Source organism: Mya arenaria, chromosome 7 (assembly GCF_026914265.1).
Source record: "Mya arenaria isolate MELC-2E11 chromosome 7, ASM2691426v1".
Lineage (NCBI taxonomy): Eukaryota > Metazoa > Mollusca > Bivalvia > Myida > Myidae > Mya > Mya arenaria.
The window spans coordinates 37,229,760-37,492,808 of NC_069128.1; the positions used below are offsets into that span (position 1 = coordinate 37,229,760).

The 263,049-nt window shown below is 36.0% G+C and overlaps 9 protein-coding genes across 24 annotated transcripts in view; 4 read left to right on the forward strand and 5 right to left on the reverse strand.

The window, feature by feature from the left end:
* Positions 1-25,691: 25,691 nt before the first annotated feature.
* On the forward strand, positions 25,692-66,682 carry LOC128240723 (serine-rich adhesin for platelets-like). Of its 5 annotated transcripts, XM_052957516.1 has the most exons (20): positions 25,694-25,839; positions 26,241-26,455; positions 27,860-39,514; positions 40,481-40,622; positions 41,272-41,289; positions 44,965-45,045; positions 46,126-46,240; positions 46,700-46,857; positions 47,179-47,361; positions 47,911-48,129; positions 48,640-48,763; positions 49,413-49,499; positions 49,724-49,941; positions 50,462-50,547; positions 52,653-52,826; positions 54,997-55,169; positions 57,875-58,045; positions 60,321-60,415; positions 60,847-61,029; positions 61,370-66,682. In XM_052957516.1, the coding sequence occupies exons 3-20, from the start codon at positions 28,209-28,211 to the stop codon at positions 61,541-61,543; spliced, it is 13,707 nt and encodes a 4,568-aa protein (XP_052813476.1). In that variant the 5' UTR covers positions 25,694-25,839; positions 26,241-26,455; positions 27,860-28,208; the 3' UTR covers positions 61,544-66,682. The 5 variants fall into 5 exon arrangements, with proteins under 5 accessions (XP_052813478.1, XP_052813476.1, XP_052813474.1 ...); XM_052957514.1 differs by having other exon boundaries at positions 25,694-26,455; XM_052957518.1 differs by lacking the exon at positions 57,875-58,045 and having other exon boundaries at positions 25,692-26,455.
* A 2,602-nt stretch (positions 66,683-69,284) lies between these two features.
* On the reverse strand, positions 69,285-77,022 carry LOC128239776 (galactosylceramide sulfotransferase-like). The gene is made up of 2 exons (XM_052956201.1): positions 76,925-77,022; positions 69,285-71,931 (listed from the first exon to the last, which is right to left on the reverse strand). Exons 1-2 carry the CDS (start codon positions 76,969-76,971, stop codon positions 70,782-70,784), a joined length of 1,197 nt encoding a protein of 398 aa, XP_052812161.1. The 5' UTR covers positions 76,972-77,022; the 3' UTR covers positions 69,285-70,781.
* A 5,232-nt stretch (positions 77,023-82,254) lies between these two features.
* On the forward strand, positions 82,255-104,031 carry LOC128239775 (uncharacterized). The gene is made up of 17 exons (XM_052956200.1): positions 82,255-82,756; positions 86,781-86,986; positions 88,600-88,680; positions 89,374-89,473; positions 89,783-89,906; positions 90,953-91,040; positions 93,057-93,128; positions 93,462-93,601; positions 94,468-94,614; positions 96,406-96,573; positions 97,878-98,010; positions 98,565-98,675; positions 98,889-99,213; positions 99,568-99,927; positions 100,607-100,752; positions 102,566-102,671; positions 102,877-104,031. The coding sequence occupies exons 1-17, from the start codon at positions 82,636-82,638 to the stop codon at positions 103,734-103,736; spliced, it is 3,288 nt and encodes a 1,095-aa protein (XP_052812160.1). The 5' UTR covers positions 82,255-82,635; the 3' UTR covers positions 103,737-104,031.
* A 2,620-nt stretch (positions 104,032-106,651) lies between these two features.
* On the forward strand, positions 106,652-114,798 carry LOC128241577 (uncharacterized). The gene is made up of 2 exons (XM_052958580.1): positions 106,652-107,203; positions 110,004-114,798. The coding sequence occupies exons 1-2, from the start codon at positions 106,775-106,777 to the stop codon at positions 110,310-110,312; spliced, it is 738 nt and encodes a 245-aa protein (XP_052814540.1). The 5' UTR covers positions 106,652-106,774; the 3' UTR covers positions 110,313-114,798.
* Positions 114,799-117,429: 2,631 nt separating this feature from the next.
* LOC128240716 (titin homolog) lies at positions 117,430-202,284 on the reverse strand. 12 transcript variants are annotated; one of them, XM_052957492.1, is made up of 32 exons: positions 201,956-202,284; positions 201,251-201,372; positions 200,753-201,008; positions 198,735-198,885; positions 197,783-197,965; positions 196,852-197,057; positions 196,080-196,160; positions 187,948-188,077; positions 185,500-185,703; positions 180,998-181,162; positions 178,150-178,302; positions 174,037-174,204; positions 171,980-172,081; positions 164,037-164,158; positions 162,815-162,895; positions 161,131-161,160; positions 159,265-159,364; positions 157,793-158,011; positions 154,828-155,013; positions 154,274-154,350; positions 153,464-153,569; positions 150,354-150,431; positions 146,448-146,519; positions 143,427-143,635; positions 140,000-140,143; positions 137,503-137,532; positions 133,658-133,690; positions 127,900-128,108; positions 122,191-122,363; positions 121,437-121,587; positions 120,804-120,911; positions 117,430-120,548 (listed from the first exon to the last, which is right to left on the reverse strand). In XM_052957492.1, exons 1-32 carry the CDS (start codon positions 202,055-202,057, stop codon positions 120,410-120,412), a joined length of 4,290 nt encoding a protein of 1,429 aa, XP_052813452.1. In that variant the 5' UTR covers positions 202,058-202,284; the 3' UTR covers positions 117,430-120,409. The 12 variants fall into 12 exon arrangements, with proteins under 12 accessions (XP_052813452.1, XP_052813447.1, XP_052813455.1 ...); XM_052957487.1 differs by lacking the exon at positions 146,448-146,519 and adding an exon at positions 147,364-147,555; XM_052957495.1 differs by lacking the exons at positions 146,448-146,519; positions 185,500-185,703 and adding an exon at positions 147,364-147,555.
* A 3,000-nt stretch (positions 202,285-205,284) lies between these two features.
* On the forward strand, positions 205,285-208,798 carry LOC128241835 (uncharacterized). Its single transcript, XM_052958932.1, has 6 exons — positions 205,285-205,350; positions 205,528-205,745; positions 206,683-206,784; positions 207,241-207,347; positions 207,753-207,855; positions 208,091-208,798. Exons 2-6 carry the CDS (start codon positions 205,563-205,565, stop codon positions 208,412-208,414), a joined length of 819 nt encoding a protein of 272 aa, XP_052814892.1. The 5' UTR covers positions 205,285-205,350; positions 205,528-205,562; the 3' UTR covers positions 208,415-208,798.
* A 13,776-nt stretch (positions 208,799-222,574) lies between these two features.
* LOC128241112 (uncharacterized) lies at positions 222,575-238,068 on the reverse strand. Its single transcript, XM_052958089.1, has 14 exons — positions 238,059-238,068; positions 236,538-237,146; positions 235,408-236,393; positions 234,900-235,365; positions 234,414-234,809; positions 230,544-234,233; positions 228,447-230,453; positions 228,078-228,178; positions 225,355-225,410; positions 224,581-224,807; positions 223,958-224,153; positions 223,434-223,613; positions 223,018-223,156; positions 222,575-222,706 (listed from the first exon to the last, which is right to left on the reverse strand). Exons 1-14 carry the CDS (start codon positions 238,066-238,068, stop codon positions 222,575-222,577), a joined length of 9,195 nt encoding a protein of 3,064 aa, XP_052814049.1.
* A 7,307-nt stretch (positions 238,069-245,375) lies between these two features.
* LOC128241113 (uncharacterized) lies at positions 245,376-250,609 on the reverse strand. Its single transcript, XM_052958090.1, has 8 exons — positions 250,530-250,609; positions 249,594-249,646; positions 248,971-249,166; positions 248,447-248,626; positions 248,022-248,160; positions 247,584-247,703; positions 246,411-246,476; positions 245,376-246,123 (listed from the first exon to the last, which is right to left on the reverse strand). The coding sequence occupies exons 1-8, from the start codon at positions 250,607-250,609 to the stop codon at positions 246,046-246,048; spliced, it is 912 nt and encodes a 303-aa protein (XP_052814050.1). The 3' UTR covers positions 245,376-246,045.
* A 1,768-nt stretch (positions 250,610-252,377) lies between these two features.
* LOC128241114 (uncharacterized) overlaps positions 252,378-263,049 on the reverse strand; it is a 10,993-nt gene continuing 321 nt past the window's right edge. The window contains exons 2-12 of the mRNA XM_052958091.1: positions 261,263-261,508; positions 260,880-260,983; positions 260,553-260,648; positions 260,088-260,138; positions 258,325-258,439; positions 256,999-257,190; positions 255,961-256,086; positions 254,876-254,925; positions 254,269-254,446; positions 252,796-252,855; positions 252,378-252,397 (exon numbers count right to left, since the gene is read on the reverse strand). Of these exons, the coding sequence (XP_052814051.1) occupies positions 252,378-252,397; positions 252,796-252,855; positions 254,269-254,446; positions 254,876-254,925; positions 255,961-256,086; positions 256,999-257,190; positions 258,325-258,439; positions 260,088-260,138; positions 260,553-260,648; positions 260,880-260,983; positions 261,263-261,508 (1,238 nt within the window). The remainder of the gene's footprint in view (positions 252,398-252,795; positions 252,856-254,268; positions 254,447-254,875; positions 254,926-255,960; positions 256,087-256,998; positions 257,191-258,324; positions 258,440-260,087; positions 260,139-260,552; positions 260,649-260,879; positions 260,984-261,262; positions 261,509-263,049) is intronic.

Consider the following 263,049-nt stretch of genomic DNA (forward strand, 5'->3'; position numbering starts at 1 on the left):
CAGGGACCTAAAAAAATGATTTTAAAAAAAAGTTTTAGGGTTAATTATAGTCTTTACTTTATTTGTTGTTAGTATTGACACTCCAGTTTGCTTTGAATTCAAAACTTTGAGAGCCTTCCAGACAATGGGAAAGTTCAGAAAATATCGCGGAAAAAAAAATTGGATTCGTAAACAAATGATTATTTGACAATATCATGGATTAAAAAGCGATTTTCTGTTAAACAAAATAAATCATTCTTACTTTTAAGCGGTGTTTGATAATTGATAAAGATTAAATCTTCATTATTTTTTTACATCTGGCTGAGAAAACTCGGTCAGATGGACCGACCCCATCACAAATTTAGTCGGATCAGGACCGTCGGACCAACAGTTTTGGCGATGTCTGCCCTCAAAAGGGTTTTTAAAAATGCAGTTTTTCTTGTGCAGCAGGATGCTTACTCTCCCATCAGAGGCCTTAAAGGGACCTCAGAACCCATCATCACAATGGTTTCAGCCCTTCACCCTTAAGTTCAATCACACCCCTGAAGAAGTAAAGAACAAACCTAAGAACCAATCCACTCTCACAGTGTGGGTTGGGATAAGTCAAACAAACTATTCATTAACTTGGGCCTTACTCAGACTATGCCCGGCAAACATTTCCCAGACCTTGCTGTCTTGTTCTAATTTTGACCACAGTTTCTTACTATGGAAAATTATTGGCCATGTTCAAAGTAGTAGGTGCACCCTGTATTTAAGTTTGAAACAGGGAACGAGTGTAAGAATCTCTAAGGAAAAATATTATATAGATATATAATTTATGTTATATGGAGTGTGATTATTATATATATCGTTTCTACTACATTAACAGACTCAAATATGGGAAAAGGTATTGTAACATTCTTGCAATCTTCCGCACTTTCAGGGGAATGGTTTTGTTTCTAGTAGCAATGCCACTTTTAATAAGCATTTTGTGCAAGCTTGTGTGCATTTCGAGGTAAATCTTCTACACTTTCAGCGGAATGGGTCGATGTTATAAGTAATGCCACTTCATTGAATGTTCCTTTTGCTCTAAGAGTAAAATACAATCTACTTTATCAGAATGGTTTAGATTTAGCTTTCCTTGTTTTGAGTGTAATATAACCTTTACATGTTTACTTATGTTACATTAGTGTAATATAACCTGAATTTACATCATTTCACCCTACTACTTCAATGTCCAACTTATTATCGAAAAATTAAGGAAATCTTCAATTTTGGCGATTAATGTATCATATGGTAAAAAGAAATCTACATTTGTTGCCATTTAAAATTGACCTTTTATGAATCTTGTTATAGAAAGTTATAAAGACCTTTAATAACTTTTTGTATCAAATGTCCACTACTATAAGATCATATATATATATATATATATATATGTTATTTTTTCTACAGCAGAATGTTTGAATTCAGTAATGGGGTGGATTGCTTTAGCGAACGCTCTCCGATAGCCCTTTGCAGACGATATGTTTTATTAAACTACGACCTGAATATGAAAATATTGTGCCATTTTGTTTAAGAAGAGTGGGAAAGTTGAAGCTACACCCACAAAAGGCAACATGTTTTACATGCAGGTTTTCTAGGCAACGACCTGACTTTATATATCTTTATATCTCTGGTCATTTTTCTTTTTTCTCAAAGTGTGCTCTTAGTAGCTAGTAAACCCTCTCGCCAGAATGTTTTGATATTTCGGAATTTAGTAACTATGCTTTCAGCAGAATTTTTATATTTACGATTTTAGTAACTACATTCTCAGCAGAATGTTTTGATTTTAGAAGCAATATCATTCTTTGATCTGTTCTTTCTCTCCAAGAGTATACCTACTTCAGTATAATGTTATGAAATACCTCTACCACTTTTCACAAATAGTGCATAATTGTCGAATACAACCTACCTGAGCTACCTGAGCAAAATGCTTCTACCTTCTCAGTGATACCCACTCTCATGTTCACCCATTCTCATGTTCTTTTTCCTCGTGTAAGCATGCATTGTTCAAGTGAAGTTAGGGAATATAAACCAGTGCTTTATTGCTGGGTTTTCTTTCAAGAGTTCAGCCCCCTGCAATAATATGGTGATTGCCAACAGCTGCCGTTAAGTGTCTAGTGACTCATTAAGTATGTCTGTTTGTAGATATAGAAGTTCCATTTTGTATGGATTTGATGAATTTACCAAACTTTCTCCATAATGAAGAAATTCGGAAAAAAAAATCAACCATTTCACCCAACTTTCTTTTGTCCAAGTTATAAATGATTGTCCAAGTTTAAAATGATAATGTCTGAGCTTTAAAATGATTGTCCAAGTTTTAAATGATAATTCAATGTCTGAGTTCTGAAAAAATTGTCCAAGTTTAAAAATGATTGTCCAAGTTTTACAATTATAATGTCCGAGTTTTAAAATGGTTGTCCAAGTTTAAAATGATTGTCCAAGTTTTACAATTATAATGTCCAAGTTTTAAAATGATTGTCCAAGTTTAAAATGATTGTCCAAGTTTAAAATAATAATGTGCGAGTTTTAAAATGATTGTCCAAGTTTAAAATAATAATGTCCGAGTTTTAAATGATTGTCCAAGTTTAAAATAATAATGTTCGAGTTTTAAAATGATTGTCCAAGTTTAAAATGATTGTCTAAGTTTTAAATTGGTTGCTTTTTACATACCTGTTAAGAACTAACATTCTTAACTCTGCATTTTTTCTTAAAATCTTGATCTGGTAGAGGCAATTTTAGAATAAGAAGCAATTTCAGAATATAAGTAGCAATTTTAGAATAATTGGAAATTCTTCCAGTGCACTTATTTTAAGATTTTAATTTCTGATGAAATTTTATCAAGATTTTTTTACCAATCTACTAGTATAAATGGTGATAAAAAGTTATTATCATGATGCTTAATTTTATACTAAAGGCTTATTTCCTTTAATGTTTCATTCTGATTTTATGGCCAAAAAAATATATGGTAAATAGGTCGACTATTAAAAATGTTTCCGGAAATGAGAAAAACAATTGTGGGCTAAAATACATAGTAGATAGATCAACTACCAAAAATGCATCTTGAAAGGAGAAAAAAATGGGGGGGGGGGGGACAGGAAACAGAAATTAATTGGTTACACCTAGCTTAATTCTGTAATTATTATACTCAATTCTGACAAGCTCTCTTCAAAGGAAAATTCTTCATCTATCATTCTGAATTGTATAATTTGGCTTATATATTATTTGCTGAAATGGGGAAATAATATTTCTTATAATCTGTTTAGTAATCACAAAGCTATTTTACTCCGAAAACCCCCAAAAACAACTCCTTCCAAGTAGGTATAAACGATGTTTCTCAAAATCTCTCGGTAATCTTGAATCTATTTTTCTCCGAAAAAAAACAAACAACCCCTTCCAAGTAGGTATAAAAGATGCTTTGCATTATTTTAAAGATCTGATGGGCTATAAAAACGTGCATTTTTGTGTTTATCATGAGAAATGCTTGTGCACCGTTGTATGTTTAATGTAGTTTTGCAATCGGAGGGGTAAAAGCAGAAATGTTTTAAGTTCTTCTATATTCAATATTACTTAGATTCGTATGGCTTTGTTTCTTTCCCGAGGGATTATTTTAAGTGTGGGAATCATTACGGTTTTAATTGACTTGCATCTTGCACGAGCCCTGCGCAACCGTCTGTTACTGGATATATGTGGCTCCGTTGCTTATGATTCAATAAACATGGAGTTAATTAGGGCTGCGAGTCATTTACATGTATAAATTTGAATTTTAAATATGGATATTTACTGTGTAAAGTTTGATGCAAATTAGGAGAAAGAATAATTTATTTGAAATTTTCGTGGTCTGGAAATGACATCAATTCTATGTGTCATCTCGGTTTTTACCAAGTTTGAAATATTGTGAAAACTGTAAGGCTGCTTTGGGCAATTTGAATTAGTGACCGTAAAAACAGACTGATTGGTGATTTGTTCAACATTTTCATTGGTTAATATTTGTACAAGATGTGTATAGTGAAGATTTGTGCATAGTGATTGGTTATATTTTTTAAACACAATCTTTGGCAAACGTTTGTAATACATGAAGATTATGTGACCAGTTTAACATATTATGTGGTAAACCTGTGGCCTGAACTGGATGGGACTATTCAAATTTTCAACATTGTGATTGGTCACTTTCAAAAGGTTCATCGCTCTGATTGGTCAATTATTTTAAGTATGCGAGTTGTGGGGATGTCAGTTGATGGAGTTGGGCACGAAAAGCCCAAGGGTGAGGTAGACATGACCTACCCCCAAATCGACATGGGGGTGAGGCCATCTCAGCCCATTGGTGGAGCTGATACTTTGAACAACCCAATAGACATTGGGGTGGGGTCAAAACAGCCCCAGGGTGGAATGAATGTGTCCATGGCAGTGAGGCAAAAACAGCCCATTGGTGGGGTAGATACTTTAAACATCCAAAAAGACATTGGGGTTGGGTCAAAACACCCCCAGGGTGGGATAAAGATGAACAAGACCCCTATGGACATGGCAGTGAGGCAAAAGCAGCCCATTGGTGGGTCTGATACTTTGAATATACAAAAAGACATTGGGGTTGGGTCAAAACACCCCCAGGGTGGGATAAACACCCCTATAGACATGGGGGTGAGGCCAAAACAGCCCATTGGTTGGGTGGATACTTTGAACACCGAAAAAGACATTTGGGTGGTGTCAAAAAAGCTCCAGGGTGAGGTAAACTTGTCTAAAACCCCTATTGACATGGCGGTTAGGTCAAAACATCCCATTGGTGGGGTTGATACTTTAAACATCCAAAAGGACTTTGGGCTGAGGTCAAAACAGCCCCAAGGTGAGGTAAACATGTCCAACACCCCTATGGAAATGGCAGTGAGGCCAAAGCAGCTCATTGGCGGGGTCAATACTTTAAACATCCAAAAAGACATTGAGGTGGGGCCAAAACAGCCTGAGTGTGAGATAAACATGTCCAACACCCCTATGGAAATGGCAGTGAGACCAAAACAGCCCATTGGTGGAGTCGATACTTTTAACATCCAAAACATCCAAAAAGACATTGAGGCGGGGCCAAAACAGCCTGAGGGTGGGATAAACATGACACACGCTCAAGTGGACGTGGGGCTTGGGCCAAAACAGCCCCTGGATGGAATAAATATTTCCTGTATGCCAGTGGACAATGGGATAGTGCAGAAACCGCCTAAAGGTGTGCCCAGCATATTCTATACCCCAATGGAACTTGGCGCAGGGCACGAAATGCCTCTGAATGGAGTTGATATTCCCTACACACATGTTGACACTCCCATATTGCCGACGTCTACTCTTAAATTGTTTACCATTGACAAACCTTCTCAGAAAATGATCGAACGGATGGTGAACAGACGTAAAAAGAAATGCTTCAGTTACTTAAAAAAGAAAAGGTAGCGTTTTGATTGTTGATCTCAAGGCTTTGAATGTAAAATAATAAGCTATTGATGAGCATGACTGTTATTTTTCATTGTCCTCTTTTTTCTGTGTGAAAATTACAGAGAGATAATAAAATATCAAGTATCTTTGCTTTCTGAGATGCTCCATTTTCCCTAATGGGTGTATATTTCAAGTCACAATTTAAAAAAAAATCAGTAGTTAACCAACTTTCCTGTTCTTATGAGGGCTTATCAGTTCTGTACTTTTAATGCTGTTCTTAACAAACTTTTACATACTCCATATAGCGAATGAGTTCTAGGGGGGTGCTAAACCCTGTCCTTTTTGATAGCACGCTTCTGCCCTCATGGAGATCAGCATGTGTTCCTTTCAGGTCTTTTGGAATTGAATGCTGTAGATTATCAAATAGTTTATGTTTGGTTAAAAGATGATTATATGATTATAAATCACCTACAAACTTAATAAATCTTGTAGTATAACACTTAAATTATATCAGATAAACACATTTCTAACATTTTATGTCAAATTTATAATATTTGTTTTCTTCTCAGCTTTTTTAGCACCCTGGCCCTTTTCTGCAGAACCCTGCTCTTTTTCTACCCTGACCAAAACCCTATCCATATAATTATCACGGTTTAGTAAGAATGTTGCATTCTCGCTGCATGTACAGTCATTTTGTTGCAAGCGCATTATTCATCTAATCAAATATAATAATTTCAGGTCTCGCCAGGGTATCGTCCTCAACAACGTCGACCTGCCACAGCGTGAAGATGGAGACGGCACAGAACACCCCGAGATCCAGTTGGAACCAGATTCTGTCTCAGGTAATACATTCTTGCCTCAACTCCCTATTTCACTTAGAACCTTCTGCCTATTGCACATATGTATGTATCCCTAGAATCTGTCTTCTTCCTGAGATTAAACGTTCTTTGAATTTTTTAATTTTTTTTTCAGAGCAGTTTGAGTTTTCATATGGTATTAAGTTAGAAAAGAAAAAAAAAATGACTGAAAATAAGAAATAATAAAAAAATTACTTGATTTATTTCTGTTGCTCTTTTGATTATCTAGTTAACTGTAAAAAGATGTTGATTGAGAAAGTTAAAAGAATGATTTCTGACCTTTTATTATTGTAACTTTCGAGAAGTAATAAGTTATCATGTTTACATCTCTTAATGTAAGGCAGTGAAAATAATTTTAGATTCTCATACAGATTTGTTTTTAAAAAATCGGGTGGGTGAGCAGATGTTATCTTTTAAATTAAAAAGATTGTGCTATTTTTAAATTTCTACGTGGTTTTCCTGATTTTCACCTGATCATGGTCATCGTCAGAGCGTTTTCTTTTTTTGACTAGCGGACAAGGATGAGAATCTAAAATGAAATATATTTGGCCTAGCCTTGTTTAAACTGGGGTGTACAGTAGTGCTTCTGGTGTATATATTCAGACAAAGTGGCACTCCATTCCTCCCTACCCCCTCCACCAGCCTACCCTGGACACTCTAAACTTCTCCAGTATAACCTAGGCAAGTATAGTTCACTTAAAACATGGCAAGTACACCCTCCGCGAAATGTGGCAAGTATATATTTAGATGAAATGTTCAAACAGGGCAACAATCTACCTACCCCCTCCACCAGCCTACCCTGGACACTCTAAACTCCTCGAGTATAACCTAGGCAAGTATAGTTCACTTAAAACATGGCAAGTACACCTTCCATGAAATGTGGCAAGTATATATTTAGATGAAATCATCCGTAGGTGCGACGCTCCATTCCTCCCTACCCCCTCAATCAGCCTACCCTGGACACTCTTCAATTTCTCCACAATTTCTCCAGTATTACCTAGGCAAGTATAGTTCTCTAAAAACATGGCATATACAACTTTCATGAAATGTGGCAAGTATATATTAAACATATTAACTTATTAAACATGGCAAGTAGATACACCATTAAATGTGGCAAGTACATCATCCATATAACTTGGCAAGTACACATGCCATTGAATGTATTAAGTACATCATCTATAACGTGGCAAGTACACAAGCCATTAAATATGGCAAGTACACATGTCATAAAATATGGCAAGTACATCATCCATATAACTTGGCAAGTACACATGACATTAAATGTGACAAGTACATCATCCATATAAGATGGCAAATACACCTTCTATAACATACAGGTTTGTACATATTCCATATAATGCATTATCTAGCAATTGCAAGGGAACTTGCCATAATTATAACCAGGTAAATATGCTTTTATGTAACCAGAGCTACTATTCTTTTAAAATAACTTTACCATTTGCACTTCTGTTTCAAAATGATAACATTGACATAACAAGTTTCCATTTATCCATAAATGGTATGACAAAATTTTTCGTAATTTTTAGAATTTTAGCAAGTATTTGTTTGTGTTTTGATTCCAGTCATTATTTTATGTGTGTCAGTAGGACAGGGTGTGAAAGCTGTACTAAACCTGTGCTTTTATTTATATATGTCATCTCATTCAAAATGTTGTTATTTGTGTTGACTGTGATGCACATTTTTAAAGCCAAGTGTTTAGTATAGAAAATAGAAAATCGCTTTAACCCTATATGTGCAATTGATTTATCTTTTCTCTTTATAATTAATTATTTATCTTAATCTGATCTTGTCTTGTCATAACTTGTCTTTGACTTACTTTTCCGTAGAGGGTGAGACTAGTGATGATGATTTTGAGCCACCCGGACAGGCGAGCGTCGAGGTAGACGGCCTTTCATCGACGTCGTCTGAGTCTGAAGATGAGTACATGGACTACCAGGCCAAGCGTGACCGAAAGATACGCTTCTCTCGGAGTCCTATGAAGGTTAGTTTAGAATTATTCATAATTTCATTTTTAAGGGTAAGAATCTTCCGTGGATTTTGTGATTTCTGAGACTTTTGTCGTCTAGTAAAAAAAAAAGGATAATGGCATTTTCGTTTCGTTTTTGGCTTAACAACAAGTAAAGATGTTAGAATGCAATCTTGGGCTCTTAAAACGCTTTCAACCTGGAAGCTGAAAGGGGACCTGCTTCAATGCATGGACTAGGCAGCCAAGAGGCCTAACTCGGACCGTTTGAGCCCCAGCATAAAGTTCAAAGATTTTTGCTTTCATTCATTCTCGCCCCTGCATTGTACATGTAAGGGCTTTACTGAGGGAAGTCCTGCTTTTTGATTCTGTTCATTTACTCTAATTGTTCAAATCTTTTTGTTAATGTTTAAGTAGCTTTTACCATAGGCGAAGCCATTTTGGTTTTAAGTACACTGAGGTTACTGTGTCATTTGATGTCTGGGCCAAATTTTGCCCGACAATGTCCAACAATCTCAACATGGTTATTACAGAAGCTTAAAGCAATATTTTTGATTTGGTATAATCTGTGTTATTTTCCTTTTATCCTTATAATATTGAAGAGCAGTGCGAGGGGGGAGGGGAGGGGAGGGAAGGGGGGGATTTTCGCCCCACTCCCATCTAATTGAAGCATTCTATTTTTCTGAACAGAATATTCTCCTCTATATAAGCACTCAAATATTATTTTATTATCGAATACATTTTTGTTAATTTTTAATTTTTACAACGATACATAATTTGATGTGTGTATGTTTAAAAGTTATTTTACTCAAAAAATGATACTTTTTTTCATTTGTGTTCCAGGTATTCATGACATATTCCACGGATGACTATGATCGGCGTAACGAAGATATCGACCCCGTGGCTGCTTCCGCGGAGTATGAGCTGGAAAAGCGTGTTGAACGCATGGACGTTTTTCCTGTCGATCTTGTAAAAGGTTCGTTCATTTCAGTTTTAATTATATTGATACATCTTTATGAGGTAAGATCGAAAGTATGAAGTGAAATTAATTATATAGCAAAGAAGCAATGAAAACCCTTAAGCTTTCACTGCTTGCTTAAACCTGTTTTCCGGAATGTGCAGTTTCGTTTGCTGTGTTTAAAATCAGAATATCAATGACTGATCATAACAGACTCATGTTTATGTGAAAAAATATTTTGATGGAAAGAGTATTATCTTGACATGCAAACACTCCTGTTGTACTGTAAACAATTTCATAATTTGGTGCAAACAGTCTCATGTTTTGATTCAGTCTCATATTTTGGTGCAAACAGTCCCATGTTTTGGTGCAAACAGTCTCAAGTTTTGGTGCAAACAGTTTCATATTTTGATTCAGTCTCATATTTTGGTGCAAACAGTCCCATGTTTTGGTGCAAACAGTCTCATGTTTTGATTCAGTCTCATATTTTGGTGCAAACAGTCCCATGTTTGGGTGCACACAGTCTCAAGGTTTGGTGCAAACAGTCCCATGTTTTGATTCAGTCTCATAGTTTAGTGCAAACAGTCCCATGTTTTGATTCAGTCTCATATTTTGGTGCAAACAGTCTCAAGTTTTGGTGCAAACAGTCTCAAGTTTTGGTGCGAACAGTCTCATATTTTGGTGCAAACAGTCTCATATTTTGGTGCGAACAGTCTCATGTTTTGGCTCAAACAGTCTCATGTTTTGGTTCAAACAGTCTCATGTTTTGGTGCAAACAGTCTCATGATTTGGTGCAAACAGTCTCATGTTTTGGCTCAAACTGTCTCATGTTTTGGTGCAAACAGTCTCATGTTTTGGTGCAAACAGTCTCATGTTTTGGTGCATTCAGTCTCATGTTTTGGTGCAAACAGTCTCACGTTTTGGCTCAAACAGTCTCATGATTTGGGACAAACAGTCTTATATTTTGGCTCAAACAGTCTCATGATTTGGTGCAAACAGTCTCATGTTTTGGTGCAAACAGTCTCATGTTTTGGCTCAAACAGTCTCATGATTTGGTGCAAACAGTCTCATGTTTTGGCTCAAACAGTCTGATGTTTTGGCTCAAACCTTCTCATGATTTGGTGCAAACAGTCTCATGTTTTGGCTCAAACAGTCTGATGTTTTGGCTCAAACAGTCTCATGATTTGGTGCAAACAGTCTCATGTTTTGGCTCAAACAGTCATATGATTTGATGCAAACAGTCTCGTGTTTTGGCTCAAAATAGTCATATGATTTGATTCAAACAGTCTCATGTTTTGGCTCAAACAGTCTCATGATTTGGTGCAAACAGTCTAATGTTTTGGCTCAAACAGTCTCATGTTTTGGCTCAAACAGTCTCATGTTTTGGCTCAAACCTTCTCATGATTTGATGCAGTCTTATGTTTTGGTGCAAAGAGTCTTCTGTTTTATTTTAAACAGTCTTATGTTTTGTTTCAAAGAGTTTTGGGCTAAGGTGCAACCAATTTCATGTTTTGGTGCAAACTGTCATATTCTGGTGCAAACAGTGTCATGTGTTTGTGCCAAGTGTCACATGCATACAATTTCATATTTCGATGTAAACACTTTGATGTTCTTGTGCAATTGTCATATGTAAACAGTGTAATGTTTTTGACCAAGCAGTATATTGATGTTTTTCGGGCAAACAGTCTCATTTTTAGTACAAATAAAGTCTCATGAAGAAATGTTCAACAAAGACTTTTTGTTTGCTAAGGTGCATCTTGAGATATTGACTGTTCAGGGAATGATGTTAAATGTAAACAACATTATCTAAGCAGACTTATGAAATTGTCCCAATTTTATTTGCTTAGTCGGTAAAATGCTAATAGAAAATCAGCAATATATCGGGACATCATCATATGTATTGGAATTACATTGAATGTATCGAATATTCATCAGACAGATCGGAAATTCATCTGCTTATCTAAATGAAAAATCCCTGAAATTATTCTGGATGTAATATCCGTTTAGGCCTGGGCTGTTTGTCAAAAGTGGCAGGTGTATCAGCAGACAGTTAATTCTGCAGATTTCTCGAAACTCTCATAAAAACACAACAAGCCTTCCCACTACTTGAGACTAGCTGGAGGCTTAATCTGTAATAGTACATTAATTAAAATCATTTGTTCAGCACAATTAGCTTCATTCTCATAGGGTGAGTTAAACATCACAGATAAATGATAACTGTATGAAATAACCCTTCAGAAATATTCAAACTGGTTTGAACTTTCATAGGCCAAGATTCTGATTGCACAATGAGCACTCTGTTTTCAATTTGAAGTAATAGCAACAATGTTTGGAAAAAATCTTCCTTGTATGCCATATCAGATTTTTTTTATAGATTTCTTAATTCCCCCTTGTAAAAAACGGGACATAGGTTAATCTCTCCTCAGACATAATTGATCAATATTATCATCTAAATGTAGGCTTATCATAAAAAAACGGGGCTTATCATAAAAATATACTGAGAAAAAAACAACATGCCAACAATTACATATGATTTCTCAGTACACATGAAAGCCAAGCCTTAAGATATGTGAATTTTAGGTGTTTAGAGTTTAATGTTTGTTCTTAGAGCTACTGTTTTTCCTTCAGTATGTTATTGAAGGGGATAATCTTGTGTGAATTGTTTGAGCTAGTCTTTTGATGAGAGAAGTGTGCATTTAACTGCTGTTCTGGAAATATAGGAGCTGTGTAAATGATAAAACATGTTTGAGTGTTTTTGCTCTCCTCGAAGTAAAAAAAACATTTTTTGGATGTAAAACAGTTCTTTTTGACGTTTATGTTCAGGGGAAAGCTAAAATATGGATGATGAATTATATTGAATTTATTTTCATGACAATGGTTGTAATATTTTTAAATATTATAAATCAGTGGTAAATGATTGTGGTATGAATTTTCTGTGGGAACATTTTGTATATTTCTGAATTATCGTCATAACATTTGGATTAATTGACGTGTTTTAACAATGTATGTAAGTATTCTTAAGTTTTAAAATATTGTGAATGTTCGATCAGTTACCATTATGCCGATCAGCTGCATCTTCATTTATGTATATTGAGTTTAGATAGTGGTCGAACCAGACTGAATTTTACAATCGTTTACAGGAAAAAGAAAACAAATCAATGATTGATTATTAATTAAATATTCAGACCATGCATGTAAAATATTGATTGTCACAAAAGTGAAAAAGTATAATATTATTCTGTAAATGATATGTCAGCTACGAGTTAATTTGTTTAGTCTGTTCAATTTTAGAATACATCTTATATTTTTGAGCCAATGTAATAGGCAAAATAGGCAAAATAAATACAAGGTTTAATCATTTAGATTTTCACAGGTGTTTAAAGATCTGCCTTTACTGCCACTCCTCCGATACACACACCCTGTGTCAAATTTTGCATTGAATATTTGTCAGCCAATGAGGATGAATTCTAAGTATCACTCTGCCTGTTCTTAATCATTAAGATTTTACTTAGTGTTATTTTACTATTACTTATACCATGTCTTTATTTTAGGTTCCGAAGGACTTGGTCTCAGCATTATTGGCATGGGTGTGGGTGCGGATGCTGGTCTAGAAAAGCTGGGCATCTTCATTAAAACCCTCACTGACGGTGGAGCTGCAGAGCGCAGTGGAAAGTAAGTTAGCCCCTCTTTTCAGTATCTAAGCCAGTTATTGAGTTATTTCCCCTGCCATAAGTCCTTTCTTGGTCCAGAAGCTTGGCATCTCTTGATGGTTGTGCTGCTTGGGTTGTTGAAAGTAAGTTATCGCCCTTGTTATGGTAATCTAAGTCAAATATTGAGTTATTTTCTCTGCCATAAGTCTTCTGTATGTGAGGAATCTTGGTCTCTTCTGAATATGGTGCTTGACAGCTTAGTTGATTGGAAGTTCTTCTCCTGCTATCGGTAATGTAAGCCAATTATTGAGTTATTTTCCCTGCCTTAAGTCCCTTGTATGTGTAGAATCTTGGCATCTTCTGAAGGCTGGACAGCTTGGTAGAAAGTAACCTTTCGCCTGCTATCGGTAATGCTAGCCATTTCGTGAGTTATTTACCTTGCCTGAAGTCCTCTTAAGCAAAAATAACTGACAGCAGTGCTGCACAGCATTGCAGTATTGCGGAAAGAAAATTATATCCCCTGAATAAATTGAAATTTATATTGAAAGTTATTATCTCCCCTGAATGTACTGAAATTTAGATTAAAAGTAAATTATCTCCCTGGAATATACAAAAATTAAGTTTATACAATAGTTACTCCCCCTTCCCACTATTGATATGGGTGTGGGTGCCAATGCTAGTCTAGGTAAGCTTGGAATCTTCTTTAAAACTCTTGATTGACAGCCATGCTGCACAGCTCAGCGTAAATTAAATGATCTCTTGTGAATATACCTAAATATTAGTAAATAAAAAAGATTTCAGTTTCTTGTAACATCTTCTTTGCAATTAAAGATAATTATTATCATAGCTGTTTTTTCGAAGAAAAAAAAGGATCAAGGTTTTGTGATAGCATTGGTGTAGTGTGTGATGCAAAAAGCCTGGCCATAAGTCAATAATTGAACTAGATAATCACATGAAACTTGGTACATAAGTTGCCAGAAGCAATACACGTATTTGAAGCAAGACCAATAACTCTGGCTGTGATCTTTGTTGAGTAATACCCATTTTTGATAAGGAATAATTAATTGAGCTTTGTGATACTCTTGTTAAATTTAGTTTTGTATTTCAGAATGGCAGTGAATGACCAGATTATCGAAGTAGACGGGAAAAGCCTTGTGGGTGTGACGCAGGCGTATGCAGCATCGGTCCTCAGAAATACAGCTGGTCATGTCAAGTAAGTCTTGTCAATGTTTAAAGTCTACCGGCAGCCATGTTTTAAGAAGGTTCATTCAACCTTGTCCAAAAAAAAAGCATAACGTTTTTACAAGGTCCATTAGATATAGCACAATTTTTCACTTTAAAGCTGCACTCTCTCAGATATACTATTTTTACAACTTTTTTATTTTTGTCTTGGAAAGTGCAAATTTTTGCGTTACTATCGGTTTAAGAATTTTTTTATAAAACATAACTTTTTGAACTTAAATATAAAAATCTGCAATTTATTTTTTGTCAGCCGTCTTATAAAACTGGTTTCCATGGATTTTCACAAATATTGGCTCGTTCCAAGACAAAAAATAAAAAGTCAAAACTTTCAATCTTTGAGTAAATGCAGCTTAAAAGCATGTTCCAGCTTAATGTAAACTGTCACAAGATGAAAACTGTCAAAAGTCTGATAAACTAAAAAATAAAAAGAACTCTCGCTTTATTATACTGTAATATATATCATGAGACAAAACAATATAAGACATTGAAGGTTATGTTTTCCATTATTATTATATTCATAATGACAATAGACAACAAAAAAATTGCTGCATAATGACAATAGACAACAAAAAAATTGCTGCTAATTTTTCATTCCAAATACAGGAAATTATGTGTCATAATGAATGAAATCATTAGTCCACTTCAACAAAATTAAAACAGGTGTGTGTATATATATTTGTGAGGAAGAATTTTTTAAGAGGGAGAGAGAGGGTGGTAAAAAATGTATACATAAAATAATGGACTTATGGTCCTAGTATTAGTGCTGTTGGTCACGGCATTGTTGTGGGCAGTGTCAATGTTGTGTGGGCGGGAGCGTTAGTTTGGGGGCGGTGTAGTTGTGCAAGATAGATAACCCTATTTTAATCCTTATCATAAGCCCCATAGATGAGTATTTTTACTCTAAAGTTATATAACGAGGGAATGAAATCAGAGCGGGTGATGTGACCACTTCTCTATGAAAGGAAGGGTTTGGCGATTTCCAAATTTTAAAGAAAACCCAAAGCAGACCATCATTAGTTTTTGATCAGTGGCACTCTTGTTTTACATGTTTATAACTTACAAAATGTGCTCCACTGATTATCATGGCCGTTTGATTGCCAGCATTTCGTGGAAGTTATTTTTTGGCAAATATTTGCAATGTCCTTCTGTAATGAATTCCAAACATCGCTAAATAATACCTTTTACAACATTTTTTATGCCTCAAAAGGTCAAAGAGTTTTGGAGTTATTGAAGAAATCTGCAGAATTCTTGAACACCCCTTGCATTTAGATGGGATATTCACATAGTGTCTTGAATAATTAACCTTATTGTATATCATAAATATGGTGAAAACTCAATATTTGCAAAAACACAACTTCGTGAATTAAAACCATCCCACAGTAGAATAAACTTATTATGTGGCGTTTGTTTTTATAGGGGGGGGGGGGGGTATTTATCAGGCTTTTAGTAAAGACCTTTTATTATAATTTATGATTTTCATCTAACCTATTTATATTTTACATACGAGGCTTAATGTTGGTTAATGTAACCGAGATTATTCGTTTTAACGCTGATAGTTTTTGTTATGGGCAGTTGCCTTGGAAAGAAATTGAGTGGGTCTAATTAATTAGCATGTTTTGTATATACTAATTACCTAAAGCCCGGCGACGGTAGTTATTTTTCATCGTAAACACTGTCATATATTAGCTATGCTTACTTAACTTGACATAGTTTCGGTGATGGTCGTTGTTGCATGTATGTATGTGTAAAATTGACAGAATTATGGTGACCTTAGCCGATCAGTAACTTTGTGGCCTGTCCGTCTTCATTGTAACAATAGGTGTTATAGTATATTTGGTAAAAATGTTTAATTACAGCTTGTGTTATGTTTTGATTGAAAATGTTTAAAAGTGTTTAAGTAAAAAATAACTTTAATAAAAAAAATATTTTTAACCCTACAACCAAAAAAAATATAAATTATAAACTGTGAATAAAATAAAAAAAAATAATGTTTCATGTAAAATGATAATTTTATCAATAGTGTATAAATTAATAGAAGGTTAAATTATCAATTAAATAAATAAATATTTAAACAATTAAATGAATTGATAAATAAATATTTAGACAGAGGAGGTTGAAATTTAATGTAATTATAATATAAATAAAATATCAAATATACTATATAAGTTGACTGATAATGCATTAAAATATTATATACTGTATAAAAAAAGAGTAGATAAATCAAAGTTTTTCTTCCAAAAAAATTGGCGCTTAAGGCCATTTTTAATAAATAATTTGTTAAGCATTTCCTGACCCACGAAAACAAATTCTGTGATCCCAAATATAACCTATTCAGTGGTGATAAAACTTTTCATTACATTTTAAAAGCTGAAATCATACAGATTCACAGTTAACTTTTCTTTTATATTTTATCTCAGAATCAGCTGATTTTGGCATCAATACCTTCAATTCAGTAATATATAATAACTCAGAAGAGAACAGATGACAATTGTTTGGAAAACTGCCGAAAAATCTGGTTTGCAAAAAATGGCTTATACCAAGACAAAAAATAATAAAAGTTGTCAAAATGGTCAAAATGGTCAATCTGTGCGAATGCAGCTTTTAAACGGCAAGGAAGTTAAAAAAAAAAACTCAAAAAAAAAACAACTTCCTACCTACCCTAAATCTAAATCTAAAAAAAAGTGGCTACGGGAAACATTTAATAGACTGTTAGATATTTTTGGCCTTTCTTTGTAGTTTTAATGATAAAGAAAAGTTGAGGAAGACAGTGTATCAGTCAAGAATTTCAATTCTTGGCTCCATGAACCTAACTCTATCTCCACCTTTATAGCTTTGTAAATAAGCCATGTATATGTTTATCTATTTCATGTTTACTTTTCCAAATACAAAGCTAATTTCAGCATAAATGTTTCATTCTTTGATTTCGTCAAGTGCCGTAAAATTTCTGAGGAGTGGTGCTGTAAATCGTATCTCACCTAGATTTTTATTGTTATTATAATGTCGGAAAATATTTAGACAAAAATTTATTATTTATTAACTTATAGTTTAAAGTATCAAAGTCATGTATAAAGTCAATGAATGAAATGTATATGCAGTCATGGAATGAAATTAAGCCCGAATTCTTATACTTAGTAGTAGTGTATGGCATCGATATTTTCAACAAGTCTTGCTGTGTAAAGTAAAGAATTTAAGCAAGTCCGGAAGGCAATTCACTAGTTCAGAGCTGGTGGGCTCGTACTTTTTTCGCCTGCTGCATAAGTACATTTTTTTAAAAATCACTGCTATGTAAAATCCAGAATTAAAGCAAGCCCAGAATGAATTTTGCTAGTGGCAGGGCTAGTGGGCTTTGTGCTATTTTGTACCCCTGTATATTAGTACGCTAGCTTGACTTTTTTTTGTATTTCGTTTTACAAAGGTAAGGACTTATCTATAATGTAGACACGAAGAAAACTTAACACCACAAGAAAAAAATGTTACTATGAATATAATATGAAAAAGATGTGTTTAATTGTATATTTGTATATATTAATGGCGTGTGCTTCCCCCTCCACCCCCCAGCCCCTCAACCCCTAAAAAAAAAGCAACAAAGAACACAACAACAACAACAATATCAACAAACAAAAACTACAACCATCAACAATACCATTCAATATTGTCACCAAAAACTGAGAACTACTATAATAAATTAACTTCCAATGTTTTAAATCGAAAAGATCAGCAGTTTTAACGGTAAAAATAGCAGCAGCATTGTCTTGAGATTATTTTATCTTTTCTTCTTTTATAAAGCATGTAATGCTAATTAAGGCAGGAAATTGAACAGAACAAAATGGTGATATTAGCCGAGAAATTAGCATAACTATATCCCTCAGCAAATTAGATTTCATTTTAAATTTTCTTTGAAGGTAAATTAGTTTCATTAATCTTAAAGTCCTGTGTGCATGTAACCAAAAATAATGCAACAATATATTTCTGTACCATAATTATCTTTCGGAATAGGTGCTCTGGGCTTTATGCTTTGGTGCATTTTTAAGACTCTCATGTGTATAAGTTTTGCTTTTTATTGTTGTTGCAATATGACCCTTTAGACTGAAAAAAAAACAACAGCAACAACATACAAAGGATGGTGTTTACTCATTGAAACTGGTGTTCAAAGTTTGGAATCTGCAGAATTAAATCCCTATAAACCTGAAAATGCATGTCCAAGTATCGGACAAAATTAACAACAGAAAAATAACTGCTGTGCAGCCAATAGGGCATTTATTTTGAGTCTGTCATCAGAAAAAGTTACTTCACCCACTACTTGAGTCAATAGAATTATAAATAACAAGCCTGGCGCAAGTTTTGTAACATTTTAAATCGTAAAGATTGGCACTGTAACGGTAGGAGCTCTTCTTATTGGTTGCCATTCTGATATGAAGATATTGTGAAAGGATATATATGACTACTTATTGCACACTACTTATTGCACAGTAGTTGATCTGCCTACTGGGTAACAACATTCGGATATGAAAATTAATTCAATATTAAAAACAAAAATCTGGTAATAGGGTATAAATGTTAACTTAATGCACACAACTTATTGCACAGAAGGAGATCTGCCTACTGGTTACCATCCTAATCTAAAAATGAATTAAATAATAAAAACAAAGATATGTTATTAGGATATGAATGATAACTTTTTGCACAGAAGAATCCCTGTCAACACTGTTGCCATTTATATATGAAAAATAATGCATTCATAAAAAACAAAGATATGGCGAAAGGAAATAAATGGTAACTAAAGTCATCATTTTAGGAAGGAATAAATATTGTTGTTATGAACTGTTAAATAATAATTATTGTCACTCATAATTAATAACTGTTTTCACAGTTGAGGACATTTTTACCATTATCCAAACGTCACATTACCTAAGACATTCACATTTTTAAAGAATTTTTAGCATTTTTGTGTGTATGTTTTTTCTGACATATTAAAGCACCCAATGTTCAATAATGTGAAGTTTGCATACATGGTGAACCCACACTACAGTCTAACCCTGTTTGCTCGAACTCGCTTGGCTCGAATTCCTTGTTGGCTCGAACTGTATGTAAAGGACCAATTTCTATATACTGAAGGTAAGCATTCCCACTTGGCTCGAATTTTCCGAGGCTCGAGGTATTTTCGCCGTCCCTGGGACTTCGAGACAACAGGGTTCGACTGTATTTTGATTTCAAATTTAACATTACAGCCAATGGCATGATTAAAAGAAAGTCATATTTGAAAATAGGAATCTTAAGAATGTTGCAAACATTGGTAAGAGATTAAGTGATGTAAAAAAATACCAGGAAATTTCTATCATTTGAACTAGGATTGCAATATGTTGAAACTCAGGGGCCAAGATGCAATACAGCTGTTATATGAACAAACACAAGACCACACAATTATTGCAAAAAATGAAAATATAAAAAAAACTGTGAGGCAAATGGTAAGGCCATTAGCGTTGTATCTGGTGCCTAACTTTATAAATCAGAGATGAAAATCTGCAACAGATTTCTGGAATGTTTTTGTTTTTTTGCAATTTAGAATATTTTTTTGACTCTGTTTAAGTGCAATCTTAGGCTCTCAAAATGCTTCAAACTCTGTGTGAAGTTCAGGGATTTTTTGCTTCCCTGAAAAATGATAATAGCCATGCAAACAACAGGGAAATGCACGTCCCAAGCTGATTAAAAAAATCGTCTAATTACATTGAAATGCCTGTGTCTTTGACTTAACACCTTGTTGAAGATATTTGAATTTTGACAGATAATCTACAAGAGGAATATTTGGGGTGCATGGCACAGTCCAGCATACTGTCATTGTTATTGCATACTTCCGTTGTATTGGGCTGCTGGGTGCGAGATTGTTACATCCTGCCTTAAAAATAAAAAACACGGGGGCGGAACTTGTCCAAGGCTGGTGTGGTTTTAACATTTTTTCCAAGCTATAAATGGATGTCAGAATACATTGTATTCAGGCATTATACAATAATTATTTGTTTCCAACATCCTGAAATAAATAATGAGAAAAGGAAGGTATAAATTAAAAACAATTCTTACCAGAAAACAGCGTAGGTCAGGTCACTAGAAACAAACAAATGTTTAAAAACACCTTATACCGTTTCAGCTTTTGTTTACTAAAAAAGCTAGAATAAGTTTGATACAACAAATGTTTGATTAAATCTGTGTCAAATTATGCCCAGTTATGGTTAATCTATGACCATAAGTTTACTGGTTACAGAGTTACTAATTTGGATGGTGGAGTTTTACTTTTACTATAATGTATTTGTTGCTCATAGGGATATTTAATTGTGTGTCACAATACAGAATTAAAGCCTAAATGTTTGTGGATTCAGTATATCATGCAATGTCCATTTTGCATAGTGCTATAATATGTTTGCAAATAGACAAACTTGTCGTTAGTTAAATCAGCAAAGGGTGATGATGTGGTATTTTATAGTTGTGTATGTTGAATGTTACATAGTATTGAACCATGAAAACAAAATGCAGTGTTTACAGATGCATCTACATTGTTAACAGACTGTGTATTTTGCCATATATACCCTGTACTACAGTTTTAATGCCAGTGTGGCCACAATGTGAAAAAGACCTACAGTTAAAACATACAGTGTTGACAGAATGCCTATTGCTGTATAATTACTGCATTACAGATTTGAAATGCCAGTGTGTCAACTATGTTAAATGACCTACAGTTATAAAAGATGCATCGTTAGTTGGTCAAGATGCATGTACAGTATTTGACAGAGTGCCTATCAATTTTTATATCAAGTGTTACAGAGTGTTATAATACCAGTGTGCCCACAGTGTCAAAGTATATATCCAGTGTGATAGTGTGTGTATGTTAATAATGCCAATAGTGTTCACCTTGTTGGAAGACCATGTTATGCAAACAGTTCTACCTGTAACTGATGGGGCTTCAACACATGAGCTCTTGGGTGAGGCCCGGACCTGGGTGCCCTCTTCACTTTCTTAAACCCACAGTGTTTACCATTGATAAAACTATAGCTATGACAGATAGATGCACCTACAGTGTTGACAGAGTGCTTACCCGGTGTTTGACTGTCACCAGCAGAATGTTTGTAGGCTGAATCAGTGGGATGACTTTTACAGCTGGGACATCCAGACCCCAACTGTCATTCATCACTTGGACTTACACTCACTGAAACTAGGTAGGTAATTTTTGCATAATATTTGCTAACTTTACTTTTTTACATACATTGCTTAAGGGGTTGCCTGACTTTGGGATGAATTTGGGTAAGATTTTAAGATGTTAATGATAATTCATACTTAACTTGGCTTTTACTTAATTTAATTATTTAATGAACAGACCTTTATAGATATTGTAAAAGTGTAACTTAAGTTAATCTTAAGTTGAGATGAGAAAAAAGTAATACTTTACAATACTTAATATTTTTACTTAACTTAATTATTTCATGAACAGTCCCCAGTTTTGGTTAAGATGTTACTTAAGTTTACCTTAAGTTGAGATGAGTAAAGGGCTATAAAAATGATATTTTATACTTAAACTTAACTATTTCATGAACAATCCCCAGTCAAGATATTGCTTAAGGTTACCTGGAGTTTGGATAAGTTTTGAGACAATATTTCATAATATTTTATGATGATATTTTTGGACTGGATTGTGATGTTGAATTTATATATCACCTGTCAGTGTTATGCATTTAAAATGTCAGCTTGTGCATTTATGGAGATGTAATTTGAAAAGTGCATATTTGATCACATCTATTACAAATTTTATAAAAAAACAACAACCAGTCATTACATTAAAATGATAACTATATAAGGAAACAAATTAAAGTACAATAAATGGAATTGTTTGATGATGAATTATCTATCTTTCTTATTTTTGTTTCATTGAATTTGCATTTATGCAGAAGGTATCACATTTCAAAATAGCATATACTCACTGTGCAATACTTTGTTTAAGATAAGATGAGGGTATAGACTGGGTAAATTAAATTTACAGCTTGTTATGAATTTGCATGTGTGTAATAAATAACTAATGTCACAGGAATAAAGTGAAAAAACACTCCTATTTCACTAGTATCTAAGTAAAAGTTAGTGTTTAATTTTGGTCAGTTAACAGACTGGGCACTGCTTGGATTAGAAGTCCACAAATAAATGCCAACATGCTTCTTTATTAGCCAGGCACATGTGGGAGCTTTTGAATAACCCAATAAATGAAATCAATAATGATGTAATGAAAATTGGGCAGTTGTTTTCATCAGAGGCTTTCTAAATGATTAAATTTGAATCCTATTGTTGATTCAATTGGTGCAGAAGTGAGCGTAGACACCACTGGCAGGGGCATAAGCGTAGACACCATTGGGGTGAGCATAAGCGTAGACACCATTGGCAGGGGCATAAGCGTAGACACCATTGGCATGGGCATAAGCCTAGACACCATTGGTAGGGGCGTAAGCATATACACCATTGGCAGAGGCATTAGCATAGACACCATAGGCAGAGGCATAAGTGTAGAAACCAGTGGCAGGGGCATAAGCTTAGACACCATTGGCAGGGGCATAAGTGTAGACACCATTGACAGGGGCATAAGCTTAGACACCATTGGCAGGGGCATAAGTGTAGACACCATTGGCGGGGGCGTAAGCATAGACACCATTGGCAGGGGCGTAAGCGTAGACACCATTGGCAGAGGCATTAGCGAAGACACCATTGGCAGGGGCATAAGTGTAGACACCATTGGCAGGGGCGTAAGCGTAGACACATTGGCAGAGGCATTAGCGAAGACACCATTGGGAGAGGCATTAGTGAAGACACCATTGGTAGGGGCGTAAGCGTGGACACCATTGGCAGAGGCATTAGCGTAGACACCATTGGCAGAGGCATTAGCGAACACCATCGGCAGAGCATTAGCGAAGACACCATTGGCAGGGGCATTAGCCAAGGCACCATTGGCAGAGGCATTAACGAAGACACCATTGGCAGAGCATTAGCGAAGACACCATTGGCAGGGGCATTAGCGAAGACACCATTGGCAGAGGCATTAGCGAAGACACCATTAGCAGGGGGTTAAGCGTAGACACCAGTGGCAGAGGCATTAGCGAAGACACCATTGGCAGGGACTTAAGTGTAGACGCCATTGGCTGAGGCATTAGGGAAGACGCCATTGGCAGGGGCTTAAGTGTAGACACCATTGGCAGAGGCATTAGTGTAGGCACCATTGGCAGGGGCTTAAGTGTAGGCACCATTGGCAGAGGCATTAGTGTAGACACCATTGGCAGGGGCGTAGGCGTAGACACCATTGGCAGAGGCATTAGCAAAGACACCATTAGCAGGGGCTTAAGTGTAGATGCCATTGGCAGAGGCATTAGCAAAGACACCATTGGCAGAGGCATTAACATAGACACCATTGGCAGGGGCGTAAGCGTAGACACCAGTGGCAGAGTTAGCGTAGACACCATTGACAGGGGCTTAAATGTAGACGCCATTGGCAGGGGAATAAGTGTAGACATTATAAGTTTAGGCTCAGGATTATGCAAAGTTTTAGGCTGTTTTAATTCAATACAGATGAAATAGATAGCTATAATTGCAACTCGTGTAACAGATGTTTTATGCATGTTGTTATGATGATAATTCCATGAATAATTTATTTGAAATCATTCAACTCAAATAGTCATTTAGAAATGAATGAACAAATTTATATGGTGTTCTTTCTGTATGAGTTAGACAAAAAATTATTTCAAAATTTCTCTGATGATATGGGCAGCTTTTGAATTGTGTTCTTTTGTATTCAATCATTGTTTTCATAAAAATAATTGTTAAATATCTGATAGCAGATAATTCACATAATTATGCGTCCCCACAATATCGTGTATGGGTTTCTCTGTGAACGCAATTCATTAAAACATTTCAAAAGGCCGTTAAAGTTTCAAAGACTGACAACAATTGTGAGTTGAGCAAGTGTTTAAAATAATTACATAGAGGGGTGAATAGCAGCTGATAAATATTTCAGATATTTAAGAAATCGCTCTTCAAAATTTTCATTAAGTTTTATCGCTGCATTTGAAGTAATTTTTATGTTCGAAAAAAGTAGCAGTGAAAACAAGTGGTCTCTCACTGAAGTTGGGTACTAAATTTATCTTTCATAAAGTGTAAATAATATTATTCAGTCGCATGGAGTGGAGTAAGTTTATAGGATGGTAAATCATAATTTTTCAGGGGATTTGGGGGGGGGGGGGGGTTGCAGTGAAAATTAGCAATCTGTCGTGTATTTTTTTCTATTAAAATGGACATATTAGTGATATATTCATTGCATATATGTCAGTTTGCCAAATTAAAAGGTGTTTTAAAATTTTGGAAAAAAAAACGGAAATAAATAATATTCACCTGTCACAGAATGAGACGTGTTTAAAATGTGGGGAAAAAACGACATATGTTTATTGGTCATAGTTGCGCTTTTTACATGTCAGAAGGTGTTTTGATGTATGGCCAATAAATTAGTCATAAATTATGCAGGTATGGTGTTTTGTGTACAAGATGTGTATTGACATTCAGTGACATCAGTAGTGTGGTCCTTGACAGCACGTACCCTCGGGCACTTCCTGTCCAAGTGATGAATCGCATTGGTATTTTGACTTTGTGTCAAAAAAACAAAAATGAATTTGTTCTCAATTAAATGGAGATTGATATTTTCATACTGTGGATTTATTTCATACTGTGGAGTTATATTGTGTTACTGAAGGATCTCAGTGTTTCCGGAACATGTTTGGTATTTTTTTTATTGAAACTTGGTATATACTTGCTTGTATTTGAGAATGTATAATATCTTAAGCTCATTTCTGACTTGACATATAATTTTCCTTATTTCAATGATTTATGCTATGATTTCCAGTTAGAATTGAATTTGTGCTTAGGTTTGAGTCAAGTTGGATGCAATTTGTGCGGAGGTATGCTCTAATTATGATGAATTTTGTGCTGAGGTTTGCTCCAATTAAAATGCAATTTGTGCTGAGGTTTGCTACAATTCGGATGAAATTTGTGCTGAGGTTTGCTTTAATTGAGATGAAATTTGTGCTGAGGTTTGCTCCAATTGGGATGAAATTTGTGCTGAGGTTTGCTTCAATTAGGATGAAATTTGCGCTGAGGTATGCTTCAATTAGGATGAAATTTGTGCTGAGGTTTGCTTCAATTAGGATGAAATTTGTGCTGAGGTATGCTTCAATTAGGATGAAATTTGTGCTGGGGTATGCTTCAATTAGGATGAAATTTGTGCTGAGGTTTGTTCTTATTAGGATGAAATTTGTGCTTAGGTTTGCTCCAATTAGGATGAAATTTGTGCTGAGGTTTGCTACAAATAGAATGACAATCCTGCTGAGGTTTTCATTTGAAATTTATGGTTGTTCTCTTCCTTTAAATGTCACATTTGTATTTGCACATTTTTAACATCTGGTGGGTAAAAAAAGCATAACAAGGTTTTATGTTGATTGATGCAAGTTTGGTAAACAATTTTCAAATGACTTGTTTTGAAATATTCATTCGCTTGTGTCGCAAAACAATTCATGATATGTAAGAGTTTTCTATGCAAATTTAGTGTTGACTCGCAAAACGAACGGCATAAGTCATTTGGATTTTTAACTGCCAGTCAATATATGTTAAGACAGTTTCAATAAACACATTCCCTTAAAAGTTCAGTGTTTACATAGTGCGGATTTAAAAGAAAAAGTGATATATTAAATATATTCAGTGTTTTGCTGATAAACAAAATTTATGTATTTGAAGTAAATGAAACTCGCCATATATCAGCTTAAAATGGTTTCGCATTTCGTTTTGAATGTAAAGTTTTGTTTTAACTTAAACAAATGCTATTATATTTTATCTGCGTTTTGATGAAGTAAGATGTTGTGAGCATTATATTTCTCCTTTTAAGGTGATTAAGTGAGGCCGTACCTTAATTTAGGTCTGTTGTTACCTTAATTATGTATCTAATTACAAACTTTAGTTTCCACTTACCCTAATCTTTAATCTTTGATATATCATCTGGGCTCAAATTCTTTAAACCAAATAAGGGGAGGAATTTTTAACATTTTTGTGTTGTTTTAAAATTTTGTGGTTGATTTGCAAAGGTATTTACAACATGCAAATGATATTAAAATGTGATAAAACTGAAGTAGAGGCTCGTGTTTGTATTGTGTTTATGGGAACGTAAATGTTATCATTGGAGAGTGAGGTCCTAAGATTTTTATGGCGCAAACTTATTGCGGTCAAAAGGGTGGGTGCTGTCAGTTTCACTCAAACCATCGTTTCGAATTGGATGTGATTCTTGGTGACCGGATTAGTGGTAATTGTTGCTTCCTTAACATGGAACTTTTTCACAGCTCAGCTTAAAGCTGCACTCTCACAGATTAACCGTTTTGACAACTTTTTAATTTTTTGTCTTGGAATGAGCAAACTTTTGAGTAAATATATGAAAACCAATGCTATAAGATTGCTGACCAAAGATCAGATCGCAGATTTTCATATATCTGTTTGAAAAGTAATGTTTTATGCCTTAAATCGTTACTAACGGTTTAAGAAAAATGCATTAAACATCAATTTTTTAACTTAAACATAAAAGTCTGCAATCTAATTTTTTCTCAGCTGTCTTATATAACTCGTTCCCATGGATTTTCGCAAAAATTGGCTCATTCCAAGACAAAAATTAAAAAAGTTGTCAAAACATTGAATTAGTGAGAGTACAGCAGCTGCTTTAAAATCAGTGTGTGTTCCTACTATTGTCAAATGGGTGGATTTTTTTTGCAGTGTCTTTTGAAGTTCGGAAAAGGATGTGGTTTTGTGAATCAGAGTATTAAGTCTTTGCTTTTTGAAATATGAGTTGTACACAAGTACCTTTGTGGCTTTGATTTAAATGGAGCGTACTTCAATTTCAATCATAGAATGGTTGCAGGTTCGGTCAAGCTGCCTTTTTTGGATAGGATAGGATTATGAAACTGAATTACCTCAAATACTTGCTTTTTGATAATTTTTTACACTTTGTTAGATTTGTGTTTTTTACCAGAGCAAACTTTTCATGGTTTGTAATTATTTCAGTCAAATGTTTTTTGGACTGTCTGGTTCTGTGATTAAATTGCAAATACTGTTTGCTTTTGAATTCGAGTCAAAGACATCTAGCTCCTTGGCTTGGATCTTTATAGTGTGAACTGGCTGGAATTTTATTTATAAACTGCCTTACATGAAAGATGCAATTGGTCATTTGAGTACTATTCATAGCTTTCATTTAAAATTGCTGTATAAATAAATGCACATTGCTGACATTCAAGTTTTTTTTATAAACCTATATAAAATTTATATTAATTTTTTTTTTACAGAAGATTTGTATGCTCAAATATTGTTCATCTGACACTGTTCGCCAATGTAATTTTTCCATGCATTAAAACTCACTACATCATGACTTAAGTACCATATAAAGATTCGAGATAAATGCATTATGCTGACATTATTGAAATATTAATATAGTACTGCTGATATTTTTGTATTGTTCTTTAACTACAAATGCATGAAGTTTAATGAGGCATTGGAATTTTACACCTTACCACAATGTAATAATGCATGTTTACATATCATATTTGCCTAGAGTCGTGAGTTCCTGTTATGATTGTAAGGGTATTCAATTCATAAATGCATATTTCATGAAATATTATTTTTACGGTGACATCATTTTAATTATTTTTGGTGTATATTTCAGACCAAAGATGAAGAGACAAAAAGTGGGGAGTTTTCAATGGAATAAAACACCAGTGGATTAAAACTCACTAATGTATATACTATTTGAATACTCTGCTTTGCGAAAAATGTCACAGTGATTTTCGGTTTGATTTAATTAAAACAATCAGTGATGTGTCAGTGAGTTATCTGAGCTGAAAGGATGTCTTCTGGCTGTGATTGTGAAAGATGAAATCTAAATGAGTTTAATTATGATAATGAGAAAATAATCATGATCTTTCATATGTGACTTTTTATATTGCTTGATGTCAAGGACCTGAAACTGTTTTAAGTTTGGTTACGTGATTAAGAATATTGAGTAAAAATAGAAAATGCCAGGAAAGGTCAGAGGGCTCTATTTATGGAGCCTGAAAATGACAGATGGTTTTGCGGGGTTGGAAGTTCGCAACATGGCCTCCTCATGGCGTAACGGTCTAGCGTTTTGCGCACTAGTGTCTCGTTTGCGCCCCGACCTTGTGGATTACTATTCTCTCCATCCAGATGATGTGTACAAAAACAACGAGCTGGCATTTTCTATCGCAGAACGTGAGTTTGGAATTACACGAATGTTAGACCCAGAAGATATGGTAGCCCTAGAAGCGCCTGATAGATTTTGTGTTGCTACCTACCTCGCTGAGTTTCATGCGCATTTTAGGGACAAAAATCTCCATGATCCTCCCGAACCGCCCCCAGGCTATTTAGACTGGATCGCTACTCCTAAGAAAAAAGAACAAAATTTTGATAAGCAAGATGATATGGGAACCTTGGAGACAGTAGGCTTTGACAATGATAAGAAACAAGCACTTATTGCGGAATCTGAAAACTCAGGGAATACTTTGGAAATCAGGCAAGATACTGTTGAGGACATTGATGATGACTTTGAAGAAATGTTTAAAGACAATCAAAAAGTTCTAGAACTTGATGAACTGGAATCAAGAAGTTTTAAAGACATCTGTATGGAAGAAATGGAAGATTTTCAGTCGGGTAAGAGAGGAGCGGTTTTGCAGGCTATAGTTAGCGCAGGTATAACCGCTGTAGCTGCAACTACAGTGGGTGATGATGTTGTTGATCATGAGGATATTGACACTGAAGATGTTAAGGAACCATCTGTGATAGAAACTGAAGATGTTTGTGATAAAAAATCTAGTCAGTTAGAGGCCAGTACAGAATCATACAGTTCATTGATATTTCCAAGTCATGACAGTGGTATTGAAACTCTTCCGCATGGAATTGACAAATCAGAAATAGAAGTGCCAGGTTTAGAATCTCAAGATAATAATGTGCCAGCTGTTGAAAAAGACTTGGTAACTGATGATTTGCAAACTCAGGAAACTGTTAATGTTTTGAATGCTGAACTTAACAAAGGTAACATAGCGCTATTAAATGTCGAAGTAATTGAAGATAAGGATGCTGAACCCATGGAAAAAACTTACGCTGTTAATGATAAAGAAATAAAACAGTCAAGATCACAAAGCACTTCATCGAGCTCCTCTTCATCTTCTTCGTCATCATCCAGGCGATCTTCAGCTAATTCAGTGGACAAAGAAAACGTGGAAAATCTTGCCGAAGAAATGGTCTCCCACATATTAACTGATATCAAAGATAATCCCAGTCTTTTGATTGAAGTAGACAACCAGTTACCATCAATTGTGAAGGAGATTGAATCATCAAGCTCCTCTTCATCTTCTTCATCGTCATCCAGGCGATCTTCAACTAATTCAGTGGAAAAAGAAAACGTGGAAAATCTTGCTGAAGAAATTGTCTCCCACATATTAACAGATATCAAAGATAATCCCGGTCTTTTGATTGAAGTAGACAACCAGTTACCATCAATTGTGAAGGAGATTGAATCAGATTTGGAGGCTGCAGTTGAGAGAGCCAAATATTCAGAACCAGATAAAACAACAGAGGATGAAATCAGTGTTGAAATTGAACCCAGTCAAGGTTTGTACACTGAGCGAGAACCACAACCAGATGAATATAATCTTACAGATTCTATTGGTCTTATAGAGAGTTATAGAAATGCTATTGAAAGCAAAGAGAAGGAGGAATCAGATAGTGGATCAGCATCATCTAGCTCAAGTGAAAACTGTGAAAACAAAAGTGAAGATGGTAATGTTGACAAAGAAGAGGAAGGTGAAAAATGTTCTGTTAAAGAACTAACAAAGGATGTGTCTGAAGCACTTCCGGATTTCAAAGAACTTGATGATAAGGTTCAAGAAAATAAATCACCTGATAATGTGAGTGAGGAAATAGATGATAATAAATTAGTGGTTGATTTGGGAGACACAGACAATGTTCCTGATAAACTACCTGTAAAACACGACCATCCAGAAATGTCTGATGACCATGCTGAGGATGAGAAATTACGAGCAGAAAAACATTCAGAAAAGTCAGATTCTAGCAGCAGCACGAGTTCCGAATCTGAATCTGATTCTGAAGCAAGTGATAAAGATACTGACAAGAATAATGTTATAAGGGACAATACTGAAGAGAAAACATTACCAGTGGAAGATATTGTAAAGACATTACCAAATAAACCTGAAACTGAGACACCGGATAGTCAAGCAAGAATGGAGACTTCTTTTATAGTTGCAGATAAAAATGATATTGTTGAAACTGAACACAAAGAAACAGAAAATGAAGAAGGAAAGAATAAAATTGTACCCACCAATAGAAAAGAAGAAAGTGAACCAGGTATACAACATGAACCAATTACTCAAATTGATACACATGAAGTTGAATGTAGCCAAGAAGTTTCCTTGATTGAACCGCCTAAACATGGGTCAGATTCGAGAAGGAAATCCTCAGGTTCTAGTTCATCATCTTCTTCATCCTCAGAAGATGAAGCACCAGCTTTACCAGTATCTGAACCACCAAAGTTAACAAAAATAGAACTTGCATCTTCAGACAGTGATGGGGAAAGAGATGATCATAACAAAGATGGGTCTAAGAAAAAAGATGACAACACTAAAGAAATTGATAGTTTTGCTGAAAGAAAGCCATCACATTCCTCCTTCTCGGAAGAAGAAAGTGATCATGAAGAAAGAGACATAAACAAATCTCAACAAGGAAATGTCAGTGTTGAAATTGATCCTGAAAATGCGCTAGCAATCACTCAACTAAAGGAAGATTTTGCTAGAAGTACACCAGAAAAGATCATTATACCACCTAAAGACAATATTAATGAGAATACACAAGACATAAACAACAGTAAAGGTGTACTAGTTGCTAATAGTGAGGACACTTCTCCTGAAAGAAAGAAATCTGGGTCATCCTCATCATCATCTTCTGATGAAAGTGACAAAGAAGAAGATAATATTTTGCCTTACACAGGACTTATAAAGGACAATGTCAAAGAATCCGCAGATTCTGAGGAAAGTGAAAAAGACAAAAATGATAATGAAGAAATCTTTCATAAGGAGCCATCAGAGATACTTATAGAAAAATTAGAAGTAAACAAGAGTATCATGCCAGAAAAAGATCAATTGTCTCTAAAGATACTATCTGCGAACATTCCTGAAGATAAACAAACAGTTGACCTAGAAACTAGCATTATTCAAGGTTTAGAAACTAAACCTAAAATTTCTGAATTGAAAGAAAAAGACTCTTCTTCAAGTTCAAGTTCATCTAGTGAAGATTCCAGCAGTTCTGACGAGGAAGATCATACATCTAATAAGGATTTAATGCAAAGTGATGATTCAAAAGCAAACCAAGAAAAGGGGGAAAAGCCTGATGAGATTGATAATTCCAGAACAACTGGAGGTGAAAATGAAAAGAATGTTCATATGTCAGAGCCAGAACATTCAGTTATTTTTCTGAAGCAAGCTGCTCCCTTATGCTCAGAAGTCCCATTGAAGATAGAAGTTCCATCTGATGGAATGGATAGGAGCATGTCAGATGAAAGTGGTGGAGAAATAAAGGCCAGACCTGCATTTGCTGCAGATATTAGGCTGGAATGGTCTAGTACAGCTAAAGAAGATGAAGTGGAAGATGACAATAAAACAATCAAACTTTTAAAAAGCGTTGACAAAGAGTTAATGAAAAAGGCTGCCTTAATGTCAAAGAAAATGGCTGAGTCTGTGACAGCAATACTGGAAGAACAGAAAAGAGAGCAAGAGGCAAGAAAACAAGATGATGGGCCTGAACAGATACCCACCCCACCTACAACACCAACAAGTGACATTGATGCTGAAGCAAAGAAAGCAAAGAGACTTGCAATGTTCAGACAACTGCAGTTTTCAACAAGACCAACCAGAAAAAAGGTGGATGAGTTTGAAGATTCCTTTGAGTCTAGCTCAGGGTGTGAATCTCCTACAGACTTCAAGAAAAAGATGAGCATGTGGAACAGGAAAAGTACAAACAATGAGCCTGAAAAAAGAGATACACAAACACCAAGTAAAATATCTTCACCATTTCTGTCCAAGACACCACTTTCTCCACCAGGGGATCATATGAAGAAATTGCAGGATTCTTTGCCAAAATCTTCATCCGCTGGGTCAGTGGCTGACTACATCAGGAAATTATCACAACCATCTAAACCCTATGAAAAAGAAACTGAGGAGGACAAAGTGAAACAGGAGCAATTTCAGCCAGTAAGATCTATCCCGATATCAATGACAGCCAACTTTGTCATAGATAACAAACCCAATCCTGTCAAGACAGATGCAGACATAGAAAGCCAGATCATTCTCAAAGATACTGTTAAAGATCTGTCAAATGGTCCAACAACGACTAGAAGTCAATCCACTGTGACACCATCATCCATTTTTGCAGGAAGGCCAATAATAAGAAGGCATTCACAAAACAAAAAACCACCAAGTGATAGGAAAATAGACATAAAACCAGCGTCTGTTGACACCAAATATAGATCGTCTGAACCAGAAATACCTCACACTGAACTTGCCTCTAGGTCAAGGCCCTTAAAAACACCACATAAGCTTAGCTTAGAGGTAAAACCTTTGGACCCAAAGCCAGATTTACAGTTCAATAAAGAGGTTCAAAGTCCAGATGATGACCAAGGCAAGGGTGTGAAAAGAAATAATTCATTTAAAGACAAAGTTCTTGTTGAAATCAAAGCTCTTGATAAGAAACCTACATCCTCTGATGAAGAAAGAGAGGAAGAAGAAAAAAAGCAGGAAATAAAGAGAAGAGACTCATTAAAAAAGCGTGAGGGTTCTCCAAGACGTTCATTGGCCATGTCATCTCCTACTAGACAACAATCGCCAGAATCAGAAAGACCACGCAACATCTGGCAGGAACCTAGTGGAAAGCCGCCATCTCCGAAAATAAAAAGGAAAGATTCTTTTGAAATTAAAGTACGACCTCATTCATTAAGGAAAAGCAGGGAAGAAAAAGAGGAAATGAAGAAAGAGAGACAAAATAGCGTACGTTCTGGATCACCCTCATCAAGACCACCCACACCAACAAAAGATTTGCCAAAGATTGATGTTACTGTCAGACCCTTGTCAGCCCAGAGCTCACTTGAAGAAGTAAGCAAAAACTCCCCTCAAGAAAAAGATAAAATCATTGAAGGTAAACCACCTCTGCCAAAAGATGACAAGAACAGGAGTTTGGAAAGAAAACCATCAAAGAGGCGATCAATACTATCTGTTGTTGAAAAGATGGCTTATAAACCTAAATCTGAAAGTGATGCATCCACTGAAGTTGTGGAGGATACAGTATTACCAGTCCAGACATGTCAACAAGAAAGTGTTCCATCAAAGTCTGATGATAAAGAGGAAGCAAAATCTGATGAAATAAAAAAAGTGAAATCTAGCTCAAGTTCTAGTAGCTGTAGTAGTACAACATCTGATTCTGAGCAGTCCCCTGTTATTGATTCTGACCAGTCAGCTGTTATTGAGTCTGAGCAATTGGCTGGTATTGTGCCTGAAAAATCGAAACCTCAAGAATCTGAATATAGAAAAGAGCAAAGAAAAAATATTAACAAATGCAATTCGATTTTTAAAGTTGTTAAATCGAAATTACCAAAGCCAGGCAAAACTGAGTCTGAAAATAAGGATTCAATAAGTGACAAAAATGTTACGAATATGGATTTGAATAATGATAACAAATCAATTAAAAATGAAACTTTCTCAAATGATGATAACGTAATTCAAAAGAAGAGTTTGGAACAAGTAAATACCTCGTCGCCATCTTCCCAATCATCAGCAGAAATAGAAAAAGGTGATCTTAAAGAAGGATTGAAAGACATCATAAAAGAACTTGAAAAAGACATGAATAGCAGTAGCTCTGAGTCTACCGAAAGTCAAGATAAATCTAAAACTGGTGAACCTGTTCTAAAAGAAGCAACAATAAAGAAGAAAAGAAGTAAAAGGAAAAAGAAGAAAAAGAAAAGAACAAAAACTGACAGTTCATCTTCTAGTAGTTCTTCAGATTCAAAAAGTAGCTCAGAATCAGACAAAGATGATGATAATAGAGACACTTCTAAAACAACTTCAAGTGATACTAACTCAAATGAAGATTTAAATAATGAGAGCAGGAATGATGATGAAAAACAACCGGATAACAACGAGACAAGGAACTCTGGAAAAGATGGCACAGATACATATGCATTGTCTATTGATACTCCAGGAACGTTTTTGGATGTAAATGAAGGTCCAATGTTTTTAAAAGAGTCCTATGTAGATCATCATGCACCGTCAAATGCTAAGGAACACAATAACACAGAAAAAGACACTGCTTACCTTGCTGATGAAGAAAATGATTCAGATGGTGAAGGCGTTCCAAAATCTCCAACACAACCTGGATTGAATATAAAGATGACTCCCTCTGAAGTTGGGATAACAGTTGTCATGCCCAAACAAGATGAGTTGTCAAAGAAACACTCGAGTTCTTCTTCCAGTTCAAGTAGTTCAGGAGAAAGTGAAACAGATAAGGACAAACTGCCTAAGATAAAGGGTGACATAACTGTTCCTAAAGCTGACATAGCATTTGATAAACCTGAGCTGTCAAAGAAACAAAGGAGCTCGTCCAGTTCTTCAAGTAGTTCAGGAGAAAGTGATACAGAGAAGGACAAATTGCCTAAGATAAAAGGTGACATAACAGTTCCTAAAGCTGACATAGCATTTGATAAACCTGAGCTGTTCAAGAAACAAAGAAGTTCTTCCAGTTCCAGTTCTTCAAGTAGTTCAGGAGAAAGTGACGCACAGAAGGACAAACCGCCAAAAATAAAAGGTGAAATAACTGTCCCTAAAGCTGACATAGCATTTGATAAACCTGAGCTGTCAAAGAAACAGAGGAGCTCTTCCAGTTCCAGTTCTTCATGTAATTTAGAAAGAGACAAAGAGAAGGAAAAACAACAAGAAATAAGAGGTGAAATAACTGTTCCGCAAGCTGAAATTACATTTGATAGACCAGACCTGTCAAAGAAACAAAGAAGCTCTTCCAGTTCAAGTTGTTCAGGAGAAAGTGACACAGAGAAGGACAATCTGCCTAAAATAAAAGGTGAAATAACTGTTCCTAAAGCTGAACTAGCATTTGATAAACTAGAGCTGTCAAAGAAACATAGGAGCTCATCCAGTTCTTCAAGTAGTTCAGGGGAAACTGACACAGAGAAGGACAAACTGCCTAAAATAAAAGGTGAAATAAATGTTCCTAAAGCTGACATAGCATTTGATAAACCCGAGCTGTTGAAGAAACAAAGGAGCTCGTCCAGTTCTTCAAGTAGTTCAGGAGAAAGTGACACAGAGAAGGACAAACAACTTGAAATAGGAGGTGAAATAAATGTTCCTAAAGCTGACATAGCATTTGATAAACCCGAGCTGTTGAAGAAACATAGGAGCTCGTCCAGTTCTTCAAGTAGTTCAGGAGAAAGTGACACAGAGAAGGACAAACAACCTGAAATAAGAGGTGAAATAACTGTTCCTAAAGCTGACATAGCATTTGATAAACCCGAGCTGTTGAAGAAACAAAGGAGCTCATCCAGTTCTTCAAGTAGTTCAGGAGAATGTGACACAGAGAAGGACAAATTACCTGAAATAGGAGGTGAAATAACTGTTCCTAAAGCTGACATAGCATTTGATAAACCCGAGCTGTTGAAGAAACAAAGGGGTTCGTCCAGTTCTTCAAGTAGTTCAGGAGAATGTGACACAGAGAAGGACAAATTACCTGAAATAGGAGGTGAAATAACTGTTCCTAAAGCTGACATAGCATTTGATAAACCCGAGCTGTTGAAGAAACAAAGGGGTTCGTCCAGTTCTTCAAGTAGTTCAGGAGAAAGTGACACAGAGAAGGGCAAACAACCTGAAATAACAGGTGAAATAACTGTTCCTCATGCTAAAATATCATTTGATCAACCAGAGCTCTCAAAGAAACAGAGGAGCTCTTCCAGTTCCAATTCTTCAAGTAATTTAGAAAGTGACAAAGAGAAAGACAAACAACAAGAAATAAGAGGTGAAATAACTGTTCCTCAAGCTGAAATTACATTTGATAGACCAGACCTGTCAAAGAAACAAAGAAGCTCTTCCAGTTCAAGTAGTTCAGGAGAAAGTGACACAGAGAAAGATAAACAACTTGAAGTTAATATTGAAGTAGATCCAGTGCAAACTGAAATAACTCTTGATAAGCCAAGTAAGGACAAACTGTCAAAGAAACATAAACGCTCTTCATCCAGTTCATCAAGCAGTTCAGAAGAGAATGACTCAGAGAAATATAGAAAATCTGTTCTAAGTAAAGATCAAACTCCACTTGAAGTAAAGCTTACACGAGGCATGCTGAGTCATGATGAACTCTTGAAATTGCATAGGAAATCTTCATCCAGTTCAACTAGCAGTTCAGAGGAGAGTGATGTAGAGCCAGATAAACAAGCTGAACTCAATATAGAAACAACCCCACTTCAAACTCAGAACATTTTTAAAGTACCTAAGCATGATGAGTTGTCAACAAAACACAGAAGCTCTTCATCAAGTTCATCAAGTAATTCTGAACATAGTGACAAAGAAATTAACAAACAGCCTGAAATTGAAGTAGAAATAAATCCTATGCAAGCTGAGGTTGTTGCAGATGTGCCTCATCAAGATGAAGTATTTAAAAGAGAAAGCGCATCTAGTTCTAGTAGCAGTTCAGACCAAGGTGACAAAGAAAAATACATGCAGCCTGAAACAGTCTTAAAGTTGAGTCATTCTATGCCAAAGGAGAATAAACTATTAAAGAAACTGCATGGTTCATCATCGGGCACCTCTGAAAGCAGTGACTCAGAAAAAGAAGTAAAGATGGCACCATTCATTTCAAAGCAAAAAAGTACAAGTTCTAGCTCTAGTTCAAGTGAATCTGAGGCATATCAATCATGTGAAGATGAAAAGGACAATGATGTTCCTTCAAGGCCTTATATAGAGGTTAGTGTGAAGGAAGTTGAAAGTCCAAAAGTAACTGTGGATTATGCAGATTCTGATATAAGTGATAAATGTGTTGAGGTCAATGATATTGAAGTAAATGTCATAGAAGAAAAGAAAGCATCCAGTAGAAGTTTAAGTAGCTCAAGTGAAAGTGATGGGGAAACTGAACTGCAGGAACCAAAGCAATTATCAAGCTCATCATCTAGCTCTGATGAGAGTGATGTGGAAAAACATCGTCTTGGAGAAAATGAATCAAAGATTGATGTTCCATCTTCAGTCACTGAGGTTCCTGTAACAGTAAGTTTAGAAATTGAACCATGCAAACCAGAACTGAGTACAGAAGAAGAGGCAAAATCTTCAAGTTCAGATGACAGCGAAACAGAAGATGAAATAAAACATAAGGGAGATAATAGTTCAAGTGAAAGCGATAGTGAAACAGACGACAAAGAGATAAGGCCAGATGATGTCAAAGTAAAGCATCAGAAAATTAAAAGCTCAAGTTCAAGTGACTCCGACAATGAATCAAGCAAATCACCAAAATTGGATAAACCAAATGTTGATGACACTGAGGATGAATTATTGCAGTCAGTTATTGAAGATTCATTACCATTTAAGGCACCAGTACTTGAAACAATGATCCGGTCTTCTTTTGACGATGACAGTACAGATGTTAGCGAAGCAAAGGACACTGCAAAGGAAGACCGAAAAAAGACAAGTTCAAGTTGTTCAAGTTCAAGTAGTAGTTCTTCAAGTGGTGAAGATTCTGACAAAGAGGCGAAGTCGGATGAGTCTGACAATGATTTATACAGTGATAAACTAACAGATCTTAAAGAAAAAAAGATAGAATATCTCTTGCCTGCATGTAATGTTATAGCATTTGACTATATTAATGAAAAAGACTCAGGTGGTATATTCAAAGATTTCAACTTTGTTCCAGATTATGATATTCAGGTGTATGACGTGTCAAATGAAACAGAGGATGCACCTACTGAGAGAGTAAATGATGCAAAGCCCAATATGCCTGAAAAAGAAAACAAGCTTAAGAATGAGTTGGAATTATCATTTGAGCCAGCATTGTATGCACCAGAATGCATAGATTTGGGGGAAAGTGATGATGAATTACTGAAAAACATCATTCTAGAAAATCAGATGAATAAAAGAAATATTGAAAAGCGCAAAAGCAGCACAAGTTCAGAAGACAGTATACAATATGCGGAAGATAAAGTACAAATTAAAGAAGGGATAAATGCCTCCTTGGAATCAGTTCCAGTTGATTTGGAGCATATTGTTGTCAAACTGCCTACAGGATCTGTTGATCTGGCTAGCATTGAAAGTCAGATCACGCCAACCTCTAGGAAGTCATCCACCAGTAGCTCATCCAGTAGCAATGATAGCTCAGATGAGGAAAATGATTTGCAAGTGAAAAAAACATTATCTAGAAAGTCTGTTAGTTGTAGCAGCAGTGACAAGGACAAGGAAGGGGATACAGGAATTGAAGAAGCAATAACTCATGATGCTGATTTGTATGATGACGTAGCTGTACCACATATGTACGAGAATGTTGTGATCCAAAGACCCGAAATTGATTTATCCTGGCAGAGTCCCGAAGGTTCAAGGGAAATCGATGTTAAGGAGCCCATTTACATCACTAGTGACATGATTGAGCGTATACCAGATAATTATAAACTGGAACCTGACATTGGACCTTTGTCCCCTCTATCCAGTTGTAGCGAAGGGGCTGACAAGTCAGATGCAACCGTTATTGATGTTACTGTGGAGACAGGTGTGTCACTGAGGAGTAGGTCAAGTACAGCTTCATCTAGTGATACAGAGATTGGTGAGGAAATTGGCCTTGATAAAGATATTAGTGTTGAGGGCAAGAAATCTAGAAGTAGAAGTTCTTCAAGAGAAGTAGAGAAAGGCGATTCACATGTTGAGCCAGAATCTCACAAAAAGGGAATTGTTGATAAGGTGATAAGTAAAACAAAGAAATGGCTGAGTGATAAGAGAAGGAAAAAGGATGGGACTAAGAAAAGGAAAAAAGTCAAAAAGGATGATTCTGATGAAAAGTGCACAGCAGATGCCTTTGTTGATGTGAAAAAGGGTAGTAAATCATCTGATGATTCAAGCAGCAGCAGTAGCAGCTCATCTGACTCTAGTAGTAGTGAGAGTAGTGATGAGGAAGACACTACTAAGGTAGCTCAACCAGCTTTGGATAAGAGTAAAAAAGATGGCAAAGGAGCAAATAAGGCTAAGGGTGATGGTGAAGAGGATGCAGACAGGTATGTAAAAGTAAATGTTATTTGTTTTATATTTAAGTTAAATATTTTTATATTTTGGATTTTATAAAGATAAAATATTTTATAATATTTCAGTTTCCAAACATTTTAGATTTTTTCCCCCACCATTTTTATTGGTCAAGAAGTAGTCATGTGACAAAAAATTAGATAGACATGATATTGTTTTGAAAAGCGGGTGGGTTACAGGAAGTGGTTGATACCAGGATATGATGTCATTTCTGATGCACTCTATTATGAAGTAAAGGATGGTGGAACTCATGGCAGTAGTTTCATGTTATGATATTGTTGTAGAGTGGAGTAATGTTGATAATAGATTATGCCATTGTGAGAGAGTGAGAATGAAAGAGAGATCTTGTGGTTTTAAACTTAAGACCGTCAACAAAATTTAAAGTTATGACACATAATATCCAACTCCTGAAATAGGTGCACAATGATCACTATATAAGACACTAATATTCATTTTATGCTAACATTTATCACATCAAAATGACACGAATAAAATAGCGCTAATTAAATCATAGTAGTAAACACACAATAAACATCAAAATATGTTTAACACCTTAGAAAATGCGAATTTGAATATGAAATATGTACAGGGCATGTATAAACCTTTCTTAGTAATATATTTGCATATTTGCAAATAAACTGCTACAATGGCCTTTACTGGTCAGAGAAAAAGTTGGAACTTTAATGGAGCCTTTTGACTGGAATATTTTAAATGTTTATATATAAATGCTGTTTTGAAATTCATCTATTTCAATATTTTTATGTTTATACAAGTTTGTGATTGGCCAATTTTAATTATTCTTTAATTGAGACTTGTGATTGATCAATTCAAATCAAATCATTATGTTATGTTAAATCAGGTTTGTGATTGGTCAGTTTAATTTCGCATATATAAATGCAGGTTTGTGATTGGTCAATTCAATTTCTCATATATTAATGCAGATTTGTGATTGGTCGAGAGAAGGACCCAAGCAAAAGTGAGGTGGCACGCTTGATTCAACAGTCCCTGGAGCTGGATCGACGAAGGGATCAGCTTCGTAAACATGAACAAGAAAAATTACAACAACTGCATGACCAGTTTAAGGTATGTTTAGTGTTTGCCTGGATATCGTGCATTTAAATTTTGCCAGAATACTTGATTTATGATGAAATGCTGATAAGCCCTTTGGCACTCAATAGATATCACGAGTCATAGTATTCATGCATATTATGAAGCAGGTGCATACAATTTTAAGGAAAAATAAGTGCATTTTAAAAATATCCATTGTTAATTCAAAAAAACAATGATGTTCATGAAATATACATTGAAAAAGGTGTCTTTATTATGACAACTTGAAGGGATACAATTCAGGAACCGACAGTCCAGAAACTTTTTTGATCTTTCTAGACCTAAGGACACAATTTATAGCTTCTAATAAGATACCGATTTAAAAGTTTTAATAATGCACATTCTGTGCACAGCATATTTGTTAAGATAATTAAAGAATATCTTTTAAAACACATTTTTCTTCTTGAATTTGCATGCAACAGCTCCATTATTTTTATAAATACATTGGTTCGATTATCCATCATATGTATGTTCCTTACCTTTGATTTTAATTTAGTTGTGAGTAGTAGAGAGCATTGTTTATACGCTTGAGTTGTCCCAGTATATTAAAAAAAATTTTTTTTAGCTTACGCAAATGTTTAGTATAAGTTGTTTTTTTATGTGATTGTATTGTTTTACCAATCAGACTGGGTATAATGACTTTGTAAGTACCAGCAACCCAATTTTAAACTCCTAAATGTTGCATGGCAGTTGCAGGCATGCAAATGCTTATTCTGGATGACACTATTTTTCTATTACAATTATTCAATAATTTGCTTGATTATTTCAAGCTGCATTTTCACAGATTGACCATTTTAACAACTTTTTTTATTTTTTGTTTTGGAAAGAGCAAATTTTCGCATAAATATTTGCAAACTGAATGATTTAAGATTGCTGACAAAAATCAGATCACAGATTTTCAGATATCCGTTCGAAATTAATGTTTTATGGCTTAAACCGTTACAAACGGGCTTAAACCGGTTTAAGAAAAATGCATAAATGATTTTTATATAGAAATCTGCGATCTGATTTTTTGTCAGCAGTCTTAATAAATAACTGGTTTCCATGGATTTTCCCAAAAATAGGTTCGTTCCAAGACAAAAAATAAAAAAAAGTTGTCAAAACTCTCAATGTGTGAGAGTGCAGCTTTAAGTATCGTGATAGCCTTGGTGTTGTCAGGCCTTGGCTTAGGCTTAAAATAATGGTTTAACATATTCACATGAAACAAAGTATCATCTGCAACCACGGTACATTCTTCTGTACAATTTATACATACTGTGGGACAATTGACTGACAAAATCTCGTTTTAATGAATATGCATGAGGTAAGAGAGACAACTCTTTTTCCAATGAATTCGCATGTTACACTCAAATATTGTTCTATAACTTTACAGTGTCAGTAGCCTCCTTGGCTGTGTGGTCTTGACTACTGCCAAATATTATTGTACTGAGAAGGTTCAACTCCGGCAATCGTCAGAATATTTTTCAACCGTAAAGCATCTGGCACTTTGCGGAACCAATGAAACTGCCTCATTAATTATTCATGATTAGGAGATTTTCCAAGCTAAATTGCCCACAGTACACAAGGAAGCATAGAGTAGTGTGTATCGGGGGGTATTCGACTAAGTAAACATAAACTGCACATGTATGGCTGGGCTCATAACATGAAATATAGTTTACATAATATGCACATGCATAGCTAGGCACATGTATGCCTATATCACGCCTCCAACATAAATGACGCAACGCCATTGGTCCTGGACTGGTAACGCGGTGACCCCAAATTGGGTCACCAAATTTATATCGTACCATTTTCTGATTCGATGAATATTCCGATGACTAAATGAAACATTTAAACATGTAATCAGGTTGCCTCTCTCGTCCCATATGGTTTCCTTTGCCCCGTATATTCCTTATCGGGGGTCACCCACTAACCACGTAACTTATAATAATAATATATATATAAGGCCCATACCATGAAACTTAGTATACATTATATTCATATGAATAGCAAGGTCCATAACTCTGGCTTAAAAAATGTTAAGTTATCTCTCTTTTTAACTGGGGTAACACGACAGAGGATCATTGTATTTTGCTCTTCAACTCTTTAGTTGAAAATATGTATTCAGCATACATGCTATATTTTCTGGAGACCATTCAGGGGGATTTGTACAAAAGTCTGAAAATTCAGGGGGATTTTGGTAGCATTCAGGGGGATTTTTTAGCAGATCTAATTCAGCAAAATTTCAAAGTATTTTAAGACGCAAGTACGAAAAAAAACAAATTGCCATAATTTTGAAAGGCTCCTGAGGGGATTATGTCCAGAATTTAAGGGGATTTTGGTCACATACCAGGGGATTTTCATCATCGCCATGTAGCATTACGGGCAGGACACACATGCTAATTCACCTTGTTTACCCCTTTTTCCAGCATTTCATCTATATTTTTATGAGACACAACCATATTGCATAATAAAATCACTCACTTGTAAAATAGAATACTTCACAGAAAAATATGTTTCAGAGACAATTTAATGGGCTTACGTTCCTCTAAAATTGGATACAAAATCTGCTGCCTATGATCATAAATGATGACTTTCAGACTAATAGAGAGAATGGAATGAATTATCAATATTTTTCATTTCAATTCCCAAATAGTCAGATTTGTTTGCTTCTGATAAAAAGCAAATGCATAATTTATTGTTTAAGTTCATAAACATATCTTCTTTTGGCATTGATCAAAAAATAAAAACATCACCACCATAATAAATAAATAAAAGTCATTTCATCCGAATTGTCTACTTTCAGTTTCTCTTCTGGAAGTTCTGTTATTTTCCGATATTTGCGATGAAGGTCAATGTCATGTATGTAAACATATGTCAATGTCATGTATGTAAACATGTTAGTGAGGCATAACAAAGAACAGCATTGTCTATTAGTTATTTTAATCCTTTTCTTTAATGAATAATTTACTGTCACATTTTAATTATCAATCCTTTTGATGACAATGACACATGTTATGAAGAACGCTTTAATTTGTTACATCCTCTCTGATTGGATAAAAATTATAGTTTTAACCAATGAAAATCGTCCTTTTATCTGACCAGTCTAATTGACATTTCTTACGCAAATTCTGTCAGTTTCAATCAAAACAATACATGAAATGTGCCCTGCTGATTTATTAGTGTCACCCAATAGGTGTTGTTAAAACACACCATCAGTTGATAATCCAATTAAGCTTCAAGACAGGAAGGGCATTATAACTGTAAACAGGCATATATAATTAAACCCTGTGATAAATTTGCGTAATTTTAAACACTTTAATTCCGGGGGATTTTCATCCCCCTCCGGGAGACCTGGGGATGGGTCGAAATTCCGGGGGATTTTATCCCCCTCCGGGGGATATGGCATGTATGATTCAGCTTTGACCATGGAGAAATTTATTGCGGGTTCAATGTTTCATTAAAAGAAACAAAAAAAAAATCTGTTTCTGCAAAAAATTCTGTTTCCTCTGCTTTAAAACAATATCCTAAAATCTTGAATGACCATATAAAAGAATATCTCTTAGTGTTCAAAATTATATTTTGTCCACTGAGACAGTATTTTTCCAGATTGATGTGCATTTAATTTATTCACTTAGCTAGCCATTAGACAAATCATTATTTTGAGCTGGTTAATGTTTGCTAATATGCATTCATCAAATTCAAAACCATGATAATGATCATGTTTCTATTTATAAATGCATATTGGCAAACATAAACTAACCTAGACTGAATTTGTTATCGTAAAAAAACAACATAATTTCCAATTTATTTCTGCTTTCACCACAACCTTTTTTTACTTCTTTTTGGTGTCATTTAGAGTAGAGGTTTTTGATTTATTAATTTATCTGCTGTGCAGTTTTGTCATTAATAGCTTTCTGTAAGATAGAATTTTAAGTGACTTAACTGTGTTTGTGTACATAAAAAACGTGACAAGAAATTTATATTTTTGTGAAAATAAAGTGGAAATGGATTGAAAAAAACACTCTCTGATTAGTCTGTTTTGTTATAGCTTACCAAATGTTATGACAGATTAAAAGTATGCAGTTGTTTGCCGGCGAATATGATTAAAATTATTACCTGCACACTAAGAGGCCGTATTAATGGACTTGAAGTAAATTGTTTCAGTTATTTTACCCTGAGCACTAAATATTAAGAGTTTTTATCCAATTTTTCTCACTTATATTCCCTGCGTTATTTCTATCCAAGCATATTATTTGCTGTAAAACTCAGCAGCTGAAGTCTCCTTTGCGCTTGCTAGCGACTTGATGTGTTACACGCTATGAGTGTTTGTTTTCAGCCGCGGGACGAAGTTCTGGAACACGAGCACGTGCAGCGACTCCATTCAGAGAGCGTGTCGAGCCGCGAGGATGACAATGTTGTATGTTTACTCCTGTTCTCTCTTATGCTAGAATATTGTTTGAATTTTATGCCCCACCTCAAGCCAAGGAATATATTAGTTGCACTTTTGATCTGTATAATGTCTGTCTGTGTAAACGAATGATTTTCTTAAGAGGCTTCAAATGATTTCCAACTGAGACTTTGAAAATGATTTCCAAAAAAAGATTTCAAAATGATTTACAAAAGAGGCTTACAAAGAGATTCACAAAAAAACACTTTTCAATTAAATGAGGTTTTCAAAATGATTACCAAAAAAGGCATTCAAAATGAGGCTTTCAAAATGATTTACAAAGAGGTTTTCAAAAGGGGCTTTCAAAAGGGGCTTTCAAATGATTTCCAAAGACGCTTGCAAAAGTATTTCCAAAAGAGGCTTTCAAAATGGTTTCCAAAAGAGGCTTTCAAAATGATTTACAAAAAAGACTTTCGAAAGTATTTCCAAGAGAGGCTTTCAAAATGGTTTCCAAAAGAGGCTGTCAAATGGATTCACAAAAAAAGACTTTTAAATGGTTTCCAAAAGAGGCTTTGAATGATTTCCAAAAGAGGCTTTTAACTGATTTCAAATGACCAAACATGACAACCATGATTTCACATTGCTATTTCATTTGAAAGTTTACCTTAGTTGAAGTATAGAAAGCTATCATAAGTTTCTCTTTTTTCTCAAACTATATGAAAGTTGTATTATATACCGTGACAGCTTAACGCATGCCCATCTGTCTGTCTGTCTGACCTTGGTGAACTGTTAAACCCTAAAACCTTAAAGAAAATAGTGAATTACCCTATTTATTCAAGTGTTAATTTTTTCCAATAATTACACTTTTTCACAAAGGTTGGACTCAATATTCGCATTTCTTTTTTAAGGTTTTAATTTCCATATTTTAAAGTGCCTTTGCTTTGTTTCCTTGTTTGAAATATACAGTCGTAAATTCACAATTTAGACATTTTGTCAATTCACAATTCTAAGGGCACTGGCCCCATTCACAAAAAGTTGTAAAAAATCACTATTAACACTTACTGTACTATCAAAACCTCTCATATGATTTGTCTGTTTACCCATTTTTAGGACCTTGATGAGTCATCCGGGGAGGAAGACGAGAGGGTTGGGGAGGAGATGGAGGATGCTGAAGTTTCTGAAGAGTTCCAGGCAGGGGAAGCAACTCCATTGTCCATGCCGTCAGGTATTGAGGAAGTTTATGTTAAATTTTGTGGAGGTTTATAAGTATTTTGGAGCAGAGTGAGGAGGCTGAAGTTTCTGAAGAGCTCCCAGCAGGGGATGCAACCTCATTGTCAAATGCCATCAGGTATCGAGGGAGTTCATGTTAATTTTTGTGGAGGTTTATAAGTGTAGTGGATCAGAGTGAGAAGGCTGGAGTTTCTGAAGAGCTTAAGGCAGGGGAAGCAACTCAATTATCAAATGCCATCACTCTTGAGGGAGTATTTGAATCTTGTCCATAACTTATAAAATTATTCAAGATCATTCAAATGAAACTTGTTACACATGTTATTAGAGACAAAAATCTACAGCAAGGCCTTAAACTTTGGCTGCATTTATAGTTGAGATCCTTTCTTGACTGAAAATTAACAACTGTAAAATCATTGGCATTCGCTACAACAATTTGTAACCGTAAATGTTCTAGGTGTGGACAGTGATAGCAGTGTCAGTTCCCCCGAGGAGGGTGTCTCTGCTAGCCTGGCCATTGAAGGGGTTTCAGAAGGGGTCACAGACTTGGCCACTCCCAGTCCAGAAATATGCCCTGATATGGAGCCACAGGCACTATTTATTAAGCTGAAAGAGGTAAGTTAGGAGCTCAAAGAAGCCCCATGCACTGCACATGTCTTGCCCACTCAGGCAGCAGGTGGCATAAGGACCAATGATTTCTGACACTAAGGATTTTGACACACCCATTGAGAATAGCACCCACAAAATTAAACATGGCCATGTTTTACCCTCCTACCCCTTCTCCCCCCAAAAAATAAAATATGTATATAGCTAAAATATCCACATCTGGTGAGAATTTGACAAGCCTTTTGATTAAGACAGCAAAAAATGCACTTTATGTACTTAATGAATAAAATTACGTACAATTGTTCTTATACGTATATGTCCAATTTGCAGGCACAGGCACGGATTGCTGAACTAGAAGCAGAACTAGCGCGACTGAAGGGTCGTCTGATTGTGCTGGAGGGTGCTGATGCTGGGAAAAAGGCAGGTGACCGTAAAAACGAGGAAATGGCCACCCGATTGCGTGACGTCGAAAAATCTCTTCACACTGCTCGCAAGGAGATTAACCACTACCAGGTATACTAAGACAAGGATATTGATTAGAATTATTGAAAATAGTAGCTAAATACTTCATTTATCATGTGGTATACACAAACTGGCTTTGCTACCCTAGGACCTAGTGATATATCACCCTAGTTTATTACACAGTGATCTCCCCTGGCATACAGAATAGATGTCTGCCACCATGAGTGAGCATAGCTGGATTTCACCTGTATAAAATTTATATAAAATAGTAATAACAAAAAATGTCTCTCTTTGGATAGTTATTTTCAAATTCCAATTATGAAAGGTGAGTAGAGGTTTAAATCCCCAAATTTGTTTTAAAGATCATTGACATAGTATCTATGGTCACGTGACTTGTATGGTGGAAGTGCTTACTGTACTGTAAGGGAAGTAACTGTGTTGATTTTGAGATCGCCCAAGAGAACTAAAGGCAAGGAGAATTATCTGCCCTTCTGAAGAATCTTTATCATGATACATAATTATTTCACAATGAAATGTCATTAAATCAAACTACCTGAAAATGAATAACTTCATTTAAAATTTACTGTATTTCTACCCCAGGACTTGATGGAGGGATCCCAAGGCCAGTATATCGCGCTTGAGAAGAAAATGCAAGGGGAATTATCTGCCCTTGAAAAGAAATACCACAAGGCGAAGAAACTTATAAAGGAATACCAGCAACGCGAGAAGGACTTCCTGGCCGAGCGAGAATCACTACTTCAACAACAGACAGAGAGAAACCAGCAATATGACGCATTGGTCAAGTCTCTGAAAGATAGGGTAGGCATATACCACCTCTATGTTAAAGCTGCTCTCTCACAGATTGACAAGTTTGACAACTTTTTATGCTTTGTCTTTAAAACAGTCAATTTTTACATTAATGTTCGTAAACCAGTGATATAAGACTGCTGTCAACAGTTCAGATCACAGTTTTTTCTCATATTAACATGCAAAAATTGATGTTTTATGGCTTAAAGCACGACTAATGCTTTAAGAAAAAGTAGTTTTTCAATCAGTTATCTAATATGACTTAAATGAAGGCGTTGATATCAAAATCATGTAACTCTGATACAAAAAAAATATTAGAAATGTCAAAACTGTCAATCTGTGAGAGTGCAGCTTTGACAAGTTGTTTACTTTAACAAAGTTTCTACTTCAGCTGTTTCAACCCTCAAGAAGAGTGTGTCACAGAATATACGGTTACTGCAAGTTACCAATACTCGATGAACCACCTTTAAACTGTGATAGTTGTCATGGTATTTTCTGAGATTGTTTTTATGCATATTTTAGATATTTGAGTTGGAAGGAGAAGTGCGAGAAGCTCACAGGGAGGCTGGATTACCCATCCCTCCTCAAAAGCAGAGGCACGAGTCACCAGTGCAGCCTTCGACATCTGCAACCCCACCCACACGAGGTAGGATATTATGTGTGATTGACTCGTGGTTAAGTTTTCATTTGATCTTAGGAAAACTGATTCTTGTTTTAGTTCCTCTCTAGAAGCATGAAAGTTAAGGTGTTGCTCAAGCCTTGGTGCGCTATGCAAAATGTTGGCCATGACTCTTACAAAAAATATTTGAGATGTTGTCATGAAACATGTTTGCAATTATAATGTTGCATTTGTGTAGCAAGGCCGGCAACATGGCGACATGAAACTAAGTACACAAGTCATGTTCATAATGATGACATTGCATTTGTGTAGCAAGGTGTATAACTGGCTGATATATTGGTTTATCCCCCTTGAACCATAAGAAAAATGGGCGTGTATTGGCTTCCACTTGGGGCGCTCTTGTTTGTTTGTCTATTATCAAAATCTGTACCATATATGTTTCCATTTCAGACCCGCTTGTACACATGTTTCCATTTCAGTCTCTGACGAACTCATATATTTCCATTTCAGACTTGCTTGTACACATATATGTTTCCATTTCAGACTCATGCATGGACACATATGTTTCCATTTCAGACTTGTTTGTATGTAAACATATATGTTTTCATTTTGGACTCGGGTGTATACATAAATGTGTCCATTTCAGATCAGTCTAATACAGATGTTTTCATTTCAGACTCCGGAATGCGCCCCCTACACGATCATGATGAGATTTCTTCCGAGAGTGAGTCTGTTTCTTCATCAACGGAGCCACCTAGCCCAGGTAGGTCATCAAACACTGATGCGTTTTGTCATTTATCTGCAAGAAATGTTCTATAAATGTTGGGTAACAGATGGTCTTTCAAATATAAGATCTTACACTGTTTATGATGAATGTCTTGTGAAGTAAGTGTTTGTACATTCAGTAAATGTTTTCTTACTGAAACTGTTAGCTTTCCTGATGATACTTGTACTAATGTTACATCAAAATATATCTATATTTTACAGCTGTAGAGGTTGCAGTTGTAGCAGAAACTGGCCCAGTGTTCAAATCAGCACCCCCTAAAGTGGCCCCTATTGCTGCTGATGATGAAACAGTCACTCCAAAACAAGCCCCTGTTTTTGAGTCCGTCCCTCAGACCAGGCTTTTAGACACATCAGTCAACAAGTCAAAAGCCCAGCTAGCAGCTAATTCGCCACGACGTCCTCCGACCAAACGACCAAAGGTATGTAATTATTAACTACTTATGGCCCATAATTTGACCCCAACAGTAGCCCTTGTTTTTTAGTCTGTACCATAGACAGGCTTTTAGACACATCAGTCAAAAAGGCAAAAGCCCAGCTAGCTGCTTGTTCCCTGCAACAACCAGCGACCAAACAGCATGAGGTACATTCTTGAAAACTTTTATGATACCTTATAAGCCCTGACATTGAGTTGTTCCCTCACACAAGGTTTCTAAACATTGGTCAGCAATGGTACAGCTACATAAGCCTGATCGCTTCATGACATCCTCTGACACACGGCCCAAGGTATATACTCGCATCATTTATGTCCACCATTATTTCACCCATCCATCAGCCAGTGTTATTGTCTGGTTTCTGATTCAAACAAAGTTTTTTTTTATATAGAATGACTGACCTTTACCCAAATGATTACAAAATATTGATAATGGGAGCATTTGAAAGGTACTATTCTGCTATACAGTACATTCTACTTTTTGTAATCTTTGGCATTATGTTTTTCAGTCTGTGGACAGTGAAGAACTGATACAAGCTGCCATAGACTCGCGGCAGGAGAGTCGGGTCGTCGATACATGGGTCGCCAATGACAGGTATGCTAGTTTTAAGATATTTCGGGAGGTTGCAGATGAATGTTTTCACATGACATTCTATCCACATCGTCAATTATTAATTCCATTTAACATTATGAGACTCCCTGGTTCATATTGAGACTGCTTTCCAAATTCTTAGGGCCTTTATAGTGTTAAATCTGTCATATTGTATTAAAATGCGTTCTGTTAAAAACAGACTAGGCCGTGGAGAATTTTTTTGCTTTGAATTAAGAAGTTGATTCTCAAGTGCTTTGAATGTAGCTTTTATTCCCGTCAGTTTTATTTAAGCTGTTCCGAAGCTATTTTACCTACACATATAAACATATACATGTATATCTTAATTTTGCAGCTATTTTCTACTCTTTGCGAATTATCTACATTGTATAATGCAAACCAAATTTATTAGATCTGGGTTCGATTCATTTTGCAATTTTCCAAGTTAAGTCTTTATGTGCGCTTACTGTTATCACAGCTTCAAGGGAATTAACTCATGCTTTGGTGTCATGTGACCTGTAAATATTTAGTGACATTTAACCTAAAAGTATTTTATTAAAGGGGTCCTCATAGTCATAGTTTAAATATAAAAATATTAATATGGTTTATTGATTTTATTTAATGATTGCTGCTTCATTTATGATATAAATTGAAAATACATAATGACATTATTTCCTTGTGGCAATTTCAATTATGGTTCAATTTAATGATTATGTTGCACAATTCTACAGGACCGCACAATATGTTTTGAACTTGAATGTGTAAGTGTTGCTAGCTTTTATAAACCGCTATTCAGATACTGTTTGTGGTTTGCTATTATATATTATGGCTATGGGGTTTGTAGGTTCATTGATATCAGGTTGGTTCGTAAAAGGTGTATAATTGCTGTTTTCGTAGATAGAATGATACAAACAATATCAATATATCACATGGTCCTGTCCACGTCATTCTTTAACAAAACTATTCATTTATAGGTTATATTAGCTATAAATTATGGCTATGGGGTTAGGAACATTTATACCAGGGTCTTCCCAACGAGGTGCATAATTGCCATTTTCAGAGAGAAAATGGAATGAACAATATAAATTGTTAACACGGTCCTTTCTATGACATTCTTGAACCTGCACTGCTATTCCTATGTAGGTTATTTTCTTTGTACGTTTAGATTAGATATGAGGTGAACAGGAATGTGTATAAATTTGACTATGCCTATGTTCGGAAAGTCTTGCATAAAGGTTGAGGTTTACTATATTACACCCCTGTCCCATCCTTCTTCATCTACCCCTGCAAAAAAAAGAAACAGATAAAAAGATATAAATCAAACATGTTAAATGTTTTTAGAAATTGCTACTATTGCACTTGAGATTTTCCTACAGAATTGTATTCTAGGTATTACATATAAAGAAGTATGTTAAACGCGCATTTAATCTGCATTAAAAGCAGCGATATTGGCCCCATATTTTTCTTACCGAGCGCATTAAGAACAACAAAGAAGTACATTTTTTTGTTACTGAAGCACATTTATTCTGCACAAAGCAATTTATCTGGGTTTTTTAAGCCCATTTTATCAGCGTTATAAGCGCATTAATGCACTGAAGCACTTTTTTTGCTGCGGTAAACGCATCTTTTTCTTCATTTTAAGTGCATTTTGGTCAAAAGCTTTGTTGTTTTTTTAGAAGGGGTACATAAAATTTAAGGCCAGATTGATTACTATTATTATAATCAGCTATGAAATATAGTTATTTGGGTATGGTTTTTATATGCAAAATAAACAGATTGGCATTTTTCATCAGTTTCCAATGCAATAATTTCTGAAAAAGCAAATTTATGACCTTTTGTGAAAACCTTCTTGAGTTAGTTGATATTATTGTTAGTCACACATTTGATACAAAATTATTCACTGCGGAAAAGTAAAAGTATTTATTTACCACATGCAAGAATTTGTTTGTTAAATGACTTACTTAAAATAAGTACTTTTCTTTATAACTGCCGTTAGTAACATTCCCATGCTTTTGCACTTGATGCGTTGTTAAAAAGAGCACTAGTATTGTGTGTGTTGCCATAGTGTGGGTTGCTTGGCTAAATTTTGTTCCGCTTTTTGCACTTTGCAGCGAAAACACGGTACGCAAGAGTGACCATCGCCGTCGTCGAGGTGATGCCAAGGAAGACGCTCCCCAGGGGACCGTCCCACCCCCTGTAGTATCCGCCCCCACCCCTCCCCCACCCCCCTCTGATCACTCAGACACGGGGGAAAATTCGGAGTCTAGTGATGTCCCTAGGGAAAGGTAATAGCTTCATCTGGAGTGGGTTGTATTGTGAGGCGTGAATGTGAAAAAAAGATCAAAGTGACAATTTAATGCTACATCATGTATTTCTCATATTTTCACAATGCAGAAGGGTCTTTTGCTTATCATATTATACTGTGTATAGGAAGTTAACAAAGGTAGGTCGCAGGCAAAATAAATACGTGAAAAATCGGGTAAAAAACCTTAATACCATAGATATTACGCAGTAAAAAAATGAGCAGACACCATTTTTGTTTCGACAAAATTTATTTAACAGTGAAAATGGCTAAGGTTATTAAATAGTAAAGCACATTAACATAAATGATAAAATGATAATAAGAACAATCCTAAAGATGCTTTTCCATTGAAGTCAGAAGCCTAATACTATAAATAGGACGCAGGCATTTTTTTCGTTGAACCGCGGGGCAAAAAAGTGCGTCCTACACACAGTATAATCAGGTACATGTAATAAATTGCGTGAAATTGGATAATACAATTAATATATGCTTTGAGTGGTACTTTTACTGGCAACTCCTACAGCAGACACACCTAGAAATGAAATGACCTTGACTTTACTGACTGAGATAGCTTGGCAAATAATAAAGCATAATAGAGCCTTTTCACTTCCAATCCTTCAAATACTTCAGCTTTATGCAGCATATGCAACCTTTTACTTGATTTGTTTTTGCGTTTTGTGTGTTTTGTTTAAGGCCAAAAAAAGGTTTATTTCTGGTTACATGCCCAAAAAGATATGTCTTGGAAAGTAGGTTTTTTTTGTGTTTTTTTAAAAGGCATGTGAATTACTGTTGAAGGGCATTTTTATATAAGTGATTTTTTCTTTATTTTCAGGAATAAAATAAGTTGGTGGCAGACAAATAGGGTCGATAGGGTAACCAGAAACAAATCTTTTTGAGTCCAAAGTATAGAACATGCTTAACATTTTATTTGCATTTCTGTTTGCACATTTCACAGTGCTTGAAAGACAAATATACCTTTCCTCACAAAAAATTTGGAGTCTCATGATAAACTGTATATCACACATCATTGAAACAAATAGTTGATAGTATGTTAATCAAGATATATTTGCATTAATCAATGGACAGAGCTTATTACCAAACAAGTAGTTCTTCAAATTATGCAAATAGTTCTGCAATTCTGATCATTTGTGGAATAACAGTGAAAACTAAATCAGGGATATTTTCCCTTAAGATAACAGTGAGTTTTCAGATGCCTGTAGTGTGTTTTAGATGTTAAAGCTGCAGTGGTTTGGATTCCCTAGGAATTATAGAGATAATTTTATCATATAGAATAGCAGCTTTTGATTGGCTCATTGTTGCTATAGTTATTTTTTTCCACCAATAAGCTGATCCAATATGTTTAGGAGATAATATTATCTTGGAAATAGCAGCTTTTGATTGGCTCATTGTTGCTATAGTTATTTCTTTTCACCAATCAGCTGATCTGATATGTTAAGTCTCTTATTCCCATTATGACACTGAGGCCTCAACATCAATATATGTTAACTTTCAAATCTATATTACTCTGGAAAGTTCCATAGATACACTTGTGATCTGCAGTATTCATCACATGATTTGAGCTGTACTTGATTGTGAACAGTAAATATTATATATCACATTTAAGCTCAACAACGGTGCTGTTAACAATGTTATTTTTTTTACTATCAGCCTCATGAAACTCTGGTGTTACTACTGATATTATTAAAAAGCCATTTTACACCAGTACTTCATTGACTGCTCCCATAAAATATTTAACAGGGTTGGGAGTGGTCAAGAGGTCACCACCTCTCGCCCAAGAGGTTGTGGGCTTGAGCCCCACCAGGGTGAGAAAGGTCTAGTAGTTGAGAGGTGTTTGTCTCTCACCCAAGAGGTTGTGAGAGCTGGTGACCCATCAGGGGTTTGGTTTCTTGCACCAAAATTGGCCTGTGGGTCTTTTCATCCAGAATCTAGGTAGGAGCGGTTTGTAATTAGTTATTTTCAAAATGAGTATGGTACTCTTAAAATCTCTCCTAGTTATGAAGAGTCCTGAAAATCATGATGAAATGGTTCCCAGCTGAGAATATGTTTCTGCCTAAAAGCAGACTTGGTTCTATGAGCTTTCATCAAAATCAAGCAAGAAAACATAAGTATAAATTTAACTTAATATTTTACAGGCTAAGTTCCGAATCCTCATCCACAATCTCGCAAACGTCATACGACCCAAGCCGGCCAAATTTTGCAGGACGCGATAGTGAGATTCCTGGCCTTGACACTATTTCCACGACAACGAGTGGAACCGCCGACACCAGTGCTTCAGACAACTCCTCCTCGGCTAAGAAATCAAAAGGTAACTGCCCTGTCCCTGTTTTTTCATCTACATGATTTGGGGAACATTTTTTTATTTCATACCATCATTTTATATGTGTACCATATACTGATGCAGTGTAAGTGAAATGGTTAAATTTAAGAAAATGATGCCAGGGATTTTATTCAACAACCACCTTAGATTTGAGCTAATTTTAAAGTAAAATCTGAGTGTTTTGATTGGATTAAAATTAATTGGCAAGCAAACATATTCTTATCACGGAGGCATGTCTAAGGATAAGGATAAGAACAATTCTGAATACTGCCTCATCCCTTCTTATAACTCGTACTTATCTAAGAAATCAAACAATAACCCCTCTGTCCCATGTAGTGACTTCTTGACTTATACAATTATATATAAAACTTAGAGAGGTACATGCCTGATTATCAAATTCTTACATGGCTGAAAGTGAAATATCTTTTTTTAAATATACGTCAACTAAATAAGGCAAACATGAAAAAAAGAAAAAGTAACTACTTTGAATTTAAAAATAATGACCTCAAGACTTAGGATTTAGGAGCTTGACTTAAAAAATATAATTAAAAAATTGAAGAGCTGAAAGCCTTAAAAGAACGGGGTAGTTTTGATGGGAATCATTAATTTTCTGGTCAAGAGATGTGAATTTGATATACAAAAAAGGGACAGTTTTTGTTACTGAATGATGCTGCTTTCAAAATCAGTGTATGTTATCCTATGTTGCTTTTAATACTGAAATAAAAGCTCTGAGTTGTCGAAATTGGGTTTATGAAGATAATGGTACTATGATGCCTAGATTTATACGCATGGTTTATCAACAAGCATTTAAATTTTTACGCATATAATTACTGTATGCACACACATTTCAGCTTTCAACGTATTTGAGTTTTGTAAGCGAAAATTGGATTTCGGAAAAATCAGTAAGATTATTAAAGTGAGGTTAACGTCAAATTCTGAAGCACTTAATAGAGAACATTTTCTCAAGAATCGAAACGATTGTAAAGCATTTTTCTCAGCTTTTCCGGACTTTGTTGTTTATTGATTTTGTCGTACAAAGATATTAATCAATATTCTTTTATACTGCTATATTCTATGAGTTTTCACTTTGGGTGCATTCAATTTTGATGCTTACGAAATTGACCAAAAGCCTCCTTTTTTTTCTTTCAGTGTATTTTTGTGATGATGTTGAACTTTTGAAACGTATTTTTGAATCTATTCCAACGTAATGAATGCAACACATTTGTACCTTTCCTGTTGTTTGAAATTGAGTTGTTGTCATAGCAATGGTGTCGTTGTTGCCTGTGATAGCATCTCTCAAAATCTTTGATCTTTGTCATATCTCAAAGAACAAAGATATTCAAATGAAACTTGGTACACATGTTGCAAGAAATGATACACTGATGTACAGCAAGGACAATAACTCTGACCTTGATCATTGTCTAGTTATGCTGCATGATTGACTGAGAAATCAGAGAGAATATAATGGGCATTGGAGTAGCAGTGTTCTTGTATAAAAATGATGCTCTATTTGAACTAGTAGTTTCATAAGCTTATTTAGCGAATGAGTTCATTTGTGGTTTTTGAAAAGCTGTTATAGTTTAGATGTGGCATGATTCTTGACCATAGAATGTTCCTATTTCATAGCATGTATGAGCTTGAATAGCAGTCGTACAATACTTGTAATTGTTATGTAAATTCAACAGTCATTGCTGAAGTTCAAAAGCTTAAAATTTTGTGAAGCAGAATAAATTTTCATCAGCACATGTTCCAGGGTTGAATATTATTGTACATGTATTTTGGAAAATTATTGTGGATGGATTTGTACATGTCGATAACTGAAGTTAGAAATAAAAGCCATCAATAGCCTCAGATGAAAAAATCTTTATTTGCATTTTGAAATTGTTTAGAATTATTCTTTTTCACTATGCATATGAACTTAAAAAGAATTTAATAGTTTTGGTTTTGTTGTCACCTTTTATGCATGATGAGCATCTCTCTTTTTTATCTATGTTTGAAAAAATTGTTTTGTAATATACAAAAAATGGGTCATGACATTTACTTCAATTGCCACAATGCTATAAAACTTTGTGAGTGAAAAAAATGCTTTTGGGAACATTGTTTTCATAGGTACACCTATCCCTAGATTGTGAATCATTCGGATAATCCCATTGCTTATATGTGTACAACTTTGCCAGCATGTTTTCAAGTATGGGAATGTTTTAGTGTCCCCAAATTTCGCATCCATAGTCCTGTTTATGGTTTTAATGGATTTGATCAGTTAAAGAAAAGTCTTTACATAATTTATGAAACACTGTCATAATATGAGAACAGACCTTTAATCAGAAATTTTTAGTGAGACAATTTCACAGTATTAGATTTACAAAATGATTTACACTATTCATATTCTTGTGCAATTGACGGAAATCTTTCAATTCAAATATGTAAAATCTAACAAAAGTCTGTTGATGAAATGTGAAAATAAATGAAAACAAGGGTTTACGGAGGAAGGGATTACTAAAATATATTGGTTTTGTGCTGATATAATATAATGTAACTGATTTTGTGCTAATACATGTTACTCAGGTTCAGTGCTTAAAAAGTTACTGATTATGTGCTAAAACATGTTACTGATTTGACTTATGGATGAGAGGTTTGGGTCATATATGTTGTACTAACCTTGTTTGCACTAACCCCCGGGTTTTTCCCCACAGGAATATTACCCCGCCTGCCTTTCAAGTTTGGGAGCGGTGGGGACAGAGACAAAGGGGGTGGGGTCACCCTCATTTCAGCCCGGGGCATTAACTCTGAGGACAGCCCTGTACCTGAGGGCGGGATCACACTTATTTCAAAACGCAAACTTGACACAGGAACTGACTTCGATGGTAAGCCTTTCTTGCACAAGTCTTTTTGTATTCTGAAGCAAAAACATATGATATAAAAAAAATTATACATTGTTTTATATTCTGGATTTCTTATGATTTCTACATGTGTATACTCAAGGTATCATTACAATTTAATTCTTCGGAGAATATAATCCATTTTAGATTGAAAGTATTTTTTTGTGATATTTGGTACTAAATTTCCATTAGAAATAATGAAGAAATAATAAACCATGATAAAGTATTTTTGCTAGGAGAAATAAATGTTGTAAGAGTGTTGTTAATAAATTTCCATATAATATTTAATTCAGCTATAAATATAAGTAAGAGTAAATTCTACGATATTAAATATTTTTAACAAGATTTCTTCAGCTAATGTTTTTTACGAAGGGTGAATTTTATTAAATGAAATGAAATATTTTTAACAAGATTTGTTCATCTAATTTTGTTTAACTGTGAGTGAATTCTAATAAGTGAAATATTAGAGTGAATTCTTAAAAGTGATATATTAGAGTGAATTCTAATAAGTGAAACATTAGAGTGAATTCTGATAAGTGAAACATTAGAGTGAATTCTAAAAAGTGAAATATTAATAAATGAAATATTTGTTAACAATATTTCTTCACGTTTTAATAAGCTTATAAGTAATAAAAACATTAATGGGAGTTGTGAGATACTTGGCTCGTTTTGCATGTTTTTGACATGTAATTTTGTCTCTTCGAATAAACTGCTTAAGCATGTGCATGCACTGTGTATAGAAGGAAATAATTTCATTAATTATTAATCAAGCATGATTTAATCCAACTAATCTTATAAACTGTTGCATGCATTCTGTCTGAAAAGAAGAACCTTTGAACATCAGACTTGTTTAAATGTTATTTATTTTACAACGATTGTTTTTGTTGGCACGATGTTGCACAAGAGTTTGGTCTTGTGTTCTTGGGGATGCCAGGGAACCTGGAGAAAATGAACTTGTCTGGCTTGGTAACCACCAACCATACTCACATGTCAAAGATTTATGTATAGGGAAGAAAAGCAATCATTTAGCATTGTGACTATGACAATCAGGAAGGCTTACAACAGTCATCGAATTAAGACCATCACATGAACAAGTCTGAGTGCTTGGTGTCAAATTTATGCAAAAGCCCTGCCCTTCAGGGTTTGGGCAAGAAGCCCAAGAAGCATTATACCAGTGCAGAGCTTGTGGGCTTGTTCTAATTTTGACAACTGCGAAATTGGAACAGACAAAATCATGTTTTATTTTTCTCATGCGTATAACACTGCTTGTATTTCTCCATAGATTCATTCCAAAGACTTAAGCGTGGTAAACACAGAAAGTATTGTACACACACTGCCGACCCTAATGCACACAATGTTAATGTTAAATACTCTCCTTTACCCATTTATTAGTTCTTCTTTTTTTTCTGAAGAATAAAAGTGGATGTACTGTCCTAGCCTTTTCAGTGATGTCATCAGAAGTCAGGGGGGAAATACATAAATCTTGGCCAAAACTGAAATACTGCACAAGTTATTCAAATGAAACTTGGTACACATGTTGCCAAAGACAATACATTTCTGGTGGATTCTTTTTCTGATAATGTGCAGACAAACTTTAGCGTTCGCTCTTCGGTGATCATGTTCCTATAATTTTTGCAAAGCACCTTGCATTACAGTCTTGTCATCAGGTTATTTCGAAACAAGGCCATTCAAAATGATGTCTCTGCTCGATATATATATATATATATAGTAGGCCAACAGCCAAAATAGATTGCACAAATAACTTGGCTCTGATTGGCTTATTTTAAGTTATGAACTATAAAGTTCCAATGTATTGTTTCAAGCACATCCAACCAATATGGTGTATATCTTCCACATGCAAAACACTGCAGCTTATTACAATATTTCAGTGAAGAATTCATTACAATTTTTCATTTTCTCCCTTCCTAATATCATATCCTGTTCTAAAGTACAGTTTGCAGAGTGGAAGGAAAAAGGTTGTAAGTGACATTAAATTACGAAGCAGATTAGACCACTTTTTCGTCACTCAACAAGTTGCATTTTATCAACCCTTACAAAGCACTAAAATTAGATCCAGCTGAAATAATTTGAATCTCTTCATGCTTTAAAAAAGTAGCCTATTGGATTCGTCTGAGGTACTGAAAACTGATTTAAAATATTTTTATGACATTCTCTAGGCGGCTTTAAGATAAATGGTTTAAAAAGAGTAAATATTATTCATTTAGCTAGGTTTGGCGAACTTTATGCTTGTATGTTGCAGGTGTGAGCCTTGCAAGTGACACATCGTCAGGTTATATGGTCGGGGAGACTGAGTCTACGACTTCCTACACCGTGGCAGCTCCGCCAGCTGGACAGGTAGGCTTCATTCTGAGAAAGTTACAGGCAAATATCCCTGAGATTATGATCCATTTTCACTAAATTCTTTTTGAGTCTGAGATAAGTACATTCGAACCCCATTAGCTGGAACTAGCTTGGCTTGAATTCCTCGTTGGCTGCTCTAAGTAAATATTAAGGCTTGAGGCATCTTTGAGCCGGTCCCTGGTATTTTGAGCCAATGAGTTCAACTGTAATCTGAAAAAGGCTTGAAATGTTTTCAAACTACATATTAAAACACAATCTTAAAAAAGTGGGGTTTTTTGTTTTTGTTTTTTCCAACAGTCTATAAAAACATGAGTCCTAGGTAGGGATGGGTAACCTGAATCGACAGTGTGTTTTTATTATGCTCTGTTATTTTGAGGCATTGAAGTCAGTAACAAACAATTATTGCAATGTGTTCATTTTTGTAGGCAATGGGAGGCAGCCTTGGCGCGGGCATGAACACATTTAGCACGGGCGGCATAAATGAGTGGACGGAGGATCACGTACGACACTGGCTGATGGGGGTGGAAATGGAGCTGTACGCCGACACGTTTCGTAATCATGGGGTCACTGGTCCCCAGCTTCTGGCTCTCGATAACAATAAACTCAAGGTTGGAACCAGATGGGATCATGCTTATTAAGTTTAAACAAGAAATGCGAACATAGTCGTTATATATTGTAACTTTGGCTTATATGAATTAAAGAAAGTTTAAAAAAGATAACTTCTTTAAGATTGTTGATCATTTGAAATGTTTGTCAGTACAATGTGAGATAATGAATTGCGTAAAATAACATGGATATATATGTGTACAAACTATTTTTCGCTAGGAAATCTATCTTTGAAAATGTTAGATAGAAATGAAGGAATATTCCTCATTGAATTTGACGGGTATGTTGATATAAGGAAAGCTTTTGAAAAAAAATCTCAAAATATGTTACTTTGTTTTTCAGGCAATGGGAATTGTTAATTCACGAGACCGTGACATGTTGAAAAAGAAGGTGAAAGAATTAAAGATTGCCATGGAGAAAGAACGTAAACAACAGGAGCGGGAAAGGAAGCAAATGGAAAAAGAAGCAAAAGCGAGAGAAAAGGAGCAAAAGAAATTAATGGCCAAAAAGAAATAACGGAAAGTTGAGGATAGGATGAAATTATAGAATTTAACTGACACAGTGTTCGTTGTATTAATGAAATTGTGATATTTCGATGCTGTTAGTGGCATCTTAATGTAACCAGAGAGTTATTTATAGAAACAGTCGGCAGGCTGGCTAGATTTGTATACAGATTTACTTTTTCAGCAGCATTTGACATAGCTGTCTTAAAAGATGGCGATTATGCAAAATGAAATGTTATAATGAGATATGAACAAACTATAGACAATTGTTAATGGTCTACATGTGTACGATATGGCACAGTACCAATCTTGTATTTTATTTTGTTACTCACCCACGGAGCGCAAGTTTTGCATAACAGACCAATGTGTGCAATGGTCATTTCACTACATTATGTGACAAATTAAACTTGCTTTTTCTCCTTGTCTACCAATCAAATAACCAGAAAAAATGAAATTCAATTTCTTTACATAATTATAATTAATTTGTGTCTTGACCACTCTCTTTCTATCATTGTTTATTTTTGATTCTGTATTATTATTTTCTGCGCAGTCATACCATAAATATTCTCTGCAGAATAATATATATGTACCTATAATCCATTTTCTAGCACACCGGATAGGCATTTCCGGTGAATTCAGCCGTGCTGGAAAACTCCATCTGGCATCCCCCCATGCCAGATTTTCTTCACAAAAAATGTAATGAAAGGTATGCTAGAAAAAATATCTATCATGTGTGTCCGTTCCGGATAGAAAAATCCGACACTCGGGCGCGCTGCGTAGTCGGTAACTCGGCAAGCCTCGTTACCTGGCAACGCAGGTGCCCTCGGGTCGGATTTTTCTATCCGGAACGGGAACACATGACAGATATTATTATTCCAATACCTGTGACAACTGTTGTATATAAGTCGACTATGTGGAGGGGTGACCGCAAGAAGGTTTTATCCGCTTCTATATTTAATGTCACTTGGAGCCTTTTTTGCTCCCACCCCTGGGGATTGTACTTATCATGTAATTGATACAGCAGGGATTTCATAAACACTAAGCCATAAGGTGCTATTTGTGTTGTTGTTTTTCTCTGCTGTTCCGTATGTAACACTTCTATTTTCATGTACTGTAGATCGCTTTAAATTCATGAGGAATTATTTTCGCGACCATCACGTTTAATCCATTTTTGCGACATCTGAGTTTTCATAAAACATATAGATCTATATGAATTAAATATTTTTATACACTGTATATTTTCTATAAAACATTTCTCAGTGTTTTTAATTTACGACATGATGGACCATCAGTTTTCAAGATTAAATGCCTCGCAAAATTAAAACTCTCGTGAAATTAAAGCAGTCTACAGTAATCACTTAAAACATGCTGCTACTGTTTGCTGAGATTATAAATGGAACAATGATTCATAGATATTTTCTGTATTTTAACCATATCAAAATTAATTATTGATTTTAGATACTATATGAGTATAGGTAGTATAAAGTGCGTTTCGAAGGTTGAATGCGAAAATGTTTTATCAACTTTTTTTATTTCATGTCACTTAAAGCCTTTTGGCTTTAGTACCATTGTTTATACATAGGCAGATGTAATATAATTGTGATTTCTATAATTTATTTATGACATAGAGTTGTATAGTGATTAAAGTTCAAAGGATACAAAATTTAACGATAAATAAAACGCTTGGTTTGATAATGCGCAGGGGAGATATAGTGAGAGAAATTATATCATATAAAAATCTGTCATTTTTTAATCAGATTTTTCTCAACATCTTTCTGTTGAAGTAGGCCTGAAATTGACTTGGAATAATTATTAAACACTGAACACGATCTTTACTATGCTGGCAATAATTTTAATAATAGTCTGTGGGGAATTACCACACGTTATCCTCAGTTGAATTCAGTCAGTATGTACTACACTGTGAGGGTTGTCGGATAGCAGCTGGTATTCTATTATATTAGTGTATATTACTGGGTTGTATGGTTTACACAGATGGCATTTACCTGACACATGTTAGGTGGGGGTGGGGGTGTTACCATAGTTGTAAGCACAATTAGATTTAGTTACTGTCAAACAAACCTGACCTCATTCACCCAAATTTTGATTAATTAATATTGTTTGTTTAATTTGTTGTTCGAATTGTTATTGGTCTGATTATCTTGGATTTTTTTTTTACAAAATGAGGTTTGATTACAAACTAAGCTAAATTAATAAATTCTTTCTCATAATATTGTGATAATATGGTTAGTGTTGCTCAAAAAAACTATCAGTGAGTCTTAATTAAGCAAAAGTGAGGGGGCAGGGGATGGGGTGTGGTGGGGGTAGTTTGGTTGAAGACAGGGCTTTGTAAGTGCTGATTATGTTAACAGCGCTTCAACTGTTTAATAAGGCATGAGTACAGTTTAGCTCATGTTAATATGGGATATTTCGTTCCCGAGTGGATTATTTGATTTTTCGTCTCAATAACAACATCAATTTAGGAGAATTTTAAAGCCATTTTTTGTGAGATCCAAAGGCAATATTAATCTGGAACGCAACAAGCAGAAATCAGTCTCGGCATAAAAATGTATGACCTATTTTTGCTTTTTGCGATTCACATTATAATCAGCCTGAGGTAAAAATCTGGCATGTAAAAAATATTCCACATCAAGGGATTGTTAGAATAGGCTGGGTAGGACGAAGGGACAAACTTTTGTTCTACATTAAACCAAGCCATCATGATAGGGATGTTCTCTTGATAAGCCATTAGGCTAACACTGCTTATTATAGATATTGCAGCTCGTAAAGAGAACAGTTTATGGTGCTTTTAGCAACACGTATGTATGTATGTTTGTAATGCAGTTTCATGTTACAACATTTATATTATTATAATATTTTTTAGTTTCCAAAATGTTTTTGAAAATCAAAATTTTTCCAGTGCTTGCTTATATAAAGTAAATAAATATGTGATAAAAAAATTCCTAACCCTTAAAAGTTAAGATGGAAATCTTGAATAACAACATACATACAGGTTATTGCTTAACAATTGCTTAACATAGTTTTGTAATCAAAGCACTTAAGCTTTGATACTTGTGAAATGTTTCACTGTTTTAAAGTCTGGTTGTATAACTTCCTGTTTTGTGTCAGGTTGTTCAAGTAGGTTGTAGGTTGTCTGAAAGCCCGGACATGTTTTGAAGCCTGGTCCTTAAAGACGTCGAGGACGTATTTGAGAAGCTGTCACCAATGCAGGCTGCAACAAAACTTCATAAGAATCATATTGATATTAAATACAACATTTGAATATTGCAATGCTTAGGCCAGGTATTCTAGAGTTAAAGATGATTTGGACATCTTTAACCAATTTCATAGTAACCAATTTCATAGTGTATTAAAAAAACAACATTAAAATAAGCCATCGATAGTTGTAGGGCAGTTGTGTTGTGATTTTAGGGTCGGCCTGAATATGTGAGGGCCAGATTTAAAGGTGACGGCCACAGTTGGAAAGCCTGTCCATCCGTGAGATTGACAAGACACCAATCGTCCTCTCAATCCCAACCACCATCCCCACCCCCAAGACTCCCCCCAACCCTAACCCCACCCTAATGTGTCATGTAGATCTGTCATATCAAACACCCACCCACTGCTTACATCATGCAGGCTCAGTGCAGGACTGTCACAACTTCTATTTTTTTGAGAATTACGACAGTCTTCCACTCATTCACCAATCTGTCTAACACCAATTAAAATAGATACCGTAGTTTCTTGTTGTCTCACACTTTTGTCCTCCTGTACTTTATATGCTTGATCATTCAGTGTCATATTTTAATACCATTTACCAAGGTTGTGAATTTTCGTCATTTTTTTGTTAACATTTTATTTTATTACCTTTCTGTACATATTTTTTAAAATATATATTTTAAGGAGCGTTTGTAAGACTTCAGTTACTTCGTCTATACGTTTAGATACTTACTGCTGTCTTTAAATCACTCCATGATTCGCCAGGTCAGTTTATATATAATTATAGTAATTGTTATCTAAACCGTATGGGCTTCAATCAAAACTTGCATCAATAGATCAATTATGTATTAATTATGAAATGAAAAATCATTAGGTTTTGTTGAAGTCCTTTTTTATATAGTTGCGATAAAGGGGGCTAATTGGTTTGTTTTGTATTTGAAAACCAGAAAGAACAAATTTACGTACACAATAATTGTACATACAAAAAATGGTATATATTTCATTTACATTTAATCTGTTCATTTTTTATTGTATTTTGTACATAGATATCAATTAAGAATACAAATTTTCTGACATATTATATTTTTTCATAGGGAGAAAGTGTAATTAATCGAATAAAATCATATTTATATGAATATATTGTACAAGATGAATATTGTATTAACGTGTTCTAAATTTCTGTTCAGTTGTGATGTAATCCAGAAGTTGAGTTGAGTTGAAACTGTGCTGAGAATGTACACTATTAGTGCTGTACGGTGTTGTAATACAAACACAGTGCTTTAATGTGCACCACTTGGTGAAGTGCAGTACACTGTTATTTGGTTGTATTGTAGCTTGGAGCTATACAGGGGTTAAATTTTCACATTTTACGGGGGTTAAATTTTCACAATTTTCTCATAAAGATCATGAATTTTAACCTTTATAAATGAAAGAAAAAATTAGATAAATGGTATAATAATTTTCGACTTCGCAAATTTGGTTAAAAGGTAAAAAATAACAAAAACATGACATTACAAAAAATTTAAATCTTTACAGTACCAAATAAACAGTTGTGCTGCACTGTACACATGATTTACCAAGACCATTGCACCCAATAGTGCTTTGCTTTTGTAAAGTACAGTGCTGTGCATCATAACACTAAGTACAGTACGTTTCTAAGTGGTGTACACTATCTGTATTATATAGGTCTATACTCAACTAGAAACTGTTGTCACGAAAACACTATAAATGAGCACACACACAAGAAATAAAACAGTACAGTGCTGTTTTAACATCTCGAAATTCTTGAACTGTACAGTGCTCCACTCTGCTGATAATGTATAAGTACAGGGCTGTTCTGTACACCATGCCATACAGTTGTCTCAATGTAGGCTGTAAGCTATATACTCCTGTATTCTTTATACTCTTTCTATAAATAAAACACATACAACTGAAACCTTTCTTTGTTTTTTGTTCATTTCAGTTTCATCTTACATATTACTGTACCGGTATTTCGTACTACAATAAAAATAAACACAGTTATTAAATAACTGATCAGTTATGCTCTCAGGAATGTCAGTTAAAACCATATTCGTTATTATAAATCCATTTAAGAAAAACTGTTAATAAAGATTCAGTGGTATTTTTGTGACCACTTTGAGGCTTTTAAGTTCAGCCATATACACCAATGCTAAAACAAACGTTTTCCCCAAAAGTCAGTATGAAATTCTGAATTCTTGTTCCAATTTTTATTTTTATTTATATCATCAGAAATAAGACACCAACCAATGGAAAAATGGGTGTTTTCTTAAAGAAACAAACTTTAATCACATTCAATATTGGAACTGCAAAGTTTAGTCGAAATTAACTATTTTATCCAATCAGACCGGTCCGTCCCCATTCCCATAAGGGAGAAGAAAAATACACTGCAAGTACATGCCATTAATGGTCATACTTTACCTTGAAGATGCGGTAACAGCCTTCGATGACGGTTTATTGTGCATTCTTTCATTTCTGGTTAAAATTGGACTTTCATTAATTTTAGTGAGAATAACGCATTTTACCCAATCAGAAAAGCTCGTCCCTATTCCCATAAGGGAGAAGAAAAAAACACAAGAGTGCACGACGTAACATTCTAACTCGTCAGAGTTTCGAAAATGACAAATCTAACGCTCTGTTGTACGCATAGCATCATCCCACTGGAGTATGAGAATGTTAACATAACTGTCCATACAAATGGTCATACCTCAGACTGGAGGTGTGGGTATTCACAGCCGTCGATGAAGAGTTCATTGGTGGTGTTCAGCTTATCAGTTTACAGATCATTCTCATTCATAAGAAGTTTGATAGTGATAAATCTATCTAGCACCATCACTCTGATGTACGAGAATGTATACAAATACAGTCAAACCCCATTGGCTCGAACTCTCTTGGCTCGAATTTCTCATTGGTCAACAATCCTGCTTGGCTCGAATTTTCCTTGGCTCGATGTATTTTCGCCGGTCCCTGTGAGTTCGAGCCAACAGGGTTCGACTGTAGGCTAAATAATAGACGTTTCTACCACTGAATATGAGCCTGTCCACGTCCATTCACTATATTAAAGGAATATTGATAAACACCAACTTTCCAAGGTGTGGATATTCACAACCGTCGAAGAGTTCATTGGGGGTGTTGAGCTTACCAGTATACAGCTGACTGATAGACCTTTCTATCACTTAACATGAGCCTGTCCACGGTCATTCTCTATACTCAAGGAATATTGATAAACACCAACTTTCCAAGGTGTGGATATTCAAAGGCGTCGATGAAGAGTTCATTGGGGGTGTTGAGCTTACCAGTATACAGCTGACTGATAGAAGTTTCTATCACTGAACATGAGCCTGTCCACGGTCATTCTCTATATTCAAGGAATATTGATATATAAAACTCTAACTTTCCAAGGTGTGGATATTCAAAGGCGTCCATGAAGAGTTCATTGGGAATGTGGAGCTTACCAGAGAACAATTGACTGATAGACGTTTCTATCACTGAATATGAGCCAATCCACGGCCATTCTCTATGTTAAAGGAATATTAACAAACACCAACTTTCCAAGGTGTGGATATTCACAACCGTCGAAGAGTTCATCGAGGGTGTCAATTTTACCAGTATACAACTGACTGATAGACGTTTCTACCACTGAATATAAGCCAATCCACGGCCATTCTCTATGTTAAAGGAATATTAACAAACACCAACTTTCCAAGGTGTGGATATTCACAACCGTCAAAGAGTTCATCGAGGGTGTCAATTTTACCAGTATACAACTGACTGATAGACGTTTCTATCACTGAACATGAGCCTGTCCACGGTGATTCTCTATATTCAAGGAATATTGATATATAAAACTCTAACTTTCCAAGGTGTTGATATTCAAAGGCGTCGATGAAGAGTTCATTGGGGATGCGGAGCTTACCAGAGAACAATTGACTGATAGACGTTTCTACCACTGAATATGAGCCAATCCACGGCCATTCTCTATATTAAAGGAATATTAACAAACACCAACTTTCCAAGGTGTGGATATTCACAACCGTCGAAGAGTTCATCGAGGGTGTCAATTTTACCAGTATACAACTGACTGATAGACGTTTCTATCACTTAATATGAGCTAGTCAACAGCAATTCTCTATATTAAAGCTACACTCTCACAGATTGGCCATTTTGACAACTTTTTTTTAAGTTTTGTCTTTAAACGAGCCAATTTATGTGAAAATGGAAACCAGTCATAAAGGACTGCTGACAAAAAATGGATTGCAGCTTTATTATTTAAGTTCAAAAATTGAGGTTTTATCACTTTTATGCATTTCATTGAACCGTTAGTAACGCTTTAACCCATAAAACATTGATTTTCGAACGGAAATATGAATATCTGCGATCTGATCTTTAGTCAGCAGTCTTGTATCACTGGTTTGCAGATATTTAAACAAAAATTTACTCATTCTAAGATAAAAATAAAGAAGTTGTAAATCTGAAAGAGTGCAGCTTTAAAGGGACATTGACGAACACAAACTTTCCGATTCTAAACAATACATGAAGCATTTATTTGACATCAATTTGAAGTGACAAAAGTAATAATATAAAATTAAAAAATAGGTAAAAAGTATCAAAACGATAAGAGACTAACACTACAAAGGAGACCAATGTCTGGAAACAAGTCGTTGATATACGTTTTTGGTACAATTAAAGTCAATACTGATTCAGTAAAATATAATGCATAACACATAATAACATTTGGTAAATTCATGAACACAACCAAAGAGTAAGAGCGGATTAGTGGAGAGCCATGAGATATTTAATGATTTTGCGGACAGACATTGAAGCGCAGACATCTTTCATCCTTTAATCTCATGTCAATATTAACTACAGTCAACGCCCGTTGGCTCGAATTCCTCTTTGGCTCAAACTGGATGTAAAGGACCGATTTCTTAAAACTGAAGGTAAGCATTCCCGCTTAGCTCGAATTTTCCGAGACTCGAAGTATTTTCGCCGGTCCCTGGGAGTTCGAGCCAACGGTGTTCCACTGTATTCGTGATGGTATCTCAAATAGTGTGACAGTCAACACTATACACTAAGCTGTAAAATTATTTTGGACTGAAAGAGTCAACCTCATGTTGAAAGTATAAACATGAAGATGAAAACATTCCGGGTAGAGAGCAATCCCTGTTTCTAAAGCGCATATAACGTGAAGCTGCAAGACTACTCTTCTTAAAAAAACGCCTATACCAACATGCGCTTAAATGCAGAAAAAGAAATGCGCTTACTGAAATGCGCTTACTAAGCAGAAAAAATCGCTTAAAATGCAGAAAAAAGTGGCTTAAAATGAATAAAAATCGCTTAAAATGCAGAAAAAATGCGCTTAAGTGCATAAATGCGCTTTTAACGCAAAAAAGACACACTTTGTTTCCTCTGCAACACATCGGAACGTTTTGTGCTGCGATGCCCATCACTGGGCTGTGTTGAGTTCTGATTGTGACCGACATTATTTCTGGGATCCATTCAACAACGTTAATCAACGTTTCTTGTGCCTCTGACCAAGTCGTTGTTCAGTACATCATTATCTGCTGGCCACATGTGAAACATCATATAATACAACCAGACCACCTCCGTAACGTTGTGTAGTGGATCAGGTTGGACGGTGTCAGGATTAGGATGCTGAGTCAGCTGGTTCCCGGACGGAGAAGTGAACTCTTGATTGTCTGCCTGTCCCAGTAGTCTACCCAACTGTGTGTGTTAAGCCTTCTTCTATACAGTTGGTTTCAGAACTTTTTTATGAAACGTAAATATACAAAGTTAAATAAACTGTTAAATCGTAGATAATAATTCGGCGGTGAAGGAACTATACATGTGTGAAATATTTTGTTCAACGTACGGAAATTGTGTTTCTCCTATGTAGGAGGGATAAAAAGAAGAAGATCCAAGATTTCCGTTGAAGACAGCGCCGGACGGCCCTTGTATCTCCCAAGATCAGAATTATATGCCAGAGCATTGAGTATTGTTTTACAATATGATCTGAATCACGGCACAGCTTTTCTGCGTCCAAGTTCGCTTCCTTGTATACGTCGCAGTAAGGAGATAAAATCAAGCTCTTCTTTGACCATGAGCTGACAGTCATCACTGCTCACGCTGATTCCGGCTCCCCAGACGCTTGCTTCTATCTCTAACAGACCCTTGTTGACGCCGCCCTCCGCACGACAGAAGGCTGCAAGGCGCTCAAGAACGCTCTTAAAGTGTAGAACTTCCTGGTGGATATCGGAGGACTCTGATCGGAACTGGCGCCAAAATCGCTCATAAAAATGCTCATATACATAATAGTCGAGTTTATTTCGCTGTCTGAATTTCGTAATATCATCTGGAGTAAGGTCCTGTACCGACCATCCTTTCTTGCTATAAACATTGTTCGATATATACAAAATGTCTTCAAGTTTCCAATTAAAATATCGTTTCATTAATATCAACGACTCTTCAAAATATTCCACCAACAGCACTAGCTTAAATATGCCATCCAATTCTGTCAATTTTGCGTAAACTTTCTTTAGAGCGGTGGTTCCGGGAAAACCAAAGTCTCTAGCCATAGTGTTCTTAGTGTACGAGAAAAACCCGGGGTCGTATTTGGGATTACGGATGAGCTCGGTGACTCTGTTCCCGCGAATGGCGGAAAGATAAGAAAGCTGCTGGGCAGGCTGTGAGTAATAGTTGACGGAAGACACAAACTGTTGAAGAGGCTCCCGCACGATCGCTATGTACTTAGCGTCCACCGGAAGCACGCTGCCGTACGTCCGTATGTTAAACACTCCATGTGTACACAGTATGTCATGGCCGCCACGTAGCCGCGGAGTCACCACCGGAAGGTGGTGCGACGCCGTCCGTGAGAAGTAATTAGGGTGATCAGTGAACACAAACGTCAAATTGCGTTTCATACCAAACCGAAAGAAAATATTTTGCATCGTGGAACTGGCGGCTTTGTGTACTTTAAGGAAGCCAATATGGCGAACCTCCTGGGTGGCGTGCGGGCTGGCAATCCAGTCTGTAGCGTTAACGGAGTGACTGGCGGGGGAGTGCCACAGGTGCTTGATGGTGGTAGCGGCTGTTGCGCCATGACTACTAGGAAGTGACGTCTGGTGTGCCAACATGAACACAGTCACCAGCCCCGAGCACACGAGCCACCTGAAAATACAAATAAACGATAATGCGTGTATATATACCCAAAGGCAGATCTAGATGAAACAACTTAAATTTAAAAATTTAACTGTATCAGTGATTGTAAATAATTAAACTGAAATAACTGATTTCCTCTGAAGCTAATGAGAATAATTCAAATTATCAAATGAATCGAGTTATAATACAGAGCATACGAACAGACCAGAACATAACAGAACAAAGTGTATATCGTATAAAACAGTTCATATAATAAAGACAATGATATAAGTCAAAGATGACCCTTGATCATTGATAATTTGAATATTCTGCATATATACAAGATGCAGTTACGTTGACAGCACCAACCTATTCCCCCCGCCCCCCTCCCACCCCTCAAAATCAAAATTACTAAAAAAAAATAAAAATAATAATAATATTTCCAAGACCAAAATGATTGGAACATGAGCAAAAATCACAGACACCCAAATACCATTCGTATACATTCGAATTTTTGGTTGATAGTTTTTTGTGATTTATGATCATGTTCCAATCAGGGTGGGTTCTGTAAGATAACTCGGCGGTCACGTAATTTTCATCTAAATTCCGAAAACACCACTGATTCTGATCTCAAAAAATCGTAACAACTCGGCCATCTCCGGCAAGCTTTGAGACAATTCTGTTGGATAATGGCCGAGGTGTTCCGATTGACCCTCTCATGTCATCATAGGGAAACAAGTGAACGCCGTTGCTATGACAACAGACAACAGACAATGTAATGCTTGTTTCCCCATATTTGGTAGTCAATTTGAATAATTACAGACACAGGAAATTAGGAGAAAACGACCACAATCGATATCGCTTTTGTAGAATTAGATGCTATGATAAAGGCGAATCCTTAAAGGACGCAATTATAATGGCATTAAGGACGACAACACAAAGAAAGTAAACCCAGAGAGATGGATGAAACAGATACCGTCGATCAATCGATTTTGTATGACTTGACTCAATTTAGGCTCTCCTTCAGCGATCTATACAGAAAGTATGATTTTTTGTGACAAAAAGTGGGAAAGTAAGGAATATTGTATACCAGTTTAAAATATTTTATGATCATTTTTTTTTATCTTAACAAACATTTTTAATGTATCATACCTAGTTTATTAAACCTCATCCACGGCAACCCAGCGTATCATAACCTATATGACCGAGCAGTGGCGGTTCTACGGGGGGCACGTAGGGCCCGTGCCCCCAGCGGGCCGGCAAGTAATGTTTTTTTTTTGTTTTTTTTTTTGGGGGGGGGGCAAATCTTTATTGATTTAACTGTACAGATAAGTTGTTTTGTCACAATTTAATTTTTTTATCAGCATTTGAGCAAATAAACAACCTGATTATCGAGTTTATTATAGTATACGAAACGAAAAAAATGACATCGGGGCACGAACATTCGATAAAAAAAAAATCGGCGCCGCATTTTACACAGACAGCTGATCAAAAGTAGACAAATATGGCTGCAGTTTTACGCGTAGGTTTACTGTTTTCAGAATATATCATATACCAGGAATATAAGTTGTTTTAACATGTGCACATTATATGTTCGTCATTGCTTTTAATAATGTCATTGTGTGGCAACAAGATATGTGTGTGCATGACGTGCATTTAACAAAAGTTTAAATTCAAAACGTTGCCGCTTTGAAACTTTTCATTTCGGCCTTTATTATCGTCTAGTTCTCTGAATTATGCTAGATCCTTTGTAAATTAATACATAATGATTTATTTGAAACCCTTTTTGGAATTTGTTGTGAAGTTGTTTTTACTTCAGTTAACTTAAATTACATCCAAAGTACCTACAGTATCGTTGAGTGCAATCAATACACTGTAGTGTACGTTTATATAGCACTAATTTTAAAGCGTCAATATGTGTGTCTCAGGTGGACGAGTGGTTAACGACTCAGCCTGTTTATCAGTCGACCCTGGTTCGATTCCACACAACGGCTAGATGTCGTTGTTGTTTTTGAAAGGTTTATCTCAGTAAATGATATCTTTTTAATTAAATGTATCTGCCAAACATTATTGACAGTGAAGACAAATGTTAATTCCATGTCATTATATGATTAAAATAATGCATTCAAAACAAGTTTGATATGTTTATAATTAGTTGTCCCCCCCGCCCCCATTTAGAAAGTCCTGGATCCGCCGCTGCCGTGTATGTCAAACCTATGCATATCTTAAATTGAGGTGCATCTGAAAATAGTTCCTCTATGTTGGCAGTATACTAGCGCCTTTTGAAGACATTAAACCATTGTAATGTCATGTGTAGTCCGGTGCCTCGAGGTCGCATTGTTCACTTGCATACCGATCTAATAAGTCCACTAGCGGATCCAGGCCTTCCCACAAAACAAATTCGTCCAAGTTAGTACACTACAGGAGAAAAAAGGTAATAAAAAATACGCCCAAAATGCACCATTTCGGATTAGAAATTGTTCAAATTGTCCTGGAAGAGGTACCCACCATCTCCCCTCCCAACATCTTAAATCAAATAAATTTCAGTTTTGTAGGAGGGGAGCCAGTCAAAAGGTTACGCCCCTAAATTACGCCCCTCTAACGTCTAATCCCGGACCCGCCCCTGAAGTCTGCTCTGTTCCAGTGACCTACAAGCAGGCCATGGATACCATTAGTGCCATCACGGATCTATATAATTTATAGGTCGTAACAATGCATCAACCAACTCGAAGCTTCCTTAACCTGAGATGATAATGCATCAAGCAAGCTTTCCTAAACCTGAGATGATAATGCATCAAGCAAGCTTTCCTAAACCTGAGATGAAAAGTGATGTTTTTGTTATTTCCTCATCTTTGTCTTCATTTTAAGGTGACTATCTTATTCAAAATCAATACATACACATGTATAACAGACATAAGAAAGAATGTTAGTCGTCATCTTATCGTTGATTTGTATAATTTCCTTAAATGAGTACAGTTTTGTTACCGGTTCGAGTCCCACAAAACGTACATATCAAATTCACGTCAGTATAACTAAGATAACTTTAAACTCAGTGATTGTAATCGCCCAATAAACTTGAACGAATTTTCCAAATTCCTTTATGCAAATATGCGACTCATACATCATTGACGCAATGCACTACAGTCGAACCCCGTTGGCTCGAACCCGTTTGGCTCGAATTCCTCGTTGGCTCGAATTAGATGTAAAGGATCGATTTCTTTAAACTGAAGGTAAATATTCCCGATTGGCTCGAGGTATTTTCGCCGGTCCCTGGGAGTTCGAGCCAACGGGGTTCGACTGTTTATTGGTCTGGGTTATTATGTCGAGTAATCCGATTAGCTACACCGTTTAAATCCAACTAAGAATATTTAATATTGAAAACTTCCCCTGAAAGAATGTTTTATCTTTAAAATGCTTAGTATGATAGTTTATTATAAACAATCGCATATTTTCATGAGTCATGTTTCAGCAAATGCCTTTCCTGACATGGTCATGTGCATATCGAATGACCGCCTCACTTTGCGTCTAAGGCCTAAAAAAAGGTTTGGTTAGGGTTACATCCGTTTGGGTAAGTAGGCATTTTAATTTTTTTATTGGGCTTTATATAAGAATGTCATTTTCACCATTGGAGAATGGTGTTAAAGTAATATTCTGTATTAAGCATTCAATGTTTTAAACTACATATTGAAAAGCAAAAAAAATAAAAAAATTTTTTTAGTTTTTTCTTTTTTTTCAAACTGACTTTAAAAACGGTAGGGTTGGCGCCTATTTCGTAGGTAGGGTCGAACCAAATGTATTTTTTAGGCCTAATGATAATAATTATGTATTGATGTTTTGATGAAAACGGAAACACTGAGAGACCTCTTATTGATGCGTATTGAATATTGATCACAATCGGTTGCTGTTAATTGAATACAGATGTTTGATGAACAAAGAAAACCAACTTCACAAGTACCGCCACTACATGTTAACATCACACACGATTCAAGATTCAAACACATTTATTAAGTAACGTAATAATATTGTTTCTTGTAACATGATAAGTTTAATTTACATTATATATATCACGTGACATAATCATTTCTAATCAATTAATTGCATATTAAGAATATAAATGAAAGAGAAATTAATAAACATATGCATGCATAAATACCAATATCAAAAGAGGTTGGACTGCTACGTTATTCATCCAACATAGACATAGTTAAAAAATGAAATTATATTATTTATTAAATTGAAAATTATTTTTATGAAGGACCCGCTTTAATGATGAAAAACATTTGATAATGACTCTACCATACATTATTTGTTAATTAAGGTATCGAACTAATTAATAAATTAACTGACATTTTATTTCATATGACATTATTATTGACATTATTAAAATAATGTTTCCAAATTGTGGACAGTCAATTGTATACAATAGTCAGTAAAGAATCTTTGTTATAAATCACGAAGTTAATTTGTTCCGCATGTAATAAGCTGAGAAAATCAAATATACCATATATTTACAAAAAAACAACAACCGAGTATTAAATACTCCGAGTTGTAAGTAAATGGTATATTTGTTTTTCTAAAACCATAAGATGAAAACGGTTTATTTGTTGTTGTCGGTGTAATAATACATAACTTCCGTGTGCACACAACGTTCGGTCGGACAGAAAATGTTGTTTAAAATTCTAAAGTTCATTGGCATCAACACATCTAAATGTTATTCCGGAATTTTAAACAACAGCTTTCCCCCTACCATCTGTATTTGTATACTGTACTCATGGGCTTATGCCTACTGTAAATGTATTCCACAATAAACCAATCTATATTTCATTATGTGGATAAAATACCCTCCTCGTAATGAAAGTGCTTAGCAGGCTAAAAATAGAAACAGAACAACAATAATACAACACTTTCACTGTACTATACTATTTCTAAGTCTCCATTCAGCAACATCATGTTAATTAATGCTATACCAAGAATCTAAAGAAATATGCTCATATATGAAACAACATGCAAGCAATAAACTTACCCTATGCATAATTTTCTCTTCCTAACATTGGTGTTTATCCCAGCCATGTTATACACGAACTATCGATGGTGTTTATACCTCAGCGTAGGCTGCTGATGGAGATATCGTATGTTGGGCGGAAATTGGTTCTTAACGTTCGGCAATTTCCGTAAATATCACGGAGAACGGTTGGTTCTTTGCGATGAAACACGGCTTCTATTGGAGAATCTCGTTTGAACGTCTATTATTTAAGAGCACTTGTTTCTGCCTAACTTAAATGTATGTTAAAACTTCGATGATCTTAAAAACGGTATAAAAATATTTGGAAAGAAACAAAATCAAGGCGTTTGTGCTTTTAGGTGTTAATAACACCAAAATGTATTTATTTATTTATTTATTTATTTATTTATTTATTTATTTATTTATTTATTTATTTATTTATTTATTTATTTATTTATTTATTTATTTATTTATCTTTTATCTATCTATTGATTGATTTATTTATTTGTTTTTATTTTATTTTTATTTGTTTTTATTTATTTATTTTTTTTTTTTTTTTTTTTTTTTGGGGGGGGGGGTATATGACATGCTAATTCATGACTCAAAGATGAGAATTCAACATGTAAAATAGATTTATTTTGCTGTCAACAAGTTCAAAACGTAAATTCCGACAAAAAGAAAACTGATTATTCTCGAAACATTTCTGAACTTCACTACATTCTTTTAAAAAAGACTCGTAAGAATTATTCCTCTTATGTTATCCGAATTTTTTTTGGCAATGACTATGTTGGTATTTGAAATGTTAACAAGTCTCGTTCGCCGTTTTTTTTTTTCGTTCAATATTTGTCTCATTTTTGGTCGGATTTTAAAATTACTTGGCAAAAGTGACAACCCTAGCACGAACATGTGTCGCACACAAGACCCCTACCTTCGAGGTAAAGGTCACAGAAACCTTCTGAACATAATACGTTTTGCTATATATGCCTTTCTGATAAAAAGTTCGTGTCCAGTCTATATCTTTCTCATTCACGGGCGGATTTTTTGGCAGATGTGACCAATATAGCATGAGGCTGTGTCGCGCACAAGATCCTTGTTCCTGCCTGCAAGGTCAAGGTCACAGCAATCTTCTAAAAATAGTATGTTTTGCTCTATCTATAAGCCTTACTCATAATTGTGCGGTCCATATCATTCTTACTCGAGTATTTATAAAAAATATGTTGTAGTTGTTGTTTTGTTGTTGTTGTTGTTTCTTGGGGGATGGGGAGGGGGAAATCCCTTTTCAGTGTTTCTGCGTTTGACCAATTATATAAGTAACTCATAAAAATACAAATGAGTTTCATTTTAAACATTTGACCTGCACAAAAGCAACGTGTAGCATGTCGAACTCGAACTCGAACGACCGCCGAATATTATCCAGAAGCTATACGTATGGAGGTATCTTGGCGTCGGAAACTTATAACCTTAAAATATACTTTGCCATGTAAGTCATAGCCTTATAAGTCATCGCCATGCAAGTCATCGCCAGGAAGGTCATTGCCGTGTAAGTCATCGCCATGTAGGTCATTGCCTTATAAGTCATCGCCATGCAAGTCATCGCCAGGAAGGTCATTGCCATGTAAGTCATCGCCATGTAGGTCATTGCCATGTAAGTCATCGCCATGTAGGTCATTGCCATGTCAGTAATTTTCATGTAAGTCATTGCCATGTAGGTCATTGCCATGTCAGTAATTTTCATGTAATCATCGCCATGTAGGTCATTGCCATGTAAGTCATCGCCATGTAGGTCATTGCCATGTAAGTCATCGCCATGTAAGTCATCGCCATGTAAGTCATTGCCATGTAAGTCATTGCCATGTAAGTCATTGCCATGTAAGTCATTGCCTTTTTAGTCATCGCCATGTAATTCATTGCCATGTAAGTCATTGTCATGTAAGTAATCGTCATATAAGTCATTGTCATGTAAGTTATTGTCATGTAAGTTATTGTCATGTAAGTCATTGCCACGAAGGTCATTGCCATGTATGTCATTGTCATATAAGTCATTGCCGTGTAAGTTATTGTCATGTAAGTCATTGGCATGTAAGTCATTGTCATGAAAGTCATTGCCATGTTAGTTATTGTCATGTAAGTCATTGCCTTATAAGTCATCGCCATGTAAGCCATTGTCATGTAAGTCATCGCCATGTTAGTCTTTTCCATGTAAGTCATTGCCATGTAAGTCATTGTCAAATAAGTCATTGCCGTATAAGTCATTGTCATGTAAGTCATTGTCATGTAAGTCATTGCCATATAAGTCATTGCCATGTAAGTCATTGCCATTCCCGTCATTGTCATATAAGTCACGGCCATGTAAGTAATTGTCATGTAAGTCATTGCCATATAAGTCATTGTATTGCCATGTCAGTCATTGCATTGCGCCGTAAGTCATCACCATGCATGAAATTCCCATGTAAGTCATTGCCATGTTAGTCATTGCAAAGTTAGTCATTGCCATGTTAGTCATTGTCATGTAGGTCACTGCCATGTAAGTCATTGCCTTGTTAGTCATTGCGATGTAAGTCATTGCCATTGCAAGTCATTGTCTTGTAAGTCATTGCCATGTTAGTCATTGCAATGTAAGACATTGACATGTAAGTCATTGCCATGTAAGTCATTGCCATGTAAGTCATTATATTGCCATGTAAGTAATTGCATTGCCATGAAAGTCATTGTCATTTAAGTCATTGCATTGCCAAGTAAGTCATTGCCATGTAAGTCATTTCATTGCTATGTTAGTCATTGCCATGTAAGTCATTGTCATGTAAGTCATTGCATTGTGATGTTAGTCATTGCCATGTTAGTCATTGCCATGTAAGTCATTGTCATGTAAGTCATTGCCTTATTAGTCATCGCCATGTAAGTCATTACCATGTAAGTCACTGCCATTCAAGTCATTGCCTTATAAGTCATCGCCATGTTAGACATTGCCATGTAAGTCTTTGTCATGTAAGTCATCGTCATATAAGTCATTGCCATGTAAGTAATTGTCATGTACGTCATTGCCATGTCATTCATTGCAATGTTAGTCATTGCATTGCCATGTAAGTCATTGTCATGTTAGTCATTGCATTGCCATGTGAGTCATTCCCATGTAATTCATTGCCATGAAAGTCATTATCATGTATGTCATCGCCACGTAAGTCATTGCATTGCCATGTAAGACAAGTCTATGCAAGCCAATTCCATGTAAGTCATTGAATCGCCATGTAAGTTGTTGCATTGCCATGTAAGTAATAACCATGTAAGTCATTACATTGCCATCTAAGTCATTACCATGTAAGTCATTGCATTGCCATGTAAGTCATTGCCATGTAAGTCGTTGCAATGTAAGTCGTTGCATTGCTATGTTGGTCGTCGCCATGTAAGTCATTGCAATGTAAGTCATTGCATTGCTATGTTAGTCGTCGCCATGTAAGTCATTGCCATGTAAGTCATTGCAATGTAAGCAATTGCATTGCTATGTTAGTCGTCGCCATGTAAGTTATTGCCATGTAAGACATTGCTATGTAAGTCGTTGCATTGCTATGTTAGTCGTCGCCATATAAGTTATTGCCATGTAAGACATTGTCATGTAAGTCGTTGCATTGCTATGTTAGTCGTCGCCATGTAAGTTATTGCCATGTAAGACATTACAATGTACAGTCAGTTGTAACCACGGCCCCCAGGTCCGGGGGTATACCGGGAATAGCCGGGGAAATGGGCCGTGTTTTTAACTTTCAGGTGTCCTCGCAGTGTCGGGTGACTGCGGTGGTTTTGTCTCCGCGACCAAAATAGCGGGGAATGGATCTTACCTAGGGTCCCTGGGGTGTGGGGGAAATTGGCGGGGGCTTTACCAGCAGTTCGTCCTCGCAGGGCGGAGATTTTACCCGGGCTTGGCTGGACCAAAAGTCAAAGTCCCCGCTATTCCCCGCACCTGGGGGCCGTGGTTACAATTGACTTGTGCATAGATGGTGATATATGCACAGAAAAATGAGGTATCTTCATGCAAAAAATACACAAGATACATTTATATACCACCATGTTGAATTGTAAAACAATGCACTTACTACAATTTACATACAAACATCAATTCAACTGCAACCATTAGCAATTATAAAAATTACCATGACTAACCTCTTTAATAATCATGAATTAATTGGTTTAGTTTGAACATAATTATTTTACAACTTTTGTGAAACAAGTTATTACAGCATTATATTAATCACTCTCGTTGGCACGATTTTACGCGAGATTGTGGTCTTGTTGTGGGGGAAACCGGAGAACCCGGGAGGAAACCGACTGGTCCGGCTTGGTGACCACAAACCAAACTCACATGTGCCGGGAATAGAACCCGGGTAGCCTGGGTGAGACGCGTGTGCGCTAACCACTGCGTTAACCGGATAAACTTGGTTGTTATGAAAGTATTACTTCATAATTGAAAAGATGTCTGCTGTGTCTACCACAGAAGTCAGGTTAACAATGACTTTAGAAACTCCCTCCGGAACTCGACAAACAACTGGTCACACCTGATGACCACAAAAGGTCACATAGGTCGATGTTCAATCAAGCATCACCTATGGTCAAAGGGAGATAATCACAATATGATCAGTATTTGTGGTTATATGACATGAATTACCCCCGGTAACAAATCAGTATTTGCGGTCATATGACATGAAATACACGGGCCAAGATTAAGCAAGCTGCCCTTCGTCCGTGAGTTAGGCACTCCGTGTGTGCACAGGATGTCATGGCCACTGCGGACCGCGGTATCACAACCGGAAGGTGATGAAATGCCGTCCGTGAGAAGTAATTCGAATGCTTAAATGTTAACACAAACGTCATATTTTTGTTGCTGTTGTTGCTGATGTTGTTGTTGTTGTTGTTATCATCATCGGGAACTCCTGTCAGCAAATTATTCAAACGAAATGGTTATTAAAGTGACACTCTTATTCAAAATCCATACATACACATGCATAACAAAAAAATAAAAATAAAATAAAATATTAAATGATTGGTGAGTGCTAAAAGATTTACTGTGCTCTACTATCGTCTCATTAGGTAGAAATACCGTTTTTCTGCAATTTTCTTTTAAATAAACATCGGTATCCTTCATAAAAACCATTGTTTTCGACATTTATCCATCCTTTTTGGTACATTAAAACAAAGGTATTAATTGTGGTAAATCTAATTTGGGAGTAAGAGCGCTCCTTTAAGTATTTGAAATGAATAATTCGTGATGAAGCAAACAATTATAAAATTAATAAAATTTAAACATTGTCACCACTTCGTGACAGTCGGATTTGTAAGCGCCGCCTACTTGACACGGAAGGTAAACAATCAGTGGACCGGGTAGATCGGCTATTGATTCTTTTGATCAGTTGGTATATTTAAACAATGTGTCATTTTATTTCGTGACTTCGTACGGTATTGGGTCGCAGTGGCTATTTGGTGCATGAAAAATGGTTATGAAATCATTTGAATTATTTCAGTATTAAATTCAGTACATCTTTCGTTTGGTGATGGGAAGCATTGGATTTAAAATACAGGCCAACTCTTTGCCTTATAAATCAGTTTGATTAAATAATATAATCGCTTAACATTATTTTGCGTTAACAATTTAATCGAAGTGACAATACTCCGTTCATTTATGACTGGAATCGATTTGAGAACATCAGTTTTGTAAAGCGGAAATAGTAGGACATTTTCGTGACGGGATGTGCGCTGAAGCCGGCACTGTGACATCATCGTGGCTGCTGCTGCTGGTGGCGGCGGCCCTCGTGCTCCCTCATTCCGGAAAGGGACTACGCATGCCCGTACCAGATAACTTCGAGACAGGTTGGAATGCTTTTTTTCACATAATATTCGTTTATGAATTTATTTTAAAAACATATATTTATAGAGAGAAATCATCATCATCATCATCATCATCATCATCATCATCACCATCATCATTATCATCATCATCATCATCATCATCACCACCACCACCAAAATTACCAAAATCACCAACACCACCATCATCATCATCATTATCATAATCAACAGAAGCAGCAGCAGCAGCAGCATTTTCATATTTCAGACTTTATCTCCTGCCTATAGTCTCGTGTTATTTAGAACCACTCTTAATGTGATGGCTGCTTACAATCAAACATGTTTGAATCAAGTCCTAGCTGTAAGAAATGTTCTTGTAACAATTATGTAACACAAATAGGCCGCATAATGCAGTTAAAATAACTTGACAACGAAACAACAGCAACAACATTTACGACACGTCACTTGTTGTCACTGCGGCTTGGCCACTTCATTTTTATTGAAAATCAATACACCTGAATTGTTCAACAGTTTAACCGGTATCTATTTCAAGCAATAGAACATAAATCATGACCATTTAAACAGATAGATAACGAAAACAAATAATATATAGTGAATTCAAATATAAGAAAGAGCAATGCTACCATTAATATAATTTCTAGAGATTGTACAATCTTTATTTGAGAAAAAAACAAACGCTATTGGTAAAAATGGCCATTATGTTGTAAATATAATTTAACAATTATTTACACAGTTTCTGTTAAAGAATACTGTATTCAAGAAAGTCATGACTTTTAAACATTATCTTTTCCAAGTCTTGAGTCTCAAAATCAGACTTAAGTGGTTAGTGAATACGACCCATGACTCCCTTGAACATTATACAGTAAAATAAGGGTGTAAGCTAAAGGGTTATGAATGGGTCCTGTACCCTGTCCTGTTTCGGAAGCACAATTCTTCATGAGCACAGCCTCCTGTCTTCATAGAATTAAATGCTTAAGGTAATCAAATAATACTTTTGTTTCGATTAACAATTCAAACAAGTTGATAAATTCATGCAAATCTGACGTATCTGGCAGTTGAAACTTAATATTACTTCAATTAAGCACAAGTCCTCAAATTATTCACAGCCCGATGCCATGGTGCCCAGTTACCTCAAAGCACCCTGTCCCCTATCCTTTTTAAAGCTGCACTCTCACAGATTGAACGTCTTGACAACTTTTTTTCATTTTTTGTCAGATAGAGCGATCAATCTTTTGCGTAATTATCTGCAAACCAGTGATAAAAGACTGCTGACATTAATCAGACCGCAGACTCTCTTATTTTCGTTCCAAAATTGGCGTTTTATGCATTTTTTCTTAAACCGTAAGGAATGGAAATATGAAAATCTGCGATCGGATCTTTTGTCAGCAGTCTTTTATCACTGGTTTGCAGGTATTTACACAAAAATTGCTCATTCCAAGACAAAAAATAAAAGTTAGAAAAACGGTAAATATGTGAGAGTGCAGCTTTAAAACCTTGCTAATAGTCGGTATTCGTATTTTACCACTTCTAAATTCACAATTGACAAATTGTCCCTAAAACATGTCTATAAGTATAATGACAAAACATGGTTGTTAATGACTAAAACTCACACGACAAATTAGTAATTATAATCAGTACATTGCGTTTGTTACATTCAAATGATTCATGGATTTGTGCAGGCGTAGTGTTTTAAACCATTTTGTAAACTTTTATTTAAAGTGACACTCGTATTTAAAATAATGCATGCACATGTATAACATACATTTTGAATGAAAACCTTTTAACTACTTACTAAATAATACATTTATGAAAAATATTCATTACTGATAACAAGATTGTAACCGTGTTTAATGGCTGAAGACGTACAATGCTAAAATATCTACAGTGATCATAATTATATCGTCCCATTAGGTAGAAATACCGTGTTTTCTGCACATTTCTTTCAATTTAAACCCAGTGTCCTTCATAAGAACCATTGTTTTTGATATTGATTCACCATTTTCGGTCAATTAAAACAAATATCGTCTCATAAGGTAGAAATACCGTGTTTTCTGACCTTTCTTTTAAATCAAACTCGGTAGCCTGAACCATTGGTTTTGACATTTATTCAGCATTTTCGGTAAATTAAAACAATTGCATTAATTGTGGTACCTCTTATTTGGGAGTAAGAGTGCATCTTTAAAAAAGCACACCGAAGTTTGCGAACATTGCGTCATGCGATGTACATTACGGTATAGGCGACTGCGGTGTAAATAATTATGGGGGTGCTGCATCCTTAAAACATATTATTCTGACTAATGCAGCTCATAAGGAAAAAAAATAGTTGCAATTATCAGTACAATGATTTTGTTACAATTAAACCGACATTTGAGTGATATGATGCACCTTGCGACGCATACACCACCGCGACAAATGGGGGTGCTACATCCGTAAAGCATAATTTCATGACTAAAGATCACAAGAAATAAAAATTAGTAACCGTGATCGTGATAATGTCATGTTTCATTTATGGTTTAATATTTCTTAAACCGTCGTGACATTTAAACGATTCAATGGGTTTAAACTTTTAAATATTAATACGTAGTCAGTAGGTGCTACGTCACAATAATTATAACCATATTACATACCACATATAATCTGGATCATCGTCATGCTTAAAAGATGAAGAAAAATCGGATCATTAGTTTTCTTTGCCCCAAATCCTTTAAAGATTGTATAAATATTAAGTTTTGGAATTCATAAGTCGTGACGGTTTGAGAGATGTGATAATATTAAATTTATGCAAACTTGAATAGTGTTTCTTATTTCAATCAAAATTATGCAAAAACACTTATTTTTCGGAATAAAGAAAATGCCGGTATTCATTAAACTTCTTTAGTCGATATCACAAAAGTTTCATAGCCAAAATAAGATGAAAACTATAGGTGTTTTATATAAAATAATATGCATTTGCAAAAAAGTCAATGAAAATAAAGTATTTTAAAAACATATTCAAATATCATATCATATGAAAAGAGAGATACTTAGAATAGGAAAGTGACTTAAAGTTAGGGAATGACTTAAAATGTGTTATGAATACCGCGACCCCTGGTCATTTACGGTTAATTTGCCAGTAACATACAAATATTGAAATTAATATTTACCTTCATGGCTGCAGGCCTTTGAACTTTTGAACTAAACCGTCTGCGTACGTTATAATTGTTGTTTGCTTGAGTAATTAGTGACAACTAGGACAGTTTGGGGTAAGGGGGTAGGTGGGGGCCCGGGTGTCTCTTTTTACAGTACTATTGAAAGTACTGCCATATTCAATTAAACGGCACCAGAACACATCATTGATTTTGAAGTACCCGACCCGAGCAGAATTTTTGTGTACGCGCTTGTATTTTGTGCAAACACATGTTTTTGGTTTCCGGTTTTGCATTCGAACAGCCGGAGGGTCAGAGCGATCGGTGTATTTGATCGGTTATCTCGAACGATCGCTAGTTACCGGGGTCCCGGGGCTAACCGAATCAAACGCTTATACGGCGATATGCACATTGTTTGAATATGTTAGATGAAGGATAGCGGGGTGACTTTTATTTGATTTGCATATGTTTTGCCTGTAGGCCATTCGCTACCATGATATGAGAGATTAGGATAAAAACATTTTCTGCATTTAATATATGTTATTTTAAAGTAGACATGTTATCATTTTTCCATGAATCGACATATTTTGCTTTCGATTTCTTGGTAGTTTGGGCTAAACATGCATTCAATGTAAAGAATAAGTTCCGTATAGGCTAAGCAAATATTTTGATTACCCTGCAAAATCATTGGTTTCCGAGTGTATTTTTTTCATTTGTTTTAAGGAAATGTTTGTCGACACTGTGAGATTCTTCTCTTATTTGTCTGAGTGAAAAGGTTTACTACATGTAGAATCCATTTTATTCTCGAAATAGAACGAGAAATATCAAATGTAGGAAATGAAGGAGCCCTATATCCACCGAAGCACACACAAAAAAGCTAACCTTATTTTAATGATTTTCAGACAAAGTGGAGGTAGAGCTGTTGACTGATGAGGGAACTTCCGGTAGCCTCGGTGAGTTGTACCCGGACACCGCCCACTTCCGGGTTCATCATCCCGCAGGTTCCGTGACGCTCCGACTCAACCGGAACCAGCGGCTCCTTGCCACCTCACACATTTTTCTGTGGAGGGACGGCGACATCCGGAAGTCTGATTCTATGGCGAACAAGGTATTAAAGCTGATTTTCTCATGTATTGGTTCTGATTTCAGTTATCATTTTCCAGAAGTGTAAATCAATATTATAGAACTCGGTGAATAGATAAGTTTTTCGTTGTATTGTTCCGTTGGTCTTTATGATAAATGTTAATGCCAGGGCAAGATGCTATTGGAGAAAAGGGAGCATTGTATTGGGAGATGAAGATCTGTACATTATGAATTTGACATAAAATGTTAGGAAATTTGTTTAATTAAAGTAATAATAGATTTCAAAATAAAATCAAAATTTGTATGTATTTATAATCATAGTATAAGTCTTAATAAAAAGATAAGAAATCTCTGATTATTTTAAACATCTCATTCTGTGAAGGCAGAAGGGTGCCCATGCTGGTCTCCATAAGGGCAGAAGGGTTCTACCAAAAAGGGCAGGGTGCAGCACCCTTTCTCTTTAGCTAAAACCCTATAAAGTACACTGTAGAAAAACAAATCTTCTTTTTGTTTTTCGTTCTTTCTTTTAACTGAAATCGCGCGTGAAATATTTTTTTAGCAATTACTTAATAGATAAAGTAGTTTCACTTTGTTTTTGTCCTTATTTCAACGCGAAATGACTCATTAGCACGCTTTCAAGGCCAAAAGAACTTTGCATTGTAATTTTTGTTTCTGTTTTTCCCATTTCATCACAACTGTTTAAATGGTACCAAAATAATACGGAATAACCATTTCCTCAGTGTCACAGTTCACATAAATGCACAAGGGTTATCTTAAAAATTAATTAATTAATTAATTGATTAATATATTTGTTTTAATATGCCGAAAAGGATGAATACATATCGAAAACAATGGTTCTTATGAAAAATACCGTGCTCAATTTCAAAGAAAGGTGCAGAAAACAGGGTATTTCGTACGTTATGAGAATTCACTGTAAATCTTTTAGCACTCACCAGTCATTTAATATTTGTGCTTTTTTAGCTGTTAAATACACGGTAACAATCTTGTTATCAGTAATAAATATTTCCCATAAATGCATGAATTATTAAATAGTTAATGGCTTATCACTCCAAAATTATGTTTGCTATACATGTGTATTTATTTTTAATACGAGTTTCACTTGTACAAGAAACATATACTTTGTAACGAGCAATAACATAGTTGACAAAATTTCTTTTTTTCTTTTGTTAAACAACAATTTGTAACTCGTGCATGTGATCAATATCATTTCTCAAAATAGTAAATAAAAAATACTGTAATTAACTTTAAGTTTTTTGTTCATACGAATTTCTGCTAGCCCCATTGAGACGGTAACTGGACAATTCGACACCAAGATAATTAGGCCTAGTCAATTCGGCACCAAGACAATTCGGCCTAGTCAATTCGGCACCAACATTTTCGGCACCGGGTGCCGAATTGTCCGGAAACCAATGCTACCCTCAATCACTCTCGAGTCCGTTTCATGGGTAGACATCCATTCTTGTGTTCAATTTAAGAAGCGATGAGAAATATACCTAGTTGGCAACCAACAACAACTTTGGTGAGAGGCGGACACGTATCCATATAGATACCCATAATATGAAGACAATTCTTAGATTCTTTTGCATATGTCAGAATAAATATTGCGTACGTTTCCAGACGGGAGCCCTGTACCAAGATCCGAAAACCGGCGCCGCCCTCGTGTTCGTCCGCCCGTCCGCCGCCTCGCCTATTCGATTGGTAAGTCACTTGCCCTCCGTTCCAATCTCATTAAACAGGAATGATTGAACTGGTATTATTCGGGCATTCTAGGAGAACCTTAATCTTCCATATAGGATGATAACACTTCAGGTGTAAAAGAAAGAACCTTGGAGTTGTAAGATACTTGTTTTGTTTTTTCTACAAGGAAGCAATAGTTGCTTTACTGTCTTTATAATAGTCTTAAAATAACGACAATTCAGTATGAGTGATTTGTTTGCTGGTTGGCAAAATATCAAACGAGGACCGTGCCAATATTCAGCAGCGCTAACAATTCTGTCGCTGACCTACGTCTGTAGACAATCCGTATATTACTTATTGAAAAAAACAACACCTATATGTTTAGCCGATAAAATTGCCGAAATGCAATCATAAAGTACTAGGCCTAATCATAAAGAATTTTCGAGGGTGTTTTAAGGTCCGCTTGTGTCATTGACAATGCGTCAGCCAATGTGATTGTATTCTTAGTCTGTTAGATGACCTGAAGAACTATCTGAAAGATTAAGGAAGGCTCTTTCGCTACGTTCACTCCGCCCATCTTAATCATTAAGATTTTACTTCATGTCATCTAACTAACATGGATATGTTACAAAAAAGGGACCTGAATTTTTGGTAACTTCCTCGATCATAATTGACATCTTCAACCTTTTTATCACCATTCCGGCTCTTTTTCAGTTCGGCACGTTTTTCACGGAGCAGGGCCATCATCTCATACAACCGGAAGCCGATGGTCACGTGATGTCCGGTCTTCCCGGGGACGCGCATGCGCATACAGGTGAACTTTGTCGGAATTTTATGGTGTACACCACGTCCCCGTCATGTTAAGCCGTATGAAAAAACGTAAGTCGAGTCATTGTGATGTACATCATGTCGTCGGTGGCGGCGATGATGACGTCATTCATCAAAACGAACCTTTGTCATGCATAACTTAACCCAGCTTAAGATAAAATCAGCATCACTAGCGGATCCAGGACGGGGGGGGGGGGGAGGCAGGGGTGTTTTGTTGTAAAATAGTTAATAAAATGATAATTATAGCAATAATTATATATTGAAATTAAAATGATCTTGTTTCAATGTGTTACAGAAGCCTATCGCCGGACCCTCGAGGCGATAGCGGCGACTCCCGATGTCAGGCGGCGGCGGAGGCGGCAGGCTACCTCACTCCAGGTGGAGCTGCTTACTGTGGTCGACTACAAGATTTACCAGTTGTAAGAGCACGCATTTATTATTATTATTATTATTGCTGTTGTTTTTGTTCTTCTTCTTCTTCTTCTTCTTCTTCTTCTTCTTCTTCTTCTTCTTCTTCTTCTTCTTCTTCTTCTTCTTCTTCTTCTTCTTCATCATCATCATCATCATCATCATCATCATCATCATCATTATTTTTTTTTTTTTTTTTATTTATTACTATTACTATTATTATTATTATTATTATTATTATTATTATTATTATTATTATTATTATTATTGTTGTTGTTTTTGTTGTTCTTCTTCTTCTTCTTCTTCTTCTTCTTCTTCTTCTTCTTCTTCTTCTTCTTCTTCTTCTTCTTCTTCTTCTTCTTCTTCTTCTTCTTCTTCTTCTTCTTCATCATCATCATCATCATCATCATCATCATCATCATCATCATCATCATCATTATTATTATTTTTTTTATTTTTATTTATTACTATTATTATTATTATTATTATTATTATTATTATTATTATTATTATTATTATTATTACCGTTCGATATAAAAAAAATGCAGACACCGAAAAGGCTTCTCCCCTAAATATTGCACAAAACAGTTTCATCATTTCACAAAGTTTACAATACACCAGATATAATATATGCGGAGATAAAATAACCGTATTCAAGATTTAATGATCAGGACGTAAACATGTAATACGAACAGTGTAATGATAATATTTGTTGTCGCACGCATAGACCGATCATGTTACTTATTTTTTTACCTTCTAATATATTTTCTATCCGGGTCGTGAAAGAAAATTACACGTACAATTATACAATCATAATTTAGAGTGAAACAAGCCACCCCTTCCAACCCCTTGTGCATACACAATACTCCTTCAATTTCTACCCCAATCCTGCATAACAAGTAATTGAAAGCTATTTGAAGAGCCTGCGTACCAAAAATGCACACCTTTGAGTTTCTGCATACCGCGTACACCACACTTAGGGTTCGATTATTCCTTAAACACACCTGAATACTGCGTACCAAAAGGTTGTGTTTCAGCGTTATCTGTTTCATTTCAGTTGGTACGATCTAACGAAAGGGTCGGCGGACAGACGGACAGACACAGTCAACCTTATAGCGCTGTACATGGCATACATGGTCAACGCTGTAAGTCGTTATATTACGTAGTTATTCTTTTATATGTTTACGTGTTTTCAACCATATAATTGTACGTATAAGTATGTGTGGACTACTTGTACGTTACGTATGTTCGAATTGTATGTATATGTGTGGACTACCTGTTCGTGAATGTGTGGACTACCTGTACGTTTCGTTTGTACGAATTGTACGTATATGTGTGGACTACTCGTACGTTTTCATGTGGACTACATGTATGTACATGTGTGGACTACCTGAACGTAAATGTGTGGCCTACCTGTACGTAAATGTGTACATGTATGTATATGTGTGGACTACTTGTACCGTTACAAGTGTACGAAATGAAAGTATATGTGAGGATTACTTGTACGTATATGTGTGAACTCTTTGTACGTAAATGTTTGGACTACGTGAACGTATATGTGAGGATTACTTGTACGTATATGTAAGGACTGCTGTACAAGTTACAATCGTACGAATTGTACGTATATGTACTACTCATTAATGTGGACTACGTGTATGTCTATGTGTGGACTACTTTTACCGTTACGTTTGTAAGAATTGTACGTATATGTGAGGACTTCTTGTACGTATATGTGTGGACTACTTGTACAATTACGTTTGTAAGAATTGTACGTCTATGTGAGGGTTACTTGTACGTATATGTGTGGACTACTTTTACCGTTACGTTTGTAAGAATTGTACGTCTATGTGAGGGTTACTTGTACGTATATGTGTGGACTACTTTTACCGTTACGTTTGTAAGAATTGTACGTCTATGTGAGGGTTACTTGTACGTATATGTGTGGACTACTTGTACCGTTACATTTGTAAGAATTGTACGTCTATGTGAGGGTTACTTGTACGTATATGTGTGGACTACTTTTACCGTTACGTTTGTAAGAATTGTACGTCTATGTGAGGGTTACTTGTACGTATATGTGTGGACTACTTTTACCGTTACGTTTGTAAGAATTGTACGTATATGTGAGGATTACTTGAACGTATATGTGTGGACTACTTTTACCGTTACGTTTGTAAGAATTGTACGTCTATGTGAGGGTTACTTGTACGTATATGTGTGGACTACTTTTACCGTTACGTTTGTAAGAATTGTACGTATATGTGAGGATTACTTGTACGTATATGTCAGGATTACTTGTACGTTGATGTGTGGACTACGTGTACGTATATGTGAGGACTACTTGTACGTATATGTGTGGACTACGTGTACGTATATGTGTGAACTACTTTTACCGTTACGTTTGTAATAGTTGTACGTATATGTGAGGACTACTTGTACGTATATGTGTGGACTACGTGTACGTATATGTGAGGATTACTTGAACGTAAATGTGTGGACTACGTGTACGTATATGTGTGGACTACTTTTACCGTTATGCTTGTAATAGTTGTACGTATATGTGAGGATTACTTGAACGTAAATGTGTAGATTACGTGTACGTATATGTGTGAACTACTTGTACCGTTACGTTTGTAAGAATTGTACGTATATGTGTGGACTACTTGTACGTATATGTGTGAACTACTTGTACCGTTACGTTTGTAAGAATTGTACGTATATGTGTGGACTACTTGTACGTATATGTGTGGACTACCTGTACGTATATGTGTGGACTACTTGTACGTAAATGTGTGGATTACGTGTATGTGTATGTGAGCAATATTTGTGAGTATTAATGTGGACTTCTTGTACGGGTAGAATTGGACTACTTGTAAATAGTTAATGTGGGGAATAAGTGCATTTCACGCAGCCTGTATACCATCTAACTTGATCTTTAGACTCTTCATGAATTAGTATTAGTTGTGTTTCTGAAAACTAAGCGGATGAGCATTGGTATTTGCTAGCGATTATTTGGTTTTTATTCATATATTTTTTTTATCTGGCTCATTTCAGAGTTATAAATAACTTTCTTTAGATATAACCAAAACAAGAATTTGTCCATTTGAAGAAGTTATGGATGTATTCATAAGTTATTTCCTATCATCCATGTTTGTTTGCAGGTGGACGCTCGTTTTCGATCCGTGGACAATATGGATTTGAGCGTTCTGCACGCGGGGCTCTTCATTGCGGATGTAAGTACAAGTTCCGAGCCAGCGAATTTCATAAAAAAAATATTTTTGTGTTACCTTACAAAGGCTTGAAAACGCTCCGTTGTGCAAACTGAAAGAAAAAAAAAATAAGCGGGCATTCAAATGAACCTCTAAGCGAGACAGGCCTACACATCTATTTTGATCTAGCTACGCCCCTGATTCGCTTGTTGTATCATACCAATACGCCCCTCAAATTAATTACTAGATCATTATCTATGTTTATGATTTTTAGATTGTGATTTTTTGTTTGGCTGGTCTTGTCTGTCTGCTTATATGTTGAAAAAGTAAACACTTTATTTTTTATTGCTTTTTAAGACACCGGAAGCGGCGGGTTGGAGCGAGGGGACTGTGACGGGCGGACAGCAGGACAGCTCAAAGACGCTGGATGCCTTCACATCCTGGACAAATGAGCAAAACGGACTTCCGGCCCGAGACCACGCCATGGCCTTTACCGGGTATGGGGCCTAGGATTGGCATACTTCCGCCTCTCTTGATTTTCAGTTAAACCGGTTCATATGGAATTAAAACTATGCAGAAGTAAAACGCTTACCCCCAATGATTCCTATATGCATTGAAAATCGCTTCCACTGTTACATAAAGCGACACTCTTATTCAAAATCAAGACATACACATGCAATACAAACATAATATTAAGTGATTAACGTTTAAGTACTTATTATAATGTATTTATGGAAAATATATTTTACTGATAACAATATTGTAACCGTGTATTTAAGAGCTGAAAACGCATTTTTTTATATGATTGGTGAGTGCTAAAAGATTTAGTGTGATCTACCATCGTCTTTTAAGGCAGAAATACCGTAACTTTCTTTTGACTTAAACTCGGTATCCTTCATAAGAACCATTGTTTACGACATGTATTTATACTTTTTGGTATATTTGAACAATTGTAATAAGTTTGATAACTCTTATTTTGGAGTTAGAGTGCATCAGTTGTGTATGCCGCCCCGCCAAGGTATGGTTTGGCTTTAGTGGTTATGAATACAGTAATTAATATGTTGGTGAAGTTCTTAAGGTATGACATCCCAATATGATAATCTGGGGTGGTATTCAATATGTAACTTAAGTCAATCTTATGGTCATACATCATTGACTTCATTCACTCTATTGGTCAGTTATTAATAGCAAGCAATCTGATTAGCTACATCGTTCTTAGATCCAGTTAAGACCAGTATAGAATACCAGCCCTGATCGGGCTGTGCGGGCGTCGCTGTATAAATATAGAAACAAATTGCACATTCGGGAATATGCATTCTATTAGAACTGTAGTAAATAAAAATAATTTCGGTTATCATTTTAGGTATGACATCACAAGTGGAAGTTCCGGATCGGACAATGCGGGCGTGGCTGGGCTAGGAACAATATGCTCCTCCGAAAGTACGTCGCTGGTTGAGTGGCGCTTCGACTTCATTACCATGGCAACTGCGGCCCACGAGCTAGCGCACAGGTACTTTTATTTTGTCATACACTCACCGACAAACACTCTATCATTTACACTATTAAATGTGTTCAAATAATTAAGCAAGAATATAATGCAACGCACTCATCGTGTAGGCCGCTTTGAAGGCGGGAACAGGATGCAATTTTCTTTTTTTCTTGCAATGTGCTACCATTTCTAACTTTCGCCGCATTTCTTTGCTATTTTTTATATATTTTTATATATTTTGTTCACATACATTTGCAGACAACAACAGCAATAGAAGTGTCAAGTGTATCATTCATCCTGCAGTTTTACAATTTTGGCCATCTAATGTTTTTTTCTAGTCTGTATATATATATAAAGCATTGTTATCCCGCAAAAAATCCCTTAATTATAATCTGACTACATTCTAACTACAATCTAACTACAATCTAACTACAATATAACTAAACTACAATCTAACTATAATCTAACTACAATCTAACTACAATATAACTAAACTACAATCTAACTATAATCTAACTACAATCTAACTTAACTACAATCTAACTACAATATAACTACAATATAACTAAACTACAATCTAACTATAATCTAACTACAATCTAACTAAACTACAATCTAACTACAATATAACTACAATATAACTACGATATAATGAAGACCCGATTACAATGTAACTACAATCTAATTACAATCTAACTATAATCTAACTACAATCTAACTAAACTACAATCTAACTACAATATAACTACGATATAATGAAGACCCGATTACAATGTAACTACAATCTAATTACAATCTAACTATAATCTAACTACAATCTAACTAAACTACAATCTAACTACAATATAACTACGAAATAATGAAGACCCGATTACAATGTAACTACAATCTAATTACAATCTAACTATAATCTAACTACAATCTAACTAAACTACAATCTAACTACAATATAACTACGATATAATGAAGACCCGATTACAATGTAACTACAATCTAATTACAATCTAACTATAATCTAACTACAATCTAACTAAACTACAATCTAACTACAATATAACTACAATATAACTACGATATAATGAAGACCCGATTACAATGTAACTACAATCTAACTAAACTACAATCTAACTACAATCTAACAACAATATAACTACGATATAATGAAGACCCGATTACAATGTAACTACAATCTAACTACAATATAACTATAATCTAACTACAATCTAACTAAACTACAATCTAACTACAATATAACTACAATATAACTACGATATAATGAAGACCCGATTACAATGTAACTACAATCTAACTAAACTACAATGTAACTACAATCTAACTACAATATAACTACGATATAATGAAGACCCGATTACAACGTAACTACAATCTAACTACAATATAACTATAATCTAACTACAATCTAACTATAATCTAACTACAATCTAACTATAATCTAACTACAATCTAACTATAATCTAACTACAATCTAACTAAACTACAATGTAACTACAATCTAACTACAATATAACTACGATATAATGAAGACCCGATTACAACGTAACTACCGAACTGCGCTCTTGCTACAATCTAACGCCGGTACAATATAACAACAATCAACAACAATCACTAACAATCTTACATCTTAAAACTTACGCCTTCAACCAACTTCTATTTAACCACAATCATCTACATTCTTACTACAAAATATTACTAAACTCTACCGACACTTTACCAACTACAATCAAACTACAACCTTACCAAAAACTTTCTTTCCAACACCTTAGAACGTCCGATGTTTTTATTTAATTGCAGCTTGGGCGCGGTGCACGACGGTTCTGGTAACACATGTAGTGCAGACGACAGCTACATCATGGCGCCGAGAAACTCTCCGGGACTTCCGGCCTCCAAGGGCCGTCACCCGTGGCTGTTCTCAACGTGCTCACAGAAATCGTTTAAGCAGCGCGTGGACCTATTGGACGCGTAATAACTTCCTTCTTATAGTTAATAATTTTATTGCATCTTGGGGAAGTGTGATTAAGTCAGCGCATTCATATTTTTTACAGGACACAACGTATATACATCTGGTATAATGCCAACAAAGATTGATCGATTTTATTAAATACATTATAAAGCTTCTCTCTCACAGATAAACAATTTTGACATTTTTCTTTCACTAAGTCTCAGAATCAGGTGATTTTGGCATCGATGTCTTCAATGAAGTCATATAAGACAACTAGCAATATACGAAATCTCGGTTGTCTGTGGAAATTGCCGAAAATACCAATTTTCTTAAAGCGCAAGTAACGCTTTTTGCCATAAAACATCAACTCTCGAACTAAAAAATATGAAAATCTGCGATCTGATCATTTGTCAGCAGTCTTGTATCACTAGTTTCGAGACATTTATGCAAACTTTGTCTCATTCCGAGTAAATAAATAGAAAAGTTGTCAAAACAGTTAATGTGTGGGAGTGCAGCTTTAAAACTTTGTTATATATTGAACATTATCTTCCAATACCTTTAAACCCTGTGATACCTAGCATTTTGTTAGCTATATAAATTTCGATTTAAAATCATAAATTGGGAGATTTCATTGTCAGATAAATTACTAATAAGGCACGATTGTGTATTATTCTTTCTCTGATAATATATACTGCGAATACTCCGGCCATTTCCATCGCAAACAATGAAACAACGTAATTTTCTATGGAATATGACCGACGAGTTCCGAATGGTCTTGACTCATATTGGATGGACATTGATTCTCAATGACCGTTTTATATCGTTGAATTGCGACAATTTTAAAAGTGAAAAGTTACATGTATATGGTATACGCCCTTAATTCCTGTTTTCAACATTTGAGCATGTGTCATTTTGAGGGGAACAATAATTGATTTGTATGCCCGGGCGTACTGGAATATGCGTTGGTCGTTAGTTGTAAACGTTGCGCTGTTTAAGAGTGCTCGGGTATACGATTAATGATAACTGGCCTCGATTTCTCGAAACTTCTTAAGTGCCTTATAACAGGATTAAGCTTAGCTCTCTATTTTTGGTTTTCAATAAATTGCGTAATGTTTACTTCTTTAAGAGTTTTCATACTTGAGATGGGAATTATCATCATGATTATCAGAATAAACAATTTTTCATTTATCAAAATTCTATTGAAGTATGTATTTTGGCTTATTGAAATAAACTACTTAAGCGTGTTAAGCTTAAGTTTTTTTTGAGAAATTGGGGCCAGGGGTTCAAAATTAACATAAAAGTAATTACCTCCCTTTATCTACAGTTTTGGAGGGAATTGCCTGCTCAGGGCGGCCGGAAGTTCACGCATAGCTACGACGCCACGCCCCATGGGTAAGACGTATGGAGCGGACGAGACGTGTGTCAACCGGTATGGAGCCGGCTCCTTCGTCTGTAGGGTAAGAATTCTGTGAATTTGGCGATTATAGTTTTGACATAATCAGATAAGATTTTGATTTTACGATTGGATGCACGCCTCTCGCCATCTTTGAACATTACATAAATGTAAATAACACGTGTTAACGAGTCTTGCTAATGCTTACCCAACAATCTTGAGATGGTCCCCTTCCCTGCTAACACCTTGAATTGAAGAACTTTCGGTTCTGAAGGCCGGGCGCTAGTCGAAAGGTCACAAATCCATGATTTGCCCCTGTTTTTTATTATCTATGAAGAAAACAACAATAGGTTGATGTTCTTATGTGCATACAGTTTATATATACGCCACCGCCTCATTTTTAATTGCATTTTGGAATGAGAGAAATACCTTTTATGAAAATTTGCAGGCCCGGCATAGAGTGATTACGTGGAGCTTCGCTAGTTCATGCTTTAAATTAAATCGAATGATCGATGTCCATTCAGTCTGACGCAAGCATTCGGATATCGTTGGGTAATCACAGTATTTATGAAATTTGTTGTCTTGTATATATTTTTTATTTCCCTTTTTCCGTTTCAGTCTGTGCAGTCTTATGATGCCATATGTCGTGGGATGTTTTGCAACCAGCCGGGTTCCACTCTCTGCTATGCCGTAGTTCCGGCTGAGGGGACGCCGTGTGGCGCCGGAAAGGTACATGCATTTACTTCCGCCAAAAATAAAAATAAATAAAAAACGAGCAAAATCTGAAACATAAACTATGTACAACTTTTATGTTAATCGTTTTCGACAGTGCAAAACATAACAGCAATCCATATTTGTTTATGTTAATGACTATTCCACAACTGACATTAAAAATGCTTTTGAAATCAAACCAAATTTAAATATTTTCTGGTATTTTCGCAGTGGTGTGAACGTGGGGTGTGTGTAAGCTCCCCGCAGGCGTCTTCTGACGTCACGGATTTCTGCCCACTCGGGGACCGCCCGGGCTTGTTCGAAGAAACGGGGCGCACTTGCGCAGACCACGTGGCCGCGGACGCCTCCGCCTGCTACTCGCCATACACCGAGGCAAACTGCTGTAAGAGTTGCGCGGCACGTGCCGGCACGGACGAGTCGTGTCGCTATGGCGACCACGGACCTTTCTGCACTACGATCTCGCGGCATGGATGTTACTCGAACGAGGATTATTGTTGCAAGACCTGCCCGCCACTGAAAAATGCTGGACTTATAGGTTCGTGCACAATCGTAAAAACTCGGCCGTTTCCGGCATGCTGACGAAAATAATTAAGCGAGAGTGATTCGAGCAATGCGGACGTAAATATGTAGGGGACACGCACGAAATTCAATATTATTAAGATTAATATTTTTTTAAATATAGCAAGATTTTATCTTTTATGACAAGGGAACTAATCATGTCGCGTGATAAACAAGCAAGGGAGGTTATAGCATCACACTCGGAGTAAATTCTTGTATCCGTGGAGCGCGTTTAAATTTTATTTTGCTTTTTGGAAATTGCGACATTTCTAAACTAAAATTAACAAAAGAAGGAACTATGTTTAGTATACCAAACATATTGTTATTTTAGGTTGTGAGTTCGGCGACAAAATGGCAGGTTGTAACAAAGACCACTGTGGGTATTACTCTGCTGATGTTCGAGCCGGCTGCTGCGAAACGTGCTACGATGGCATCATTCCCACTACCACTACTTCTACCGTCCGCACCAACCGTCCGACAACAACAATGGTGCCTACCGTCCGTACAACAACCGTCCGCACCAACCGTCCGACCACAACATTGGCGCCCACCGTCGGTACCACAACCGTCCGTACCAATCGTTCCACAACAGGACCTACCGTCCGTCCGCCCACGACCAGTCCACCGCCAATGCCGACGCCGACACGTCCGCCAACAGACCGAACCCCCGTCGCTCCGCAAGAAAACACGAGTAAGAGCGCGTTTTGTATTTACAATCCGGTTTCTTGACCTGGGTATAAAATATTGACATGGATATTCTATAACCGTTGAAAGGAAACGGTTAACTAGTAAATCTCTAGCGAAAATGAGCTGATGATTATTATTAATTACTTTAAGTCTCAAATTCTGGTTTTCAAGAATTTTAGAAACGCCAGGTTAAATACTACTGGTTAACCTAGCAAAGTGAACTGGTCGATCGGCTAATTAAAGCACGATGATAACGTCTTTTTGCAACGAAGTGAAAGTCAATGTGCACCGCCTAAATTCGATTTCGAAAAGTAATTTTCGGCACTTCAATGGTTCGATTTAAAAAAATCCTCGATTGTCATTGGCCCAAAAATGCAAAAGTATGTTCGTTGTTGTTACGTAAAAGAAAATAATCTCAATCGCTGACGGTGGCAGGCGGCGTTCTTTGATTTAGAATTCACTCTCAATTTTGCCATGAAATGCTCCAAAACCTTCAAAATTTAATACTAGGTTCATTGCGAGGGGTGAATGCGAAAAGGTTCTAAGTGATTTTAAATAAAGAAGAAGATATAACCTTTTCGCTTTCATCCGTCGATTGGCAAACCGTAATATAAAAACTGTCGTAACGGATGTGTATACATCATAAACGTTTTTGGTTATAATATATCTTTTAATTGTTTCAGTGTCCGAGGTGGTGGCGGTTGCGCTGGGGGTTGGCGCTGGCGCTCTCGTTCTCGCCTTGGTGGTTGCAATCACATGTTTCCTGTACAGGCGGCAGCAGGCGTCCAAGTCCGCCCATACCAAGCGAGACTCTATTGACAATAACTATGTAAGCAGAAATATTCACATAAACTCATCATGTATTGTATCAATATCTGTGTAGATGGGCCGACGTGGATTTCAATGTGCATGTTCGGTTGACCGGTCAGCGCAGTGGTTAGCGCCCTCGCTTCTCGCCAAGGCCACCCGGGTTCGATTCCCAGCCTTGGCGCATGTGAGTTTGGTTGTGGTCACCAAGCCGGTCAAGTGGGTTTTCACCGGGTACTCCGGCTTCCCCCAAATCACAAGACCGCGTTCTCGCGGAAAAAAGTTATCATAACTTTCTTCACAATCGTTGTAAAATATATCATGTTTAAACTAATGTGGTTGTTGCATACAAGATGCACTTTATTTCAATGTTTTTAAGATTTGTTTTATGTCATGAAATCGAAAAACATTGCGCAGGCTAATAAGTGAGTCATTAGAGCAGGGGTGTAGAATGGGCCGGGAGCCGGTAAAATAACCCGGTTACTTTAGCATCTCCACCCGGCTAATTTCCCCCACATCAACAAAAATAAAATCTGTTATTTTGCTTTCCGCGCGTTCCGACTACAATACAGCATTAGCTCGATACGTGACGTCATTAGTCGCATCCCTCTCTGGGATGTTTTTCAAGTATTAGGTGTTGGTTTCCCAGTGTTCCGAATACAATAACATTAGCTCGATACATGACCTTATTAGTCTCACCCCCTCTGCAGATGTTTTGAAATTAATGATTTGCAAAGCAATGGAGGGTGAAATAAATATTTTTTTCCAGACACAAAAAAGCGTAGTTAGTATGCAACATGAGCGTGTCTGGCCTTCCGTTAGTCCTATTACCATTTACGCAACAGTAAATTTTATATACGCGTGTTAACCAGGTGTAAACAAAATGAACAAGCTTGCGGTGATGTCACTGCTAAAAATAATCCATTATTTTGATGAATTTTACATGTACGTTGGGTGGAATTTAGTACGCTTTAAATGTCACAAAGTGTCCAGATATTTCTTTTGGTAATTAAAATGGAAGTTAGCTGCAGATGAAATATCTAGAACCACAGAAAATGAAGTTAGATGTTTAATTTTCAGAGGTTAATAGTGATTCAGTAGCTGAAAGTATATAATTGGTAGGGAAGAAATTACATATATTATTAGGAGGGAATAGCTAGCAAATGTCAAGGCATGTGGTCTGGAATGTTATAATATCATCCTGAATCTGAATTTGACAGTAGTTTGGTTCATTAGTTAGCCCTCACTGGTGGGGGGGGGGGGGATAGTACTCAGTTTCAGTATCATTATTATAGTGCATTTATGTTAAGGTTCCCTGTTAGAAAATAAACATGCACCAGAAGACTAGAATGTTTGGTTAAAAAGGCTTAAATTCATCCCACAATGGGCGTTGCCCCCTTGACCCTAACAGGGGGGGGACACCCAGACCCCCCCCCCCGCCTACTTTTAGGATATTCCCTGCTACTTGAATTAATTTCTACACCCCTGTAGAGTTTAGTCATTGGTAATTTAGCGAGTAAATATCGGCCCGTTTAAACGATCTTTATTTAAATTAGTATGGTATCTGATTTTTGCCTTTTTGCGCTTTTGAATTTTCGTGGCGTAAGGGCGAATTTGCAAACTAACCGCCACATATCGGCCACAAAATGCGCTACATTGTTATTTCTCATTTGAGTAATGCTGTATAAGCTATCAGTTTCGGGTTGTCCATGCATCCGCTCTATGCATATGTCCATAATAGTTTGATACATTGTAAGGCCGTAAGATCCATGAAACCTTTCTTAAAATTTGCCATTTTATTTTGATATTCAATTCATCGTATACGACTGTTCCAGGATAACATCGGTTTCATTGGGGCTAGAGAGAAGCCCGCCCGTCCCCCACCACGTAGGGCCTCCGACAACCGCGGCAGTGCCGGGTCACACACGCCTCAGAGTACAGGTAAGGTCATTTCATTACATAAGGTCTAAATCACTAGCATTTTGCCCCCCCGGACGTTCTTCCCCGATATATGCCCCACACAAGTTCACACAAGTTCAGATGTGGTCATTTTCTACGATTTAGTTGAAATAATCAAATATAATTGAAATATATGACATGAAATAATATCGTGGTCATATATTCTTAGTATTTTATTTTATTTTAGTATTCGTGGACGACTATACGTTGCCTGTACCCTCTGCACCTTCTATCGTCAGCGAGGCGTCAGCTACTTCCGGTGTTCAGTACACAGCGCCTGAGAAACCTAGATTTTTCGCGGCACTTAGACACCCCAAGCTTCTCCGTTATAGCGCTGGCCTCAAGCCTCCCAGCGCACCGGAACCGAGCGTCTCCGATACCATGAAGCGCGTCAGTCGCCCGGTCCATTACAAGCGGACAAGTAACCAGCGACCAGCATCAGGAGAGGTGAGCGTCCCGCTTCCCGGAATGAGCGGCGACAGGCGACCATCAGACGCATACGACAGCATCGGCGACCTGCCGGCGTCCATGGTCTCCCGGAAACCAACTCTTCCAAAAAATCATCCCGGAAAACTTACAGCAAGAATTAATCAGTTTGAAAAAATAAACAGTGAAAACCACAATTATTTAACAAATGCCAATGTTCAAAACAATAACACTACGAAAAATAAAGACATTCCGCATGAGAGTGAACGACCCAAGCCGGTACCACGTATAACTAGCATCAATAGCTCTCAGGAGACTATACCAACTATATCAGCATCTATTGCTGAGCCTGACTTGTCCATAATGGAAACTTATGACAAAGCGGACAGTGTACAAAAGTTAGACAATCAAAATGTTCGTCCTCACTCTGTGAACGCTAAGGCGCCGGAAGGGCTGGTCCCTCCGGCGCGACCCGTTCCAAGGCGACCGGAAGTGGTAAATGAACATAGGACAGGTGTACCGGTGCCGCCTAAGCGCCCCGTCCCTCGGCGCCAATCTCTCATCCCTCCACGGCCACCCTCCGGAGCGACGGCCGGGAATCAGACAGTTATCCTTATATGAGAGCAAGGAAAAAGCTATAACATATTTTTCATGTAAAATTATTGAAATCCATTGACATGGTTATAAGACAGAGTTTACCCATTTTCCGTTTATAAGTCTTTTTGACTCAAACATCATATGACTTAGGCATAATTTATACATTGGGCTGATTGATTCATGTTTATAAATTCACTTTGGCACTGCTGTTTAAAACATGTATGTTGTTAAGTTTCGTTTGTTTCGAAGATGATATCAAAACCTGTTTTGTTTGTTGTAGTTTTGATATACCTTTTTATATTTGTAATAAATTTGTTTTTATAAAGGGTTGTTTATTATTTCATATAACTTTTTCAAATGAGTTAGGTATACTAAAAATGTTATTTTAGTAACGAGATTCTATCTTTGACCACAAAGTATATTCGATCCGAAAACTGTCAAACAACGGTTGCGTATCTAAGTTTAAATTGATATGTACGTGCAGTTAGCAGCACGGCAGCACAGCAGCTAGCTGCCAGCAGCAACAGCAGCAAGAGAAACTATGGGCTTAAATGGAACATGTTGCATAAGAACATTATATTTACCCCTATCGTTGGGACGATGTTACTCGAGAGTGTGGGCTTGCGTTATGGCAATCGGAACACCTCGGCCATTTCCAGACTAAAACAACCTGGGGTGTATATGGACGCTTTACAATGTCAAAATTATGTACATTTAACTACGCTGCAGGTAGATCGCGTAGTAATTCAGCAGTTAATTCTTAGTACTTTACTCTAAGGAATCTTAATTATCTGTGCAATTTTACACTTTTCACTTAAGAATATAAATTACACTTTACTATTTTTATGCACCAGTCAATTGTTACCACGGCTCCCAGGTCCGGGGATATACCGGGGATAGCCGGGGAAATGGGCCGTGTTTTTACCTTCCAGGTGGCCGCGCAGTGCCGGGTGAATGCGGTGGTTCTTAGCGCCAAACATAGCGCAGAATGGGCCTTACCCAGGGTCCTTGTGGTGCGGGGGCATTTGGCGGGGATTTTACCAGTATGCCGTCTCCGAAGTGCGGGGACTTTACCCGGGCTTGGCTGGACCGAAAGTTAAAGTCCCCCCTATTCCCCGAACCTGTGGGGGGGGGGGGGCGTGGCTACAATTGACTGGTGCATTAGTATAGCGTTTTAAACCTTAACCACCTGTTCATTTTTTGCAACACCCTGTCATTTCGTGTCAATCTAGAACAACAAAGCAAATTAGGAAATAAACGAACTTTTAAAATCGATCTTTACGAGTAAACAACTAAACACAAAAACAAAAAGCGGTAGACGAATCATTGGATGAATGTTTTAATACACGTTTATCAATATTGTTTTGCGAAACGCACCCGAGTTTTATGATGCCCAGATAGATAAGGAATTAACTGATATTAAGTTTGAACTTCGGTACTTAAATTTTCCTCAATAGTAACAAAGGTTTCGTTGCAATTTCAGGATTTTTACTTGTTCATATGTAAACAAATATGCACTAGGCATCCCTGTTTAAGTAGCAACAAGATTTTCATACGTCATAACTTCATGTCGTAACCATGGAAACAAACACTAGAACGTCATGCACGTACCGGGAGTTTCGACGGCTAGTGAATTGAGTATCAACAATTGGCCGGCTATAATGCCTTGCCTTTTGGTACGAATAAGTGATACGACGCTGGTATCTACTAAGATGTCTTAATACTAGAAAACCAAACACACTTAACACTATTCAAGGGGTGTACCCCCCCCCCCCCCACCCTCCTGAAATCGGCCAAGATTACTTTTCAATATAGGAAATAATTCCGCCCAAAATGCACCATTTCGGCCTAGATATTGTTAAAAAATATTCCTGGCAGGGAGTACCCCATTACCCCCTGCCAACATTTTAAACCAAATAAATTTCGGTTCTTTGTGAGGGGTGCGAGTCAAAAGGTAAAGCCCTAGAGTGACGCCCCCCCCCCCACCCTCCCTCTAACATCAATCCCTGGATCCGCCCCAAAATAATAAACATCATGTGTTTCAATACAAATATGGAAAACAAAGAATGGGTTAATAAGTAATAAGTCTTATCTGAAAATCCCTTACATATTAACTAATTCGTATATTTCAGAACATGTTGATCATATAAGGTTCGTATTACCTTCAACATGTTTTCAAATAGACAACACTCACGCGATTTGTCATTCAGTTATATAGATTGGTTCTTCTGATTCTGTTAATTCAATTTAATATTTACTGATCTCTCGTTCCCTAAAATTTGATACCTATTTTAATCGATCAACTGATTAGGTTTTAGGCCAAACATAATGTGTTTTTTCCCCAGACAACTCCGTACTTAATAACAATAACCCGCTTGGTAATATCATATTTTAAAAACAAAAATCAAATTTTTTTTTTTTTGATTCCTTTTAAGCTAAATTATGATTATATTGTAAAGAAATCGGTTAAAAAAGTATTTTGAGATCGATCACATTCGGAATTTAATATAAAAAGGTGAATGTATAAAGAATCCCTAGGTGGTATTTAATATGCAACTTGAGTGAATCTTATGGCCATTCATCAGTGACTTCATTTCCTGCATAGGTCCGTTATTTACATCGCGCGATCCGATTAGCTACATCGTTCTTAGATCCAATTCAGACCAAAATTGAATTCCACCAAAGATCGCTTATTTTTTTTATTTAAATAATGCAAAACACGCAGAGAGTTTGGTTCAACACAATTTCACATATTTTAAATGCATAAAATGCTTCATTTTTTTAATTTGGAAAAACAAATGGAAAAAACGACCCGCGCTCCTACCAAATAAATATAATATGTACCTGAGAAATTATTGACTTTACTTGGCCTATGAGGAGAATCAAACATTTATGTATTGACATAGGCTACCGAATAAATATGACCAAGACCGCTGATAACAAGAACATAGTTAACAGAAAACGCTCGCGAGTTAAACACTAAACGACATCCGAAATTTTCGGATAAAATTCAGAGTCCGGGAAAATTATCTCGGATTAATAGTAGTCGACACATTACAAATATGAGACAAGAAATTACTACGACAGTGATGGAAATGAAAATAGATAACTACGACACGGAGGGATTATCCTCTACGAAAAAAATACCGACGAAGTCAACAGACGAATTTACGATGACGCGTGTGACGTCAGATCTTAGATTAACTGAAAGTGTGACGTCAGTCGTCATGGACAGTTCAAATTTGACGTCAAATGACTGTTTAGTTGAACATCACATGGCATCCTTGCCGCCGGCTGTGGACAATATAAACGAACGAGTGACATCAGAGGATAAGTACACGGACGGGATTGAGCTATCAAATGCATGCCGGGAATATTACCACAACCGGCAACGCGAGGCGGCAGCCGTAAAAGAGAGACTGGCGTCAGGAAAAGGGAAGTCGCAGAAGAGCAGTATGGATGTTGCCATGGACACTCTTCGGAAGGAAATGGTTGGTACACTAGTATTCATAAAACATCTTAAGCCATTTGCTAATTTAAGTCGAATTCTTAAAATGTTTATAGTCTTATTAGGCAAACATATAAGTTTTTAATGTATTTAATAAAAAAAGGTGTTTTAAATTAAATCAAGTCAATGCATCTTACGACCGGTGAGATACATCACTTCATAAGTTAGAAAATGACTTAAGATATTTGATGAATACCGCCCCTATTTCATGTAGTTCTGCGAAAGGCATTTCACGCTAAGACAGTTGTTTTACACTAAGGTACTTAAATTTGGCCATACATATGACAGTAAAATATGTCTAAGACAGTTATTCATGAACAAAACACGAAGTTTAACTTAGTTTGTTTCTCAATGAATGATATAATTCATGCACAATTTGGTTACAAAAAAAATAACCATTAACGTTTATACTTCGACTATTTGATTTTAATTGGCATTTTTAAGATAAAATATCTGAAAATGTTATGAAGAGTGCTCAAAAATGATATCACGCGTATACAAACAAACACTACATGGACGATCCAGGGAATTGTTTGACCCTAAATGTCATAAGTGAGTTTGGTTTGTGGTCAACAGGCCGGGCAAGTGTGTTTCCCACTTGCGGATTCAGAGAGGGGGGGCTGCCGGCGCGCGCCCCTCTTTAAATCGGTTGAAGTTTACTTTTTATTTCAAAATAGGAGGTAAAATTAAGTAGAATACGCCCAAAATGCACCATTTCGGACAAGAAATTATTAAAAAATTCTCGGGGGAGCAACCCAAACCCACCTGCCACGACTTAAAACAATATATATTTCTATTCTGAGGGAGGGGGCGCAAATCAAAAGGTAACACCCCCCTTTAACGTCAAATCATGGGTCCGCCCATGTTCCCCCCCGGGTACTCCGAATACCACACTCTCGTCCAATATCGTGGCAACCAGAGTAACTTAGAATAAAAGTAACATAAATTTCACCACAGTCGTTTTGTTAAAATTTAATTCGGATTAAACTAATAACTGAATAAGTTTTTGGAACAAAGGGACTAGAACGGAAGTTATGATTTATACAGTCGAAACCTAGTGGCTCGAACTCCCATGGACCGCCGATATCCCTGGAGTCTTTGAAAATTGGACCCGAACGAGAATACCTACCTATATATGAAAGAACCCGGTCCTTGACAAGCGAATTCGAGCAAACGGGGTTCGACTGTATGCACATTTTTCGATAAATGACAACTTCAAAATCACTCAAAATTATACGCATATATACTATTATGAATAAACACTATTAAGAACGTAGATAAGGACGAATATTTTCAGACATGGGTTTTATTACCGGTGACTCAATATATTTTGTGGTTTTTATTTCCCAAAGAAGCCTGAAAATTCATTTTGAACAAACAGAAAAACGGTGAAATCCCTCCGCACTTATTTAAACAAAACCCAGAACAAACATCAATGATCTGGCGCTTTTTTCTTCCAGGTAGGCAGCTAATGGGTCCTTTAGAGAGATAAACAGCATTGTATTGTTCAAACATAATAAATAAACAAAATTGTTCAAAGTTGCCTGAGTTTCAATATCACTGATACTTTCTCTGACGTTTTTCTGAAAAGCCGTTCTTTAAGTTAATTTATTTCCATTCAAAATTGATTCCTGGGCATTGTTATCGGTATCTTTTAAAGTTTATTGAAAATGGAGCTCAAAGTTCGAAACTGTCTTTAGATTTCGATTTTTATATAAAAAAGCTTTTCCGTCTTATCTTGTTCATATCTGTACTGTGAATTCCGTGGGAATGAGTGTGAAAGTCAATACAAAAGAAGCGTGTAGATAGCAAATTTTAATCACCATTACACCTCATGACGTTTGGAATTGGAAGAAATATTTGAGATTATAATCTGAATGAAAATTACCCCACAACCCCATCCTTTTCGATTTAAAATAACATTTTAGGGGGATACCATCTTAAACATTGGACAGTTCCCAACTGTTTGTTTCCAGCTTTGTAATGAGAGTTCGGCGGAAGGTGCGGTTGACGGGGTGGGGGTTTTGTAATCCAAATAATTGTACGTGGACGGATTTTTTTTATTAGTTTTGATTTTTATTGTTAGAAATAAGAAGAATCCCGTATTAAACATCTATTATGGTGGCTAGGGGCTTTGATGCCGCCGCTGCTGGTTGGTGTCAAGAGGCCCTCCGTCGAAAAATGTTTTGACAGAAAGATTTGCGTAGAACCCATTTTTAGTTTTTTTTTAGTAGAGACAGGGATGGGATTCAGATAACAACTGCAGTAATCTTGTAACTTCAGCTGATTTCATAACATGTTCAAAGTAAAAAAAGGACAGCGACCAAATATCATTTAAATCATGTAAAATAATGTTCTATCGGCATCAGACTAGCTCATATTGACAATTCTAAGCTTGTTTTGATTTATGGACCATCTGGTGTCTAGTCCCTATAAACTACAATTTCAATCGGAACACATCGGCCACTATCCAACAGATTTGACCTCACCTGTCACCGAAGTTTGCCGGAGATGGCCGAGTTGTTACGAATGCCAAATTCAATTTTAAAAAACAGAACGACTGTTTAAAACTCACAAAACAAGTGTTATTGTGCTTGTGAATACGATCGTATTCACCAAGACTCTTTCGCTTTGAGCAATTTTATCAAGAACCCTAGAAGAAGTTTTGTAGTGAAAAAACAACAACAACACAATAGTAGTACGCAGGACATGAGATAATAAGTCGGACATTAACAGTTTTTCTTAAAATAAAGACATAAAAGACCTGTTCTCCTTTTTTTCAGTCGAGCCTGATGGAAGTTGACCTGGGCCTGATGAGGCAGCTGCTCACCCTAAACGAGGCTATCGAGGATCTCAAGAGCCAGCGCGACTTCCGGTCCGCATCCCTCGCATCCTCACGTGACCTGAGCGGCTCCGAGTGTTCCGTCTCCGACACCGACATGTACGGATCGCTTGATGACGTCACTGATGACGTATTTTACAAAACCGGAAACACCTGTGTGACGCAGGGAAATTCGACGCATGTGTACAGAAAGCGTGGATGTTATGAGGAACAGAATTCTTTTGATTCTGGGACCTTCGAAACATATTGAAAAAGTGAATGAAAATACACTTCTCATGCATTCAAATCGATTCCATGGACATTATGGACCATAAAACAACAACGGTAGTGGGAACAATTATAATATATTGTTTTAATATTGTTTTAATACCATGGAAGAAAAAAATCATAGGATTTTGTTCAAAGCCATGTCATCTTTATATGCGATAAGCCAAACTAACATATGTATAAGTCATTAACTTGGCACCTTAAAGTTTAAGACAAAGTTAATTGCGTGTAGGCTATTACTTATTTATCTGAATGAATTGATTAAATTAATTCAAATTCACAAATACAACGGTCTTACCATGCATGTGATGGGAAATGGTCGGGCATGATTCCAGCCTATAAATCGACGATGCACAATATCTTGTGCGGATATCAGATCATGACAACTTCGCGACTCAGTGGAGGCATACATCCCACAATGGAATCATTGTCTGACTAAGCCTATCATTGCTTAATCATAGACGGGTTTCAAACAATTTGTTTAATCCTAGTGGCTGTGACAAACAGATTTTTAAAAACCAGATCTCTTGGACAGTTTTAAACATACAGAAAGTTTTTATACATATCTCACGAACAGCTTTGAAGTTTAAACGTATTTGGCTCTCATGGGAAGTTTTTCAACCATTTGGCTCTCGCGAACAGCTTTTAAGTGCCAACATATTGGCTCTCACGGAAAGGGTTTCAGTGATTTGGGTCTCACGGTCATCTTTTCAGTTTTAATTCATTGGCTCGCAATGAAAGTTTCAGTCATTTGGGTCTCGCGGACAGCTTTTAAGTTTTAACATATTGGCTCTAAACCAGTTGTCTCTTGTGGACAGCTTTTAACATATTGGCTCTATCGCGCAGTCACAGTCACCGACTATTGTTTAAGATTGGCATACTGGCTCTTACGGACAGTTTCAAACATCATTGCTATCATTCTATCACACAGATAGTTTTCAACAATTATTTAGATTTAAAGCAGACCACGTTGTTATATCCAGTCAAATTGTAAACCATGAAGCTTGGTTAGCATTAGCACTAGGTTAAGCATTACTACAACATTTTGGATGGATCATTCGGGGGATTTCATTCCTTACTTTAAATACCTTAGCTATGTATAAACATCACAAATGGCAATACATCGTGTGTGTTTTAATTTCCTCATTTTCGTGTTCATTTTCAATGATGGCTAAAGTTTAGTTCACTCAAATGGTATTTGTGAAGCAATACAATGAAACTATGACACTAAGATAATTACACCCTACGACTAAAATCGATTAATTGAAACAACGCACAACTTTTCGTGATATCATCAGTGTAGTCAACATTTAACATACTAGAAAGAAAAAACTTATCCAACGTTGTATGTATAAACTGTTGAACATGTTAAACTTGTTGAAGTAAACATGCCAAGGATATAGGAGATATAATATGGCCATGTGCCAACAGTAACAATGTTATTCAAAGAGTTTTACTCAGAACAATTTTTCGTTGCATACATTTCCTTGTTCCCTTGCATACCTGTTTCTTTACGTAGCATACTCATTTTTTCCGTTGCATCCATTTTTTCGTTCTTTTGCATACATATTTCGTTTCGTAGCATACACACATTATCACTTGCATACATACTCAGTTCAGTTGCATACATGCTTTGTTCTGTTGCATACATACTGTTTTGTTGCATACACGCTTTGTTCTGTTGTATACATTCTTTTTTCTGTTGCATACGTATTGTTCTGTTGAATACATATTGTTCTATTTCATGCATATTCTTGTTTTGCATACACACTTTGTTCTGTTGCATACGTATTGTTCCGTTGCATACATACTTTGTTCTGTGGCATACATATTGTTCCGTTGAATACATATTGTTATGTTGCATACATATTATTTTGTTGCATACATGTTGTTCTGTTGTATACACACTTTGTTCTGTTACATACATACCTTGTCTTGTTGCATACAAATTGTTTTGTTGCATACACACTTACATGTGTTGCATACATATCTTCTGCTGCATACATGTTGTCCTGTTGTATACACACTTTGTTCTGTTGCATACATACCTTGTCCTGTTGCATACAAATTGTTTTGTTGCATACACACTTACATGTGTTGCATACATATCTTCTGCTGCATACATGTTGTCCTGTTGTATAAACACTTCGGTCTGTTGCATACAGACCATGTTCTGTTGCATACATATTGTATTGTTGCATACACACCTAGATATGTTGCATACATATCTTCTGTAGCATACATATTGTCCTGTTGCATTACACACTTCGTTTAGTTGCATACATTGCTACATTTATTTCGCTTTCGTCTCATGACACTTGTTCATGATAGTTCATGGTTTAAGTGTTTTGTCATGGCATATGAAAGGAGAAAACGGTTATCCAGGAGGAAATTAATGTGAAGGAAAAGAAAATAACATATATTGTTTAATTAATACATATTTATATTATTATATGTTAACTTTATTGAATGGCATCCCTTAAACCAATGTTTACAAACCATATTGGTTTTGTGAAAGTTGGATGCCTTATAAAACAATCAATCAATCAATCAATCGATAATATGCTTATTGTTCAGAATTTTGTTAAAGTTAACAACGTTGTTAACGTGTTTATTGTAAACTTTCAAATCTTTACTAATCTGAAAGTTATGATCTGCAGTGTTCGTCACAACATTTGAGAAAACTGTTAGAACTGTACTCCTTTTATTTGACTGTATTAATACACCATCAAATAGTTCACATTTAAAAATAAGTTAACAATGATGCAGTTAATCATGTTGTTGCAACATTGTTGCCAAATTACATTGTTTATGTATAAGAAGTTTTAAAGCAACATAATTGTAGGTGAATTTAACATTTTGTGTTTTTTCTTTCTTCTTAATTTGTGTTTATCTGGTCCCAATTTCTCTAAAAAAAAAATAATAACACTTAATTATGTGATTTTAAATAGCCAAGACATTTAAATTGATTTTACGAAACAAAACTAGTTTATTAAGAATTTCTTTTTATTTTTCGTGTTTTTCCTTTCAGATTTATACCACAAACAAAACGTGTGCTTAGCTCGATTCTTTTGTAAAGGGTTTGAGATTATTGAGGAATTGGGGCCAGCTAGGTCAGATTTGTTTACTACTGATTTATTTTCTAATTATCAACTCATTACTTTCACCTTATAAGTAATTTAAAACACCTACATGATAAACAAATTGAAAGTTAAATACTGTAATAATATATTTCGAAATCTTAGCTCAGCTATGACAGCAGAACTGAGTTCAACTCTGGGTTTATTCAATTAGGGTGTTTTTGTTGGTACCAAACTTGTTTCAGTTTCGGTTTCAATGGTTTCGACGGTTTACAAAAAAGTTTTGATTGAAGAAACCAATGTGTGGTTTTGTGTACAGCTTCAACAACATGATGGAGCTTCTGTATGTAGCCACTATTCCTAAATTTCTTCAAAACAATGAAACAGCAGATGGTCGTTTGCCTGTCTAAACTAAATGGTGTTTCAACACATGTCCGCCATGTTTTATTTTTCAAAGTGAGCTAGATTTTTTCGGATGGAACAAACCGACGAAAAATAAAACTAGAGTTTTCGTTTTATTAAAACTGTCACAACAAATACACAGTAAGTGAAACGAATATAAAACCAAAACTAGTTTATTATCAACAAAAACGCCCTGTAAATTATGGCAAAAGGAGAAGTCGTACCTATACAAACTCGTCACATGTCAAAGTCGCCCCATATATACATTTATAGTATATAGCAGAGTGTCCTGTATACAGTTAAGCTGTGAATAACAAGAATGGCTATTGGCGAGTGAATAAAGGCATTGTTAGTAAACTTGACATCATTCTAAAACAAAATATGTTGTCAACAAAATTATATCAATTTCTGATCAACATCATTCAGTTTTCCATCATGTATAATGATATAAATATTAAGTATTATCATTGAATGTTGTTTCAAAGGATATATCATTAAGACGTATTGCTATATAAATACCGCAAGTATGGAACGACATTTCCGTATCTGATACGAATTCCTAGTGATACGAGTTAGTATTGGCACGACTTTCCTTGTGGTACGAGTTCATAATGGTACGAACAAAAGTGGTACGAGTTCTTATTGGTACGACTTCCACGTGATACGAGGTCGTATTGGTACGATTTCCAAGTGGTACGAGTTCGTATTGGTACGACTTCCTAATGGTACAAGTTCGTATTGGTACGACTTCCTAGTGGTTCGAGTTCGTATTGGTACGACTTCCTAGTGGTACGAGTTCGTATTGGTACGACTTCTCTTTATCTAAATTATTATGTATTGGTATTTGTATATCAACATATTTTGCAAAAAGAAATTTTGAGTTTATACGATGCTTGGTACCATAATATAATAAATACTGATAAATAAAATCATGAACATTATTTTGTTATATATTTCAGTCCCAATCAGATTAAATGTTAAATATTACTAACTCTTTTTATGTTACATGTACATACAAGAAAGTCTACAACATCCTGTGACGTCATTGAATAGTGTGCGAGTTCGGGCTGGGGGCATAAATTAAGGGTTTTAGACAGCTTGGTATGTTGACAACTACAACTTCAAGCACTATTGTAAGCATACTTTATGCTGTATAACAAGGGGCAACAGTAAAATACAAGTTTGACTCAATATAAAATATGTTTCTTTTTTTTACAAACAGTTAAGAGGTTTAGTTGCAATAAATTAACTGTCCCGAAAGAGATTCAGTTTCAACTGCTTTTCTGTTTTAAGTACATTTAGCAGTGACATTGACCTTGACCATTGGGACCCCAAACGCAATCCCATAGAATGTCTTTATAAACTCTTCCTATATAATTTGGTCACAATTTATCAACACACACTATAGATATTTACTTTCCACCGCTTTTTATTTCTATTTTAGAAACAGTGTCTTTGACCTTGACACAAGGGACCCCAAACGCAATTTTTGAAAGTTCCTCATAAACTATTTCTCTATACCAAGTTTAGTCATAATATGTAAACCAAAACAAAATATATTTAGTTTCAACCGTTTTTATTTTTTTAAGTAGCAGTGACCTGACCCTATGGACTTAACATGCAATCCCATGAAAAGTCTCCATAATCTCTTCCTACATGCCAAGTTTGGTCACATCATGTCAATCTATACGAAACATATTCAGTTTTAATGTTTTTGTTTTCTATTTTAATTAGCTGTGACCTTGACCTTGACCCTAGCGCCCCCAAACACAATTCCAAATATGTTAAGTAACAGTGAACTTGATCAAAGGGGAAAATCTCAGTATTTGTTTTCCTAAATACCAGGTCCAGTCACAATATGTCAACCAAAACTAAAGATATTCTGGTTCAACTGGTTGTTCATCTTTTGGTTTTAGTTACAGTGACCTTGTCCTTGACAATAGGGACCCAGAATGCAGTCAAATGAAAGGTGTCCATACACGCTTCCTAATACCAAGATTGGTCACAACGTGTCAACACTCACCAAAGATGTTCAGTTTCATTTGTTTTGTATTTTTAGAAACAGTAACCTTGATCCTATGGACTCCAAACGCAATTGGATGAAAGGTCTCTATAAACTATTCCAATATACCAAGTTTGGTCACAAAATGTCAACCCAAAGTAAAGATTTAAGTTACAACCTTTTTCTATTTTTAGATACATTAGCCTTGAATGACCCAAGGGAATACAAAAGCAAACACATGAATGGTCTCCATAAACAATTCCTATATAACAAAATATGTCCACTAAAACTAAAGATATTCTGTTTTAACTGTTTTTTCTTACAGTGACCTAAACCCAAGGGGCCCCAAACAGAATACCAAGAAAGTTCTCCATAATCTCTTCCTATGTACCAAGTTTGGTCAAAATATAACAACCAAAACTACAGATATTTAGTTTCAACTTTTTCCTGTTTCAGTTAAGTGACAATGACCTTGACCCTGGGCCCCAAAAGCAATTCTACAAACGGTCCTCATACATTCTTCGGTTTGGTAAAAAATTTGTCAACCTAAAGGTATTTAGTTTCAACCATTTTTATATTTTAAGAAACAGTGATCTTGGACCTATTGGCCTAAAATGCAGTCCAATTGAAGGGGTCCACACACATTTCCTACATACTAATTTTGGTCACAGTATGTAAATCTTAACTTAATATATTCAGTTCCAATGGTTTTCTATTTTAGTAACAGTGACCTGGTCAATAAGATTTCGCGCAGCCCGCCCGATACAACTGCCTTCCAGCCCACCAGAACTACAATCTACATAATTCTTATAACCAGATTTCACCATCTGAAATCCTGGTAAATAAACAAGAGCTTTCGTAAGACAGCGCACTCGACTTCACCGCTTTGACTTAGAAGTGATTACAATAACAATGTAATATTACCAAGTTTGGTCTGTTTATGTCAAACCTAACTAAAATTATTCAAAACATATGGTGACTTTGATGCTGCCCTCCCACCACCCGAAAAATGACACAAGCCATTCAAATAACTTGATTTCCCATTATGAAAATGTGGTAAAGAATATACAAATATGCCTTTCAAAAGAAATTCGAACAAAATTAAAAATAATAAAAAAATCTCAAGGGCCATATAGTATAGCCCTCCTTGTTTTCCCTTGGTAAAAAACTGGTTAAGATTCAATGTTAAAATGTGCCTGTCAAATGAAATTTAAAAACAACAACAAAAAACAACAACAAAAAAACTTTGTATTAAGGATATGGAGTTATGTAACCTCATTGGGTGATGGTCCTGAACAATTGTGTGAAGTATTAAGTCAATTGAATGAAGGGTATAGAAGTTATTAATAAATATCCCAACCTGCCCTAAAACTTTAACCTAAGTTTCATAGTCAATCAGGGGCCATAATCTGTGTAAAGAATAATATGGAGTTATCTAACCTCATCATGTGATGGCCCTGAGCAATTGTGTGAAGTATTAACTCAATTGAATGAAAGGTATTGGACTAATATAAGTGAAAATCCCAACTTGCCCTAAAACTTTAACCGGACGCCGACGCGAGTAGTATAGCCCACCTATTCTTCGAATAGTCAAGCTAAAAAGTCAAACTCAAACATAAAATAAATAATGAATTTATTCAGTACATGATACACAAACATTTTCAATGTTGACAACACATTTAATAAACAACAATTTTATAAACAAGAGGGAGTGAAAACTTGAACAAATTCAATACACAAATATCCCACAAGACATACTGTACTTTTTTCACAAAATTTTACACCAAACAATAATTTTATGAGCATTAATATATAGAAATCTGTAAGTATTAAACAGATATACACATATCTATTTATATATAGAGATATATATAGCTATATCTACTGTTGGCAAGAATAGTATGTTTTTTAAAACAATGATTTAAACTAGGGCCAGCTTTCGACAATTTAAAGTAATCTTAAAAAAATGATAATAGACAAATTTTGAAACAAATCAATTTTTAATACTGTACTTATTTTAAATAAGTTTTTATTTATTTCACATGTACATCATTATGTTTAAATCTCTGAGCATGCTATGATAATTTGCCAAACAATTTTTGAAAAGATGAGCCCTTCTTCTCCAAAATTCTTGATTTTTTTTTGAATGTTCATTAAAAGTACTTTAAGTCACTTAAAATACTAAAAAAAAATATAATTGGTTAATAAAATTTACTAAAACCATTTTTTTTCATAGACATTAATTGAAATATATGCATAAAAAAAGAGAATAATAATAAACTAACTTTTTACTTTTTAAATTAGTTAACATTCCAGTATTGTATTTATTCATGTACTACCTTAAAGTTTTATGCTCTCAAGAATTTTGAAGAATTTTCTCACACTCAAATACCCGATATTATAAGAACTATTTACATGAAGTTACATTAAGGATAAAACAACAAACAAATGTGATAAACACAGGAACATTTATATGAATTTTAGGATAAAAAAATGTCTTTCGAGCCAGATCTTAATATATATTCATATAGTTTCAAATTGGGCTAGCAGGCTTGTGTTAGTTTTGACTACTGCTAGGAAAGTGTATGTCATTTTAGAAAATAAGATCTTAAAACAAACTAATCAATTATTTGCTTTTGTAATATTTACTCTTACAGTATGAATATAAAATGATCTTATAGAACAATCAATTTGACATAAGCCATTAAGGTAAGCCATCCATCATAAGAATGCAAAGATAGTGCATTTCTATGTATCAATTTATAATGATTTATCATTATACAATTTTTGCATGGGTTTCATTTTTGAAAAACATCATAATGTCGCTACTATTATAATATGACATATTAAAGGGAGGTAATAAAATAAATTTTTACGTCTATCGTACAGCAATTTTATTAATTTGTTTCATTACATTATGTCTTTATAAAATAAACCTTTAAAGAATTCAAACTTAGCATTTTGTAATTCTATCATGAAACATTACCAGTAGCATTTTTTCTATTTATAATGGATGGGTTACCTTAAACAACCAATATATGACATGCCTTAAAAACTGTTGAATCATGTTTAAAAAAATACTGTTGTTGGTTCGAATAACATATTTTTTTTGTCAGTCGAAAACAGAAATATATGATTCTCAATACTTTGTTTAAAATCCATTCTTTAAATGCATATAAAATATCTACAATATTTTTTTACTCCATCCAATCAAATTACTATTGATGGTTCAAATCACGAATTTCTTTTGTTAGTTCAAAACGGAAATATAATAGTGGGTTTTGAATCCATTATTTAAATGCATATTAAATATCTACAATATTTTTTTACACCATCCGATCAGCTAAAATCATCACACTGAAAGAGGATATGTTTGAATGAATTGTAACATTATAAATGATATCTAAATTAAGAAACAAATAACAATTAAAAACATTTATCACAGCGATAACATCATCACATGTTTAAAAGGTATAAAAATATGACGGAATTCATACACAATAGAAATTGAACAAACATTCTGGACTGGGTTCAATAATTGAAGTAAGATCAAAGAAAAAGACAAGACAGCTATTTATAGAATCCTATTAAAAACACATTGTGATATACTACGTAAATTTTACAAAAAAATATCAAAATCAGTCAATTATTGGTAAATCAAAGCATTATAAAAAGACCTGGAGAAATCTGGGTTTGTCACCAAAAATGGCACATTATAAAACATGAAAGACAACTCAAATTGATTATTTAGTCAAGACATTGTTATCTCCCTTGAAATTGCCAAAAATGAATTGATAAAAAACAACATTTTTCTTTCAAATTTAAGTGAACATTATCGACTGGATCGAACAATTACATCATAAGATTGAACAACAGAAAGTGTCACACAGATTTAGCACAAGAATTTGTCATGTATAGAGAAAGCTGGCTGTATCAGACAGATTTAGACGACTGTCTTCCACATACAACCAGCGACTTGACAACAAGAATACATAATATCACAGATAGGAAAAAAAGAGAGTACTTAAGTAGTCAGTACTCAATCAGCTAAGGACGCATAACTCATCATAAATACTGGGTACTCTTAGAGGTTAAGATAGGTACTCAGTGGGCTTGTGAAAGTACTCTTCATGTCGCTCTAAATTACACTCGGGATCAAACTTGACTCTTTACTTAGAATTATTGCCCACAGCTTGCATAAGCTCATTTCAAACTCCGTTCTTAATGATTTTGAGGTAAGTGCACTCAGTTTAAGCTTGAGGTTAACAATATTTTTACAAGCTTGGTATTGGTATCAGACTTGAGCTGAAAACCCATCTAGATTAAATTCGACACACATTGTACTTAACATGTTCTAAACTCACTTAACTTGAACTTAATACAAACTTTTCATTAAGCTGAAAACACAATACCCTTATCCACAATATCCATGCTTAAGCTCAGAACTTAAGCTCACAACATCATGCATACCACTCCGTGATTAAAGCTAACGCATATTCTCAGTGCTTATTCGGCTAAAACTGAATACATTATACTAAAGCATGATCCCACTTCCAACTGAACTTAAGCTTAACACATCATGTTTTAATCTGGAGCTCAGTACTCGTTGAGCTTAAGAAGCTCGAACTCGGGTATGTCCAATCCTAGCCAGTTGAGGAGTTCGTAATAAGAGAAGACGAACGCCTTGGTGATGTCTTGGGTGTGGTCTAGCCCCTCGGACTCCAGTTGAAGGGACCTGTAGATACAAACACACACATGAAGACAAACAGTTTGTTTGAGAATTTATAAGATTTTTAACAGTTTCCTTCTTCCGAGTCACCCAGAAATCACACCAACAAGTTTTGTATTTTCATTTAATTTTGATATTCTTTTAATTACCTCTGATTAGAATATGCCTTTGTTTGAATTTGTGATCCCATAAGTCAAAATGATGAAGTCATCATTCAGGTAGAGATTTTTGAGATGAAGATCATAACTAGAATGCCTGTACCTGTTGAACCTTAGTCTGGCCTCCAGTTCGGCCTGTTTACGGGCCATCTCCTCTGCCAATCGCCGGGCTTCTTCAAGCGCCCTTGCAGCCTCCTCCTCACGCCTCTTCCTGCAAACAAACAAACAAACAACATTTGATTAGTGTATGTTTATTTCTACATCTCAGTCGAGCCTCAACTTCCAACATGTAAACAAACTTTATCGGATAAGAATAATTCTATTACTGCACCTGAGCTGGTCCTCCAAGTTCTGCTAAAAAAAATTTGAGCCTCTTCTATTAATTGTCTGATGCTTAAGTGACATTTACTTCTCAATCTCCTCTTGCCAATGTCATTCTTTTTCATCCACATATTTTCTTTCACTACTACATCAGCCTATTTCAATTCTGCTCCTTTCAATAATGGAGCAGAAAAAAAGAGAAGACGTAGCATCATACTTTCTCCTGATACCTAGTATCATATACACACAATATAAAATTGACAAAAGAAACAAAGCTTTTGCTGACCACCATCTTTCCTCCGCCTGTGTTTTACACCCAAACTCAACCACTCCTCTTCTATTATTCTCAACTTTTGTAACACCTTAATACATACAAGTTTGACATCAATAAATGTGATGACGCCACAAGACTTACTTTTCAAGCTCCTCTTGACGTTTTCGCTCCTCTTCCTCCTCGCGTTTTTTGCGCTCATACTCGAGTCTCTCCTCCTCGGCCATGCGTGCCATCATCTCCTCCTCCTCTTTACGTCGTTCTAACTCTTCAAGTCGCTTTCGCTCTAATTCCTCTGTAGTCCACAAAACAAGGTTTGGATTACAAATGATTAAGACAGAAAGAACAAATTTGGTCTAATTTTCATAATTTAACCCTATGTCCAAACATAACAATCTGCAGCGAATGAAAATTGACAACATTTATGCTAAAACATGACAAAGCTTGATAAATGATAAATCTTTACTTTTACAAATACTGAAGTCCTTAAACATTCAAGAAATACATTGCCAATAAAACAACATGAAAATCTTAGTTAATCATGTCAAGATAATAAAATACTAGGAAACTTATAATTTTCAAGCAAGATAAATGTCTACCATACAACAACTTGGAAACAAAGGAGATCAGTCATAACTAATACAAAGCTGAGAAAATCTGGTTTTATTTCAGTCGAACAAGGGGAATACCTAAAAAAAAAAAGGGGCAAAACTCAACCCATACTAATGCGCATGTGCACACTGTTTCCTGCAACATGTGTACCAAATTTCATTTTAACCTTTTGAATGATTTTATCAGTTATTATCAGTTATGACCAAGGTTAGAGTTTTTGCATAACGATGACCTTGACACATACAATGACACCATTCATGAAACAACAGACCAGCTGAAACCTCACCTTGTCGTTTCTTTTCATCATCCTCATGTTTACGCTTCATCTCTTCTAACTTCCGTGCATATTCCTCCTTCCTGCGCTTCTCCCTCTCCAGTTCCGCTTTTTCCCGTCGCTGCCGTTCAACTTCTTCCTTCATCACCTCGTCGCGCTCGGCCTCTTCAGCTTCGGCACGTAACCTGCATACATCATTGTATTATGGAATATGTTATAACAGAACTTTTTGCTACAGGAAATATATAAAAAAATATTCTATTATGATATAATATAGAATGCATTTCAAATATAGAAAGCTCGTTATTACAGAACACTCAATTATAGAAAAAATAATAACGGTACCCTACCAATGGCATAGGAGACGCTTACCAAATTATTAGATGCAGTATTCTTAAATATGTGAGAGCACAATGTCATCATAATACAAGTATTGATGATTAAACATCCTACATCTTATCTTAACATTGGAAAATTACATTATTTTTGAATAATATTTTGCAATAGTTGAAACATTGTATACATTACAGAATAACGAATATTTGAGAAAAAGAACCTCAGCTGTATGTCATATAGATAAGGGAACCAACTCCTAAAAGAGAAAACATGGATGGGCACTCCTTATATTATGTTTATATGAGAGCAACATCGAAAAGGATCCACGAAGAATTTGGAAAGGTATTTATTGATACAGGTGATCAGAACTTAATGAAATTAAGTGAGACACCACAAGCCATTTGGAAACTTATTGGTTGGGTATATAAAATCGCCCTGAAATATAATTCACACACAGGATACTACAGTTAATCAAACTACAATGATCATGTATGATAATGTGTAACATTTAAAACTATATGATGATAATGCTCTCGGGGGTCACTCAAAAACAGTCATCACATCACACACATTTGTACCATGCTGGAGAGTGTTTTCTTTGTCTTCCACTATACATTACCAACTAACATATCAACCAACTAACATATCAGAACAGTAATAAGAAGGTGGAGCTTTTCATTTATACACATGCTAGTTATTGAACGTTTTCCTTGGCAACATGGTATAACACAGTAACCTTATAATTGAAATTATACACGCGTGCTGAAGCGCTCGTGTTTAATTTCAATATCTCAGGATGTGGTTGCATTAACTTTTACTTTGTGTTCAAAATTATATTTTGTCCAAAGGGATGGGATGGGAGTATTTTTGTCGAACAAACGGCAATATTTTTCAAATACACAGTACATTTAATTTGGTAAATCAGAAATCAGCCATCGTTCATTTAATCAGGTGCATCAGTCAAATTAAAGAGAGGCTTGGCTAGAAGGCGAAATATTATTTTGAACACTCATTTGGTTCATTAGGCTTACTAGCCCTTTAACCATTACTTAAAGGCTTTGATGATATCTCGTCAATTTTTCTTAAAAAACTCAGATCAGAATCATGAGTCAAAAAGAAAACACTTGTAACATCATTAATTTATCCACAACATGGGTACGGTACTACACGCAGACACCTACTTTAGGAGGTAAGGGTTTCCTGAGTGTTAAAACCTATGAATTTTGGGGCCACCCAAATTTCAAACCAGAATAACAAACCAAACTACAAAAATGATCACACACGATATTCATATTCAAGTACTTACTCATTTCCTTTCTGTCTCTTACAGAAAATTCACAACCGTAGAAATATTAAACATTTTAAATGGTTCACACAGGTCAATGTTTTATACGAAGGAAATTATTTTTGCTAAAAATTGAGAATCACTATTTGACGGAAACTGTTTACTTTCCATCAACTTCTTTAACTTATGTTTGCATGAAATTTATCAATTCTTATTTCAATTTTCAGATTCAATTTCGTACCTGATGGAAATAACAATTATTTATTTAATATTCATACCAAATCTATATTGACACAAATTTCAATTGAAGAATTGTAAATAAATGAAATATTTCTCATATTGTTGAGTTTTGAATTTGTATGCTACAACCTTTTACTTCATGTACACTTGATGGGCAGAAAATAATCATAGAAATGCATCTCATAATACATGGTCTATAATTCTACCAACAATTCAATAATTATTCATTATTGCACTCTTTTTACTCATGACAAAATAGTCAAGTTTTATATGAAAAATGATATCTTTCACATCTATTGTGACCTTTTCCAAAATTTTTTTTTTTTTTATTATGTACAATCAAAAGTACAAATTACATAATTTGTTCACAACGTTAATCAAGATCATGCCGGCAAATGACAGGAGACAATCATGTGTATTGATCTACATGTATAACATTCATTGAAGACAATTAAGGCATTAAACAACTTGTGCAAATGCACGAGATCTCGTGCACAGCTGACACTGTGGTGCATGGCACAATATAGAACATAAGTCACTTACATTTCTTCATCAATACTGCAGTAACCAATCAAATGTTTGATAAGAAATGAGAAGAGCTAATCATATTTAAGATAAGAGATGCAATTAGCCAATCATAATTTAGATAAGAAATGAGAAAAGCCAATCATAATTAAGATAAGAGATGTGAATTATCCAATCATAATTAAGATAAGAAATGAGAAAAGCCAATCATAATTAAGATAAAAGATGTGAATTATCCAATCATAATTAAGATAAGAAATGAGAATTATCCAATAATAATTTAGATAAGAAATGAATAACATGCAAGAATTTATTAACAACTCATAACTTTCATAGGAAAAGATGAAACTTAGCTCCTAGAATTGTCAAAGGATATAAAAAATATGACTGCATTTTTATGTAACGATCTGACCTGTGTGTCAGTAAGTAATAATATAAGGATTCCTAAAAAAAGACACATTTTGTTTTTAATTTAGATTTTGTTTGGATGAAAAACTAATCATGCATCTTGGTGAGATAAAATTGCATTCAACATGCGCACGTGAAATGTGGAACATAACAACTGTTTTCAGAGCACGCAAAGTTTTCAAAATTTCATCTATGAAAACATTAATCCAAAAAGAAACACATTATCTATAAAAATTGGAAACAAAACAATAAAAAACAATGTGCAAATTCAACAAAGAATGGAACCGTGTCACAATCAACACAACGTAATATCACACGGGAGATGAGTGCATGTGTTTGAGTGAATATCAGGGTTTGGGAGTTTCAAGGGGTTCGTGGCTGCAGGCTCGAAGGGCGGCCACTTACATCTGCCGAAAAGTTTCGAGATTTTCAGGATCACGGAAAAATCGGCGATGCTCGAGGAAGTTTTGTTCCAGAACTGTTATGTCGTTTTTGGGCGTAACAGCGGTTGTTAGATCACTTTTTGGGGGGTAACAGTTAAATTTATTAATAGATCTCTTTTAGGAAGTCTCAATGATGATTGTAAAACAAACACGTAGTACGGCATGTCTGTGTTTTGGGGTAACAACAATTGTCATAGGGTTATGAAAGTTATAATAATGATAACTATGATAACATTGTTGTCAACAATATTATAGAACAGTGTAAAAAAGGTGTTTGGGTATTACCGGTCAGTATTTGATTATTTGGTTAAGTGAAATGAATTTTTGTCATTGTGAAATAATGAAAAATCGTGGTCAGTAAAATTCAGGGTGCCTAATAGTATAATAAAAATCAGTAAAATGTGATTGTTAGGTAAAATCGTTACTAGGGTGAAAACGGTTACCTCAATACTCTAATAAAATGAAAACATGGTAGATTTTAGTAATCTATAAATATGCCATTCAGTAAAATCCATCTCTCACTGTCTTAATTTTATCCATGATAGCCAACAATTTACAAACCCTTATAAAAGGTTGCCAAACGTTGGAACACAATAAGCAAAGGCTTCTATATATAAATCTTATAAAATTTAACATTCAGAACACCTCGGCCATTTCCCATCTAAAACAACCTCGGATGTATATGGACAGTTTACAATGTCAGAAAACTTTACATTTAACTACGCTGCAAGTAGATCCTGCAGTTATTTCAATTTAGCAGTTAAACTTTATGGCGTTACTTTTGGGAATCTTAATTATTTATGCAATAATACACATCACTTGCAATCAATTTGAACTTAGATATACAAAACACAAGATAAAACACTACGATGGAAAATGCCCGAGGAGTTCCGCATTGAAAATCAGGTATCCAGGGCAACAAATATTTTTGATTGTTTAAAATTATTGTGGCACAGCCAACTTTTTTCAAAATGAAATCGTTCTAATCCACGATTTATTGTGAACTATCAGGGTCGCTGTCATGACAGTGAGAAATCGACAGTCTTAGAAGCAGCTCAAACCAAGGAATGAAAAATAAATATATCGAAAGCATGAGATTGTGTGCGATCTAATTTTGTTGTAGTACTATGCCCTGTATGGCATCATCGTTCATGATCGGAAGTCGTGTAAACTTAAAATGAGAAACAGACAGTAAGTAACAAACTGTTTTGTTTTTTCTTAGAGCTTATGAGGCCCATTACTGCATTTTGAGTTAAAGGGACTTGTTCATGGTTTGTAAAATGCACTTTTATGGATTCGTTCATTTCGAAAAAGTGTGGCATATCATTGATTTTATATTCAAAGGCCTTTATAGAAAACTTGAGCAAACCAAATGTATACCTTTTCGTCTAGGTAATAATGCGTTTCAAATAAAATAAATTCAGACTACAGGAGCATCAGCAACCATTCCGTTTAAATTGTTTAACCTGAACTATACCTGACTCATAGATCATAAGGTATATATCATCATGGCCAAATGTATGAATCGCCTCAATCGCATGTACCAATTACCAGAAATGAGTGCAGCATGTACTTGGCTCTGATTGGTCTGTTTGAAGTGATGCACTATTAAATATGTAACGACTTCCAGCCATGAACATTATGATGTCACAGTCATTAGTGCTAGACTACATGTTTGTGTACCGTGACGATTCCATTACCTTTCAAGTCTAATGTGGTAAACAAAATATATACCATTATATAATAACTGTATTAAAACTATATTTCATTAAACTATAATGCTATATAATTACAAAGTGATTTATACAGTATGTAGTATAATTTCTTCATATGCATCGCATCACAGAATTTTGGGCCGCATTTCAATCAAGAGCATATTTTAGGCCAAATTAAGGTCGTAAATGTCTAAGCTTTACACCATTTTTGGCTTAACTGCGTGTCAATTAAAATATCATAGGAATGTTTATCATATAGATTCTAATCATAGCTTTATGGATGTTTCCGATGTTTACAACTAAAATATATGATTAAACAGGGCCCTAGGCTTTCGATACAGTCACTGTTACCTCCATTATTTTGTTATTTGCTTGGCTACTGGGCTTGTCCCTGTAGTTTCCATTGTATAACTCCCATTTTTGGTCAAATTTAATCATGTGATGCGACACATATATAATTTAACACATGCAGTAACTCAATACTATGAGTATATCGTATATAAATCGCACAAGCAAACATGAAGATAAAAAAGCGCAACATTAAAACTATGTATGATAAAAAAATTATGTTTGTAGCATAATATTAATTACTAATTTATACTGCCATTAAATGTATAAAGCTAGAATGAAAAATTAGGATAAAAATGTTCATTTCTAGCTAGCTGCACATCTATATAAATCCACCATTAAATAAAATACAAATATAATAAAATTATCAAAAGAAATTTCAACTAGGGACTGATATTGTCCATATACACCTGAAACTCACCTGCGCTCCTCCTCCTTTTGTCGACGAAGCTCTTCCTGTTCTGCCTTGAGTTTATCCTGTCGCTCCGCCAAATCACGTTCACGCTTGATCGCCTCCTCGCGTTCCCGTCGCTTACGTTCGACTTCCTGGCGACGCTTATCAGCTGCTGCCGCCCGCTTAGCATTCCGCGCCTCCCGGTTCGAGATCATTCGGAGCTTGTCAGCTTCACTCTGATAATAGTTATGTGACAAGTGTGGTATAATTCAGTAATTGCATTTTCGTGACGCCAATATGAGGATTTATTGACCTGATAAGGCAATATCAACAATTTACTTTTTAGGTAGTTAAAAATCTTATTTTGATTGCATAAATATTACCTAATTGTTAAAAATGTTCCACTGAGAAATATATAAAACCAAGGACAACGTAGAATGAAACATAATTCCTTCAGTTTATTTAATACCAAGCATGTTACAAATAACATCATTTCTGTTGCAAAACAGAACTATCTACTACTTAAAGATATTATAAATTCCTGAGATTTTATCATTATTTATAGAAACATTCTATATAAATTTATATAAACACTTTCAATTGAGTGTCCTTCATTGGCGTATTAAATCGAAAGTTTACCTTTAATCATCAAACTTAAATAAATAATTTTGACTGCCAGTGTGAATAATACAATGCAAAAATAAAATATTTTTACTTTACTACATAATAAGTATGATTTAAAAGTGCATCAGTCAAATAGAAAATAACACCCTTCAGAAGAGTAATATAAAAATCATTAAAAAAATATTTATTATTTATATCTGAAAAGAAAATATGTTGATTACTTAAACTAGTGTGAAAGAAAATTGTATTAAACTGAAATGCACTTCAATAAATTTTTATTGATTATTTTAAATGAATCGAACAAATTCAATAATTCAGCTGAAAAACAAAGAAAATGGCGAACATAATTATGGCTATTAATAAATGATAAATGCATTAAAATTAATACATTTAAATTGTATAGTACATGTTAATACATTATAATATAGAAATTACATCTAATTGATGTTACAATACTATTCCAAGCATCAAAATGAATAAATTTCAGAGTTAAGTTCAAATTTGCTGAGTTTTATTAAAAATCAATCAAATATTAATTATTGTCAATTGTCACATCAATTAAGTCAGTACCTTAGGGAGAAATTCGATCTATAACAATAGGCAAGATATACCCTTATCATATCTCAGATGCGCATGCCGCATCTTGCAAATGAAAATTTGTTTCATTTAATTGTATACATTAAATTTACTGACTGGATTAGAAAAATTCAGACAGTGTTGTTCTGTAAAAAAACTAAGTTGAGAATCATTCTGTGCTGATATTCTAAGGAACAATTTGATTGATTGATTATGATTTCTGCAAATGTCAAGATGCTTTGAATTCTGACATCATTAAAATCCTACATATTTCTAGATAGACTACGTAATAAGCAAGGGTTTAGCAGAACCAAGCTTTCTTACATCATAATGTTGAAATAGTCACTGTTCTTTTACATAGAGGGCAAGTACAGACAAAATTATCAATATCAGATTTCAACTTCAGCTGTCACAAGAGTGATAAATGCCCCCGCACAGGAGGAATTGGCCAAACAGGGGGTATTGGATTCTCTCATAATTTACTGTATTATTGGATTCTATCATTTATGTACTGTAATATTGGATTCTATCATATATGTACTGTATTATTGGATTCTATCATATATGTACTGTATTATTGGATTCTATCATATATGTACTGTATTATTGGATTCTATCATTTATGTACTGTAATATTGGATTCTATCATATATGTACTGTATTATTGGATTCTATCATATATGTACTGTATTATTGGATTCTATCATTTATGTACTGTAATATTGGATTCTATCATATATGTACTGTATTATTGGATTATATCATATATGTACTGTAATATTGAAATTCTATCATATATGTACTGTATTATTGGATTCTATCATATATGTACTGTATGATTGGATTCTATCATATATGTACTGTAATATTGGATTCTATCATATATGTACTGTAATATTGGATTCTATCATATATGTACTGTATTATTGGATTATATCATATATGTACTGTATTATTGGATTCTATCATATATGTACTGTAATATTGGATTCTATCATATATGTACTGTAATATTGGATTGTATCATATGTGTACTCTATTATTGGATTGTATCATATATGTACTGTATTATTGGATTGTATCATATGTGTACTGTAATATTGGATTCTATCATATATGTACTGTATTATTGGATTATATCATATATGTACTGTATTATTGGATTATATCATATATGTACTGTATTATTGGATTCTATCATATATGTACTGTAATATTGGATTGTATCATATGTGTACTCTATTATTGGATTGTATCATATATGTACTGTATTATTGGATTGTATCATATGTGTACTGTAATATTGGATTCTATCATATGTGTACTGTATTATTGGATTCTATCATATGTGTACTGTATTATTGGATTCTATCATATGTGTACTGTATTATTGGATTGTATCATATGTGTACTGTATTATTGGATTGTATCATATGTGTACTTTATCATTGGATTCTATCGTATATGTACTGTATTATTGGATTCTATCGTATGTGTACTGTATTATTTGATTCTATCGTATGTGTACTGTATTATTGGATTATATCATATGTGTACTGTATTATTGGATTGTATCATATGTGTACTGTATTATTGGATTGTATCATATGTGTACTGTATTATTGGATTGTATCATATGTGTACTGTATTATTGGATTCTATCATATGTGTACTGTATTATTGGATTCTATCATATGTGTACTGTATTATTGGATTCTATCATATGTGTACTGTATTATTGGATTGTATCATATGTGTACTGTATTATTGGATTGCATCATATGTGTACTGTATTATTGGATTGTATCATATGTGTACTCTATTATTGGATTCTATCATATGTGTACTCTATTATTGGATTCTATCATATATGTACTGTATTATTGGATTGTATCATATATGTACTGTATTATTGGATTGTATCATTTGTGTACTGTATTATTGGATTGTATCATATGTGTACTCTATTATTGGATTGTATCATATGTGTACTGTTTTATTGGATTGTATCATATGTGTACTGTATTATTGGATTCTATCATATGTGTACTGTTTTATTGGATTGTATCATATGTGTACTGTATTATTGGATTGTATCATATGTGTACTGTATTATTGGATTGTATCATATGTGTACTGTATTATTGGATTCTATCATATATGTACTGTATTATTGGATTGTATCATATACATACTGTTTTATTGGATTCTATCATATGTGTACTGTATTATTGGATTGTATCATATACGTACTGTATTATTGGATTCTATCATATATGTACTGTAATATTGGATTCTATCATATATGTACTGTATTATTGGATTATATCATATATGTACTGTAATATTGGATTCTATCATATATGTACTGTATTATTGGATTCTATCATATATGTACTGTATTATTGGATTCTATCATTTATGTACTGTAATATTGGATTCTATCATATATGTACTGTATTATTGGATTCTATCATATATGTACTGTATTATTGGATTCTATCATATATGTACTGTAATATTGGATTCTATCATGTATGTACTGTAATATTGGATTCTATCATATGTGTACTGTATTATTGGATTCTATCATATGTGTACTGTATTATTGGATTGTATCATATGTGTACTTTATCATTGGATTCTATCATATATGTACTGTATTATTGGATTCTATCGTATGTGTACTGTATTATTTGATTCTATCGTATGTGTACTGTATTATTGGATTATATCATATGTGTACTGTATTATTGGATTGTATCATATGTGTACTGTATTATTGGATTGTATCATATGTGTACTGTATTATTGGATTCTATCATATGTGTACTGTATTATTGGATTCTATCATATGTGTACTGTATTATTGGATTCTATCATATGTGTACTGTATTATTTGATTCTATCATATGTGTACTGTATTATTGGATTGTATCATATGTGTACTGTATTATTGGATTGCATCATATGTGTACTGTATTATTGGATTGTATCATATGTGTACTCTATTATTGGATTCTATCATATGTGTACTCTATTATTGGATTCTATCATATATGTACTGTATTATTGGATTGTATCATATATGTACTGTATTATTGGATTGTATCATTTGTGTACTGTATTATTGGATTGTATCATATGTGTACTCTATTATTGGATTGTATCATATGTGTACTGTTTTATTGGATTGTATCATATGTGTACTGTATTATTGGATTCTATCATATGTGTACTGTTTTATTGGATTGTATCATATGTGTACTGTATTATTGGATTGTATCATATGTGTACTGTATTATTGGATTGTATCATATGTGTACTGTATTATTGGATTCTATCATATATGTACTGTATTATTGGATTGTATCATATACATACTGTTTTATTGGATTGTATCATATGTGTACTGTATTATTGGATTGTATCATATACGTACTGTATTATTGGATTCTATCATATGTGTACTGTATTATTGGATTCTATCATATGTGTACTGTATTATTGGATTCTATCATATGTGTACTGTATTATTGGATTGTATCATATGTGTACTGTATTATTGGATTGTATCATATGTATACTGTATTATTGGATTGTATCATATGTGTACTGTATTATTGGATTGTATCATATGAGTACTGTATTATTGGATTGTATCATATGTGTACTGTATTATTGGATTCTATCATAACTGTTCTGTATTATTTGATTATATCATGAATGTACTACATTATTTGATACTAGTGTAAATGTACTGTACTATTGGATACTATTATAGATGTACTTGTAAATGTTCTGTAAATTACTGGATACAGTCATTAATGCAAAATATGAGTTATTATGGTTTAATATTGTTAACCAATGGAAGCTATGAGTAAGTCAATCTTAACCATTATATCATTTACATGCATACTTTTAATGGTAATACTATTGTCAAGCTAATCCAGTTATTTATCAATACACTGAAGCTCGATAACCCACGATCTGGTAAATCGTGATACTTATTGTTAAATGGGATTGAAACGTGGATTCTGATTATTTATTTTTTTAAATCTTATTATATTTTGAAAACTGTTGAGCGCTCCAGTGTATTATCATAAGAAGCTGGAAAAATGAACACAACTAATCTATGCATGAAAGTTAGAAACCGGGAATCTGAAAGAAGGAACAATTTAAGTGTGCAATCCTCACTAACGCGTGCATTCTTACAAACAATGCTTGGTCGACGTCACTTTTATCCTCTCACCAAATCACCCTACTTGATTCAAAATAAGTTAACAAAACTTGGTCGACGTCAATTTTCCCTTCTCACTAAATGACCCTAATTCAAATAAGTTAACAAAAACTGATTAAAAAAAAATTAGCAGACAAGTAAATCTTTATAAAAATAATTCAAAACATAGAATTTTTTTACGAGTAATTGAAAAATATAACCCGCAGCCTCTTATAATGTCCACCAAGCATGGCTGATAAGCATACAGATTTCATTATTAATTTATCATGTATTTAACCAGTTAACGGCAAATGTAAGTTTGTTTGTTTTGGGTCATATTTGTTACCACGGCTACTGGAAACTTACTAACTCCTTCCCAATGTTCTTAGCTGAAATATTCTGAAAAATTGTTCGCAAATAAACTGTAAAACAAACTTGCTTGATTATGATACTAAGGCTAACACAAATGTAGAAAACGTAGATTATAGTATATACTGATACACAGCTAGAAAAAAAAGAGTGTACAATAATATTTACATGCATTTATAAACATGAAGATGATTATGTACATGCAAACAAAAAATCACCATGCACACATGCAATCTATTAATAAATATATATACATTACAGGACAGTTAAACAGTTTGAAATATTTTCCCACCTGCCTTGAAAGATATCTCCAAACACCTGTCGGCAACCTATTAACACTGAATCCAAATTTCTATTTGACTTGCTCAGGTGCTTTTCAATGGACTTCATTAAAATCTAATTTCGCAACAGCATAAAAGGAACTTCCTACATCAAATACTAGAGCGATAAATCTCCATCGACAATGGCACCAGTTCATCAATTATGAAAGACGTCCAGCATACGACAATGGTTGGAATTAAGCTTGCAATGAGCAGAAATATCTTCCCGTGAGATTGGGCCATTTCACTGTCATTCTAAGTAGCATGGTAATTGACAGATCCATACAAATAACTCAAAGGAAATGTGGACTCCTTTTATGTCTCAAAGTGTCGTCTGCACTTCCCATGTCAAGAGCTCAAAGAGATTATGGACTCATTCCATGTCTAAAAGTGTTGTCTGCACTTCACCAACATCCTGTGATGGTAAGAGAATAATATAATTTTTATGATCGAATGCTTGCATCTCTTTTCAAATTATTTAGCAAGGACAATGTTTTTTGATCTGCACTTAGTGATTCTCATGGCCGTCTGCTTTTGGTACACCACTTTCTGGACAGACAAAATAATGCAAAAAAATGGACAAATTTTAAAAATCTTAATAGAATGTTTAAATATTGTTACCAATGCATTGAATATGGTCGCGGTTTGTCGGGAACTGAGACACCTAAAGAACAAAACTGGTCCTGGCAACCCCGCCATGATAAATGAATTTTAAAACAAGACCAGTGACAAAATAACAGAAAGTACACTGTTGCTAATGCTGTGATAGATGAGTGTAGGACAAAAGCCCTCCCGGACAAAAGCCCTCCCATCCAAAAATGACAAGGCGGACAAAAGCCCTCCCGTGAAAATTACAGGGCGCCCTGTTATTTTCACGGGAGGGCTTTTGTCCGCCCTGTCATTTTCACGGGAGGGCTTTTGTCCGCCCTGTCATTCTCACGAGAGGGCTTTTGTCCGCCTTGTCAGTTTTGGACGGGAGGGCTTTTGTCCAGGAGGGCTTTTGTCCGGGAGGGCTTTTGTCCGTTTCCCGTGATAGATGACCTGGTTTTCGACTAACATGAAAGATCTTCAACGAATATAAATGATAATTTGAAACCATACAGGAACAATTTATCAGCAGAGCCATTGTTTTTTTGCTCCATTAGGACCACACCTTGTACTCACACAATGTGATGCCTTAAATACTGTCTCCGTTATGATAAAAAATCTTTGGGACACATTACTTCTGAACAAGCAGAAAGCATGTGGCACAAACAGGAAGTACTGTGCATCCTTTTGCTTCATTAAGGTGTGTTACAGAACAGGTGTCCTTTTGCTGCATTTAATGACCACTCCTCCTATGCACATAATGCGATGCCTTAAAAACATGTGACACAAAACAGGAAGTAGGGTATCCTTTTGCTTCATTAAGGTTGACCAGGTGTGGCACAACAGGTTTCCCTTTTGCATAAGAACAGCTCCTGGTATGCACACTATGTAATGCCTTAAAAACCATCTCCATTATGATAAAAATTACTTGAGACAGATCACTTAAAAAATAAACGCATATGACACTAAGCAGGAAGAACTGCAAAGAACTGCATCCTTTTGCTACATTCAGGCTGGTCCACATGCATACATGATGTCAGCAACATGCAAGATGAACACTTTTGTTGGATAAACACATGAGGAAGGTCACACTTCCTGCCAAGCCTATAATGTATGAAACTACATGGGAGTTGCCCCGTGTACTCTTGCTGAAAGGTATTGAAGCAACAGAAAGCGACAATATTTATGTTGTGATGAACATTGCTTGCCGGATATGGGAAACAACACAAAGTACCGTTATTTCATCTTGCTGCAAGGGCTGATCTTGAACATCCAAACATTGACAATGTTTTGCAATAAAGCAACATGCAGGGATGTCATTTGCTTCTTGACTTTTGATTACAATATGAACACAGATGGAAGAAATCTGTCATTTAGTCATACAAATACAATGTCATACTGAGATATATAAAACAACACAAAGAGCCAACATTTTCACTTAATATAAACATAAACGAGACTGGTGACGTCTGACCAAGAAAGCCATGTGTGACACAATAACAGGAAGTACCAAGTGGTCATCCAACGGAACCTCCTCTTTGACCACTTCCGGCAGGTCCAACACAACTTCTGCTATATCATCTATGGCAGTCAACCCTTCTACACTCTCAACTCCCGCACTGATTCGCCCAGAATCAGTGTCTGCATCATCCTCACCATCAGACCTTGTCGCCTCCGTATCAATTGTTGCCATGGATGCTGACTTGAAGGTGAACGTCAGCACAGTACTTGTTTGACGTTTCAGCGGGTTTAAGCGGTCCCCTTTCTTGCCCTTATGGGCCCGTTTTCTATCTTTAAGCATCTGCTCTACGGAAACTTCCTGGACATACACGTGTTCTTTGCCCTCATTGTACAATGCGTCATAGTCCCACTGCAGGGTGATATCAAATATTCATAATAACAGACCACTTTATTATCCACAAACATATATATTTAATATATATACTTAACACCTGATGTAACCCTATGATACTAACAGCCATTTTCACCCAAAAACTAAGAATTATGCTGTTTCAGGCTGCAGGATGACAAATTACTAAGAGCTGTTTTTACTGGTATTGAACCTGTTAAATAATTTTTAATAGAGGAACAACTTTTTCCACTGATTGAGAAAGGTAAGAGTTTATGTTGTAATTTTTAAAGAGGTGGAAAAACCTTTTTACATTTACTGTGGTTTTTATTGGCAAAAATGAACAAGAGTTGGGGGCGGGGGATGATTTTTCGTATAAAACTTGTCCTAACAATTAAATTCATGTTATTTTGAAAACCTACTCAAACACATCGAAGCCAATTAGTTTCTGATAAAAGACACACAAAAAGTGAAAATACATATATGCCCAAATAGTGAATGTCTATACAAAAGTAAGATAAAATACATAAGAATTGAAGACAATTCTACACTTGACTAGATTAAATAACTCGGAGAATCAACTGGATATATTGCATGCAAGATAAAGAATTGTAATTGAGTTAGACAAACCGTTCACAAGGAGCAAACAAAGTTAACATGTATAACTGTCATATAAAGACACAATACAAATGACAACCCGTAACCTGAATATATTAACACATGCAATACATTGTGATGTAATAAATCAGAATATGCTGCAGTAAAAATGTGCCAATTTACGTGGCGAGTATCGATATTATGAACTTCCTTTAAATTTGAATAACTATGATAAATTCCGATTATTTACATCACTTTGATATTTCTGTAGCAAATATAACATGTATAAATCAAACTGTACATGTTTTTCGGTTTTATTTTATATTTTATTTAAAGTTTGGAGATTAAAATCATGTTCATTAAGAATGTTCTCAAAACCACATAAACAATACAGTTTGTTTTATAAGGTAATCAAAAACCTGCCACCTCAAAGAATATAATATGTTTCTATGGTAACCAGCATGCATGTTGTCATAGCAACGCCTTACCATATCTTCCGTGTCCACTTCGGGTTCAGACTGTGTGAAAAGGGGTCAAACAATGTACACACTCATAACAGAACAAAACATCTCATACCAGGATAGTGAAACATTCAGAAATAGCTCTACAGGAAAAATCAATCCCATGTCAGGAGAATTGCATGCAAAGATTGTCTGTTTTCGATAAGAAATGACCTTGCAATCAACATGCCTTCAAGGTCAAGGTTATGAAAATGTCAGGTGCTGTTTATTTAAAAACAGTCAGTAATGTCAGGTGCTGTTTATTTAAAAACAGTCAGTAATGTCAGGTGCTGTTTATTTAAAAACAGTCAGTAATGTCAGGTGCTGTTTATTTAAAAACAGTCAGTAATTTTGACAAGCGTGATCAATAATCATAAAAGGATGTCTTATAGGTCAAGGTTATGAAAATGTCAGGTGCTGTTTATTTAAAAACAGTCAGTAATGTCAGGTGCTGTTTATTTAAAAACAGTCAGTAATTTTGACAAGCGTGATCAATAATCATAGAAGGATGTTTTGAAAAGAAACTGACATTGCAATAAACATGTCTTATAGGTCAAGGTTATGAAATTGTCAAGTGCTGTTTATTTATGAACAGTCAGCACTTTTGACAAGCATGTTATACAATCATAAAAGAATTTGTCACAAAGATTAAAAAAAAATACAGGCTTGTTTTTTTTCTACAAAAAAATCCTTTCAAGAACAGACAAACTTTGAATACAATACATCCTAAAAATAAATCGCAAAATGCATTCTAGGATGCTAACTGAATGAAATGAACATTGACATGCATAAGGCTGAAAAAAATATATTTGAAAACGTAGGAAAACTCTTTTCATTCTCCAAGGCAACGGAGGGAAAACATTCCCATGCTATTATTACCCTTCGTTTCCTAGCAACCTTTGTGTTGCCAAGGTAACCTTGCTCCGGCTGGTTAAACGCAACGTGGTGGTAATAAAGAAACCATGTGAGTTAGACAAGGTGTCACATGATTATAGAGAAGTAAAATGAAGTTTTTATACAATGATGGATTTTTTTTCACGATTACAAACTGTTTATTCGGAGATAATAATTTCCTTGTTACCATTTCGCCTTCGTTCATCTACCATTTAGAAACACACAATTTCATTTTTTCATGAATCATAATACAGTACTCGAACATAATGTAATATAATGCTAAATGAAGAAAGCAAATTTTGAACATCATTTAAAAAGAAAATATTCAGGGACGATGTTTACACCAAAGGTCATGCATTTCTTATCTATACCGATGCATGTTTAAAAAACATGAAATGATTTAGTATTATGTGAAGACGGTTTAAAAATAAATAAAACATCAAACCCACAAGTGAACAGTATAGCGGGTTAAGCCTTGCTCTCACCATTAAGGTTAAAGCTACATTTGACCACCAGTAAGAAAACTGTGGTGATTCTTGACAGACTGTGAACACATTTGTAAGGGCATCTGCTTGGTGCTGCTACAATTGACTATGATCACTTCACTTCAAACCCAAGCAATTTTACTGCAATAATAACTATGGCATGAATGGGTACCCCGTGTGCCAGGGTACTAAGTTTTGGCAGGTACCCAGGGAGATCATGATTGTAATTTAATAAAAATTCTTTATAGGGTGTTGTCAGCTTTCTTACAAATAGATAACATTCACCACGATTAATGCCTCAACAATATGTCACAGTCAAACGAGGCTGAAATCGAGACAGTGAGAGGAAGGCTAAACACTGTCAGTTAAGGTCACATTTTTTTTTAATTTTTGCTCTGCCGATCAGTCAACCTTATTTTTGCCGAAAAAATAGAGAAAAAAGCAGGAAACCACCAATCTATTATTATTCAAAACACTTACCTAGAATCTGTTCAATCTCCTACCCAATAATTTTGATTGGAAAAAAATTGGCAAAACAAAAATAACAAAACAGTGACCTTGTAATTATTCCATCGTTTGATAACTTTCATATAACATCAAATGTCCAACAATGCGCATGCATCTTAGAGGAAACAAATAGTTGGCATTGAAAAATTTATCAGTTACCCTCACCTTGGGGTAAGACCAATTTGGTGAGTACACCGTAGCTTATTTTAGAATCAGGGTTTGAAAATAAAAACACTCCTGACCGTCTCACAGATGATTGCTTATATTCCAAGAGGAATCAATTTTCCCCATTTTTCAAGAATCAATCATGTAGAAAATTAAAAACTTAGCGTCACGTTCATTTACCTCTTACTTATAATGGTTGTTTAATGATTACCTAAATTTGAAACCATGCGAAATTCGCCAAAAACCAAACAATCATAAAAAAGTAAACTCATGAAATCAAAACAGTCCATTATTAGTATTTCAGAATCATGTTATGACAATAACCCCAGCCCTGATGGACCTAATCAATCAAACAGCAATTTTATTCAATACCAAAATTTTGTCTATCTCCTAAAAAATATGCATGCGCACCTCCGAAAAAAATGTGTTTATACCTGTTCTTCTTCCGGTTCCTCCTCCTCCACGCTGTTTGTCAAATTGAGGCCCTTGTCGGGGGCCGCCTCCGGGGACATGGTCTCGTCACGAACAATGATGTAGTCTTCCTCGTCGTCTGAATTTTCTTGATGGAACGACTCCGACTGTTGGTGGAATAATAAGATAGTGTGAACATTTTGACCAGAAATTCTAATAAAATCTTTGTTTGCAGTTACCAATTTCATTTCAATACAATATTTTATTTGTTAACCATTATTTCACTGCTTAAGAGAGCTCAGCTTACGCCAAAAACAGGGTTACCCTTGGAAAATCTAAGATCTTAAATCTTATGATCTTTATCGAAATGGGGCCCTGACATTTTTAGTGTTGGTCAGTATTTTTTTGTCTGCGGCCTTTCTATGATAGCGTCCTATACACAGTGATTTACGGAAATAGCTTTATTTCAGTACTAAATAAGGCTTTAGTGGAAATATAATGTGATGATGAGCTTTTTATGCTTAATGATGATAAAATTTCTGTTCTGTTCGATAATGAAAAATATTTTTTTCAAACAATGAGATCCATAAAATACATTATAAAGTTTACAAGGGAAAGGAAATGGATATATAATTTTGGTGAATTTCTTGTGTAGATTATGGTATCTGGAATTGCTGTAAAACAAATAAAAAACAACTTAAATCAACATACTGATTACGGTACATGGGATATCTTAAGTTATCCAACTTTCAATAATTATTGAAATTACGTAATGGTAAAATGTAATTTGTGTGCATTTGTGTGCATTTACCTGAAAACACATGGTTTGATGTGACATACTAAAATTACATTTAAAAAAAAGGTGAAATATTTGCAAATAAATTGTTGTTTTAATGGCAGACTTAAGCACAGTATACATATCCTTATATGGCTGCACCTGTCAGTTTGGCCAAGCCACTCCTCTTTGTGTATCCATGCATGTACATTGCCATTAACATCAGTTTAATACTGTCGATTAACCAGATAAATGTCATTCTATAACATACTGCATAGTTGATGATTGATTTACGGAAATAAAATGAGCAATTTAAAAAAAATACTGCACTCACTTTGGACAACATATAATTTTGAACACTAAATTATTTCAGATAAAGGTACATTTTAACTAACTTCAAAATACTTAAATTAAAGACAGAGGAAGTAATATTACAATATTTTTCAATTTATTAAGAAAGTGTTACAACAGGTATTTAACTTCGAGGTAATAAGATTCTTGACATGATCGACATCAACAAAGATATAATTGCACTTATTTCTTATATCAAAATTGCATTGAGAATGATATTCTTGACACTCATGCAAGCATCAATAGAGAAATGGCACCATTACTAATCAAAATTGTAATTGAGAATGATTAATGGAAACGATTATAATTTTTATTTTTATCCCCTGGGGCCACAATGGCATCTTCGCTAAGGTTGTTGAAATACTTCCCGCTGAAACTCGAACTTTGATTTTCATTTAAGTAACGTTTTGCAACGTAAACACTGGAATTTTGTTAGGGTAACAAGTTCATAGTTAAAGGTGAATAACAGGGGAATTTACCGTACATAATCAGGTAATGGCCAATAAAAGACACATTTGCATGTGCCATAATTATGGAAACTTAAGACAGTCTTGTTATTGTCACAAAAATAGCTGCGTAAACATGAGGATTTTCTTATAGTAACATAGTGGAACATTTGACGTTATAAAATTTGTCACATCTTGGAATCTTGGCCTCGCACTTGATTTGAGGCCAAAAGGAGTTATAATTATTACATTTAAATTCATTCTGACAACATCGTTACACATTTTTCAGTCTGCAAAGCTTCAGAATCAAGGTTTAAAATCCCAAGATGCAACAAAACATGGAATTATTGTATTGGTAATGGACAAAATGATATATGCACATGTGAATAGGAGGGGGTGGGGGAAAATGTGACCTCATATGATGGAATGGACGACAGGTCGGAAGTAGATCTGCTAGATGGAACGGCCTGACTGATGACACTCTGAAACAGCAGTACATGGACTTAAAATGGATATATATCATCAACGAGGGTAAAAAAATGGATCATCGATATGTCTTCAGGGTAGTTGCAAAAATGCGTGCCAATCTTTGCATGTTGTAAAACCAGTCTGTTGTGCATCAACAAGTCTGTTGGGTAAAATGCTTTGAAGAGTTCTGGTTCCTCTGTACCATATACGACAAAAAAAAAAAAACTGCAAAAAACAAAAGGTGCTGGGAAACCACTGCCCAAAACCATGATTTACAGTTGTGACAAAAAACAAAACAAGGCAGTGACGTCACGCTTTGTGGTGTTAAGTCGTCATATCCTGTCACCTGACTAAAGACGAAGCTCGACTCTTTTGTCTCCTGGGTTTCTCCGCTTCGATCCAATGACGATTTATTCATTGAGCTATTCTTATTGGTCGAGCTCTCAACTTCCGATTGGCTAACATCAATCTTCTCTTGGGTAACCTGCTGCATAACAAAAAAGTCCCCCATGCCAAGTATGAAAAATTAAAATGAGTGTTTTTGTGCGCTGTAACTTACTTACTTGCCCTGTGAGCGTAAGTCAAAATTGAGTATACATCAATATGTCTATAGCAGAAATAATTTGATAGAAGTAGATTAGGAAAATAGTAATAACTACTAAAAATTATTGTACAGAATCAAGATTAAGATGTAATCAATGAACAATTTTTCCAAAGTAAACAATATTACACATCTACAAAGCCACACACATCTACATTTATAATATACACATCTATTATAAATGTCATTTACCAAATATATACAATGTAACTCTTTCGAAATAGTCAAATTAAGCATTTATGAAACAATCAGTAAATTTTGTTCAAATTCATGATTACTGAAAATTCTATAAGTGAATTATGAATGAACTTTTCCAGGATATTTTAATCATAACTACCATCATAAAAGCAGAAAACAGTTAAGAATTAGATACAATGTCAGAAAAATACTAGCCTATAAATTTAAAACTTAAGATATCACTAACGGGCCATCTTCTCAACAAATTGGTGAATCCAGAATTGAGGTTAAAAGCATTTAACTTATTATCTACAAAATTTAAACCTTAGGGCTGATATTAAAAAAACACCTTACCCGCAAGTCTTTTCCTTAACTAAAGTTGATTTCCTAATATTTTCATAGTTAAATTTTAGAAAAAGTATTAGTGTTTTTAATATTAAAAAAAAAAATGTTTTAAATTAAGTCAATGAAAATGAAGTGTTTAAAAATTGTTACTACTAAGATTTTCACATGACAAGTGCCCTACTTATATTGTGAAAGTCACTTAAGTTAGGAAAAGACTTAAGATGGTTCATAAATAACGGCCCAGAGATCTAACTACAACAAACTATATATGTCACCACTCCACCCACCTTCTCTGAAGCTGCAGATGGTGGTTTGGGCGACGCCTCCTTCGGCAGTGGTTCAGGAGTTGGCTCCTTAACAGGCGGTACAGCCTCAACCGCGGTTTCCGGCTCTTCCTCCTTCTTCTTCCCCTTGCCTTTTTTCTTGGCGCCCTTGCCTTCTGCCTTCTTGCCGCCCACAGCTGCCTTGGCGGGTTTCTTGCCGGCCTTTGGCTTGCCTGGTAAATAATTGCCATATGTTTTTTTTTTTGTTGATTCAAATGATATTTATATAAAAGTTAAACCTCAACAATATTTTTATATATTTGTTAATTTATATGACAATATACAGTCAATGTTATTTATGATATACTAGTAATACTTCTTGGATGCATATATGAAGTAATTTATTTGATAACTGTCATACAAATAGTTGCTTATTATTTGACTATTAAAATGATTATATTATGTTTTTTTACAATGTTGTGCTCAATTTTAATCTGCGAATATATAAAACTGCTTTTCATCAATAATTATGTTTCATAATATTACCTTAAGTTTATGAAATAGCTAGCGGGAATCATTCAAAATGGACAATTAAGATGTGGTAACATAAAAGTCAGATTATTTAAATTATCATAACTATTATCATAATTATGTAAAATCTCTATTATTTATTCTGAAAAACAAACAAAGATCTGAAAACAAAAGTGTCACAAAATAATCAATACCAAAAAGATCGATCTATACAAAGAAAAAGCTACATAAAGGGTTAATTAAAGCATCTTGTTCAACACCAAGAATCTATATAAATATATATGTAGACAGAATATAAAATACAAATATGAGAAAGGCATGCTTATACCATTACCCAAAAGTCTTAAGAAACATGTATAGGAAGGAAATCGTACAGGACACAGAGACAGACATGTTCATAGCTGAAAGGCATGCAGATATCCAGGGTGGATCCAGGATCTGGGGTCGGGATCAAACTTTGGGGGTGAGCCAAAATAAATATGGTGTTATTTGTTTATCCGATATTCACATTTTGAACATGTTAACTAAGTCAATTTATTTCATATTTACATATTTATTAATTGATTTGAAATTATTCATTTTTACATTTTTTCTAAAAAAAAATTGGAGGGTGGGGGGATGGGAGGGGGGGGGAACGCTGCCATATGCATTCCCCTATATCTGCTAACATATATTGGCAAAGAGAAAGTGTAGCATGATAATGAGAGAGGTGCAATTGTGTCATGATAATAAAAACAAGAGCTGTCGTAAGACAGCGCGCTTGACTTCGCCGCTTTGACTTAGAAGTGAATACAATAACAATGTAATATTACCAAGTTTGGTCTATTTATGTCAAACCTAACTAAAATTATTCAATACATAAGGTGACTTTGATGCTGCCCTCCCACCACCCGAAAAATGACGCAAGTAATTTAAATAACTTGATTTCCCATTATAAAAATGTGGTAAAGAATATACAAATATGCCTTTCAAAAGAAATTAAAATAAAAAAAATAAAAAAAAATAATAATAAAAAAAATTCAAGGGCCATATAGTATAGCCCTCCTTGTTTTCCCTTGGTAAAAAAAAACTGGTTAAGAATGTAAAAATGTGCCTGTCAAAAGAAATAAAAAAAAAAAAAATATTCAAGGGACATAATTTGTATTTAGGGTTAAAATGGAGTTATGTTTCTTGTTGTAAGGTGGTCGTCAATAATTTTGAATTTCATTAAGTGCATTGAATGAAAGGTGTAGAAGTTTTTTTATTAAAATCCCAACTTGCCCTTAACTTTTACTTGCCTAAAACTTTAACCTAAGTCAATCAGGGGCCATAACTTGTATTAAGGATATGGAGTTATGTAACCGCATTGGGTGTTGGTCCTGAACAATTGTGTGAAGTATTAAGTCAATTGAATGAAGGGTATAGAAGTTATTAATAAATATCCCAACCTGCCCTAAAACTTTAACCTAAGTTCCATAGTCAATTAGGGGTCATAATTTGTATAAAAGATAATATGGAGTTATCTAACCTGATTATGTGATGGCTCTGAACAACTGTGTGAAGTATTAAGTCAATTGAACAAAGGGTATTGAAGTTATTTATAAATATCCCAACCTGCCCTAAAACTTTAACCCAAGTTCCATAGTCAATCAGGGGCCATAATCTGTGTAAAGAATAATATGGAGATATCTAACCTCATCATGTGATGGCCCTGAACAAATGTGTGAAGTATTAACTCAATTGAATGAAAGGTATTGGACTTATAAGTGAAAATCCCAACTTGCCCTAAAACTTTAACCGGACCCCGACGCCGACGCTGGGGCGAGTAGTATAACCCACCTATTCTTCGAATAGTCGAGCTAAAAATGCATGTCACATGACAATATGAAAAGTGCATGTGACATCATATAAATAAAAGTGCAAGAAGCATTGTAATAAAACAGTGCATATAGCATGATAATAGGAGAATTCCTATTGGCATGGTAATAAGAAAATTGTGTGTGGCATGAAAAGTGGCATGGCAAAAAGTAAAATGCATGCAGCATGACATTAAGAGAAGTGCATGTTGCATGATATGATGGAAGTGCATGTGGCATAGTAAAAAGAGAAGTGTATTCTAACGCATTGCTATATAACAAGAAAATATCTACAAATTTTTGGTTTTCGCACATGCTGTCCCCAGAATATAATGAAATGCATGATGATAAGAGAACTTAAGTGCATGAGGCATGATAAGGAGGAGAAGTGAGATGCTTACTATATTAAATGGAGATATCTACAAACTGTTGGTGTATTTACATGCTGTTGCCAGAATATATAGAAAGGCATGATAAAAAGAAAAGTATAATGCAGCATGATAATGAGAGAAGGGCATGCTTACATATGTCTATATTACATGGAGATATCTACAAAATGTTGGTGTTTTTACATGCTGTCACCAGAATATAAAGAAAGGCATGATAAAAAGAGAAGTGCATGCTAATATATATATCTATATAAGATTGGGATCATCTACGAGTGTTGAGGGAGTCTTACGCGCTGTTTTTGAGCCCGTTGATCCGAGCCCGTAGAGTTTGGAATTCTCCTTTGTATGGTCAACGGTAGAGCCTGCCAAAAAGTGACGTACACAAGTGTGAAGTGATAAATATCATCAACCAATTGTGAAAGCCAAGTGTGAAGTGATCATCAAATTAAATACGCAAAGATGCAGTAAAAGAATGTATGCCATCAGGGTCATGATTCTGGCATATCTTAAAATATTTCACTTACACCTTTATTTGTTATATAACCTGTAAATTATTATGAGCCAACCCCCCAACAAGGTTTGGCACCTTCAAATATAATCAGCGCTGAAAACATGTGATGCTGAAAGTCAATAAAAATGAACCAGTCACCAAAACAAAAATTAGTCATCACTTGAAGAGTCTTCATTGAATCATACATGCCATATCGCCTGGTGGGGGGGGGGGGTCCCTTGGAAGTTTGCAACCCCCGGTCTCCCAGTTTGGGACAAATATTTCTTTCGAAATTTAAAAAAACAAAAAAAAAAAAATTCATTTAAGCAGTTTTTTTCAGAGGGCATGTTTATAGTATTATGCCCCAACAACTCAGAAGCCTTATTGCAGTTTTGATTAAAGATGTGTATGAACTACACATGCCTATCACACTGTTTTAATACGCAGGATAATTGCGTTACATTAGTGTCAAGTAGATTGATGAGATGATAGGTCAATGTTCATTGGATGAATGATATTTTTCATCCAATCAGAGAGCATGTAACATGAATTATAGTGTGTGGTTGATAAAAGTCATCAAATTGTTTGTGCCACTCAAGAGATTCAAACCAAGGCTGGTCAAAAAGTAACAGCATAAACTCATGGTGCTCTGGAAAAAAAACTGAATCTTGTGAACACTGCCACCACTCAGGTTAAACAACGCTGTGCTCCAGTACCAGGTGGAGGTTTTGGCGCCTTAACAGGTGCTGCCGGAGCAGGAGCAGCCTCAACCTTCTCCTTTTTCATTGGCGTGCTAGGCTTCTTTTCTTTTGGTGGCGCCTTTTCTTTCGGTGGCTCCTTTTCTTTTGGTGGTACCAACGTGGGTTCTTTTGACTTCTTTGACTGAGGTGTTTTGGGCTTTGTAGGTTCTATTTTATAACAATGTTTATGAAGTCGTAGGCCATCATTTTTATACATTTACAAGTTTTTGAGGGAGCTTTTGATTTTATAACCTTATAAATAATTAAATCATTTTGAACCATTTTTGAATCGGTAATCATTGATATTAGATGTAAACAAAACAAGGGAGTTTAGTAGAGAAACATAACGAACAACTTAAACATGGATGATATCATGCAATCTTTCAGTTCAGTAAGTTTATAAACATATTATTCCTCAATATACATTAGTATTAACAAAGTTACTTTGGGGAAATGAACTTTGTACAACGAAGGCATTTTAAAATCAAACACTGGTTTGGTTTCATTTTTTTTATACCAAACAGTGGGAGGAAAATGGATCAGCTTGATGTCAGGGTGAAGAGACGCTTGATTTAACACTTATATTCTGTAGATTGCCTTAAATTTGTGAGGTCTCTTTTACCATGAGCTTTGTACTTAATGACTATGTACACAAAATTTAGTATTTTAGTGATGCCAAAAATAATCAATAATCCATACATACATGGTAGAGTTTTTATAAACAAACACTTCTGTACATGTGTTGCGCGTATTGGCTCTATAACATGTTTCCCAAGTTTGTTTTGAATGTCTTGAATGTTTTATGAGTTATGTTTTATGCGTTATGGCCAAGTCTAAGATGTTTGCACGTCGTTGTTGATGACATGAACAACAACGACACCAAGTCAATACATAGACTTCTTTTCAATAACAGACGATGTCAAAACGAAACCCTGTTGATATTTAGGCAATCTACAATGCTCATGTTTCATTGCCAAGCGTCAATCCAACCCTGACCGCACGCTTGTAGGGGAAGGGCACTGCAGAGTGTAACATTACCTTTGTCAACAGATGTACGCTGTTTAATCAGGTCTACAATACATGTATATTATGAATTAAGTTATTTCTCACACATGTTATACTCTATGAACATACATTTAACATAAGAAATCAAGAGTCAATGCCATGCGTAAAGAGGATTTTTAGGTTTAAAGTAACATTATTAATATACCTGTTATATTATTTCATTAAAAAAAATAGATATCTTAAATATTTTGCATAATTATGTGATGAATGCATTTTTATCTATGTTGCCAATATTCCAAATGAACACCAAAAATTCTAATTTCTAAACATGTCTAACAACAAAATAAGTGTTATGATAACTCACAAATTAAATTAAAGAAAAGTTGAAATAGTAAAAAAAGATTGACTGTTAGGAGACAAAAGTATATTGTTTGAAATTCAGGCACACAATAATTGCTAAGACGCAGGAGTAATTTTTGATGATGTTCCAATGTACATGACAATGTTTAATTGTGTTCATTTTTTAATGTTAAACACTAGATCTACCGTATGTTGTGTCCGAAGCAATTCCTGACATTGACCCAATATTTACTAAACATTGGAACAGGGATTGTATACACATAATGTCATTGACTTGCATGATGGATGCTGTTATGAAGAAATGAAAATCTTAATTTTCTCATAAATGTTTTTCTAGCTGGACATTGATAGTGAACATTGCTTGATATATTACCAGCATGATGTGCCACTGTTATTTAGGCAGATTTTGTTGAAATATTACACAAAATTGTTACCTAAATTATTTGTTAACATTTTGAATATCAGCTTTCCTGAGTCTTAAGTCAGACATGATTGAGATTTAACATTATTATATGTTTTTGTATTTTTGTGATATATAGGGGCCAGTCATTAGCACAATGGGCCCTGTATGATGGTAGGGAAATATTTTACTGGAGAACAGAAAGAACATATCATCCTTTTAGGTGTGTGTTTTGTGTGCTTTTTCCAGGGGTAAAGGGGTGATGACAAAGGGACCTACCAGCCTTCATTTCCTTTGGTTCCTTAGTCTTTTCTTTCGTGGCCGATGGCTGTACTGAGGGCTTTCTAACAGGCTTTTTCTCCTCTGAACGAGCAAATCAGACACATCATAGTTTGCTCATAACATATTTACAATCCTTGAAGAGGGGCTAATTACTAATCACTTAAGATCTTTATTGCTATAAAATATTTCATATTTCATAGACTTAAACAAGACACTTTTTAAAAAAATTCATTAATGATACTTCATTAAAAAAGGTACCAATGTTTTAATATTAAATATTTTTTGTAAATTTTGTTTATTAGAGGAAAAATAATGTTATAATTTGGTTTTGTATTATTTGGTTCATGTTAATTTGCTTGTTACAGTAGTTGGTTGGTATCAGTGGGTTTGATAACAATTATGAGGGTATAAAGGTTAAATTGTTTATTTGGGGAGTAAGAATTAGAATAGAACTGTTTTCTGTGAACTTGTCAGTGTTAAGAGGAGAGCTAACAATTTGCTTCGACTGAACAGTTACTATGAGTTCATAGTCTTTAAAACCCCAAACCTCTCAAACGCAGAAGAGATTTAATGTCAATTCTGCTAAAAAATTATACTCTAACACAATATCTCATTGTAAGAGCATATATTTTATTTGGTGAGTAGATATATATTAATTGTGATGTTAATAACAAAACCAAACCTTAAGTTAGCAAAAAAAGAGTATAAGACCAGGACACCAAATATTAAGCGACCATCCAGAAGTTAAGTTGAAGTACCAAAGGGCTTCTTTTTGAGTGGTAGTTCTGTTACATTTCATCATAACAACAACATGATTAATAATGAGGTTAAAAATAAAATAAAACTTGATTAGTAGAGGTGACACCACAGCACCCAATATTTAGTGATCATAAATGTGGCTCTGAAGTAGGTGGGTTACCGATGGGTTTCTTCTCTTCGGGTGGCTCCGGTGATCGATAGTAGAGCTCTTCCAATTCTTTCTTGTTCTGCACTTTGCCTATGGAAAGTCAACTCAACTCAACTCAACTCACCAAAATTAAATCTCAAACTCATTCAATCAGTTGTCATGCAAAAAACAGCAGAGCCAAGTCGTAATATAAGTGTTTGGCACATTCAAAGTTCAATGTTCAACATGCACATAAATCAGTTTATTTAATTTTTTGCTCAGTAAAATAATTTTATGCAACACCAAAACCCCAACCCCAACTCAACCAATAGTCAGCCATCAGCCAACAGTCCACCTGCACTTAAGAAACAAGAGAGCATTGAAAAGGACACCAATGCTTGTCTGTCCTTTTTTCATTGAAAAAAGGGGCATATCTCAACAATTATTATAGCCATCATTATGAGCTTAAAAAGGTGTATTTGTCTGCTGCTAAGTTTCATTTAAATATATTGAAAGTTTTTTGATTTATGGCCAAAGTTAAAGGTTTTCATAACACCGCCTTGATGATGAGAAAGATACCAGGACCATGACAATACCTTAATTTTTTTCTTTCAAAAAAACTCAAAATAATAAGTGTTTCATACATGCTTAATATTTAAACACTTGAAACTCTTTTTTGAAAACCTGGAACTCAACATGCATTAGCACAAACAGCGCATTCAAATAACTCAAACTATTGTTAGTCTGTAGCGGTGATTTAACTTATATTGAAATTAATGTTTTGCATTTTCAAACCCATTTGGAACCATTGGGTTGCTTCAAAAACTTCACGATTAATTTTGATTTTAACAACTCATGACCTATGAATAAAAGCATTTATCACAGGGATGGAAATCAATTAACTTACCTTTTTTATTTATCCAATTAACCTTTATCTAATTAATTGATGATCATCACAATTTTACTTTTATTTTTGATATTAATATATTCAAGCACTTCAAGACGGTAAGAACCTAATTTCTGATCAGTGGTACATTATAAATCTCAACATAGGGATACTCTACACGGGATTGAAAAAATACAGTCAGTCATAAAAATATTTCTAAAATGATTAAATGTTTTAATATATCAATAAAGATAAGTAAGGTCATTTAAAAGGATTTTCATGATACTTGACTTTTTAAACAGTAAGATAAACTTAAAACAAAACTTAAGTATTTTCCAAACTAAACAATAAGTGGTTTAAGGTCAATCTCTGTACTCTATAATACATCATTTAGTCATAAATTATGAAATCAAAATTTAACTGCAATTTATGAGCTGAAATTCCTCTATATCTTAGATCAAACCTCTTGCTTATTTATAATTTTTAGCCTTAATTTTTTTTTTTTAAAACTACTTTTATTCCTAATGGCTAGTAATGAAGAAAACTTTGAAAAAAACATCATAGTTAAAATTGTGAAACATTGCACAAGTAATGTGCAAATTCTGTGCCGTTGAAAGTGACTTACTCTGTCAATACCCTTAGTGACATACAAATACTTTTATATATCCTAAATGAAATGATGAACATCTTAAATCATGTGACTTACAAACCAACAAATTCCTTCTTCTTCTCTGCCACTTGCTGCTCTTTAATCAATTATCATGTGTCATATCCAAGATCACATGACTAATATCCAAGATCTTATGACTTATATCCAAGATGACATGACTAATATCCAAGAGCACATGACTTATATCCAAGATCACATGACTTATACCCAAGATCACATGACTTATATCCAAGATGACATTACTTATATCCAAGATCACATGACTTATACCCAAGACCACATGACTTATATCCAAGATGACATGACTTATATCCAAGATGACATGACTTATATCCAAGATCACATGACTTATATCAGAGATCACAAGACTTATATCCCAGATCACATGGCCTCTATCTAAGATCACATGACTTCTATCAAAGACAACAAAAACTTGACTTATATCCAAGATCACATGACTCATATCCAAGATTACATTCCTTATATCCAAGATCATATGGCCTCTATCTAATACCACACGACTTATATCAGAGATTACATGACTTATATCCAAGATCATATGGCCTCTATCTAAGACCACATGACTTATATCCTAGATCACATGACTTATATCCTAGATCACATGACTTATATCAGAGATTACATTCCTTATATCCAAGATCATATGGCCTCTATCTAAGACCACACGACTTATATCAGAGATCACATGACTTATATCCAAGATCACATGGCCTCTATCTCAAGCCATATGACTTATATCAGAGATCACATGACTTATATCCAAGATCACATGGCCTCTATCTAAAGCCATATGACTTATATCAGAGATTACATTCCTTACATCCAAGATCATATGGCCTCTATCTAAGACCACACGACTTATATCAGAGATCACATGACTTATATCCAAGATCACATGGCCTCTATCTAAAGCCATATGACTTATATCAGAGATTACATGACTTATATCCAAGATCACATGGCCTCTATCTAAAGCCATATGACTTATATCAGAGATCACATGACTTATATCCAAGATCACATGGCCTCTATCTAAAGTCACATGACTTATATCCAAGATCACATGACTTTAATCAAAGATATTTTAAAAATTAAATACTTATATCCAAGATCACATGACTCATATCCAAGATGAAATTCCTTATATCCAAGATTGCATGACCTAAATCCAAGATCATATTCTTATATCCAATATTACATGACCTAAATCCAAGATCATATGTCTTATATCCAATATTACCTAAATCCAAGATAAAATGAATTTACATCCAAAATAACATGACTTATATCTAAGATCACATGACTTATATTCAATATCACATGGCTTATATCTAATATGAAATGGTTTATATCCAAGATGACATGACTTATATCCAAGATAACATGACTTATATCCAAGATCATATGAATTATATCCAAGATAACATGACTTGTATCAAAGATCACATGACTTGCATCAAAGATAATATGACTTATATCCAAGATGACATCGATGACTTATATCTATGATAATATGACTAACAACAAAGATAATGTGATTTTAACAATCTTAATCATGTGACTTACCCACAACAAATTCGTCCTTCTTCTTCTCTGAAACTTGTGACTTTTTGTCCCCGCTTTTTCCACTCTTTAAGCTGACACCCTCACCAGAACGTGAAGGGGAACCAGCCTGCATAAAAAGGATTGATTTATTTCACAGTTATTTGTATAACAGGTTTTAGCGTTATAATTAACATATTTAAAGAGTATTGTCAGAAAAACCAGGTGTGCGTGAAAACCAGACTGAATTTTGCCAATGTGATGTCAACAATAATGCAGAAAACATCACATTTCATGAGTAGTTAAATTCAAGTGACAATTAAAAAATATTACAATAGATATAAGTATGCTGGTACATGACTAATTGGAAACAATACAGAAATGGCTGTGATTGTCATGACAACAGATGTACAAATTCTACACATAGATATAAGTTACCCATGTTTCAAAGGATGAGTGGCGAAGCTAAGAAAAGAGAAAATAATATAACTGATTTTCAATTAGTTTGACCACTTTGATGCAAAACCCCAGCAGAATGAAGAACCAGACAAAACAAAATAACTATACACGCGGATGCCAATGCTTGTCCATTTAATTTAGTTGGCTACAGGTCATATACAATATTTTATCATTAACCTGTGTACTAAGTTTCAGGTGAATATCCTGAAGCGATTAAGTTATGCCAAAAATTAAGATACATTACACCATGGTACAGATAAGCCAGATATTATCATACATGTACTATCAAATCATAGAAGAAACTGACAATATGAAGTAAAGGTGAAGGTCAGCCTGTCAAGGTCATTTCATGTAAAATAATAAAGATTAATCAACCTGCTCAAGGTCGGCCATGACCTTCTGTAGGTCACCTTGTTCTCCGGAAGCCCCTGACCTTAAACTCTCATCCCCTGCTGTAAAACATATAACCACATTATGTATGTTAATAAGTCAGCAAACACAACAGCCATAAGTCTAAAAACTATTATAGTAATATCAAACGTAATAAACTGCATCAGGTTTAAAATTATGCCCTTGCACCGTCAAAAAGACCTGTCAATCACTGCATGCCCTCCCCCCCCCCCCCTGATATGGTGAGGTCATTTAAATCAACGTTGACACTAAAATTGCAAACAGTAGGCATGGCTATATCCGCCTGCAGAGTTAAAGCAATTTACTTTATCATTCAAGTTATCTTCAGCAATTATAAGTAATTATTCTTACAATCAAGAAACTAAGTAACATTTTAATCTAGCGCTCGTGATTGGCTGAAAATGTAGGGCACACATTTATAATAGAAAGAGCCACACAGCACTATCAAGCACCTAAAATTCCAACACATCAGGTTGAAAATAAAAATCAATGAAAAGTCAATGATTTAATGTTCATACCTGCAATGGAACCCTTTTTGGATCCCACAACTGATCCCTTCTTGGATCCCACCTCGGAGGGAGTCTTTTCTGATGGCGCCTTGTCAGATGATGGTTTTTCTGCTCCCCCGTAGTTGACAACGCCAATCTCACCAAGATCATGAGTTTTTCGGTCCGTTGGGATGGACACACGTTTCCCGTCTGCTTCTAAAAATGTAGAGAAGAGCAGAATTAGTTGAGACCAATAATTAGTTATGACAAGAAAAGATGGACACAATCTATTCCAAACTTATGTCACTGTAAATGTTTGCATCACTCAGTAATTATGGGCCGTTACATTCATATACCAGACGTTTTGCAAAATGGTTGACTGTTTTTCCATAACTTCGTATAAATTTGAACATCAAGCCAGCTTTTCCTCTGAAAATATTGGTTCAAGTGAAGAATTTTCTACAAAACCTCATTTAGGTTCAACTTCGAAGTTTGAAATTTAAATTGTCTTAATCTCCCGTGTGCGTCCATCTGGTTGGATGAATATTAAACATCTATAATAATTTGCATATTATCAAGGCTAAACAGCAAAAAGGTCCTATCTGCCTCTTTATTAATGTCTGTAAGTGCCTTTTTAATTTTGTCTTTGTGAACATACATCTATGTCATCTTTTGAATATATAAATATTGATGTTGAATTGAAGATAAATGAAATACATATTGAGAGGCAAACTAACATTGCTAATCAATTTAGAGAATAATCTAAAAATATAATGTTAACAACACTGACAAATGAAGAAGAGACACTCAGAAAAGAACAATTGTTCCTATAACTTTTCGGTGTAGAATGTAGACAATTTTCAGCATTTTTTTTTATAATTGAATTCACTATAATTTTTATTATTATTTTCATTTCAATATTTATCAGTTTTAATGCTTAGATTTAATGTATTACTATCTGAAATAAATACTGGTTAAAACAAAAATAGAAAAAAAGAACACATCAAAAATCTATATATAGAACAAAACAAAACTACATACACTTAGGTTAAGATACATTGAAAATGTAACAAAAACATACACTTAAATACATTGATAAAAATACATCCTGAGGTGTTCTGAATGTTTCATTTGACCAAGGGGCATAACTTGACTATAATGAAACAGTTATGGGCCTTGCTATACATGAAATAATTCGTTCTTGCAACATGTGTACCAAGTTTCAGTTGAATATAATGACCAGTTTTTGAGGTAGGGCCAAGGTTAAAGATTTTGCCTGGCAACTATGATGCTAAAAAAACAGCACCAGGGTTATGATAGTATCTCCACCTGTTCTTGGATAAAAGATGAGCTAAAAATAAGAATTAAATCAAATCTTGAAAAAATAACATCATATTTCTGGTATAAATACAAAATTAAAACTACTGAACAAGATACAGAACTAGCTATTGTGGTAAAACAAGTCTCTATAACAATACAAATAACAACAAGAGATATACAAAGTAAATGCTTGAACACTTGTCTGTTTTTGTTTATCAGTAGATAAAGGGGCATAACTCAAAAAAAATACTACGTCAATCTCTTTGACACAATGTTGCATGAGAGTGTGGTCTTGTGTTGTGGGGGGAAACTGAAAATCCCGGAAAAAAACAACTTGTTCATTTTTGCCACCACCAACCAAACTCACATGTACCCAGGCCAGATATCGAAACCCAGGTTGTCTTCTTGAGAAGTGAGTGCGCTAACCGGACAACCTAAAGCTGGATTAATGGGCATGGCTTAATGTGTGCCTTTTGTTACTGGTAACTTGTGTACAAGTTTGATGTGAAAATTATATGTGAAGTTTTTTAGTTATGACAACGGTAACAGTTTCTGCACAACAATGACAAAGACTATAAAGACAGCAAGGGTATGACAATAATTTTTTTTTTTCTTTGACAAACAAAACAGCTAAAAACTAAAACAATTAAACAAATGTCTATGACATCTCTACTAAGAACCCTGAAAAAAGACAGGCACAATAAAAAAGGTTGAGACCTAGAGAGACCTGGTCGAAAGGGTATGACTACTTGTCGACCTATGTAACGCCTTACCCGTGCGAGACCATTGTGTATAAATATCCTTCTCATCTGGGATATCTAGCCATTTCACTTGCTCTACAAACGCATTTTGTACATATTTAAGATAAGAAATAACAAGGATTTAAAATGGAAAAAATTTAAGCCAAGACATAAACTTAATCAATTGCCAGTTGCCCATTTGCAACACTGCTGAACATTAAATATATAGTTCATCATCACCATGCATTAAACCATGTTTGCTGATTTTTTTCATCAACAATTGACTCTCATAAGAAGGCAGACTTTAACTGTGCTATTTCTACCATGCTGATAAAATACAATGCTATTCCCTGATACAACCCAATATGACAATATGGAACAAAATAGTTAAATAATCCACTACCTGTTATTGAAATTAAATGCTCGCAATTAAGCATGATGTGTGCAAAATTTAATTTCAATAAATCCGGTTGTTGGTGCACTAACAATTACTTTTTGTATTGTATAAGTTTATGGTAGAAAAATGTTGCATCATGGTTGGAGATGCTAAATTAAATCCAAACCTTTGATACGAACGAAAGTTTATTCAATGAAAGGCCTCCAGCCCATAATACATGTTACAATGCAAATCAAATATAACAAAATGCATATATGTAACTAAATAAGAGTTGTGTCTCTTGGTTAACAAGTTAAGTGTTATCTATAGCTAACATGAGTTTATGAATGTAAAGAGCAATGGATTTAATATGGGTAACATTTTCCGATGCCATCATATTATAGAAATGAAAAATGTCAGTATTTCCACTATTTTGAAAAACGACTAAGTGTCAAAAAAGACAAAAAAATCAAGACAACAGACTATTTGAAGGGGGATACCTGTATATGATGCAAGTTTCTTTGTGATATCCTGCCTTGATTCAAGTTCAGTTACTTACTTCCTGCAGGCTGATATATATGTCCCGGCTCCACGCCTCCCATCGCCTCATTGATTACACGATTCCGTGAACGGATATAGCTGCGCCCCGTCTCCTCATCATGATAAATCTCAATATCTTCCGGCGCGAGGTTCTGGTTGGCCAGCTGCTCAAGGAGTGCTGGGTCCAGCTCAGCGTCTGTTGGAATGTCTGCCTCACTCAGTCCTGTAGCCTTGGCAACTATATAGAGCAAGGACAGAATGGTATCATTATTTTTGTACAAATGTTCAGGATAAGACCTTATCTTTTGTATGTAAATGTAGCATGAACGCTTCAGGCCATGATATTACAATCCATGAAGCCCATGAAAAATAAGAATAAATTCATATGATTACATTTTCCTCTTATTATTAGTTTATTTTTTGTGGTAATGATTTTGGTTGTAATAATTTTCACATATATAAAAAAAAAATCATCAAGAATTTGAATTCGCGTTTCATTTATGCATGACCCAGGTCTTTCTTAAGAAACTCCAATCATAGTGAAAGGTTGAAAAAATCAAGTGTGACTGTAAAAACTATAATGGCAAATGCGTATTTTAATGAACATCTTGATGATATACTATTTCTTGTTTTGCGGTTTCAGTAAGACTATAAAAGAATATTATACCTCACTTAAATTTGTCCCTTCTTTATATATATAAACTCGATCGGTCCGTATATTACTGTATTTTGATGAAAATCTATTTTTATGACGTCAGCGGTCGATATTATATTTTAGCCGGTCCGGACCTCGCCAAAAATGTAATATGGACCGCTGACGTCATACTGTACAATTGGTAAGTGCGGCATGCTATTTTCACAACGGCGAAAACTTGTCGCAAGTAAACACTTTTAGCTTTGTTCAATAAAACACAATTAAATCGCTTTAAAAATATTGAATAGTAATGAAAAGTGTTCGGTATAATATAAGAAATATAACACACCACTTCGGGCCATATGGCATTATAAGGACCGGTCAATCAGCCCCCGAAGGTGAATGGACCTCGGCTAACGCCTCGGTCCATATACACCTTCGGGGGCTGACTGGCCGGTCCTTATAATGTCATATGACCCTTAGTGGTGTGTTATATTTCTTAAATATAAAAAAACCCTATGGAATGGTGAAAACAGAGTTTTGATATGACTGGTTACACATTTAAAAAAATGTATTTATTACCTGGTGGATAATGTTATCACAAATAGTTATATGTTGAATAGGCCTACTAGAAATGAGAAACCTATTTCAATAAATATTGTTAGACCTAAGATAGTAACTTTCTAGGCGTAACTCAGTTTTTAACATAAAACGTGTTTCAATAAAAAATATCATAAGAACATTTATCGCATAGATTCTGAACGCAACATTTTGGTTGAACCCAAGCACCTTAAAGCAGCGTAAGGTTTAAGATATCATATTTAAACGGAGCCCAGAACTGAATAATTGGGACTCACGGGCGGTGATGATGTTTCCCCTGATCTTGTCACGATATTCGGCCACTGTGGGCCCAGCACTCTTCCTCTTTTGACCCTTCATCACTTCCTGGATGACCGTCTGTAACACACACACATTTGCAATGAACAGGTTAAAGTGGACTAATTTTTGAAAAAAATACATGTAATATTTATCATACAATACATGCTTTGTGTATTTTACTGTGCTATTCTATTTGATTAGAGTAAATCTGTTATTTCTATGTGTTGATAATTAGTCGTAATTTATATTAATTTTGTTTTTGTTAATTACCATATTCATAACTTATGCATCACATTTTATGGTTAAATAGCATTCCGACTTTTCAAGTTTAAGTTTTAAATCTACCAGTATCTGAAATTAAGATTATTATCCGTAATGAATCATAGAGCTACTAGTACTTTAAAAAGCACCAAACATAATATATATATAGCATTATCAAAGCAAGCCTACATACAATCAAAACAAACAACAATCATTGACCATGAATGGTTGCATAATGGGCTAATTGATTATTGTTTAGAATTTTATTAAAGTTAATACATTGTTAACACCATCATGGTTAACTTTTAACTCGCTACTGCTCTGGAAGTTAAATGGATACACTCGTGATCTGCTGTATTTTTAACAAGATTTTAGACAAATTTTTTTGCAAGCCCTAATTCAAATGATACCAAAATATATGGTGCCAATGAGGCACTGAAATTTACCATTATTACTGATAGCTGGATGAAATGACAAACATTATTATCTGTATATCAGATACTTTGATTTAAAAACTTTATAGCAAATTCTGAAAAAGAAGCATTCATCTAGAAAATGTTTTTTTCCATGGAGAAAACTTATTATTATAAAAAGACAGTATATATAATGACAAAAAAAAAAATTAATATAAAATGAATTTATTAGAATTTTCAGTTTAGATTTCCCTAAACGAAATTTACAGATCTTTTTTTTAAACATTTTTTATAATTAAATTTGTTTCTTTTTAAACCTACAGAATACAAATAAATAGGTAACTTTAAACTTTATACTGCTTAATCAAATTTATTTCTTTATTTACTTTAACACGGTTTAAAATTGTATAAAAAACAACAACAATGGCTATAATACAATACTTCCAAAAGTAACCATGTATGTTATATATTTTTTATTATATACGAGTAAAGATATTAAGTTAAAATATGGTAAAGACGCAAGTGTTGTCTTAAGTTTCTTTAAACCATCATTACAACATAATATAATTTTTTTCAAACAATTTAAGACATATAATACAACATGTATGTGCCCTTTCAGATCCTTGTTCCTTGTATACCACATAGAAACATTTTTCCAATAAGTATCCATTAAAGGGGTTAGACAACAGATGATTCAATTGATAGAGAAAAAAAAATTGTCAAAAACTTTAATTTTGACATAATTGTGTACAATGCATTGCATCATACTTACTGAGGTATCACATCACTTATGAGTTATGACACCTGTATCTTTCACAGTTTTTTGCACATTTTTCCAATTCTGAATTTACTTTTGTTATCTACCAAGTAAATCCCAGTAAAGTTAAAAATAGCATTAGTTTATTTATCGGTACTCACAGGTATTACTTAAACTGGGAAACCATTATGCACTAATTTAAAAGTGGAAACACAGATGAGACAGCATTAAATGGTTGATGATTGATTGTTTATTATATTAACCCGTTTGCCAATTTTTGGGACCATCTGGTGTCTAGCCCCTTTAAAGTCCCCAATGTCACACTTATTTGAGGTTATTTTACCATCTGACCCTCATTGCCCTGTACCAGAAAATGAACCCGAACATAGTGTTCAATGGTGACATTAACTTACCATGACATGAAGTCTCGATATTCTTAGGAACTTAAACAACAGTTTACAATTACTCACATACTTGCACAAGTAAATTTTCATAAATAATACTAGAGCTATCAGTGGATGTGATGAACCCCACCCCCCACCCCCCACATCACTTTTTTTGTTATACCAAGTATCACTAGGAGTGATGTATGCTCCTTGAATGCTCTATGTCATGAGAAGGCTTGAATTAAGTTAATGGTCCTTAGTTCTATTTTTAGAATTAAAATAATCAAAGGGCAACAACTCTAAAAATACCATACACAAAATAATATCTCTTTTGCACAGCACTTTTCCTCAACACAGTCAATTATTTGTGAAGCAAAGACCTCAACAAAGTATGGAGTTATGGAGAAAATAGGACTTGTTTCGATGTCCAAGAATGAAAAGACAGACAGGACAATGCCGATCCTGTATAGCCCCCTGGGGTTAGCCCCCTGGGGTATAAATATAATCTCACTTGTCAATGATTTCTGAAATTCCCTCTTTTAAGTAACAGAAAACATACCACGTTAAGGTGCTAATGAGATTTGTTTTTATAATTATACAACATGTACTGCATGAGCAACCTAACAATAAAGAACTAGCAACAACAAATAAATATATAAGAAAAAAAAAAACATACTAAAATTGTGTAGCAAAGACAGGACAAAAAATTGATTATACCAAAAACCGCTTGTACTATGTAAAGAAGATAGAAAATATATATACACACATTAAATAGAAAAGACATGAAAATTTGTATATACATCTGGTTAAATACTGTTTGAACAAAAGGGATATAGTGACATGTACAATTAAACTGATTAATATGAAATTAAAAACTAGGTGGAATTTAGGTCTAAGGACTTTAATACAAAAACAATAATACAAAAAGACAGGGTATATCGGTAAAAAAATACAGTGACATTAGGACTTAGGTTAAGAATAAGATGGATTCAGATAATTAAATATAAGGGCAATAAACCAATGATAAAGTCAAAATCTTGAGAAAAACTTGACCGAAAGTAGGATTAGTTAATTTGGATATTTTTATTTTTTTTAAACATTTCACTGGTAAAATAATATAGGAGAAAAAAGGAGAAGGAGAAGTTAGTGCTTGGTTGCAAAGGGAGGTTAAACCATATATTGTTGAGGTAAAAAAAATAAAAATAATAACTGAATTGGAAAATATAAATGTTATATTGAGCAGGAATAATTCTTTAGAAAAAAAGACGATGGAGGAGGGTGAATGGTTAAAAAGGGGAGGTAAACAGAAGTTGGATAATAAAAAGAAAAAAAGAAAATAAATAACTTGATATACAAAACTTTAAAATGTTATGATGTGCAGGAAGAATTCTTTAGAAAATTATACAAGGGAGGTATGTGAGTGGTTAAAAAGGGGAGGTAACCATCAGCTGGATAATAAAAAGAAAAAGAAAAATGTAAATAAATAACTAAATAAAAAAAAAATTTGTTATGATGCAGTAATAATTCATTAGAAAGGAAGACGAGGGAATTATGTGCTTGGTTGACAAGGGGAAGTAACATTTAGTTGGATTATAAAAAAAGGATAAACAAATTATAAATGAATAACTAAATTTAAAAATAAATGTTATTATGTACAGGAAAGAAAGAAGGGGGAGGTATGTGATTGGTTGACAAGGGGAGGTAACCTTACATTGTCAGGTAAGTCCTGCACGGACTGGCTCCGCGAGATGTCACGAGGCGGGTGTGTGTCCATCCAGAGTGCCGCTGCTCGCTACAGGAGTTGCAAAGGTTAGTCAAATAATCACACACTACAATCTAACTAAAGATCATAACCTTGCTCGTTTCTTTGTTTTTCAAAGTGATATGGCCGTGTGTACAACTTTTCCAACCTAATCTATACCAAGATATACTTCGAAAATTGTATTTAAAACATAATTCACACAAACTGTTTAAACTTTTATCTCTTAACGGCATTACACTTTCATCAGAAATTAAATATGAAATCATATTTAGGATAAGATGTCAATGTCATACACTGTTTTATAAAAAAATATCATTACAAATGCAAAAATTTAATACAATTTTGGAGCCTTAATTTTTTCACTTCATTTTTGTATTGGATCAGTTGCACACACAGCCATATCTTCCTTCAGATGACCGGTAATGCTGCTGATGGACGACAGGACGATGGTCAACCACCTTACTGCTATATGCATTAAATCATACTGCAGTTAGATACATAATAATGTTAGATCTGCGTCACTATAGTCTAATTAGATTATGGCTACATGCTTTATACTTCTATTATTCTACGACAAGATCAATGTCCCAAAATATTCAGGTACACATCTTTGGTTAGATTTTCATACAATTAATTTAATCTTATATAGCGGTTGATGAAGGGACAGATATTTTTACAGTTTGAAACAACCCTTACACGCATTGAGTCATAGTTTGGAGAAACAGACCTCAGGAGACTCAATATAGTCATGCAGTCCAAATAATTATACATCATGCAATCTACGTTCAATAGTTATACCTGACCTTACACGCAGCGTCAAATTAGCTGAATGTAAATTATCACACCTTTTATTAATTTTCAGCTTCAAAACAGTTAATACAAACTCAAATCATGCATATTCATTTTAATTCACACATAAAAAAACACAATTTCAACAAAGTAAAATTTAAAATTAATATATCGATAAAAAAATCATTTTTATTTTAATCGATGACACTGTAAAGAAAACTGAAGTGAAAATACTAGTCATTTTATTTTCATTTTCTAACATCAGATGAGCTAAAAGAACGTATCTTAGTCTATCGTTAACACTTAATGCATGATGGCTCAAGGCATTACAGCTTTAGAGATGATAGTTCAAAACATGATAGCTTAAAGAATGACAGCTTACCCTGATATCTTCTTCCAGAAATTGTCCACTGTCATTCTGCGAGAGAATACTGTCTGCAATCTGACTTGCATGGGACGTCAACTTGTCAATGATAACCTGCTCTGTTACAGATCTTGGGGACTCTGTAATGTCATAATGCCACATATTTACGTTACTATTGTCAATTACGTTACTAATGCAATTACATTACTAACGTCAATTACGTTACTAAAGTCAATTACGTTACATATACGTAATTGTTAAGTAGTATAAGGTCTTTAATAACCTCATACAGCACATGATGGCTGAATGTTGTAAGCATTTGAGGTTAAAAGTTTAATCAGCCATTATAAGCTCAAAATAGCAGTTTTAGCAACGTGCATGCATGCATTAATTTTTTGATAATAATAGCACATTAATATTTAATTGCGGCATCTGATTAGGTGATTGTTCTTAGGATGGTTATTGTTAAAAAAACATGTTGTTAATCATTTGTCAATAAAATAATTTCATGTTAGGCATTCCGTTTTAATAAAATAGCGATATATATTTTTTTATAAATACACAGTGCAAAAAACTAATTTGGTACAAATATCAAGTTTTGAAGTAAGCAGGTTAATCTAAATGAACGTTGATTTTTCCCCAGCCAGTAAACGCCATGATAACGGGCTTATCAAACCTGAAACACACACAACTGCACACGGTGAGTAGTAACACATGTTAGATCAGACATGAATATAAATTGTGACGTTGTCTATGAAAATAAATCTTGTGGAGTCAGTAATGTTACCTAGAAAAAACAACGCATATATCAATGAGACTTGATAAGAAAAAAAAGCCTTTGTTTACAATGCATACAGTACATACAAATAAATAGATCATATATGAGTGGTCATACCCAATGGTTGCAATGTACACATATGCGTACAAATACAATATGTTTGAAATAAGTAGATACCGACAGAACTGATGATGATCCCAATTTGATGAACAGATGAAAAAAAAACATGGAGTTAAGTAGCAGACTCCACTCTAAATAATTTTTATTTACTTGTAGTGTTATTAAATTAGACCTGCCTGTTATTAACGATTATCAGTTGAATATTGATCTACTGTAAAAAAGGGCCGATTTTCATAAATTAGCTATAATTGTCAGCTTATGAATCAAAATACTCATTTTCCACCACAGAACTCATTTTCACTGACGAAGAGTCACAATTTTTATATTGTTATGAAACAGTGAAGCATAATCAAATATTTCTGTGAAGAGTACCTGGAAGATAATCTGTGAATAATATTATCGTCTATTATCGACTAATTAACGTGAGAGATTAGGTTAAACAGCTAACTCATTCTGGAAGAACATCATTGCTGAAAAGGGAAAACTATCAACCAATGATTAGCTAAATGCTACATGTCAGATAGTGAATAACATTTTAGATGGTACAAACAGAACTAGAACAGTGGGATAAACAACTCTAGGATTTCACACGTGTGGGGTCGATATCACGGCAGTCACTCGGAGTGTACCTTCTTGGCTATCGCCTGTTACTGACTGCGGTTGGGACGCTACTAGTGATGTAGATTTTGGCGTTTGAGACTCCGAGGGTGGGTTCTCCGATGGCGAGTCCGCTGCAGCTGTCCCAATGTGGACCTCCATGTGCAACGGTGCCTCCGCCTCAGTTTCCTCTTCACTGACCACTCTCTCCACTTCAACTTCAACTTCTTCCTGCACGACCTCTTTTTGAAGACCAAGCTGTTCAGACTTGGTGTCTTGAACTTCAGTATCGAGCTGCTCGGAAACCTTGCTTAGATCTGTTTTCTCCTTGTCTGTGATGTGGGAAACCTCCGTCTGTTCTCGGATTATCTGTGCCTTGTCCTCCATGTGGGTCAGCTGGCTCTGCAGTGGACGCAGGGGTCGGTCAGTTCGGGACCGTGCCCGGCCACTGATATCTGACCTATCTGAGACTGGGGAACTATGAGAACGTTGCAAGACGGGCGTTCTAGGAGAGCCCTCCTTCACCTCTGACTTAGATCGCTCTGGGGACATCCTGGAGCCTACAACAGAGCTACGCCCAGACACAGGCTCGCTGCGGGTTCCAATGAAGGTTGACGGCTTTATTCCTTCCCACGCTTCTCTTTCAGCAGCAAGATCAAAACTCTCCTGATTGTCTGCAATAATGATATGATTATGCAAAATGATGTGTATACCGAGGTAATACCCTTAGAACTTTAAATATTATTCCTTATAAAATTATTTAAGTCCTTATGAATATTTATTTTTTATTTTTTCTGCAATTATGATGATTATGCCAAAATGATGGGGGCTCCCATGCTCCGAAATGAAATATAAACGAACAAACTTCTGCAATAACAAACTTGTGACTTATAACAAGGGCTTTATAGTCAAAATGAAAAACAAAATTTCAACATCAAGAATGGTATTGTTGAAATATTCATCTACTCATAAATTCTCAGTAACAATATAATGACATCTTAACAAACTAACAAACACTGTCAAGAACAAGGTGAAATGTATGGTTGCCAGTAGTGTCCACTTTTATTCAGTGAGATCTTTTAGTCTTTGGCACATAAAGGGTTGCATGCAGGTAAGGCAATAAATGTTGGAGCATAAATACAATTTTAAACATCTTTAAAAATTAAAGATCGAAAAAATTCTTTATAGTTGTATTTTACCGTGACATGTTCTAGTCTGAATGCAAAATAATACATATATTTTTGGCTTAACCATGACTTTTTATAAGCTGAAGACAAAAAATCTTGCTTAATGAAAATGGATGCTACCAGCCACCATAGAATTGGGCATCAACTCAAGTGTGTTAGTTTGGTCAAACAAGTATGCTTAGGAATTTAGCTAAATAACAACAATGGTAGCAAAACTCGTTGAACAAAACCATATTTTTAGCATAGGTATGTTTAATCAACTGAATTGAATGTCAACATTGTGGCATGCTGTGTAGGTTTTCAACAATGGAAATGATCCTCAAAATGTCATTACCATGACACTCAATTTCAAGTTTGAGGTGGTACAGAAATTCTCAAATAAAAGTAATGACAGGAATGCCCTGCTGCTGGATGCTGTTAGACAAAACCAAAGGAATGTGAGCATTGCATGTGAAGGGTATAACAAACATGACTCAAAGTGCCATGCAAAAAAAGAGAGTTCTGAGCAACATTGTGCGGCAAATACCGGCATTCAGGTACAAGGGTAGACTTAGTCGACTGTCTGCCTTTTCAGTTGGTCGAACTCCGTAAGCCCAGCTGCGCAGTGACAGCGTCGCATCGATGTCACCGCTGTGAAGGTCAATTTCTGTAAGCCAATCAAAATATTATGAAGCAAAAACAAATTTGTAGTCTGTCTTGAAATCATTTTTCCTAGTAATCACTATTTGTCTGCCATGCTCGCAGACCACATAAAAACTGAAGAGTGAATAATATCTTCAATTAAATGAAATTTTAATGCACTACAATGTATCATATGCATTATGTAAAAAACACAACATATGCTGCACACAATCAAAACCTTGTCATTCTTGCCACACGACAACAAGGAGTGCAACATTATAATGAATGGTTTTTACAAAGGAAAAAAGAGTTCATAGCATTTTATCTTTTCAAATGCGCATTCTCCAACATATACCATTGAGTGATTGCAAAAAAAGCTTTTAAAAGCCTTAACCTCCACACAGTGAAAATATGCAAGTTCTGCATCCTTTGTTTAGAATACAACTAACATTTTCAGCCAATGAAATTGCAGGTAGGCAATCATTAAGTACATTAAGGCTAAATCATTAAGAATTTCAACTTTCGCCGGTGTTTAAAAGTCCTTTGGGCTGTGTTTAATGATCTAGAACATCTACTATGGTCCACTACAACAGTTCCTGTGAAAAACGTTCTAAAATGAATAAACACAATTCTTTTGTTTTACATCTAGCTTGTGAAAACCTTTGAAATAGGCAACTACAATCAACAAGAAAAGAGTGCTTCATACAATCCATTAAAAGCCAGTGAAAACGTTCTAAAATGACCAATCACACTCAAAGATTTACACTGAGCTTGTAAAAAGGTCTGAAGCTGGCAACTGCAATTAATGAGAAAAATGTTTCATATAATCCATTTAAGACCTGTGAAAATGTCCTAAAATGAACTATAACAATCAAAGTTTTACATCTAGTTTGTAAAAACCTTCTAAAAGGGGCAACGGCAATCAACGCTAAGAACATTTTATATGATCCACCGAAAGCCTGTGAAAAAGCTCTTAAATGAACAATTACAATCAAAGTTTTACGTCTAGCTTGTGTAAACTTCTAAAATGGGCAACTTGATCTTACAATCAACGAGAAGCCATGATTGAAAATTGTTCTCACAGAAGCCAATGAAACATGTGCTCTAATAATACAATACATGTCTGTAAAAAGCTATATTCAGCTTATGTTTTAAATGTTACATGATATCCCACAATCAAGTTTATTTTTTACATCTAGCCGTTTCTGCGACAAACTGAAAATTGGTGAAAATTGTTCTAGAACGGGCAACTACAATCGACAAGAATAGACAAGTGCACATTGTCCTCACCACACGTTGTCACGGTGATCTGTATCTGCGGTTCCTGTTCACCTTGAAAATGTAATTTGTACCATAAATCATCTACATTGAAGAGTCAGGGGCCCAATTTGTTCAAGGATCTTAATCGTAGCAACAATAAACTTAAATCAATACAAATGTCCCCTATGACCCCTTTTTTATTTTTTATTATTTCCCTAACTTTGTGTTAATTTTCAAAACTGTCTCAAGTTTAATTCAAGAACTTCAATTGCAAAATCAGAAAAATACGACACTAATATAATTTCAATTTAGGACTAAGATCTTTATTGGAACTGGCAGCTGGACCAACGTTTTCAAACATGTCAAAGCATGATAGCTGGATAGAACAAAAACATGTCAAAATGTGATTGACCATGTTACTCTTTTTTTGATCATCAAACATGACTAATCACGATTGTTTACTGATCATGTTAGATCGTGGTGCCATTTAACGTGCATGTTTAAACATGTTTAAAACATGTTCAAAACATGTTCAAACATTTCGAAATAACATGTTAGAACGTGTTTAAAACATGTTAAGACATGTTTCAATCATTAAATTTTCGCTATGGATTGTCAGTTCCGGCATTCAATAGTTTTAATGTTTTATCTTTTCTTCCTCAACCTAAAATATGCCATATTAGTCTTTCTCTAAACTCTCTTGATAAGGAAATGTTGTTTGTTAAAAGCAAGCTAATTCTAACTGTTTAGTATATATATATTGCTGGCCTGATGGGGTTAATTAAGCCAAATAAAGCTCATTTGTTAGCTTTTAAGGTCAACTTCATTGGCCTTGTGCGCAACTATTTCTCAGCTGATCTAAAGAACCACAGATAAATTCATTCTCATGGATCGAATCAGTTGCATACACATCTGCAATTGTTCCATGTATATGACATTTAGCGTTCCGTAAGACAAATTATAAAAAAACATGCTTACTTAAAAATGTTCATGGTTAATTTCAACACAATTCAGACAACCTGGGAAAAACTAAAGATACGCACATTAATAATAGAAAAAAACTAGAGATTGTTTTTTTGAAAAAGCGCATGTCTCCCCCATTGTGTGGTCGTAGGTGAGAAATAATCAATGATGGACATGAAATTTGTACTTCCTCCCTACCAAGTTTGGTGAACCTAGGTCAAACCATTCTCAAGATATTGAGCGGAAATGTTTTTTACATTGGGGGTCGCCGCGACCTTGACCTTTGACCTAGTGACCCCAAAAACAATAGGGATCTTCTACACCTCATGACCAACCTCCCTACCAAGTTTGGTGAACCTAGGTCAAACCGTTCTCAAGATTTTGAGCAGAAATGTTTTTTATATTGGGGGTCGCCGCGACCTTGACCTTTGACCTAGTGACCCCAAAAACAATAGGGATCCTCTACACCTCACGACCAACCTCCCTACCAAGTTTGGTGAACCTAGGTCAAACCGTTCTCAAGATTTTGAGCAGAAATGTTTTTTATATTGGGGGTCGCCGCGACCTTGACCTTTGACCTAGTGACCCCAAAAACAATAGGGATCCTCTACACCTCACGACCAACCTCCCTACCAAGTTTGGTGATCCTAGGTCATGCGGTTTTCCAGTTATCGATCGGAAACGAACAAAGCATTCTCCTGATATTGCACGGAAATATTTTTTTACATTAGAGGTCACAGCGACGTTGACCTTTGACCTTGTGACCCCCCAAAATATAGGAGTTTTCTAAACCTCATGATCAACCTCCCTACCAAGTTTGGTGAACCTAGGTCAAACCATTCTCAAGATATTGAGCGGAAATGTTTTTTACATTGGGGGTCGCCGCGACCTTGACCTTTGACCTAGTGACCCCAAAAACAATAGGGACCTTCTACACCTCATGACCAACCTCCCTACCAAGTTTGGTGAACCTAGGTCAAACCGTTCTCAAGATATTGAGCGGAAATGTTTTTTACATTGGGGGTCGCCGCGACCTTGACCTTTGACCTAGTGACCCCCAAAACAATAGGGATCTTCTACACCTCATGACCAACCTCCCTACCAAGTTTGGTGAACCTAGGTCAAACCGTTCTCAAGATTTTGAGCAGAAATGTTTTTTATATTGGGGGTCGCCGCGACCTTGACCTTTGACCTAGTGACCCCAAAAACAATAGGGATCCTCTACACATCACGACCAACCTCCCTACCAAGTTTGGTGATCCTAGGTCAAGGTCATGCGGTTTTCCAGTTATCGATCGGAAACGAACAAAGCATTCTCCTGATATTGCACGGAAATATTTTTTTACATTAGAGGTCACAGCGACGTTGACCTTTGACCTTGTGACCCCCCAAAATATAGGAGTTTTCTAAACCTCATGATCAACCTCCCTACCAAGTTTGGTGAACCTAGGTCAAACCATTCTCAAGATATTGAGCGGAAATGTTTTTTACATTGGGGGTCGCCGCGACCTTGACCTTTGACCTAGTGACCCCAAAAACAATAGGGATCTTCTACACCTCATGACCAACCTCCCTACCAAGTTTGGTGAACCTAGGTCAAACCGTTCTCAAGATATTGAGCGGAAATGTTTTTTACATTGGGGGTCGCCGCGACCTTGACCTTTGACCTAGTGACCCCAAAAACAATAGGGATCTTCTACACCTCATGACCAACCTCCCTACCAAGTTTGGTGAACCTAGGTCAAACCGTTCTCAAGATTTTGAGCAGAAATGTTTTTTATATTGGGGGTCGCCGTGACCTTGACCTTTGACCTAGTGACCCCAAAAACAATAGGGATCCTCTACACATCACGACCAACCTCCCTACCAAGTTTGGTGATCCTAGGTCATGCGGTTTTCCAGTTATCGATCGGAAACGAAGTGTGACGTACGGACTGACGGACTACCGGACTGACGGACAGGGCAAAAACAATATGTCTCCCCCAGAGAGGGGGAGACATAATAATAGTAAAGGGATACATATTTAGATTCTATATTGATTTTTCAGTGAAAAAAGGCATAACCTGACAACTATTCATGCCAGATCTATGGCCTTGCTTACAAAACATTTGCATATTGTCTCGGGCAACATGTGTACAAAGTTTGATGTGAATATCTTGAAAGTTATTTTTAGCTATACCAAGGTTATTGCACAAAATGTGAAAGACATCCATGATAAATAGAAGAGGAAATAAAATTATTTTCTTTCAAAACCTTTGGTCAAAGCATACATTATGCGCTATATTACGATAATATTACAATGGCCTCAGTGAATTTATTCATAATTTAAACAAATCATAGAATAAAAGCAAAAAAAATCCAAATCCTCTAACAACAAAAGGAACTTAAAACATTTTCACTTTCAATCCCCAAAATAAACACAGTTGCTACGCTACCTCTTCGTTTGGTAATGCTTGCCTCGGATCGACGCCCTGACCTTGGGCGTTGGCTTCCCTTCCAGGCATCTGGTACTTCAGCGTCCGATTCGTCACTAGCGTCTACAATGTGAGGATATGAAACATGGTTAGTAGCAAGAACAATACATACTCCAAGTTCATAAAATGCTGAAAAGCCATTTTGGTCATCAATTTGCGATTTCAGATTTCGAATGACAGTTTATTTTTATTTTTTTAATTTAGTTCTTTAAACTTTATAAGGGATTTTATAAAGAAAATTCTTCATTAAAAATAAGGCACAGATGCATTAAATAAAATTGAAATGTACTACAAAATTTAACATGAACAAAATTAAAAAAAATACAATTTCTTAGAATATTAAAATACCTAATTTAAGGACTATTGCGTTACGGTTATTTAGCAGAGTGCATATATGCATAATTATTATGATATATTTTACATACTATTATAATCAGCATAATTTAATGATACACTATTATGCATATTTATGTAAATTAATATTTATAATTATTGAGATTCTTCATATATAACATGCAATAGCGAATACATTATAATGCATTTTTTTTGTAAATTAATGTATATACTTATTGAATTTCTTCATATATAATATGCAATAGCAATATCAATGAGAATTCAGATTTGAAATCAAAAGACAAACTTAAAATAATGAATTACAACACTGATCCAAATAAGAGTAACTGTTAAAGAGCATCACATACGAATAACAACGCTCAGTTGGTTGTTTTTATTTCAAGGGACATTACTCTACAAGTATTTAAGCAAGTATGATAATAGGGGCTTTTGATGCTACACATCTGCATATTTTCTCTCACCAGATGACTGTACAAAGTTTCATGTGAATAACTTGAATAGTTATTAAGTTATGGCCAAGTAAAAAATCTTGTGATACTTTTTCAAATTATAAAGGGGCATAACTCAACAATAATAACTCTTCTGCATATGTCGGTAAAATTGTCTCTGGCAACATGTACTCTTTGCAAGAGTATATTTCAATATATCAAGGTTCAGAACTGAACAATTATTAAAAGCGAAGTGTTATAGTCTATTTTGCATATGTCGGTATAATTGTCTCTTGCAGCATATGCACACATTTCATGTGAATAGGTAGAAATTCTTTTAAGTTAAGGCCAAGGTTAAGTAAGTTGTATGACGAGGTTTTCGTCAACAACGACACTGAGGCTAAAACAATTTCTCGTCTTTTCTTCAAAAAGCTGTCAAGTTTATAAATAACATGCATAAAATGTTCTGTTGATAACCAATCCATAAAATAGGCTATAAAATTCCTTCAAACAAAAACTTTATTTTCCTTATAAAAAAACTTCTTACCAAAATTTTGCTTTACCTACTATTCCGTTTCCATGGAGACTAGTTCAAGTAAGTGCAATAAATAAAACATACTACATTGCAAATGTTAGTTTCTGATATAAAACTATTCCTTTTACAGTACCCAAACTTTTACTCACCAAATCAGATGTACATGTGTGGTTTTATTCTTGGTTTGTTAATACAAAAACCATAAAACAAATAAAAATACTGATGGTGCATTTTTATTTGAATGATCAAATGAGCAAAATATATTTTTTATTTGAAAAATTCAAACAATGTCAAATAAGGCTAACCCTAGCTGATAACTTGATGAAAATAGGTTATCCAAGATCTAAATAATAAATGTTAACTGGATGTCATAATCAGGGTAACCTTTATGAGCCCCAATTTAACGTCCCTCCCGGAAGACAATTAGTATTTTTTAGTGGTGCGGAGGAGAATCGAGCCTGCGACCCCTGGATTGACATTCAAGTGTGTAACAACAAGACCATGGATCTGCCACCGTGGGCTAATGACATAACACAATCACATATATAATTCATAGTAAGGGGTCTGAGGCAAATGAGGTGAAAATTTGCAATAAGAGGTCTTAGGTAAATGAGGTAACATCATCAGGGTAAAAAATTGCATTTAGGGGCATTCAAATGTTAATGGGATCACACCATGCTATTGTTTTCAAGGGGCTGTACCTATATGGTGAGGCGGGAGCACATTGGCATCATGGATGTTGACAATATCAGGAGCCCGGGCGGACAGTTTCATTGTCTCGCCCACTTTGATCACCTGACCGTCCGGGCCGTACACGACACTCCCGCGGGCAGAGCTCGAGTCTGCGCCACCGTCCACCTGACTACCCGCTGTCGAGGATATAATTAGAATGAAGCTCGTACATAAGTAAGTATTATAAGCTCTGAAATATCATCATCTGCTGTGGTGTAGTGGTTAGCACATCTGACTATCTGCTATAATTAGAAGCTGGTATAAAAGTATTTAAGTCCAGTTAAACAACTGTGCCATAATGTCGTTCGTTGTGGTGGTGTTTATATGTAATTAATTGGTTTTAAATATATCTTGAAAATTGAAGCAAAAAGCAAATTTAGAAAAAAATAAAGATGATATTCGCATGATTATGTAGTGACATTTGAATTCTGAGATTCAAAATAATAATAACATTATAATCTCAACCATCAGCATAATTTAACCTTACTGTCAAAACTAAAAAAAAAAAATCAATTAATACCAATAGGTTTTATTAGACTTCTTCATTTGTATGTGGATTTGTTTTTTGCAATCATTGAACAATTTATGTTGGTGTTAGATATAGCCCATGCCTATAAAATCTATGTTGGAAAGCAGTATATCAGCTAATTTGTAAACGGGTGTTGAACATACCGCGGGCCCGAGCCCGTGATTTCTCTTGAGGCACCCGTACAGATGTAGGGGGCCCAGACACTTGTGAGATTCGGAATGTGTTATATACATCTGTAGACACAGGCATTGGAATTAATTCACACAGTATTGATTGAGAAAAAGTTGATTAAAAAACCAAAATATAGAAATACCCAAGAACCATGGCTACTTTTAAAAAACGCGAGACAATAAACCTGAAAAACACACAGTTTAACCAAAGAAAGCTAACCAGTTTCTGCCAGAGACTTTATACATAATGATAGTAACACTACTATATATTAAACCAAAGTAACTACTCTAGTTTAGAACTCAAGAAGAAAATTGAACACCTGAAACTCCCGTTCGAGAATCAATTCAGGACAGAACACCATTTTAGTTGATCTTATTTAACTTACACACAGACAAGTGATCACCGCGCCTAAAACTCTTCCCAGTTCTGGGTGTGGCTGTTAGACTTGTACTGTTCGACGATGTGTAATAGGTTTTACCAAGTTTGGGCATAACTGGGATGACCAATGGGCCAGTATACATATGCAAGTCCCCTGCGTTGCTAACCGTGGTATCGTCATCAAAATGGTCAACATAGATTTGTGTTTGGGTTGATGGAACGTCACTATAAGCGACATCATCATCAAGGTCATGTGACTTGAAGAGAAAGGGGTCTGAAACGCTAGACCCCATTCGTGGAAGGGTCATTGACGGAGTTTGCAGATTCAGGTTAGATGACCTTGCTGAGGTAAAAGTGCGGAAAGAATAGGGCCGCTTTTTTTCTGAGCCTCGTACTAAGTTTTCACTAGCTCCGTAGCCTGATGTGTAAGGTTTGGGTCTCTTTGAAATACTCTGACCCATTACAGAAGGAATATTTGAAATATCTGTCATCGACCCTAAATATTTTGATCTTGTGCTTTCATTGGACGCAAGTATGTCGTCAGAGGTGACAGATGCCTTTGCCGTCTCTTCTGATCGTGCTGAGTCTGGGGTTGGACTTGCACGCACACCAGTGGACCGAGACTGAAGCGAGCGAGATTTTGAAGGGGACGAAGCAGTCAAAGACTTGCTAGGGTTAGAAAGAGCGTTATGACTAGTCTTAATGACATCGTCTGATATAACGGGTGAGTCAGAGATATGACCATTGTCAGGTTCGTTCATTTGTTTGCCAACACCCAGCTGGGATTCGCCTGAAACAGTTTAAAACCAGACAATCAGAAATCAACTTTATTACGTAAAAGTTGGATGATTTTTAAATGTTCTTCAGATTTAGTTTAAATACTAATTAATTTCCGCTCAAAAGTGACGACAGCTGTCAACTGATATGATTTACTCTATTATCCATTGTCTGGGTAGAAACCAGCACAACAGCTAATTGAATACCACTGGTTAACTACTTGGTTTCAAAATGAGCCAAAACAGTAATTGATTGGCCAATATTTATCCAATAACTACTACTAACCAATCATTTCATTAAAAGGTTCAAAGTGGCTTGTGAACAACTTATCAGGGTTTTATACAATTGGTAACTGACGTCTTGCAAAAAATGCCAAGCAAAGATGCTTGTTGTTTTGCTTCAGCCCATGACCTCTTGGGTGTTGGGCGAACACCAGACATTACCACTATTGGGTGTTGGGCGAACACCAGACATTACCACTATTGGGTGTTGGGCGAACACCAGACATTACCACTATTGGGTGTTGGGCGAACACCAGACATTACCACTATTGGGTGTTGGGCGAACACCAGACATTACCACTATTGGGTGTTGGGCGAACACCAGACATTACCACTATTGGGTGTTGGGCGAACACCAGACATTACCACTATTTGGGTGTTGGGCGAACACCAGACATTACCACTATTGGGTGTTGGGCGAACACCAGACATTACCACTATTGGGTGTTGGGCGAACACCAGACATTACCACTATTGGGTGTTGGGCGAACACCAGACATTACCACTATTGGGTGTTTGGCGAACACCAGACATTACCACTATTTGGGTGTTGGGCGAACACCAGACATTACCACTATTGGGTGTTGGGCGAACACCAGACATTACCACTATTGGGTGTTGGGCGAACACCAGACATTACCACTATTGGGTGTTGGGCGAACACCAGACATTACCACTAAGTCAATCTCATTTCTGTTTTGGAGGGCAAAATTAAACATGCAAATACATGACTTGCTATATCGAGAATCATCTGTTGGCTAAATATACATGCAAAAAATTATCAACTCTGTTTAAAGACATGAAACTCCTTCTTATTCTGATTACATGTACATACATCTTGATGTATATCTTGATGAGTAAGAATGAAATTATCATACAAGACAAAGCTGAAATAAAGAGAAGTTTGAAATAATACACACAATACATACTATGTAATACAGTGTACAACATTGATATGAATGCTTTGAATACCACAAGGCACAACAGAATTCTATACATGGCCACAGTTAATATAGAGTTTAGTTTAAACTTATTTCAAACAAGTTTTTACAACATTATATTAATTACTCTCGTTGGCATGACGTTACGCAAGAGTATAATCTTGTGTTGTTGGGGAAACAGGAGGAAACCCACTTGTCCGGTTGGTGAACACAAACCAAACTCATGTGGGCCCAAGCCACAAATCCAACCTGGGACACCTGAGTAAGAAGCGAGTGTGCTAACCACTGCGCTAATCGGACAACTATAATAGAGCGTTTGTTTGGCCTTTCCCAAGTGACTCACAAAATAAGCCACGTTTTATAGTCCCTCCAATGGTCATATTTTTGTCTTCATTTTTCATTACTGAATTAATTGGTAGATATGAAAAAAAACAAATAAAAAAAACAAATAATAAAAACACCTATCTGACCTACCTACTGACAACTAAAAAAATTGGTAGGGGAACTCCAAACAAACAATATATTGACTGTGGCATGGTAGAAAATAAAATGTGACTACATTTTTTTTACATAATTATAATTATTATTACTTTATTATACTTAAACTTTAAACATTGATGGATATCTATATATACAACAAAAAAAGCATTACACCACCAAAATAATAAAACTTTTTCAAAATTACAGCTTTTGTAATGCCAGTGTGACGATTTCCTAAAACAAAATATTGACAATTAATATACAATGATGTCACATTAGGAGGGTGGTATAATGCTGACAAGACTCAGACAATAGCAAGGGGCATAGCTAGACCAATGTTTATGTAACACACCAGCCTTCATGTAGAGCCTTTCCCAATTTCACCCCCAAATTTAACCAAATTTTGCGCCTTTTTACTTTCAAAAATAATAATAGGCATGAGCATATATATATGGCTTGTGTGTATTGCTAGCTATGCTCCTGAACGACACCATTTATTCCGGCCTACCAAACACCCATACTTACACGTCTTTCTAGATCCATGACTGCGAAGACTCTGTTGGCTCCCCTTCCACTGCTGTTGTTTATGGCCGCCCTGGTGCCAACTTGTGGAATGCTGGCTTCCTGGTCCCAAACTGTCACTGCTTGACATGAAACCCTGGGCTCCCAACACTTGACCTGTAAAAATAAAGTGTATATTAACACGCTTGAACATTATATGCCCTTCCAGTGTTACCTCATGCAACCTTGATGCCAACTTGTGGGAATTTGCTGGCTTCCTAGTCCGTAACTGTCACTGCTTGACATGAAATGCTACAACTTAACCTGTAATTTTAGAGAATATAAACATGTTTAAATATGATATGCTGTCACAGAGTTATAAAACAGTTCATTATTTTAAATATCAAAATTGATTATTTATATTTTTCTTAAATTGATTGAATGAGGATTTCTCTACAAGTCCACATGAGGAAATCATAGTTACTAATTACTATATTTTGTTATGGTCTAGTACTAATTCATAGTCTTTGAAATATTAGTTACAGACATCTGCTAGTCTTGTTCTTAATTACTGGACATACTGTATCTTCCATAATTAATTGAAGGAAACTTGGTAAGCAGTTGTCATTACTTTAAGTTAGATCAAAGCATATAACATGAATGTGTGAATTAGATTCTTATGAGTTCTGGTCTGAAGGTAAAGACAATAGTAGGTTACATTAGGGGCTGGTATGAATGAAGTTTGATAAGTGTTTTTGTATGGTTGGTTTATAATTATATGGGCGCGGCCAAATGAGAAATTGAGTGTTGTAAAAGCCATTGTTTGTCATGGAATAATGGTCAACATTAAAGATTGCAAATAACCCCAATTGGCCATTAAGATGTCACTGCCAACAACATTGCTTCAACAAAACCATGAATCTTCTTCTATATAAAAAAAAACAAGCACAAAAAACAGCAGTCAATTGACTTATTAAGTCATTAGTCAAGTCAATTCAATATGTATCTATATTTATTGATGAATATATATTTGTAAAAACAGCAGTTTAACAAAGTCATTAAAGAAAAGAAAACTGTCCAGTACTATAACAATAGATTAAAAAAGTCATAAAAGAAAACAAAATTGTTGAGTACTACGTAGCTCACTAAAAGTACAGTTTAATAAAATCATAAAAGAAAACAAAACTAATGTTTACCATTTGGAGGTCTATTTTTCTGATCCAAGTACATTAACTTCCATCTGGCGTACAAAGCTTTCATATCTTATATTTAATTAATTCCAGAAATATTAATATGCCAAGAAATAACTCTTTAACTTTATAACAATTAACTCCTTAAAATACTTAAAGCTAGAAAATGATTAAAAAATATTGATATCCTAAAGAATGATTTTCTTAATATTTAAAAATTAAAGAACTCATAAGAACGTCTATTTACAATTAGACTTGTTGTCATTTGAGGTTTATAGGTGCACTATAACCTTATTTACGATAGCCTCTTTACCTACACTAGAGACCCACCTTATCATGAGCCTCTGACACTTTCATTTCAACCTGAAGATTTTTTAATAAATGAATACTAAACTAAATGATACTCATTCATTAAAATTTCTGATAAATCTTGCTGGCAAGCAGTTCATGTAAATACTCAAGTATTTAACTTGACATAATTTTTTATTGGGAATTTTACAAAAATTCGTGGCCCTTCTGTGTGCTTTTGAGGTCTTTATTTTAACAGCATATATTATATGTGTATCATTGGCAGAATGGCATTTTCATAATACATAATTCATAAAATTAATTTCAGCAAAAAAATGATCATTATTTCATTTTAAGTTATGTATATTAAATTGATGAATAATTGAAATAACCCCTTTGATTATTTCCAATAATTGATTATGATTTTTGTCCGATTTCCAATCACTAACAAACATCCATAATTTAAAAAATTAGCCTGCTTTGGCCACAAGTAATGAATAACTTTTAGGATGGTTTAGTTAAGGACGAATTGAAGACCATTAAACACTTGACACCTTGGCATGCCCAGCAATATAGAAACTTTATGACTATTGACAAACAGTAATAAAATTTCAACGAATGTTAAATTCTCTTAAAAACTAATCACTTAACAAACAATTGAGGTCTCTAAGACCTACTAATTATTCAAATATGTCATGATTATAATTTTTTATCAAAAACGTGAATAAGCGTTTAGTTTTTAATGGAAAAAACAACTTTTAAAGTAAATCCATTATGTGAAAGAAATTTGAATAACCACATTTAGTAAGATTGTTCACGAAAGTGGGTTAAACTTATTGCCTACTTATCAAGTATTTTGTTTTAATTTAATCTATCAAATGAAATCTCAAGTAATTTCTCAAGCAAATTACAAACAAATGACATTTTTAGGTCAATGTTCTTGTATATTTATATTTCGTCCTGCCCAAAAAGACTGTCAATATTAGATATGAAAATTAAAAGTCCATTCCAGAATAGGCGGTTTCGAAAACTGACCCCTACTTTCATGATCCTGACTATCAGTAATAGTTATGGCACCCACATCCTGAGATATTGAAATTACACTTGTTCACGTGAGGTTATGATCTCATTCACAAGGATCAAGTGGGTGAAGTAACTGTATCATGTTGTCAAGGACAATGTTCAATAACTACTACGCATATAAGTGAAAAGCGTTGTAATTTATCCTCACAGTACTTATTGCACAGTAATGCTCAGCCAACTAATATCATTTTGATATGGGAGTAAATGAAATAATAATCTCAAACGTAGTTTTATAAAGAACCAATTTAGGAAGTTCTTCATAGTCTATGAGCCCTCGAAATTAAATCATACTTTTAAAAATCATTTTTTACCTTCAAGGTCTACACTGTGTGCAGACACTCGGTTTCGGCGTTTTTCAGCATTTTGTCTGCGTCGTTCCTCAGCCTCCCGCTGCAGTGCATCACGTTCCGCTGGTGCGCGTCCGTCTGCAGGTCGCTCAACAACACGACCTCCGGCCCAACCCTCCTCCTCTTCCTCTGCAAATACCAAGTTTTACTTTCAATAATATGCAATACCATGTTTCACTATTTATAATAGGCCGGGATGGAATCTACACAGAACTGAATTTCACTGTAAAAAATGGGGTATGATAGATTAAACACAAGTAATACCAAATTTGAATGTGGATAATAAAAAATAAAAAATAACTTTTAATTATCATTGTAAAAATAATCCTGGTCGAACTTTTATATGTACAAAGTGATAAGGTTGTATTGGGTAACTTTCTTGGCACTGTTTTTTTGTAACAATAATGTCCAAATGTGTATGTACACAATATTAAATTTATCAAAATGAAATGTTTTCCATGTAACATTGTCTTGAAGCCTGTTGTTTTTGTCAGCATTTGACTAGAACCACATCATTGTATATATTGGACCTTATTGTCTTAACCATTTTAAAACATGGCTCTCAGAATTTATTGGGTAAAATTCAAACAATAATCTAAATCTGTACAACAATATTTAACAAGCACATTTAGTTTCTGCTGTAAAAATAACAGTATAGTTTTGACTTCCATGGATTAAAAATATATGCTAGAGCTTCTTTAAAATACAATTTCTTTTAATATAAATTGCTATAAAAATAATAAACAAAATTTAAGTATTGGAGTAAAAAATAAAAAAAAATATACTGATATTTAGTAGCTCTAGGTTCAAGTGAACTGGACACAATGGAAGTGATTTAGTTCACATGCAAGGATGTAAAGTTACATATTATTATGAAAGAATGTGTTTGTGATTCTAATATCATAAATATCATCCTTGGAATGTACAGATTTGTGACCTAGGCTGGTAGTCATATAACATCTGAAGTCATTTCCTAACTGAAGTCATTTCCTAACTGAAGTCATTTCCTTACTGTAGTCATTTCCTAACTGAAGTCATTTCCTAACTGTATTCATTTTCTTTAGTTAAGTTATAATCTCACTGATCAAATGATATAACAGCTTTATAATAATGTCTGAAGTACTTTATTTTCTTTGATTTGATTAAAATAAAAACTATAATGTTAAACACACCCATAAATTTCTTTTAATTTGAGTATGAAATTTTAATTAAATTGACTGAAGTTAAAAAAATGACTTAAGATGTTTCATGAATTCTCGCCTAGTGCTGTAAAACAAATGGTAAAAACAGTGAAAAATTCCAAGTAAAAATCATTTGAGTCTTAAAAGGCCATAGCAAAAATCTATGAACTTTATCCTGTGGGGTCCAGGGCTTTAAGGCCCCTTGGCAGAGTCAGGGCAGTGTGTTGGGGTTGGGGGTCAGAGAGGCAAGGCCCTATTCATGCTCCTGGGATTGAAGCATTTTAAGAGCATTAAAACATACCTGCATTGAAGGTTTAAAAACAGGCTTGCTTTAGTTTCTCAACCCTAAATTCACAGCACTCAGGTAGTACTTTCTCCCAGTAAGTAAACCAGAAAAATACAAATAATGAACTTAACCGTGAAATGAAGAAATGGGAGGACCCTTAGAAATGCCAACAATTGGCCTTTTGAGATCAGTGTGATATCTGGGTACTCAGTGAAAGATTGATATATCAGTAAAGACATTTGTGAACAATTGACATTCTGAAATCAGTTTGATATCTGGGTACTCAGTGAAAGAATGATATATCAGTGAAGAACTTTATGAATAAGTGACATTCTGAGATCAGTGCGATATCTGGGAACTCAGTTAAAGATTGATATATAAGTGAAGAATCCAAGTGAATAAGTGACATTCTGATATCAGTTTTATATCTCAGAACTCAATGAAAAAATGATATATCAGTGAAGAACTCTGTGATTAAGTGACATTCTGATATCAGTTTGACACCTCGGTACTCAGTGAAAAAGTTATATATTAGTGAAGAAATTTGTGAACAAATGACATTCTGATATCAGTTTGATATCTAAAACTCAGCAAAAGATTGATATATCAGTGACATCAGTTTGATCTCTCAGAACTCAGAGAAAGATTCATATATCAGTGAAGAACTTTGTGAACAAGTGACATTCTGATATCAGTTTGATATCTGGAAACCCAGTGAAAGATTGAAATATCAGTGAAGAATCCAAGTGAACAAGTGACATTCTGATATCAGTTTGATCTCTCAGAACTCAGTGAAAGATTGGTATATCAGTGAATAATCCAAGTGAACAAGTGACATTCTGATATCATTTGATATCTAAGAACTCAGTGAAAGATTGATATATCAGTGACGAATCGTAGTAAACAATTGACATTCTGATATCAGTGAAAGATTGATAAATCAGTGAAAAAAACATTGTGAACATTCTGATATCAGTTTGAAATCTCAGAACCCAGTAAAAATGATACATCAGTGAAGAACTTTGTAAACCAGTGGCATTCTGATATCTGGGTGATATCTCAGTGAAGAATCCACAATTAACATTCTGATATTAGTGTCTGTGTACACTAGTAAAAAATTCAAGTGGACAAGTGACATTCTGATATAAGTTTTATATCACAGAGCTCTGATAATAATGATAGTGAAAAATAATATAAAAGTGAAGAACTTTGTCATCAAGTGACATTCTGATATCAATTTGATATCTTGGTACTCTGTGAAAAAATAATATATCTGAGAAGAAATTTGTGAACAAGTGACATTTTGATATCTGGGTGATATATCAGTGAAGAATTCAAGGGAACAAGTGACATTCTGATATTACTGTGATGTCTGGGTACTCAGTGAAAGAATGATATATCAGTGAAGGATCGAAGTGAGCAAGTGACATTCTGATAACAGTGTGATGATGCTAGTAACAAGTTCAAGGTCATCCAGGGGTCACGCAGACTACCTTCACTTGCACTATCCTGCCCAAACACCTCCGTAATCTCCTCATGGAGAGGCAAAAATGAGGGGTCCTTAACCCCTACCACAGCTTCAGTAGAAAGTTGGGGTGTGGCCGGGACCACACTTAGCTGCGGGACCATACTATCTCCTCCTAGTGATGTCCGACAAACAAACCATTATTTATTAAGTATATATTCTTACTCGTCTACCCTTACAAATCACAGGCTCAGCGCAATTCAAACTTAACTCCATATAAAACTAGAAAGAGTTATGTTTATTTGGCTCAAGCCTTCCATTTTGATAATTTTAAGTTGTCAAACTAAATTGTCTGATAGCCCTGAACACTTGTGTGAAGTTTCAAGTCAATTTAATCTACAGATTTTTGGATTGATTTAAAGTTCCAACATACCAAAAACCTTAAGTCAAACTCTTTCGCTGCTTTCTGATTTGAGAATTTTCACTGCATCATTAGAGGTTTTATATTTTATTTTTAATATTTTGCACGAGTATTATTTATGGGTACGTCCTATACGTAGACAATTTTGTTAATTGTCTTGATTAATATACGTCAATTTATTAAATGCAATAATGCCTCAAATATTTCTCATCACTCTACACAATGCAACAATTATCTGGAGTAATTTTAAAAGAAACTTATGCATTCATCATTTAACAGTACAAACCATGCTTAAATCTTACAAGAAAACAAACAAGTCACACACAAATTTTAAATCTAGACATGCATCAAACTCTGAGACAACCCATGCATACATATTATATAAGACATTGTGCCAACTGCTCAGGACTTTGATAAGTTAACAACTTTGTTAACATCATCATTGTTAACTTTGAAATCTTTATTTATCTGGAAGTTTAATGGATACACTTGTGACCTGCAATATTTCAAACAATATTTAAGACAAATGTTTCAGCTATACCCACTTTATGTAATTATTTGAGTACATCTTAAAAAAATTACATTTAAATGTTAACAACAATTTAGTTAATCATGTTGTTAACTTCAGCAAAGTTCTGAATAATTGGCTCAATATATTTAAGGCTCTATTTTCTTAAAAGCAAATGGTTGAAATCTGATGAGGGAGATCTGATGAGCTCTCGATGGCTGTGGGTTAAGGCGCCTAAAGATCAGTTTCAAACCTTTACCCTTATAACTAGTGAGGTCTATCACAATTCTTGGGCAATCAAAGTCTTCCTCGAAATCCAACCCACTCAACTCATAATCTTATCAGCCACATAAATATAAATTGTCTGATGAAAATACATTGCAGAAATAAAATTTTTTAAATTTCATTTCAATTTTTATTTTTTTACTTATTTTGTAAAGAACTTTAATAAGTTGTTTGAATATAGTTTCATAAATCACTGAAGTATAACAAATAATATTATATATGGTCACAAGATGCTTAATTCTTGAGTTTAAAATTAATTTTTAGTTTTAAAACAAACTTGTCTTTGAAGTATCCATGACAACTGGGTGTATTATACCGACCTGTGTTTGTCTGTGCAATATAAGCCTGCGTGTGCTCTCTGCTGGCCTCTCCGATGGGCGTGAGCTGAGTGTGTGACTTATCTTGGTGACCAATCGGTGGCAAGGGGGCGGGGCCTGGCAGGGTGGTAGGTAAGCCCCTCCCACTTGCCGAACTGTGGGAGGAGGCGTCATCTCGCCATGTGACTGACAGCTCCCCAGTCGGACCTAGACACAATCATGCGTAAAGGGAACCACACTACATACACATGCAGGCATGCTATCATATACCACTACACATGAACACACACAAACCCGACTGTTTACAGAATGCATGTCTTAAATACAGTTTTCTTCAGTTTTTAAGTCCATGTAAGGTTTATATCACTGGTCTTCAGATATTTACACAAAAATTGGCTCATTCCCAGACAATTTTTTTATTAGGTTGTCAAAATGGTTAATCTATGAGAGTGTTACTCTAAAGGAAAAAACACCATAGAGGCAACAAATGTATACCACCATACTGGATGCATGTGGCACAAAAAAGACAATGTTTTTCTAAAAATGTATTATCTCCCTTAATTTTTTAAAAGCGGAGATATTCAAGGGAGATAATATTAGTAAGACTTAATAGTCAATTTGAGTTGTCTTTCTTGTGCCAAAATTCACCATGTCTCAATTTCTTTGTTCTTATTTAAATGGTTATCATAAAAAAATGATTAAAATTCCATAAATTGTTCACCAATTTACTCGAGCGATTGCTTATCAATGTAAATAAAGCCTTAAAAAAAGCTTCTTTGCCTTAAGCTTAAGTTTTAACTATAAAAGACAATATTAATGAATAAACAATTTTGGGGCAAAAAATAACAAATCATTCTGCAAACAGTCATTATCGCACTGAAACCATAAGGAATAAAATTTGTTTGTTTACATATCATGCACCAAATGCAACCACAGTTTCTAACATGCAGTGCACACTCTCTTCAGAAATAACAAACACAATTTTGCTCAACTGTTTTGGATTGAAAGTACCTTGTAAGTTTCCACATTTGCCATTTTTGTAATAACATAAATATAATTATCTTTTCCTGTGAGATTAGCAGTGATTCATTTTACTTCGCATCCGAAATTCTATGCTGGGTTGGTTGTTCAGAATTTTGTTGAAATTAATAACTTTTATTTGTTAACTTTCAAATCGTTTTTGCGCTGGAAGTTTACAGGATTCTCTTGTTATTGGCTGTATGTCAAAAATGATTTGGGACAACATTTTCAGATGTAGGTGTTTATATTTAATTATGTGAGCATATCGTTATATATTCCACATTTAAAAGTTAACAATTATGTCGTAAATCACGTCGTTAACTTAAACAAAATTCTGAACAATCAACTCAATGTTTTTCCAAAGGACCCATTATTCGTAAACATGTGCATCAGCTGGGTGCAGAATTTTCAGTTGAGTAGGGTTTAAGAGAAAGAGTCGTGGGTGCTGCCCTTTTTTTGGTAACAATTCTCTATCTTCATGTGCATCCTTCTGCCTTCATGAATCAAAAGCTTTAGATAACCAAATATTTCCTTTGCTTTTTTAAAAAAGCTTGATATATGATTATAAATACACACAAAGTTAATATACCAAAAACTTCTTCAATAAAACACATCTGCAACATTTTTCGTCAAATTGATAATATTTATGTTTTTCAAAGCCCAATAAAATGGACCCTTTTTCCCCTTAGCACCATGACGCTTTTCTGCAGCAACCTGCCCTTTTTAAAACCTGCCTAAAACCCTATTTTTCAACAATGTCAAGGGACGCATTCACACAGACTTTCAAATGAATTACTGCCTCAGAAAACTAATATTATTTGATAATATTATATCACATAATTTAAATTTCCTTGATAAAGTTTCCCTAAAACAGATGAGCTTTTGCATCCAAACTAGGGTACTCTTGTTTAAAACATCACAAAAATCTGCCACCTTCAATATTGTCTACATTTTAGCAGACTATAATAAGATGTCTATTAGGCCAAAGATTTTTTAGATTCTTCTAGGATTAAGCCTTGTCTGAACCATTTATTTATTTGAAAAAAAAAATCTGGTTGTGGCTAGAAATTATCAAAAAAATTATTCAAACTTTGTGCGCCTCTCAAAAAGCTCTCAGTATTTGTCTGTTTTTATTTCTCAGTCTAACAAAGGGCATATTTCAACAATAACTAAAGCCTTGCTTTATATGAGCATATTGTGTCTGGCAACTTGTGTACCAAGTTTCATTCAAATATCTTGATTAATTTTTTATTTATATCCAAGGCCTCGAAATAAGATGAGTAAAAATTAGTTCTGTCCACCCATAGCAATATATCCAAATTCAGATTAGAACCTAAAAATTCTGTTTCACTGGCCTATTAGAATTTACCATTCCAATAAATATCAGGGGGGAATATATTTTTAAATATGGGAAATTAGGGGAGATAATACCTCTTCGATGCTGTCCGAGTTTGCTTCCCTTGAATGAGCCAGACTGCTGCGAGCGGTCGTCTCGTTCTGGTAGGTCTGCGTCTAAAACTTGGGCTGGAACTCCACGCTGTTCACTGGACTGTAGCATAGACTGAAATAAATAAAGGGGCATAATTCAACAAAATCTGAGCCAGATTTATGGGTCTTGCTACACAAGTATATTAGCACAGGTTACATTTGCGACAGGACACCACGCTGAAGTTTAGCATAAAATGGAATGGACATCATGAACTATTTTAATAAAACTACTATGTGGCTATTCTTTAAAAAATATTTAATATTTTGCCTGATTCACAAAAAAATCTTGGACTAATTAAAAAATATCTTCAATAGTTAATCATCACGAGACTTGTCTGGATAAAATAATCAAGGCAAATCCTGGTTCCTAATTCAGTTTATACTGCACAAGTACTACCGAAAAAGTTGACTTAATAGACCTCGTTTTCAATTTACCAGGTAAATAAGTAGGGGAGTTAACTTTTCTTAGAATAAAATGCATTTTTCAATCTTCACGTTTGGGGTTTTTGTTACTCAATATAGAAAATAACACAATTTTTTTTTTCAGCTTATATTCTGAAGTTGCCCACATAAATAAACACCAATAAAACTACCTAATTATTTTCATTTACATCCTAACAAGATTTTCCTTGCAAAATATCCCACAGAACTAAATGAAGCGGAGTGTAAGGGGTGCCCGATGATGGGATTCAATAAAAAGTCCCAAACACTATTAGTCAAGGGAAGCAATTGCGACATTGATATTGTTAAGTGAAGTAATGCGATATGGATGCAAATGGCCACCTTTATGGAAGGCTTCCCGAGGGTTTTGCTCAGAAAACCAGGGGATTTTTGCCCTCAACTAAGAGTACACTTATCAACCTATGCCTGCAAATTACATGTTCTATTTTTAATTTTAGTCAAACTCCTTTTAACTGAAAAAACACTGTATAGAGTATATGGCTAAGCTTTGATTTAAAAAACGCATCTTCATAATCAAAAAGCGCAGCTTAGAAGAAAAAAACTCAGCTTTTAGAGAAAAGAACATAGCTTTTGTGCAGCTCTTTTTTAAAAAGCGCAGCTTTGAAGAAAAATCGCAGCTTATTAGAGAAAAAAACATAGCTTTTGCTAAGCTATTATTAAAAAGCACAGCTTTTGCTAACCTTTCTATAAAACACACACACGGAATATTTATTTCATGCCTGATAATGGAGCTGGGAATTTTGGCATGTATGTCATTTAAAAATCACTTTAATTACCGTATAACAAGAGTAATACATATGCATAAAATGCTGTAATTACCGGCATTCGTGGCAACAAATAGCCCAAAATAAGGCTATCATGGAATTGCCCGGTGTTGAAAAACCCGGAGCCCAATCGATGAAGCTTCAACTCATTTGGTAAGCGTCGTAGCTTGTAACAATGGGTGCGTTTTAATTTCGTCTTTTTATGTGAGGCAATAAACGGCTTCCCGACCAGGAACTTTCTGGGAATCGGGGGTAAAGGTGCAACAGTCATCTTGAGTTGAGTTGTCCTCAGTTGAGTGTACTTTTATTGTCCCATTGTACAGTTTAACACTGAGTTGAATTGTCCTGTATTGTGTACATGTATAAACACGAAGTTGAGTTGCCTGAGATGAGTTGCCTTGATTTGAGCTACTGGTAAGTTAAGCGTACTCTTATTTTACAGCTATTAATCAAGAGTTGAGTTTTCTGAGTTGATATCGAGTTGTCATGAGTTGAGAAATATATTTTTTATTACACTACTTATTCAGTCAATATGAGCTGAATTTTGTCCTGAGTTGAGTCGAGTTGAGTATGACTACACCAATTTGACTCTTGATCAGTAAAGTTGAGTTGAGTTATGTTGTGTTGAGTGCACTCTTAAGTCACTGCTGTACAGTCATGTTAAGTGGATTTATCCTTAGTTGAGTTGAGTTGAGTTGGGTTAAGTAAGCTCTTTACCTCACTGTTGCACAGTTATCTTATCAATGTCTTCATCATACGATTATAATCCTCACAAACACAATTGTCAAATTCATAAGATCTCCAAAAACTTTTTCAGTAAAATTCTCCAAATTTTTCAAAATGATTTTTTGGCATTTTTCACATATTCACATCCATTTTTTTTTGGTTCATGTGTATTTGACACTGAATTCCTTAAAATATTATCATCACTTTCACTGTTAATCTGTTCATGGAATTAAAGCTGTCATCCTTCTATAAACATTTGGGAAAATGTAATGATAAAAAAATTATTATCGACAGAAAAATTCCATTTTTCATACCACCCATTAAACGAAGGATTACAGATCATATTCGCTCTAGGATATTGGAATTATCCCTATAAGAATACAGATATGGTTTTCATAACATTTTAATACCATGCTTTCATAATATTATTAGCAAAGAAAGATAACAACTGATCATTTTGATTCCTAAATCAATACTTAAGAAAAGCCATAGTAGTGTCCAGTAGCTGGCTAAAGCCGTAAAAATGTCTATAAGAAAACACCTACTTTTTAGCACGAAGTCATTAGCCCGAAATCAATCATGCTATATTGAACATTAGAATAAAGAAGATATGAAAATATTGTCCTAGGTAATTGCAAATCATGGCATATATCCCATAATATGTTCGTTAGCGCACATAAGTATAATCCTTGTTTTTAATTTTAGATTGGCCAATACATACGCCAGTCAATTTTCATTGAAAAATTTACAGTTTTCCATATCTGTATAATTTGATTTTAAGTCTATATAAATTTCATTTTTTATTTCAAATAAAAAAATTGAATTTAAAATCATTAATTGATATTTCTCAACTTGTCCAAATTACAATACATTATATATATCACTGTCAATTAGAATAATCCTAATTTTGTAAATTGCTATACTTTCACCTATTTTGATAAAAAAATATTAATGTGGATCAATTGTATCTACAAAACAAACTATTTGTCAAAGGATCTACCATAATATAATTAATTTTGTACTTCATTCTAGACTTGTTACTTCTTTTTTGTACACGTTCAATAGAAGTCAATATCATATTGAAAAGTAACATTATGCATTGATATTTTTTTCATTAAGACATTACGATAACATCATTAACATGAAAGCAATTATATTGGAACCCTGGTCTTAAGAACCTGATACAATGTACCCGTAATTCCGACGTCAAGAGTGCTTCAAATAAAGTCCAGGTTATGTGTCATAGTTCAATTAATAAGACAGAAATTATTTTCTCATTCATTTCACTTTCACTTGACATTTTGGTATGACTTCATGAACCTTAGTCCTATTTTTCGCACACAAATGCGTTAGAATCAACTATCGGTATTTAAATAAGTTATTAACAGTTAATAAAAAATATCATTATAATTTTTATGAAAAAGGAACATCACAGTGCTCCGCCACTCTTCTTATTTAACCAAGGGAAACAACTCACTAAAGACTCTTGCCAGAGTTACTGAGCTTATTGCATAAATGTGTATTGTTAACATTAAATTTTCCATGTATGGTCATCATTTAAGTTTTTGAAAGTAACGACTTAAACAACAGTGATGACACAAGACATTATAACAGACCAGTTTTAAAGACACTAGCAATACACGCTTTGCAATGTGTACATTTAATTGAACAAGATAATGTTACTGAAATTAATATAAGCTCATGTATTATATCGCACGGAAGGAAAACACATGAAAGATGATACATTTATCAATTCAAATAAATAAATCATGTATTAAAAGCATCTTCCACATGAAATTTATATTCTAAATCCAAAAGAACATCTTTTTCTAAAAAAAATATACATCCCAGTGCAGCTGAGTAAACTTTTTTCCATATATTTTCCACAAAATACATTAAGTTCTTAATAAATTTTCCATCCAATTAATTTAACATGGAATGCACATTAATATCAGAGGTATAATTCAAGACCTTTACTTTAATTATTCTAATAATGAAAAATTCCGAGCACTCATATTATACACGTTCACACAATTTCCTTCTTTGGTATCCTTTAAATTTGAAATTCAAATCCGTGCAACATCCAAGATTTTTCCCACAGAAATTCAAAAGAGTGTGTGTCTCTAATTAAGAATTGTGTGAGCTACCCAGCCCTTAAATCACCATTTAGAATTTGATAATTGATTTAAATGCCAGGAGTCTTTTAACTGTTTATCAAGTATATCATTATGCGAGCTATAAACAAAGGCAATAGACTATTTTGATGAGTTGATTACAGAAAATAGTTGTTGCAAGGAAGAATTTGAAATACTGTAAAGTCAGATGTATTTGCTAGTTTCTTTTGCTTGATTTTTTTTTAAAATGAAATTTATATTGTAAATTGTTGAAAATTTTGAATTCCACATCTATTTTTCTCCAAACAATTTGTCAATGAACACTTACTGGGGATCACACCTGGCATATGTGTTCCCCCTTAAACTGTCTCACTTAACTTTAATATGCCCATTTCAAAGAAGAAATATGAAAAAAAATATACAAGACTGTACAATTTCAGATTAACAAAAGCCAACATTTTAAGGGGAAAACCAAACCTCCCATATTATATGTTCTAGTTCTTCAGGAGGGGAGCATGTCTCCATTTGTGCCTCCTCTCAAACAATGAGCTCTGGACCCACCAAATTTTCATATGGTTTGGCTTTTATGTTTTGAAATTTTGGAAATTTTATTCCTACATGATCAAAGTCGTTTTACAGTTTTTACTTGCAAACGTGACTTTAAACACACTTTAAATAACAAGTAGTATTCAAAAATAGAATTTCCATTTAGTCATTCATTTGTTTTTAATGATTAAGTGGGTTAATTAATTATACATGCTGACTTAGGTATAAAGACATTAGAGTAAACACTAAGGAATTTGTTATTTATTTTTGCTTACTTAACAATTAATTTAGCAGCCAATTAATGGTTAAGTAAAAATTAACAATATCGATCACTAAGAAATGCTATTAAAACAAACAATATTCTAAACATGTTATATTATGCATACAATGAAATGATGATCATGAATTGTGTCTTTGAAATTCATGCTCAAAATTTAACAAAATGTTATGAAAGTATACACATAATTCTTAACTGAAATTATTTTTAGTCACTTAAATCAAATCTAGTCATAAATTATACTGCCCATTTCATAAAAAAAGAGAAAAAAATCCTTGAAAATGAATTCAACAAATATTTACAATGTTTTCTACCCATTCAGAAATAAATCTTATTCCAAAAAATTAAAACTTTCAAGACTCTCGCAAGGCTGTTTTTAATCCAAAAAAATTAATCCATAAACAATATTCCATTTGATTCAAGCACTCAGAATGATAATATATTTTGATAAAACTTTATGATAGTTCAAATATTGGATCGCAAATATTTATTAATTATGATATCATTATTCACTCTTGCATTTTTCCTCTTTTAGGTATTAGAAAAACAGAATTAAAAATAACGTCTTAATCCTATTTTCAAAAAGCAACATTATATCAATTCTGAACTATAAAGACTCTATCAATTAAATCTTCTACAATATATTGATCTGAGAGTAAGAAGGCGTAACGCATCTATGAAATTGAAGCATATGAATTAGAAATATATTTGCTAAAGATGAAAAAACAAATTTTCCACTTAATTACTGCAAAAAGGCAGTGAAAGTTGATTTGCGAAAGGCTGATTAGATTTCTTTCAATGAAAAGTTACAGTCAATTCAAATGGAAACAAATTGCATACTGTGATGGAAAGTAAAGTGTAGAATTTTGCCAAAGATAACAGTTGCAGACTGTAGACTTTTCAATCCACTGGCAAATGCAACATGCTAGGAGAACATAGGGCTGGTATTCATAAATACATCTTAAATCTGCACTCTCACAGTTTTACCGTTTTGTAAACATTATTATTTTTTGTCTTGGAATCAGCCAATTTTTGCATAAATATCTGCAAACCAGTGATATAAGACTGCTGATGAAAGATCAGATCACAGATTTTCAAATATCTGTTAGAAAACTAATGTATTATGGCTAAAAGTGTTACTAACGGTTTAAGAAAAATGCATAAACCTTAATTTATCTTTATCATAAATATTTTGTCAGCAGTCATATATCACTGGTTTCCATGCAAAATAAAAATGGCAAGTTCCAAGACAAACATTAAAAAGTTGTCAAAACATTCAATCTGTGAGAGTGCAGCTTCAAGTCATTTCCCTCAGTTAAGTTTCTCATTGGACATTTCATACAATAACTTAATAAATATTGTAAATACTTCATTTTCATTGATTTTATTGAACAAATATACTTTTTTATAATTAATTCTACTAGGAAAATTAAAAAATGGACTTAAGTTAAGAAATTACTTATGATAAGATGTTTTATGAATCCTGCCCCAGGACTGCCTGAGAACTGAGAAGATGACTTAACTATATAGTTGTCATCCAATGTAGTCTTAACTAAGACCAATGGGGGTAGGTGGGGGGTGGGGGGGGGGCTCTAAACAGGGCGTTGGGTGACCATCAAGATCTCTCGGCATTTTGGCTTTGAAATAACCATTTTGGCCCTTACCCCACTGACTGGTGGGGTAAAGTTCCCTCTCTGGCATTGGAATTAACCTTTCAGTCACACTAGAGGATGTGACAGGTTGGAGCCACATGCAACCACAAAGTTGCCCTCAGACCATCGTAAACACCAATATAAGAAACAAATTTTAATGGCAGAACAGTCTTGCATGGCTGGGTTAACAACATGTTCTCGTTGCACTTCACCATCTAAGGAAAGTCTTTTCAAATCAGTTTATTGCTAAGCATTGTACAAAATGGAAACATTTGACTGGCTGTGGTATATGCTGCCAAGATTGAAAAAAGGCAAATTAATCCAATACAATCAGCAATGTTGCCCCCCTAAAAAGACTCTCTTAATATAGAATAGCTATTTAGTGCTTAAGTTGGCAAGAAATGTGTTGATTTTAACCCCCTGGTACAGCAACTTACAACGATGTGATATGAATTGTTTTGTTGCCACTCAATCTTCCTAAGAAGTCTATAAAAGAATCAATGTACATATTAATTATAATCCTGAGCCACACCAAATTGATGTCACATTTGACAGATTTCCCGCACCTATTTTTTCAGAAAATGCAAAATAATTTTATTTAGAGCTGCTATTTTTTACATAGCAAGTAGAAAAGAACACAGTTTCTTGTAAATTCATGTTGCATTGAACAACATTTGTCATGTGATTACATGTTTCTAACATCTCCAAGATAACTGGCATACTTATATAACATGAATACTGTGGTTTTTCTTATTTAACTAATATTGAATAAAAATAAGTAATAACTATTTCATCATTATCAATCTAAATGATAAAAGATGTATGCAAAAAAAATGTTTACTAAAATAAATGTCAACGAGTACCATAAGTCAAGTTACTTCCCTTGACCAACTCTTGATCCAATAAATGCATATATAGTATTAACTTAATCTGGGGTTTGTTGCTTAAGTTGTTAGCTCTTTAGTGATCCTAAAACAATTCCAATGTAACATTTTGTTACAAGAGAGCACTTCATTCACTCCAGTTGCTACACTTTTGCTGCCTAGGGAACATCATTTTGACTCAGATGGTTGCATCTACATCTACCCTAAATTAATCTGTTAAAACACAGAAACTTTCTGGTGGTGGGGCTGGTATTTTTCTATTGGTCTACAAGTAAGCATGTTTTTTATGTAGAACTCTCATTCAGCACTCGGCCTATTCAACTCAACCCTGATTATAGCCACTCAACAAATTAAGACAACAAAGATGAGTTATATCCCACGACTTAGGTAGTACTTGACAAGCTTCTGGTCCTTATCTAAGGAAGATAACTCACTAATGCCAAAATAAGAGCGGTATTGGTTGCTTTTCAAAGAAAAATAAATAAATATCTCTTTAACAAGCATTTTGGAATGACAGCTTTGATGGATGATAACTGTCCTATTCATGTTCTCATTTATTTTTGGGAGAATGAAGTGACAAATCATTAAAAGGAGCTCCAGCGTTAAATACTTCTTAACCCATTATTTAGATATAAAGAGACTACACAAACCTCCACTGCATCCCGCATATCAAACTTGGGAATATTCTTCGTCTCCTCCTCAGGAAGTTCCACAATTTTTGTTGCGTACACCTGGAAGAAAAATATGGTGATGTTTGACATGGAAGAAAAATACGGTGATGTTTAACATGGAAGAAAAACAGGTGTTGTTTGACATGGAAGAAAAATATGGTGTTGCTTGACATGGAAGAAAAATACGGTGTTGTTTGACATGGAAGAAAAATACGGTGTTGTTTGACATGGAAAAAAAATACGGTGTTTTTTGACATGGAAGAAAAACAGTGTTTTTTGACAATCTGATAATGAATAGGTGAGCCTGTGTTAAAGTAGATAGCCTTTTAAGGTCTGATACTCATGATTGTGAAAATTATCTCAAAAAATATATTACAACCATAACAACAAGGACAATTTTCTGGTATAAGTTCAGATAAAATAAAGAACAACAAGAGCGTCGTGGAGCGAATGCTAACACTGACTATTGCTTTTCAGTAGAAAAAGGGACAATCCTGATGGTCAGAGTTATGGGCCTTGCAATACATGTGCATATTGTCTCTGGCAACATTTGTACAAAGGTTCATTTCCATTTGCTGAGCAGTTTTTGAGATCATATATAGACTAGAAGGTTAAAGTTGTGGCACTATTATGACAACAACACTAATGCTATGACAATACCTTGACCTTTCTTCCAAAATACTGGCTTAGCTAAACCCCGCCCCACCCCCCTCAATTAACCTTCATGTAAAATCATCCATAGAAAACAAACCTGTTGTTTCTCCAGAGCATAGTGTACAGCGCCTTTCACAAGAAGGTCAGTAAGGACCTCCGCCTGCGACTTCTTATCCAGCTGGCTGTAAACTGCCTCATGTAAATGACCATCAGCAGCAAGGCTTGCAACTTTCACGGAACCCGCACCTCTTGAGCGACTCAAACGACTTTCTTCATCTTCCTCCTCTGCGATGTCATAGTAGTCTGAAAAAGATTGCCAACATGAATAAGTATGATAAACATAGTAATCATTAACACGTAACTAGACAACAAGGCAGGACGGATCATACTTCACATAAGATGTACGGCAACAGATCGTTACTTCAAGAACTATTTCTAAATAAGCAATTAACCTGTTACCTGCAATGCTGGCCATATATTGTAGGACATGTAGCCATAAAGTAAGTTGGGTGCAAAAGCATGCTTAACACCAGTTTGTACCGCGCCGGGCACTGTGATAAGCAGTCAGTTTATGAAGTATCAATGACCAACTTAATGCTTACCCCTCTCAGCAGTGTGATAGGTTGTTGTTTCAAGTTTAATACAGAATAAATCAACTCAAGATTCCTTAGACTACCTTGAATGTGTAACCAAATAGCAAGCCGCTATTAACCAGTTTGTGTGGCCACGGGTGTTTTACATGTTGCCGTTTCAAGACTTATTGACTATTAAAATTACTAACTAAAGCTTTCCTGCACCCTGTATAACATGCAGCCTGACAGTGAGTCTGGCGAGTCAACTATACACCAGTTTTTATGATGTCAGGTAGTGTGATAGGGCATCATTTCAGATTTCTGTGACTGGCTGTTCCTTGAATGTGTAACCAAATAGCAAGCTGCATTAACCCAGTTTGTGTGGCCTCCGGTAGTGTGACAGGTTGCCGTTTCAAGGACTATTAAGTATCGAAATTACTAACTAAAGCTACGTACCAGTTTCCTGAGACTCTGGCCGCACCCTGTAGAATGTGTAGCCTGACAAAGAGCCAGGTGATATCAGCATGCTGCGTAACAGTTTGTACGGCGTTGGGTAGTGTGAGAGGTCGTCATTGAGTCGTCGAGATAGATGAGGTAGCAGAGGGTTGTAGTAGAAGAGGGATTTCTCTGTCAAGTAGCCTGTAGAGATATATAACGAATTTAAACATTTACAATCACCTAGTCCTTTGTATAGATAATAAATTTTGTTTACTCACAAGGAGTTATGATGTCATTGTTTATTTCAACTTTGCAGTCTGACTGTATAAGTGTCATTTTTTTTTTTCTCATTTATTCTCTACATCGAATGTTGACATAAAAGGCAAACGAAAATGATATTTTGTAAACATTTCAATGCTTAATACATTTTACAAAAAATAACAAACACATACACACACATACAAACACACCATACACACACACGCACGCACGCACACAAGCACACTCGCACTCATACATATATACATAAAGTGTCATTTAACCAATGATATATGACGTTACAAATATCAGCTATTCTTTAAAACAAACGAATGTTGTCAGTTACATATACAAATACTCAATTACAGAATATTTGGCTAATTTTCAGTCATAATGAACAATTATTTAAAATGTAAATATAAGTATTGAATGCATTTTCTTGTGTATAAGCTATATGCTTCATGGAATTTGCTCGCCTGCCCTACTGTTTTCATACAGCTGCTATGAAAATCACAAAGCCACACTCAGCAGTTTTATGATGTCAGCGGTCCATATTTTTTTGGACAGTCTTGGACTGACCAAAAATGCTATATAAACTGCTAATGCAAAAAAAAGGATTGTTATTAAAAACATTGATACAGACTGATCAACTTTATATACATGAAGAAGGGACACATTTATGTAAGGTATAATATTTACATATATATATTACCTTTGCTGATGACCTTTTCAAGGACATTATCGTCCCATGTTTTGGTCCATGTTGAGAGATATCGTTTAGCTGAGAAACCTGGTCGAATCTGTCGGTCAAAGTCATAACGTCGTTGTTTCTGCAGGAATTTTAGGTTCATTTTTCCCTCATCCTGCGGAAATAAGATATGGAAATGTCTGTTCTTAACTGCAGATTTGTTTATAAATACTTTATTTTTTTTATGAAAAATTAGCTGACCCATCCAAATATTGAAATATCAGAAACAATAGAAGAGGCCCTTTTAATCAATTATAGATTTCATAATCAAACTCGGATTCACATTCAAATGAAAAACAACTGTTGCCAACACTTTAACAATCGTTATGTAAATAATTTATAAAAAAGCACATTCTGACTCATTTAGCTCACCATGGCCCTTTAATACCGGGTATTTACAAACATTCTGAGACTGAGTTTGTGACTTAGACTCAGATAAGCTAAATTTAATTTTGTTGAAGAGATTATATTATAGGAGCAAAGACGGTGGAAAGTGATATATGTGCTACGTAGAATTTGTTCCGAAATCAGGCACATTTGGCAAAATTTGTTATATTATAGATATTTAGAACTTTTTAAGAATTAACTTTTTTGAGCCCGAGTCTGAAACTCAGACTAAAGGCATTAGTGAATATGGACCCACGACTACACTTCTAGCCGAAATAAGTCATGATATAAAGCTTTATATCTACATATTGAGATGAAAAAATATACGAAAATGCAACAATCATCGATAATCAATTTTAGTCATAATTGAATATTGCAAACTTGGAGGCAAATGATCAATTTTTGAAAATACTTGATCATCATTTAATCCCAATGTTCTTTATTCATTAGCTCACAGCTCTCTGAAGGTTCTCCACAAAAGAATTGTAACCAGGCCAGAACTAAATTGTGATTATTTCCCTTTGACCATAAGTGATGCTTGAAGGCATATTGACCTATGTCACATTTTATTTCGGCGTAAAAATACACACGATAGTTCGGAAAAAAGGTCAAAACACTAAAATTCCTTATGGACGCGTAAGTTGTTTAAAGTATAACGACGTATCGACTTTGAAATTTGAAAGGAATATGGGATGTTTTCCGTGTTTTAATTTTGTTTTTTTACTCATTTTGTCACTTTCTTTGAACTTACCTTCATGCTCGTTTGTTGGTAAAATGTGTGAAAAATATCAATTCATCAATTAAAAGCTATCATTCATAAGACCAAACAAATCCATATGAAAACAATGAATTTGTATACAAGAACCCTCCCCCACTCGTTAAGCACAACAATAGGCCGATAGATCATTTATCGGGTGATTGACGATGACCTCGACGACACGCGTACCAATTAACGGATTAGTGTCAACATGTCCTGTGTTTTACGACTAGTGTCCCGGACAGGCAAAATAGCTGACTTACATTGGTAAAATTAAGATAATCGATTCCGATTCCGAGATTATTTTTTTCGTTTTTTTTTATGACTTTCCGGGACAAACATGCACCCTCCGTGACTCCGTGACAGAGATACGATTTCCGGGACAATCCCGGACGTCCGGGACGTTATCACATAGGCTATGTGACCTTTTGTGGTCATCAGGTGAGACCCATTGTTTGGTTTTTACAGTTCTGGAGTTGTGAGTTTCACAAGTCATTGTTCACCTGACTTCTGTGGTGTACACAGCTGACATATTTTATAACATGTAATACATTCAAGATAATTCAACAGGTAAGTCATGGTATTATTTCTAAACGCTTATGGTTGCAGTTGAAATGTTATTTGTATTTTAATTGTAGTAATTGCATTGTTTTACAAATCAACATGGTGGCATATAAATGTATATTGTGTATTGTTTGCATGAAGATACCACATTCTTTTGTGAACTTATCACCTTCTTATTTTACAACCAGGCAGACTAACATGGACACAGAGCGAGAGATGCAGAGGGCAACATAGAGCAGCATAGAGCAGCAAATAGCTAGTACTCAGTACTCACAAAGCCCCCATAAGACAGAATTGACTTGGCCAAGTCATCCACCGTCTTTAAGTCATGTTCCTCGGGCATTGTGATGGGATTGGTAGAGTCAGTGACATCTTGATTGCTGTGGAAACCGAGGGCTCGGTGCTTTTTGTGATGTTCTGTGGGCCGCGTACGATTTGCCATGTCCTCGGAGAAGAGAAGTAGCGCGCCTTTACGCGTGGTGAATGTCTTCGGAAGGTGAACCGCATCCTTTGTGTAACTTTGTGTGTACCTGATAAAGAAACCAAGAGGGCTACATTTTTCATTTCATGACTTATATATACAAGGCATTTCGTGTACCATTTTCCTCTGTCAGGATGAGCAGGTGAAATGAAACTAGGACCGTTATGTCATACCGCTTTGTGTTTTTGAATGATGACTCTCCTCCCGAACATATATAAAAAGTTAAGGGACATTCACTTTTGGGGTTAATTTCAATGATTGATTAACCTTTATAAACTGATTGTTAAATACCGTATATCATCTTTCCTGGAGGAAAGCTGTGGCGGTTCATGAGTGGTGAATCCATATCGTGGCTGCAGAGGGGGCAGGAAAAAAGGCCGCTCATGGGATCCTTCGACAAAGTTGAAATAATCCTGAAGAAAAATTATTAAGTTTATAGCTCTAAATGAAACTTTAAATATAAGGGTTATAATACAAGTTTCGGATATTGGTCATTAAATCTAATGCACATTCAACCACATCTCTATTAAAGCTATGTCAATAGCAAGACTGAGTAATCACAACAATCTACTACTGCAGTATTTACAAAAGTTAATTACTACAAGTATGTTGAGTGGTATTTTCTAGTGTCATGGACATGGCTTTCTTTTTAAAAAACAAAATAATAGGTATTTGTGGATGACAAACTGAGTTGACCTCACAACAATAATAATGTTTGATGTTTTTATACGTATGTACGTATGTTTGTTTATTGTATACATGAGTGTTAAATGTTCATAAAAATGAATTGCTTCTGTTTAAAATTCAGTTATATAGGACAAATTGTTGGTCAAACAGATTTACTGACATTTGCAAACAAACTGACTTATGTCAATATTGGTGCTTACATTGTACAGGTATGTTGACTGACACTCTTACATAAATATACAGTATAATCGATCAGTGCAATTTCAAGCAGACAGTTAAATAATAAATATAAGCTTCAATTTCATTTACCTGTGGTTCAAAAATAACATCAACTTTTTCTGTCCCATTTCTTTTAACCTCCCCGACCCCACGGGACAACAGCGATAGGTTGAGGGCACTCCCCGTAGCCATTATTTCTTAATTAGTAAAAAATCAATCAATTAAAATCCAATTAGAGTTTATCGAGTTTCACTTTCATTCATGTTCAAGTACTACGGTTTCCATTCAGTGAAATTTGACAATTAGGCATTAAATAGTCAATCTTGATAAAACAATTGGGGTGAATACACGGTTTATGGGCAGTGTTAAGATAGGAGTCACCCCTATAAATCATCAAAATTGACAGACGATTTCCGCCATATTGTTTACAACGTTGCTTGGTGCGCGCGCAGCGGATTAGCTAAAACGGCTACCGCATTGTAGGATTACAGATTTTTTTCTGTGTTATTTGTGACCCGTCTAGTACTAGAATGTTAATATTAAAGTTGACCCCAGTAAATGTGGAAGAAACATAACCGAAACCTTAAGCTTCTGTTAAATCGAACGTTTAAAAACAAAACAAACAAAAAACAACACATTATTAATTATCGTCCAAATTTCCTTTTTATGTCGACTTGATCGGAGAAAAAAGTAATAAGATACGCTCAAACTGATGTACCACTTACAATTGTTTGAGGTTTATGAAGATCTCCCCCTTACTCCTCAAATGTTCAACCATTTGAATTTCGGTTTCGAGGGAAAAGCGCGTGCAAAAATGTTGTGCCTCTATTTACGCCCACCCTAAGGTCAATTCCTGGATTGTAACCGACATTGAAAATATCAGTTTGTGTTTATTTTTGTTTTAAAGAGGAGTTTCAGCTAAAAAGGGGAACTGCGAGTCTCTTAAACTTCCTTTTGGGGATTGTCACTAATTAAATAGAAGTTTTACATCCAGATTCTTATGAACTTTGCCTTAACTGTCTAAGAAAGCTCGTAGTTTCGAAAGATATATTTGAAATGCTCAGAATATTGTGTGTTTTTTCTCGAAAAAGCGATGGTACGATTTGATCGTTAGAGGGTCCCATCGTCTTTATAAAGGACTCGATCATGTGTCGACGAAACCTTATTTTCACGATAAACACTTATATTCAAAGTTAATGATTTTTCTCTTTAATACCGAAATTGCAGTTTTTTAATGTATTACAAAACAAAATCGGTCTGCTTGTTGTGGGGAGCGATTCCACGCAGGTACAGTAAATAAAATCAAAGCGCTGATAGCGCTGCATGAATAGGGTTTTATACGGGTTTTCACCATTATGATTCACGATAATGTGTGTATTAATAAGGTGCTGATATGTTGCACAGTGAATCTAAGAGTCCCTGTGTAAAACAACCACAGGGGCCGCCCCAGGTTTATTGAAGCATGATGGTAAATGAAAAATTAATATTTTATTGACAATAAATTAATGTCGCTGTGTAAGAAGGCAAACAAGGATGGAGAATGTAACCAATCCAAGCAGAACTCCATCATATGGTGTTACATTTGAGTATATATATATATACTAATCAAACTTTACTGATTTGAAAGAGTTTGCCTGTTATTCACAAAACAACTTCGAAAATACAACAGATTAAAGAGAAATAGTTTCGTAATTAAAAAGATGAAAATTGTAATGATTGATTTCAAACAATTGTAGATGAAACACCTAAAAAAGTTATTAAATCCTCGATATTTCTCATATTTTCACCAAACCAGCAAAAATAGAAATCGATTCATTTCAATAAAATTCCATTTTCAAAAATAAACGCACAAACATCCGTCTATACGTACACTACAGAAAGTGCATATATATAAAATAAAGTAAGCATAAAATATTTAATTTCAAAACTTGTTTTCCTTCATTGTCTATATGGTCAGCAACTTTCATCTTTTTCAATATCGTCAAGTAACTCGTCAGCACTTTAGCACGTTTGTTATTCCCAAGTGGCCTATCGCATGATGCTTTAAGCAGGGAAACTGTGCGATCATTGAGATCAATGAGACCATTGTTTCTTTCTAGGTAATTCCAGGTTTTAAGATGAGAATACATTTGTAGTATAGGGAAAGAGGCTAAAAGAATATCACGGAACTGCCATTCTCGTTTTAAATACAAAATCTGCTGATGGCGTAAAAATACATGATAAAACTAAATAAATGCAGCTAAATGAAATAATGATCATTCCAATCCATTGCTAACCAAAGACAAACACAAAAGACTACAAATGCATATCAATACTAACCAGCAGAACATCAGATTCCAAGTAAAACAATCAAGTTTTCTAAAACAAAGTAAAACAAACATCTCTGTAGGCTTCAACTGTGCACGACAATCAATCAAGCTTGGGATTTCCCGCTTCTTCTTTACAAAGGTAAGGGAGAGAAATCTGATTAACTAACTGCATTATCTCATTACATGATTATCTCTCTTCGAGTGTAAATTCACTTGGCTTCATCATTGTGTCACGTGATTGAATGATGCGCTTTGAGTGGATATAGTAATTCTTTGTTTACGTTTCGATGTTCATTCATTTTTGCCGCAGGATACTACTTTAATGTTATCTTTATCTAAGTTCAACATATTAAATTATTTAAATAGATATTGCGTTATGATTGCTTCTTGCTTTGTCAAATCTACCTCGGTTATTGGAAACATAGCTTGCAATTTATATAGTCTGCACTTTTCCAAACTATATTCTTAGTGGTAAATCGGATGGCGACATTTGTTACTATTAATAGGAATTTTCTGTTGTGAGTGTCGAGTTTGTGGCTACACTGAACAGGATTGAAAACAACCCTGTTCAAAAACCGTTACCTTATCCACTCGCCCACAGAGATATTACGCTCATGGATATTTAAAACTTTATTGAACACATTGGAAGCATCACGTTATAATGTCAATCAACCAATCATGCTATAGCATTTTTTTTTAATTGCGTTAGAAAAGTATATCAAAATTGTTGACTCTAAAGACAATATTTGATCATATATCAAGATTTGTTGAGAGTTCCAGTCGTCAGTATCTTAGCTTTAACACTCCTAATGATTTGTCACACTTTATTTCGTATAAAAATCAGTTAAAAGTGCATTTTACAAACCATGAACAAGTTCCTTTAAAAAAAATTGCGATAACAGCAGAATAAAGGAAAAAATAAGTTGAGCTATATTTACCAATACTAAGAGAATACTTGTAGGGTTTAAGACAAATAAGCTCCAGCTCTTAATAAAGGTAAACCATCATTTCAACTTGTAACATACAGAACAAAAGAAATATGTTTTATCTACGAAAAGGTATTGACACCTTATCTGTTGATTTTTGTGAATGTTTTGTTCAAACTAATAAGGAATATTGAATACACTCTAACAGCGCTGCTATATTCTTCGATAAGACAATTAAAGAATCGAACAAGTACCAGTAGCATTATTTATATATAGTTATATTGTTTGAGACGAATACACATGCAACTTGGTCATAAGATTCTAACGTGGCCATATCTTGCAGAGGAAATGTAAATTTCATAAAGATTGGATCAGGAAAAAGTGAAAATGACCATCGACGTCATAAGTTCCTCATTTTTCGCTTCAGACAAGCAGTGATCACCGGAAGCGGCTTCTGTGAGAATGTTCGGACGCCCGCGTCTAAAGAAACAATTCTGTCGGGCGCACCCGAACCGGAAGTGCGAGTTTTTCTGTCGGGACCACCATGCGCTCATTTGCAGCTTGTGTTTGAAGGAGAAACACCGTGACTGCAGCGTTGCCGACGATCATGAGTTCAAGAATTACTACGCTAAGAAAATTAAAGACGTAAGTTTTTTTCAGTTGAATTATTTTATTTAGTTTATGCAGACACTTATGAGCTTGCATAAATTCACCCTCGTGTCCGTTTCTTTGGGTGTTAACCAGTACCGGTGTTTTTATTGTGAGACACAGAAAACGTGTCCTTGATGGGATTCGACCCCGCGAGGGGGACTGTTGTCAAATGCACGAGTGATGTATTGTTCACATTTCTTTTAAGATGGACACTCAATCTTTTGTGAGCATACACGGATTTTACGAAAACAAGTGTGATTTCAGAAACCTGTACAGGAATTGACCTTTACAGTATGAACAAAAACAACACAATAATCTCGTAACAAACCAATAAAAACCTCTACTATACTCTCTAATCTTTAAAATGTTCTAAAAACAATTCATTTGTTGACATGCATTTTTATTATATCTAGGTACAATATAAGGTAAAATGTCGTAAAAATATGTAGACTACGCTGCAGCTCATATTTATTGGAGTGCTGCCAAAACTGAATTCCTGTCTTCACTAAAAGTGTAAGCACAATCGAATCACCTCGGCCATTTTCCATGGAAAACAACCTCGTATGTATATGGACGGTTTAAAATGTCCAAATTCTTCACATTCAAATACACTGCAAGTAGATCGCCTAATAATTTCAATTTAGCAGCTAAACCTATAAGGACTTAAATTTATTGTCAGGAATCTTATCTATGTATGCTCATATACACCTCATTGACAACCATGGCAGCTTGATACAGATTCACGTCAAAACAAAACAATTAATTAATATAAACATTAATTTTACGAACTGGTGTACCGGTAATATCCGTGGTTGGATTCGATGGAGAATGGCCGGTGTTCCGATTTAGTGTTAGCGGTTTCCGATTTGGTGCTGCGTTCCAATGTCCTTTTAACACTCATCCCTGTAACCATGGTAACGTTTTCATACAGGTGCGCTTGCTGTTAGACGCAGACAGAGGAGACCTGGTCGCTCAGACGTCCGCCATTATAGCCGCCCTCGATGCCGGAATAGGTCGCCTCGAAAAGTTCAAGGTTACATTTCTTATTGAGATTTACTCAGGTTCCCCCATTCCGGCTGTCTTTTCCTCCATTTCCATTCTCTCTCCTTTCCAATAGCTCCCACCATAACCCATCTATTTCGTCACTTTGTGAGCTTTATTTCTTTTCAGTGTCACATCGTAAGCTCCATCTATGTTTAACGTCATTTTGTGTGTTTCCCTTCAATTTTGATCTAAAGGTGACCCTTATGTAGAAGGTCATTTTTCTTTTAATTTTACTTTCTCACCCAGATCAGTTTTTGTTTGACAGTAGATCTGCCGAAGACCCTTATTTATTGTACTTTTAGACTTAGATCAACTCTTGAGATGAAATGATTTGAAGTGTTATTTGATCAAGAGAGTACTCCCAATCACGATTGTCTTTTAAGCCCATTAATTGCAGCCCTCTGTTTTTGTATACTAGTAACTTGATGTTGTACCCTGATTACAGAAAGACGTTGACGTTGTGGTTGACCGGCTTGAGGATATGAAAGACGACGTAGGTGGACACAGACAGGACCTGCAACGGACGTCGGACACTCTCGGTGAGATAGAAAGGTCAGTACCTAATCTGGTCCATGGTTCTATGTGCGGTGGTAGAAGCTGTGGTGGACTTAAGCGGACCTCGTACACTTTTGGGGAGTAAGAAAGTTGAGTACCGGATATGGCAGAAATACGTTGTCACTGTGGGAACGTGCAACCCGCAAAATATCCGGTGGGATAGAATTTGAATACCGGTAATGGTCCGTGATTTTACAACATGCTTACAGAAAGACGTGTACCGTGTGGTGGACTGTATAACGAACACTCCCAAGGAATGGAAAGTTTACTACCTGCATTTGTCCGTGATTCTACACCCTGATTACAGAAAGACATGGAGTGGCGCTTTCAGTTTAATCTCTAGCACCACCCAGACAACCTCAAACTTGAAGAACTTATTGATCACTTTGTTTTTATTTGCAGACAGCTGGTAAATGCGTATGATCTGCGGACGTGTCAGCAGTGTTACGCCGACGTTGATCTGGAGAAGGCGCGCTTCCAGCGGAAAGAACGTAAAATTGTGCAGGTATATTAACTTGAAGAGTTTCCGAATAGTTTAATACGCTTTATCAAAAATAACTTTATTAGCTAAAAGCATTATAGAAAGTGCGTATTAATATTATTTAAAAAAAAAAATATGTTGCTTTTTTGTTTTTCGACAGCCGTGTTCAATTGTTTTGAAAGCGTTTATTGTTTCTGTTGCTAATATTTGTAAATGATTTTGAAACTGACGTCATATATCAATGATTATTTCACCCAAGGTGCCTTCGCGCCTGAACGAGGAAGTTGACGCTACAATGAACGCCCTTCAGCGGCGCCTTAAGTCCATCCGGAACGGCGTCGGTTCCCAGCTCAGTTCTACGAAGCTCGTGCGTGGCAACTCCCGCTCCTTCCGGGAGCCCGCGGGCGCCTCATCCCTCTTCCCTTACATGGACGTCGAGCACCGCGTGACCCTCAAGCGACCAAAGGACCACACTCGTAACGATGGTCGTCTGGCGAAATGGCCGGATATGACGGATGTCCGGTTTGACCAGCGGTTTCACTCCCGACGGAACCAGATGCCGCGCCTGCCAACATTGCACTGACTAAATTTAATATAAATGCATCGAGAATAAGTGTCATGTGTAATGTAAAATAATTGCTTGTTACATCAAAAGACGTTTTTAAAACGTAGATCACTAATACAAAGTTGTACTTTAACGTTAATTATTTGCATTAAAAATCGAAAAAATGGCACAGACATGCAATGTCTGAGAGTCCCTTTAAAAACAGACTTCTATTGTTCATGTTATTCATTATTTATTAAACTTTTATTCTCATGTTTGTTTTAAAGTATGTTGTATTTTTTTACCTGTTCATGAGTTTTCTGTTCTTGATTAGTATTAATAAAGTTATGTGTTGTACAGTCCTTGATTATTTACGGAATTTAAGTAGTATGTTTGAACCTTTGAAGCCTGCCAAATAAATGTCGAGATTTATCGCCGTTTATCAATTTCTTAATCATTTTATTGAAAATATATTAAATGTGATAACACGTTTACTTTCTTATTGTATAAATCACTGGTAAGCCAAGGTTTTGTTCTCTGAAGTTCTTTTTATAATTCATCAATTTTCATTGACATCTTAAAGAAATCAGTGTATTTTGGATATCGCTAAAGATATTGCAAAACGATGTTAACTAAATTAAAAAAATATATATATAATTCTTCAGAGTTATAGCTCTTGAATAACTTAAATTACTTAATTAAATAACTCAAACATGTACAATACTTCTTGGCCACGTTCGGTTACCAGCCATGTCGTCCAAGTCACTACAGGGTGATGGTCCTTGAATTGCTTAAATTGCACATACCTTAAATTGTCCGCGTTCGTTACTCGAGAAGCTTTTGTCCGATCATAATAAAACTTGGACAATAATTTTAAGAACAAAACATCTCGGCCACGGTCGACAGCCAGTTAGATCAGCAAGTCGCTTCAGCCAGTTAGATCAGCAAGTCGCTTCAATGCTATGACCCTTGAATTGCTTTAATTACATAAAAAAGTAAAATATGAGGAACTTAGTCCCAACTTAAGCGCTGGTCTGCTATTTGACCAAAACCCTAAATCCAAGAAATATTTATTTAAGTGTGACCTTGACTTTTAACGTACGGACATTATTGGTGCTAGTAACACACACAGTCTTGTGAAAATGTGCGCCAAGTTATTTTGAATTACCGAAATGCATGACCGAGTAACAGACTTGACAAGAGAAAATACAAGGAATTTTTATCCATGACCTTAATATGACCTTGACCACCTTTAACCTACGGGCATGAGTGTAGTCATGGCGAACATCATGTTCCAATTTATATTAAAATCCCCAATGTAAGACTTGATTACAGCTCGGACAAGCCAAAGTACAACGAAGTTAGACCAATGATCCTAAATTGTGACCTAATGGTTCTTGCAGGGATACATTGTCTAGTATTGGTGAACATTTGTGTCAAATTATTTTAAAATCGAACTTTGACGTACATACCTGGATTTTGTACTGAACACGCCATCTTGTGTAGGAGAACAGTTGGGACAAGTTATTTAAGGAGACCTCTATGCATCATGTATGCATGACAAGTACAAAGCATTTTGACAAACGACGTTTAAATGAGACCTTGACCTTTGATGAACATACAAGTGCCTTGTACGTCACACCGTCTTGTCGTGGAGTTGTGTCAAATTCTTTAAATATCCCTCTATCCATTACAAATTGCAGTTCGATTATGGATGGTTGAGCAGGTTTAACAACCATTTCAACTTAGGAGCAATTATAACAACAAAGGGTAGTCAAGTTAAATTTGAACAATGAAGCTCAACTAACGAGCAATTTGAATTATAACTAGACGGAATTTAAACAACTAAAGTCAACTTGGGAGCAATATGAACAACTTAGGTCAACTAATGCGCAATATAAATATTAAACTAAGGAGCAATATGAACAACTAAGGTCAACTAATGCGCAATATAAATATTAAACTAAGGAGCAATTTGAACAACTAAGGTCAACTAATGCGCAATTTAAATATTAAACTAAGGAGCAATATGAACAACTAAGGTCAACTAAGGCGCAATATAAATATTAAACTAAGGAGCAATTTGAACAACTAAGGTCAACTAATGCTCAATATAAATATTAAACTAAGGAGCAATATGAACAACTAAGGTCAACTAATGCGCAATATAAATATTAAACTAAGGAGCAATTTGAACAACTAAGGTCAACTAATGCGCAATATAAATATTAAACTAAGGAGCAATATGAACAACTAAGGTCAACTAATGCTCAATATAAATATTAAACTAAGGAGCAATTTGAACAACTAAGGTCAACTAATGCGCAATATAAATATTAAACTAAGGAGCAATATGAACAACTAAGGTCAACTAATGCGCAATAAAAATATTAAACTAAGGAGAAATTTGAACAACTAAGGTCAACTAAGGCGCAATATAAATATTAAACTTAGGAGCAATATGAACAACTAAGGTCAACTAATGCGCAATATAAATATTAAACTAAGGAGCAATTTGAACAACTAAGGTCAACTAAGGCGCAATATAAATATTTAACTAAGGAGCAATATGAACAACTAAGGTCAACTAATGCGCAATAAAAATATTAAACTAAGGAGCAATATGAACAACTAAGGTCAACTAAGGCGCAATATAAATATTAAACTAAGGAGCAATTTGAACAACTAAGGTCAACTAAGGCGCAATATAAATATTAAACTAAGGAGCAATTCGAACAACTAAGGTCAACTAAGGCGCAATATAAATATTAAACTAAGGAGCAATTCGAACAACTAAGGTCAACTAATGCTCAATATAAATATTAAACTAAGGAGCAATATGAACAACTAAGGTCAACTAATGTTCAATATAAATATTAAACTAAGGAGCAATTTGAACAACTAACGTCAACTAAGGCGCAATATAAATATTAAACTAAGGAGCAATTTGAACAACTAAGGTCAACTAATGCTCAATATAAATATTAAACTAAGGAGCAATATGAACAACTAAGGTCAACTAATGCGCAATAAAAATATTAAACTAAGGAGCAATATGAACAACTAAGGTCAACTAATGCGCAATATAAATATTAAACTAAGGAGCAATATGAACAACTAAGGTCAACTAATGCGCAATATAAATATTAAACTAAGGAGCAATATGAACAACTAAGGTCAACTAATGCGCAATATAAATATTAAACTAAGGAGCAATTTGAACAACTAACGTCAACTAAGGCGCAATATAAATATTAAATTAAGGAGCAATTTGAACAACTAAGGTCAACTAATGCTCAATATAAATATTAAACTAAGGAGCAATATGAACAACTAAGGTCAACTAATGCGCAATATAAATATTAAACTAAGGAGCAATATGAACAACTAAGGTCAACTAATGCGCAATATAAATATTAAACTAAGGAGCAATATGAACAACTAAGGTCAACTAATGCGCAATATAAATATTAAACTAAGGAGCAATTTGAACAACTAAGGTCAACTAATGCGCAATATAAATATTAAACTAAGGAGCAATTTGAACAACTAAGGTCAACTAATGCTCAATATAAATATTAAACTAAGGAGCAATATGAACAACTAAGGTCAACTAATGCGCAATATAAATATTAAACTAAGGAGCAATTTGAACAACTAAGGTCAACTAAGGCGCAATATAAATATTAAACTAAGGAGCAATATGAACAACTAAGGTCAACTAAGGCGCAATATAAATATTAAACTAAGGAGCAATATGAACAACTAAGGTCAACTAATGCGCAATATAAATATTAAACTAAGGAGCAATATGAACAACTAACGTCAACTAATGCGCAATATAAATATTAAACTAAGGAGCATTATGAACAACTAAGGTCAACTAATGCGCAATATAAATATTAAACTAAGGAGCAATTCGAACAACTAAGGTCAACTAATGCGCAATAAAAATATTAAACTAAGGAGCAATTTGAACAACTAAGATCAACATAGGATCAATTTGAACAATTTTGTTCATAAAATACTAATGTTAATTACTTAGATCAACTTGAGAACAATTTGAACAACTTTGCCAACTAAAGAACATTTTGAACATCTTCGGTAAACTAAGGAGCCATTAAGGTTAACTAAGCAGCAATTCAGGTCAACGAAGGAGCCATTTAGTTTAACTAAGGACCAATTTAGGTCAACGAAGTTGCAATTCAGGTCAACGAAGGAGCCATTTAGTTTAACTAAGGACCAATTTAGGTCCACGAAGTTGCAATTCAGGTCAACAAAGGAGCCATTCAGATAACTAAGGACCAATTTAGGTCCACGAAGTTGCAATACAGGTCAACGAAGGAGCCATTTAGTTTAACTAAGGACCAATTTAGGTCAACGAAGTTGCAATTCAGGTCAACGAAGGAGCTATTTAGTTTAACTAAGGACCAATTTAGGTCAACGAAGTTGCAATTCAGGTCAACGAAGGAGCCATTTAGTTTAACTAAGGACCAATTTAGGTCAACGAAGTTGCAATTCAGATAAACTAAGGAGCAATTTAGGTCAACTAAGGACCAATTTAGGTCAACGAAGTTGCAATTTAGGTAAACTAAGGAGCAATTTAGGTCAATGAAGTTGCAATTTAGGTAAACAAAGGAGCTTTTTATGTCAGCGAAGTTGCAATTTAGGTAATCTAAGGAGCAATTTAGGTAGACTAAGGAGATAAACTAAGGAGTAATTTAGGTAAACTTAGGAGCAATTTAGGTAAGCTTACGAGCAATTTGAACGCGTAAGGTCAACCCAGGAGCAATATAAACAACTTTTGAATACTAGTGTTCATACATGGTTTAGATTATATTTTTATTGTGTAACATATGTAATACAACAACAACAATAACAAAACAGAGGAAAGAAAACAATTACAAACATATTTCATAAAAAGGAACAGAAGTTTTATACAATAGTAAGTCGTCCAGATACACATTTGAATACATACATACTTTTTAGATACGATTCTCCCTTGTTTACATCTTTGCATTAAGCTTTGTTTTCAAGTTATACAAAACAGACAACGAAATACGACTATAAAAGTACTGCATTATAATTATGATTAGTATAACGAATTAATAACTAAAATATGGTATTTGATGGCAATCAAGTCATGTGCCACCTTGCGTCCTTAGCCGATCCAGGCGCTCCAAAGCCTGGGAACTTGATGTCGAGGCGGCGGCGGTGGTGCGGCGGCTTTTGGGTGATTCCCGGAAGTGCCGGCAACTTGACGCGTTTCTCGTACACGTAGTTTGTAAAACGACCGTCGTCGCCAGGGATTGCGCGGCGATGGGTCCGTCCGCCATGGCCGTAGCTAGCGGCGACTGAGTGACGTCCGCGCATCTTTGCGAACTTCCGGCTAATATCCATAGATGGTGGATTATAATTAGAAAGCTGACTCTGTGCCCGACCGTCGTCCGGAAGTTGGAGCCTGGCTTGGCTGGCAGTAAGTTCGGAATCCATCTCATTACGTACACCCTTAAGTTTCTTTGATAGTCCAGTAAAGTGAATCTTAATCTCATCGTGGAATCTCCCCGGCGACTGGATGATTTTCTTCTGCTTTCTCTCAAACTTGATCCTTTCAATGTCAACGTCATTGTAGCACTGTTTACACTGCTTGAGTTCGTTTGCAGTGGTAAGAGACCGCTCAATGTCGCGCAGATTCTGTGACGTCTGCCGGATTCCTGCGCGCTGTCCCTCAATCTCATCCTTCATTTCATGAAGACGCTTGACCACGCCGTCAAGATCACGCTGGTATTTCACCAGACGCACGATTCCTGTATCAAGCGCGTGAACAACCCCATTCGTTTTCTCGATGACGTCATTTTTCTTCTCCTCGATCACGTGACCGGCGTCGCGGACACGCCGCCCGTAATATTCCTTGTACGAATTTTCATCTCCGACAGTGCATCCCCTGTGCTTCTCACGGAGGCAGATGCTGCATAGCTGCTGCGCATGATCCTCACAAAAATGCTCACAGCGCTTGTGTGGATGGTAACGACAGAAAACCATGGCGCCCACGAAACCATACATGCCAGGTCGCAGACCGCGTTAGCACAATTCCAAGTTCAATTGCTCGTGAGAACAATCCACTTCCGTAGATGTCACTTCCGGTCTTATTTCTCGCTCACCCTTCGTTCCCTAGCGGCATCCCTGATGCGCTAATATTTCATGTAAACGTTTCCATGGGAACAACGTTGATATAACACTTTCTTTTGCTTCACAACTTTTTAATTTGCATGCTATTTTTGTTCCCATATATTTTAAATCGAAATATTCAAGTTTACAAAGCACTGAAAATAATATTCGTTGGTGACATTAAACCAATTTTGGCGATGAGTTGGCATTCATTGAGCAGAGCGGTGTTAATAGCGACCCGATGGCTTCATTGTTTTAAGATAGCTCCAACCTCATTCATTTATAAAGGTATGATTAAAGGCAAATACTGGATTATGATCGTCTTTGTCTTCACACCGGCTCAACTCAGACACAACGTAGAATGTTCTGTTCAGTAGACGATACCAACTCGTTCTGTAAACGGCCGAATTCGTCAAGACGGTTAAAGATTCGTTCATTCTGGTAGCGATTCGTTTCGTTAACACATTAAAAAGCTAAACTAATATAAAGAAAATCCGTATGTACTCTGTTTCCAGAGACACTGATAATATCAAAAACAGTATATTTGTCTCAAACTATGGTTGATAAAAGTCGTGTTAAAAGGTTTTTAAAACAAGTTTTAAACTGTTTCATTAGTTTTGGAAAAGACAATATTTAATTCATAGAATATATTGTAAGAATATTCTGAGGGTTAATGAACTAATACAATTGAGAAGTATATACGCACTTTCTATGGTAGTAATTACATAATGATGTGTTAATTATATATTCTTTTTTCTAAATCATATATATTTAAATGTTCATGTATTACATTTGGCTTTTGTTCTGCTATGTTCTTCATGTTATTCAACTACATCATTCACAGTCATACCCCGTTGGTTCCGTTGTGGGTAACAATGATTCATTGTAATGTGAGTGAATCGTTTATGATACGCTCATTGTTTGTTAATCATTTCATAAAATGCTAATATTTTGTTTCTTAAGGATAAAAACACAATTATAATGATTTTCTCTTTTGACTAAATGACCCGCTATTTAATAACAGATCAATCTGTAAACTGAAAATGCAATTATTTCTTCTCATATTTCTGTTAATGTGCCTTAAAATACGAGTACAAAGCTGTTACCTGAATACCAAAAGGGGGCAGCCCAGTGCCAAACATTCTCATTTCATAAACGTATAGTACAAACAAAAAATGGTCCTTATAAATAAAAGATGCGAGCACCTGTTTTTTGTTAAACATAGGCATTTAAAGCTAAATACATAGCAAATTTAAATATCTAGCATTTATTGATGAAGTCTAGCTATACACAATACATTATACAAGAATTAAAGAACTTTATCGGGCAAGCCATTGTCTTAATATGTTGACAAACAATATGTCTGATTTAGCCCAATGTTAACATTTGTGTTTGAAAATTATCAATCTTTTTATTTTGTAATATGAGATAAGGAACCGCCTTCAATGGATCTCGATGGAGAAGTATTAATTGATACACTCAAGTGTTTTTCTCTTTCAGACGACATTAATTGTTCTTTTCCGTCGTAAGATATTTTTTCACGAAAATCTTCATTGTCTTCAACGCATGAAAATCACGGTGTAAAAAAACTGATGTTGAACATTATTTATTTAAAAACAGTTAGTGAATACTTTCGTAACTGGATATCAACATGTGAACACTTATAAAACCATTTTCATTGTTTTATTATAGGATGAAGAAGTTGACGTGCGCTCCGTGACTAACAGACCAACGCTGTTATCTTCGTGCAAAGCTTTGTTGCGATTCTTTCATAGTACTAAAAGTCAGTTTCAGAACAAAACGAGTCGCATTATGACACATTTCCGCGTTCTTCTAACAGCGCGGCCATAGAAGTTAGACGCTTACGTAATAAAATTATCAGACAGGCTGTTTTGCTTCAAATTTAATGTGAACGGTCAATATATGTAAGCAATTCAACCAATAAGTACGGCACGAAAAACATTATTCATTATGGAAACTCTAAGTATATTTAAAAAAAAAATGCCATCCAATTCGTTTAAAAATGATTTTAACCATAACAGCTAGTTACTTAACATATTTAGCGAAATATATGTATATATATCAGACAGCAGCCCCTCCGCAAATGTGGCAAAGTGCAAAGATGGTACAACAGAGCTACAGGTTTCATAGATGTTTTACAAGTGTTTGTGTTATCATGTTGAGTTTTCTTTCATGGGATCTTTTTAAAATGAAAAGGTGTTTGAGGCTAACGTTTACGATTTGATTCCATTTGATTCCCTGCTTGCATTGTATGCGCCGAGATTCAACAGGGACTTAAGGCGAGCAACTGCTAATCTGATTTTAGCTAAACTCAAGGCTATTTTCGTATTTGGAAGTAACAGAATCGTTGCCCTCCATGTCATTGTACTAGATAAATACATATCTATGTGTCCTGATTAATGTCCGTCCCTGACATATATGTGGAGATCTATGAATCTCTTATCTAGTCAGAAGTACAGATCTTCGTCATCATATTTCGTTAGCCAAATTGATTCGGGAAACACCACTGTTGAAATCATGAAACTGACTATTTTGATTATTACAGCTGCTACCCTCGTCTGTAAGTTGAATTTATAGTTTATCGCTTCTTATATGCAGATCAGAGCCAAGTACACTTCGCTCGATTTGCAATGGATTCGTGGAATTGGTAATGAATAAAACCCTTAATATATATTTTGTATGTTTTTATGTCTTTGAATTTTTAGAATCTAGCGATGAAGATAAATATGCTTATTTATCATCGAAATAACATGATGCCAAATCCAAATTCGATATATATTTATCTCAGACATTTCAATATATTTCGAGTAATTCAAACCCAATATCTGACTTCAGATTTTAGTTAGTTTTAAGTATTGTATGAATAATCCTGATACATACTAACTGGTAAATTTTATAGAAATGGTAATCCCGATGTGCCAAGCTCATGTATAAACTTATTTAAGAAACTGAAAATAATGAAAATCCAACATAAATTTACATGGCTTGCTTATCTATGCATGTATCTGTGATTGTTGATTGTGAAACTGCTATTAAGTTCAATTTCATGTAACAATATTTTATTTTATATGGCTTTCTCTATTTTAAATTGGATCAAATTATCATAGTGCACATGATAACGGGACATATTTAAGTGTACAACTCGATACTAATTAGTGTATACTCTGATAATGTTCTTTAGTACATTGGTTTGATCTTTCCGCTATTTTATTTAAGTATTTTGAATATATTTCCAGTCACAAACCTTGTTTGAATTCCATTTAAAAATGATTTGCAGGTTTTTCTTTTCAGGGCATATTTTCTTCTAAGGGAAGTAACTCTCCGTTGACAAACTGAAGGTTAAAGACAACCTTTAGTAGCTTTAACTGTTTTAGTCAATTATTTAAGAACACTGAATGCTTGTTATTTGCGCAAATTAAAAGGCATGTTAATGACAAATAATTTGCATAATTTTTTCTGAACTACATGTTTTGATGTGGACGAATACGATTTTTTTAGATTAATTCAAGAACGGAAGTTCATAAAAAAAATCAGTGTGGTTATTTGATTGACCAAGAGAAGACCAAAGCACACTATTTCATCATTTCATGCGTACAGGCATCCACTTAATGTGGAAATAGACACCATATTTCATCATTTCAGCTGTGCAACTACACACTGTATTATCTATGCGAATATATGCACCATGTTTGCTCATCAATTCAGCTGTACTGGCATATACTATTCGTTGATATGCGCATCATATGTTATCATTGTAGGCGTACAGGCATGCACGACCAACATTGATTGTCCGCAGAAGTGTGTAGACGGTTACCATTCGCAATGCATTGACCAGAAGTGCATGTGTCCGAATCGTGAGTTGTTGTTTTCTTCTGTTTTTCGATCGTCATGTTGCTTGATAACTTCGGGCGTTCAGACCACTCAAATTAAGTGACAAACTATCATCAGTAGTGAACCATTTACCAGGAGCATTAACACGAACCCGAGGCTAATTGAAACGATACTCATTGTTTGGTAGAGTCACCGACTATACCTTTGCAAATACCTGAATGTTACTATTCTTAGTGAATAGCCTAAAGATGTAGGGGTCTATGTGCCTTCCCTATGAGTTAACGTTGTAACTCTGCACATGGGCATATTTATGAACAATCCAATGTGTGTCATTTTAACTACTGATTACTCTTTTGCAAACGAAGGCCGTAAAATCTTTCATTTCTAGTATATTGACAAAAGGTGTAGAGGTGCACATGTATGTGACTACCCTATGAGTTAACGTTAACACTTTACATATGGAAGTGTACATGAAATGTACATGAATAATCAAATATGTGTTGATTGAGTCACATATTATTTGTGTATTTCAGACCCCTGCGGCGCAACCACCAAATGTCCACAGGGAGCGGCGTCCGGGTGTCCACCTTTCTGTACGACCAAGTGTGACAATATGTCTTGCGTTTGTGTCTGGCCCAACAATAACTCCTATGCATAACATGCGTCTTTTTGTGGATTTCCTTTATGAAAAGCAGTAGTAAAACGATAATTAAATATGTTTTGTTCATTTTTTCATCTGCCTGTCTTAAGTGTGTTTGGATTCCTCTTCTTCTTTTTCTGCTTCTTTTTCTTCTTCTTAGTCGAAGGATTGATTGCATGGTCTGTGTCCCTGTAGCCGCGAGGATCCTATTACCGTGAATGTCAAGATTATGCCAACTGTGTACCCATGCGTAGTTTTTTATGAGCCATTTTCAGGGTATTTATGTTTACTTACTTTCAGTTGTCAAACTGGATGAGTCAAATGGTATTTTTAAAAACTGAATCATAAAAAGGCCCCTTATATTCTGCACTTGATTGAATTTAAAACTTTGGAAATAACTTTCTAAAGTTAATCCTATTTTATTTGTGCATCATTTGGGTCAAAGTTTCGTTGAATGTAGGTAAATTTCTGAATACATGTATTTTGTTAATACTCTTCTCTGATTGGTCCAAATATATTATCACGGTTATAGGACCCCAAAATAAACAGAATGCCGGATGATTCTGTCTTCTTTAAATTATGTAATCGTGTATGCTGGGCACATTCTCATTCATCGGAGGTTCGATCGTGATAAATCATCACTCTGGTGAACGAGGATGGCTGGGCATGGGATTGTAAATAAATTATATTGTTTTGAAAGCTTGTACATAAAATGATATATCTAAAACATGAATGTATTTTTCATAGATAATTCCAATATAATAGTTCCAATATAAGTTCACGTTCACGGTGATTGGGCCACCCACCAAGCGACAGGTTTCTTGGTAAGATGGACCTGGCATCCTAATTTCCATTCGGAACTCCTCGGCCATTTTTATCAAAAACAATCTCGGAAAAAGGGCGAGGAGTCCCGAATGCCTAATTTCTTATTTGTCGTGTTCAACACTGTACCAAGATTGTAACCCAAACCTCGGAGTAAGATTACAGGGAGAGGAAACCAAGCTATACAGCATGAGCCAGTCTGGATATGCTGTCATCAGTTGATTTTATCACTGATAACAATGATTCGATCGATATCAGCGCGCGCTTCAAGATTTACAGCGATGCCGTATGGAGTGAAATATGTACATGACTTCACAAAATGGTCATTACTAAAGTATTAAACTTAAGATTTTTACAATTTATACACCGATATAAAGCTGAATAATTTACCTTTCCTTTCACATAAAATGCGCTAATAACAAAAATATGCTTGGCTTTAAAACGGCGAGTTAAAAAGAGGCGTTAAATGAAAGTCGGCAATATTTGACCGCCTGTGCAGGTTTAAAAAAATAAGAGAGGTCTAACGAAAATTATCATTTATTTAATTATAAACATGAAATTTTAACAATTTATACATCGAAATAAAGCTGAATAAATTACCTTTCATTTGACATAAAATGCACTAATGAAAAAAGATGTGTGGAGTTGAAAAGGCGAGTTAAAAAAGAGACGTTCAATGAAAATCGGCAATATTTGACCGCCAGAACAGGTTTGAAAAAGAGGAAAGGTGTAATGAAAATATTCATTTATTTAAAACTGAATATGATAATTTGACAATTTATTTACCAATATAAACCTGAATACATTATCTTTCATTTAACATAGAATACACTAATGAAAAAAATTATTTGGCGTTGTATTATTGGTCCCAGCCCAAACTAAGATAAAACTAACACACTAGCTGAAAAAGAACTACATCTGACATGCCTTTATTATTTTACATTAACTAAATACATAAAACTGCTTAAAGGCTATATTTTAATATCCATAAACATAATAAAACATTAACAACAATAAAGGAATGTAACTGGTTATATTTTCTGTCAAGCAAAATACAATAAAGGAAATATCATAATATGATTAAATGATAATGAAATAAAATGTACCAAAGCGCTATAATATGTTCGCGCATGTTCAGACCAGCTGGTTATGCGCGCGCAACTTATATTAAAACTTCCAGTGCCATGGCAACTAAACCATCGTTCTAATTTCCATGTCAGGAGCTGATGGCTTAGGGCGTGTGTCTGTCGGAAACTCTGTGTTATATGCCTGTAAAACAGAATCAGAATCTATTGTGGCTCAAAATGCTTTAACAAATTGTGTTAGATTTAAATGTGGCGATTATTAAATTTTCCAAATTACCAACTTGGTATTCTAAACTCGGACATTAGTGTTGTAATTGTTGATGCTTGTTCATGTCTGTAATCGAAAATTATTATTTATTTTTGAGAGTATGTTTTTATTGATATTTGGAATTGTAATATACATTGATATGTATGATTGTTCATGATCACTGATTAATTTGGGTGTAAATGAACTGTTCCACTTATACTCACATCTGAGTAGAGGTTTCTGTAGGCGTCCAATGGTTCGTACGAAACTGTCGGTCGTTGTATGGAGTACTGGAAACAAATAAGAGACGTGAGTTCAGCATGCCCTAAGTAATATCATAAGGATGTGCCAAATCTTAAATGTCTAATTTGGATTTGTTTTTAAAGAGTTGTTGACATTTTTTCTGTAATTAATGATAACACAGTTTTGAAACTAATAACATCCACCAAACATTGACAGAACAACACGGGAACAAAATCAAGAATACAGAACAAGATAACTTCTTAAATAAATGAGTTAAGCTAGCAGATTTTAACCAAGTTAGGGTTGAAGGGTTAGTGGAATATCGGGTGGCTATAGAAAGTAAGCTAACTAGTATTCAGGCTGCAAACAAAGTAGTTATATATAAAAGTTGCTTGAAAATGCGTTATCTTTGGCCAACATCAACATGATTCAGAAAGAAACCATTAAAATGCATATATGGAAGTATTTTAATGCGCTGATTTAAATGGTGATATATTGATGCCAATTTATGAAGGTGTCCATAAAGAGCACAAATAAATCAAAGAGATAGTTATAGCTAACAATACAGTTTCAGGTTGATATGGCCAAAATCGATATTCGGCCGAAATCGGTTGTTATGGTTTTATTCGGTTGATATGAATAAAATCGTTTTAAGACCAAAATCAGTTGATATTGCCCAAGTCAGTTTATATGACCGAAATCGGTACAAGACCGAAATTGGTTGATATGGTGTAATTCGCTATATATGACAAAAATCTGTTGATATGGGCGATACCAGTTGATATGGCTTAATTCGGTTAAAATGAACGAAGTCAATATATGACTGAAATCGGTTGACATAGCCTAATTCAGTATGTATGATAAAAATCGGTTGATTTGGGCGATATCAGTTGATATGGCCTAATTCGGTTAAAATGACCGAAATCAGTATATGCCGGATACGGTTGGTACGACTATACGGTGAAAATCATGTGACAATTCCCCAATGAACTGAAATCACATGAGTCGGTGTATGTGACCGACTTCAGTTTGTATTTCTTTGATCGGTTGACATTAACTAAATATGATGATATGACCTTACTCGGTTGATCTCAGCTTAATTGGTTAACATTACCTTAGTCGATTGATACCATAGATTACGATCATATACTTACGTCAGCTGCGGTGTCGATACGAAGGAAGGAAGGCACGTTTGAGGCGCCAGCTTCTGGTTCTGTCGGAAGGTACATGCCCGCCCGCAGTCGGCCATTTCCGCTAAACACCGGTTCAAATGTCTGTTGGGAGAGAAAATTAGAGAATAAGAAAACAGACGCTCAAGGCTGCGCTTCGGCGATTTTTGTTGACCTAGTTACTATGTTGGAAGCATTTTTTTCATACTCTTCTGTCAGTCAATTAAATCACATATTTATAACAGACTTTTGATAATATTAGTTAACACTAGGTTATAATTAAAGATAGAATAAGAAGCTTGCTGTTAGGGGATATGTATCATGCTCTGGTAGGTTTCTTTGACGTATTCAAATAAACGACGTCTCTAAAAGCCCCTTACCCTCCAACACCGAAGTTGCTGAAGTATTAAATTTACCTCATTGACATGTCCAGGTTGACTGTGGAATCGGCCGTATAGGGGGCTCGTCTTATCGGGGCGTGACCGGAAACTGAGGTCCCTAAGAGTCCCAATCCCTTTAGCCCTCAAAAATTCCCATTCCAAGTCATCAGACAGACTGAAAGACAAATAATATGTGTATATACTAATATATTAATAGATAATAATAATAATAATAATAATAATAATAATAATAATAATAATAATAATAATAACAATAATAATAATTATAATAGTAATGATAATAATAATAATAATAATAATCAGGGTTGACCATTGACTTATTATCATATATAATTATGTTTGAAGCAATCGTCACCAATTTGTAAAAAGGATGCTAAAATGATGCTAACATCCATATATTGTACCCTTAAATGACCCTACGAATTAATTACCTGACGCCGTGCGTCTTTTTATCTCGTCGGCGGCGTATGCAGAGCCAAACAATGATGGCTACAAGAATGAGCAGGAAAGCACTTCCTGTACCCAGAGATACCGCCAACACGAACCAAAGTGTCGCTGTCGTCTGCTCACATTGCGCGCCGTGATACACGTGCCATGATGTCACCTCGCACCTGCAACATACGGGTTATTATTGTTCTATTTTTAGAAATCGCCAAATGTAAAATGTGCCTGTCCTTACTATCTGATTTGCCCGTATCACTCTTTTTTGAAGAAGCAAATTTCCAGAAACGCAATTAAAAGTCTGACTTTATGTAATATATATGCAAACATATGTTTTATTTTGAATGTAATTTATTCAGTCGAAAGCGTCACCCAAGTCAATGTTCCATATACGAATGAACCAGTAAATTAATTTCAAAGAGTGTTTTATCTGAATATGTACCATATATATCATTCACATTCGTGCATTTTTTACCAAACCACTCGCCCTCGTTTATTTGTCATATCGACATACTTGCAAGCCAGTGCATTGTCTTGGAGACCAAAGAAGCACGTGCCATGATCCCCACATAAGCCCTGCCCATTCGGCCCCTCGCATTTGTGTCTGCAAGAGGGTGATCCATTCCCCGCGCACGTGAAATAGTAGGCGGTGGTCGGGCACACGTCTGACCGAAAGTAGGAACAGGGGTCGGGAGACTGTTCGTATGCCTCTGTTAGGAAAAAGGTTTATAAACAATACATGAACAAGATATAAATGAATATTTACTATAGTAATCAATTAGCTGGACGGTTGTGAACGCCACGGATTACATTGTACCGTTTATAGCCATAGCACTCAATATTAGTAGAAATTAACCTATGTAGGACAGTTATCTATTATGAGTTACCGCTCTTATTGATAATATAACCATATTTAAAACAATATGTTGCATGTAAAACTAGATATCATGCCATTTTCTGCCTAATTGATCATGACATGCAGTAAACATATTTCCCAGCGCATCAAGGAGGTCGGTTTGTTAAAAATTGGGTGATCGATTTGATAAAATATTGATTTTAGTTTAATAACCTTAAAACTTCGAGAGAATGGGAAAACAATAACACGAATTGAAGCTGTTTGATATCAAGAGAAGTTACCCTTTTCTCCCGCTATCTCTTCCACAAAGTTGTTGACTCCAATAGCGTCCTCGCTGATATTGATATGGAGGACCTTTGTTAAAAGGTGAGTCAGATTTGTGGCAATGACGTTTCTTGCGACGTTAGTATTGATTCGGATATCTTCTAGTGCCTTCACGGTTTCATGTGCGATCCCTGGTTTCTCTTGTGGCACTGTCGTCGCTATGTGACACCGTATACTTCCTGCACTGTAATGAATAATGAGTGTATATACCTGAGTATACATGAAATATTAAATGGATGAATGAACTTCGATCAACATGTAACACTGCATTTATATTGAATGTATTCGTCCTAAAAACGGAATAGTTAAGAAATGATTTGATACAATCATACAAGTAAATTACTAAATATTGTGACAAATAGGCGCCTTCGTCCATACTTGTTCGCCTTAGACTGGTTTTTCGTTCTACCTAACCATGGTCAATATATAAATAGGCGCGTCTATGATGTTTATGACGAAATTCATGATGTAGAATATCTAAGTTCATAACAAGTCAACACACTATTGGCTAAGTCGACATTGAATAGGGATTATATGAGAGAATGTATTTCAGTCTTAGTGAAGTATTAGCATTTATTTGGAGAAGGATCCGTAAGAAACACCGGCATTGGAAGTTTCCACGAATGTATATTTTCAAGAACCAGCTTTTTAAAATGTACTCGATGATCTTGAATGACCAGGATTTTAATAGCTTCAATTTGAAGTTTTAATTAATAAGCAATAACCTTTACCTGAAAGTGACTGTGAAGTTTACATGTGGAATGTTATTAAACATCGTCTTCATCAGCTGAAATAAATACGAAAGTATGTGTCTAATGTTGATGCAATGCATCAACGATGCGGCTTAGTATGTTGTGTTATGTTCCTAGAATCATTTAGGCCGGAGCCCTGAAAATAAACATTTCCGGATAGTACAGTTGGGCGTAGGTTTTTATGTCATGCGTACGAAGCATTCGGAACACCTCGGCCATTTTATCGAAAACAACCTCGGATGTATGCCGGTACATCTGTTGAAGTAGTTCGTAAAATTTTGAATTATATCATTAGTTAAATGTAGTGTTTTAGAGTTGTATTTATTGATCTTAGTTTAAATTTATTGTCATTGAAGTGTATTATAGCAAACATAATGAAGAATCCCAAGAGTTAAGTCACAAAGTTTAACTGCTAAATAAAATTACTACGCGATCTACTTGCAGCGGACTTAAACGTACCACTTTTTGAGTGTGTAAACCATCCAAATACATCCGAGGTTGTTTTCGATAAAATGGCCGAGGAGCTCCGAATGGCGTACGAAGTACATAGTATTTTCGTCTGAAAAGTAAGTTGCGTTTTTATACTTCCTTTGAGATTTAAATCATAGGGTAATCAATTAAACGTCTATTTAACATAGTTTAAGAATGAAACAAACCAACTTCTTCTGTCTCAGTGAAAGTTATAAAGAATCATTCTGTGCTCCTCCGCCATTTTTATCGAAAACGACATCGGATGTACTGTATGCCACGGGGGCAGGTTGCGTTGTTTTGACACACCACGCCCCCGTCCGTTTTTTTTTTTTTTTTTTTCTCAAATTTTAGTAAGAATATGATGTGGTAACTGTAACTTCTGAAAATTGGCAAAAAAATATTTTTTAATTTTTTTTAAATTTTATTATCTTTGAAAAGGGTGACGACTTGACCCTGAATTTCCATGTATTTGCCGACATGACCCTGTTTAAGAGGCCATAACTTTATCAAATCTTAACCAAACTCTACATTTTATCTACAAAGATAATAAAATAAAAAAAATAAAAAAATAATTTTTTTGCCAATTTTCACAAGTTACAGTTACCAAGTCATATTCTTACTAAAATTTGATAAAAAAAAATTGATAAAAAAAAAATTGATAAAAACATCAGCTGAAGAAATTTGTAAATTTTTGAATTATATCATTAATTAAATGTAGTGTTTTAGAGTTGTATTTATTGATTTAAGTTTAAATTGATTGCAAGTGAAGTGTATTATTGCAAACATAATTTAGATTCCCAAGAGTTAAGTCATAAAGTTTAATTGCTAAATAAAATTACTACGCGATCTGCTTGCAGCGGACTTAAACGTGCCACGTTTTGAGTATGTAAACCGTCCAAATACATCCGAGGTTGTTTACGATAAAAATGGCCGAGGAGTTCCGAATGATAAAGTATTTGACTGTTTACGGGTTTCACCGTAATCGCTTTTGCTTCTGATGATTTCGTGTATTTAATATAAATGTTATGGTTTTAGTATTAAATGTCTAAACTAAGCCTGACCATGAGTAAAAGTGTCCAAAACACTAAGGATCCTCTATGTTAGATTATGTCAACCGACTATCGTACCTTTCTTATATATATCCGCTATAACCGAATGTACGAAATCTGGACGGTTCCTTATCGTCAATGACCTTAATAATAACAAAGGCTTGGGTTCTCATTTTGTTACACGAGTTTTAGGTAATATACTTATTTTTACCCTCGGGTAAAAGATAAAACGCCCGGATTTCAGGTACTTCGTTTTGCTGAGCGTTGTGGAACATTCATCATTTGTACGACAAATATATATCTCCTTTGTTTTGTATTTTTATCTACTGAAAGTGCACATCCAATAAATATACAGCACCATATCTGAGTCATTTCCACAGAGTAGGGATGTAACTGATTAAAATGAGAAGTTTTAGTGTGTATTATTAATGCACCCTGTTAGAACGGCATATTAAAAATGACGCTAAAACAAAAGACGGTTCGCGGATCGGTTGTTCGGTGACTTCAGGCCTTTGTATCTTAATATTTGTGGACCAAATAAGGGATGTGCTTGAATCAGAGAGACGTGTAAATGCTCATTACATGTATTTCTCTTCTTCAAATATTTTAGAATGAAGACAAACACAATATTTCATACACAAATAAAGTCGAGGTTCGGCATCGTCTCAAACGTTCTTTTGGAAAATGTTTTACTCAGCAAATGAAACCTTAAAATGAGTACTTTTCGAACATGAATTAACATAAAACAATCAAACTTTAAACGTTATAGGTTTATTTTACACAGATTTATGGGGCCATGTTTACGTCCGGTCTTGAGCCTGAGTTAAGACTCAAGACTCAAAATTGATTATTTTAATTTCATAGTAAATTTCCTTTTTTGAGAGCGTTGATGATGAAAAATGCTGCATATTTTATAGCAACATTATACACATATGTTTTGTAAAATATATGCAATACAAATGTATGTTTTTTCCCTTTATAAATCTTTATATTATATATGTTTAATCTTTATATTTCTGAGTATGAGTCTAGACTCAGATGTGGGATATTTTGTAAACATTAACCTAGAAGTGAGCATTAAATTAAAGGTGACAATTGATTCGAGCGAGTTACAGAATTTGCTGTGTCTAACAAGTAAACAGTTGAAGGCACCCTTTGTGAAGTAAATGGTGCGATTCTTACCAGACTCCTAAAATTGGCATTAAAGTCGACATCATGACCGAGCTTGTCTGTAAACTCTGCTTGGATCACAAGTGTGAAGTTGAACACAACCACTGCGCTCACTGTGTGTAAGGTGAGAGAGAATTTCACATCAAAGAAAGAAAGAACACAATAAAATAGAAGGCATTTTTTAAACACAACAATTCATTGTTTGATGTAAGAATCAGTAAATCAATAATAGCATGCATGGATCATCTTGGAACACAAAACTCCACATTTGAATTCACTGAAGCTAGTTTATCAAAATACTTTTACAAACGAAGGCTTTAGACCAAAAAAATGTGAAAACGAAAAAGTGTGTCACAACTCATACCTGTATAATATTCTTACCCAAATTTGGCTTCATGGTTGGAAAATTGGTAGAAGGTAAGGAAGAAGTGACCATTGTAGTAGTCGTCGTAGGCGAGAATGTAGTAGCCTTCGCAGAAGTGGAAGAAGGCAAGGCAGAAGTGACCCGTGTGGTTGTGTTGGAAGGCAGGGCAGTGGCTTCTGCAGAACTGGTGGTAGAAATACCAGCAGTGGCCTCTGCAGTAGTGGTGATAGGCACACCAGTATTAGCCTCTGTACTAGTGGCGGTGGTGGTCAGAACCTCAGAAGTTGCGTCTGAGGTAGTGGTGGTAGACGAAATAGAAATCGACTCTGTAGTAGTGGTGGTAGGCAAACCAAGGGTTGCTTCTGAAGTGTTAGTGGTTGATAAACCAGTTGTAGCGACAGTATGAGTAGTGGTAATATAATTAGTTGTGACCTTCGTAGTTGTGGTTGTAGGTAAAGCAGTTATTGCCTCTGTAGTTGTGATGATAGGTAAACCGATTGTGGCCTCTGAAGTAGTGATTGTAGGCACACCGGTTATGGCTTCTGTAGTAGTATTGGTAGGCAAAGCGGTTCTGGCCTCCGAAGAAGTTGTGGTATATAAACTAGTTGTGGCCTCTGTAGCTGTGGTGGTAGGTAAACCAGTTGTCCGCTCTGTAGCTGTGGTGAAAGGTAAACCAGTGGTGGCCGCTGTAGCTGTGGTGATAGGTAAACCAGTTGTTTCTTTTAAAGCTGTGCTGATAGGTACACCAGTGGTGGCCTCTGTAGCAGTGATGATAGGTAAACCAGTTGTTTCTTTTAAAGCTGTGGTGATAGGTAAACCAGTGGTGGCGTCTATAGCTGTGGTGATAGGTACACCAGTAGTGGCGTCTGTAGCTGTGGTGATAGGTATACCAGTTGTGGCGTCTGTACCTGTGGTAATAGGTATACCAGTTGTGGCGTCTGTAGCTGTGGTGATAGGTATACCAGTTGTGGCGTCTGTACCTGTGGTGATAGGTAAACCAGTTGTGGCGTCTGTAGCTGTGGTGATAGGTATACCAGTTGTGGCGTCTGTAGCTGTGGTGATAGGTATACCAGTTGTGGCGTCTGTACCTGTGGTGATAGGTATACCAGTTGTGGCGTCTGTACCTGTGGTGATAGGTATACCAGTTGTGGCGTCTGTACCTGTGGTGATAGGTATACCAGTTGTGGCGTCTGTAGCTGTGGTGATAGGTATACCAGTTGTGGCGTCTGTAGCTGTGGTGATAGGTATACCAGTTGTGGCGTCTGTAGCTGTGGTGATAGGTATACCAGTTGTGGCGTCTGTAGCTGTGGTGATAGGTATACCAGTTGTGGCGTCTGTACCTGTGGTGCTAGGTATACCAGTTGTGGCGTCTGTACCTGTGGTGATAGGTAAACCAGTTGTGGCGTCTGTACCTGTGGTGATAGGTATACCAGTTGTGGCGTCTGTAGCTGTGGTGATAGGTATACCAGTTGCGGCGTCTGTACCTGTGGTGATAGGTAAACCAGTTGTGGCGTCTGTAACTGTGGTGATAGGTATACCAGTTGTGGCGTCTGTAGCTGTGGTGATAGGTATACCAATTGTGGGGTCTGTACCTGTGGTGATAGGTATACCAGTTGTGGCGTCTGTAGCTATGGTGATAGGTAAACCAGTGATGGTCACTTTAGCTGTTGTGATTGATACACCAGTGGTGGCCTTTGTAGCTGTGGTGATAGGTACACCAGTGGTGGCGTCTGTATCTGTGGTGATAGGTATACCAGTGGTTGCGTCTGTAGCTGTGGTGATAGGTACACCAGATGTGGCGTCTGTAGCTGTGGTGATAGGTATACCAGTTGTGGCGTCTGTAGCTGTGGTGATAGGTATACCAGTTGTGGCGTCTGTACCTGTGGTGATAGGTATACCAGTTGTGGCGTCTGTAGCTGTGGAGATAGGTATACCAGTTGTGGCGTCTGTAGCTGTGGTGATAGGTTTACCAGTTGTGGCGTCTGTACCTGTGGTGATAGGTAAACCAGTTGTGGCGTCTGTACCTGTGGTTATAGGTAAACCAGTTGTGGCGTCTGTACCTGTGGTGATAGGTAAACCAGTTGTGGCGTCTGTAGCTGTGGTGATAGGTATACCAGTTGTGGCGTCTGTAGCTGTGGTGATAGGTACACCAGTTGTGACCTCTGTAGCTGTGGTGATAGGTATACCAATTGTGGGGTCTGTACCTGTGGTGATAGGTATACCAGTTGTGGCGTCTGTAGCTATGGTGATAGGTAAACCAGTGATGGTCACTTTAGCTGTTGTGATTGATACACCAGTGGTGGCCTTTGTAGCTGTGGTGATAGGTACACCAGTGGTGACGTCTGTATCTGTGGTGATAGTTACACCAGTGGTTGCATCTGTAGCTGTGGTGATAGGTACACCAGATGTGGCGTCTGTACCTGTGGTGATAGGTATACCAGTTGTGGCGTCTGTACCTGTGGTGATAGGTATACCAGTTGTGGCGTCTGTACCTGTGGTGATAGGTATACCAGTTGTGGCGTCTGTACCTGTGGTGATAGGTATACCAGTTGTGGCGTCTGTAGCTGTGGTGATAGGTACACCAGTTGTGGCGTCTGTAGCTGTGGTGATAGGTATACCAGTTGTGGCGTCTGTACCTGTGGTGATAGGTACACCAGATGTGGCGTCTGTAGCTGTGGTGATAGGTATACCAGTTGTGGCGTCTGTAGCTGTGGTGATAAGTATACCAGTTGTGGCGTCTGTACCTGTGGTGATAGGTATACCAGTTGTGGCGTCTGTAGCTGTGGTGATAGGTATACCAGTTGTGGCGTCTGTATCTGTGGTGATAGGTATACCAGTTGTGGCGTCTGTAGCTGTGGTGATAGGTATACCAGTTGTGGCGTCTGTACCTGTGGTGATAGGTATACCAGTTGTGGCGTCTGTAGCTGTGGTGATAGGTATACCAGTTGTGGCGTCTGTAGCTGTGGTGATAGGTAAACCAGTTGTGGCGTCTGTAGCTGTGGTGATAGGTAAACCAGTTGTGACCTCTGTAGCTGTGGTGATAGGTATACCAGTTGTGGCGTCTGTACCTGTGGTGATAGGTATACCAGTTGTGGCGTCTGTAGCTGTGGTGATAGGTACACGAGTTGTGACCTCTGTAGCTGTGGTGATAGGTATACCAATTTTGGGGTCTGTAGCTGTGGTGATAGGTATACCAGTTGTGGCGTCTGTAGCTGTGGTGATAGGTAAACCAGTGATGGTCACTTTAGCTGTTGTGATTGATACACCAGTGGTGGCCTTTGTAGCTGTGGTGATAGGTACACCAGTGGTGGCGTCTGTATCTGTGGTGATAGGTACACCAGTGGTTGCGTCTGTACCTGTGGTGATAGGTATACCAGTTGTGGCGTCTGTAGCTGTGGGGATAGGTATACCAGTTGTGGCGTCTGTAGCTGTGGTGATAGGTATACCAGTTGTGGCGTCTGTAGATGTGGTGATAGGTATACCAGTTGTGGCGTCTGTACCTGTGGTGATAGGTACACCAGATGTGGCGTCTGTAGCTGTGGTGATAGGTATACCAGTTGTGGCGTCTGTAGCTGTGGTGATAGGTATACCAGTTGTGGCGTCTGTACCTGTGGTGATAGGTATACCAGTTGTGGCGTCTGTAGCTGTGGTGATAGGTATACCAGTTGTGGCGTCTGTAGCTGTGGTGATAGGTATACCAGTTGTGGCGTCTGTACCTGTGGTGATAGGTAAACCAGTTGTGGCGTCTGTAGCTGTGGTGATAGGTACACCAGTTGTGACCTCTGTAGCTGTGGTGATAGGTATACCAATTTTGGGGTCTGTAGCTGTGGTGATAGGTAAACCAGTTGTGGCGTCTGTAGCTGTGGTGATAGGTATACCAGTTGTGGCGTCTGTAGATGTGGTGATAGGTATACCAGTTGTGGCGTCTGTACCTGTGGTGATAGGTACACCAGATGTGGCGTCTGTAGCTGTGGTGATAGGTATACCAGTTGTGGCGTCTGTAGCTGTGGTGATAGGTATACCAGTTGTGGCGTCTGTACCTGTGGTGATAGGTATACCAGTTGTGGCGTCTGTAGCTGTGGTGATAGGTATACCAGTTGTGGCGTCTGTAGCTGTGGTGATAGGTACACCAGTTGTGGCGTCTGTACCTGTGGTGATAGGTAAATCAGTTGTGGCGTCTGTAGCTGTGGTGATAGGTATACCAGTTGTGGCGTCTGTACCTGTGGTGATAGGTATACCAGTTGTGGCGTCTGTAGCTGTGGTGATAGGTATACCAGTTGTGGCGTCTGTACCTGTGGTGATAGGTATACCAGTTGTGGCGTCTGTAGCTGTGGTGATAGGTAAACCAGTTGTGGCGTCTGTACCTGTGGTGATAGGTATACCAGTTGTGGCGTCTGTACCTGTGGTGATAGGTATACCAGTTGTGGCGTCTGTAGCTGTGGTGATAGGTATACCAGTTGTGGCGTCTGTAGCTGTGGTGATAGGTATACCAGTTGTGGCGTCTGTACCTGTGGTGATAGGTATACCAGTTGTGGCGTCTGTACCTGTGGTGATAGGTATACCAGTTGTGGCGTCTGTAGCTGTGGTGATAGGTATACCAGTTGTGGCGTCTGTACCTGTGGTGATAGGTATGCAAGTTGTGGCGTCTGTAGCTGTGGTGATAGGTATACCAATTGTGGGGTCTGTACCTGTGGTGATAGGTATACCAGTTGTGGCGTCTGTAGCTATGGTGATAGGTAAACCACTGATGGTCACTTTAGCTGTTGTGATTGATACACCAGTGGTGGCCTTTGTAGCTGTGGTGATAGGTACACCAGTGGTGGCGTCTGTATCTGTGGTGATAGGTACACCAGTGGTTGCGTCTGTAGCTGTGGTGATAGGTACACCAGATGTGGCGTCTGTAGCTGTGGTGATAGGTATACCAATTGTGGCGTCTGTAGCTGTGGTGATAGGTATACCAGTTGTGGCGTCTGTAGCTGTGGTGATAGGTATACCAGTTGTGGCGTCTGTACCTGTGGTGATAGGTATACCAGTTGTGGCGTCTGTAGCTGTGGTGATAGGTAAACCAGTTGTGGCGTCTGTAGCTGTGGTGATAGGTATACCAGTTGTGGCGTCTGTACCTGTGGTGATAGGTAAACCAGTTGTGGCGTCTGTAGCTGTGGTGATAGGTATACCAGTTGTGGCGTCTGTAGCTGTGGTGATAGGTACACCAGATGTGGCGTCTGTAGCTGAGGTGATAGGTATACCAGTTGTGGCGTCTGTAGCTGTGGTGATAGGTATACCAGTTGTGGCGTCGGTACCTGTGGTGATAGGTATACCAGTTGTGGCGTCTGTAGCTGTGGTGATAGGTATACCAGTTGTGGCGTCTGTAGCTGTGGTGATAGGTATACCAGTTGTGGCGTCTGTAGCTGTGGTGATAGGTATACCATTTGTGGCGTCTGTAGCTGTGGTGATAGGTATACCAGTTGTGGCGTCTGTACCTAAGGTGATAGGTATACCAGTTGTGGCGTCTGTAGCTGTGGTGATAGGTATACCAGTTGTGGCGTCTGTAGCTGTGGTGATAGGTATACCAGTTGTGGCGTCTGTACCTGTGGTGATAGGTATACCAGTTGTGGCGTCTGTACCTGTGGTGATAGGTATACCAGTAGTGGCGTCTGTAGCTGTGGTGATAGGTATACCAGTTGTGGCGTCTGTAGCTGTGGTGATAGGTATACCAGTTGTGGCGTCTGTAGCTGTGGTGATAGGTTTACCAGTTGTGGCGTCTGTACCTGTGGTGATAGGTATACCAGTTGTGGCGTCTGTACCTGTGGTGATAGGTAAACCAGTTGTGGCGTCTGTAGCTGTGGTGATAGGTATACCAGTTGTGGCGTCTGTAGCTGTGGTGATAGGTATACCAGTTGTGGCGTCTGTACCTGTGGTGATAGGTAAACCAGTTGTGGCGTCTGTAGCTGTGGTGATAGGTATACCAATTGTGGGGTCTGTACCTGTGGTGATAGGTATACCAGTTGTGGCGTCTGTAGCTATGGTGATAGGTAAACCAGTGATGGTCACTTTAGCTGTTGTGATTGATACACCAGTGGTGGCCTTTGTAGCTGTGGTGATAGGTACACCAGTGGTGGCGTCTGTATCTGTGATGATAGGTATACCAGTGGTTGCGTCTGTAGCTGTGGTGATAGGTACACCAGGTGTGGCGTCTGTAGCTGTTGTGATAGGTATACCAGTTGTGGCGTCTGTAGCTGTGGTGATAGGTATACCAGTTGTGGCGTCTGTACCTGTGGTGATAGGTATACCAGTTGTGGCGTCTGTAGCTGTGGTGATAGGTATACCAGTTGTGGCGTCTGTAGCTGTGGTGATAGGTATACCAGTTGTGGCGTCTGTACCTGTGGTGATAGGTAAACCAGTTGTGGCGTCTGTACCTGTGGTGATAGGTAAACCAGTTGTGGCGTCTGTAGCTATGGTGATAGGTAAACCAGTGATGGTCACTTTAGCTGTTGTGATTGATACACCAGTGGTGGCCTTTGTAGCTGTGGTGATAGGTACACCAGTGGTGGCGTCTGTATCTGTGGTGATTGGTACACCAGTGGTTGCGTCTGTAGCTGTGGTGATAGGTACACCAGATGTGGCGTCTGTAGCTGTGGTGATAGGTATACCAGTTGTGGCGTCTGTAGCTGTGGTGATAGGTATACCAGTTGTGGCGTCTGTACCTATGGTGATAGGTACACCAGATGTGGCGTCTGTAGCTGTGGTGATAGGTATACCAGTTGTGGCGTCTGTAGCTGTGGCGATAGGTATACCAGTTGTGGCGTCTGTACCTGTGGTGATAGGTATACCAGTTGTGGCGTCTGTAGCTGTGGTGATAGGTATACCAGTTGTGGCGTCTGTAACTGTGGTGATAGGTACACCAGTTGTGGCGTCTGTACCTGTGGTGATAGGTAAACCAGTTGTGGCGTCTGTAGCTGTGGTGATAGGTATACCAGTTGTGGCGTCTGTACCTGTGGTGATAGGTATACCAGTTGTGGCGTCTGAAGCTGTGGTGATAGGTAAACCAGTTGTGGCGTCTGTACCTGTGGTGATAGGTATACCAGTTGTGGCGTCTGTAGCTGTGGTGATAGGTATACCAGTTGTGGCGTCTGTAGCTGTGGTGATAGGTATACCAGTTGTGGCGTCTGTAGCTGTGGTGATAGGTATACCAGTTGTGGCGTCTGTAGCTGTGGTGATAGGTACACCAGATGTGGCGTCTGTAGCTGTGGTGATAGGTACACCAGATGTGGCGTCTGTAGCTGTGGTGATAGGTACACCAGTTGTGGCGTCTGTAGCTGTGGTGATAGGTATACCAGTTGTGGCGTCTGTACCTGTGGTGATAGGTATACCAGTTGTGGCGTCTGTAGCTGTTGCTATAGGTAAACCAGTTTTAGCGTCTGTAGCTGTGGTGATAGGTATACCAGTTGTGGCGTCTGTAGCTGTGGTGATAGGTATACCAGTTGTGGCGTCTGTACCTGTGGTGATAGGTATACCAGTTGTGGCGTCTGAACCTGTGGTGATAGGTATACCAGTTGTGGCGTCTGTACCTGTGGTGATAGGTACACCAGTTGTGGCGTCTGTAGCTGTGGTGATAGGTATACCAGTTGTGGCGTCTGTAGCTGTGGTGATAGGTATACCAGTTGTGGCGTCTGTACCTGTGGTGATAGGTATACCAGTTGTGGCGTCTGTAGCTGTGGTGATAGGTATACCAGTTGTGGCGTCTGTACCTGTGGTGATAGGTATACCAGTTGTGGCGTCTGTTGCTGTGGTGATAGGTATACCAGTTGTGGCGTCTGTACCTGTGGTGATAGGTATACCAGTTGTGGCGTCTGTAGCTATGGTGATAGGTAAACCAGTGATGGTCACTTTAGCTGTTGTGATTGATACACCAGTGGTGGCCTTTGTAGCTGTGGTGATAGGTACCCCAGTGGTGGCGTCTGTACCTGTGGTGATAGGTAAACCAGTTGTGGCGTCTGTACCTGTGGTGATAGGTAAACCAGTTGTGGCGTCTGTAGCTGTGGTGATAGGTATACCAGTTGTGGCGTCTGTAGCTGTGGTGATAGGTATACCAATTGTGGGGTCTGTACCTGTGGTGATAGGTATACCAGTTGTGGCGTCTGTAGCTATGGTGATAGGTAAACCACTGATGGTCACTTTAGCTGTTGTGATTGATACACCAGTGGTGGCCTTTGTAGCTGTGGTGATAGGTACACCAGTGGTGGCGTCTGTATTTGTGGTGATAGGTACACCAGTGGTTGCGTCTGTAGCTGTGGTGATAGGTACACCAGATGTGGCGTCTGTAGCTGTGGTGATAGGTATACCAATTGTGGCGTCTGTAGCTTTGTGATAGTGTACCAGTTGTGGCGTCTGTAGCTGTGGTGATAGGTATACCAGTTGTGGCGTCTGTACCTGTGGTGATAGGTATACCAGTTGTGGCGTCTGTACCTGTGGTGATAGGTACACCAGTTGTGGTGTCTGTAGCTGTGGTGATAGGTACACCAGTTGTGGCGTCTGTAGCTGTGGTGATAGGTAACCAGTTGTGGCGTCTGTACCTGTGGTGATAGGTAATACCAGTTGTGGCGTCTGTAGCTGTGGTGATAGGTATACCAGTTGTGGCGTCTGTACTGTGTGTAGGGTATACCAGTTTGTGGCGTCTGTAATGTGGTGATAGGAAATACCAGTTGTGGCGTCTGTACCTGTGGTGATAGGTATACCAATAGGATCATTTTGAACAATTTAGTTCATAAAATACTAATTTTAATTACTAAGATCAACTTGAGAACAATTTGAACAACTTTGGCCAACTAAAGAACATTTTGAACATCTTCGGTAAACTAAGGAGCCATTAAGGTTAACTAAGCAGCAATTCAGGTCAGCGAAGGAGCCATTTAGTTTAACTAAGGACCAATTTAGGTCAACGAAGTTGCAATTCAGGTCAACGAAGGAGCCATTTAGTTTAACTAAGGACCAATTTAGGTCCACGAAGTTGCAATTCAGGTCAACGAAGGAGCCATTCAGATAACTAAGGACCAATTTAGGTCCACGAAGTTGCAATTCAGGTCAACGAAGGAGCCATTTAGTTTAACTAAGGACCAATTTAGGTCAACGAAGTTGCAATTCAGGTAAACTAAGGAGCAATTTAGGTCAACTAAGGACCAATTTAGGTCAACGAAGTTGCAATTTAGGTAAACTAAGGAGCAATTTAGGTAAATGAAATTGCAATTTAGGTAAACAAAGGAGCTTTTTATGTCAACGAAGTTGCAATTTAGGTAATCTAAGGAGCAATTTAGGTAGACTAAGGAGATAAACTAAGGAGTAATTTAGGTAAACTTAGGAGCAATTTAGGTAAGCTTACGAGCAATTTGAACGCGTAAGGTCAACCCAGGAGCAATATAAACAACTTTTGAATACTAGTGTTCATACATGGTTTAGATTATATTTTTATTGTGTAACATATGTAATACAACAACAACAATAACAAAACAGAGGAAAGAAAACAATTACAAACATATTTCATAAAAAGGAACAGAAGTTTTATACAATAGTAAGTCGTCCAGATACACATTTGAATACATACATATTTTTAGATACGATTCTCCCTTGTTTACATCTTTGCATTAAGCTTTGTTTTCAAGTTATACAAAACAGACAACGAAATACGACTATAAAAATACTGCATTATAATTATGATTAGTATAACGAATTAATCACTAAAATATGGTATTTGATGGCAATCAAGTCATGTGCCACCTTGCGTCCTTAGCCGATCCAGGCGCTCCAAAGCCTGGGAACTTGATGTCGAGGCGGCGGCGGTGGTGCGGCGGCTTTTGGGTGATTCCCGGAAGTGCCGGCAACTTGACGCGTTTCTCGTACACGTAGTTTGTAAAACGACCGTCGTCGCCAGGGATTGCGCGGCGATGGGTCCGTCCGCCATGGCCGTAGCTAGCGGCGACTGAGTGACGTCCGCGCATCTTTGCGAACTTCCGGCTAATATCCATAGATGGTGGATTATAATTAGAAAGCTGACTCTGTGCCCGACCGTCGTCCGGAAGTTGGAGCCTGGCTTGGCTGGCAGTAAGTTCGGAATCCATCTCATTACGTACACCCTTAAGTTTCTTTGATAGTCCAGTAAAGTGAATCTTAATCTCATCGTGGAATCTCCCCGGCGACTGGATGATTTTCTTCTGCTTTCTCTCAAACTTGATCCTTTCAATGTCAACGTCATTGTAGCACTGTTTACACTGCTTGAGTTCGTTTGCAGTGGTAAGAGACCGCTCAATGTCGCGCAGATTCTGTGACGTCTGCCGGATTCCTGCGCGCTGTCCCTCAATCTCATCCTTCATTTCATGAAGACGCTTGACCACGCCGTCAAGATCACGCTGGTATTTCACCAGACGCACGATTCCTGTATCAAGCGCGTGAACAACCCCATTCGTTTTCTCGATGACGTCATTTTTCTTCTCCTCGATCACGTGACCGGCGTCGCGGACACGCCGCCCGTAATATTCCTTGTACGAATTTTCATCTCCGACAGTGCATCCCCTGTGCTTCTCACGGAGGCAGATGCTGCATAGCTGCTGCGCATGATCCTCACAAAAATGCTCACAGCGCTTGTGTGGATGGTAACGACAGAAAACCATGGCGCCCACGAAACCATACATGCCAGGTCGCAGACCGCGTTAGCACAATTCCAAGTTCAATTGCTCGTGAGAACAATCCACTTCCGTAGATGTCACTTCCGGTCTTATTTCTCGCTCACCCTTCGTTCCCTGGCGGCATCCCTGATGCGCTAATATTTCATGTAAACGTTTCCATGGGAACAACGTTGATATAACACTTTCTTTTGCTTCACAACTTTTTAATTTGCATGCTATTTTTGTTCCCATATATTTTAAATCGAAATATTCAAGTTTACAAAGCACTGAAAATAATATTCGTTGGTGACATTAAACCAATTTTGGCGATGAGTTGGCATTCATTGAGCAGAGCGGTGTTAATAGCGACCCGATGGCTTCATTGTTTTAAGATAGCTCCAACCTCATTCATTTATAAAGGTATGATTAAAGGCAAATACTGGATTATGATCGTCTTTGTCTTCACACCGGCTCAACTCAGACACAACGTAGAATGTTCTGTTCAGTAGACGATACCAACTCGTTCTGTTAACGGCCGAATTCGTCAAGACGGTTAAAGATTCGTTCATTCTGGTAGCGATTCGTTTCGTTAACACATTAAAAAGCTAAACTAATATAAAGAAAATCCGTATGTACTCTGTTTCCAGAGACACTGATAATATCAAAAACAGTATATTTGTCTCAAACTATGGTTGATAAAAGTCGTGTTAAAAGGTTTTTAAAACAAGTTTTAAACTGTTTCATTAGTTTTGGAAAAGACAATATTTAATTCATAGAATATATTGTAAGAATATTCTGAGGGTTAATGAACTAATACAATTGAGAAGTATATACGCACTTTCTATGGTAGTAATTACATAATGATGTGTTAATTATATATTCTTTTTTCTAAATCATATATATTTAAATGTTCATGTATTACATTTGGCTTTTGTTCTGCTATGTTCTTCATGTTATTCAACTACATCATTCACAGTCATACCCCGTTGGTTCCGTTGTGGGTAACAATGATTCATTGTAATGTGAGTGAATCGTTTATGATACGCTCATTGTTTCTTAATCATTTCATAAAATGCTAATATTTTGTTTCTTAAGGATAAAAACACAATTATAATGATTTTCTCTTTTGACTATTTAGACCCGCTATTTAATAACAGATCAATCTGTAAACTGAAAATGCAATTATTTCTTCTCATATTTCTGTTAATGTGCCTAAAATACGAGTACAAAGCTGTTACCTGAATACCAAAAGGGGGCAGCCCAGTGCCAAACATTCTCATTTCATAAACGTATAGTTCAAACAAAAAATGGTCCTTATAAATAAAAGATGCGAGCACCTGTTTTTTGTTAAACATAGGCATTTAAAGCTAAATACATAGCAAATTTAAATATCTAGCATTTATTGATGAAGTCTAGCTATACACAATACATTATACAAGTATTAAAGAACTTTATCGGGCAAGCCATTGTCTTAATATGTTGACAAACAATATGTCTGATTTAGCCCAATGTTAACATTTGTGTTTGAAAATTATCAATCTTTTTATTTTGTAATATGAGATAAGGAACCGCCTTCAATGGATCTCGATGGAGAAGTATTAATTGATACACTCAAGTGTTTTTCTCTTTCAGACGACATTAATTGTTCTTTTCCGTCGTAAGATATTTTTTCACGAAAATCTTCATTGTCTTCAACGCATGAAAGCCACGGTGTAAAAAAACTGATGTTGAACATTATTTATTTAAAAACAGTTAGTGAATACTTTCGTAACTGGATATCAACATGTGAACACTTAAAAAAACATTTTCATTGTTTTATAATAGGATGAAGAAGTTGACGTGCGCTCCGTGACTAACAGACCAACGCTGTTATCTTCGTGCAAAGCTTTGTTGCGATTCTTTCATAGTACTAAAAGTCAGTTTCAGAACAAAACGAGCCGCATTATTATGACACATTTCCGCGTTCTTCTAACAGCGCGGCCATAGAAGTTAGACGCTTACGTAATAAAATTATCAGACAGGCTGTTTTGCTTCAAATTTAATGTAAACGGCCAATATATGTAAGCAATTCAACCAATAAGTACGGCACGAAAAACATTATTCATTATGGAAACTCAAAGTATAATATTTAAAAAAAATGCCATCCAATTCGTTTAAAAATGATTTTAACCATTACAGCTAGTTACTTAACATATTTAGCGAAATATATATGTATATATATATATCAGACAGCAGCCCCTCCGCAAATGTGGCAAAGTGCAAAGATGGTACAACAGAGCTACAGGTTTCATAGATGTTTTACAAGTGTTTGTGTTATCATGTTGAATTTGCTTTCATGGGATCTTTTTAAACTGAAAAGTTGTTTGAGGCTAACGTTTACGATTTGATTCCCTTAAGGCGAGCAACTGCTAATCTGATTTTAGCTAAATTCAAGGCTATTTTAGTATTTGGAAGTAACAGAATCGTTGCCCTCCATGTCATTGTTCTAGATAAATACATATCTATGTGTCCTGATTAATGTCCGTCCCTGACATATATGTGGAGATCTATGAATATCTTATCTAGTCAGAAGTACAGATCTTCGTCATCATATTTCGTTAGCCAAATTGATTTGGGAAACACCACTGTTGAAATCATGAAACTGACTATTTTGATTATTACAGCTGCTACCCTCGTCTGTAAGTTGAATTTATAGTTTATCGCTTCTTATATGCCGATCAGAGCCAAGTACACTTCGCTCGATTTGCAATGCATTCGTGGAATTGGTAATGAATAATACCCTTAATATTTATTTTGTAAGTTTTTTATGTCTTTGAATTTTTAAAATCTAGCGATGAAAATAAATATGCTTATTTATCATCGAAATAACATGATGCCAAATCCAAATTCGACATATATTTATCTCAGGCATTTCAACATATTTTGAGTAATTCAAATCCAATATCTGACTTCAGATTTTAGTTAATTTTAGTAATGTATGAATAATCCTGATACATACTAACTGGTAAATTTTATAGAAATGGTAATCCCGATGTGCCAAGCTCATGTATGAACTTATTTCAGAAACTGAAAATAATGAAAATCCAACATAAATTTACATGGCTTGCGTTATCTATGCATGTATCTGTGATTGTAGATTGTGAAACTGATCCCAATTATGAATGATCTAGCCTAAAAAAACTGCCAATCGGCAATGCTGAGAAAATTTATGGCATACTTGTTTTGCTTAACAGTGTCGTAAAAATAACAGATTCTTATCTTTAAACTAAATATCTATTGTTTGAATTAAGTTCAATTTCATGTAACAATCTGTAGAATATTTTATTTTATATGGCTTTCTCTACTTTAAATTGGATCAAATTATCATAGTGCACATGATAAAGGGACATATTTAAGTGTACAACTCGATACTAATTAGTTTATACTCTGATAATGTTCTTTAATACATTGGTTCGATCTTTCAGCTATTTTATTTAAGTATTTTGAATATATTTCCAGTCACAAACCTTGTTTGAATTCCATTTAAAAAAGGTTCGCAGGTTTTACTTTTCAAGGCATATTTTCTTCTAAGGGAAGTAACCCTCCGTTGACAAACTGAAGGTTAAAGACAACCTTTAGTTGCTTTAACTGTTTTAATCAATTATTTAAGAATATAAAACACTGAATGCTTGTTATTTGCGCAAATTAAAAGGCATGTTTATGACAAATAATTTGCATCATTTTTTCTGAACTACATGTTTTGATGTGGACGAATATGATTTTTTTTAATTAATTTAAGAACGGAAGTTCATAAAAAAATCAGTGTGGTTATTAGAATGACATGGATGTGGATATAGACACCATATTTCATCATCTCAGCTGTGCAACTACACACTGTATTATCTATGCGAATATAAGCACCATGTTTGCTTATCAATTCAGCTGTACTGGCATATACTATTGTTGATATGCGCATCATATGTTATCATTGTAGGCGTACAGGCATGCACGACCAACATTGATTGTCCGCAGAAGTGTGTAGACGGTTACCATTCGCAATGCATTGACCAGAAGTGCATGTGTCCGAATCGTGAGTTGTTGTTTTCTTCTGTTTTTCGATCGTCATGTTGCTTGATAACTTCGGGCGTTCAGACCACTCAAATTAAGTGACAAACTATCATCAGTAGTGAACCATTTACCAGGCGCATTAACACGAACCCGAGGCTAATTGAAACGATACTCATTGTTTGGTAGAGTCACCGACTATACCTTTGCAAATACCTGAATGTTACTATTCTTAGTGAATAGCCTAAAGATGTAGGGGTCTATGTGCCTTCCCTATGAGTAAACGTTGTCACTCTGCACATGGGCATATTTATGAACAATCCAATGTGTTTCATTTTAACCACTGACCACTCTTTTGCAAACGAAGGCCGTGAAAGCTTTCATTTCTAGTATATTGACAAAAGGTGTAGAGGTGCACATGTATGTGACTACCCTATGAGTTAACGTTAACACTCTACATATGGAAGTGTACATGCAATGTACATGAATAATCAAATGTGTGTTGACTGAGTCACATATTTTTGTGTGTTTCAGACCCCTGCGGCGCAACTACCAAATGTCCACAGGGAGCGGCGTCCGGGTGTCCACCTTTCTGTACGACCAAGTGTGACAATATGTCTTGCGTTTGTGTCTGGCCCAACAATAACTCCTATGCATAACATGCGTCTTTTTGTGGATTTCCTTTATGAAAAGCAGTAGTAAAACGATAATTAAATATGTTTTGTTCATTTTTTCATCTGCCTGTCTTAAGTGTGTTTGGATTACTCTTCTTCTTTTTCTGCTTCATTTTCTACTTCTTCTTCTTCTTCTTAGTCGAAGGATTGATTGCATGGTCTGTGTCCCTGTAGGCCCGAGGATCCTATTACCGTGAATGTCAAGATTATGCCAACTGTGTACCCATGCGTAGTTTTTTATGAGCCATTTTCAGGGTATTTATGTTTACTTATTTTCAGTTGTCAAACTGGATGAGTCAAATGGTATTTTTAAAAACTGAATCATAAAAAGGCCCCTTATATTCTGCACTTGATTGAATTTAAAACTTTGGAAATAACTTTCTAAATCTAATCCTATTTTATTTGTGCATCATTTGGGTCAAAGTTTCGTTGAATGTAGGTAAATTTCTGAATATTTTGTTAATACTCTTCTCTGATTGGTCCAAAGATATTATCAGGGTTATAGGACCCCAAAATAAACAGAATGCCGGATGATTCTGTCTTCTTTAAATTATGTAATCGTGTATGCCGGGCACATTCTCATTCATCTGAGGTTCGATCGTGATAAATCATCACTCTGGTGAACGAGGATGGCTGGGCATGGGATTGTAAATAAATTATATTGTTTTGAAAGCGTGTACATAAAATAATATATCTAAAACATGAATGTATTTTTCATAGATAATTCCAATGTAATAGTTCCAATATAAGTTCACGTTCACGGTGATTGGGCCACCCACCAAGCGACAGGTTTCTTGGTAAGATGGACCTGGGATCCTAATTTCCATTCGGAACTCCTCGGCCATTTTTATCAAAAACAATCTCGGATGTATTTGGACGGTTTACATACCCAAAAAAGTTGTACGTTTAAGTCCTCTGCAAGTAGATCGCGAAGTTATTTTATTTAGCAGTAAAACTTTATGACTTACCTCTTGGGAATTTTAATTACGTTTGCAATAATACACTTCACTGGCAATTAATTTAAACTTTGATCAATAAATGCAACTTTAAAACACTACATTTAATTAATGATATAATTCAAACATTTTCGAACCGGCACACATCCGAGGTTGTTTTCGATAAAAAAAGGGCGAGGAGTTCCGAATGCCTAATTTCTTATTTGTCGTGTTCAACACTGTACCAAGATTGTAACCCAAACCTCGGAGTAAGATTACAGGGAGAGGAAACCAAGCTATACAGCATGAGCCAGTCTGGATATGCTGTCGTCAGTTGATTTTATCACTGATAACAATGATTCGATCGATATCAGCGCGCGCTTCAAGATTTACAGCGATGTCGTATGGAGTGAAATATGTACATGACTTCACAAAAATGGTCATTACTAAAGTATTAAACTTAAGATTTTTACAATTTATACACCGATATAAAGCTGAATAATTTACCTTTCCTTTCACATAAAATGCGCTAATAACAAAAATATGCTTGGCTTTAAAACGGCGAGTTAAAAAGAGGCGTTAAATGAAAGTCGGCAATATTTGACCGCCTGTGCAGGTTTAAAAAAACAAGAGAGGTCTAACGAAAATTATCATTTATTTAATTATAAACATGAAATTTTAACAATTTATACATCGAAATAAAGCTGAATAAATTACCTTTCATTTGACATAAAATGCACTAATGAAAAAAGATGTGTGGAGTTGAAAAGGCGAGTTAAAAAAGAGACGTTCAATGAAAATCGGCAATATTTGACCGCCAGAACAGGTTTGAAAAAGAGGAAAGGTGTAATGAAAATATTCATTTATTTAAAACTGAATATGATAATTTGACAATTTATTTACCAATATAAACCTGAATACATTATCTTTCATTTAACATAGAATACACTAATGAAAAAAAATATTTGGCGTTGTATTATTGGTCCCAGCCCAAACTAAGATAAAACTAACACACTAGCTGAAAAAGAACTACATCTGACATGCCTTTATTATTTTACATTAACTAAATACATAAAACTGCTTAAAGGCTTTATTTTAATATCCATAAACATAATAAAACATTAACAACAATAAAGGAATGTAACTGGTTATATTTTCCGTCAAGCAAAATACAATAAAGGAAATATCATAATATGATTAAATGATAATGAAACAAAATGTACCAAAGCGCTATAATATGTTCGCGCATGTTCAGGCCAGCTGGTTATGCGCGCGCAACTTATATTAAAACTTCCAGTGCCATGGCAACTAAACCATTGTTCTAATTTCCATGTCAGGAGCTGATGGCTTAGGGCGTGTGTCTGTCGGAAACTCTGTGTTATATGCCTGTAAAACAGAATCAGAATCTATTGTGGCTCAAAATGTTTTAACAAATTGTGTTAGATTTAAATGTGGCGATTATTAAATTTTCCAAATTACCAACTTGGTATTCTAAACTCGGACATTAGTGTTGTAATTGTTGATGCTTGTTCATGTCTGTAATCGAAAATTATTATTTATTTTTGAGAGTATGTTTTTATTGATATTTGGAATTGTAATATACATTGATATGTATGACTGTTCATGATCACTGATTAATTTGGGTGTAAATGAAATGTTCCACTTATACTCACATCTGAGTAGAGGTTTCTGTAGACGTCCAATGGTTCGTACGAAACTGTCGGTCGTTGTATGGAATACTGGAAACAAATAAGAGACGTGAGTTCAGCATGCTCTAAGTAATATCATAAGGATGTGCCAAATCTTGAATGTCTAATTTGGATTTGTTTTTAAAGAGTTGTTGACATTTTTTCTGTAATTAATGATAACACAGTTTTGAAACTAATAACATCCACCTAACATTGACAGAACAACACGGGAACAAAATCAAGAATACAGAACAAGATAACTTCTTAAATAAATGAGTTAAGCTAGCAGATTTTAACTAAGTTAGGGTTGAAGGGTTAGTGGAATATCGGGTGGCTATAGAAAGTAAGCTAACTAGTATTCAGGCTGCAAACAAAGTAGTTGTATATAAAAGTTGCTTGAAAATGCGTTATCTTTGGCCAACATCAACATGATTCAGAAAGAAACCATTAAAATGCATATATGGAAGTATTTTAATGCGCTGATTTAAATGGTGATATATTGATGCCAATTTATGAAGGTGTCCATAAAGAGCACAAATAAGTCAAAGAGATAGTTATAACTAACAATACAGTTTCAGGTTGATATGGCCCAAATCGATATTCGGCCGAAATCGGTTGATATGGTCTTATTCGGTTGATATGAAGAAAATCGTTTTAAGACCAAAATCAGTTGATATTGCCCAAGTCAGTTTATATGACCGAAATCGGTACAAGACCGAAATCGGTTGATATGGTGTAATTCGCTATATATGACAAAAATCTGTTGATATGGGCGAAACCAGTTGATATGGCCTAATTCGGTTAAAATGAACGAAATCAATATATGACTGAAATCGGTTGACATGGCCTAATTCAGTATGTATGATAAAAATCGGTTGATTTGGGCGATATCAGTTGATATGGCCTAATTCGGTTAAAATGACCGAAATCAGTATATGGCAGATACGGTTGGTACGACTATACGGTGAAAATCATGTGACAATTCCCCAATGAACTGAAATCACATGAGTCGGATGATGTGACCGACTTTAGTTTGTATTTCTTTAATCGGTTGACATTTACTAAATATGATGATATGACCATACTCGGTTGATCTCAGCTTAATTGGTTAACATTACCTTAGTCGATTGATACCATAGATTACGATCATATACTTACGTCAGCGGCGGTGTCGATACGAAGGAAGGAAGGCACGTTTGAGGCACCAGCTTCTGGTTCTGTCGGGAGGTACATGCCCGCCCGCAGTCGGCCATTTCCGCTAAACACCGGTTCAAATGTCTGTTGGGAGAGAAAATTAGAGAATAAGAAAACAGACGCTCAAGGCTGCGCTTCGGCGATTTTTGTTGACCTAGTTACGATGTTGGAACCATTTTTTTCATACTCTTCTGTCAGTCAATTAAATCACATATTTATAACAGACTTTTGATAATATTAGTTAACACTAGGTTATAATTAAAGATAGAATAAGAAGCTTGCTGTTAGGGGATATGTATCATGTATCATGCTCTGGTAGGTTTCCTTGGCGTATCCAAATAAACGACGTCTCTAAAAGCCCCATACCCTCCAACACCGAAGTTGCTAAAGTATTAAATAAACCTCATTGACATGTCCAGGTTGTCTGTGGAATCGGCCGTATAGGGGGCTCGTCTTATCGGGGCGTGACCGGAAACTGAGGTCCCTAAGAGTCCCAATCCCTTTAGCCCTCAAAAATTCCCATTCCAAGTCATCAGACAGACTGAAAGACAAATAATATGTGTATATACTAATATATTAATAGATAATAATAATAATAATAATAATAATAATAATAATAATAATAATAATAATAATAATAATAATAATAATAATAATAATTATAATAGTAATGATAATAATAATAATAATAATAATCAGGGTTGACCATTGACTTATTATCATATATAATTATGTTTGAAGCAATCGTCACCAATTTGTAAAAAGGATGCTAAAATGATGCTAACATCCATATATTGTACCCTTAAATGACCCTACGAATTAATTACCTGACACCGTGCGTCTTTTTATCTCGTCGGCGGCGTATGCAGAGCCAAACAATGATGGCTACAAGAATGAGCAGGAAAGCACTTCCTGTACCCAGAGATACCGCCAACACGAACCAAAGTGTCGCTGTCGTCTGCTCACATTGCGCGCCGTGATACACGTGCCATGATGTCACCTCGCACCTGCAACATACGGGTTATTATTGTTCTATTTTTAGAAATCGCCAAATGTAAAATGTGCCTGTCCTTACTATCTAATTTGCCCGTATCACTCTTTTTTGAAGAAGCAAATTTCCAGAAACGCAATTAAAAGTTTGACTTTAAGTAATATATATGCAAACATATGTTTTATTTTGAATGTAATTTATTCAGTCGAAAGCGTCACCCAAGTCAATGTTCCATATACGAATGAACCAGTAAATTAATTTCATAGAGTGTTTTATCTGAATATGTACCATATATATCATTCATATTCGTGCATTTTTTACCAAACCACTCGCCCTCGTTTATTTGTCATATCGACATACTTGCAAGCCAGTGCATTGTCTTGGAGACCAAAGAAGCACGTGCCATGATCCCCACATAAGCCCTGCCCATTCGGCCCCTCGCATTTGTGTCTGCAAGAGGGTGATCCATTCCCCGCGCACGTGAAATAGTAGGCGGTGGTCGGGCACACGTCTGACCGAAAGTAGGAACAGGGGTCGGGAGACTGTTCGTATGCCTCTGTTAGGAAAAAGGTTTATAAACAATACATGAACAAGATATAAATGAATATTTACTATAGTAATCAATTAGCTGGACGGTTGTGAACGCCACGGATTACATTGTACCGTTTATAGCCATAACACTCAATATTAGTAGAAATTAACCTATGTAGGACAGTTATCTATTATGAGTTACCGCTCTTATTGATAATATAACCATATTTAAAACAATATGTTGCATGTAAAACTAGATATCATGCCATTTTCAGCCTAATTGATCATGGCATGCAGTAAACATATTTCCCAGCGCATTAAGGAGGTCGGTTTGTTAAAAATTGGGTGATCGATTTGATAAAATATTGATTTTAGTTAAATAACCTTAAACATTCGAGAGAATGGAAAAAAAATAACACGAATTGAATCTGTTTGATATCAAGAGAAGTTACCTTTTTTTCCCGCTATCTCTTCCACAATGTTGTTGACTTCAATAGCGTCCTCGCTGATATTGATATGGAGGACCTTTGTTAAAAGGTGAGTCAGATTTGTGGCAATGACGTTTTTTTGCGACGTTAGTATTGATTTGGATATCTTCTAGTGCCTTCACGGTTTCATGTGCGATCCCTGGTTTCTCTTGTGGCACTGTCGTCGCAATGTGACACCGTATACTTCCTGCACTGTAATGAATAGTGAGTTTATACACACACCTGACCTCATTAAATATCAGATACGAAAATGACGTCATGAAATATTAAGTGGATGAATGAATTTCAATCACCATGAAACACTGTATTCATATTGAATGCATTCGTCTCTGAATGGTATAATTAAGAAATGATTTGATACATATAAGTAATTTACTAACTATTGTGACAAAATAGGCGTCCCTGATGTTTATGACAAAGTTCATGATGTAGAATATCTAAAAACACATTCATAACGAGTCAACACACTATTGGCTAAGTCGACATGGAATAGGGATTGCATCCGACGTCATCGGAAGTTTCCACGAATGTATATTTTCAAGAACCAGCTTTTTAAAATGTACTCTGTGATTTCGATTGACCAGGATTTTAAAAGCTACATTTTGAAGTTTTAATTAATAAGCATTAACCTTTACCTGTAAGTGACTGTGAAGTTTACATGTGGAATGTTGTTAAACATTGTCTGCATGAGCTGAAATAAATACGAAAACAACTAAATTACAAGAATTATGTTGATGACAGGCACCGAGACGCAACTGAATATGTTGTGGCCTGATCGTGTGGACATAAATATTAAGATATGAGAAGACAAAAGATAACGGATCCCTTTATGTTGAATTTCATTAACCGACAATTGTATCCGTCCGTCATATATCGGCTATACGGTAATGCTACGTTTACACTATGTTCCCGGTGGCCACGGCAGCCCCGTTTGCCCGAAACGTATTGCGCCGTGTGATTTTGGCCATTTTTGTCCCCATTTTGTTAGGTTGTGCTAAGTTTCCTCACGTTTTATCAAGGTAACCGTGACAAGCCGTAGGGGCGAACAAGTGGTTCGTCCAAGGCGCACTAAGGTCCGGGCGCGGTCTACCAGGGATGCATGTACGTTGCGTCCCGGTCCGATACGTTCTGATGGGATCCCTCACGTTGTTCACGTCTTCATTCAGGTCTGATGCGTTTTCCACGTTTTGTCAAGGCTTCCTATGCATCGAACGCGAACACCGCAGAACTTTGGATTACGTTTGTGTCCACGGTATAAATAAAATCCCCCAAACAACAGCAATCGCGGTATCACTGTATCAGAACACTTCGACAAGTAAACATGAATTCCAAAGATGAAGAAGATTTTGTGTTTTCACCGCAAATGAAACGTAACAAAACGGCTATCGTTCACTCTAGCTTGCCGTGAAAACCGTGACAAAACGAAGCACAACGTGACAAAACTGGAAAGGAACTTCAGATGCCGGGGATTACATATGATTCCCGCCCCCATACGGACGATTTATAAGTTGTGTAACGGCCTATTACGTACTGTCACGTGTCACGTGTCATTACGTTTACCCCGTTTTACTACGACCTACTACCGGTATCATCCACACCGTGGCTGCCGTGGTAATTTTTTTGACAGTTTAAAATTCTGGCCCGGCATGCACGGCAATAACGGTCTGTCACGTTTGCATATCTCACTCCCCCGCGCTGTCTCACGTTTATCCCGTTTTCTCCACGGTGGTCTGAAACGGGGCTGCCGTGGCCACCGGGAACATAGTGTAAACGTATAGCATAATGCAGTATGTACGGAATCTAGACGGTACAGCCGTTGTCGGTTATATCCGGAGTCGTTAATAACATTATTAAATAAATATTTATTCATTCTTTTTTAGTTCGGGTAATATGTTGCTGTACGAGAATTATCAAAAAAGTAATAATTTTATATTTGCCCTCGGATAAAATATAAAACGCCCGTATTTTGTATTTTTTGAAAGGCATATTTAAGCAAACAAAACATCTATTATTCGGAGGCCTTAGTCCTTCGTATCTTTGACTCGGGCTTTACAAACTAGGGATGAGCTTGGATGGAATGCTCATGATTTCTCGTATGATTCTTCGTATACTTCAGAATAAAGACCAAACAAAATGTTGAATACGCATAAGTGGCCGATAGGTCGGGCTTCGTCTCAAACGTTCTATGGCAACATTGCCCTTCTTAGGATTACTTTGCAATTACTTAAAAAAGGACCAAATAAATATCATCAGCCAAGTTCAAATTTAAAACGGATTAGATTTAAATAAAATACAATTATAAGTAATTGCATTTTGATTTATTTATGATTGAATACATATTACCATATGTGTGTTTGTAGTGTAAGCCTTCTGATTAATGCTGGTTATAAATACTAAAATACTCTAAATGTGTACGGTACGGTGTACTGCGACCCGGGTTTTAATACTAGGCTATATGGAGAGAAATCGAATAGAATTTTATAGATATGTCTTCATACACTTTTTTCATATAAAACATCTTTTTCTATGGTAATTTTCATGTTGTAAAATGGTTTTAAAATCAATAGTGAAAATAAATTTTGGAGCCAGTGTGACTGAGAACAACCTCCAAAACAGTCACACAGGAACAACTTGAACAAGCGAATCCTCGAATTTCTTCTTTGAACTTCGATCATTTTCTCACATATATTTAGTAGCGACTCGAGGAGATTCTTACAAGATTTCAAAAAGAGAGGTTTAAAGTCTCGTTCATGGCAGAGCTACTTGATCTTAAATCACAAGTGTGAAGTTATACTCTGACACTGCATTCACTTTCATAAAGTATATTGTATCGGAGAGATATTACCAGTTCCCTAAAGTGTCTGTTAAAGTCTGCATCTTGACCGATTGCCTCGCTGAATGTAGTTTGAATCACAAGTGTGAAGTTGAACACGACCACGGCCCTCACTATTAAAACAGTTATCGTTTTAATAATAAGTACGAAATATATATTGTTACATAGTTGTGTGAAAATAATGTGCAAATACAAAATCTTTAATCTTTAAGGTTGATTACACGTTGTAATATTAATAATGGCGTATAGCTGCCCGAATAATACTCCACAATATTGTCGTTGAAATTTAAAACAAATGAAAAATAAGTAAGAGAAACAAAACAGTCAAATTACCTAAGTTTGGCTTCATAGTGGGAAAAACCGTTGAGGCTGTGTTAGGTGGGCCTGTAGTCACTGAAGTAGAATGCGTACTTGGTGTTACTGTTCTCACATAAGTAGACATTGCACTTGGCGTGCCTATAGAAAATGTTGTACCGGGTAACCCTATTGTGGATATAGTGGACACTGTACTTGCTGTCCCTGTTGTGACTGTATAGGAGGCTGTACTTGGTGTCCCTGTAGTGGCTGTATTAGATGCTGTACTTGGTGTCCCTGTAGTGGCTGTATTAGAGGCTGTACTTGGTGTCCCTGTAGTGGCTGTATTAGAGGCTGTACTTGGTGTCCCTGTAGTGGCTGTATAGGATACTGTACTTGGTGTCCCTGTAGTGGCTGTATTAGAGGCTGTACTTGGTGTCCCTGTAGTGGCTGTATTGGAGGCTGTACTTGGTGTCCCTGTAGTGGCTGTATTAGAGGCTGTACTTGGTGTCCCTGTAGTGGCTGTATTAAAGGCTGTACTTGGTGTCCCTGTAGTGGCTGTATTGGAGGCTGTACTTGGTGTCCCTGTAGTGGCTGTATAGGATACTTTACTTGGTGTACCTGTAGTGGCTGTATTAGATGCTGTTGTTGTTGTCCCTGTAGTGGCTGTATAAGAGGTTGTACTTGGTGTCTTTGTAGTGGCTGTATTAGAGGCTGTATTTGGTGTCCCTGTAGTGGCTGTGTAGGAGACTGTACCCAGTGTCCCTGTAGTGGCTGTATTAGAGGCTGTACTTGGTGTCCCTGTAGTGGTTGTATTAGAGGCTGTACCTGGTGTCCCTGTTGTGGCTGTATTAGATGCTGCACGTGGTGTCCCTGTAGTGGCTGTTTTAGAGGTTGTACTTGGTGTACCTGAAGTGGCAATAGTGGACACTGTACCTGTTGGCCCTGTAGTGGCTGTATTGGAGACTGAACTTGGTGTCCCCGCAGTGGCTGTATTAGAGTCTGTACTTGGTGTCCCTGTAGTGGCTTTTTTATAGGCTGTACTTGGTGTCCCTGTAGTGGCTTTATTATAGGCTGTACTTTGTGTCCCTGTAGTGGCTGTATTAGAGGCTGTACTTGGTGTCCCTGTAGTGGCTGTATTAGAGGCTGTACTTGGTGTCCCTGTAGTGGCTGTATTAGAGGCTGTACTTGGTGTCCCTGTAGTGGCTGTATTAGAGGCTGTACTTTGTGTCCCTGTAGTGGCTGTATTAGAGGCTGTACTTGGTTTCCAAGCAGTTGGTGTATAATAGGCTGTACTTGGTGTCCCTGTAGTGGCTGTATTAGAGGTTGTATTTGGTGTCCCTGTAGTGGCTGTGTAGGAGACTCTACCTAGTATCCCTGTAGTGGCTGTATTAGAGGCTGTACTTGGTGTCCCTGTAGTGGCTGTATTAGAGGCTGTACTTGGTGTCCCTGTAGTGGCTGTATTAGAGGCTGTACTTGGTGTCCCTGTAGTGGCTGTATAATAGGCTGTACTTTGTGTCCCTGTAGTGGCTGTATCAGAGGCTGTTATTGGTGTCCCTGTAGTGGCTGTATTAGAGGCTGTACTTGGTGTCCCTGTAGTGGCTGTATTAGAGGCTGTACTTGGTGTCCCTGTAGTGGCTGTATTAGAGGCTGTACTTGGTGTCCCTGTAGTGGCTGTATTAGAGGCTGTACTTGGTGTCCCTGTAGTGGCTGTATTAGAGGCTGTACTTGGTGTCCCTGTAGTGGCTGTTTCAGAGGCTGTACTTGGTGTCCCTGTAGTGGCTGTTTTATAGGCTGTACTTGGTGTCCCTGTAGTGGCTGTATTAGAGGCTGTACTTGGTGTCCCTGTAGTGGCTGTATAGGATACTGTACTTGGTGTCCCTGTAGTGGCTGTATTAGAGGCTGTACTTGGTGTCCCTGTAGTGGCTGTTTCAGAGGCTGTACTTGGTGTCCCTGTAGTGGCTGTTTTATAGGCTGTACTTGGTGTCCCTGTAGTGCCTGTATTAGAGGCTGTACTTGGTGTCCCTGTAGTGGCTGTTTTATAGGCTGTACTTGGTGTCCCTGTAGTGGCTGTATTGGAGGCTGTACTTGGGATCCCTGTAGTGGCTGCATAGGATACTTTACTTGGTGTACCTGTAGTGGCTGTATTAGATGCTGTTGTTGTTGTCCCTGTAGTGGATGTATAAGAGGTTGTACTTGGTGTCTTTGTACTGGCTGTATTAGAGGCTGTACCTGGTGTCCCTGAAGTGTCTGTATAGGAGACTGTACTTGGTGTCCCTGTAGTGGCTGTATTAGAGGCTGTACTTGGTGTCCCTGTAGTGGCTGTAAAGGAGAATGTACTTGGTGTCCCTGTAATGGCTGTATTAGAGACTGTACCTAGTGTCCCTGTAGTGGCTGTATTAGAGGCTGAACTTGGTGTCACTGTATTGGCTGTATTAGATGCTGTACTTGGTGTCCCTGTAGTGGCTGTATTAGAGGCTGTACTTGGTGTCCCTGTAGTGGCTTTTTTATAGGCTGTACTTGGTGTCCCTGTAGTGGCTTTATTATAGGCTGTACTTGGTGTCCCTGTAGTGGCTGTATTAGAGGATGTACTTGGTGTCCCTGTAGTGGCTGTATTAGAGGATGTACTTGGTGTCCCTGTAGTGGCTGTATTAGAGGCTGTACTTGGTGTCCCTGTAGTGGCTGTATTAGAGGCTGTACTTGGTGTCCCTGTAGTGGCTGTATTAGAGGCTGTACTTGGTGTCCCTGTAGTGGCTTTAGTGGAAACTGTACTTGGTGTCCATGTAGTGGCTGTATTAGATGCTGTACTTGTTGTCACTGTAGTGGTTGTATAGGAGACTGTATCTAGTGTCCCTGTAGTGGCTGTATTAGAGGCTGTACTTCGTGTCCCTGTAGTGGCTGTATAGGATACTGTACTTGGTGTCCCTGTAGTGGCTGTATTAGAGGCTGTACTTGGTGTCCTTGAAGTGGCTGCATTAGAGGCTGTACTTGGTGTCCCTGTAGTGGCTGTATTAGAGGCTGTATTTGTTGTCCCTGCATTGGTTGTATTAGAGACTTTACTTGGTGTCCCTGTAGTGGCTGTATTAGAGGCTGCACTTGGTGTCCCTGTAGTGGCTACTTTTGAGGCTGTACTTGGTGTCCCTGTAGTGGCTGTATTAGAGGCTGTACTTGGTGTCCTGGTAGTGGCTGTATAGGAGACTGTACTTGGTGTCCCTGTTGTGGCTGTATTAGAGGCTGTTATTGGTGTCCCTGTAATGGCTGTATTAGAGGCTGTACTTGATGTCTCTGTAGTGATTGTATTAGAGGCTGTACTTGGTGTCCCTGAAGTTGCTGTAAAGGAGACTGTACTTGGTGTCCCTGTAATGGCTGTATTATAGGCTGTACTTGGTGTTCCATTAGTGGCTGTTTTAGAGGCTGAACTTGGTGTCCCTGTAGTGGCTGTATTAGAGGCTGTACTTGGTTGCCGAATAGTGGATGTCATATAGTCTGTACTTTGTGTCTCTGTAGTGGCTGTTTTATAGGCTGTACTTGGTGTCCCTGTAGTGGCTGTATTAGAGGCTGTACTTGGTGTCCCTATAGTGGCTGCATTAGAGGCTGTACTTGGTGTCCCTGTAGTGGCTGTATTAGAGGCTGTACTTGGTGTCCCTGCAGTGGTTGTATTAGAGTCTCTACTTGGTGTCCCTGTAGTGGATGTATTAGAGGCTGCACTTGGTGTCCCTGAAGTGGCTGTACTTGGTGTCCCTGTAGTGGCTGTATTAGAGGCTGTACTTGGTGTCCCTGTAGTGGCTGTATTAGAGGGTGTATTTGGTGTCCCTGTAATGGCAATAGTGGACACTGTACTTGGTGTCCCTGTTGTGGCTGTATTAGAGGCTGTACTTGGTGTCCCTGTAGTGGCTGTATTAGAGGCTGTACTTGGTGTCCCTGTAGTGGCTGTATTAGAGGCTGTACTTGGTGTCCCTGTAGTGGCTGTATTAGAGGCTGTACTTGGTGTCCCTGTAGTGGCTTTAGTGGAAATGGTACTTGGTGTCCATGTAGTGGCTGTATTAGATGCTGTACTTGTTGTCCCTGTAGTGTTTGTATAGGAGACTGTATCTAGTGTCCCTGTAGTGGCTGTATTAGAGGCTGTACTTGGTGTCACTGTATTGGCTGTATTAGATGTTGTACTTGGTATCCCTGTAGTGGCTGTATTAGAGGCTGTACGTGGTGTCCCTGTAGTGGCTGTAGTAAAGGCTGTACTTGGTGTCTCTGTAGTGGCTGTATTAGAGTCTGTACTTGGTGTCCTTGTAGTGGCTGTTGTATAGGCTGTACTTGGTGTCCCTGCAGTGGTTGTATTAGAGTCTCTACTTGGTGTCCCTGTAGTGGCTGTATTAGAGGCTGCACTTGGTGTCTCTGTAGTGGCTGTTTTAGTGGCTGTTCTTGGTGTCCCTGTAGTGGCTGTATTAGAGGCTGTACTTGGTGTCCCTGTAGTGACTGTAATAGAGGCTGTAGTTGGTGTCCCTGTAGTGGCAATAGTGGACACTGTACTTCGTGTCCCTGTAGTGGCTTTTCTATAGGCTGTACTTGGTGTCCCTGTAGTGGCTGTATTAGAGGCTGTACTTGGTGTCCCTGAAGTGGCTGTATAGGAGACTGTACTTGGTGTCCCTGTAGTGGCTGTATTAGAGGCTGTACTTGGTGTCCCTGTAGTGGCTGTATAGGAGACTGTACTTGGTGTCTCTGTAGTGGCTGTATTAGAGGCTGTACTTGGTTTCCCTGTAGTGGCTGTAAAGGAGACTGTACTTAGTGTCCCTGTAATGGCTGTATTAGAGGCTGTACTTGGTGTCCCTGTAGTGGCTGTATTAGAGGCTGTACTTGGTGTCCCTGTAGTGGCTGTATTAGAGGCTGTACTTGGTGTCCCTGTAGTGGATGTTATATAGTCTGTACTTGGTGTCCCTGTAGTGTCTATATTATAGGCTGTATTTGGTGTCCCTGTAGTGGCTGTATTAGAGGCTGTACTTGGTGTCCCTGTAAGGGCTGTATTATAGGCTGTAATTGGTGTCCCTGTAGTGGCTGTATTAGAGGCTGCACTTGGTGTCCATGTAGTGGCTGCATTGGAGGCTGTACTTGGTGTCCCTGTATTGGCTGTATTAGAGGCTGTACTTGGTGTCCCTGAAGTGGTTGTATTAGAGGCTGTGCTTGGTGTCCCTGTTGTGGCTGTATTAGAGTTTGCACGTGGTGTCCCTGTAGTGGCTGTTTGAGAGATTGTACTTTGTGTCCCTGTAGTGTTTGTATTAGAGGCTGTACTTGGTGTCCCTGTAATGGCTGTACTACGGGCTGTACTTGATGTCACTGTAGTGGTTGTATTAAAGGCTGTACTTGGTGTTCCTGAAGTGGCTGTATAGGAGACTGTACTTGGTGTCCCTGTAGTGGCTGTATTAGAGGCTGTACTTGGTGTCCCTGTAGTGGCTGTATTGGAGGCTGTACTTGGTGTCCCTGTAGTGGCTGTATTAGAGGCTGTACTTGGTGTCCCTGTAGTGGCTGTATTAGAGGCTGTACTTGGTGTCCCTGTAGTGGCTGTATTAGAGGCTGTACTTGGTGTCCCTGTAGTGGCTGCATAGAATACTTTACTTGGTGTCCCTGTATTTTCTGTATTAGATGCTGAAGTGGTTGTATTAGAGGCTGTACTTGGTGTCCCTGTAGTGGCGGTATTAGAGGCTGTACTTGTTGTCCCTGTAGTGCCTGTATTAGAGGCTGTACTTGGTGTCCCTGTAGTGGCAATAGTGGACACCGTATTTGGTGTCCCAATAGTGGCTGTTTTATAGGCTGTACTTGGTGTCCCTGTAGTGGCTGTATTAGAGGCTGTACTTGGTGTCCCTGTAGTGGCTGTATTAGAGGCTGTATTTGTTGTCCCTGCATTGGTTGTATTAGAGACTTTACTTGGTGTCCCTGTAGTGGCTGTATTAGAGGCTGCACTTGGTGTCCCTGTAGTGGCTTTAGTGGAAACTGTACTTGGTGTCCCTGTAGTGGCTGTATTAGAGGCTGTACTTGGTGTCCTAGTAGTGGCTGTATAGGAGACTGTACTTGGTGTCCCTGTTGTGGCTGTATTAGAGGCTGTTATTGGTGTCCCTGTAATGGCTGTATTAGAGGCTGTACTTGATATCCCTGTAGTGGTTGTATTAGAGGCTCTACTTGGTGTCCCTGAAGTGGCTGTATAGGAGTCTGTACTTGGTGTCCCTGTTATGGCTGTAAAGGAGACTGTACTTGATATCCCTGTAGTGGTTGTATAAGAGGCTGTACTTGATGTCCCTGAAGTGGCTGCAATAGAGGCTGTACTTGGTGTCCCTGTAGTGGCTGTATTAGAGGCTGTATTTGTTGTCCCTGCATTGGTTGTATTAGAGACTTTACTTGGTGTTCCTGTAGTGGCTGTATTAGAGACTGCACTTGGTGTCCCTGTAGTGGCTGCTTTTGAGGCTGTACTTGGTGTGCCTGTAGTGGCTGTATTAGAGGCTGTTATTGATGACTCTGTAATGGCTGTATTAGAGGCTGTACTTGGTGTCCCTGTAGTGGCTGTATTAGAGGCTGTACTTGGTGTCCCTGAAGTGGCTGTATAGGAGACTGTACTTGGTGTCCCTGTAATGGCTGTATTAGAGGCTGTACTTGGTGTTCCAGTAGTGGCTGTATTAGAGGCTGAACTTGGTTTCCCTGTAGTGGCTGTATTAGAGGCTGTACTTGGTGTCCCGATAGTGGATGTTATATAGTCTGTACTTGGTGTCCCTGTAGTGTCTATATTAGAGGCTGTACTTGGTGTCCCTGTATTGGCTGTATTAGAGGCTGTACTTGGTGTCCCTGTAGTGGCTGTATTAGAGGCTGTACTTGGTGTCCCTGTAGTGGCTGTATTAGAGGCTGTACTTGGTGTCCCTGTAGTGGCTGTTTTATAGGCTGTACTTGGTGTCCCTGAAGTGGCTGTATAGGAGACTGTACTTGGTGTCCCTGTAGAGGCTGTATTAGAGGCTGTACTTGGTGTTCCTGTAGTGGCTGTAAAAGAGACTGTACCTAGTGTCCCTGTAGAGGCTGTATTAGAGGCTGTACTTGGTGTTCCTGTAGTGGCTGTATTAGAGACTGTACCTAGTGTCCCTGTAGTGGCTGTATTAGAGGCTGTACTTGGTGTCCCTGTAGTGGCAATAGTGGACACTGTACTTGGTGTCCCTGTAATGGCTGTATTAGAGGCTGTGTTTGGTGGTCTTTGAAGTGGCTGTGTTAAAGGCTGTACTTGGTGTCCCTGTAGTGGCTGCATTAGAGGCTGTACTTTGTGTCCCTGTAGTGGCTGTTTTATAGGCTGTACTTGGTGTCCTTGCAGTGGCTGTATTAGAGTCTCTTCTTGGTGTCCCTGTAGTGGCTGTATTAGAGGCTGTACTTGGTGTCCCTGTAGTGGCTGTATTAGAGGCTGTACTTGGTGTCCCTGTAGTGGCTGTATTAGAGGCTGTACTTGGTGTCCCTGTAGTGGCTGTATTAGAGGCTGAACTTGGTGTCACTGTAGTGGCAAAAGTTGACACTGTACTTGGTGTCCCTGTAGTGGCTGTTTTATAGGCTGTACTTGGTGTCCCTGTAGTGGCTGTATTAGAGGCTGTACTTGGTGTCCCTGAAGTGGCTGTATAGGAGACTGTACTTGGTGTCCCTGTAGTGGTTGTATTAGAGGCTGTACTTGGTGTCCCTGGAGTGGCTGTATAGGAGACTGTACTTAGTGTCCCTGTAATGGCTGTATTAGAGGCTGTACTTGGTGTCCCTGTAGTGGCTGTATTAGAGGCTGAACTTGGTGTCACTGTATTGGCTGTATTAGATGCTGTACTTGGTGTTCCTGTAGTGGCTGTATTGGAGACTGAACTTGGTGTCCCTGCAGTGGCTGTATTAGAGGCTGTACTTGGTGTCCCTGTAGTGGCTTTTTTATAGGCTGTACTTGGTGTCCCTGTAGTGGCTTTATTATAGGCTGTACTTGGTGTCCCTGTAGTGGCTGTATTAGAGGATGTACTTGGTGTCCCTGTAGTGGCTGTATTAGAGGCTGTACTTGGTGTCCCTGTAGTGGCTGTATTAGAGGCTGTACTTGGTGTCCCTGTAGTGGCTGTATTAGAGGCTGTACTTGGTGTCCCTGTAGTGGCTGTATTAGAGGCTGTACTTGGTGTCCCTGTAGTGGCTTTAGTGGAAACTGTACTTGGTGTCCATGTAGTGGCTGTATTAGATGCTGTACTTGTTGTCACTGTAGTGGTTGTATAGGAGACTGTATCTAGTGTCCCTGTAGTGGCTGTATAGGATACTGTACTTGGTGTCCCTGCAGTGGCTGTATTAGAGGCTGTACTTGGTGTCCCTGAAGTGGCTTCATTCGAGGCTGTATTTGGTGTACCTTTAGTGGCTGTATTAGAGGCTGTATTTGGTGTCCCTGCAGTGGTTGTATTAGAGACTTTACTTGGTGTCCCTGTAGTGGCTGTATTAGAGGCTGTACTTGGTGTCCCTGTAGTGGCTACTTTTGAAGCTGTACTTGGTGTCCCTGTAGTGGCTGTATTAGAGGCTATACTTGGTGTCTTGGTAGTGGCTGTATAGGAGACTGTACTTGGTATCCCTGTTGTTGCTGTATTAGAGGCTGTTATTGGTGACCCTGTAATGGCTGTATTAGAGGCTGTGCTTGATGTCTCTGTAGTGATTGTATTAGAGGCTGTACTTGGTGTCCCTGAAGTTGCTGTAAAGGAGACTGTACTTGGTGTCCCTGTAATGGCTGTATTATAGGCTGTACTTGGTGTTCCATTAGTGGCTGTATTAGAGGCTGAACTTGGTGTCCCTGTAGTGGCTGTATTAGAGGCTGTACTTGGTTGCCCAATAGTGGATGTCATATAGTCTGTACTTTGTGTCTCTGTAGTGGCTGTTTTATAGGCTGTACTTGGTGTCCCTGTAGTGGCTGTATAAGACGCTGTACTTGGTGTCCCTATAGTGGCTGCATTAGAGACTGTACTTGGTGTCCCTGTAGTGGCTGTATTAGAAGCTGTACTTGGTGTCCCTGCAGTGGTTGTATTAGAGTCTCTAATTGGTGTCCCTGTAGTGGATGTATTAGAGGCTGCACTTGGTGTCCCTGAAGTGGCTGTACTTGGTGTCCCTGTAGTGGCTGTATTAGAGGCTGTACTTGGTGTCCCTGTAGTGGCTGTATTAGAGGGTGTACTTGGTGTCCCTGTAGTGGCAATAGTGGACACTGTACTTGGTGTCCCTGTAGTGGCTGTATTAGAGGCTGTACTTGGTGTCCCTGTAGTGGCTGTATTAAAGGCTGTACTTGGTGTCCCTGTAGTGGCTGTATTAGAGGCTGTACTTGGTGTCCCTGTAGTGGCTGTATTAGAGGCTGTACTTGGTGTCCCTGTAGTGGCTTTAGTGGAAATGGTACTTGGTGTTCATGTAGTGGCTGCATTAGATGCTGTACTTGTTGTCACTGTAGTGTTTGTATAGGAGACTGTATCTAGTGTCCCTGTAGTGGCTGTATTAGAGTCTGTACTTGGTGTCACTGTATTGGCGGTATTTGATGCTGTACTTGGTGTCCCTGTTGTGGCTGTATTAGAGGCTGTACTTGGTGTCCCTGTAGTGGCTGTATTAGAGGCTGTACTTGGTGTCCCTGTAGTGGCTGTATTAGAGGCTGTACTTGGTGTCCTTGTAGTGGCTGTTTTATAGGCTGTACTTGGTGTCCCTGCAGTGGTTGTATTAGAGTCTCTACTTGGTGTCCCTGTAGTGGCTGTATTAGAGGCTGCACTTGGTGTCTCTGTAGTGGCTGTTTTAGTGGCTGTACTTGGTGTCCCTGTAGTGGCTGTATTAGAGGCTGTACTTGGTGTCCTGTAGTGACTGTATAGAGGCTGTAGTTGGTGTCCCTGTAGTGGCAATAGTGACACTGTACTTGGTGTCCCTGTATGGCTTTTCTATAGGCTGTACTTGGTGTCCCTGTAGTGGCTGTATTAGAGGCTGTACTTGGTGTCCCTGAGTGGCTGTATAGGAGACTGTACTTGGTGTCCCTGTAGTGGCTGTATTAGAGGCTGTACTTGGTGTCCCTGTAGTGGCTGTATAGGAGACTGTACTTGGTGTCTCTGTAGTGGCTGTATTAGAGGCTGTACTTGGTGACCCTGTAGTGGCTGTAAAGGAGACTGTACTTAGTGTCCCTGTAATGGCTGTATTAGAGGCTGTACTTAGTGTCCCTGTAATGGCTGTATTAGAGGCTGTACTTGATGTCCCTGTAGTGTTTGTATTAGAGTCTGTAGTTGGTGTCCCTGAAGTGACTGTATAGGAGACTGTACTTGG

Excerpts from the sequence above, each read along its gene's own strand:
- LOC128241835 (XM_052958932.1), top strand. The coding sequence starts at position 205,563 with ATGTTCGGACGCCCGCGTCTAAAGAAACAATTCTGTCGGGCGCACCCG. Across the intron at positions 207,348-207,752 it reads ACTCTCGGTGAGATAGAAAG|ACAGCTGGTAAATGCGTATG; the intron begins GTCAGTACCTAA and ends TTTTATTTGCAG. Across the intron at positions 207,856-208,090 it reads AAGAACGTAAAATTGTGCAG|GTGCCTTCGCGCCTGAACGA; the intron begins GTATATTAACTT and ends ATTTCACCCAAG.
- LOC128239775 (XM_052956200.1), top strand. The coding sequence starts at position 82,636 with ATGTGCGCTGAAGCCGGCACTGTGACATCATCGTGGCTGCTGCTGCTG. Across the intron at positions 86,987-88,599 it reads CTGATTCTATGGCGAACAAG|ACGGGAGCCCTGTACCAAGA; the intron begins GTATTAAAGCTG and ends GTACGTTTCCAG. Across the intron at positions 89,474-89,782 it reads GGACGCGCATGCGCATACAG|AAGCCTATCGCCGGACCCTC; the intron begins GTGAACTTTGTC and ends AATGTGTTACAG.
- LOC128241112 (XM_052958089.1), bottom strand. Across the intron at positions 235,366-235,407 it reads CCACAGGTACAGACGCCACA|TTACCTATCACCACAGGTAC; the intron begins ACTGGTATACCT and ends GCCACAACTGGT. Across the intron at positions 224,808-225,354 it reads AACTTCACAGTCACTTTCAG|TGCAGGAAGTATACGGTGTC; the intron begins GTAAAGGTTATT and ends TATTCATTACAG.
- LOC128241113 (XM_052958090.1), bottom strand. The coding sequence starts at position 250,609 with ATGGGGACAAAAATGGCCAAAATCACACGGCGCAATACGTTTCGGGCA. Across the intron at positions 249,647-250,529 it reads GTGGCCACCGGGAACATAGT|CGAGGACGCTATTGAAGTCA; the intron begins GTAAACGTAGCA and ends TATCAATATCAG. Across the intron at positions 246,477-247,583 it reads GTATCGACACCGCCGCTGAC|TATTCCATACAACGACCGAC; the intron begins GTAAGTATATGA and ends ATTTGTTTCCAG.
- LOC128241577 (XM_052958580.1), top strand. The coding sequence starts at position 106,775 with ATGAGACAAGAAATTACTACGACAGTGATGGAAATGAAAATAGATAAC. Across the intron at positions 107,204-110,003 it reads ACACTCTTCGGAAGGAAATG|TCGAGCCTGATGGAAGTTGA; the intron begins GTTGGTACACTA and ends CCTTTTTTTCAG.
- LOC128239776 (XM_052956201.1), bottom strand. The coding sequence starts at position 76,971 with ATGGCTGGGATAAACACCAATGTTAGGAAGAGAAAATTATGCATAGG. Across the intron at positions 71,932-76,924 it reads AAGAGAAAATTATGCATAGG|GTGGCTCGTGTGCTCGGGGC; the intron begins GTAAGTTTATTG and ends TTGTATTTTCAG.
- LOC128240716 (XM_052957487.1), bottom strand. The coding sequence starts at position 202,057 with ATGGCTACGGGGAGTGCCCTCAACCTATCGCTGTTGTCCCGTGGGGTC. Across the intron at positions 178,303-180,997 it reads ACACAGTGTAGACCTTGAAG|GTCAAGTGTTGGGAGCCCAG; the intron begins GTAAAAAATGAT and ends TTATTTTTACAG. Across the intron at positions 154,351-154,827 it reads CAAAAAGGGTTCCATTGCAG|CAGGGGATGAGAGTTTAAGG; the intron begins GTATGAACATTA and ends TATGTTTTACAG.
- LOC128240723 (XM_052957514.1), top strand. The coding sequence starts at position 28,209 with ATGCCAGGAAAGGTCAGAGGGCTCTATTTATGGAGCCTGAAAATGACA. Across the intron at positions 45,046-46,125 it reads GCCGCGAGGATGACAATGTT|GACCTTGATGAGTCATCCGG; the intron begins GTATGTTTACTC and ends ACCCATTTTTAG. Across the intron at positions 61,030-61,369 it reads TCGATAACAATAAACTCAAG|GCAATGGGAATTGTTAATTC; the intron begins GTTGGAACCAGA and ends TTTGTTTTTCAG.